At 37.2% G+C, this 288358-nt stretch overlaps 1 protein-coding gene and 1 long non-coding RNA gene across 6 annotated transcripts; one reads left to right on the top strand and one right to left on the bottom strand.

The window, feature by feature from the left end:
* Positions 1–66833: 66833 nt before the first annotated feature.
* On the bottom strand, positions 66834–270094 carry pcdh11 (protocadherin 11). 3 transcript variants are annotated; one of them, XM_027135458.2, is made up of 6 exons: positions 269331–270094; positions 261110–261691; positions 251638–254124; positions 180673–180732; positions 140073–140283; positions 66834–67832 (listed from the first exon to the last, which is right to left on the bottom strand). In XM_027135458.2, the coding sequence occupies exons 2-6, from the start codon at positions 261647–261649 to the stop codon at positions 67432–67434; spliced, it is 3699 nt and encodes a 1232-aa protein (XP_026991259.1). In that variant the 5' UTR covers positions 261650–261691; positions 269331–270094; the 3' UTR covers positions 66834–67431. The 3 variants fall into 3 exon arrangements, with proteins under 3 accessions (XP_026991259.1, XP_026991260.1, XP_026991262.1); XM_027135459.2 differs by having other exon boundaries at positions 140073–140280; XM_027135461.2 differs by lacking the exons at positions 66834–67832; positions 140073–140283; positions 180673–180732 and adding an exon at positions 239392–241917 and having other exon boundaries at positions 269331–270092.
* A 47-nt stretch (positions 270095–270141) lies between these two features.
* Positions 270142–277591, top strand: LOC125139260. Of its 3 annotated transcripts, none has more exons than XR_007138340.1 (6): positions 270142–270817; positions 270921–271053; positions 272979–273087; positions 273200–273250; positions 274114–274381; positions 275338–277591. It is a non-coding gene; the product is annotated as an uncharacterized LOC125139260 (long non-coding RNA). The 3 variants fall into 3 exon arrangements; XR_007138339.1 differs by having other exon boundaries at positions 270142–271053; positions 275338–275422; positions 276755–277591; XR_007138338.1 differs by having other exon boundaries at positions 270142–271053.
* Positions 277592–288358: the final 10767 nt, after the last annotated feature.

Raw genomic sequence — 288358 nt, 5'->3', positions numbered from 1 at the left:
ATATATCTACTGGCATGTTTTTTAGGGGGTTGGAAAATGTATTTTAATTGTATTATTATTTAATTATGTACTAATCTACTATTCATAAAAATCAAATAGAAAAAATAAAATAAAAATATTTGTTTGTTTAAATGTTTTCTTTAATGACTACAGTGACATTCCTGAGCCCCTGCTCTCTCTCTCTCTCTCTCTCTCCCCCCCCCCCCCTCTCTCTCTCTCTATACCCCTGAGCAATGAGTTGAGGGCGTACGAGAGCATGTGCAAAATTGAAGCCGAACAACAGAAGCAGCAAACGAGCTGAAAAGCTGTGGTTTTGTTTGCTTTCTTTGACTTGCCATTAATCGACCATGCCAAGGGGCATGAGACAAAAATAAAAGCTCACATGCATTCTCACTCTATGCTTGCTGTATTTCCTGTGCAGCATGCTGCTAAAACAGTTACAGTGAAACCATAGCAGAATATTATTATATTATTGGGCTAAGAAAGGTGAATATAAAATATATACTAAAATATTTGAATATTTTACATGTTCTTGTTGATAGTCATGGCATTTGCATTATAACTAATAGTTTTTTTGTGATTTTTATGAGTTCTAAATAAATGAGAAGGATCTTATGCTAATCAAAGTGATAAAAACAGACATTAAAACCCATAAAAACCCTGGAATATGTTAATGGGAAATACGTTGTTTTTTTTTTTAAAGATTTGGACCAAACAACAATATAGAAAAGAATTTTCTGTTAAAACAACCTAATATTACGCAGGTCCTCCATTTTTACAAACCAAAGCTTAGCCACTTAGCCACAACCACTTAGCTTCTATTGACCCACAAGTCCAGTGTTTATGAATTAATAAGTCAAAGTTCACACACAATCTATGATACAGTCAATTACAACTAGAAGCAAAAATGCACATCTTTAACATTCCATGTCCTTTTCCATTTTCCCCCCAAAATCAGAAAGGCTGTGGCTAAACTGTTGGTACCTCGGCCTGCGTTTCAAAATATGTGAGGTACGAATTACAAACTGCTACTTGCACATTTAGCTGGTAAACCTGAGCACTAATAGGAGATGTGAAAATATCTTACAGAAATGATTGACAATATATAATAATACCCTCAAACAGGAACACCATGCTGAATATTTGTATGCAGAACACTCCTTCTGGCATTTGAAAATATTGAAAAATGTCCCTCAAAGTCTATCATGTCACCTAATGTCACAGTAGGAGAAAACCTACAGTCACAATGTGCAAGAGGCAGCAAAGAAGGAGGCCTGTTATGATTTGCCTGTAGTGCTTATAAAATGGAACAGATTCCTCTGAAGAGGCTTTTCTATGCTCCTCTGCAGCAGACAGAGAAGAGTGGGCAGACTCATTGAAGAATTGCTAAAAGTGCATATAAAAGCTGCTCAATGCAAGTCCAACTGAGCACAACTCACTTCATATTGGCAAACAGTGTGTCGGGTCACTACAACACAGAAAAACAAGCCTGAAGTATTTTAACAGAGAAAATATTGTCATATATTTCATGCAAACTGAATTATAAATGACAAACTTTTTTGTGGTTCAATCAAATGTTATTTTGAATACAAAATACAATTTATCGGGCAATAATCAACTGAACATGAATTAATGTATTTAATGTAATACTTTATTGATTAGTGTTTTATACAATTTTATACAATGACTTTTGGGTTTTGTTGCACTCAAATTAAACCAGTGCTGCCCATCACACACTGAGGGAAGCTTTTTGAACATTCTTGCTAGACGTGGATCTAAATAGGTACTGTTAATGATAACAACTGTTTATTCTTTTTCAGTAAAATATGATATATTATTGCTCTTCAAATGAGAGTCAGCATTGAATATTCACCTAAAAGTGTTCACTTGCTTGACAGCAAAACATGACTAAAAATGCACAAAACGTTTGTAATAATACATATTATACAATACAATACAATATTATACATATAGAAGTTATGCAATGCAAAAATACAAACATAAAAACATACAGATATGCAGACATAGATAGATAGATGGATAGATAGATGAACAAATGTATAACGTGTAATAAGGAAACTTATTATCTTCATAATGAAAGTCTGCTGCACTTGAGCTGCTTTGCCATCTTAATGGGAACTTCAGACATTTGGCCTCGGAAAGATTATCTTGATGTCTTCTCTGGTACATTCAAGGCATTATACACCAGGCAATGATGTGAAATTAAAGAGCATGTGAATTAGTGCCGCGCTAAGCCGAGCGGACTTGTTAGTGTGTTCAAGGTCTAGTGACACAGCCATGGCAAAAGGCTGTGCTGTCTCTTCCATTTAATTTTCCAAGCCACTTCCTCCACAGAGTTTGGGGAAGAGAATTTTGTTATGGTTTGATTCACTGCTTAATGAGTGGTACTAAGAGCTTGTTGAAATTGTCCTCTCATAATGCATTCTGAAGTCTCTGAATGAAGAATATTTCTATATCTTGAAACTGTTTAACACATTTGAAGGTTGTTTTTCCCCACTTCTTCTTCTTCTTCTTCTTCTTCTTCTTCTTCTTCTTCTTCTTCTTCTTCTTCTTCTTCTTCTTCTTTTTCTTTCTAGACTCTTATTTGCTCTTTAATCATTGATTCAGTTTTTTTCCAATCATTTTTCACCATGAAAAGTTACTGTGAGGTTAAAAAAAAAAAAAAAAAAAAAATCACACTGTGTTCCTATTTTGTGCACAACAGTGTACAAAGGTTGGCAAAATTAGAATGCAACAGCAAAGTCTGTATACCAATTCATTTTGAGTGTCTTACTGATATGATTCTGCCTTATTGAAAAATGAATTTTCCACATTGAAAAAGACACTTTATCAAAAGCAACTCGGCCAAAAATAAGACACATTGGCCATGTAATTTTTTTATATTGTTACTGTAACGGAGGTAGCTCAGTTCATCAGTTGTGTTAAAGGGGCAGTATGTAGAATCAAAATTCCAGGTGGTGGAACCAGACCTGTTCTTATCATCCATTAATTTTTTTTTGTTCTGCAGCATTTGATACCTTTGATAGAAATGTTCAGGGTCATCATGTGTGTAAAAAAGTGGCATCAAAGTATATTATTTCTTTTAGCAGTGGCATCAAAGAATCAAAATGGAAGAAATTTAGACTACCATACTTGCTATTTCATAATGACAGACTTTTTAGCACTGTGCTTTTTATGTTAAAGTACATTATTTTTTAAGTGTGTGATTATTAGGTAATTTTTTTTAAGTGTGTGTGAATGAACAATGTTGCTTCTTCACCTAATTTGACCCTCTATGTGAAACCCCTATTCTAGAATGAATATTAGCAGCACTTACAGGGCCAGTTTCCCAGACCAAGATTAAGTATAACAATAGAGCTTTCTTATTCTCAATAGACTATAGTTTAATTCAAGGTTAGGCTTATTCCACCTCCAGAAATCCAAATCATAGGGTTTTGTTCCATCAGACAGAACACTTATACAGCCATAGTAATGGCCAGTAATATAATGACCTCAAATATCTAGATTGTGTAGCCAAGGAAAAATGGAAAAGCAACAAGGAAAAGGAAAGCAGAGCACACTATATATTAGACTTATATAGAAGCCCAATGATAATGAGTTCAACATATAAGAGAATCTCTAGAGAAAGACAAATTTAAGGAATAGAAACAAATAATTATTGAAAAGGTTTAGATTAATGACAGCCCTTAATAATTTGTTTCAGTTTGTTTACATACAGTAAGCCCATGAAATTGGTTTTATTATTGTTGTCATTGTATATTAATTCTGTTACTTCTGTAGTATTGATGACCAGAAAATGTGGACCCAAGTTTCAATGCAGATGGACTACACTGACCTAAAGACACATTGTTGGGTGTGTACATGTGTGTACATGGGATGTGGTAGCCTAGTGGTTAAGGTTGGGTTACCAATCGGAAGGTTGTGAGTTTCATTCCTACGTCCACCAAGCTGCCACTGCTGGGCCCCTGAGCAAGGCCCTTAACCCTCAGTTGCTCAGTTGTATAAAAATGAGACAAAATGTAAGTCGCTCTGGATAAGGGCATCTGCTAAATGCTGTAAATGTAAATGCACACATTCCAGTCCAAACCACATTTCTTAATTAAGAAAATGAATGCCCAAATGCACAATGGTCTTGTTTAAAATTGGGGATGGAAACTAGAACAGTTTAATTTATAGCACAACGAAATAACTACCTTCACAAGCAAATAAACTGCTTATTCAACTGCTGTGTGTGGTTATCTATGAGAATCATAACTACGCTAACATTTTTTCTGTTCTTGGCTGGCAGGAGTGGAACCTGATGTTGTCTTCTGCTCTTGTAGCCCATCCACATCAAAGTTTAAAGTGTTGTGCATTCTGTCGTGATTTTCTGCTCAGGAGGGTTGTAAAAAGTGCCTATTTGAGGTTCTGTAGCTGAAAGCTCAAATGGACAATCTACTTTTTATTAATAAGGTGTTTCCACCTGCAACTGACACCCGCTGGATGTTTTCACACCAGTCTGCTAACTCTAGAGACTGATGTGTATGTAAGTTTCTGAAATACTCAAACCAGCCTGTCTGGCACCAGCAACCATGCTACGATCAAAGGCACTGAGCTAACATTTTTATTGATAGCTACAACATTTAGATATTGTTTATTTATTATTATAAGGCTATAAAGTCAAATGACCACAGAGAAAACCAAATAAACTGCAAAAGGATTCATAGAAAAACACATGTATGCAAAATAATAATTTAATCATAAGCACCATAAATTTATTTTTGGTTATTTGTATAGTATTATATCTAATATTAGAATATACTTTTAGATCATTTGACATTCATATGCAAGTTCCAGGCCATGCATTCATTATCTCGACATAACAAAAGTTGTTTTGTCGTGATCACGACTTAATTTTCTCATGATCAAAAACACAGTAATGCAGTATTATAGATGATCGCTTGCGGTTTTACTTCAATCAGGGACTCATGTTATTGACAATTTATACATACAGTAAGTGTCCGACACTTAAGAAGAAGGCTGTGATGTCTGCATCCTTATCGTCAAAGACAATATAATGACCCTACTGCGGTTATCCTGTTTCTGAAAGCACAGTTAAACTAGCCGCACATACAGTATATTTCAGGGTCGTAGCATTTAGATACTTAGCAATAATAGCGCTAAAGCAATAATAGCGCTTAGCGTCTACAAGCTCTTACGTCACAGAACAATAAATGAATACAAAACATCTTTTTTTTTATATAATTTTTCACAAAATAAATCAAATTACAAATTACAGTATTTATAAGAATAAAGGCTTAATCTTTTAACAATCCATTACATATTAAAATGGGGTACATGCAGAGATCATGAGAAGATTAAGTCGTGCTCAAAAGTGAAAACAACTTTTGTTATGTCAAGATAACAAGAAAATAAAGTAGTTATCACAAAAAAGAAAGAAAAAATATAATAATACATGGCCTCTTAGAACTTTTTGCTATGAAACTCTGTGGATGTGGGTGTATCAGTGCATCTACAGTTTAAAATCTAAGATTAATAAGTATATTTATAAAGATAATGTTACATGTTATTATTAAACAATTTTAAATAAGTCTTTGCTGAAAAATATTTAGTAGTAGTTTTCTTCTGTATTGATATATGTGCATTACTTCAACTGTATATTTTTCTAAGTCCTACTGAATCAGTTGTGATATTGAGGAAAACCAAATTTGTGGCATTTTATCATGCATGTAACTATATTTTTATTAGAGATATTTTCATATTTTTTTCACTGGAATAAGAAGACTCAAATATAAAGTGCGACCTGGCCATTACTGCAAAATTGCTTTGCGATTTTATTTCTGTGTTCGGTTACATTACACACACACACACACACACACACAAATCATTCTGGAACATTTTTTGTTCACTTTACCCTTCAGGGCTTGTTTAAGAAAATAGATGTCAGACACAGACTTGCCGTAATTGTGCCTAATGAAACTCAAAGATGTAGACTAATTTATATGTAGATTTAATAAATGACAAAGTTTGCTATTACGTCTTAGGTTTATATTCAACTGCTGGAAATATAATGCTTTCACTTTAACCTTGAAAGCTTTTACATGGGCTGTTTGGTTCATTTTTTTTAAACTCTGTTGAAAAGTATAAACAGTATTTTCAAAATGAGGAAACAATGCTGTGCTGTGATTTCAGTAAAACTGAGGTATAAGTGAATGACACCAAAAAGCTAAGCATCTGACCACTGTCTTAAATAATTTGCTAAATTGTCATGCCCCAGGTCAGTTTTTAAAAAAAAAAGCTACATGCAAGCACATGATCTTTTCAGCTTTGGTATATCCAGCGAGCTGCTTTCTATGATAACTGCAGGGGGCTGCATTTGTTTCACCTTGCTGTCTCAGTGCACCTTGCTCTCTCTTTAGCAATCGTGTTTGCATCCTAGTGCCTGATTGGATCTTTACAATGGCATGTAAATGCAAATTTGCTAATATCAGATTCGTTTTTGACAATATAAGTAAAAGTGGGTGGATTCTGAAAAAACTGCACTGGCTAAGAGCTTCCTGAGAGAATATGACTTGGAAATCTATGAGTTCACAGTCAATCTCTTTTTCTCCCCAACTGACATTTCAGACATGCCAGTACACATTTTCAGAACGGAAAAAAATCAATAACCTGTGTCAATTTCATGAAATCCACAAGAGTCTATGTCTATATTCAGTGTTTTGCAAGCTATTGCAAGCATAGAACATCTGAAACAGGACCCTTTTTTAAATCTTTTTAAAACTTATTTCTTTAAATTGTACCCCATGTTAAGTATTTTAATGCCTGTTAAACAAATAACGAATGTAAACATATGTCTGACTTGAAAGTGTAAAAATAAAAATTTCTCAATTAGTGCAGAACGAGAATGAACTGCTCCCATGGTAAATATATGCATGTTATTATTTTAATGGAACATTTAAAAACTAACATTTCCACTAACATTTCCACTGCTCGTCATCTCCTACTCTCGTCATCAAACCTACTCGGTGGTTCGAGAATAACAACCACCATGTCTTTGGAGTTTGAATATGCAGTTGCATATATGCAATCATTATTTTTCCTGAAAATGGATGAGGTGCTTCTAAATAAATGCTCTTGCTAATTAACACCACATTGTCATTAAATTATAATGGGAGCATGCAGAACTTCTCTGTAGCTGAAAGCAGCAAATAAAGGTCACAGACTGACTTAAAGTTGCAAACACTGCATTCCTACCCACTACTGTATAAAATTGATTGAGTTTATCTGTGGTTTGACTCGGACTCCACTAGATATACCATAAAATTGCCAACACACACTACAAAGATTGAAGTGCTACTGTGTTACATATCCTGATATATACTCTTGTCTAATGAAATTTTAACCACATTTAACTCTAAAATCTGATCACTTCTAATTGAGAACGATATGTCAGCCCCGGTTACAAAGTCCGTAGGTTTTCTGAGGAGCTGGAATACGTTTGAATTGGTTTAGTGGTCCAATAGAACATGTTAGTTGTGGTTGTGAATAAAATTCAATTCAATTTTATTTGTATTGCGCATTTAACAATGGACATTGTCTCAAAGCAGCTTTACAGAACATAAGAAACATTAACTTATTCTGCCATAGAGGAATCTTTAGGGCAAATAAATTTGTGTTTTATTTTCAAAATCATAAACTGGATTTTGTCTTTTTCATTTCTTAAAATTGTATTCAAATCTTATCTATGTTAACGTTTTTCATTCCTACAGTACAAAAGGAACTCCTTTTATAAAGATAATGATTTTTAGCTTCATTAACAAGCATTCCCTTTTAACACCGTTTCTGTAGTCTGTCAGATATTCCAGCATTTTTCCCTGTTGCCTTATGTGTTTAAGGTAATAATGATTGCTCAGTAACATGTACTATTAATCTGCCTTGACACATCTAGTCTATTAGGTCACTTTTTTTTTTCCGGCAGACATAGCCTGGGCAGAGTAGCTCGTGAGGACAAAGTGAGGAAGAGGCAGCTGCTTCGTGTTCTTTCTCTGTCATAACAATAAGGCTGTTAACAAAGCAGATGGGAGCTCAGGCATTGCATGACTGCATTGCTTCTGACAAGTCGCGAGAAAATTGTTTGATTGATGAACAAAGTCTTTTCCCATTTGTAATTAATACAAGAGGATGTAAAGTCATTTCGAGAGCAGACTGAAATGTTCTATTAATTCAGAGTTTGTGTGGAAGAAGGAAATCCCTGCAGACAGAAGGGGCAGGATCTCATTTATCAAAGCACACGCTAAATACTCATGACATTATTAATGGATTCTTTACAAAAAAATGACACCGAATGATTAAAGAGGTAAAAGAGAAATTATATGTGTTTGTACTGTGTATTTCTTCTCATGTATAAAGTCTTGTTCAACACCTTTAGGCTTGTATAGTTTTTCTTTTCTGCTTCTTTGTCTCATGTGAATAAAATATACTTAACCTGTTTCAATTAACACCAAATTCTCTCTACAGCTTACAGTATAACTTGTTCAACATTCTACAGTTTAGCTCTTGTACATCCTACACAACTAGCTCAAATGCTTATTTAAAATCTCCTATACAAAGGGGAAATATTTACATTTATTTAGCAAACATCTACACGTACATGTACAGTACATACATTACATATACACAGGTTCGTCTCTCCCATTCGCGATGAACTTGTGTGCACACATCTGATGCACGTTGAATGTGTTCCTGTAAATGATTTTTGTACTAAATATAATGTGTGTGTGTGTATGTGCGTGTGTGTTTTATATATACAAAAATAAAATTCCTCATAATGTATACCAATTACTCAATTACTAGTAACCGAAATATTCAATTAAGGGAATTTTAAAAGATTAAAAAAGACATTCAAGCACTTTCAGCATGAGTGTTATATTTTTTATAGTTTTGAACATAAAACTGAACTCTTTTATAGTATTTAATATTGCTGAATATAATTGTTAAAGTTAACTGTTCGAAAAAACATATATATAAAATATGATTCAGCAGTGAAAGGTTTCTTAACAGCACAATGTCAGAAAATTCAGGTGTAATGCCATATAATTTTGATGGCTTGTACAGGGCAGGATTGTGCTATGAATCATTGATTATACATCAGTTTAGTATACCGCACTGCAGACTGTGTATTGGGTTCAAATTGAGAAAAGGCTACCTGAAGTCTCAGATCGATATAAGCAGACCAGCGAGAAATCCATCGGGTCCCGCAAGAGGACTCAGTGCAGCTCCTCTGGGGGAAAGGCATAACCTTTTCAAAAGCAAGGTGAGGAAGAAGCTCATCATTCTTAATGAGGACTTAAGGATCCATGTGTTGACTATCAGAAATGCAGTCAGGAAAGCTGCAGACATTACAACTGATCCACATGACAGTCGCAAAACCAAAAATAGAATTCAACAACAACAAAAATGATGAAAAGGTCACTGGAATTAACCAGATCCCTAGAACATGCATAGTGTGTTGTCGTTCATTTTGCATTTTGATTTTGATTGCAGGGCAATTAATCTGTTGCAATCATACAAGAACTATTTCCAAGCTGAAATGTTGGACTACGTGGATTAGATATTGTGTATTTTCTGTCTCATGCATAAAAGAATATTTTAACCCAAGCATTAATGCCAAAGTAAACAGGCATGGTATCTAATTTAAATGAATGTGTCCTGTCTGGCATGGCACTTTATATTTCACAGAGGAATGACAAATTACTGCAATTGACAAGAACAGATTCACAGATAATTAAAAATGTAATTACATGCACTTAGGCTATTTAAAGTAAGATAAATGTGAAATCATTAAGCATACTTTGAAAACCTTATGTTTGTTAAATTACTTTATATGGACAGCATAGACCGGAATGTGGTGTGTGTGTGTGTGTGTGTGTGTGTGTGTGTGTGTGTGTGTGTGTGTGTGTGTGTGTCTGTCTGTGTGTGTGTGTGTCTGTGTGTAGTAAGTTTAGATGACTACTGCATTAAACTTGAGATGGTAACTTTTGCTGTGGTAGCACATAAGTGATCCAAAGCTCTGAGTCAACATTTATGTTTTTTTAAGTCCTATTTAACTAAAATCAAAGTATGTTTTAGATGTAATAGAATTATATATTATCAACCTGGAACAAGAAAAATATAAGCGTCTCCAATGGAAAACCTGTCAGATGACAATGAAGCCGATTTCTCGAAAAAAAAAAAGTTATGAAACTATAAAACTTGAGTTAACAACTATTTAAGTACTTAAAATTCTGAAAAAAAGTTACATTTGTAGAAAATTTGGCAAAACCACATGGAAATGGTTTTATATGTACTCTCTAACCTTGACTTGTCTGCCAGAAACGATCATGCTGTGCAAGTTTCCAATTTAAAAATACATTGTGTTAGAAAACAGTGCCTGTCTAAAGATCGCTAGCTAAATGTGATTTCCTCAACTGTAAATATTAGAAACTTATCACGTTTTTGGTTTGCTAGGTACGACACTGAAATGAACATAATTTTACTCAATTTAGTGTGTAATCAGATACAGACTGTTAAATTGCCTGTGTTGTTTCTGTTTAATCATCAAAACTTGAACTGTATAGATGAGAGCATACAACATTTTTAAAATGCTGTTATAAAAAGACATTAATGACAAGATTTTTAGCGAGCAATGACTAAATTAACAGAGATCAGTCAAGTGAACAGGCAATGATTAGGTTCATGTTTAAATGCCATGACTGACTTTTACCTAAGGTAATGAGACACACTGATGTGGAAGTTGCTGATAATAAAAGTAATTTCTTATTGTAAACCTCTGATTCGTTCTTTAAAATTTAGAAATAATGCAAAATGTATGTTTCTCCAAAAGCAGATTAGGTTATAAATATAGAAGTTGGACAGATGTCTTTCAAATAAATTGTGATAAAATCTTGCAATTTGCCACTTTTTATTATTTGATATCATAAAAGGTACTTGTGTTGTCAGTCAGTGGCAAAAATGTTGAACTCCATTTCCCAGAATACACTGCATGCACCTTGTACACCGAGCCTACAAGTATGGCAGCCATGGACTCCTAACTCAAACATACATGGTCATACTCAAGCTAACATGTTTACTGATTTAGCACACCAGAACACACACACACACACACACACACACACACACACACACACACACACACACACACACACACACACACACACACACAAAATAATCAACATTCATTTACTTAATAATTTACATAACTATATAGGGCTACTATAAAATATTCTATTTAAAATTTTAGAATACAAAGGGTTTTCCCAGGCCACCACAATATATCACAGATTTATTGAAATGAAAGTATTGTCACTTATGTAACAGTGCAGAAATATGTAAATAACATACGTAAATTAATGGTACATATGGTTACAATGGTTAAAATGGTTACAAACCTCACACAATTAAAAGCCAATGTGTCCAATTCTAGTTTCTAGCTCTAACCGACCCAGTGTCCCCAATGTCTGCCATAAGATTTTTAAGCCTCCGCAGGATGCTAATGCATGTGGGTGTATTTTCCTTTTCTCAATTAGCACCTGCTGTTACATTTATAATGTTACTTCAAACCCTTTAGACTGTTATGAGCGCTGACCAATAAATGAACCTCTGCATGTGTCTGTGTTGAATTGAGCATGCAGAGGCTATTTCTTGGAAGTCAGATGAGAACCAGATTTGAACCAAGTTGGACCATTACTTGAGATGATCGCTGATGCAAACATTTATGAGCCGAGTTCATGTATAAGTATGTCCTGAATACTTCACAGACCACTGTAAATTTATAACTGAGCTTTTGAGCAATGACAGATGATTGTTTATAGGATGCTTTTAACTGGAAGGACTTCTTCAAGAGCTTGTTTACCTGCTGCAGTTTCAGTGAGACTTCAGGGAATGATCCAGTTTCTGTTAGGGATTCATTATACAGAGCATATCAGGCATCACATCAGGTATCGGGTGTGCAACACCTGCCATTTCACAGTGAAACTGGACTATATTTGACTTGCTTGAATATTCATTATACAATATATTAAATTTATAACATAGATGTTTTGTAAGTCAGACTGGTAAGATAAAGGCTTGTATGATATATGTGCTAGCCTAGTGGTTAAGGTGTTAGACCATCAATCATAAGGTTGTACATTCGAATGAAAGGTCCACCAAGCTGCCACTGTTGGGCCTCAGTTTCATGCAGCCAAATGTAGTAAATGTAAGGCTTACTTATCACATCCATACCTGTATGAATAAAAAAATCATATATGTGACTGCATTTTAAGTATTCTGTACTAATGATCCATGTTTAAAATCAATAAAATTGTTATACTTGTTACACATTATTCTGCCCATTCAGTCCACTAATCTTCGTCATTTATGTTGCTTAGCAACCAGAGCTTACTGTTAATATCTGCCCTTGACTTATGACAATATACCATATCTAATAATACACATCCTAAAAGCACTCTCATGCTTTTAACTTTAATATTTGTACTTTGTGAAATGTTACTTGGTAAATATAATTCATACTGGAAAGGATTACAGAAGGTCAGATTGTCGTTGGGAAGTTTTTATTGAATAGCCATTTTGGCCCATTTTACAATGAAAACCCGGAAAATCTCTTGTTAAACATACAATAGCTAACAATATACTTTTCACCAATCATTTAGACATTGATTCTTCATTTTCTGTATTTTATAGTTTAAGCTATACACTAAGGTTAGTAAATGGTGCAATCCACCGGTGCAGTGAAATGCTGCATTCAGCATCTGATCGCATTCTGTATTTGACAAGAATCTAACACTTTGTAATCTAGACCTCTCACAGAGGAGAGCAGCACTCTAATCTATGCTTTCATTCATGCAGTTATGACCATATGATAAGTTCCTTGACCAAGTAGTATGGGTTACTTCAGTGTAGTATTGTAGTGCAGTGTAGCCAAAGCTTCATTATCGATTCACTGGCATACCGAATGGCACTTGAACATGTTTATATCTTTGTCGGACACTTGACTCAGCCTCTCAAACTCATTTCCACTACTGACTTGGTGCTCACTGGCAACTGTGTTATTATTCTGTGTTGAACAGAAGTCTGACTCACACTGCTTCATTCTTTTTCTGAAAGCCACACTGAGTAATTTCAAATTCTTTGCTTTATGGTTAAGCCCTAACAACAGTCTCCTTCTCCCACCAACAGATTTAGGCAGAGATTAGTTTCCATAAGAATAGGAGATTATTGTATAAGTGATAACATTTTTCTTTCTTGCTTTATTTTTTGTGGGGTTTTTTTTATTTAATTTTTTTCCCAGACTGAACTTCAGTCCAATCGTCGCCTACGTTGAAGGTCTCAAGTGCATGTAACAGCACCAAGCAAGCACAATAAGTCTGAATTGAGTGACATTCACGATCGGATTATTGACCGCACAGGAAAAATCCCTCAAGTTGAAAAGTTGTGTAGTGCCGCTTTGGCAAAACTTAAGATGTAAAGATACAAGTCAATTTGTGAAACCTTACAAATTAAGGCTTTGTTTTGTTTTGTGAAATAGATGTGTGACCTGTAATATTTGGTTTTATTAAAATCATAATTTTATTCATAAAAAAAACGTTAAAATTGGGGCTTGAACATGTTGGGCAATAGATGTTGCAGTAATTAGATATCGATGTTACAGTGACACCATCTGCCATTTTTGGATGCTGCTTTAGGTGCACAATTCCTATTGCATACCTTCCTTAGAGACATAGCATGGAAGAATATCCAACTAACAGAACAAATGGTTGAAGGGATGTTTTTGCTACACTCATGTCTGTAGTACAGTACAATCCAACTCTATTGGGGCAGCAAAACAAATTTTTGTTATTTGGTTGTTTTGGATCTGTAATCCAGTGGAAACTAACGTATAACTATGGATTCATTATTTAGAAGATCAACTTTAATTAAATCTCATTTATTTTATGCTGGACAAATATAAATAAATTCAGCTTATTTAGTGATTTGAACCTAGGAAATGATTGTCTAAATGATCTGTAATGATCTGGAAAGAGATGTTATTTAATTTTAAGTTTAAATAAGTAGCATTAAGTACCCAGTTGCTCTACTGTATTATACTCACCACAACTGAATATTTTGAATACATATCAGCAAAAGATTGTTTAGTGTTAATGATTTAAGATGAATTTTCTAGTCTAAGGATTTATCTCACTGTAAAGAACAAAGATAATAAAGCCGACCAACTTAAAGCTAAAAAGCGTTTGAACAATTCCATACAAATTCGATATGAAACCTTTTTATGATGATTGAAAATTAGAACACAATAATGAGGTTAGAGATAACAACTGACCTGGTTGACCAAAATGAATGACGGCAAAATAAGATCCATAATTTCCACTTCTGTACCGAACATTTCCTATTATGTAGGAACATATGCATCATTTAAAAGGATTTCATGCAAGATGCAAACCACCAGCAAGGTCAGCAAGGTTACACTATAAAAAAGAAAGAGAATAGGAACAAGATCTCTGGGAAAATGTATTGGACAGGTGAGATGAATATTATAACCTGCTCAGAGGGAAAAGGAGCTTTTTATGTATATAAAACATGAGAGTCTCAGCTTTTGAGGGAACTAAATGTTGAATTCAAAAGTATACGCGTGTTATTAGGTACCATACAATATACTAATGATTTCAAATGCATTGACTCACTTGTTTGTGTGACTTATAGTATATTATCCTTATAGTATACCGTGTACTAAATGTCATCTTATTTATATTTATCTGTCATGAACACTATATTCCCTTCATTCGTGTTCCACATATTCAACCTCCATGAGCCCAAACGAGGTTTTCTCAGACTGAGATTGTGAAGGAAATGCCATGAACAATTTAATTTCTTGCTGAACCGCACACACGATGCATTATTAACTAGCTACTGTTGCATCAATAAACATTTTTCAAGAAAAAAATACCTTTTTTTCTAGTAATAGCCCTATTTGTCAAGTACTACACTGTCTGCAGATTAAATATTTATAATTTAATTCAACAATTGACTATCTGATAGACTCTGCAACTTCAGCAATCACTGAACAATAACAGCAAAAGATACACAATACAGACTGTTATAGGAGTGAATAATTGAGTCAATTAGGTATTAAGCAATTAAATTGCTTCAAGTATTACTCTCCAACTTTTCTCCAACTATTTGCCAATATTCTTTTTCTCTGACTTACGGCACTGAAAATATTCTTCCAAAGACTGCACACAATGGAAGATATTTAAGATAGAAATTAAGCTGTGCTTCACAGCTAGTTTTCATCACGTAATTCCTGGATGACAAAGTGGAGATGAGTGTATTAGTATCACTAGGTGGCAATGTAGCAACATCAGAAAATGTGCAGACACATGGGTTCCCTGCCATTCTAATTGGGAATGAGGGCATTGGTGCTTTATGCCACACAATCAACAGTTTCTGTACTATTTTTCTTCACTTAATCCTTGCCATTTCTAAATCATTCACCAAATTGTGTTAAACACAAAGTCATATTCTGCACCCCACAAATAAACTAACCAACTATCTAACTAAGTAAATAATGTCTGAATTCCTCTTATTATATCCAAATGCCGTATGCTTCTTTTGCAGTTAATTATTGAAAATAATTTTCTGAAGATTAATGTCCCTTAAGCTTTGCTTCTTGTTCTACAATATGTGGCAAAAGTCCACTAATAATAAATACACTCACTTTTAAGACATAACCATGTTTCATTCCTGTGTGATTTTCCACTCTATCTTCCTCAGAAAACTGGACAGAGACATGCATGACACTCTACAACGCTGCACTTTCCAATATCTTGCAAAGCTGTTCTCCTCTTCGTGACAGGTCCCAGTAAGGGAGTTGAACTAGCAATGGATGTCAGCCCTTGCAGTGATTTAGGAGGAAGGTTTTGTACATTAGCATTAAAGTAGTCTTTTAGTGAAAAAGAAAAGGATGTCCAAAAAAATTCTGAATTGTAAAGTTGTAAGAATTACTCTATATATTTCACATATTAAAGTATTTAAGTATTTAATATTTCCTCAAACAATTTTACTTTGTTTTTAATGATTATTAATGCTGTCAAAATTTTGCAAGATTTTTTATTGTGATGATAATAGAAACTGGCATTAGATTTAACTTAGCATTTATACCATCATATAACATGTGCTGCATTCTCTCCTTTTACTCCCAGACATAATATATTCTCCAATCTTCAAGAAACCTTTTTAATAAAACAAATATCTGGGGACACACTGTCCCACATGGAACAAGCTAAAATGGGGTTTGTGTGTTGTTCTGATATTCTGAGAAATGTTATGTCCAAAAAAGGTGAGTAACATTTTTCTATTCAAAGTCTATGGTTCAGATTTCTTAAGTCGTGTTGTGTATATAACTATGCATACTTCATGCAGTATATCACATACTGTGTATAATGAGTAGTAATTCTTGCATTTCAACATGATCCCAAGCTTCAAAGAAAAAAAGTTTTATTATTAAAGTTTATAAAAAATTCTTATAAGGAATCATTACCGACTTATTGAAATTTTATACGCATGGCTAGAATGGTTTATGAATATGTGCTTCCTAGAAAGTGTAGCACAAGAATTTTGATTTTAGTTTTGAAAGTTTCATTAAACTAAAATCCTACATCATAGCAAAGCTGAGATATGACTTACTAACTACTGTTCCTATAAAGGATTTTACACCAGTGAAATAAAAATAATTGGAAGAAAACTTTGTAACCATCATTACCTTTTGTCTTTTGTCATCGCTGACTTTAATATAATATATGTAAAGTCTGATCAGGTAATACAGATAATGGTAAAAGTTAAACATTTCAATTTAGAAATATAGGAATTTGTTCAAAATTTTAAAACAAAATAATACAGAGCTCATTTAACAATACTCATGTAACGACAATGTTATTATCAAAGAAAAATAGTAATACGATATTCCAAGTGTACAAAATAAATCATGTTTAAGACTCTGTGAGTAAATGTCTGTGAACCAAAAATAGAAATTCAGTGAGAAAAAGTGTAAAAAAATTTCAGATCAACGGTACCAACATTTCAGAGAGAGTGGAGATAGGAGGCACTGAAGCAAAGACGCATGTGCACTTGAATGATTGAGGTTACTCCAGTGATCTCGTAAACTAAAATCTATGGCAGCCTCCCAAGGTGAATGCTGAATTATGCTGTCATTAAAAGGACAGGCCCAGTAGCCAAGGTTAGTATGTAAAGTAGAATTCTCATTCTCTTAGCTGTTAGTATGAACTTGACATTATCACATCTTGAACATGAAGTGAATCACTCTCACTTTTCGTTCACTGTGAATTGTTGTTTCATGGGCTTGCATGTTTAAAATGAATTGATGCTCTTGTTAGAGTATGTAAACAGCAATAGTGCATATAATAGTTTTTAAAGAAAGTGACATTAAAAACAGCATAGCATAAAACAAATGTCAAGAAGCTATCATACTTGTCTTATGCAATAGTGGGTTTTGAGAGAAACTCTGTAAGATGTACTGTAGTTGATAGGCAACAACACAGTCACCTAGCATACAGACCAGCAGCTCATTTAGACAGATTTAGATGGATCTTGTAATTTAAACATACAAGCTGTAGTCAATACTTTCCTGTTTCCAAAAAAGAGACACTCAGAAAAGCAAATATGAACGGGTTGCAAGGTTTCAGATAAATCTTCAGCCCATCTACATGTCAAAAACCACTGAGAAAAAAAAAAAAGAGCTGAAAATATCCCTAATAATCAGGCACTTAGATTTTACAGGCTTTATTAGACCAGACCATGATTTGCTTTCCATGTGATCTCACAGGAGACAAGTTTGGTGTAACATCCACAGCCGTGTTGTGGCAACAATGTCAATAACAGTCCTGTCTAGACCCTCATCCCTCAAGCAACAGGCAGAATATTTTTGAGCACTTGGTTCATTAATAACTCAGTAAAGCTAAAGGGCATTTGCAGATTATATAGGAAATGTGACTATATAAATCTGTAAAATAGCGACATTTTTTAAATCTCTGAGCACTCAAAATGATCTGAAGACTTTACGAAGCTCACCATTTAGCGATTCCTCCACAAATCTTCACATGACTTACATATAACTTCTTCATGTAATAATAAGAAACAGTGTTGTAATGTAACGAAGTAAAAATACTTCGTTTTGGCGAATCACTGCTCCTAGATTGCATTACGCACGTATGCACGCTCTACGGAGAAGCACAGGCACGCGCAGCGTGCACGCGCGGTCAGAGCTGGAGGCATTTATCTATAACGTTAATCGGCGGAAAGCCGCAAAGACGGCAACCGAAAGCAGTGAAATTTCACTATTCTTATTACCAGAGTTGATTGCACAACCAAAATATTAATGCAATATCAATACTGAATAAAAATAACATTTATTGATTTGGTCTTTGTCTTGTGAATATTTTTATATTAATGACTGCATTCATTGGACACACTGTTTGTAGAGAATGCACACATACATGAACTGATTTGACTGGCATCATTACATCATGGATAAAATTTTGGTGTCCACATTTGCCATTTAATAATACCATAACTTTTGGCTCACTATGTAGTCATATAATATATAATATAAAACTCTTCTTGTTTTAAATTCTCACTGAGGGCTAAAACCCCCTACAGATGAAATCCTAGAACCGCCCCTGGTCTTAGGCCTACCGAAAATCACTGAAATTTTACTTTTTACTTTTACTTCAAATACTTAAGTACATTAAATATCAGAAAATCACTTTTGATACTTAAGTACAGTATATATCAGATACTTTAAGACTTTTAATTGAGTACTATTTTAAAAGGTGACTTTCACTTCTACCAAAGTCTTTTTCTAGTACGATACTTGTACTTTTACTCAAGCATTGCTTTCTAGTACTTTATACAACACTGATAAGAAAGATAAAATAACAAAGGTATACATAAAGTGGGTAGAGTTATAAAAAACTATGCTGCAACTATAAGAAATTAAAATAAACAAATACAAAGGTGGGTTTTAAACTATTCCATTAAACTATACATTAATCTAATATCCTAATCCCATGTGTAAGGATAATCAGGGACAGCAAATCCACTGCCCCCTTTTGCCTTGGCATAGTGTTTGGTTTAGCAAGGAGCTCAAGGCTATATTACTACAGTCATAATAATGAGTGGTATTAACACCATTATAACAGGAAAAATGTTTGCAAATCAGTTCTTGTCATGACGTGGGATAAAAACGGACCCAAATACAGGATAGCAAAACAAACAGGGTTTAATAACAAAAACACTAAACATGACACGGACTAAAGACAGGACAATACAACAGTAGATTCCGCGCTGGCATCGGCAACACGGCACACTTAAATACAAAAGGCAATCAGATACAATTAGGAACAGGTGTGGAAACAGGGAGGAATAGACAAGGGCAGGGCAGACATGTGACGAGGAACATGAACAAACAAATGCACATGGCCAAAGTCCAGGCTGAGTCATGACAGTTATACAAAATGTTAGAAATTCATACAAGCAAATATGATTCAAATGATTTTAAATAGTAGAATAAAACAAACATTCAGTCTATTAATAATCTTAACCTTTATCTATATATATTTTAAAATATACTGCAGCATGTAAATAGCTATGAACTTAAGACCATGCTGCATAGACAGAGATTGTTCTGTGTATTTTGTTTCCCTCCAGCAAACATTCCTCTTTCATAACAAATCCTTGTTGTGTGAATAGCCTGCTATTAATGGGCTTCCACTACCCATTTGAATGCATAGAAATACTCTTTGTCAATTTCCAGGACAAAAATCAAAATCAGCAAAAGCTTTAAATGGGCTGTTAGCGCAACATACTGTCTGAGGCTGTTCTGGACTCAACTGCAACCCTGAGAAACTCCAGATCCTGAAAGATGGTCCCCAAAGAAACATCACCAGCTGGAGAAACGGTCTTCAGCACTCCATGAACTACCACCATCAACTCTGGTTGGTATACATTATATGGCTAAATGTTTCTCTTATATCCCCAAAGCTAACTGAATATAGCTCATATAACAAGTGCTGCAAGCTAGAATGTGCTTCACAGCCTAATGCTACCAAAGGGCCTTGTCCTTCATTGATCTTCCCTGCTGCCTGTGCTGGCGGCACACTGCTGCTTTTTTCTGTTCCAAGGCTGGCAAATGTGCTAATGGTATTGCCACCCCTAAATCAGCAATGACTGTGAATGTGGCACCATGTTATGCGATAACTCCTGCTAAGGTTGTGCAGGAATTTGAAAAGGTGCAAGATACATGATACATTTAGCCAAACATCAGCATGAAAAGATATAAGATTATACAATAAATTATATGAATGCTGTGTAATACATAATTGCTAAGGGCCATTTAAAAAGTTTAGTTATGCACACAAAATGTGCACAATAGTATTTGGACCGCAAACATAATTATGGGCTACTCAGATAATTGAATAAAAAAAATTGCAGTTCTGGACAAATCAGACCATGAAGCTGAATTTCTTGCATGATAAAGTCCTGCAGCAATGTTTCACTTTTTAATGTAATCACAAAACATCACACTGGAATTTATGTTTTGGTCTGGAAATACGTTCCAAAAAGCAATGGATTGCTGTTTGAGGGTAATCATAATTACATTTATACTACAGTTAGTTCAGGTTCATTCATATGACTGGACAAGAACCAATCCAAGAATGATGATATAACAGAATTGCTATTTGTCAGTGTTTCTATCACTCCATTTGTCAGTGTTTGTTACATAAAACTCAACATAAAATGATAGCAATAGTTCGCTATATTGAAACCATTCCCCGCTTACTATGGGCTGTCAATCTGTATTTTGCAATTTCTTGTTTATAGAATTTTTTAAACATCATTCATTCATTCATTCATTTTCTACCACTTGTCCAAACATCTCAGGCGACATCAGACATCAAGGCAGGATACACCCTGGACAACCCATCGCAGGGCACACACACTCTTTCATTCACTCACATAATCACACACTATGGACAATCAACCTATCATACAGTCTTTGGACCGGGGGAGGAAACCGGAGTACCCGGAGGAAACCCCTGAGGCACGGGGAGAACATGCAAACTCCACACACACAAGGCGGAGGTGGGAATCAAACCCCCAACCCTGGAGGAGTTAGGCAAACGTGCTAACCACTAAGCCACCGTGCCCCCCTTGTTTAAACATGATTCTATTAATAGATTAATTTAAGTTTTTTTTTTTTTTTACTGCTTGGAGGACATTGGAGGAAATGTTTTCTTTATAGATGTAAGATGTACACAATGAATTAATTTTGCCATGAATTTATTAATTAAACATCAGAAAATAGAAATACAATAGGAATACGCAAAGTATAATATACATATAAAATGGCTTCAAACTGGCCACATTAAATGCACAATTAAATTCTGATGTGAAAGAAGTTGTAAATAAAATAAATACTAAGACATATCAAATCATTGTTGATAAAATCTTATATAATTCTATTTGATATTCTACAGATCTTTTCCTATTATTTTTAATTAAAAATTGTCTCCTCATTGTATAGCTGGATCTTCAGTTCAACCTTATCCTCTCATTTCTTTTAGGCTTAAAGAAAAGTCAAGGAAAGTGCTTGTGTTTAAAGGTGGTGGTCTAGACACCACCGAAAAACCCCACCTTGAACACTTCTCACACAAGAAAAATCAATCAACCTGCTAACACTTAATGTCCACTACAGTCTTCATCTCAAGGCAACTACATCACAAGCCCACAATAATAGCTCTCATGAGTACTCACACGAAATCTTATTCTGCAAACTGCATATTGCCATATAGCTGTTTTTCCAAATAAGAGCAGGCAAAAACTTCATGCACTGCTTGCTTTATGTTTTATTTATGTTTTATAAATAACTGAACTGCTAATACTTTAAGGCCTCACTGAAATAAGAGAGAATCTCAAAAATCTCCAGCAAATTTGGCACCCTTTATAAAAAATATAATAAAAAACAAACATAAAAAAGGTTAAATGATTCAAACGGTCCGTTCAACCTACAGTATACAGGAAAAAATATTTATGTAGGCAGGTCACACTTAAACAAGTCTGGAAATGTTTGAAATGTACCAGGAATTGAAACTCTAAGCATATCTAAACTGAATTGGTACCTCACAATATCTCCAGTATCACCAGGCTCAAAACAGGCCCAACTCCAAAAAAAAATAAAAATAAAAAATGCTTACATTTACAGCATTTAGCAGACTCCCTTATCCAGAGTGACTTACATGTTTTATCTCATTTTTATACAACTGAGTGTTAATGGCCCAGCAGTGGCAGCTTGGTGGACGTAGGAATCGGACTCGCAACCTTCCGATTGGTAGTCCAACACCTTAACCTGTAGGCTACCTCTTCCCCGCATGTATCTCTTTTTTCCAACCAAACATCATGATAATGCTCATGATAATGCTCATTGAATCTTGGGCATGTGGTGCCATGACATGCTCAGATATAATTAAGCTCAAAATGTTGATTGATTCCACCAGGTGGTTAAAACCTGGTCTTGCAAAAGGTGCAAACATGCATCCGAATCAAAAAGGGCAAAATCAATGTTTTGTTAAACACATAACATTATCAAAATTTCAACTCTACCAGGCCCCTGCGGTCAAAGATGATGGCCCACATGTGTAAAAGTTTAAGGATCATTTTAAGGATTACAAAAAGAATGCAAGTGTATATAGAGACATGGTCCAAGATCTTTACTTGTTAGATATTACAGGAGGCTCCATGCTAGGCCACTGATAATTCTGAATGCAGTGAGAAAACATTTAGTTTGGGTAAAAATGTGTTTAAATAAAACTATGCCTCATTCCTATATGACTGAGAACAAATGATCATTTGTAAGATTTTATGCATGTGATAGTTATTTTTGTTACTTGTTATGAAGGGTGCTAATAATTTTGTAGAGCACTGTAGCTCACAAAGTTAATTGGATTTTTGACCAAAGCCCTTGTTCTGCATGCACAAATACTAAAAAGGTCAAAAACGTACATCAAGAAAAGCTCGGGCACTGACCACAAATTAGAATTCTTTGTACTCACCGAACCCGGCAAGGTGCAGTGATGACATTATTTTATTAATGATTTACTGCTGAACTTTGCATTGTGCTGACATGGGGGATGTAGTGACTAAGCTGTGAATTAAGCCCCAAATCCCTTTGATTCCTCCAAGCTGACTGCACATCTCCACTGATGATTTTAAAAAGTTTAAAAAAAAGGAGATTTTGCTGAAGGGCCCACTATATCAGCGTCCCCTCACCTGTTCTAATCCGGTATAATGGAATGCAGAATGTCACCTTGTCTTCAAGGTACCTGATAGCCTTCTGTAAAAATGTCATTTAGCTCAAGTGCAGATCGCATTTAATTAGAAGAGGGGATTTAAATTGTCATGCATCAAACATTGCAGATGACCAATGGGGAAAAAAAACTGGGCTTCAAGCCAGACTCTATGAGCTCTTCACAACCCATCAAAATCCCTAGTGCCAGTGAGGTCCAAAAGCCAAGGCAGTCTTAATTAATGATGACCAAAGTGAACAACTGAGCAGAATGGGGATGTTCATCCAGAATGGTGAGTGTGTGGACAAAATGTTGAAAAGATGTAATTCATTCAGAATAAAATAATAATGCACAACCTTTTAATGTACATCATTTGTCTAAAACAAAAGGTGATACGTTCTCAGTGGATCAAAGAAAAAAAAAATAAACGTACATGCCATTACTCTATACAGTAGATCCTGTCAGTGTCTCTGCCAATACTATCTTCTCAACCTTTTTCCATGATATGTGTGGTGGCATTTCAATAAGTTGGGTAGTGTGGTTTCAAGGCAACTGTCAAAAAGTGGCAGTTAATTTCTTAATGCTTGTAAACCTGTCAATTTTTTTTTATCCCTTTTTTATTTTAAAAGGCAACTTTTTGTTCTATTGCTTTGCATTTTTTTTTTCAAGCAATAATAACCACACAAATGTCAAGATCAATTAATGTAGATTTTAAGACTCAGGAAAGGTTATTTGTGTAACATTCCCTCAACTACTAAAGACAAAGGTTGGATAGATAGTCAGTTGAAAGAATCATATACTCTAAATAATGTGCAAGCTGATATATTATTTTACTTTTATTATTTTTAGATATATTACTGCAGAACAAAAGAATGCAAGTGTGTCCTTAATTCTCATCTCAAACACCTCTAGTGTAGATGGAGATTCTATTCTCATCCGTATTTCTCCCCAGTTTGGTCACTTACCATACAGTCAGTTCTTCCTTATAATATGACTGCTACCAAGCAGGTAAAATGAAGGCTATCCTTCTGAACTGCTGCATCCCAGGGCAGCATAACACACTTAGAAGTGCTATCTACCCTCTTTTGCATACACACCTGTTTGACTAGTGTTGCTGGGACTAACAGGGATAAGAAGGAGCATAGCACCCCTTCAGCCCAGAAAACACAGCCAATTTTGCTCCCTTGGCTCCAAACCACAGATGGTCATCGTTGAGATTCAAACTTACCATCTCAAATAATTTTATGTTGCACTTGCATGGTACCGAAGCAGCACTTTTATGGCCAGATACTCATTTATGTAAATTATTATGCGACGATATATACAAATTGTTAACCTAAAAGCCGCTTATTAAGAAAGGAAGGGTTTTAACGTGAGTTTCGTACATGTATATTTTTTCATTTTATTTACCCTCAAGTCAGCTGACATGGTTTAACGTAAAGCATCTTGTGAAACAACACTTGCACATAAATAAGGCACTTCTTATTTATAATGTCTTATTTATAGCAGTGATCTAAGCAGTAAAAGTAGAAGTAGTCAGTAAATGTCAGAAGCCAGGAAATGTTTCCTAAAAGTGAATGACTGCAATTTCAACCATGTTCTGAACAAGAGTTACATTTGTCTAGTGAAGTTCATTTACATAGATTCACTTAGATCCTTTATAAGAATTCATGCTTTTAGTAAAACAAACAAGTGACAGATTTTTCACTGGGAAAGTGTCTCCTTCAGGGGAGACAGGATTAAGGAGAAGACAAAAACTGCCTCCTGCTAGGACAGTCCCACTGAGAAGAGATGCTCTGCCTGTTCAAAAGTCATATAAACTCTGACAAACTGCTCCAAAACCCATTTAGTTCAAAGCATGAGACAAATATTACAGCTATTGAAAGTTTCAAAACACAGAAAGAATGTAGGACAGTTCTCTTGTAAGACAGCTGAAAATATATGAATATATTTACTAAAAAAAAATAAAAAATCTGGATAAAACAAGCTCAGGCTAGGTCAGCTGTAACAACTCTCAAAATGTCATTTATATTCATTTCATTTTTCTTTGACACTTAAGGTTCTTGACTTATAAGCTGCGTGGTTTATTTCATCAAGCCTCATTTTCACAATGAGTGTTAATTAAAGTAGCTTTCAATGGTGCCACATAGACAAAGAATGACCCTATTATAATAAATAGTATTATTGCAGATTAATGAAAAAACAAATACATGTGGATGACTTGGTTTTTGTACAAATAAAAGCTGTTTTGTTACAGCTGAAATTCTTACCATAGAGAGCAATCTAATAATAATTCTTACCTTTACTGGAGTAGCAGAAATAAAAATGCCATGTCATCAATGAAACATAAGAGACTTTCAAATAATCTGTATAAATGCAAAGCTGTCTCTAGCCCTAAATGATGGCTGTACATTCTATTTTACTGTGTCCATTTCTAAAGACGTTTTGTTAGCCATAAAAATGTACTGCTAGATATACGTTACTACACCAGAATACAGTTTATCCACTCAGTGATCATTTCCATCATGAAATCACTTGCTTTTTAAATGCAAATGTTTAAACATCGCATGTTTTTCTTATGACCTTTTTTTGACTTTCTTCTGTAGTTATAGGCAACACTGCTGGAGGAAAAAAAGATAGTGGTTTCCTTTAAAATGATGAGTCACTCTGTAATCATTGTGAAGACTGCCATCAAATGAGGGCAAATAATACATTTTCCTGGCAAGAACCTCCGTGATTGGGAGTCACTTACTCAGCCAGCAACCAAAGTCAAAATTCACCAGGCTAATTCTGAGTGCCAAATGAACGTATTGTGCGGAATCACTAAGATGAGACAGTGGAAGCTCAGCAGGTAAGGATGTGTTGCTGTGATGTGTGCTACTGGAGGTTGTCAGCTTAAATTTTAGGGCTGCCAAAGAGATGCCACTGTTGATGCCCTTAAATTGTCCCTGAAACACGATAAAGGATTTTGAGATATTATGGACACCAAGAAGAGGGTTGTGGGGGGCATGGGGGTGGGAGGGTTGATGGGTCATCATGTAGTAGTCTTGTATTTGCCCAATTACATGCACTCTAGAATGCATATGTCTCACCCTTGGGGCCTCTACAGTAGCAGCATGTTAGCAGTATAAATGATTGTTGGTGTATTTTGGCTGTGTCTTTTCAAACCAACCCCAAAGTTTTTAGTGTGTATTTATTTTAGTTTGTGGTTATGTAACAGGCACTCTTTTTATTTGTTCAGTGCTGGAATGTTTTGCTACCTCTGATTGAAATCACTTTTACACCATTGGGGCTTCTCCATCAGTTAGAAGATGAAGAAAAAGCCTTCTGCACATCCAAAAGTTGTGGTCAGAGCACAGGGGCAGCTATGATACAGCTCCCCTGAAGCAGAGAGGGTTAGGGGCCTTAAGCAAGAGCCCAGCAGCGGCAGCTTGGTACAGTAGTGCTGGGGCTTGAACCCAGTTCTTTCAATCAACAACCACAAGCCTTCACAAACCTGCCCTAAGTGAAAGCAATAGAATTTTATCTAACACATAGACATGTCTGATTGTCATTGCTAAACTGTTAAACTTGGCTCAGAAAGGTGCAGGATAAACTCTAAAAACACATGGAATCTAGGATAATCGAGATTATAATCACTATTAAGTAATGAAGCAGTGGGGAAATACTCCACAGCTGACCAAAGCTTATTTTGTTAAACTCTTTTCTCTGTATTTAGCTAGTAATTAGCTAGTTAATCAGCTACCTTGTTTGTTTACACTTGATATCTTAAATGCCATTACCTGTTGTATAAATCAGTCAAGAACTCATGCATGCCATTATTATTTCTTAATATTTCCAATGGAAATATGTCAGCACACAGCATCTAATCATAGCTCTCAGGCCATTTTACATTAACAAGATGTTAATTTTAACAAACTGCTTTGCTATACTCTAACTTTCTTGGAATCTGAATGACTTTAGGTCACTTTTGATGAGGCTGTTTGGCAAAAAAACACTTCAAATTATATATCGTGTCGGAAAAGCACACAGAACACAAACACTGTCACGTTTAAGCACACAAGGGTCAGGACATTTATGGTTTAATTATGAGGGCACAGACATTGTTCTATAAGAGTCATTGACCTACACTTATCATAATAGCTTTTCTAGTTTCTGAAGGCATGCTTCCAATGCAAGATCTCTGTCTGACCCTTTTAATATTTAGAATGAACAAACAGCCTGGGTGAGCATGCAATGCCATAAATGAAGATGTTCTATCCTATATCCTGCATTCATACTAGCAAGTAACATGACAGGCATCTGTTTATTTTGTATGTACATCTGTGGTATAGAGCCAGGATTTCGGCTAATCCCCAAGTGACAAAGTGCAACAAGCTACATTTGAATTGAGATTTTCTCAATTCCATGCCTATTATGTATAACATAATAAAACAACAAATCCAATTGATTGGTTTGAATAATTTCTCATACCAATCTTTAACTTTCAACTTTATTTCGTTCCAGTCCACATTTACATTTAAATGGCAGATGGAAGAAAAAAATACAGCAGTGACGTCATATGATCATTGATGATTCTGGTGAGTGTATGGAGCTAGTACAGCTAATCGGTCAGTGAAACAACATGGAAATCAAACAAGCATTTTTCGATGATATCCTTTGTGTTAAATAGATCAGTCTTAGAAGATATCTAGCTATTACCAATGTGTCATGCAAGGGGCATGTTTTTCATGTCAAATTGGTCTAGCTTTGTAACAGTGTTGTTTTTGTGGGGTGGGTTAAGTAATCTCATTAAACTTGTATTAAAGTAAGTAATCAGAATTGAAATTAAAATTGAAAATGTAAGTGCATTTAGTTTATCTACAGTAAGTGTTATTCCATTTCTGTTGTAAGGTATTTGGCAGAGATTGCATTCAAGAAAGGTGATATATGGAGGATTCATGAGAATAAAAAGTCATATTGCTGTTATTACAATTCCTAAATGTCTGCACACCATAGCGAATTGTTAAACCCTCATACTGAAAAAAGAAGAAGAAAAAACTTTCCACTTTTTTTTCCCCAATCTTTTTGCGGTCTGGTCTAGGTTTTTTTTTTTGGAACTGGCAACCGTATACTACCATTTCTCATCAAAACTAATAGTACAGGACAGTGTAATGTAAGCTCATAAGTGACAACTGTAGAAATAATTCATTACTCAGAATTGCAAGTGAGAATTTAGGCTTGTTTTTTGGTAAATATAAAAGAATAAAGAAATATTTAGACTACCAGGAACAGCTATTGCCAAATTAATTTTTCAGGTTTCTAAGCAAGAATAATGGTAACACTCTACAGTGTCCCACTACAATAACATTCATTATATTCCGTGTCATGTGGAACGTTAGAGCATGAACAGAAAACACACACTTATTGATGTTGGCAGTTAAATCCCAAAAGAGGAAATTGTTTACCTTAATTGTAAAAAGTGAAACGTGCAGCATTTGTAGCTGATGGTGGATTCTCTTGGATTGACAGCTTGAAATGCTGTAGCACTGGTGGTTTCTGTGGCTGGGGAGACTGTATCGCTGAGCTGGAGGGCAGTTGTCTTGCAGGGAATCTGTCATGAGGACGTGAGAGAAAAAGGATTACTGCACAGTTTCACAAGATTGCTGTGCTTCTGGCATCTTTCCTCTCTTCTCCTCCAGTGAGCAGCTCTTTTATTCCTCTTCATATAAGCCACCATCCATTGAGGACTGCGGCACTCATTGCCTTCCAGCCAGAAGCGTTTGGTTATGCCTTTGCCCTGAGGTCATGATTACTTGTTGATGTTTTGGTTACTGCACCACATCGCTGCTGTGGTCCTTGTCCATAGTGTTAATTTATTTTTGCTCATACCCTTATTGTTGTCAATAACTAAAAATATCTTTACTCAATGTCACTGCCAATAATACTGAAACAGGGATGCCAAAATGTAGTTTTTGCTATATACTGAAGAAAATTTACACAACTTAGATCAACAAAACTCACCAATTTTTTCAAGTGATCAAAAATATTGAATGTGACTGACCTGTGTCTTGTTGTCCAATCGTGCCGTGTTAGATTGCTTGTTTAAACAGTTAATAGCTCTGAATGTCTGCTCTTGCATGGAGCCTTGAATTTTGCCTGTGATGAGAGCATTTGTTGTCAAAAAGGATAAACCAACATGAAGACAGTTGATTATGGGCGAAAAGTAAGCCATTTTGAAGCTGAAAAAGAGCACTGCAAAAGCACACAACAATTTGGATGTCCTGAAAAACAAAGAAAACACTGGTATTCTAACAACCGGACATCAAACAGGTCAGACAAGGAACGCAACAGCAGTTGATGACAGAAAAACTGTGATGGCAAAACCCAAAAACATCAGTGACTTACATCACGACCAACCTCCTCAGGGCACAAGATACAGACCATGCATCAGCAGTAAGAATCAGGAGGGGGATTAGAATTGGCAAAGAAATACTGAGATGACCAAAAAAGATCTGGAACCAGGATCTACTAAAAACTGGAAAGGAGAAAGAAAGGATCCATTCATGATCTAAAATTATACCACCTCATCTTTCAACAAAGGTGGATGGAATGCAATGTATTGGGCCTGCAGTAACTAGTTCCTGCATATTTGCTGACAGAAAAATTGGGTGGTCTTCCAGCAAAGGTGACATGGCGAATTGTTTAACACAGATTACATCTACATGTATAATTACATGTATGTATCCTTCTTTAGATCAAAACACTGCACACACCTGACATATCAGCAGCAAACTGTGAGCAGAAGTTACTTCAGAAAATCTTAGAAAAGTACCAAACAAGAAAGAAAATAAAAAGGAAAAAGATTGCAGGGCAAAGAGCAAACTCACATTATCTTAAGTTAAACGACTTCTAGAGAAAAATTAAACAGTTATCGTTTACATCAAAATTCTTCCACGATCTTTCTTGATTTGAAAAGTTATAAAAGACATACAAGTCTGGAGATGAAAATGAACATTTTAAAATAACCTTGGTCTGAGTACTTTGCTGTAACTAACTTATAAATGGTGCTTTTGGATGAGCACCTGTAAATGACAATATAGCTCTGACCAGAGAAGCAGGTCACCATGGCAACAAATAACATAAGAGATCTATCTTTTAGTATAGAAGGAAAAAAGCAGGGTCATCTAATTCTGAAAATTGATTGCCACAAAAGAATAATTGTACAGACTTGAGATGAGACCATGGTGTATACGCACACCTATTGGCTTGAATGCCCAGGGCCAGCTTCATATTTTCCCAAAGAAATTGTGATGAGAGCAGATGTAATTGCTTGTAAGAAAAATGAAACATTTAGGTTAGGCCATGTTTTTACTTACCTGGACTCTCATATTACAGGGCATTCAACATCTTTAGAAGATTGAATTCACTGGAGTCTTTTTTTTTGTTTAATTTGAAGTACTTAGTTTGTTCTCAGATCCTGTTCATTTAAATACGTGACCTCATTTTACTGAGAATCTGAAGTTAAATATTCAATTAAGAACATGTTAAACAGCCATTAGGACACTTTGATTTTTATGCTCTCTACCTCAAAACATCCCAATTTACACAACACAACACTGTCTTAAGCCTGATAAAAAAAAAATAAATAAAAAAAAATAAAAAAAAAACACTTGATGGAAATCACATTAATACAAGAATTTGTATACATTTTATCAGTGGTTACATTTCTTCAGTATATACATGAAAAATAAATGAGTAATTTCTGCTGAGTTAAAATGATTAACTTATTTACTATTTAAAATCTGCTTTAATTCATAGCACATACTGTAGGCTTAGATACAAAAAAAGGCAGTCATATTGATTGCAGATAAGAGACAATTAAGAGTCAATTCCATGTAGAACCACTGTAGAATCTGAGCACAGAGTACATGGCTAAAAGGTTTCATCAGGTCAGTTTGTCCAGAAAAAAGTACTGTCAGTATTTATTTTTCTCAATTAAAATTAACACTAAAATTCAAATCTAGTAAATAAAAGAGCCAATATTTGTTTCCAGCTAAGATCTTCAACAGAGAATACAAATTATTCATTCATCCATTCATTCATTCATTCATTCATTCATTCATTCATTCATTCATTCATTCATTCACCTTCTAAATTTCTTGGTAGTGTCTACAATGGAAACAAGCTCTGTTCAGTGGGACATTTCTGATATTGCTTGGCAGTGGGCAGACTAGGGGTTATCATAACAACCTTAGCTGGTCACCCTTTATTTGGAGGAGTAAAATTTTCACCTTATAATGTAGAATAAGCCCAGAAATTCTGCATAGGAGCCTCATTTCTAACATTTGCCCCTTGTTCATTCTGTCATGAAACTATGTAAGTGAAAAATGATGAACATTCTGAGCAACAGATTTGTCCTTTGACTACCAAGCCGCATACTATTCAACAGTACAGTATGAAATGTAGCATCTTTGCAAAAGAGTGGCCTAGTTATGGTGAAGGGGACTGTGTACTTTGGTGAACCTCAGTGACATGGAGTCGCTTGGTGAATTGATCTGAAGGGAGAGGTCAGATAAATCATGATCCCAAAGACATCTACAGTATGACTCTTTGTGTACCATCTTCTGGATTGGTGTTATCAGAGCCCACCCCTTGGGCCAAGCCTTGGGACAGTAGTGGTGTCTGTAATAATGAATAGTCTTAGACAGACTAGACCCTTGAAAGACAAAAAAACCCTTCTGTTCTTTGAGTTAAGGAGAATAATGTTTGGTCACCAACATATCTTGCTGTTGAAATGAATGTGCTTTGAATAGTGAACAAATCATAACACTGAAAAGCAACTTTTAACCAATCGCCAAACTAAACTATGTTTTTTTTTTTGACGCGATCAATACTCACAAATAGAGCTATAATCTACATAATCCAAAACTGAGTTCCCTAGAGTCATCATAATGTGATATCATAATATGATAGAGCGTATTATTACATGCCTTATTGGTGCCTTGATTTTCATTTAATCTGCCTCAGTGATGCATCATTGCTTACCCTTTATGATCTCATTTTGTTTTATTGCACGTGTATTGTGCCTCTCTGGCGATATTCTCATTTACTACCCAGCAATAAAGTGCACACAAGTTTTAATATACAGGCTTTTTAAAAAATAAAAGAAAGAAAGAAGGAAAGAAAGAAATAAAGAAAAAAAGATTTATATGATAATGTAAAAATAAAAACACTGAACAAAATTTAAATACAACGCTGGAAACCGTATCTTTTTCTTATGTGTCTGTTCTCCAAAATTTATGTCCCTTAAATGTTTAACTAGGCACTGTATATATGATGAGAAAAGCACATACCTCTGTTCACCGGACATCCAAGTGTAAGACATGCAATATTAACAAATCTGTCATTCTTTATATAGGATCTCCAAAATACCAGGCATGATTTGCTAGAAGCCTTGTAGAATATTTGTTATTATTTAAATTATTTCAACAAAATAAGATTTTAAACAAACTTTAAAAACAAATAAATATTGATTTACACCTTACAAATGAGGAGCACAACACATAATTGCTTGGGCATAGTTGTGAACAGCTAATTAGTCTTCAATAACTGTAATTATACACTAAACAGCAGTCAAAAAATGATCACATTGACAATAATGTTAAATGGAAGCTCTGAGCATGGTCACTACAGTACAAGACTGGAATCTGAGACCTGACACTGCTGTGGTTACTAAGGGACAAATAACAACAGAGTCATCAGAGATACACGTCTGCGCTATAAGCAACCTAAGCAACACAAGGTGGAATTTTTATACTTATAATTCTTATATGTTTTTGTGCAGTAATAACAGCACATATGGCTACATTATGTTATATTAGCCCCAGTCTATACAACAGGCAGCACAAGTTAACACTACGGCTCCACTGGGCATTTATCACGCTGGATACAAAGGAATTTAATCAGTTGCAGGAGCAGTTACTAATCTAAGTAGCTCAGAAAAAAGTTACCCAAGTTTGTGTAATTTACATATAAAGAGTTTCCTTAATGGGAAACTCGACTGATAGGCTGCAAATTGTACAATTGGCACAAGTTACTGCATTTGTTTTTTTTTTACATCGTAAATGTACAGATTATTTTGTCACATTTAAATCACTTCATTATTTCAAATAATACTTTGTCAAAATAATGGTGTGCAAAGGAATAACAAGAAAAGGTTAGTCCTATGCCAATTAAAGATGAAATCATTATTGGGAGTCATCAGCTACAAATACATTTACAAATAAGAGGTGTTGTAAAGAGAGAAAACGACTCATGTTGTCAATATCCTGTAATTCCTTATTGATGACAGTAACAAACAGGGTCCGTTTTTGCCAATGTCTGATTTTTATTCACAGTGATTTATTGTTAAATTAATATTGGTCCTGGATTGTACATTCTGGCAAAAAAAAATACTAATGTAATATATTAAAATGCTAAAGTAATACAATTCTAAATCTCACCTTTATGTGAATTTCCATGTCCAGCATCTTTTTTCACAGCAGTCACTTTAATGGTTTTTGCTTGAAAATGATGAATATGTCCTGCAAACCACTATATTGCCTGTCAATGAATAAATTTGACGATTTTACTCTGTTAATATCAATCTTGGTTTTTAATATATATTTTATCGCCTTGGGCAACACTGAGTTACTTTGATCCTCAGCATGCTTTTGCATAAAGGATTATAAGGAATAGTTCCATTAGGACGAAGGGAACGGCCCCTTTTATCTATAACATCAAAGTTTATTGGTTGCCCATTAAACATACACATTTGTGTCTCCCTGGACACAGAAAGGTTCGTTATGGAGTAATAGATATCTTTCACATTCTTGCTCCATGGTACATTCTTACACATTAACACCGGTTGCATCAGAATTTAAAACCTCTAAGCATCATGGGTGTTTTACATGTCTGAGCCACATAAAATAAGAAATGCTATAAAAGTCTTATTTTATGTACTGCAGCCTTTGGTTAAATGGCACCGTGTTTTATACTTGTTCGTCCTCGTAAAGTAATTTATATCATTTATAATGAGGAACAACATGGCACAGCACCAGTTTGGCTTTGAGGAAACTTAATTTTGCAAATAATTTCTCGTATTTAATATATAAACTGTATTTAGCTTGATTCGGTGGTCCCTGATCGACGGATTTGAAACGTCAATGCAACTCTGGATAGTAAGTAATAGAGTGGAGAAAATAAAAGCAATCTTGTTTTTATTTCTGCAGGGTGTCCCACTTAAAAACACACACACAAAAAAATACTATGACAAGAATGTAGGGCACTTTTGAAAGTATTGAGGGTTAGACTGCAAAAGCTTTCACCGCAGCTGAAAAGATTCATTGCTGTGATGAAGTTCAGCACATCGAGAACTCATTGACTCAAATCCCTCATGCCTTGTTAAATGGCATTGCAGCTCCACAGAGACTTGCCCCAAACTCACAAGGCAGATGTTGTTGCCGAAAGCGACAGGGTCTTCTGGAGCAGTGTGATCCTCCAGGACCAACCAAAGCAAACACAAAGCAGATTTTCATCAGGGGGTTCTCCTGTTGTTTGGCTCTGCAGTGTGCACACAGAAACTAACTGTGGATGAGCAAAGGCCCTTAAGTGAAAACCACAAATGACAAGGCACATAAGAGGTGATAAGGAAAATAAGCAGACTGGGCGATGGAGGATTGTGGTGAGGAGCCCTAATTCTCCATAGCCACCAAAAATAATTAGGTTGCAAACACAAACACCTGTGGACGTTCACCCAGGATGGCGAAAGCTGGACTTAATTTTCCCTCTGCAGGGAAATTCTCTCTGTGGTGCACAGTGTTGATGAGTGACCTAAGAGTAAATGTGCTATCCCCCCCCCCCCCTCCAATTCATGTTTGTCGAGTGCTACAGGTGAACAGCCGTGAAGCCATGAGCCATGTGAACGTGTCTTGCCTGACTGACCTTGACGCTGTTGTTTGATTAAACTTTAGAGCAACAGGGTATAATGTGGAGCTCAGCAGTTTAGTTTTATCAATAAGGACTACATAAAATAGTCCCACCCTTGTCTTCTGATTTTAAATTGTGGTAGGGCAGGGGTGTCAAACTGTGTAATTGTATTTGGCCCGCGAGATCATATCAAATGTGCATTACAGCTGACTAGCTGCATGCTCTGCTAATACTACAAATCCCAGAATGCCTTGCCACTGTATTGACGCGTAGTCACGAACAGCAAGCGCTCCTCATTCTCCGTTGGCAGTCTTTAACAATCATTCTACAGTCACATCGGGCAAGTTAATTCCACCCTCCACAAAAATGGCCAAACAAAAGATGGACAATAGAGGCTTTCAAGACAGGAGTGAAGCAGATTACCTGTTCACGAATATAAAGGACAGACCTGTTTGTCTTGTGTGCTAACGGAGCCAACATGTCTGTAACAAAAGAATATAACATACTGTAAGAAGACACTATGAAACAAAACATTATGAGAAGTACTGTATAAGGACCTGGACGTAAAGCAGAAGCTCCAGAAGGCAGAGGAGATGAAAAAAAGTCTGGTTTCCCGGCAGACTATGTTCATGAAAGCAAAATCAAAAAGTGAAGCTGCTGTAAAGGCTGTAAAGCTTTATTGTGGCATAATTTTGTGCGTATAATATCAAGCTCTGGTTGTTCCAAATCCTGTATTTAAGCAAAACTAAAGTTTGTTTCCATATGAAAAAGGTTGAACATTACATATCAGTTGCAGTTAATTTTTCAATAAATATTGAGTTTGGTCCATGACTTTATCTCAGTTTTATATTTTGGCCCACTGTGAATTTGAGTTTGACACCCCTGTGGTAGGGTTTAAACACCATGCTGTGGGTCTACAAATCTTACATCGTTATTGCTATGCGTTAGATGATAAGTTTATGCAGGTACATATGCAGGGGTGAAATTGTCTACAATGTCATCGATATAAGGCTTTACCTGTGGCATCCATATTAGACTGTGTACTACTGTTAAATGTTTAAAGGAGGATTAGGATTAGTAGGAACAACAGAACTAAAAAAATGGTCATGAGAAAATCACACACCATGCTATAAAGAAGTTGGGTTTGTGTGTAGTGTCCTGCAGCCCATCAGTAGCGACCTATAAATTTGAACGTTATTTAAACTAGACTGAGTCCAAATGAACAAATCAATGTACAATGTACATAGGAAAAGGTGACATAACTAAGTTTAGTGTTTTATGGTTTGGAAAAAAGGATTACACCTTGAAGGGTCTATTCACCTTGTTTAGTATTCAGTAGAAAGTTTTCTATCTAATATTAAGTGCTCACTTAAATCTGAGGATCAAGAGGACATAGGCATTTATAAATACACTGAATACTAACTACAGTCATGAAGAAATATATCTGCATCCCAGCATGACATTACAACAGTATGCATAGGCCTATATACACAACTGGGATTTTGAGAGCTAACTTAGTGTAATGAGCCCCTTGACAGCCCTCACCTCATTTGTTAAATTGGCTAATTAAAAAGACATTTAGTCACAAATAAAACCTGTGTGCATTAAATGAACATATCTCCAATGGTTACACACAGTGTTTCTGAACAAAAAAGAAGCATGATCTGTAGCATCTATCAACATGTTTCTCATACAAGGGCTCTTTTTGAAAACAAGAAGGCGGCATTTATATGTAAATCACTTAGTGAATAAAATCCTGAAGGCAAAATAAAGATGAATAAATGATTTTAAAATGCTGAATTAGAAGCCTGGCAGGATACTTGGCCCTGAGTATCTGACCGCCCAAGGCAACAGGCCGCTACACCTGACTTCACATGACAACAAGCATGCAATTGAACATACAAACTCATTCACACAAGATAATTAACCTACTAATGTAATATCTGTCTCATGCCATCCTCATCATTACACATTTGACATATGAACTGGACATTTGGCAGAACATGACAAGAGAAATGAGAGTCAACTTTTCATGTCATCTATTCATATCCACATGCACGGGGGGTTTGGGGGTATTGGTCCGTTAGCCTTCCCAGCACATTCTTGTTACTAGTCCATTACAGTAAACTCACATTAATTGTTGTTACACTATATTGCATTTTACACTAGAATAATGCTTCAGTCAAATGTAAAAGGTCGAAAAATAAGTCTAGAGACAGGATCTTCACAGCATATGAATTTTATTTGCAGAAGTTCTTCAGATGGGGGAAACTACAAGGTCTTGCCATACATCTTGTCTTCCTTCCTGTCTAGCTAATAATGGGAATCCCTGCCCAATATATAGCAAGATTTTTGGTCATTAATGTGTAATGGTTCAGGATGGCTTAGCTCACTGTATGATAGAGTCTTCACATGAAGACATGTACCACTTACTGTATCTATCTCTAAGATTCTATTCACTTATCTTATGGGGTGACATTTCAGGTCAGAACACACTGAGACAGAATCGACTCTCATACAGTATACTGCGAATTAGCACAAAGAGAATGAAGCAGAATTTAAGCAGAATTTAAGAATGGAAAGAAAAATGTAACTATTCCACAAGCAGTTTCCTTATTAACAATTAGCTCTTGTGCTGTATTATATGTGCATGTTTCTAGCTTTAATTATCTTCCATCATAATCAATCAGCAATAACAACCTATGTAGGTTTGTGAGATGTTATATGACAAGCAACAGGCCATACATATCAATTAGTAACTTACTAGAAGTAACATATCAAGAATTAGTATATAGCTAATTTACTATAGTTTGCTTGTTAATTTAAAATGAGTGATATTAATCTCTATATTCCTTTTGTTCAAAACATCTTATCAAGGACTACGTAAAGAACATTTTCAGATTGCTAACACTGACTGGTCATTATCAGCAGTTACTAGATAGTGCCAAGTTCTATATTTTAGTGAATACAATATGAAAATAATTCTAACAATATATACAATATGGTACAAGTAACCAATTAGTATCATCAAGAGTTAGCCAACAGCATTTCACAAAAGATTATACAGTAACTGGCAATAACAATTGTTTATTAGCTGGCAATATCATGTTTTATCATTCAGTAGGTACACTATCCTGTATGTAATGATAATATTAAATAACCATTTACATTAAATTCAAATTTAAATTCGATTTGTCACATACACAATCACACACAGCAAGACATGTAGTGAAATCCTTCATGACAAACTTCACTACTACTTAATGGATAAATAAGGACATGTGTTAAGAATAAATAATTAAGTAAGTAAGTAAGTAAGTAAGTAAATAAATAAATAGATAAAGCTATCATTTAATGCTTTGCAATTATTTTATACTCATTTGTTCTATAAAAGTTTCATTTATCATAGAAAAGAAGTTGACAGTTTAGTAAAAGCCTGCTAGAGAATAGCTAATGATAAACACCAATTACATGCTAACTGCTACAACAAGTTCCATACAATTTTGAGAACAGAATTATCATCAGCGTTTATATATATACACTGTGTGTATATATATATATATATATATATATATATATATATATATATATATATATATTTATATGTATATATATATATATATATATGTGTGTGTGTGTGTGTGTGTGTGTGTGTATATACACACACACACATCATATATATATATATATATATATATATATATATATATATATATATATATATATATATATATATATATTAGTCATGAAGCGGGGCAGGCAGCGGACCCAAACGCAGGATAGCAAAACAAAACAGGGTTTAATAACAAAAGAAACACTAAACAAGATACGGACTGAAGACAGGACAGGACAACAGTAGATTCCGCGCTGCCATCGGCAACGCGGCTCACATTTATACACAAGACAATGATGACAATGAGGAGCAGGTGTGGTGACAGGGAGGAGCAGACGAAGGCGGGGCAGACACGTGACGAGAAACATAAACAAACAAATGCACGTGGCCAAAGTCTGGGCTGAATCATAACATATATATCATGGACAGAAAACCTGAATTAGCCCAGAGTGCTGACTATTCCAACAGCATCAAACTTACACCAGACATGGGTGTAAATATATAGCAAAAGATTTGTTGTTTTTTCACTTGGCATGGCAATTTTGCATGAAACAAATATGCAGTATGCCAAATATAACTTCAATATGTCAGTGTTTACATACAAACAACAGTATTTAAAACCAGATTACATTCATTTTGATGGACTATAAGTAATTAGACACATATTTTGAAACCAAGCTGACACATTTTGTACTTGCTTGCAAATCCTACGCAATTATTTCTTGAAACTCTGCACATACATCTGCTAATGTGGAATTTTGCTAGGTAGTGCAGTCATCTTCATTGTCTGTACATTCCTTTTTTTGCCTTCAGTAAATATATCCTCCATAAAATTCAAGTTAGGTGACTAACAGTCAAGAACATTCCACTTTTTGATTCTAAAAATGGTCTCCGCTCTCTTTATGTTTGAGGTCATTATCTTCTTGCAGTGTGAGACATTTGATTGGATCTGAGCAGTTAAGAGAGATCAAGCAAAAAGACAGTAAAAGCAAGTGAGCCACTACCAGTCTCAGCCACACATGCCACCCTGTTTCACAGATGAGATGGTACGATTTGGATTATGAGCATGATTATGTTCTATTTTCTCTACATATTCCTCTTTCCATCACACTGGCCTTCGTCTTATCTCTCCATAAAACTTTGTCATAGAACTCTACAGGCTCTTTATGTACTTTGCAGCAAACCCAAACTCGGCCTTTCTGTTCTTGAGGCTTATCGGTGTCTTACACCTTGTGTGAAACCCTCCGAGGTCATGTTGGTGTATTCTTTTCTTTTCGAGTAATCTTTGACATATCTGTGCCTACATCCTGCAGCTTGTTTCATGACTGAAAATATTCTGTGGTCCTCCACTACTGTGGTCTCTTTTGATTTAGCATACTGTTGACTATTACAAACCACACCAGTGTACTCTTGAGCCTTAACAGTGGATCAAAGACTTGATTTGAAGATTTTTTTTAGGGTCTGTATTTATTGCATTTGTTCGATTTTCATTTCAAAATATTATGCGACGAGATGTTGAAAACTTTTTTCGTCTTTCAAACAATAATAAATATGGAAGGTTCTCAAATATTTTCTTTCTATGTTTTTCATGAATTTACCTTAATTTTTATGGCTATAATTATAACTAAATCTTATATACAACGTATACGTATATGCATACAGAAATTCATGTATTGTACATATTTATGTTCATTTCACTGTCCAATTACTTGTCAAGTGTATTGTATACTGTTCATGTGCCATGTGATAGGTTAGTGTAAAATCAAAATGTGCATATTTGTTTACAGACTCTTATATTTCAGATGTTGTATTTTGTAATTGCTTTTTATTAAATATATGTATAATTGTAATTCATACAGTATTTTTAGATAAGATGTCTCGAGGCACTCTTAGTCTTACAACATCCTCTTCCTCTTAAAATAAACAATGCTTTAATATTTAGATTTAATATTATAGATAGTGTGTTTTCCTATTGAGTCTAGAAATAAAATAATATATAATATAATATTATATAATCTCATCTTATCTAAGAATACTGTATGAATTACAATAATACATATATATTTACCCTAGATTCTAAAAAAGTAGTCAAGCTCAAAGCTCAAACAAAATACAATTTCACCATATGTTTGCTGCTTGCCCCAAGCACTATACCCCTAGATACATGACACCCACAATGTATTTTACACAAGATTGTGTAACAGAATCGTTGAAGAAACATTGCAGTTTGCCTTTCCTAATTGATCTCTCCACCACTGTCACCATCTGCCAATCTCCATGAGATCTGACATGCCCACACACATTTGAACAGGTGGAGTTTTAATAGTGATTAAGTGTAATTAAACTGAGGTTAAGCGCATTCTGTCCATTTCTTCAACACAGTTATAGCATTTTATTTATAGTAACAAGAATTTTTTTCTACATCACAAGCTTATTTTCAGAGAAGGTCTATAAAAACCTTTAGACTCTATAACATTTTATAATGTGTTAAGTTTCAGTTATGCTTTACGTATCTTTATGTATTCTCCCGCTGTTTATATTTTTCTGTACACATGTACACTATTCAACAGAAAAGCACTTATTTCTCAGTCCACTTGTCTGTTTCATGATTTCTGAGCTGAAGCCAATTTGCATTATATGGTATTAAAGTGGCATTAGTAAACGGCTTAGAAAACACGATGTATGCTTGCACAAGGCGCTTCAGTTTACCAGAGGAGTTTCTGTTCTCATTTGAAAAAAGAGCATAGTTTGAACCTCTTTTAAACTGACTGAACCCAAAAGCTCTAGCTAAACTGTAGCATCTTTCTATTTTGTACATGATTAAAACGATGCCCATAAATTAACTCTAATACTACAGAGAATTATTATAGATCCAGTCTAATCAGGGTCTTAATAATTGAAAACAGGAGATGATGATTCCTATTGGTAGAAGTACAACTTATATTGGAAGTAATACAAATTTAGTTGATGTTCTTGACTGTTGAAGAAGTTTAGGCACAGGATGATGAAAATATTGTAAATGACAGTCCAGTGTAGGAGGCACAGGTATAATATCAGCATGAACATTTCTGCAAACCAAGCAATATCAAGCACAACACCCTTCTTTATTTTCTCTGCAGAAGAAATATTACATGGCTACAACCACCCATATTTTATATATATAAAAAAACTAATAATAATAATAATAATAATAATAATAATAATAATAATAATAATAATAATAATAAGCCATCTAGTGTATTATAAATGTAATCAAATAGGAAGATTTGAGAACAAATAAATGTCAACATCCCTTACATGAAATCTTCGTTCCATGCACGTTAATAAAAAACAGTGCTTGAGTTGTAAAAAGTTGTAAATCTGTACATATGAAACACACACAAAGTAATTCACTGTTCACCACTAAGTTGTGCAAATGCAGTAAACAAACAAACAAACAAATAAATAATAATAATAACACAAAATATATTTCTATAAAATGGACATTGCTGTAAACCCTTAAATACTGTATAAGCTGCAGGAAAGTTTTTTTTTGTTTGTCTTTTTAAGCCAAACAGAAGAAAGAATATGGTTATATACTGTATGCACCAAACACCTCACCTTCCTCAAGCACAAACACCTGTGAGCAATCCACAGCCTCCAGACATCAACGATACTTTTTATTTTACACAGCACACCTCCTTGGTTCCATCCCTTGATTTCCCTCTATCACATTTTAGCTCCCTCTTCTGAAAATAGAAGGGAAAGATGCAAGCAAAGGAAATTAGGACAAGTGGAATTGAGGACAAACATATTTATCAAGAGATGTCCTTGTTCACTGCAGCATCACTCGAAAGTGTCTTGAGTGATTCATTTATTGAGGATATGCTACCATTATTGCACCGGTACATTAATGTTAAACACTAATGTTTTTATGTGAGATTATATTTGTCATCACTTGACTACTTCTCATATGGCTGTCTTTTATCCAAGGATTTTATTTGCAATATTTATTTAATTAGCATGATTCATTTTTTGCTAATTTGTGCTAATTCTGCTTTTTATCATTATCATAAATCATTTACCGGGATTTTCATGCGTCGGTCATGTATATGAAATGGCTCGATCACATGCTGCTGTATAAAATAGGGAAGAAGTTTATGTATATTCTAGAATAAGATGAACTTTTCTCATCTTTTACAAATCCTAGCTCTGTTTGTGCTTCCGTTTACACTGCGTCTATATATATGTTTCATTTTGTATTAATAATTGTTACCATTTGTTCCATAGTAAAAGTTTTAAATGATTGTACTTACCCTTTACATAATAACCTACATGGCCATCTCTACCTGTGCTTCTTTATATTTTTATGAATAAAGTTCATATTCACTATGGCAAGCTTGTGCCTTTTCACTAGATTAATTTTCTCTGCACAGAGGTTTTCATAATCTACTTTTGTTTACTTTGATAGCTTCAGAGTTAGAAAAGTTGGGTTATTGTTTGTCTTTGCTCCTGATTTGTTTAGTTTTTATAAAGTAAAAGAACATCCTTTGTACAGTCACATTTCAATGAATGACATGGTTACAGTTCATTTCGTCATAAAGGAGAAAACTCTCATACTGCAACATATTGTGTATTTTAATTCAAAGCTATTCATGAATAAGTTAGGTATTAGGTGGTTTGGCATCTATAAAATTGTCTGTAGCATGTGAACGGATGTGAGTATGTGCACGATTTTGCCCTGAGGTGAGTTGACACCTCCAGGTTCCCTATGATTCTGTACTGGATAAGTGTTACAGAAAATGTATAAATTCTGCATGATTCTTTGGTATCTAATTAAATGTAAGCATTTATTTATTTATTTATTTATTTATTTATTTATTTATTGCTTGCAAGCATTGTTTTGCATGTAAGGATTTTTTTTGTGTATTACAACTTTGGTGTTGTTGATATCATTTATGATGAAATATTTTAGATTAGAATTGTACAGCTTGTAAATAGAAACATAATCTTTAGTAGTGACTTCAGGTTTTAGGACTCCATAGGTCAAAATAGTTCTGCATTGTAGCCTTGGGTTATCCTGCTATTTTATGACAATAGAAGCTAACAATGCAAGTTAACGTATCAGTGATCAAATTTGATAGTTTAACTATAAAATAACACATTACCTGTCTGTCAGGATAGTGGATGCATGTACAGAAAGCTATATATTTTAGTGAAACACATGAAAACAAAGGTTAGGAACATGAAACAAGATACACATGAACACAACACGGACTAAGTGACACATGACACAACTACAAACAACAAACACTAGACTTTGAGAAGGTGAAACAGCAAGTATGTGCAGGTGCTCAGTGAATTGACTTGGTCATGTGACACACTGGGGCTGATGAGTAGTGTAGTCTTGTCAGTCTGTAGTTCAGCGCTACCTTCACGCTGTTTTGGCATCCGTGCTAGTAAAGTCTAAACAGTGAAAAACATAATCGTATGTATTTAAATAGTAACATTTGTATGGAAATAGAAAAAAAAACATTAGGAGAGAATGACTCGGAGTTTCTTCCTGAAGTTCCTCAGCCAAGGAACTTCTGCTTTTGTCATTGAGCACCAACCCCTTTCTCACTAGCCTCCATGGAATTAATGCACATCATATATTTCACTTAAATTCCATGCAATTAAACACATCTGCAATTTATTTAAAATATACTGTACATACAGCCTATATATCATCATTTTCAGATTCATATTCATTTCATACAGTATCTGTATTCATAAGCTTTTTAACATGTTTTTATGTTGATATATTTCCCTCTTTTGTTAAATGTTTTTATTGTAATGCAATCCTACTGTTTGTTCTATTGAATTCTTATTACCAATTTCATTTTATGACACAGAAAGTAAAAAGAAAAAAACAAACAAACAAAATTAAAAACAAAACGGCATGCCGTACTGTGTTTAAGTGTGTATTAATAAAATTTAAATTTGGATTTGAATTTAAAGAGTAAAACAGTGGTGTTCGAAATGGTTATGCATAAAAACCATTGCCTCCAAATACATGCTTTACATTAAAAAAAGGGAATGCATTGAAATTGAGTCTATGGTTTCAGTTTTTCCAAAAGATTGATTAGTTTAATATATTGCTTTTATTGCATTAATAAATTAACAAACTATACCTTTTAAGCATAAACCTCTCCTTTGTGGTTCATTAGATACTCGGAACCGTGCACCTATTCCTAGAGGTGTTTTTCTTCTAGGTCTACGTGGAGCGTCATGGTAGTGAAGTGGTAGTCCAAACTTGTCCTCAGTGTGTGAGGTGGATATAAGTATGGGATAGAGAGAAAGAATGATGAATGGTGGGTAGAACCATCCAGGCTGTTATGGCTTGCATGACATGTTATTTGGATCCACCTGGAATCCTGCTGGCCAGTGTTTTACTGGTACAGTAGATGCAGACAGGCTAATCACCTACTCAGTGGATACAACATGATTACAGACACATTCACATTGTAATGGAAATTAAGCACTTAAGCACCCATTTTACAAATTGCTTTATTTTTATTATTTTATTACAGGATTTAAACAATATCAAGCAATCATTAAATGATACGACTTTTAAAAAAATGTTTAAAGATTTGTCAATAATATATTGCTATCATTTACAAGGCTTCATTTAAAAGTGACCCACATTTGCAGTCTAGTGTTATTAAATCTCAACTGTTAATGGTAATCAGAGGGCACATCACATCTGGCCCAAGGATAAGCAGAAGTCAGGATGACTGGCAAGGCCCTGACTGCACCGGCCAGGTGCAGAGTGGGAAGGGACCTCCCTGTTAACACATGGCACGACACTCAACCAGGGAGATAAATGGCTCTGACTACATGGCAGCGGTGCGACCGGGAATCACAAAGTATAATTGGCCTGGGCCAAGTATGGTCATGGACAGCTGCTCATAGCAGGAGCCAATCACACTCTGTCATCCCTGTAGTAGTTCATGCTAGGTAAGTGGAGCATTATCTGAGTGTTGATGGGTTACCAATGAATGCGTTTTAAACCAAAAAAGAGATTTAATTTCTAAACAAAAAATAGCACATTCCAATGGAAAGTTCATTTAGTTTGAGGAATAAATATATGTCAACGTACTGTGTGAAAACTGGTAAGCTGGCTCTATTTATTGAGATAATGTTGTCAAGAATGTAATGAATCACCAGAAAGTTTAAAGGATTTCAGAAATTAGATTAGACTAGTTAAAGTAAAATAATGCCTCTATCTATCTTTCTATTAAATCAAAACGTGGTGTTGTCTATAGACTGGAAAGGTTTTTAGACTCTGGAAAATTCTAGATAAAAACTGAGGTGCTTATATTTCATTTAACTTCAAGCCAATTTTCACTGACAAATTATAACAACAAAAATCAATTTCTGAAACATAAATTTATTCAACTTTTTCAACTTCTGAGCCTCAGGTACTTTATTCATGTACAGTACAGATGAAAAGTTTGGACACACCTTCCAAAAGTTTGGACACACCACCTTTTCAACAGGACAATGACCCCAAACACACCTCCAGGCTGTGTAAGGGCTATTTGACCATGAAGGAGAGTGATGGGTTGCTGCACCAGATGACCTGGCCTCCACAGTCAACGGACCTGAACCCAATCGAGATGGTTTGGGGTGAGCTGGACCGCAGAGTGAAGGCAAAAGGGCCAACAAGTGCTAAGCATCTCTGGGAACTCCTTCAAGACTGTTGGAAGACCATTTCAGGTGACTACCTCTTGAAGCTCATCAAGAGAATCCCAAGAGTGTGCAAAGCAGTAATCACAGCAAAAGGTAGCTACTTTGAAGAACCTAGAATATGACATATTTTCAGTTGTTTCACACTTCTTTGTTATGTACTTATATAATTCTACATGTGTTAATTCATAGTTTTGATGCCTTCAGTGTGAATCTACAATTTTCATAGTCATGAAAATAAAGAAAACTCTTTGAATGAGAAGGTGTGTCCAACCTTTTGGTCTGTACTGTAACCCTGTGGACCTTTCTGGCAAGCTTACAATCTAAAAGAAAAGTGAATGAGAAAGTCAGAGAACTGCTTTTCACAATTAAAGGGGATAATGTATAGTTTACATCAATAGCCTTCTAATAATATATATTAAGTTTGGTTTACTTTAGTTACATTGCTGAAAAATTCACCAGATGCTAAGGATTAGGTCAGTCTACAGATGCAACCACTGATGATAACTTATCAACAAGTAAAATACAGTTATTATGAAGGATACTGTACCAAGAATCCTCTCCCAGGAAGATTTACCGTCCTGTTTAATCCATTCACCTCTTGTCTAATATAAACTCTTTTGACACCAACATGCTCGTCTCATTTCACCAAAGTCCTTGTTCCTGCAGCAGATGTTTAAAACAATGTTAATATCTAAGTGACTTTGAAGTGGCACTTTGCTATTCAAATGAGTGTTGATCCTTCAATGCTAAACGGCCCCTTTAGTTGTCTGTGATATCGGTGCCTCTATAAACAGCTGTGACCCCATGCAGGAAGTCAGGCATCCCACTTCCTGTGGCAAGCTGTGTCTCTGGCTCTTCTGGCCAGAGATTGCTTTCTAATTGGTGTCCTCTCACCTTTTTATACTGAGATGCTTCTGTTTGACAGTTCTTGGCAGCAGGAGGAATGTCCTTGAAGAAGTAGAAAAAAGTCAGATCGGAAAGCTGGTATGTTAAAACACTTTCCCAGTTTTCCCACAAGGATGCCACCTGTGAGCGGACAGGAAGCTGCTGCACCCTGACACTGTCATTTTGGCTCATCTTATTTAATCACTCGCTTTCAATTAGATGCTGTGATAAAGATGTTCACCACTTTTAACTAAGGCTTATTAATTATGGGTTTAAGATGTGGGCACATATACTAGTTAATCTCTATAAATAAATGCAGTATTAATAGTTTTGGCATCATGGTAGTGCAGTGTGATGCATTGTAAGGTCACAGAACCAAGGTCCTGACCTTAGTAGAAATCTGTATTTGAAATACTGCGTAATATTTCTGTGCATGTTGTCTTATGTCCAAGTAGGTTTCCTCTGGGTTTTCTGGTGTTCTACCACTTCTCAAAAAAAAAAAAAAAATGCCATTAAGTAAATGTTTTTAAATGCTTTATAAGTGCTAAATGCAGAAATGTGCTGAAATAATCATTTGAATGAATTGTAATATGCTCTCCAGATCATGGGTTTCTACTATTCTTTTCTTTGCTACTCTGCAATATTTTAGTTCAGCTTATTCATTTGGCAATTAGAAGCTTATTAGAAGATAATATAAGGGGAAAATTCTGCGATGCAAACATTTCTCTGTGTTCTGTGAAAGAGCTATAAAGCCGAGAGAGTGGTTTCTATTATTCAAGAGAATCACTAACAATATTAAACAGAAATGGTGCTCGAGTAATTTCATAGGCACAATGACCACAGCTATTGTCATGGGCTGTGGGGGCACTGGGGCTGGTGGTGGTGGGAAGGTGTTTGGGGGATGAACAGTGCTGAGCAGAGGCCCTTGGGCATCAAACATTTACATGTTACACCCAGGCTAAAACCAGGATAAATTATTCATGTGACCCAGGCAAAGGCTTCTGAGTGGGTCAACATAAAGCTTCATAAGCAATGAGAGAACTGACAATGAGTGGTGCAAGACTTGTCCTCAAAACCATGTTTTTGGAAAGGGTCAGATTTGCAGCAGCTGTTCAAGCAAGCGGGGAAGTGACCTGCTCACTAAACCATAAATAAGTTAACGGAATATGCAAAGACTCTTGCGGAGTATCATGTTGTTTATATTCACCTTGACTGAGGATAGGTGCTAGCGCGGTTTCAGCTGTCACTGGTTGGATGGCATAGATTCAAAATCATTACTTATATAATATATGTATATATACTGTACATATAGACACTAAAATGGGACCTTTACTGAACACGTACCAACACTGGTCCTTAGATAGTGATTTTTTTTCACTATCATTTTTGGAATTGGTATCTTTCATTGCTTCCTTCTCCACATTTCTCCCAGGGCTGAAATATACATGGAGTATCACACTCCTTGGCTCAAGCAAAACATTTTTTTGGATACTTCTTTAAAAACTATCATCCATTATAACCCTTCAGACTCCTACTTTCATTGCAACACTTTCCATCTCAAGCACACAAGCATTGCAAAACATTTTGTATTTTATTCACGTCGTATAACACATTTGCAGCGAGAATGAAGGCTTTCTCCATAAAAAAAAGTGAGAAAATGTGTGATTATTTATTATTTAGTTCTGTGGGTTTTATAAGAAATTTGTTGACCTCGCTATGGTCTGTATTAGCACTACTGCCTCAATCCAAATGATGTTAGAGCTCACACATCATCCTGCTAATAAAACAATGACTCGAATTATACAAAACCCTTCAGGATGATCTGGAGACTGCTTTTTTTAAGGCACTAATTCACTCATTTCCTAAAGTCAGGACAAATAGTGAAGTGAATTAAATGAAGTGAATTACAAGATGTTCCACTTGTAAATGTATTAAGCTGTGAAAATCGCAGGGCTTCTTTTGTTCTATTGTTGTTTTTCTGTCTCTCCTGTGAGAGATATAATCAGTTGCATATTGGAGAAACCAAGAAAGAGACTAATGAAGGATTTTTCCTTTTTAGGGACGAGATTCTATCAGTGATGTCACGCTTCAGAGTGACTCTGTTTGCTTTGCTTGTTGTTAGGGAAGCAATGATTAGAGGAATCACATAGTAATAAGATCTCCTTGATCTGTCCTAACTATACATCTATCTATGTAAATCAGTATCAACAAGGTATATGTTTTCTGTACCACTTATCCACTTAGTGTCACCGGGATCCTGGAGTGTTTCCTTTCAGGTGAATGAACGAAAGAATGAATGAATGAATGAATGAATGAATGAATGAACGAATGAATGAGTGAATCAATGAATAGACATTTGCACTGTAGACGTGGTAAAAATGAAATATAGTAAAACATTTTTTTCAATCATTGTGCAAGTAAAGCACACACACACACACACACACACACACACACACACACACACACACACACACACACACACACACACACACACACACACACACACACACACACACACACACACACAGAGTGCAATGTTCCACCATAGAAATAATATCAGCGGTGTTCCTATTTCAGTGCATACAGTACCCTAAAGCAATATGATTGTAAACTGATGGATATTTAGCTACAAAATGAACAGAATTGCTTAGAGATATTGGCTTATTTCATATGTCCATATGCACTGAAACACAACACATGGCAGCACTATTTTTTCCCATTTTTGGCTATTTTCCTATACCTCAGGTAGTGTCCCAGAGGTCCAGCTATGAATTTTAAGCTGCAGAGGCTTAGAGAAGCATCTGACAGTTATCTTTGAAACTTGGACGTTTGGACATTTTTTCCTTCCCTCTCTGAGCTCTACACCAACTGCTCTGGCGTTTGCCTAGTCTGCTTAACCAGATTTCTCCCCTGTGGAAAGCACACTCACACTCACTCCTGTTTGTATCAGACTGCTTGGCACTGTCTGGATGTGGCTACTCTCCTCTGTTGATTGCCCACTTCTTGATATTAGCTACAGTCTCACAGGGCATGCAACACATCTGCCCGTCCACGCTAGAGTACTTTGTAATGAAAAATACAGCTCCACTTTACTAGGGGGTGTTTGGCATCGCCTCACAGCGTGGGTGCCAGGAGCTGCATTATGCCACATAATATCCTTAAACGCTATTTTCTTGGCAGTGACTGATGTGTCAGAATCGAGCTGAACGGATGCTACAAGCAAAGGCTTTAAGTTCGGAAAAAAAAAAAATGATAAGACTAATCGATAAGTAATGGGAAAAGAGCTTTTTTTTTTTTTTTTTGAAAAGCAGATCTAAAGCGTAATGTTTTTCTCTTGATGAATTATGCACAGTTGCATACAATCAACACATAACTTTATTCTCTGGTTATTTATTATTGCTTAGCCTAATACAAAAGTCTTCATTTGTTTTCATGTACAGGTACTTTAATATATATTTTACAGAAAGAAACTAATCAACTAATCAAACAATCTATGCACCCACATAATTTGTTATTTTATAACAGCAGAGATGCTACAGGTTTCTATCCATGCACCACATTGTTAGAAGCTCCTACCAACATAATTTGACATGATTTTTCACCTTTGAGCTTCTTGATAAGTTTAAAAAAATGTTCACGTCCCCACGCACACGCCTACAAAACACAATACAAATGATCAAACAATAATAAAAAAAAACCTTTATCACTCAAAACGATCTTTTCTCCCCCAAATGCACAACGGTTTAAGGTAATTTATTGTGTGGAATGCTGAAAAGAATGGCATGAAGAAGACTCTGACAACGAAACCTATGCTGACCTTCAATTAGGATGTAGAATGACAGTGCTGTCAGGGATGGTGGGGTGGTGGTGGTGATGGTGGGTAGAAGAAAGAAGAAAGCAGGAAATCAATAGCTCATTTTGTGCTTTTTTTTGTATAGGGATTTTTATGTTTGCAGAGACAAAACGTTGACAAGACTGAAAATGGAGTATCCTCTTAAGATGAACAAACACAGAAAAGTGCAACTCGCTAGACAAACACTGGTAAACAGAATTCGATTTTGCACACTGCTTTCAATGCGTCAGCTTATAATAAGGGACCTGGCCATTCTGTTAGAGGATGTGCTAGAGGTCCAAGAAACCCTTCCTCCCCACTGCTAAGTCCTAAAATCTTACAGTATGTTTCAATATTTAATGTTTAATGAGTTCTGAACAAGTCTGTGTTATCTCTGCTTCCTCATTGTCAGTTTATCCTGTTGTCAGTTACTGCATCTGTGCAGAGGTAATAGAGGAAGGTCTCCATCTGCAAATTCTCACCCACACATTTCATCTGCGATGTATCTAACATGTTGTTTGGCAATAAAATTGTCCACATACTCATTCTGCCACATGTTTATGTTCAACCTATAAATTGCATGTTATGTGTACCATGAAATAACAGACAGCGCTTGTGTGCCTCAATGTATTAACAAACCCATCTACTGACTAAGAGAAATGGAGGTCCATTTAAAAGCTCGTGTTAGGAAAATGTGGACGTCACCAGGATGTCACCTATTACGGTATATATTGCTCCCATGATGCCCGCTGTGTACCCGCCACCTGCCACCCTGCCACCTCAGATCCTGAGAGGCAGAGAGAAGATGCAGGAGATGTGCACTTCTTCAAGGAAAAAAGAAAAAGAAAAAGCCTGAGCACACAGCACTCCAGCGGAGCAGATATCAGCTCCGCAATCACATCTCACTTTATCCTCAGCCATCAATTTTCAATCATCTCCATACAGACAGGTTTATTTTGGTCCATCTCTATCTTTAGACCCGCAGACAGACCTAAACATCTGAAAAAGGGCAGGAAAATAGAAGTAGAATCAAAAGAGAGAGAGAGAGAGAGAGAGAGAGAGAGAGAGAGAGAGAGAGAGAGAGAGAGAGAGAGAACTGCACTCCCCTGTTAATTGTGAAGAAGGACAAACACGTGCAGTGTTTGATCAGAGACACAGGTGACATAAAGATTAGAAGTGAGCAGCAGATGCTGTAGCCAGAGCCCAGACCAGTGGGTCCCTAATGAATTTTGAACTTGTGAATGCTAAGTGGCATATGTAAGGTCCCAGTGTACAGTTGTTTGCAGCCTGAGGAATAGAGCTGAACTCCCTAAACACCTGCTTCATGACAGTTCCGCTCCTCCCATCCAACTGGAGGAAGCTGTCAAGTGTGTTGCCAGGCTTGCAGCAAGCAGGTTGCTCTGCATCTTAAAATAAGGAAATGACACCAAGCACAGGAACAACAAGGAAAATTATTCAAGTGCTACAAAACCGTGAATGCAGATTATAGCACTAGCAAGGGGTTTGTAATTAGCTGAACTGTAAGAAACCGTATGAAATAATACACAAAACCATGCTGGCAAACTCTTGTCTTATTCGCTTTTATGTTGTATATAATGAGTTTGATTAATCCAAGGGCTTTTTTTTGTGTGTTATTTTCTGTGTAAAATATAAAAATTTAGTAGCACAACAAATTCACAATGATCTACAAACTGCTATAAAATGTATGAACGGATAGAGGTGGTTTAATGCTTGTAGCTTTTCTTATGACTTCATTTGTATGAAATCCAATGAAATTGCTCTTGTTAAAATTCCTATGAATTTTGCATGAACCTTGGTTGGTGAATAAGGAAACGGATCTCAATTACATTTCCGCACTACAGCTAAAACAGGTATATTAGGTCATTAATTCCGAACATGTATTTTTGTTGTTCCCTAACTGACCTTTGTGGCTTGTTCCAGCTGTGATCAATGATGTTCGACAGAATCTGTCTGGCATCACTGAAAATTACATTTGCTGTGGTCCTTGTGAGGGAAATCTCTGTCAGCTGATATATCTTTGAATTTGTGCATTCACAGCTGTGACACATGCCAAAACAGTTACAGAAATGTGACTATGGAATGGAAGAGTGGTGTCAGTTATTGAATGACCTCTCATATACTGATGGAAAAGAATGAGGTGTCACAGCAAGGAGTAGTAATAGAGTAGAATACATTAAATAATGGGGAGGATCCATCGAGCTGGAACCAATCTGCTCCCTCTTGGAGGCCCAGGGTCCACAGAATGCGGCTGCACGCAGGCTTATGTGATTATGCATCGGTGAGCAGAGATGTGCAGAGCGGACATGCATGATGAATGACATCAACCGACTTTGGTGTTATTAATTTTAAGAAGAGCCTTCAAACAATCCGCTGAACAGAGGGTGGAATTATTGCTGCACTCAGCCTGAATCAGGCAATTTATTATTCTTTAATAAAGAACTAGAAACTGCTATTTCTTAAGGAATAAAAGATAAACTCAATTCTTGTTTTGCTTCTTTTTCTTTTTTGACTAGATAAATAAGAAGGGCTGTAAATGAATATGTAAATAAATGCACAGATCCCCAAACTCTCACTTTTCACTCATTTATCACCTTCTGTTGGAACCTAGGCTCCAAATATTAGTTGAACCTAGAGTTGCATACATATTACATCATTTAAACTCCATTATGTTAGCTAGTTAGTTAGTTAGTTAATTAGTTAGGTATAATAATTACATTATAACTGCCCTGACTCCAGTTGGACCATTCAAATGTATTGTCTTCTTGACAACCTAAATTGCATTGATTCCTTTAATTACATTACAATATGCAACACGATTATGTTAATAAAATAGGAAATAATGAACAATATTATGCTTTTTGCTTGTCATTAATATGTAACACATCAATAAAACAATACAACAACTTAAAATTTAACCAAAGAAAAAAAAAGATATAACAACATTAGGTGTCAAGAAAAAAAAAATAGAATTCATTCCATTTCATTGATATTCTTTCCACCTTTCTAACTTGAATAGGACTTCATTCCCACAAATGAAGGCTTGCATATTATAATCCAGTTTGCATATTATACCAGTATACCAGTTTCACCAGTTTGCTGGCTTACATATTACAAACTGCCAGTTACTCTTTATAAACTCTAAAGTTGAATTTATATATTCAAAATCACATGGGCAGCATGCTAGCATTGCAGTTAGTGGCAACAAACTAGCTACATTCAATTGTCCATAGGTCTGAATGTATGGTTTTCATGCTGCTTAACAATGGACTGGTGTACATTACAGAGTGAATTCTCTCACACTGTGCTCAGTGTTACAGTATGTGCCTGGGGTAGAGACCTGAAGGCACTGCGGCCTTGACCTCGGTGAAGCAGTTAAATGTATGTATTTGCATTTACTTACACATTTAAAAAGATAATGGGTGATTAAGTCTGCAGGCAAATCTAGTGCCGCCTCATCTGCGTTGAGGTCAGTTAAAAATTAATATTCACTATATTTTTATTATTATAAAAAGGTATTGGAAAGCAAGAATTTTTTTCCAACGTAGACACTGCTGTTACCCCATTGAATATAACAATTGGCTTCTGTATGTGAGGTGTAAAAACGCAATCTTCCAAAACGACTATGGACTGGACATTGGTGAATGACCACACTTGGAACAAGTACACTATTACAAAGATTTATTTCAGGCTATAAAAGAGCAACAATTACATTTGCTTTTTAACATACAGTACTGTGTAAAGGTTTTAGGCAGGTGTGAAAAAATGCTGTAAACAAAGAATGCTTTCAGAAATATAAATAATGAGTGTTTGTTTCTGTCAATTTACAAAATGCAAAGTGAGCAAACAAAAGAAAAATCTAAATCAAATCAATATTTGGTGTTATTACCTTTTGCCTTCAAACCAGCATGAAGTGATGGCACGGCCCCCAAAGAGCCCTGGTCTCAACATCATCGAGTGTGTCTGAGATTACATGAAGTGACAGAAGGATGTGAGAAAGCCGACATCCACAGGAGATCTGTGGCTAGATGTTTGGAATAACCTACCAGCCGAGTTGTTTCAAAAACTGTGTGCAAGTGTACCTAGAAGAATTGCTGCTGTTTTGAAGGCAAAGGGTGGTCACACCAAATATTGATTTGATTTAGATTTCTCTTTTGTTCATTCACTGCATTTTGTTCATTTATGAAAATAAATGTTTAACACTTCCATTTTTGAAAGCATTCTTTGTTTCCAGCATTTTTTCACACCTTTTTTCTGCCTAAAACTTTTGCCCAGTACTGTATATAAACATAAACATTACAGCTTCATCATTGTTTTTTATTATTTCCTCTTGGAGGGTTTTTATGTAGATTTATACAACAGAAGCAATAGAATGTCAATCAATCGGCTACTTTTACGTGCATGTGTTTTCATTCATATCAGTAAATAATGTTCTTAACATTAACACTGTATTTGTTTTTTTGTGAATCAACTATTTAACAAATAAAATTCACTTATATGAGCAATCCTACAGTATGTGATGTGATCATGTGATAATTACACAGACCGCAATAGGAGAGGATTGTCAAAAAAATTACCGATTGAAAACGAAGGACTCGAAACGTGGCTTTGCAGCATTAAACCCCTTTCTGTCTCTGAGGATTTCTTTGACATTTCAAAGGCCTTTTTCCCCCAACTACAACTCACTTGAACAACACATCAGAAAGCATCAGAACTGAATGCATTTGGGATCTGCTATTTTTGGCCTTTTAGGAATTGCTGCCCCTCCATACTGATCCAAATAGTCATTTCATGGACTGACTGTGCCTACGGCATTGAGCACAACTTTAGTAATCAGAAGTTCTGGACGCTATTTGTAACCTTTTCTTTTCAGGGGTGGGGTTGGAGGTAATAGACGCCATCACATCATGGGTTCCTTTTAAATTTCCTCTGATTCAGATTTCACTTCACTAATTAAAATGATTCTTATTATGGAAATCCTGCATTTGAAATCTAGATGAGAGTCAATATTTTTATATATTTGAGCTTAAACCAATCCCTTGTGTAGTGTCTGGGTTAATGAATTTCACCACTAATTACTCATATTTAGAATAAACAGTACATTTTTTAAGAAATGCAAGAGTCATGTTGAAAAAAAAAGTTTAGCTTTAGAACAATTTTACATGGTTAATCAGAAAAAAAGCATACATTCAGCAAACATTATTATTACAACCCTTTGGTTGTATATCTATACATTTGAATAGTTTTATGAAAGGACCAGTCGTTTATACACAGATTTGTCCATTTTTCAGACCAGATTTCAGAACTCTGAGAAAGAGTTAAGACATATCCGTCTAAGGTGCCATGTACATGAGCTATTGAGAATAATAATTTGTGTGATTTATGTCACAGGTAATGACTTTCCAGTCTTTCTGAATTAGCTCCTATTGTCCGAAAAATATCATGCAGTTAATACTAATTTTAGAATGAACAATTGAAAACTAATTTTCAATTCATTATAATTAAGATGCTTTTACATTATAATTGTGCTGATATTCACTTACTTTATGGTGAGAAGTATGTGAACACATGACCAACATACCCATAACTATGGGCACAGGGTTGGCCACTTTTCTGTTATTAAAACCTCCACTTATCTGGAAAAGATTTACAAGGAAATGGGACATGACAAAGATATCCTGTGCAATTGTGTGCTACTAACTTTGTGGTAGAAGCACAAGGAAGCCCTACATATGGGAACAAAATATCTGTCGTCTGCTGGTCTGATGAACCTTGATGCAAAGTGCAAAGTGTAAGATTTGAATTTGGTGGCCATAAATTCAAAGACCCAACATTTTAACAGTGACAACAGTGTGTAATATACAGAATATATACACTCACTAGTCATTTTAAAAAGAACACCTGTAAATTTGCCTTATTCTTGCAGTTATGCAATCAATCAATCAATCAATCAATCAACCAATCAATCAATCAACCAATCAATCAATCAATCAATCAATCAAGTAGCAATGAATGAAATAGTGATGTAATGAATGAAATCATGTATAAAATCATGTAGATACCGTTGATGTTTGATTTACACTAAACTAAGATCAGAATGTTGAATAAAATGTGATCTTTGAGTGTGAGTTCAAAAACTGCTGATCTGTAAAATTCACACACAGTAGTTCTTCACTGGAAGATGAGCTGGTATGGAATACGGTAACTCAAATAACTACCACCATGGTGAGCTGAAAATCATGCAGAACCTTGAGACAGATGGGCTACAACAACAGAAGACGACACTGTGTTTCACTCAGCCAAGAACAGGAATCTGAGACTTCAGTTAGTACCGGTTCACTGAAACTGAACAGACGAGGGTTGGAAACAGTGATTCAGAATTTTTTTTGGGAATGTTTACTGAACAGCTATAGGAAAAACTCAATGCACACACAACTGCTACTAATAGAAATAACGCTGAATTCAGACTACAGTGTCAAAGTAAAAAGCTCAGGATGAAACTGTCACATGACTTCTAGAACATTCTCATCAATTTATGGTGCATTTGTGTAGAAAGGCTGGTAAAGTAGAGGCCTTAAGGACTCCAGAAAGGTGGAATGAGGGCAAACTGATTTGATTTGAGTGATGGTCTGACAGAAAAAAAAAAGATTTTTATTCCATAATTGCTCATGAGTCATTTTCTTTATTTTATTGTTTGGGGAAGAGGGCAAATCTTTGTTGCCATTGACTTCTGTCCATACCTTTCCCTGGTCTAAGATGATGAATGTTTCAAGGCTGATGCTATTTTCTCAGCAGAATACAATGAGCCTGTCTTTCAGAGGGAGCATAGCATACTGCCATGGCAACAAGCCACGGGCTTGAGCGGCAAGTTATGTGCTCCGCAAAGGTTAGTCAAGAGGTTCATCCACCTCTAGGGCCATGGAGACAGTGCCGCAATATCATAGCTGCCTGCTTTCTCTTCCTCTTCCTCTTGTTTTTTCTTTTTTTTTCAACTTTCTACTAAATAAGTGATATAAGGTTGAGCATGACAAAAGTAAGTCTTCTAGAGGTTAGAGAGGGTATTGTGGCTGTCCTACCCTGTATGAAAAAAAGTGTAAGGAGAACATAATGAGATTATGTGCTTAAGACTGCCATGCATTCGACCGACATGTTGGAAGTTGAAGAATACACACATTCATTAACGTAAATACACAGTGTCCTTGGAAAAAAAAAAAAAAAAGGAAATTGAGTGCATCCTGGACATTTAAATGCAAGAAGTACAGCAGCCTGCTATGCTTTCTTTATTTTATACAATATGTTCTGCTGGAACTGATTACAAATACTGCTAATGAATAATGGTCTAAATGGATAAAATCTAAACTTTTTATAAATAATGGCAGAAAGGTTTAGAGGGAATTTGTTTGGACCTGAAGGTAAAATAAACCAATAAATAAATAATGTAATGAATTTAATAATTAATAAATTAATTCAAATATGGTACATTAGTTCCATGTAATGGAATTGAGTAACATTTTCACAATTAGTTCCAACATGATTTGATCACATATTTTCAAAGTCCCGAATAAAATCCCAACTAAACAGAGAAATGAACAGTACTACAGTTTGTTGCCTAAATGTAATACTATGGTTATAGTTCTCATCTGTATCCTTGTGAAATTTCACAATGCAATTGGTTTATGTTAATATTACTTCAATTAATCATGTTCATTCTACATAATTCTATCTAGTGATTAATAAACTTATTTAAATGTATTAAATTAAATTAAGTATAAGCAATGAAATCATGTTTTGTTAAGAAACCTTTGTTTAAACATTTTTACATTAATAATTTTATTGGATTTTTTTTTTCAATCAAACCATGAAATTGCAGTGCTTCTCAATATACAGCATCCTCAGCAACCGCCTGGTTTAAATTAGGCTACTAGTTTGTTTATATTTGGGGAACCAACTTTGGGGAAACAAGTTTGTTAAAAAAAAAACATTATAGGCAGCTACATCAAAAATAAGTTGGATTAAAATGAACAGCCCTGCACTCGTCTCTTGTTGAGAAGAATAATTGCAAACTTGACGGATGTAGCTAAGCTTGAGGATCATGTATAAATGAGTGAATTTTTTTTTTTTTATCTCCCAGTAGCTCAAGCAAACCTTGAAATGAAGTCAAAGCTACAACAAAATTTTAACCCAAACCCGAAGCACTGAGTTTTCAGTGCTTAGTGGTAGGGATTATATTTAATAATAAAACAAAACAAAAAAACCCCCACAGAATAGTCAATTAAAATTTGTAAAGTATGAATAATAAATTACTATTTGTTTACTTCCCATGTGTATATACTTGTTGGAAAAACAAAATGGTGTCTATGCAGTTTCCTGGTGTCGATGCAGTTTTTCTAGAGTAAAACTTGCATGTTGCTGTTTGTTTCACTTTCAATCATAAGTAGCTTTTTGGCAGATATAGGACAGTGAATTGTGCTGACCCAGCAGGGACTGTTGTAGGTTTACCCATGACACGGAACATGTTATAAACAGCACCTCAATAGAAGAGTCAGCATCTGCTGGGTGACAAATGTATGTTTGATTGTACAAAGCTCCCATTTTTCCCCCTACTCCATTCCGCCTCCAATTAGCGGAAATGTAAGGATCATTATCCCGTAGCTTGATTTGCATTATTTAAATCAGCCATTGCAGTTGTCAGTCATTAATCAGTGCTCACTGAAGGCTGTCTGAGAGCTGACAAGCCTGCCAGCTCATTATGGACTGATTTGGCGTCTCATCATCCAGATCACACACTTCTCTGACCTGGCCCAAAGGTTTAACAATCTGAATGATCGGTCAAGCCTTTTTTGCCAATCAATTTTGTTTTGTGAGAAAGATTGTTTGTTTCTACCAATCCAACTCTTACTGTCTCCTTTCTTTTCCAATCTACATAGATAGATATGTATGACTGGAAAAATAAACAATGATGTCTGTATTTTTTGCCTTTGTCTTGAGATCTATGACCAAAAGTGCCAGATTATAGGCTCACAAATGTATGTGCCCCTAGCAATTTTTGTATGTTAACTGGGTTTCAAAATAACACCTCCATGTCCATTATCACAGTGCATAATTGCAATTGATTATCCCCCTCTCATAAAACTCTCTCCAGACTTTCATTGCTCTCTGTTTGGGGTTTCATGCAGCGAGGAGAATTACTGTGTGTGGGTGTTTCAGCTTATACTTTGTGTGTCATTATGCAAGCAATCATAGCTTAATTTGTAACAGCATGATTGACTGGACAGTAATTTGTGATAATTAAGCTCTGAAGTGATTGTGGTGGAGTTATAGATTATAGATATTTCACATGTTTAGAATAACACAATAATGAACACATGAATCATGTGCATCTTGTGTCGCATGTTCTAACCTCCGGTATGACCATGGCAAATTATGATGAATGTTTTCTGGGTGTAGATTTTCTGAGGGTTTGTATTTTTTTTTCCTCCACTCTTGTTCCATTGGAAAATGAATTGGCCTATGGCTAGACTGGCGAAATTGAATATGGTGTGTGAAGTAAGGGGAAGTGGACAGCATAACGCTATTACAGTATCAGGGCATGAGCCAATATGGGTGGATTGAAGCTAATAATTAAATTAGCCCGAACTGCTTTAAGCACATTTTAAAACTGCTGTCAGCAAAGAAAGAAGAGAAAACCCAATTAGACTGATGGGAGCACCATGTATTTACCAAGTAAGGCTAAGACGAATATTGAATTTTTGGCACCATGATTGTGTGTGCCCAAATGCCAAGGCAGAGAAGAACAAGGTGTGCATTTATTTTTTTTTGAGCCACAAGTGGTTATAAATAAACAGAACTGTTTACATCTACTTATCCCTAGGAATCCCAGATGCCTAATCTACATCAATTATGTATTATCCTAATCTGAGTTGCAAGATTAAAAGAAAATAATATTTTCACCAGCTTTTAAGATTCAAGTGTAAAAAACAAAAAACAAACAAAAAAAACAAAACAGCAAAAACAATCAGTTCAGTCCCTATATTTTGGCTAACAACATCAACTTAGTCCTACTCATGTTACATATTTCATTACTTAGCTGTTTAAAGTAGAATCTTGAAATTCATTGTTAGATTGATCAGAGCATATAAAGTTCCCCTGGATATAGAATGAATGTCTCAGAAGCAATTTCCTCAATTATGAATTATTCACCAGATATTATTCCAAAGGTCATCTTATAGTAATTAGTATCCTGCTATTGACCAAACAGCCTCAAGGTACCTGATGGCCAGTTTAATTACAATTTTAAATAAGAATGCTGTGTGACACTCTCTATATGTTGAACTGTTGCCTATCACTGATTGTATTTTCAGGCACCACTAAAGAACCATATTTGCAAAGTTAACAACTGTGCTTGTGGCCCACCAGGGGTGGAAACTAAAAAAAAAGGGATGCTCAGTGCTTGCGAATGAATACTTTGATCAATTGGTTATTCAGAACAGGCTGGCATGAGGTTCAGATATTCATATTGGCTTGCCTGATATCCTTGGTGAGATATCCAATATTTTATTTCCATAGGTTTGAAAGATTAAATAGTCTGAATTGTGATTCAAATATTTATGTTACCATCAAAATAAACCTCCATGGATGCATTCCTACCATCTAAATCTATATTTTATACTGTAATATATAATAAATATTTGATAAAATGCACAAGCAGATATGAAAGTAAGATCAGAAAAGTGTCAGAAACGTAACTCTCTGATGTTTAGGCCAGTCTTTGTGAGCACTGAGGAAAAAGCAATATGAAGACAGTATCTAGAAACGCCAGATGAGCTCTTCAAACACCAGCTGACGTGATGTCTCTGTGTACAAATCGTCGTTCAGTTGGTTTAGCTTTTCTTCTCAGATCACTGTGTCTACAGAGAGTGCTCCAGTGTTCAACTGACAAACCTTTAGAGTGTTCACTGCTTCCTGGAAACTGCGGCGAGGGCCATTCTGAGCCATTCTGATCCCTTTGCAGAAATGAGCTTATGAAACTAGGTTGATTAACTCTACATCCGGTAAAGGCGAGAAGTCACGTTTCGTTCGTCCAGCACAATGCCTATGAGGGAGTGTTAAGAAAAGCACTGTCCAAAGCTGTTTTCTTATTTACTTTCAGTTTTTTCCTTCATGCATATTAACTTACTGACATTGTCAATCAGTAACTGTTAAATCACATATCCTTAATCCTTAACATGTGTATGTGGTAATGCAAAAAAATGTGTTGATATCTTTTTTCTTCAGTTTTGACTGTTTGAAGGATATTGGATATTATGTACTCCATTTCAGGCTCTGATAATCAGTTAAAAATGGAACAGGGTGAAGTTTAGGCCACTGAGTATGGGCCGGTGGATGTGAGACTCATACATCAGCTTGTAGTTACATATTCATATATGCATCGGCAGCCGTGCAGTATTCGAACCTTCATAAAGTGACTTTACAACCAGCAGAGGAGATATAATTGTCAGCATCTTACTCACATTAGACTGAGGTGTTTACTTGGGTTATGTGTATTTATTGGCTTTTCAATGTCCCCTTTTTTATCTCAGTTGATATCCAGGGCTCTGTGACAAGGAAGGCATTATGGCGGTGATATAAATATTTACAGATCATTTTGGAACATGCCCAGGTGACTTTTTGTTCTTTCTGCCAACTTTCCTGAGGTGAGTTATAGGGATCCACCCCTTCATACTCAGGAAAGCGTATGATTATCATGAAATTGGAAACTGCGAATGACTATCACAAAATTCTTTTTTGTGATACAATTTACAGTTTACAATGAACCATTAGTTCCTCAGGAGCTCTTGGCTGCACTATTATAAATTGTTGTAGAAATGACATTAATGTACATTTACACTATTTACTGTAGAGTGTACTGTAGAGGATGAGGTTCCCTTCTGAGCCTGGTTCCTCTCAAGGTTTCTTCCTTTTATCACCTCAGGGTTTTTTTTTCCTTGCCGTTGTTTCCTCTGGCTTGCTCATTAGGGATAGGGGTAGATATATAGTATTTTAAATTTTAAGGTAATATTTTTTAAATTCATTTAAATTGTATATCTATCTATCTATCTATCTATCTATCTATCTATCTATCTATCTATCTATCTATCTATCTATCTATCTATCTATCTATCTATCTATCTATCTATCTATCTATTTATTTATTTTTGTTCTTCTTCTTCTTCTTCTTCTTCTTCTTCTTCTTCTTCTTCTTATTATTATTATTATTATTATTATTATTATTATTATTATTATTATATTTATTTTTCTCTCTCTTCCATACTTCTGTAAAGCTGCTTTGAGACAATGGGAAATTGTTAAAATCGCTATACAAATAAATAGAATAGAATTGAATTGAATTCACTTATACTATGCTGAGGAGTTTCTTTAGGTGTGATTTCAGCATTTGCATGCTCAGATTCATTTCTTTACCAAGCAATCTTTACTTGTTTTCCATTTCTTCACCAAGTTATCAACTCACAAATGCATTTGTTAAAAAGAAATAAAACATAATGAAATAAATGTTGCTATCGGTATAGCCATTGTTTTTTTTCGATTTTTCTGTTGTGTTTTTAGTGTTTTGAATACCGACGGTATGTTGGTTATGTTGGTTTTGCTATCATATTTTTAAAGAACAAAGAAGAAATGAGCACTCAAAAAAGCTCTAAAGATACACAATATTTAATGATTCAAGTAAAATTCCAAGACAAGAAAAATCATTACACCAAATGTATATGAATGTATTTTTTTTTTTTTCATAGATTCTAAAGGGATATTTTACAGGGGCAACACAATACACAGTATATTCTTATTGTTTAATAGTGTACTGCTGGCACATATCAAAGCTGTCATCTTTCAAAGCAAGTGTGAAACACAACAAATGATTAAGTTACAAGCAGATATATTATAGCAATAGGTTCATATTGTTTTCCTGCTTTATACAAGATGCATGGTGTGTACATTATTCTGACCATCTCTGTGCCAGTATACATACATGCACACACACTAAGACACCCGCGCACACATACACTGATATATGCATAATGACGTCCTACATTATGATGAAGATTGTCTCAATGTTATAAATGTATAAATTCTGCTTTTTGTGTATTTTATCAATAAGTTCAAGACACACCAACCACACTTACCTCTGCCAGTGTTTTGTCAGATCATTTCATCTGAGGTTACTTCTAAATATATGTACATATTTTTCCCCTTCACAGACTTTTCCGTTTTTGTCTTTTTTGCCACATGATGATGAAAGTTGATTTGATTTCTGCGTAAATTATATGCACCAGTGTATTGAAATGTTGATATTAAGGAGAGCTTGCATTATCAGTGTTTATTACCACCATGACAATTTCAGATCTACAGTGTAACACAATCCAGGAATGGTCACAATGCACCTCATCACCATCAGACATGAGCCAGGAGTCAAAGGTGAGAGATAGCGAGATAGGAATTTCCCCACGCAATAGTCTTAAAAATAAATGCTTTTGTTTTAAAGTTGCTGATGTTGCTTTCACAATGCACTGAATAGTTAGATATAAAACATATAAAAAGTGTTAAAAGGGAGAATTCTCATGAACATAGTGTACATTTATGCATTTTCCTATTAGAGAATTTACAGATATTTTTCACTTGCGAGACCTTTGGCACCAAATGTAACTCTACTAAACTAGTTACACACTAAATATACGGATATTTATTAAAGGTATTTTTACGAAGTTTGCTTTATTAAGAGCTCGTTTTCTTTAGATAGGAGTGAACACACGCTGCACGGCATCGGGGAGAATTTTGTTTTCTGCTTAAAAGTTGTTAAACTTTTGTGGATGCATGCAGTTTGAAAACAATATTCAAATTTGTATGTAAGTATTTTTCCCCCAGACTGACTTGGGAAATTGGCAAATTATATACGTAAATGTACTAATTGTAATTGGCAATTACCAACATAATTACCAACAACTTCATGTATGTGTTTGTAGGATTTCTAGACTCCCATAAGTTATCATCATTAGCATTTTTAACCTCCCAGTTTACTGATCTATCCCTTCGATAAGTAGAGCTTCGTCCAACAGGCATTAAAATCCCTATTCAAATGATTCTATCTTAGTAAGCAGAAAATAAAGTGTTCTACTGTACAGCCAGTCCATGGCAGTATCCCTTGACGCAATACCATCCTATAGTTCTTCTCATTGATTAACAGCTTTAAAGGGATTTTTTTGCTGTAGTCCGGGGAGTTGCTGCCAATGCAACTGTGCATTCTCTCAGATCAATGAGCAATACCGCAGACCCAGTCTCATCATACCACTCTCCTGGCATACACTCTTTCACTGCTATTCCACCTAATTTATAAGAAAGTAATTTTTTGGATCACTAACTCAAATGCTTGGGCTTCATCAGTATGTACTAAGCAGAATTGCTGAATTAAAGAAAGCATGCTTGCTGGAGCTGGCTCTTTTGGGGTCTGGCTAATTCCAAATTAATATAAAAAATAAAAGAGTGCATGGGACTTTGTTTAATTCAAGGAAGCAAAAAGAGGAAATTAAAAAAAGAAAACGTAACGACTAATTAACTGCACTGTGATGTTCATAATTACAGTTTAGTATTGAACTTGTTATTGTTTGGTGGCTTTATGATTGACACTGTCTGCTGTAAGACTTTAGGTCTGCATGATAAACACAGCTTCATTTTTACCAGTTACAGCTCATCACTAGCTATGGAAAGCTATAATGCGGAAAAAGAGGGGAGAAAAAAAAGCTCCTGTTTAGCAGTCAAAAAGCATACAGGTCACAAATAAGTTCGAGGTCCTTGACTGAAGCGAAAACCAAAGAACAACCCACATCAGGAACTTAGGGACCTAGCGTTATGTTTTTTTGTCAATTTTAAAAAAGTTGTGTGCCACAAAGGTAACACACACAGACACACATGCAAAGAAAAAGTAAGCCAATTATACTATTACAGAGCAGTCTTCCACAGCTATGGCTGATACGGTGATTACAGATCAAAGTAATTATACTATCAAGAGATTCTCATAATTGGTTCCATAGCACTTGTTATGGTGCATAAATTGTATATTTCAAGAGCAAAACTTGATGTAGGAGAGAAGGAAAACAAAGAAAGGCTCTTTAACACATCTGTCTGTGCCTTCCCAAGCTTGGTTAATAAGAAAATGAGTAGGTTCCTAATAATGGGAGAAAAAAGGGTGTCAGATGCATGGAAACTACAGACATCAGAGGAAGCCTCACTTTTCAGTTCACAAAGAAAAATAGAAACTGATTTCATGAGGAGAAAAAAGTGCTTGAAAAAAACTTTCTACATGTTCTAAGAGCGCAAGAAATATAACATGTTGGTTGTTTGGAAAAAGTCTCTGTAGCACTTACTGTAGATGAGGAGAAAATCTTGCTAGAAACGATTCACACTATATACTCACTGTATCTCACTGAAGCTAACGTTGCAGTCACTCGCGCAAAAAAACACCTCACTAACTTCATTCAACAGCATATGTGTATTTCATAATTACATCATTACTTCATAAAAGGCTCAAAAACATTGACATCATCTCTGAAGCTTGTTTCGTTAGCTGCTACCTACCTAAAGAGACACAGCTTTTTTTTTGTTTGTTTATTTATTTATTTTTATTTTTTTAAATTTTTTTTTTTATTATTATTTTTTGTTTTGTTTTTAACTCTGTTTTTCATTTGAGATGCTACTTTGGTTTAGATCTACTTGTAGATTATGTAGTCTGGTGTTTCAAGAGTATCATGACTGTCCATTCACTTAATTAATTTCTATCCTGACAAAGACACAGAAAAAGAAATCCTTTTATAAGCATTGCAAATACAGACGGATGATAAACTTTGTTAAGATTTTCTTTTGTCAGTTGTCAACTATCTTATGATTTTCTCATCTCACTTTTTTTGGGCGCTGTAACTAACTGGAAATGCTTGCTTCTTGCTTTACAGCTGATGCTCGTGTAAGAATGAGGACTTGGCGCCAGCACCCGAGTTCTGCGGGCTCGACGTGGCAGAGAAGCTGGCCAGAGGGATAACCTTCACAGCGTCCTCTTTCTTGCTACAGTGTCTGTCCAGTGTGCTGTAGAACTGGGGCCGATTGCTCCCTTTGTCCAGATCATCTCTGGGCACAGATCTGCCGAGGGTGTGACGCCCGTCTGGCATGGCGCCACTGCGTGCCCAGCTCTGCTGAAGGCTGAATGAGGGCAACGTGGCAGCAGCAGTCGTCTGGAACTGGGTCATCGCTGGGGGCATCCAGCAGCTGTCAGAATGGCCGAGGATCAGACATTCCTGGGTGCAGGTCTCCGAGGCTTCAGCCATGGCCTTCTGCAGGTTCACTTCAATAGCTGTTGAAGAAAAGGAACATCATGAAAACTTTCAGGGTTCTCAGGGATATTAGAGAAGGAAGTGTGAACTTAAAAGAAAGCCTATTGTGCAGCAGTTATAAATGTTTAATTCATCTCATAACAAGCACAGGAAAATCAGTATGTTTAATTTGCACCATATTCCCATGGTTTTCAATGTTTACCTGCAATATGCACTGAATTCCCTGTAGGTTAATTAAAGTGCTAAAAAAAAGAAAGTCTCATTTGTGTGAGAGAGGGGCTCTGCCACATTCAATAATTAATGAACAGCTCACAAAAGCAGTGTTTATTTTAATAACCGTCTTTGTGGAACACTTCATATCTTCAGATCTTCTCAACATTTGATGAATCTGGTCAAGTTAAATCTGACAGAGATCTCTGAAATACACCTACAGGCTGACTTTGCCTACTTGTTAGCATATTTGACAATATGTTAGGAACAATGAGTCTAGCTTTGAGGAACCGTATTTGATTTCAACAAAAGAAGTGAACTGGAAGGTTCTGCAACATCCTACCTCATTAAGCCTGCTCTGACATCGTACATCTGATGGATCTAGAAAACATGCCTTAGTCTCAACTCTGAAGCCTGTCAGCTCAGATAATTAGAATGTAAAACAGTATTTCCAGAGGCTGTGGTCTTATGATTCTTTACCTTCACTTTGAGCTGTCATGTAGAAATAATTGATCATATTTGCATGAGTAAGTACACTATCAATAATTGAGCAGGACTCTATCTCGGATTTCCCCGCATTCTCTGTTTTGCATGCTCTGCTGAGTTTTATTTGCTAACCACCATCCAGCTGACTTAAAGATTTAATCAGGTTTATGACCATCCAGGAAGGTAGAAAATGACATTATGATACACTAAATCCATAAGCATTCAGGTTTATTGTCAGTCAGAATAATCCTCCTATGATCTATACAAAAACTGCATTTCTCTTGGCAGAGGCTTTAGAATGTACAGATGGGAACGAGCGAAAACGAGCGAGAAGACGAAACACACACACACACACACACACACACACACACACACACACACACACACACACACACACACACACACAACACACAATAAGAGAGGTGAGAAGAATGAGAGAGAGAGAGAGAGAGAGAGAGAGAGAGAGAGAGAGAGAGAGAGAGAGAGAGAGAGAGAGAGAGAGAGAGAGAGAGAGAGAGAGAACGAGAGATACAGACATGTGGCTGGATCCCTCTGGTCCTGCACTGTTCCAGCCTGCCTCAGAGAATCGGTGCATAAATCAGCCGAGCGGTAAATGTGTCACCTTTCAGAGGGTCACTAACTTCATTAAGGAAAAATGATGCTGCTCACTCACTCTCTGCGCAAGCAGAATAAACGGGGGGCCAGAGCGCTTGCACAGCCTTCGCTGTAAATCACCTCCAAGCTGCTTTGGAAATTGGAGGTGTCTTTCCAAGCCATTGTTCTTCACAGGAGCAAACACTTCATGCCACAATGGACACATTCATGCATGCTGGCAAACACACACTCTTGCAGTGTGCTCACCTGTGCTCCTAACTTCGGCTTTTGTGCAGAGACAGCAGAGATCAGCCCAAAGTGAACAACCTCATGTGTAATTATCTGATGCATGAAAGGTGATTTCGGTGCCTCTGTGCTCTCTACAGAAGCACAGCGCGAGCTGTCAGTGACACTGTGTCAACAGCCAAACGTGCTACTATATATACGTGTACATTTTTTGCACCTGATATTTCACATTAAATAGCTCCAAATATGTAGTCAGTATCAATTCCATCTCCACAGGGACTGGTATTGCTTGACTGATGTGGGTGACAGTGTTGAATGCTTTCGTCAGCCAGAGGCAAGCAGCTCACTCTGATGCTGTTTAAGTGTCTTTTGCATAAAGAAGGAACTGCCACTCTCCTGCCGAGATTTTCTTTCCTCATATCACATGCACAGTCCAACCCCATGCATTTGAAAGTTATCCCTAAATTTCCCATATTTTTCTCTGCAAACCAAAGACCTCCTGCTGATCTGAAAACTGGAATTTTGTGTAAGATTTGTGTTCTCTTTAGTACAGTCTGTGAGGCATCATACACTCGGAGATGTTAGAAAAAAAAAACATGTTTAAATGGAACTTGGCTTCTCGGCTGCATTACGTGGATCGGAGTCGTACGGCTTGAAAACATTTTGTAAAATGACCGGTTGCTATTGATTTAGGCCTTGGCCGATTCAGACTGGTAATTACAGTGGTTCAAATGCTCGGAGATGTTTTTCATCTCCTTTTCTCTGCAAATGCTTTTCAGTTCCTTCACTCTTAATCAAATGGTCTTGCCTTTTGACTCAGCTGGTGCAATCTGTGAGTTTGCTTTTATATGGTTTACAGCCTATGTGGAGAGAGAAAAAAGGCAAGATGCTGTCCTCATTTGATTTTTGTGTCAACAAACGCAATGCACAAAGATACAACCTGAAGGTTTTTAATCAGATACAAAATATTATCACATCTTGCAGAAAACTGGAGATGCAAGTTGAAAGCTGAAAGAAAATGAACCCAATGGAAACAGATTAAAAAAAAATCCAGAAGCATTTGTGCATCATTCATGTCTGAGAAAATGACAATAAACACAGATGACACTCAGCAATGGGGCTGCTCAGAAAAACAGCACGACCTGATGGGATTTACATGGATAGACGAGGGATGATTACTCATCTCATTACGGTAGCATGTGCATACCTATTACTACCAATTAGAAGGCTAATTGCATAAATATAGAACATTATTTTCCATCCTTCTAAACAGTCTCTGGTGGGACAGAAAGCTTGTGCACCATAACTGAGATAACGCTGTTGTAAATACGGGTACAACAAGGTAATAATGCATATGCATTTATATTGATTTATCTAACTTGTTCTGTATATATATATATAAAGACAATATGAATATCAATATTATAGATTTAAAATGCATTTTAATCATAGATTTTTCCAACATGTTGTGTGAACACATAGCTAAATTAAAGCTTTTTCCAATCCAGTCCAATATAACTTGACTTATTCAAGCTTTTTAATAGGTTGTTGCATGAATGACATTTTCAAGGACACCACTTTTCGTATGCAAATGAAGTATAAATGACTCTTCATAAAATTTATGAAGCTAAAAAGATGTCAGCGGTCTGTGTCACACTCTGCTACCTTTCCCTAACCAGAAGTACTGAACAGTTTGAATTTCACAAAACTGACAAAATTGGCCAATTCAACTGTAGTTTCATATGTTGTAGTATTTAAATAGTGCTTATGTTTTTTAGATGCAGCCATCAGCCATAACATTAAAACCACCTGCCAAATATTGTCTAGGTCTCCCTTGTGCTGCCCAAACAGCTCTGACCCATCAAGGCATGGACTTCGCAAGACCTCTGAAGGTGTGCTGTGATATCTAAGATGTTAGCAGCAAGGCCTGTATGTTGCAAGGTTTGACCTCCATGGATTGGGTTGTTTGTCCAGCAGATCCCACAGATTTGGAGCTTGGAAGCCATGTCAGCACCTTGAACTCATCATGTTCCTCAAACCATTCCTGAGCAACATTTTCAGTGTGGCAGAGTGCATTATCCTGATAAAAAAAGAGTCCACTGACTTTAGGGAATACTGTACCACTTGTATGATGGAATGTACTTGATCTACAACAATGTTTATTTAGGTGGTTTGTCAAAGAAGCATAACCATAAATGCCAGACCCCAAGGTTTTTCACCAAAACATTGCCCATTGCCTTTTCCCCATAATGCATCCTGGTGTGTATCCTATGGTCGATAGATATATCTACATAATGTAAAAGAAAACAGCTTTCTATCATAGCCAGCATTAACTTTCTCAGCAATGTGTACTACTGTATAACAACCCCTCTGTGGGACTGGAGCAGACTGGCTAGCCTTTGCTCCCAAACAGCATCAATAAGCCTTGGGTGCCCATGACCCTGTCACCGGTTCACTGGTTTCCTTTCTTGGAATACTTTTGGTAGTACTAACCACAACATACCAAGAACACCCCACAAGACCTGCTGTTTTGGAGATGACCTGACCCATTCATCTAGCCATCACAATTTGGTCTTGTCAAAATCACACAGCCCTTTACCCTGGCCCATTTTTCCTGCTTCCACACATCCACTTGTTCACCTGTTGCCTAATATATCCTCCCTTGACAGGTGCCACTGTAACTCTGTAGCAGTTCAGTATATGTGTGTCTAAATAAATTTGGTGAAACATACAAAAAAAGGAACATAACAAAATATGTTGTATATTGTAAAAATATTACATATGGGGAATCTAGTCAGGGTTAAACACAATTTTCAACACGTTCAATAAACTGTCTATTAAAAAAGAACACGTGCTCATAAAAGATCCCACGTTGTCAGCCAAAATGAAATTTGAAAGAAATAATTGAGTTTGTAATTGCACAGACTGTCATTTTATTACAGCGCCACTCTGCCTCTACATCTGGATTGGCAAATGGGTGATCATTAATAATAATGAAGCCATTTAACCCCATGGGCCTTTTACAAGGGGAGCAATGCCATTTTTCAAATGTTGGACATGACCATAAGGTGAAAGAAGAGGCCTACTTTTCATTCTCAGAGCAGAAAAGGGCCACTTACTGCAAGACATGTGCATTTCATCATGATTCCACTCCAGGTCCTCCACTACTCCTTCATCACTGATAATGTGTGATTTATACTTTTATTTCTGAAGAATGACCGATATGAATTTGTGCCACATTTCTTTATTATGTTATTCATAAATTCCTGACTGTACATATGTCAAAAATTACAGCACAACATGTGGTGCAAAGCAGAATTTACGACCGAGGGCAAATAACGTAACAAAACTAGAAAAAAGGTTCTATAGACATATGGGATTTGACAACATATTTCATACAGTTATGGGAAAATTTCAGCAGCCGTTTGTGGTTGACAGTTGAAAAAGTAGCAGTTGTCTTTTGGAGTGGTCTGGGGTTTTCTCAGTTATGGCTTTATGAGTAACTTTCTCTGACAAAATCAATGTTGCAGAGACTATTTTGCCAAGAGCCATCACGGGGATCTTGGTTATAACTCAGAGGATTAATGACGATTGTTATCTTTTTCTCCTCCAAAACTGTTAGAGGGCTAATAATATATTTTGACTGCAGCACTTTCATAGACTTGAGGTGGAACTGACGCTGTCATTAGCCGAATGACTAATAAAAATAGTGATTTACACTTGTTACCAATGTGTAGTTTGGTGGAGTTAAATTAATACTTAAGAGTTTTGCAGAATTCAACACAGCTTTTCTCCATAATCAGACAGATCTCACCATCTGTTACTGTTAACCCTTATTGATGGTGAAGAAGAACAAGTCAAAAGCAGTAGGGGCAATCCATGCTTGGTTTCTGGATGAATTAATATGAGTAAATGTATTCCCAAACAGAGAAGCTCAGTGAGTGTGATTCCCAGCTCCTCGGTTATTTAGCTTCATTAACACCTGTACACAAAATAAATAAATAAATAAATAAACAACATTTGCACATGTGCATAACTTGTGAGCTCTCAGTTTCCAGAACATGTTGTTATATTTTCTTGTTGTTGAGAAATCCTAAAAGCAGTTTGTGTTCATGACAACTGTCAAGCAACTATATTTTCTTAAATGTCAGAATGACATTTAAGAAAATATTTGAAAATTAAAAAAGATTATTTGAAAATAAGGACATTTTTTAAACATTTGAAAATGTAGATTTAAACAAAAACAAAACTTGAGTTGGCGAGGACTCGACAGTCAAAACTTTATAATCAATTTGAGATCAAATCCATTGGCATGTTGTTTGATTACATACTTCTGTAAAAGAGAGTAGATTTTGTTCAAAGACGTTAACATGGCTAATACCACACGAGTTTCTTATTTAATTTAAGTAAGTAAGTAAGTAAGTAAGTAAGTAAGTAAGTAAGTAAGTAAGTAAGTAAATAAATAAATAAATAAATAAATAAATAAATAAATAAATTCTCAGATTTTCAATGTGGTCTTAGTCCTTTGGAGCCCTAGTTAGATAGATAGACAGATAGATAGACAGACAGACAGACAGATAGATAGATAGATAGATAGATAGATAGATAGATAGATAGATAGATAGATAGATAGATAGATAGATAGATAGATAGATAGATGGGCTGTTATTCATAGAGTAAAAGTAATGTGATAACTAAAGTTTTTTCTAACTAATGAATAATAGCTGAAAATAATGAGATATTAAGTAAATAACCACTTTTCCATATTTTTTTCAACTTCTATACAGTCTAAACGAAAACGTTTAGTCAGATTCAGTGTGGCACGTATCACACCTCATGATGCCTTTTGACAATTTTTATGCAAACTGACTCATTTATAATCACTGCAGACAAACTGTCAAGGCACAGTCATTAAAACGTGTTCTGTTAAAGTAGAGAAGTATCAAATATCAAAATAAACCTCAATTTTGGCCAAAAACCTGATTCATAATTTTATTTTGATGTGGTGGTGAAGTTTGTACTTTCTCTATGGTGTCTCAGTATTTATTTATTTATTTTTTTGTACAGCAGAACTTTGATTTAGTCCACAGTTGAGAGCATGTTTTAATTTGCTGCAGCCACAATGATACTTTAACACTGGAAATTGAGTCATTCAGTGTTAGGAATATATCAACTGCAGCATGTTAAATGCCTGAAAGCCCTAGCTTCACACCTTTCTAGTTCTTCGTCACGTTCTCCCTCTTCCACTCCGTCCTCCTTCATCTCACATTTTTCTTCCCTCTCTCTGTCCATGTTATGTTTGACCCTACGAAACTATAAGTAATTGCGAGCTGAAAAACAACATTTAATGATACAACATTTACTCAGCCCGAACCGACGGAAGTTACAGGTAGGCACTTGCAACAAAAGGCGAGTTTTTTTTCTCCGTCGCTCCCTTTTCAAATGACAAAGAATATTATTGACTCAGCCAAGATTAAAACACCAAAACAAATAATGGAACAGCATTGAGGCCAGGGTGCAGGAGGAAAAACATGGCCTAGAACTTGACAGGTTAGCTGATGTCCCTTTTGTTAGTCTTAATTAAAAACATTCAGTGGCAAACAGATTAGATTTTTCACTTGGATATAAATAAAATTTCCTGCTCTGGTCAAGTCATTTGTATAATAAAGTCTTATACGTATATATAATCCTGTCAGAGCCTTTTCCACATTTATTGTGACATTTTAAAAAAAAGATAAAATGATAAAATGTACAATAAACTGGTTGCATAAGTGTGCACACCCACAGCACAGCATTCAATCTTTTTTGGTAAAAGTCTGTCAGATTGGCACGTTTTGACAATATTTTTATATTCTTCATTCTAAAAGCATGTTCCCTCTAAAACTCAGGTGTCTCCTTTGCACAGCACTTTTCAGGTCACCCCACGCATTTTCGATTGGATTTAGATCTGGACTCCTGCTGTCCATAACCTTGATCTTGTTTTGGTGAAGCCATTCTTTTGTTAATCTGTGGGTGTGCTTTGGGTTATTGTCATGCTGGAAGGTGAAATTTCTCTTCATCTTAAGTGTTTTAGCAGAAGCCTTGATGTTTTGAGCCAAAATTGACTGGAATCTGGAGCTATTCATTATCCCCTACACCATGATAAATGTCCCTTCCAGCTCAAGAAAAGCAGCGTTAAAGCATAATGCTGCCACCTCTATGTTTCAATGTGGCGATGGTGTTCTCTAATGAGGTGCTGTGCTTTTTTGGTCCTAACTTTCAACTTTAATTTTTACACATTATTCCACATTGGTTTGGGAGATTGGATGGTTTTTTTTTTTTTTTTTGCAAACTTTAGCCAAGCTTGGATTAAGTTTTTCCCATTGCCACTCATCCCTGTAGTCCAGACATACTGTATGAAGAATTTGAAAGATTGCTGTCACATTTAAAGAGCAACCAGTACAGTACTTGCCAGAAATTGTTGTAATTATTTTAATCTTATTATCTTTAATCTCACCGCCTCTATGCGGTGGCCCTGACCAGTTTTCTCCTGGTCTTCTCATCAATATTACAGGTTTGTCCTGTTATATTAATGTCACTGTTATGCCATATGTTCTCCACGTGTTGATTATTGCCTTTACAGTGTTCCATCATATATTCAATGTCTTGTATGTTTTTTGAAACCAACTTCTAACTAATATTTTTAATCAGTGAGATATCATAGTGCTTTGTAAGCTCTTTGTGGCTTTTCCAGTCGGACGTTACCAAGAAGAAATTAGAAAATTCCTATTGGAACAACTGTAAGTTTAAATCATTCACTTTAACTGATACAGTATAAGGTATTATACTAATTAGCATTTAACATGAGTTTGAAGGTGATTGGTTGATTCTAAACACTGACACATTCATAATTACAAAAGGGTGTGCACACTTATGCAATCAGTTTATTGTACAATTTTTATTTATCCGCCCCCTAAAACGATTCTTGCTGTTTTCCACTTTAATATATTGGTTGCATTTTCACATGAAAGTTGGAAAAGGCTCTGACGTGATCTCAAAGGATAGCTTGATTTATTTTTATAAACAACAAAAGCTTGCCATTTTAACATGGTTGTTTATACATTTTATCTCCACTGTATATGTGTGTTGAATGAGAAGTAAATGAAGAAATATCTTGATTTCTATTCCCTTAGTGAATGGTAAAAAAAAAAAAAAAAAACATCCATGTCACTGCACTCTGTCTTCTGACTACTTGACTTTTTTTTTCTCGTCAGCTCCTGTTGGCTGATGGGCCTGATTGCTTGGTTTTCATTATGTCTGATGGCCCCTACCTCTTGTCTCCTCTCCTCCGCTTAGGCCTCTCCTCCATTAAGAGTGTGGAGGAGGAGAGGAAAAGGGGGGCGACACAGCGTCAACACAATCAGCACTGCCCAAACACACAGCGTGCACCGAATAGACGAGAGGCGCAAACACCATAACAATCAGCAATCAGCACTGATCATGATAATCACACGGAGAGCGCTACAAGATCCATGCTGCGCTCTCCCAGCTTGCCAAGAGTGGTTATTGTGTTGATAGGTCGGCGAATGAAGAGAAGTAATAAATTCGTCCGTAATATGAGAGGTAAGAAAAGAAAATGTGACTCAGGTATTTTATTTTTTTTAAATAAATGCATGTATTTCAATATGCAGGTGGAAATTTGCCGGTAGAAGTGACCTTTTCTTAGGATAATGCTTTTTGAAATCTAAAAGGAAAGAAACAATTTCTCTGATGGGGGGAAAAACTCTACCTCGTATACCGAGAGGGTGCTTTTATGAAGAGATAACATAGATGGATGGAGCAATATGTGCAAAAGATTAAGGGGAACTGTGAAGACAAGGGCACTGAGACGGAGCCATGCTATGCCTGCTCTTAAACCCACTCACCATTCATATCAGCTGTTTGAAAAGCTGGGAAGGGTCTCTGAGGTGATCAGGTATAACTTTAGGAAGCTCAGGCAAATACACTCACATTAAAAAAAAAAAAAAAAAGATACATCTACCAATAATCTAATCTATAGCAGTTGTACCTGACAACTTACAACAGCATGAAGTTCAGCAATACTGAAGTTCAGCAATACTAGCTTTCTAAACCTGAACCAGCAATGCTTCTGTAGAAAGAGCAACATGGCTAATATATATATATATATATATATATATATATATATATATATATATATATATATATATATATATATATATATAAGCAGAGTCTATGGTGATAGTTGAATGTAGCTCTGTGAACCTTCTCCATTAAACCAATTAAAATTGTTAAACTTTTACCCTTGATCCAATCACCAATGGTTAAGCACAAAAAAAAAATACTTCTAATCGCCTGAATTATTTATAATCAAGGAATTCATTGACATAAATTTTACTTGAATATCCCTGATGTATATCCTACTGTATAACAATATAATTCGCTTTTAGTAGGTAGAGAGTTTGCTCTCCTAATACATGCCACGTGCACATTTATCAGTTCAAACCACTTTAAAATTCGACTCAACTAATAATGGAGTACAATTGGTCATGGAAAGAGCCTTTAACTCTTGGTGCAGTCTATAGCAAGCTCCCTCGAGGTGTGAGCAAATAAACTACGCTTCTGGATCCACAATATATCTGTTAGTCACTTGTGATTTGTTCTTGTTCCTTTAGCCATATATTTCTGTAACTGCTGCTATGGTCAGGGAGATAGTAAGTACATGGCATCAAAAGAAACCATCCTTCAACCCTTTACTGGCAGGACAGAAAGCCGCTTGCCACGGTTGCTCCTTTGTCTTAGAAAATAAATGTCTCTGAGAAGGAGAGAATCTGTTACATTGTGAATTGGGCGAGAGGAAGTCTGCTAATTAACTGTTAACAGGAAAAAAAGCGTGATAAAAACTCAGTTTCTTTGTGTCAGCGATATATCCTTGAGGCCAGTGTACTTGCTACATGGCCTCTGATTATTTCAAGAGACAAACCAGTTCTTTGAAAATGAGCTAAGAATAACTTGAGTTCCTCTGAGGCTTCTTACTGAAAAGCTTCTCCCTTTTTTTTTTTTCCAAATGAGAGCCTTGATGAAGTTTCTGCAATGTTAACACACTTGTTTCATGTGGATTAGACTCGGCTTGAAGCGTGAATAATTTGACTGGGTTTTTTTTTTGTTGTTGTTCTTGTTTTTTTTTTCAAAATGCGATAAAAGAGCAGATATATGACGGGTTAACATGCAATGCAACAGTCACAGTGAAGGATTTTCAAAGGTGGTCCTATAAATCTCAAAGGAAACAGGAATATGAAAATAAAATCACAAGGGAATAAAATTATATACTTGCATATATTTTATCATAATAATTTTACATTTCTGCCATGCTCATTCTTTTTCCAATTCCTTTCTTTATTAAAGGGCGACTTTTTCTTACTTCAAACATAAACTTTTTTTTTCTGAGAATATTAGAAAATAAGGACACTTTTTGGACATTATTTATAAATGTCTGTAGAGTAAAGATGCTGTTTATTTCTCTTTGTTTGTCTTGTATCAGTCAAAGTCAATCGAACTGGAACTATGTGGATTACAGGGCTAAGCCCCCTGTCTTTCCAAGATAAAAAGACATCAATATACTATTTCATTTCAGGCATCCAGATCAGATCAGATCAGATTGCTGTAACAAAAATTTTAAAGCAGATTTCCGGACTGCTGAACAGTATCTACAGTGGTCATAAAAAATAGAAATGAGGCTGATTTCTTTCTAGCCTAGACTGTAGATTCACGCAGTATTTGAGTGAAAGCTATATCAAATTCAACTGGATTTGAGTGCTTCGTCACAGCCACGTGCCTCCACGGGAACAGAATACAGACCCAAATGCGAGATAAAATGGGAGTCAGATGTTTTATAAGGCAAATAACTAAACTAACCGGCACAGGCAAAAATATAGAAACAACAGGCACAGGCAAAAATATAGAAACAACCGTCTATGCATTGCTGTCACATCTGTACTACTTGTTCATCATCATGTACACACTTACAGGTGTAATAAACATGAGAAATGTGCATTATTCACTTTATCATAACTTTCCCCCCAAATTTTGGAGTAGAACTGAAAAGAACTGATAAACTAAGTGCGTTCTGTCCAAGCAAAGGGACCGCTGTCAGAGCCTTAAGTATATTTATATAAGTGTTTTTATTTTCATTTTGTTACCCAGATGGTCACCTGATAAGTCCCACCAACCAGCCAGCTCTCTTCTGTAAGATGACAGATACAAACTGGACAGGGTGAAGGCTAACATGTGCTTGCCCCATAACACATAAATCCAGTCAACTGGAGTTTTTTTTTCTGAACTGCTGCTCATGCAGTGTCACAGGGCAACAAGACACAGTCAAAGGAAAGCATTATTTGCCCTCTTCCACATATATGTGCTTACAGATGTCCAGGGAGAGAGAATATGCCATCCCTCCCAACCAGACAGCACAGCCAATTTTGCTTCCTTGGATCCCAGTCACAGAAGCATTGTCAAACTCTCAATCTCCTGACAATAGTGCAAACGTTTTAGTTTTTTTTCTGCACCACATAAAAGCAAAGGATTTTGGGGTAAAATTCTGTTTACCTTGTTTGGCACTCAGAGGAAACACACCAGTAGTGCATTACATACTTTATCAAAAATGAATTCTCTAAATAAATGAATAAACGAATAAACAAATGAATAAATAAATAAATAAATAAATAAATAAATACAAACCTTTATTTTCTATAGCACCTTTTAAAGTACATCTCAAAGCACTTTACAAAAGCAAATAAAACAACAAAAATACACCACATACTATAATATAAAGATTACAATTAAATCAACAAAAATAGACTATAAAATAAGCACAACTTAAAATTACAATTAGTCAATTAAAAGCTACCCTAAAAAAGTTTTAAGCTGAGATTTAAAAATGCCAAGAGATTTTGCTTGCCTTATCTCGGTAAAGAATTCCAAAGTTTTGGAGCTAGTGAAGAGAAAACTCTATCTCCCATTAATCGTAAATGAGTTAAGGGAACAGTTAAAAGACCAGTTTCAGAAGGACGAAGGTCGCGAGATGGAATATAAATTAAAATTGGAATTAAAAGCTCAGTCAGATATTGAGGAACCAACTCGTGTAAGGCCTTGTAGGTAAGCATTAAAATCTTAAAATGAACTCTAAACCTAATTATATAATAAATAACATACATATTAATAATTAAAAATAAATAATGCATCATGATGCTCTTGTCTATCTGCCTTTAAATTTGTGTCTAATACTTTTCCACACATCATTCTTATTACGCTATCAGTGAGACCTTGTAATATTATGCATTCCTCACCTCGGATTATTTTCACTGTTGAGAAATTGATAAATATTACATTTTAGCTCACACCCAACTGAGTGTTATAATCTACAAGAACTTGCCAAAAAGATACAAAGTTCAAGCACACTGACGTTCCACTAGACATTTAGTCATTGCTGAGTGAGCATTAATGACTAAAATTCCCAATAAATATTTGTCAAAATGTACCAGATGTGTCTATACAGCTTCAAAACCCCATTTACCTCCTTAATTGTAACTGTTTGCTGCTACAACAAGAATGTTCTGCTTAAAATACATACAGTATGTAGGTTTTATATATATATATATATATATATATATATATATATATATATATATATATATATATATATATATATATATTATCATCATCATAATCATGAAATATACTGTATATATTTCATGATTATGATGATGATGATGATGATGATGATGATGATGATGATGATTGCACATACAAAGATTGTTCTTTTTTAAGATGTACTGTACATATAAGCATGTCTCAACAGCACACACACACACACACACACACACACACACACACACACACACACACACACACACACACACACACACACACACACACACACACACACACACACTCCTGGAGCAAGGCGACAAATGCACCAAGTGAGTAGAGGAAAATATTTTTAGGGCTATTTTTTCCACATATGAGCAATCAATGCAAGAGCTATGCCAGGGGCACTTACTGTGAGATGGTGAAGAATTATAGCAGTAGAAGGTGAAATGGATTTTTAGACCTCAGTAACAACAGGAAGTAATAGGCAACAACAACAAAAAAACCTCTGACAGTTTGTGTAAAAAGGAAAAAAAAAACATAAAACCAGCTTGGATTATTTTTTAGGCTCAACAGCATGTCTGGGTAAGTCTCATATAATTATTACGTTACTTGAAAAGCAACAAACACACAAATAAAAGCAACACAGATAATGGCTGATATGTGAAGGCTGCATTGCATGCAAGCCATGGTCAGTCATAGTAATGGGAAAGCTGCTGTTTGATGTTTTTTTACCATTTGATTTCTATACTGAGCACAACAGGAGGAGCTGAGAAGGAAAAATCAGGCTACTGCCTTTAGAAATAAAGCATATGTTTTCTTCTTTTAGTGTCCCAAATGCACAAGCATAATGCATTGAATTACTACACAAAATAACAGAGCAGTAGTAGTGTAACTTCAAGACCCAACATTAAATATAACTTAGGCCAAGTAGTGAATAGTGATCAAGAATATATACAGTATTATCAAACGTTCAGTGTGATTCTATTAAGTATTGCTTATTAGTAGCATAATGGCCTTGCTTTGTGCTCTGAGAAGTGGAAACTTAAAAATACAAACACGCCATAAAAATCAATAGATGAGTGATCTCTAAAGGAGCAGACACACTGGGTTCCAGGAACAGGCACATGGCTGCGTTGCAGAGAGCACCAAAGGCCAAGACTTGTAGGGAGTGAGAAGAATTGGAAATAGCCACAGGGCCAATGCTCAATAGACTGCCTGAAACCTATTGACCTCATTGCCTTGATTTTTTTTGTGTGTGTCTTGCCTGAGGCGACCACTATCAAACATTAACCACAAGTTCAGCAGATATATGTATGTGTCTGGGTCTGGATCAGGTATATAAGATATGCCTGGCCAATGAATTCCAAGAATAGAGGATGGCCTGGACGTGTCATCCATTCTGGACATACCCCTCCCCAATAACCCTGTGTCTGTCACATTTCATGGTTGGCATCTCTTACAGCTGTAATGTCAGGACCCATTAGTGTGGCATCCTGACGGCACAGAACGACGGAAGCTCCGCAGACCAAATGTCAGGGACTTTTGTCTTAGTATCGCACGCTCAACATCACTGTTTGTTGTCAAAGACCATTCTGCTTCCTCCGTACACAGTCTGTTCCAAGTCTCATGAACACACACTAATATTGATACAATATGTATGATAATGCATGTTATTTGTATCGGAAACTCAACACAGCGTGCCTCATGCAATATATCTCCACAGCCACTGCAAACAAGTTGGGAGCAATTCTGGAGAGACAGCTGCTTTTAGATTACATTCATTATTCCATGGGGTTTGCTGTTCCAGTCTGAAGACAAGAAGCCCAGGCTTTAATTTGGAGCTAAGATTAGCTGCTATTGGTCAGCGTGAGGGCTCAGAGCATGCTACGGCCCATAATATTCAAGGTGATCCCTTCATAATTTCTCTCTTTCCAGACCCACTGCTCTCCACTCTAATATTTGATAATTAGGCAAAGCCATCAGGTAGACAATTTCGTTTTCAATTAAAACTCCTTCTCCCCTTGTGACCTTGAGAATAACAAGGGAATGCTCTATATAGATCAGTGTTCAGCATGGACATTTCAGGTGCCATTTAAAAATACATTTTAATTTAAAGCTGAACCCCCCTCAGCATCTAATCGTAATGCACATTCACCTTCATAGACACTGCAGACATACCATGAGGTAGACTGGGATAAATGTTAATGTAATTACTGAAGCTGACCCAATTAACTCAGGGGATATGACTGGACGCCATCTGAATGACATATTTATGACCATATATTGTGTGGCACTCTTGCAAAAACAGATTGTAAATTTGTTGGACTCTCACGAGAGCGTAAAGCATGCTGATGAGCTAGCAACGTGCAGACCTTATTATAAAACATAATAGTGTGATTAGACTTTATATCGATATATCAGAAAAAATCATTTCAAAAATCACTTAAAAAATGATAAAGCAGCGCAGCACATTCACCGATGTGTGAATCTATTTACTACTGACAGTGATAAAGTAGATTAGGATTTATAGGATTTGTAATCATCAATTTAGGTGTTATTTTATGGTTATTATTTTGATTTAGTGGTAACTTGATTTGAGCAAGCTTTCAATATAGATTCTGTTTCTGTCCTGGGGGTTTAATTTAACTAACCACAAATAGGTCAGTAAAGCTTAAATGTTCTGTTTGTTTGACACTTTCGGCGTACGCATCTCATCATGATTATTATTATTATCATAAATTATAATATTATGAATTAGAATATTATCAATTTAATATTATTATGCCATGTAGCAATTGACTTTTCCATCAAAAGTTAATTACTTGGCATCCACATACACCACAAAATTCATCAGAGTCTTCCAAATTTCTTCTGTCAGTTTGATTTGAGTTTGAAACACGTTGATTCAAAGTTTAAACCCTTCTACATTGTATAGTAAAGTATAAAAGTAAATACTAGTCTTTAGTGGTAAGTATGTATGGAATTTTTTTTATCTATAAGTACTCGCCTTCTTATTATGAGGATTCAACCATTAATGTGTCTAAAACGTCCCATGAATTGGTTCTAAAACTTTTATGACTATTTTGTAAAATCTTCTAAATAACAACAAGCTGTTGGCATCCTAAGGTATTCATTGGTACCCGTCTTTTTTCAGGTGTCTAGAAATCTGGTTTCCGCTGTTACCTTGAAATGTTTTGAATTTTTGGAATATTCTCACAAAATTGTGGAAAAGAGTGGTAAGTAAGAATCAACAACAACAACAATAATAATAATAATAATAATAATAATAATAATAATAATAATAATAATAATAATAATAATAATATTAATAATAATGTTTTTGTTGTCGTTGTTATTGTTTCTTACTATATATATTAAATATTAATATTTAATTCTGAACACTGTTAGGTACCAACTTCATTTAGCTTAATTTAAAAAATAAACAACTGCTGATAGTGACAGCATCGAATACAAAACTATAACCGGAAGACATATTTGAGGTGTCTCATTGTGGCATGTTGAAAAAAGTTATGGATTCTATCAAAATGGCTTTATTGAAATGAGTTTTTTAAAAGTCAGTTGCAAGCCATGTCCCACTACTCAACTTTTCACAGAAGTTGTCTTATATAACTTCTAAAATTACAATCATGAGACCAATTTGTAGCTCAAAGATGTGTCCTACCACTGGGAATGGAATTTCTATTGCATTCAGTGCAGACAAGTGCACTACCATTGGGACATAGGTATCTAGTGCATCCCACAAAGAGAAGCACATCACTACCACTGGGACTCGAGTTTCCATTGCAGCTGTGCCATCTGTAGCCAAGGGCACCCGACTGGCTGTGTTCTCATTAGGGGGGAAGGACAGCAGGGTCCCAGGTATCATTAACTTAACAAACCAACCAATCAGGTGTCTATGTGGTCAGTTGATTACCATTCCCCAAGCACACATCAGAGGCTGATATAGCTGTGCAGTTGATGGTTTGGAAAGATACAGTGGCAGGCTACATATGCCATTGAGGAAAAAAAACAAAACACATGTTGTGTTCTTTCTTGTTCTTTTTTTAAGAAGCACACAGCTGGTAGAACATTAAATATGACAACAGTTTGAGATAAATAGATCAGCAAATAACAGCTCCTGAGCCAAAAGAAACATCTCAACATCATCACTAACGTCCCTGAATCTCAAACGGCTTCTGTTCCCGACAAATGCGTCTCAAAAACAGGCAAAGGTTCTCTGTGGCCTATAAAGTGTAAAGCAATTAAACCACAGAAATATCTCGTTTCATAATAATACTTATATGTAGTACAGTTCTAATATTTCTTCAAATAAATAGAAAGTTTGCTGTAATGCTGCAAACTGCTAATATAAAAGTGCTGTGCAATCAAACTGGCCTCCGACAGTGCTGCCAATCAGATGAATGTTTATTCAGCCCTGCTGCTGCTTTTCATTTTAGAAATCAGCAGAGATGGTGCAGTACCTTGGAGATGATGGAGGGGGAAAAAAGTTGATTTGTGATTATTCTCTTCAGCTTCTCAGTATGGAATGTGTTGGTAGGCACTGCTTGCACTACACACAAAATGAAATAAAAAAAATCACAAACAAGTATTGATAAACCTGTATTAGGGCTCTCTCTCGTTAAGATGGGAAATCTTAGAAGATATCAAAAGCTGAATGCCCAGGATTGGTTTTAGCTGATAGAAAGGTTATGATACCTCAAATATCCACTGTGTGACCATGGTGACCAGAAAGGCAAACATTTACATGAATGGACTACAACAGCAGAAGACCAAATCAGGCTCCATTCGTGTCCAGCCAAGAGAAAGAACGTGAAGCACAGGATCACCGCAACCTGATAGCTGATGACTAATCCATCAACATATTTAGTCCTGGCATCATTATTCCTATTTTCATCTGTCCAGTTTTACCAGCATTTGTTGACCATTGACAATGCTGTGGAAGACTAATACACTGAAATGGATCGACGTAAGATAGACTTGTTTCATGCATGAAACCTTAAATCGCCCCAAATCTGTTTGTTTGAGTTGATAAAAAAGAAGAGATATGAAAATGGCCTTTGAAATGGAAGTTTGACAACATCATATAAACGTTATTTTCTGCAGTGATTAGACCGGCCAGACAGAACAAATGGCAAAGGCAAGATTATCTAAATGCAGTAATTGGCTATCTGAAAATCCCTACCTTACCACCTTCAATCGATATGGCCGATGTAGATAAGAGTGTTCATTTTCAATCCCTCAGTTCAGCGCTAATGTGAAATGATGCACTTGCAAACTGATTGTGACATCCAAGCCTTCCTCAGTGGTCACTGCATACTCCTAAATGCACAACGTGTTTTCTAGTCTTCTTTATCTTTGCTAGAATATGATTTATTTAACGGTCCATCCAGATCACATAATCAAATACACTGGACATTAAAAGTCTGAATCTGCTCTGGGTGGTTGTTTTTGAGCCGTTCTCTGTTTATAACAACCACACAATGAATTTATTGGGCTTGACATTTTAATGCCTTCCTTCCTTATTTTCCCTTCTACCATGACTTCATCAGCACCTTAAACCGGCAATGGCTGGTTCATGACCAGAATAATAGAGTGTGATCTCTTGATGAAAGTAGAAAAGATCATCTAAGTGGAAACGTGTTGATGCAAATTCATGTGTGATGTAGCTACAGATTCTCACACAGAGAAGTATCCAGAACTTGAAAAAAAAGTCAGTCACAAAGAGAACAACTATGACAATAGATTTCATGTGATGCTGTTCAAGTGTCTACTGTCTTATTTTAGGAATGGAAATGAACTGAATCAGAAGCAATTGCCTGATTAATCTGAAGGGAAATAATAATAAAAACAAACATGGTGTATTGCAGTCTGGTTTCCAGATGCATATTATTGCACAGATGATTCTGCTTGTCTGAGATAATGAAAATGTTTCTGTTTCCTTCTGTTGGACTTGAGTGCCACATTTGACACTATTTACTATATGACTATTACATTTCATTGAACAAGCTTGAAAACATCGTAGGTTTAGAAAGACACCTGCTTTAGATCATATTTGACAGAACATTATCACTTTGTTAGCATCAATAAAGATTACTCAGATCCTTAAAAATGCAATATGGTGCGAATCCCAAATGATTATAATGTATGCCTCCAATTATCCTGCATTTGTATTTGTCCCTTGGCCATTCAATTTTGGCTTTAATTTCTATGCTGATGATACTGTATATAATAAACAGAATCTTAACACAATGAAAAACATCTTTCACCTCCTTATTTCAAAGTAAACAACAGCATTGTCTGCTGTTTTTATCCTACAGCTTGATGGCTATTCTAAACCAAATTCTAGTTCATCCTTTGTTTGTTCATATATAAAAACATCTTAAATATTACATGTTAACATCTTAAAAACATAACTAAAATAAGCAATAAGCTAACCCTTCATGACACCAAAAAACTAGTGCAATGATTTCATAACTTCTAGATGGGACTATTGTGAGGTGTTGCTGGATGGCTGCCCTGCTGCCTCTTTAAATAAGCTTCAGCTCGTTAGAATAGGTTATGGCATAATAGGCTCCAAGGAAAGTAAGATTACTTTGTATGCCAGACTTTTACAAGCTACTCTGACTGTCTGGTCTGTTCTGAACTGCATATATACATATATGTATACTGTATGTGTGTGTGGGTGAGTGTGTGTGTGTGTGTGTGTGTGTGTGTGTGTGTGTGTGTGTGTGTGTGTGTGTGTGTATGTGTGTGTGTTTACAGTACTGTGCAAAAGTTTTAGGCAGGTGTGAAAAAATGCTGTAAACAAAGAATGCTTTCAAAAATGGAAGTGTTAAACATTTTCATAAATGAACAAAATGCAGTTAATGAACAAAAGAGAAATCTAAATGAAATCAATATTTGGTGTGACCAGCCTTTGCCATCAAAACAGCAGCAATTCTTCTAGGTACACTTGCACACAGTTTTTGAAGGAACTCGGCCGGTAGGTTGTTCCAAACATCTTGGAGAACTAACCACAGATCTCCTGTGGATGTAGGCTTTCTCACATCCATCTGTCTCTTCATGTAATCCCAGACACACTCGATGATGTTGAGACCAGGGCTCTGTGGGGGCCGTGCATCACGACCCAGCATCACTTCATGCTGGTTTGAAGGCAAAAGGTAGTAACACCAAATATTAATTTGATTTAGATTTTTCTTTTGTTTGCTCACTTTGCATTTTGTAAATTGACAGAAACAAACACTCATTATTTATATTTCTGAAAGCATTCTTTGTTTACAGCATTTTTCACACCCGCCTAAAACTTTTGCCCAGTACTGTATGTTTGTGTGTGTGTGTGTGTGTGTGTGTGTGTGTGTGTGTGTGTGTGTGTGTGTGTGTGTGTGTGTGTGTGTATACAGTATATAAAGGATGTTGCTGTCTGATGAAAACCATGCAACTCAGCTTGTTGAGGTTTTCACTGTTTTTTTCTGTATCTAATGTGTTACCCATCTAAATAACCCAAATCCAAATAACCAAGCAGTTTAATGACATTTAACTAATTTGTTGTATAAAATAATGGAATGACTCAACTTCCAAGTCAAATCACATCTATTCTTCATGCATTTCAACTTCACTTTAACCTACAGACAGGATCCAAGTGAATGCAGCTTTTAAATTTCACGAAGCCTCACCCCAGCCACAGAGTCCTGAGTCTTACCCACATGTACTGGTGTACCATTCCACTGGGAAATCACTGATGACATACTGTACACCAGGCCAGTGCAACAGACCCTGTCCACTCCAGAAAAGGTGTACATACCTGCAACACATCTGTCCACAAGTACTAAAGCAGGTACATGAACTTCATACAAAATTGATCTATTCATAGTCAAGTTTTCTACAGCTTATCCATTTATCCAAGGCCCCCAGCAAGTTTGCTCTATGAAAACTAACCAAGATCATTGGCCCCAATTTATCTCTCATGCATGGCAAGCGTTGTGTAAGTTATTGAAAGTTAATGCTCAACCCCATAAATATTGCCCACTGGCTAAAGTCAAATAAATATGCAGGCTTCTCACAATTCTACAATATCAAATGGATTTGATATCTTTATTGAAATGTATATTCATTGAACTCTGTTACTGGTAATCTCACAGCTATGACATCAAGCCGCTGTCCTTAGGTATAAAGAAGACATGAGCAGTTGCATGTGTGAATATTCAGCAAAGCGTATGAGACAACTGTCTTGTTTGTCTTGTTCTGTCTTGTTTGTCTTGTCCTGCACTGTTTGCACCAGGTTGTGGCTAGGACTAACTTACTAAGTCCTTAGCCCTGTCTTTGTTTTATGTACAGTAGCACCATAATCCTGGAGAAACGTTGTCTCATTTCACTGTGTACTGCAACAGCTATATATGGTTGAAATGACAATATAAGCTTCTTGACTTGACTTGACATCCGAAGACCAATGCTGATCGTCAACATCATCCAAATGTTGTGGTTGTCTACATGCAACCTGTGTTTCAACCTGCGGTGGTTGTCTACATTCAACTTGTAGTATCACTCCTTCTATTTATTCTCTATTATTACCTCTTCACAAAGTCTTGTCTTCTATCTGAATTATTTTGTGAGACATAATGTCTGTTTTTTCAATGGATTTTGATACTTTGGGATTGTTTACTGCCTGACACTTTTGTCTATTCTGTCTGGCTGTTTGAGTTTGAATCTGTCATAGGTTGGATCCATTCCTAATAAGCAGCATACAGTATATTTCTACTATATTTTTATATAAACTATGTATTAACATAACGGTTTTATTTCAGGACTGAGTGACAGCATACAATTTAACATCATTTTTATTCTTACATGCTGTATTACTTAAGATATTTGTCCCCTAAATACTACAGTAATACTCCTGGGAAAGTCTTGTACTTTATTATTTTTTTCCCTGACATAAAGTAAAATCTCTGCATCCTTATACAGCTAAGGTTTGTTTATCTGAGATGTTAATCACTAATGTGGAGTTTCGGTTCATGCTTTCTTTACAATATACTTACTCCAAGAAATTAAAATGAAGTGCTTATAATAAAGTAAACAAATATACCTGCCAAACATTTGGCACAATATACAATATATGTTACTTATGATACTGTAAAATCTGTTCATAGGAGGACCAGGCAGTAGCCTCAGAGGTGTTAATCCAAAGAGGTGTTGCAAAAAATAACAACTAGGCAGGCTGACATGCTGGCAAATCTATTTTAGAGAGGTGGCCTGGATTCCTTCAGGTCCCCAGGTTTTCTTCTGCTGTACAAAAACAATCAGAAGGTCTGTGGATTGGCTATGCTAAACTTCCCCTAGGTGTGGATGATTCTGTAAATGTGTGTGTGTGTGTGCGTGTGTGTGTGTGTGTTTGTGTGTGTGTGTGTGTGTGTGTGTGTGCCTTGTGTCCCGCAATGAACCGTGAACTCTCTCATGAAATCTCTCGCCTTGCGCCCCGTTATCTGGATAACCCACGTACTTGTACAGAATAAAGAGGTTATTTAAGATGAATGAATGAATATAAAAAGATATTTAAGGTAAAATAATAACTGGAATCAATAAAAAAAAATTCTAAGAAGATTCTATACAATGTTTACTATAAACAGTCTGAAAAATCCACATTAATAACGATGAATAATTTAATTCTAAACTAAAAGATGCCTAAATTGTGTTGCATGAGAAGATATGAATATTAAGATTAAGCTGGATATTAAGATACATATTTTTCATATTTCAGACTGAAACAAGAGAATTAAATATAGTTCAGAAGCAGAAGTACAGTACACTGTCAGTGAGAGGTTCATCTGTATTTCTTTGGCCTTTCTTTGGCCAAGGCTTTTTGTATTTTATCTTTCTTTTGTTTCTTGATGTTATTTATTTAGTTCAGCGCAGGCGTTCTTCTTGACACTATTCCGAATGACTTGTGTAGGTTGGTGAAGGCCTATCCATCTCTCTGGCAAGCTGAAAAGTAATTTACTAATTTGCTTGTGTGTGACCTGGGTCATTTTTATTTATGATCCATTAGTGAAATATATTCAGGCATCAAACCCTCACGTTAAGAGAATGATAGAGAATTATGTAGCCTGAGCAACAGAGCAAGCTTACACTCCACCCAAATGTTTAAAGGAAGAACTCATGATAGTGAGCATGCACTGAAAAGCAGAAAGTGCATAATTTGTTCCCCTAACCTGGTTGATAGAAGTGTGTGAGGAAAGGAAATCTCTAAGGTTTATAAACTGAACTTTTTATACAACGCACATAGTATAGGACAATTACCATTTATAGTGGTTGCATGGCCTTTGCAGCATCCCCCTGCCACCAACGTGCCTTTTTATATGAAAAGTACTATACATTCTGCCATTACCTAATATATTGAGTGAGGTCACACAGGTAGAATACAGTGTGGGTTATTGAACTTGGTAAATGGGCACAGATTGCTCCAATGCCTCAACTGTCAATGCCTCATAAAATGAAAGGCAGTAAAATAGAGTCATTAAAAACTACTCCACCAAGAGCTTCATCTTCATTTAAATAATAATAATAATAAAAAAAGCTACTGTTCTTTTAACCAATGGGTTGAATACTATAGGAACATCATGTCGCTAAATTCTGCTATGATTTATGTCATATAATGAACGCAAAAGTCATGTCATGTCACGTAATGAACGCAAAAGCTGATGCAATGATGCAAAGAAAACCGTCACTTTTATTAAAGTAACATGAATGTACACAAAACACTGCACCTTAGGATCAAAAATAAGGTCAGGGAACAAGAACATCTAGACAGACGCTCAGAGGAACACTGTAAAAATACTAACACATCATTTTTTATATTGTCTTATCGGCTTAACACACACAGGAAGCACAACCTGCCAAGAGTTCTAAATACAGGAGCCAACAATGCTTACAGCATTATTAATTTCCCCCCCAATTTTTCCTGAATATTTTAGCAGCATGTCTTTAGCTCACCCTTTGAGGGCTAAAAAAGTCTCTGAAGTGGATAATTCTCCTTTCATTTGGAGAAAACGTTCTGCCTGCTCATGTCAATACAACTTCTCATGAGATGAGCATCAAAGTCTGCACAGCTGTGATAAGTGTATTGAGAACGAATAATAATTCAGCACATTCAGAGTGCATGCACATATTTATTCCATATTGTAAATTAAGTCATGTCCCCTTGAATGTGGCTTTGATGTTTTTTTACCCTCCATTTTAGCGAATCCATGCTGAGGTGAACAATAGAAGGGGACGCTTCCTGTAAATTCACGGACAAAGCATCAATTAATGAACTGAGGTAAATAAATAAGAAGCGTCCCTTAGAGATGAATGAAATTTAATGTGTTCTGTACAAAGAAATAAAAAGGCAAAACCGAAAAAGTACAGTCCAATAACAGTAATGCAGTCTAGCTCTTGAGTTTAAACATTTTATAACCACGCACTCTCTCTCTCTCTCTCTCTCTCTCTCTCTCTCTCTCTCTCTCTCTCTCTCTCTCTCTCTCTCTCTCTCTCTCTCTCTCTCAAAATAAGGTATTACTGAAAAAGTTAAGGCCTGTGGATTAACATATTGTTGGCCAGATTCGCATAAAGAGTGCAGGAGTGCATCCTCTATCGTGCCGCCTGGGAAAGCAAGAGATTGTGGACTCTGTGGTTGAAGCTCTTTTGATCAGAGTCAGACTACTCCTCCTGCTGAGCCCTTCCATCCTGTTCACAGTTGGATCAATGAAGATGAGTTTCTTTCCCTAATGAAATCTGCACTTGGATCATGGGTTTGTGAACGACCACCGTAAAAGGTCAGGCAGTAAAAAAAACTGTTTTTCCTCAAGCTGAGAAATAAAAGACCTACATCGAGCATAATGAGTTTACATTACTTTACATGAGACTTGACACTAGCCACTCTGTGAAAAGTTATGCCTTCGGTTTTAAATAGGTCAATAAATTAATACGGCCTGAGAGTGGGCCGGGTTAGAAAATCGCTAGCCTAATTTACCTTGACCCATGAGCTTATCAAGTCATTAATGCCGGTGACAAAATATACTGAGGTTCTTGCAACACAGTGGTGTTTTGCTACTTCGCTCGGGATAGAGATGGACAGGAAAATTATAGGCTCATGTTTATCAGAATATTATTTTTATTCACTTCTCTTCACATTTATTTTCTGCTTTCACACTTTGCTTGCTTCGCTTGTAGTATGTCTCTTGTGTTCATGTACTAGCTACTTTTAGGTGTACACTGTCCTGTATTGTAGTGCTATGCATCTAAAGCTAAACATTTAGACGAATACACTAATCAGTGGGGGAAAAATTTTTGTTTGAATTGTAGCATTATGTTCTACGCTTTGTACCACCTTTGTTGCCTAAATAAGTAAAGCAAGCAAATATTGTATTTAGTATATATATACACAGCAGAAACACCAACAATCTCTGCTAGGGCTACTTGCTTCCATATATACAATACTGTGCAAAAGTTTTAGGCAGGTGTGAAAAACAGCTGTAAACAAAGAATGCTTTCAAAAATGGAAGTGTTAAACATTTATTTTCATAAATGAACAAAATGCAGTGAATGAACAAAAGAGAAATCTAAATCTAATCAATATTTGGTGTGACCAGCCTTTGCCTTCAAAACAGCAGCAATTCTTCTAGGTACACTTGCACACAGTTTTTGAAGGAACTCGGCCGGTAGGTTGTTCCAAACATCTTGGAGAACTAACCACAGATCTCCTGTGGATGTAGGCTTTCTCACATCCGTCTGTCTCTTCATGTAATCCCAGACACACTCGATGATGTTGAGACCAGGGCTCTGTGGGGGCCGTGCATCACGACCCAGCATCACTTCATGCTGGTTTGAAGGCAAAAGGTAGTAACACCAAATATTGATTTGATTTAGATTTTTCTTTTGTTTGCTCACTTTGCATTTTGTAAACTGACAGAAACAAACACTCATTATTTATATTTCTGAAAGCATTCTTTGTTTACAGCATTTTTTCACACCTGCCTAAAACTTTTGCACAGTACTGTATACATATATTTTTTTTTAATTACTCAATTAATTTAATTTGCACTTCAAAACATACCTGATATCTAAATGCAGGTAGGAACTAAAATTGATCGGGAAACTAAAAGAATATGCACAATAGGCTTGCCTGGAGGAATCATTCAAGCCATCATTTGGATTTAGTGCTTTAATAATTTGCTCAGAATTGAGAAAATCTGAATTCAAATGTTGCTTGTCACACTGGCAGTATGTCATGTGGTGCTGTCACTGAAATTGTAGCTCTGTGTCACGTTCGTACATAGGAAATGAATGGCCGCCTGTCTGTTTGTCACCTGCTAGCGAGAACTTAGGGTCAGGGAAAGCAGTTGAAAAGCAATTAAATGACACATTAGGGTACATATTTCACTTTAATGCTCTGTATGTTTAAAGATTTCAGGTTTCTACATTTCATGAAATCGCACAGGAGTAATAAAAAATGTGCTGCAATTTTCAGACCTGGTTCTGTAAATATTACCTATCTTCTCCATTTAACACCCATAGGCATGCTGCAAGTGCTGCTCAGGCAGTACGTGGCATTTTGGATTCTCCGTTTGGGTTCTTTCATTAATATTTGAATGCCACATGAAAGAAATATTACAACATGGAGGGAACAAAAGGAAACGGACTCTTCCCCAGTAGAGGAGAATATAAGTTTTGTATCCAGCACGCTCCTCAATGGCGGAACGTCATGCTGAATTTTCTTCCCCTTCTTCCTGCTATCTGATGCAATGCTCATCTTTCACAGTCAGACACCCTCTACATCGTCTACAGGTTACACCTGGCACGTCGCGCTACGCATCATTCTGCACCATCTAAGAAAGAAATCTCAGGCTGTGAACATGCTGATGCCTCTTCAAATGTCTAAAAGGATTCAGCCAGGGTTATCCAGAAGTGCATCATCCTGTCATATGACCTTTCAGCATCCTCTGGATCTCTAAGAGGTTTAGATGGTTTAAGAAGTTGGTGTGGTTTAGACTGTAATAAGGCCCCAAATGTACAAAGCATGCATGGTGCAGGAACAGAAGGCTTATTGTGCTGGCATCAATGCATGAGGGCCGCTTTAAGAATGCAACCCAGTCACGCACAGCATGGCCTCCCTACTATGCACAGATGAAACTGTATCCCATTGATCAATGGCAGGATGTCTCATTGTACAGTAAACACGAATCATTCTTTATCATCTGGCCTTCAAATCTGATTGCTTGCGCCACTACTCAGCCGCAGCACAGTGCCTCATTTCACTGACATTTCAAAGCTTGAGTGTTTAGATGCAGCACTGAGAAGGATGATGAGTTTACTGAGCTTGTTTCTTGACCTTTTAATGGCCAGCAGAGGGCAATAATACTCTTATGATATTTAGGCAGCATATATTTTAAACTATAGGCATATTTGTGTGCTTAACGCATAAACGATTAGCATTGTATTTCACAAACCAGAAAAAAATAGTAGAAGGAATAGAATATTAAACATTAATTCGTAGCTAGTAAGCGTGCATAGAGTAGAAGTAGAGACAGCATTTACGTGCAGCCGACTGGTGCCTTATGTATTGTTTCTGACAACGTATTTAAAATTTATATCACACGGATTTACATAAAACCTACATAAACCCTTCAGACAGCTGACACGAAGAAACGACCAACCAAATAAATAAATAAGCTTTATTTTTTTATTTTTTTTAATATCTTCATCTGTTATAAAGACTGCTTTCATCACTGCATACATTTACATCGTGGCACCTTCTGTCTGCTGTACATTAAATTATCATAAGTCAAACGATCTTTAGTAAATCTGTCGTTCAGTATATCACATGTAAATGGACAGTGTTTATAACACCTGACACTTGTTCAATAATCCTTTTTGGTGTTGTTCCTGTTCCTGTACATTTATGCCATGTGTCATTAAGGGCTTATGTACTGTATGTGTCATGTACACATTAAAATAATAGCTGTATGTGTACAGTATATAGGTTACAGTACATTATTGTAATGTATTGTAAACAGCAGGGCAATCAGAGCAGTGCGCTGGTCTACAGTCACTTATCCAGAAAATACAATGTCTAGCTGGATAGGTGACATTTTAAACACATGAATGATGAAATATCCTGTTTTTATGTAAGCTTATATGCTAGTCAAGACTATCAGGAAAAAAATATTTATTTAAAGTCTTTATTAAGGGTTGATGCACTGGTAATGGTTGTTGAATTGGTGTAAGCTAGCTGAGAGACATAATGTCTCAGTGGTGATGGCTTTGAGCTCAGAAGGTTGTTAGTGCCATGGTTGCCATGGTTGGCTCCTTGAACAAGACCCTAAACCTTCAACTGCTCGGCTTGTAGCCTGCCAGATATCGCTGATTTACAAACCTAGTATATTCTAATTCATTTGTATTGCATCAATGAAGACATTATTCTGTAAAGGCATGAGAATGAAGATACTGTACATGCGGTTTCTGAGGACTACAACCTCCTAATAAATACACAATTGTCAGACTGTATATGACTGTAGAAAGGACATTATTTAGAATGACACTCCGGTGTTTATGATGATTCACACTCTCCGGTGTTTATAACGATTTATAATCACACCCTTTAGTGTCAACCAAACAAGGATGAGGTTCCCTTTTGTGTCTGGTTCCTCTCAAGGATTCATCCTCTTCCATCTAAGGGAGTTTTTCCTCACCTCAGTCGCCTTAGTCTTGCTTATAAGGGATAAATACAAATACGTTTAAATATAAGTCTTAATATTAATTTTAAACTTTTCATACTGTATTTCATCTGTAAAGTTGCGTTGAGTCAATATTCATTACTAAAAGCGTATAACATAAAATGAAATGAAATTGAATTGAATATCATAGTTTGTGATAAGATACTGGTATTTGTCTGAATATCTTGTTCACACGTCATTTGTCTCATTAAGTACCTCATTAATACCAGTGCAGGTTGTTTTACCTGAAGTACCATTTCCACAGTGGTATCGAGTTGTGAACTAAACACATGCGATGTGAACACAATTAGTGTGACACTAAGCGTTAAAAATTGTACTAAGGTTTAATTAACCTAGATATTTCGTTATGTAGTAGTTATTAAGGAGACTAGTCTTCTTTAGAATGTGATGAATCATATGTTATTAATGCTGCCGATTATTTACTTAAATTAACCATGTGAGCCTTTATACTGATGTTTTGCCAATTTAAGTGAAAAAACCCCACACACAAAAACGACTCAATTCAGGAAGTTATCATGTATCGAAATCCTTTAGAGACACAGTGTACTCGTGGCAGATGTGGCACCAGTACTGGAGTCAGGTCCAGAGACAGACACAGAGACAGATAAACTGGCAAACAGAAGACGAGGTGGTGAAGGATGCAGTGGCAGTAACGATAGGAGGTGAGATAATGACACTGTAAAGCTGTGAAGTTGCAAGCCACCTGATTTAAAGTGGCTACAGTAAACAGGCTACTGTGAGAATGTGTGTGTGCATGTGCGTTACCGAATGTTCTATGCTCCAGTCTCAGCCGCCACAATATGAAGTGACATCTCGCTGCCATTATATAAGTGAAAACAGCTGTTTTTTTTTTTTTTTTTCCCATGGAGAGGCTACGGCTGGTTAAGGTCCTGAGCATACAGGGAAAGAGTCCTGTCTCATTCATTCTCTCAATACACACACAAATACACACACAAATACACACACAAATACACACACACACACACACACACACACACACACACACACACACACACACACACACACACACACACACACACACACACACAAAAAGCATGGAGAATGACCCAGATACAAACAGAACCATCCATTTTGCAAGACATCCATTTGGCTGATGCTTCCCGTTGACTGAATTTGGATGCACATTCTACATTTTCTTTACAGAATGAAGAAGATGGTATGCTTTTAGCAATTATCTAAATAGCGACCAATTTGATTGTGCATATATTGTATGTCAGGAAGGACACAGACAACCGCTCATAGATTTTAGCACACCGTGCACAGAAAGATGCACTGGATGTAATTAGTTATGCAATTATTTTTACCATTTATATGCAAGACTGGCATTGATGAAACTATCAGAAGAAGACATTCTATTGAGGGCGACTTGAGAGTTTGACTGTAAACACTATAACAAACCACCTTCTTATGCAAAATAGGACAATGAGCTATTTTGCATGTATACAAGCAGCCACCAATTCCCATTTTAAGGGAGGTTGAACAATTCAGTGCTGTAATCATCTCTCTCCATTCAAGCCCCTTTTGTTCTTCTCAAATGGTGTTCAAAGGAATGAGCATTTTCTTTCCAGTCCACTTGAGCTGAGAATATAAAGTGCAACAATGCAATCTACTCCACCGCTCGATTGAATGAGAGATGTACTGTATTGTATAGAATTACTATGAAACTGTAAAGAAAAGTAGCTATAAATGCATATGCGCAAATGTATACTTAGGATACACATATATTATTCAGAAAGAGATTACAGATTCAAATGTTAGTCTTTTTTAATTTTATTTATTTTTTTTTACAGGGACTCACAGACCATCACAATATATTCTGCTAGTGAGAGATTTCTACTTTTGTGTGTGTGTGTGTGTGTGTGTGTGTGTGTGTGTGTGTGTGTGTGTGTGTGTGTGTGTGTGAGAGAGAGAGAGAGAGAGAGAGAGAGAGAGAGAGAGAGAGAGAGAGAGAGAGAGAGAGAGAGAGAGAGAGAGAGAGAGAGAGAGAGAGAGAGAGTCAAAAAACTGAAGTCTGAAGAACAAAGACGGACCATGTTAATTAATATAGACTAGATTCCTTTACAGGGCTTGTTCATCATCCTTAGTAAATGTTTGGACCACAGTGGTTTAAATTGAGCTTCTAGTCTGTTGATATTTAGAAGCAACTAAACTCATTACTGTGGGTAAAGACAAAGAAATATAATCAGTGTGTGATGTGGCTGATGTTTTGGAAGAAGGAAGGAAGGAAGGAAGGAAGGAAGGAAGGAAGGAAGGAAGGAAGGAAGGAAGGAAGGAAGGAAGGAAGGAAGGAAAAAAGAAAAAAATCGAGAGAAAGAAAGGAAGGAAAGATAGGGAAGGAGGAAGAAAGAAAGAAAGAAAGAAAGAAAGAAAGAAAGAAAGAAAGAAAGAAAGAAAGAAAGAAAGAAAGAAAGAAAGGTGTATTTGTTGTAAATACAGGTGCAGATAATTTAATATTCAGATAATTTAATGCATAAGATAAAGCAGGTAATTTAAGATATATTTAATTGCAGTGTGATATAACCAGATTTCTGCTGTGCTTCATGCAGCAAAATAGAGATAATACCTTTATTAGGAGCTTAGTATAGGCTGTGCATCTGAGCACACTGTCCTTGCTTTTAGGATTCCAGCAGATGATGGAGGTTATCTAGGCATCTCATTTCCCTTTGGACTGTAATTCGGTGGCAACAATGTGCTATAGACCCTAAAGGCTTGCCATCTGCTGATGTTTTTCTTTTTCCTAAGGTGAGGGAGCCAGACCTCAACCTAGAAGTTACAAATTGTGTAAGAACACACTCCACTTGAGCTCTCTCTCTCTCACACACACACACACACACACACACACACACACACACACACACACACACACACACACACACACACACACACACACACACACACACACACACACTATAAATCCCAGAAAGCTCTTGCAAAATGCTGATGCCTGCTGTAGACAGCTCAGCATCAGTGTGAAATGACAGAAGTTCCACTATGTTTGGACCAGATTAATTACGCCAATTGAGGAAATAGCTGCACACTAAATAGCCATTAGTCCCTACAAGAAACACTTAGAGCAAAACAGAAACAACAATCAACACCCTGCCAAGTCCTGATCAGACTGAGGGGGTGAGGGTGAGGAGGGGAATTGACAGAGAAAGGAAATCTCACTTAGCCAGCTTGAAGCCCGTACTTCGCTGGTGCTAAACCTCTAACTAGGACAGACACCGATGAAAGAGAAACAAAAGGGCATTGCTCTTTTACACCAGTCCTCTGTCCTCATTGACTGTAAGATTTATCTTCACTATCAGTCACTGTCTCTTGGTCCTCCCCTTCTTTTCATCTGTGATTTCAAGAGGGATTTGTCATGACTGTACAATCCTGAACTTTTGAAAACTGCTTCCTGAGAACCATTTATAGTTTTGACTTTGTGATGGTAAGAAGCATGACAACATTTCTAGGCACAATTCTGTGTTTTTAGGGCTTAACCAGTAATGCAATTTTATAAAAAGCCAATTTTACTGTTATTAGATCACGTCCATGGTTACATCCTGGAAATTTGAATGTTACGACTCATTTTTTCCGGAAAATCTACAATTCCTAGTAACATTAGTCTTCTATTATTTCTTTATATTTATATTTGTATCAGTCTTAAAAAAACTGCATGGGGGAAAAAATATAAACATTCTATTAGAAACCTTTTAGTACACCATAAATGTCAAGTAACTCAGAAAGTAAACAAACTAAAAAATCAAACTTTCAATTAACAATTAAATGCACATCAACCTTCTGCATCAGTGTCATATGGTAAGATAGCTTCCTTCCCAAATCCTAAATAGTCGTTTATAGTCAAAAGCCATTTCCCGTCCTCATAAAAGTTTCTTATAAATATGGGCTGGCAGGTTAGATGCTGTTTAACCCTATTTTTTTATGTCAAAGACTGACAGTGACATTTAGCAAGAAGAAAAGCATGTTGGCTCTATAAAAAGGGCCCTAGGAAAAGACTACACTAGCTGATATTTGGATGAAGATATGACCTTCTGTGACATGTACCATATAATAAGGAAACAAGCTATTGTTAGTTTTCTTTTTCTTATATTTTATCATGTATTTCAAAGGTAAATAAGGTACAATAACACAGCGGGAGTGTTAAAAATGTCCAGACAACACAATGTGTTCCACGCAAGTTAATGGTGGATGTTTTCGTTTACACTCAACCTTGTGAATCTAACCTAGAGCCTCATGAACAAGGTGAGAGGTGAGAAAGAGTAAATATAAGCGTATGAGTTGAGAACGAATAAGAAGAGAATGAGTCATTTCCCCTTAGGGGATCAATAAAGTACATCTAACTAATTAACTTTCTAACGCTTAGCTGTATGGCAAGCACTTCATTTGCACTTCAATATCAATGTGACTTAAGGTTGAATGATTTACAATGTAGATATTTTTTGGATGTGTGCATGGTAAAAAAAAAAAAAGAAAGTTAATCCATCTTATACATTGATACATATCTGAGCACAGATTGCTCCAGAAATGATCTGTTGCTTCAGGAACCAAGCTGGCCTGAGACATGGTAGGAGCCTGAACATGCTATTTATAAATAGCCAACACTTCCTGAAAAAAGTGTGTATAAGCAATCAAATCTGACAGACAAGGACACATGACCCGAAGAGATGTGAGGTTACATTCATTCTTCCATCAACCCGGCTTCTGTTTTAATGGGTAAATAGCCGGCCATTAAGCCGTGCGGTTGCCACAGCAACGCGTCAGCTCTGAATATCCGGAGACGCTTTTGAAAAAGGGGCCAACTGTTTTTTTTTTCATTGGCGATGACACTAACTAACAAAGGAGAACTCAAGTTCCACTGTTCTGGAAGAATGTTCCAATGCAGTCTTGCAGTCTTCAAGTCCTTCCCCAGAGTAGGATCATGAGACCAATTACATACATAGCAACCCATCCTACGTATTTTTTGCTTTTTTACCAGTTTGCTAGGCACTGTTCCTGATAGCATTAGGAAAACACACAAATTTTGCAAGTACACATCAAGATGTTGATACTCACTAACCCCCATCGGACGCTGCGAGGCATGCAGCGTAATTCTTGGTTATTAAGAATTCACTTAAGTGCTATAATTAGTCGGAGAATGACAACAGTCAATTCACAGAGCTCTAATGTAATCAGTGAGCTGTAAAAGCAGCACAACACTTGGTCGTTTCAGACACAAAACTGTTATAAAAATAATCTTTTCATTACAAGTTATTACTTGTACAAAATATGAATAATGCCAGTGAGACCCTTTAGAGTTTTGATTAGTTTACTAGCTCTGTTACGGCAATTAAACATTGATGACAATACCAGTGGCTACGTGTAAAAGCAGTTGCTTACAGGGAAAACAAGACAACAGAAAATGTGAATTATACCGAAGGCTGTTTTTTTTTTGTGTCTTTGTGCACCTCATGGTGTGATTTTTAGAGACACCATATGGCTTCAGTAGACATGGCTTTGGCAGCTGGAAAAAGATCAACTAGTGCCAAAGTGGAGCTCAATCACAAAACAAAAACAACAAAATAAGATTAGCCAGTCGGCTGTGCCTAATATTGTAAGGCTTAGCCAGTGTCACCCCTATTGTCATACAGTAGTCAATAAGAACCGTGCATGCGGCACTGAACTGCTCAAATATTCTGCTCAAATAGCCAAAAAGCAAAGATCCTACATAAGCAATGCACGTTCATAAGAAATACAGCTATAATCATTCTACTTCTTGCTGCCAAACACAGTTCTGACACCACGGTGTCAAAAATATCCCAGGAATACATTAGTTGATAATGCACAGCAGCACCTCCAGGGTTGAACACACTGCTTTTGTTCAGCTGCATGATGCAATCAGATAATGTAGCAATACATCACCAGCATCATAGCTATCAAAGCTATACATTTGGCAAGTTATGCTCCAATCAATCATGTCAGAGGCTCTCTGGAAAGCCCTCCGCAGAGTGTAAGCGTGCGCAAGAACATTACTGAAGGCGAGGATCAGAGCGCGCACAAGCCAAGTAACAGTCAACTGCTTTGGCTGCTGTGTGTAAGAGCGAAGGTCATAAAAGAATAACGCAGAAATGTTATAATGGTGAAGTGGTGTTTACATAGAAAATCTGCCAAAATGGCTTTGTGTGTGTGTGTGTGTGTGTGTGTGTGTGTGTGCATGTGTGTCTGCATGTGTGTGTGTGTGTGTGTGTGTGTGTGTGTGTGTGTGTGTGTGTGTGTGTGTGTGTGTGTGTGTGTGTGTGTGTGTGTGTGCTTGCTGAATATATGTAAATGTAGTGCCCCTTTATTGTTAGAAATATTTGGCATAGTCACTTAGTAATGTTCAAATTGCAGCAAAATTTCAAACAAACAATAAAATCGTGCACTTGTGGTAAAATCACATACATTTCCCATGATTATATGTGATTATGTGAGAAATATATGATTTCTAATGTCAGACTAATGCCCTGAAATTGTACATGATTGCAAACAACCATGTGACATAATAATAATAATAATAATAATAAGAATAAGAATAATGATGATACTACTACTGTAACAATGTATGTGAAAATATTATCGATATTACAAACATTTTAGTAGTTAATTATACTTTATACTTTTATATACAAACCCGATTCCAAAAAAGTTGGGACACTGAACAAATTGTGAATAAAAACAGAATGCAATGATGTAGACGTTTCAAATGTTTAAACTGAGAAAATTGATAATTTTAACGGAAAAATTAAGTTGATTTTAAATTTCATGGCATCAACACATCTCAAAAAAGTAGGCACAGTGGTAATTACCACTGTGTTGCATCCCCTCTTCTTTTTATAACAGTCTGCAAACGTCTGGGGACTGAGGAGACAAGTTGCTCAAGTTTAGGAATAGGAATGTTGTCCCATTCTTGTCTAATACAGGCTTCTAGTTGCTCAACTGTCTCAGGTCTTATTTGTCACATCTTCTTCTTTATGATGCACCAAATGTTTTGTATGGGTGAAAGATCTGGACTGCAGGCTGGCCATTTCGGTATCCTTCCTCTACGCACCCATGATGTTGTAATTGATACAATATGTGGTCTGGCATTGTCATGTTGGAAAATGCAAGGTCTTCCCTGAAAAAGACGACGTCTGGATGGGAGCATATGTTGTTCTAGAACTTAGATATACCTTTCAGTATTGATGATGCCTTCCCAGATGTGTAAGCTGCCCATGCCACACGCACTCATGCAACTCCAGACCATCAGAGATGCAGGCTTCTGAACTGAGTGCTGATAACAACTTGGGTTGTCCTTGTCCTCTTTAGTCCAGATGACATGGCATCCCAATTTCCGAAAAGAAATTAAAATTTTGATTCGTCTTACCACAGAACAGTTTTCCACTTTGCCACAGTCCATTTTAAATGAGCCTTGGCCCAGAGAAAACGCCTAGCATTCCTGTACTATACGTGATGCAGTGCCGTCTAAGGGCCCGAAGATCACGGGCATCCAGTATGGTTTTCCGGCATTGACCCTTACGCACAGAGATTGTTCCAGAGTATCTGAATCTTTGGATGCGATTATGCACTGTAAATGATGATAACTTCAAACTCTTTGCAATTTTTCTCTGAGAAACTCCTTTCTGATATTGCTCCACTATTTTTCGCAGCAGCATTGGGGGATTTGGTGATCCTCTGCCCATCTTGACTTCTGAGAGACACTGCCACCCTGAGAGGCTCTTTTTATACCCAATCCTGTTGCCAATTGACTTAATAATTTGCAAATTGGTCCTCCGGCTGTTCCTTTAACTGTCCATTTAACTTTTCCAGCCTCTTATTGCTACCTGTCCCAACTTTTTTGGAATGTGTAGCTCTCATGAAATCCAAAATGAGCCAATAATTGGCATGACATTTCAACATGTTTCACTTTTAACATTTGATATGTTATCTGTATTCTATTGTGAATAAAATATACATTTATGAGATTTTTAAATTATTGCATTCCTTTTTTGTTCACAATTTGTACAGTGTCCCAACTTTTTTGGAATCGGGTTTGTACTTTACTGCTCGTTGTTTGGTAAAATCTAAATTTCACACTCACACATGGCTTATTTGCTGTGTGTTAAGCTTCCTTTTGGAAACTATAATACACTAAAATTTCTGATTTTTATACTTTTATTCTAAAACTTCTTTACTGCATTTTATATAATATATTTATATTATGTAGCTATAGCCACTGCAGATTACAATGATATTTTAAAATATGAAACTCATCTTGAGGTATTAGTGATTTACTGAACTCTTAGCTCAAAGTAATGAACTGCAGCAGTCAATTAACACTATAGCTAAAATTAAGAGGAGTAATATGCTGCCAATTGTAAAGATGTGCATTTAGAAAATGAATGCTTAATAATACAAAGATGAAGATTTACTGTGCATTACCACAAGTAATAATGGAACGACTGGTTGTTTTCAAAGAACAGATAGGTAATAAGGAACTGAGCTCAATATAGTCAATAGGTCACATTTTTAAGAATTAAGCCTTAAAAAAGATGATTGTAATTAACTAATATGTTAATTATCCTAATATGTGTTTAATAAATTAATTATCACTGAATCATGTAGAAATTACATGTAAATATAAAGCAACCATAGTGATGTAGTAAAGAATGGCATTGTCAAGTCCAAGACTAGCTAAGATAGAGTAAAGACAAAGTCTTAAGGTGTTTAAGGCCAAGTCAAGAGTCCAAATGAAAGACCAAAACCAAACAACATTAAATTATTAGTTGGCTTTAGTTGTGCATCAGTTTATATTATTATTATTATTATTATTATTATTATTATTATTATTATTATTATTATTATTATTATTATTATTATTATTATCATCCATCCATTTTCTGTATGTTATCCTACACAGTGCATATATCAGGAGACTCAGGTCACAAGGCAGTGGACATCCTGGACAGCATGCAAACCTATCACAGGACACAGGCCCACACACCCTCATACACCCATTCACACACTACAATTTAGAGACATCAATTAACCAACATCATCAAAATCACATGAATACAGCTTTTCTCAAATGTCCGCCACATAATTATGTGATTATTCACATGTGGTTTTCCTGAAAAATGTTTTGTATGTGTTCCAAAAAAAGGAAAGAAATATTCATCAAATAATTTATTGACTTACATTCATTCACACTGAACATCTGGTCACATATTGTTTTTCTCTTAAACCACACAGCCGATATATTTAACTTATTGAATTTTTAAACTACCCGTTATTGTGCGTACAGAGTGATTTGGACTTTTCTTTGGCTGCTGCACAGCATGGGAGCTTCAGTGATAAAAGCAGCGGAACTTCAAAGAGATTAGCTCATCAGCTAATAGATGTCAACAGGCCAATAGAGAAACAAGAGAGTATTTGTTGAAATTGTCTGTATTTGAATATAAATATAAATAAGTACAATATATACAAGTATTATATATACAAGTATATATAAATGCAACCATTTTATCTTCAAGATGCTTGTTATTAAGTCATTAATGCAGTCTCACTATGAGAGAACCAGGTAAAAGTGGAGCAAACCTTTACAGGAACAACAAGCTGAAATGGATTAAGTGTTGGAAGTCACTGGGGAGTAGCAGAACGTAAGGTTTACAACACACAAATGTGCACCTGAGTCCCCGGTTCGGCACAACCCCTTGCTGAACTCGGAGCTTGTTAAAGGGGCTCAGTCATGTGATGTGTTATTTTAACGGCTGTTCCTCTAGATTGGTCTCAGTGGCATCGTGAAGGCTCATAAAGGCTGATTCATCACCTGCGTTGTTCACAGAGGGCACGGCTAGCCCGAGACAAGCTCCTCGCAGGTATATTAAAGTCACTCCCAATGGAATACGTTAACTCAAGACAACTGCCTTCCAGACTTGGTGTCCCTTGAGACACAACAGAGACTGTTCGTCTCCACTGGTTCTCAAAAATGACCAGAAAATTGTTGCCACTTGATATGTACTGCCCTCATCTTCATAACCTCAGTGCAATCAATGTGACTGATGTTATCAATATCACTACGACACATATACGGACAATACAAAGTAAGAGCTAACTTTATGGCTCATTTCCTGTGAGCCACACTATACATTTTATCAGCTGCCTTAACTTTAAGCAGGTCATTAGCGTTTGGTAGGAGTTATGTGTGATACTCTGAGAGCGGATACCCTTGTGTTTAAGGGACGATAACTTTCTGCAATGTGTCACCACATGGTGCAATAGAAAAGGACTTCAGAAGTGTCACTTGAGCTGATATCATTGGTTAGTTATGTGTGATTTGAAAAAAGTGGCACATTTTTGTATTTATTTTCTCCTCCGGATGAAAATACTGAACATCCTATGAAGCAATAAAGCCATATGCTGTTCAAGGAAATACAAAATGTAGAGTAGAATGTGGAGCCGGGGTAATACGTTTGCAGGATTTGCGAGGAAATACATAGTGAGTGTAACTACTTTATGATTTCGGATGTAACATGAACATAGATTTCCTTTTACGCTTGCAAGTAATGCCATCTGTCTACATGGCTTTAAGTTACAATGCCACATAAATTGACTTTTTAAACCGAATGTAGCTGTACCCTGACTAGCCTCTATTTTGCTAGATGCCTGAGAAAGAAAGAAAAACATTAACAAGAACCATTTCACACTATAATAAAATTACTCTGGAAATTTTCAGGATGACAGAAGAGTTGGAAGGTAGTTACTGACAGAACTGTTAGAAGATACTTGCTTTGAATGATATCTATAATACTCATAATGTTTGTTGGCTTTAATGGGACATTGCACAATATTCTTAAATATTGTGCAAATCTAATAAAATAGTATAATAGTCAAATATCAAATCGCCATATCTAGCCACATATTGAATATAAACTGGTGCTATTGCTATTTGTTTCCCTTCCTTTTCCCATCAAACATCATCGATAGCTACAGTATGTCTTAAAACCTCTTTACAAATATAGCACTAATATCCAAGTTTAATTCTTCCTTAACTTCAAATTTGAGGAAATTTATTAAACATAACATATTTTATGCCAAAGAAAACAACGTAACTTTGTTCATTTTGCACAAGTGACGTGCAAAATGTAGTAAAATTTGTTTGCTAAAGCAATCATTTCATTTCATTAGCTAACTTTATGTTAGAATGGCACTAGCTGTTTGCTAGCAATGCTTTATGTTTTTGAACGCAAACCAGCTCATCATCAATCACAGCATCTTGATATTATTTGTGTACATAAAGCATTGCTAGCAAACAGCTAGTGCCATTCTAACTTTATGTTAGAATGGCACTAGCTGTTTGCTAGCAATGCTTTATGTTTTTGAACGCAAACCAGCTCATCATCAATCACAGCATCTTGATATTATTTGTGTACAACATATAAATTATAGTTTCTATATAGATTATTGATTTTTAGCATAGCATGTCTCATTTCACCACTAGTTAAATATTAGGAATAAATATTCATAAAGATGTATTCATTCCACTTAAAGTGATTGTTCCTTTTTTTTTAAACACAGCATTTCACTGTAGAAACTACTGAAGATGCCCGTGCACACCTCTATACTGATGTCAGTTCTAAAACCCATACATATTGACCTATATTTTCTGCAACACAGATGAAATCAGTTCAATAATTCCTCTTCTCTCTTCTTCTGACCACATATAAGAACTTTTGTTTCCCCACAATTTCTAAGCTTGACAGGTGGAGCCTGCAGAAAATGGATCGAGTATGGATTTAGATGGGAGGTGCGTCAGCCTGTCTCGTGCTATTTTTTTCCCTTTCAGCTCTGCACCAATTTCATATTGATGAGCTCAGCAGCAACTTCAATTGCTTGTCTTCTTTAAACATTTAACCAGAGAACAGAGAGGTTAAAATGAATACAAAACATAAGAAATACCTGTAGTGCAGATCAACAATGATCTGTTGTGTTGACTGAAGTCTTGCTATTATTATTATTATTATTATTATTATTATTATTATTATTATTATTATTATTATTATTATTATTATTATTATTATTATAAATGCTAAGCTGTATTGATTGTATTTCACATGTTAACATTCTTGAAAATATTCTCACAGTATGAACTGACATATGCAGCATTCTCTGAGCTCATATTTTTCCTTTAAATAAAATCCATTTTCCCTGTAATTGCATGGAAACATGGGTGGCAAATATGGGAAATATGGACGGTGCAGAGGATACCACTGCTGTCTCCCAGCTCAAGGCACCGCAGTTCTATCCTGAGCTCAGATTACTGTCTGCGTGTAGTTTTGCATGTGAGGATTTCCTCAGAGTTCTCATGTTTCCACCCACCTCCTAAAAGCATGCAGTGAGATGGACTGGCTTGTATGAATTGGGTGTGAATAACTGTGCATGGTGTCCAGTGACAGACTGGTGTACCATTCATCTGTAAATATGGATGCTTTTTGTTTTTTATGCATTAACACTACAGAATGTTGTGTATAAAAATCCAAGGAGACTTAAACAAGACTCATAAACTATAAACATGGCTTCATATAGTGGGATGTGCTAGCCTAGTGGTTAAGGTGTTGGACTATTGATCAGATAGTTGTGAGTTTGAATCCCAGGGCAACCAAGCTGGGGCCCTGAGCAAGGCCCTTAACCCTCAATTACTTAATTGTATAAATAATAAAAATGTAAGTTGCTCTGGATAAGGGTGGCTGCCAAATACTGTCAGAGAGATCACCATTTTTTCCTATTCTGATGTTTGCTGTAAATATTGACTTAATTATGCATGTTATGCATATGCATCTACTCTATCTATCTATCTATCTATCTATCTATCTATCTATCTATCTATCTATCTATCTATCTATCTATCTATCTATCTATCTATCTATCTATCTATCTATCTATCCATAATCCAGGTCTACAGTCATCATCGCCATACAATGTGTCTACTTCCTGGATCCAGTATATTTTGCACTAAGGTAGGATAAGAGAGTATTCTGAAGTGCTAGAATTGCTTGCTGAGTGGCTTGAGTTTCACCATTTTAAGTTGAACTGGCAGACAAAGAAGTGCCTTAGTCTTAAAAAAAAAAAAGAAAGAAAGAAAGAAAGAAACCAGAAAGCTTGTAAAAATGTGTGGCCTTTGCCTGCTTTCCTGTTTCAAATTTTTAGATGTTCACTTTCCATGAAAGGAATGAACTTCCTGCTGAGAATCACAGAAAAGATGAAGATGAAGGAATACCTGACCAAAGACTGCTTTCAAATTATAATGCGGCTCTCTAGAAAATGCTCAGACTGACTTTCAAAATTCCAAGCCTTTCCATCTTTTTTTTTAAAGTATTTCACATGTATGTGTGTGTGTGTGTGAGAAAGTGTGTGTGTGTGTGTGTGTGTGTGTGTGTGTGTGTGTGTGTGTGTGTGTGTGTGTGTGTGTGTGTGTGTGTGTGCGTATACTTTAATGTGGAGTTGGCTTGGCATTAGCCTTGCTTTAAAAGGCTATATTTAAAGAGTTAAGGGTAATTACCAAAAGCAAGAAAAAAAAATAAAATAAATAAAAATCAATCCTGTATGCAGAGATCCATAGCAGTGTAGATGTTAAGGCATATGATTTTTTGAGCACACACACACATTTTAAATGCTCCAGATTGTACCGCAAAAACACCAGGACACTTCATCTCTGCAGAAAACATGAGCAAAGATCTTTGAATCCCATTCAGAGAAAAATTATCTTTGGGGAGTTCATCCAAAAAAAAACTATTTGGTTTTTCAGCACTCATAAATTCTAATCACATTATCAGAGATAATCATTAGCATTTGTGTTTTTATAGGACAAGAGAGGTTGCTTTAATTAGCAATGAAAAACACAGGGATATGACCGGGTGATGATGCTCTTCTAAACCCGCTGTGAATAATTTCGGGAGTAAATCAAAAATATTAAATTACCCCCCATTCAAATTAGGCCAAGGGAGGAGAAAATGAAAAAACAGCTCCGAAAGAAAAACAGAAGTGGTTCATAAGGTGCATTCATTGGTGGATCTCTAGAGTAAAAAAAAAAAAAAAGAATCAGCTGGAGCTTTGGGAAACATATAACACATTGCAGTGCTCATGATTCCTTTATTTCACCTATTGCCATTAAGAAGTGATACAGTTCAGATGGGCTAAGTGCCATAGTTCTCGTTCTGTCTAAACTTACTGCTTTGCCGATATTCATTCGGCGTTGTGATGACTGTGAGGTTTTGCTGGTGCGTGCGGTCGTCAGGCTCTTTCAAGGATCGCTTCTCTTCTAGCAAATCTGTCAATTTGTCTAGTGATTTATGATGTTGACTAAACGAGTTGGTATCATCTAACTAATTCACAGAAAGGCTGTGCAGGTTGCTCGGCAGCCGTCTACTGTGCACTAGGAAAAGTTGTCGGTAAGCAAAACCCTCATGAGGAAAGCAGGAAAGATGAGAAAATAAGTGGGTCAAGCAGCAGGCGCAAGGTCACGAGCTTGAGACGAGGACCCCTGAAATCAATGTCTCCTTAGTCGAGACTTACTTTTGTGAGATATTGAACACTGTAAAATGCTTAGCACAATGGTGAGTGACAGGGATAGAAGCAATATCTTTTATATCCGGCTTTGATTAGTCTGTCTCTATGTGCCGGTGAGTCATTTAAACACAGAACAGGCGTCAAGGATCATATCGTTTCCCTGCAGTGCTATTCTTCAGGTCCGCCGTGTACAGGCTAATCATAGAGGCCTGCTGTGTGTAAGCTTACCCAGGATACAATAATGCAAGCCAGCCACGCACTGTTACAACACATCAGCCGTTCGATCCAAGCACGTGAAATTTGTTCAAACCATTTTGTTGGATGTTATATGAAGTTGTACTAAAATATCCATGTCTTACACAAAAATCATTTGTTGTATTGTGACACCATAGTGTTCACTAAAATACTAATATGCAATTTTACTCTTTATGACAGCATGTGTCACAAATTGACAGTAAAAAAAAAATTGGGAGAAAGGCCATGGGAATAAGAAAAAACGGTTCAATTCCTAACAACGTGGACCGTTATTCTGACAAACGACACACCCACGTAAATTTCTATAAACATTATGTTAAGTAGAAAATATGTCCCTATTTGGACAGGATTAACTTGTATACCGACTCCATTTATAACATGCTACTCAGTAATTTTATTTCACTCTTGTCCATGTTTGTGTTGATTCTCCCATAAGAAAAATACAGACCAAATGACTGTTTTTGGGCAAACTATGTAGTTATCTCATAATTTTAGTCCCAGAGATAGACATCTCTGTTATTTTGCAGACAAAAGCTGTCGCATGTGTTTGGAAAACCTCCACATTAAACAGATCGTTAAAAAGAGTGGAGTAAAGCAAACTGATTAAAGTGGCTACTACAAGTGTATATATGAGATGGAGTGGTGTACCAATTAGGTTGTGTTCCTGTTCCCAGAATAAGTTCGGGATCTACGGCATCCGTGATCCAGATAAAATGCTTCTTGAATAAATTAACTGATCAATATTGTTTGCTAGATTCAAAATTGCTAGCTTACAAACAGCATCAGACTGTGTATGAAATAGGAAAGACAACCGTGTCGAAATGTTCTCATACTGCATAAATTTAATTGCTGTCTGGACGTGAAAGTTTTAGAGGAGACATGTTATTACAGATGTCACCCAGACCTATGAATCCTATTTAAACTGGGATTTCTTAGCTTTGATTAAAATACTGAATCATTATTATCATAATTTTACCATAATTTCAAATTGTATTTAAACTCTTAAAGACAAAAAAAAAAAATTAAATAAAATGTGAAAATATATTGAATATAGGGGGGCACGGTGGCTTAGTGGTTAGCACGTTTGCCTCACACCTCCAGGGTTGGGGGTTCGATTCCCGCCTCCGCCTTGTGTGTGTGGAGTTGGCATGTTCTCCCCATGCTTCAGGGGTTTCCGCCGGGTACTCTGGTTTCCTCTCCTGGTCCAAAGACATGCATGGTAGGTTGATTGGCATCTCTGGAAAATTGTCCGTAGTGTGTGAGTATGTGAATGAATGAGAGTGTGTGTGTGCCCTGCAATGGTTTGGCACTCCATCCAGGGTGTATCCTGCCTTGATGTCCGATGACGCCTGAGATAGGCACAGGCTCCCTGTGACCCAAAGTAGTTCGGATAAGCGGTAGAAAATGAATGAATGAATGGATGAATGAATGAATGAATGAATATATTGAAAACAGTCTAATCTATCAAATAATATGTCTACAATGAACCAAATATTTTTAGGAATTTTGGAAAAAAGAAATGTTTACAAGTAGGCTTAATAGTATAATAATTAATAATGATCATCTTATAAAAGGACATGCTAGATAAATAAAACTATAAACAAGATATGTTCATTTGGTAAAAAAAAGGAAAAAGGTGCTTGGAAAAAAAAAACATTGTAAAAATTGGAAAGTGTGTGAGTGTGTGTGTGTGTGTGTGTGTGTGTGTGTGTGTGTGTGTGTGTGTGTGTGTGTGTGTGTGTGTGTGTGTGTGTGTGTGTGTGTGTGTGTGTGTGTGTGTGTTGGGGGGGGCGTTCATAGTGAATTTCATAGTGAATTTCAATAACCAACTCAATAATACATTCAAACAATCAAGGCATATGGTATGTTATATTTTTTTTCTCAATCTTTTTTTTTTTTTTTTTACTTCTAATTTAATTTAAATTCCTTCATTGTTTTATGTTTAGATGTCCTTGTTCTTGTCTGAAATTTCACTTAAATGTAGTGCTATGTACAATGACAATAAAGTACCTTACCTTACCTTACCTTACCTTACCTTACCTTACCTTACCAGATGTGTTAGTGAGTAGAACGTTAAAGGTGATTTAGAAACCAAATTCATTTAAAAAGATGAAGCAAGCAAGCAAGTGCATTTATTTACTATTCCTAGCCCATTGATGCGATGCTAAATGTGCTTAGATACCATGAGTATTAGAAATGAACCACAAGATAAGCTCCACTGTTTTAAAGGGATTACTGCTGTGCAACGTTTATAACACATTCACTGGAGTTCATATATCTCACCTTCCTGACAAGCAGTCACTGTTGCAAATACGAGCATGGCATCAGGCCCACAACCTGGCTTTTCAACAGCAATTATTTATTTATTACATCCTGGATAAGCACATATAGCTACCAGTGCTCTCAACCCTAAACAGAGCCATAGCACTACTTGAAACATCTATCTGTTCTCTACAGGTGTGTACAGATAAGCCATTTTGCTGTAGGTTAACTGTGTTATCTGCCATACAGAGCAGAATTAGGTTTATCTTGACTTAGCATTTCCTTTGCTGCCTTCAGGCGTGCTACTGGCAGGAAAAAGACATTCTGGGCTCATCAGCTGTTTACTCATTACACTGCTTTTCAGTTAGAGCACAGTATTGCTCTGTTTGAAGCACTGAGGTAAAAGTCGGATTTCCCAGACATGTTAATCAGTGCTAGATGAGTAAGCTTGCATGAATTATTCCAATCAATATCAACAGTAAACATTGACATCTATTTAAAAAGAATTAAATCCTACATTAGTCACTGAACAGGTGTGTATAAGTATATAAATCACTGCTTGAATGGTGAGAAGAAAGCGAATAGCCTGTTTGCCGTACAGCACCCCAGGGTTGGAGGTTCGATTCACACCTCCACCTTGTGTGTGCAGAGTTTGCATGTTCTCCCCATGCTTTTGGGGTTTCCTATGGGTACAACGGTTCACTCCAAAATCATGCCTTGTCTTTTGATTGGTTGGGTGTGTGAGCGTTTTTGAGATTGTGTTCCCCATTTTGTGACCTGTGTCCCCTGGGATAGGCTCCAGGTTAACTGTTAAAATAAACAATATATGAACATGTATGATGCAAACATATGAGTTTGTACAAAATCATTGGAAATTTCACTCGTTAATTTAAAAGTTACTATATATGCCACGGGGATGTGAGAGATTTACAAAAGAAGTAATGTGTAAGACTTTGTACACTAATCCTATATTAAGTAGTGTTAGAATTGCAAGCCAGCTAGATTTATTCCAGTCATTATCAAATGGAAAAAGGAAACAATGAGAATTCATTCATCATTCATTCATTTTCTACCGCTTATCCGAACTTCTCGGGTCACTGGGAGCCTGTGCCTGTCTCAGGCGTCATCGGGCATCAAGGCAGGATACACCCTGGACGGAGTGCCAACCCATCACAGGGCACACACACACACACACACACACACACACACACACACACACACACACACACACACTCATTCACTCACGCAATCACACACTATGGACAATTTTCCAGAGATGCCAATCAACCTACCATGCATGTCTTTGGACCAGGGGAGGAAACCGGAGTACATGGAGGAAACCCCCGAAGCACAGGGAGAACATGCAAACTCCACACACACGAGGCGGAGGCGGGAATCTAACCCCCAACCCCCAACAATGAGAATTATATACTAAAAATCATGTCCTAGATTGGAAAAAATCCAAAACACTCAATGTTATTTTATTTATTTATTATCTTTTTTTTTACGATCTCCAAATGCTCAACTTGTGTCTACTGTAGCAGGAGTTTTCTGTACTTGGCTGACAGGAGTGGAACCCAATGCGGTCTTCTGCTGTTGAAGCTCATTCACCTCATGATTCAATGTGCTGTGCTTTCTGAGATTCTTTTCTGCTCACCCTGGTTATAAAATGTCCACTCACTATTTTTTATCCATTACATTTACTTATTTTTCGTTAACTCTAGAAACATTTGGTCAGGAGATCAGAAGATTCTAAAACACTCCATCCAGCCTGCCTGGCACCAAACACACCATGGTCAACATCACTAAGATAATATTCATCCTCATTCTGATATTTGAGCAAAAATGTAAGCTATTAACTGGGTTGCCAGACTGGGCTGCCATACTTCATATCAAATTGTTGGTAAAGCTTGACAGAACTAGTCATAATGGTTTAAGATTGAAAGAAAGGAGCAGAACAATCGACTGATTTTTCACTGTATAGTGAACCTCACTGTAGCTTAAATCTCCTACAGGCTTCAATGCAAGATGACAAGAATGCAAACGACACAAGCAAAATCTGAGGTAAAACTCGATCATTTATACGGGAAACTATCGAGACTGACATTTAATTATGGTATTACACTGATCATAAGTGCTGTAAACAGTGACACATACAGTAAGACCGGAGACAGGATAAAGAACTTTTTCTTTAATGAATGCATGTTTTCACAAAAAAAAAAAAAAAATGATGACACCTTCTATTTTCATGCGGGAATGAAAAGTGTAAGCAGGATGCAATGATAGAAACACTAACATGAAATAAGAGTGATACTGATAAGCTGCAGCTGCTGAAAGTTATTCCAGCTTTTATATAACTGAGAGAGAAAAAAAAAGGGAATCCAGTTGAAAAGAGGCTGCTGCGAGCAAGATCACATGATTTCAGTAAATGTTTTAATTTGATATAAATCATCTTAGGGCTAGATGAGGAAATATCTCATTTACAAATTGTGTCCTCGTTTGTTAGTGGCACGGCACCTCAATTACCCGCCAAGCAGCTTTTTATTTATTCATGCACACAAAGTCATGTATTCATGAGGATTAAGCAGCTACTCTCATGGAGAGTGGCAGTCACAGACAGCATATTTTACCAGACAGGGAAAATATGATGCAGATTAAACTCAAAATAGATGGAAGAGAAGAGGCTATCTATGACTTTGTGCCTTCGTAGGTCAGTAGTTGGACAGTTTCACAGTAAAAAGCTTCAGTCTTGGAAATAATTTCCGATGAATGAAAGAACACAAAGCTGGTGTTGCTGCGATGCCTTTAAATCAGGCAGGAATCCTAAACCGCTGAGAAATGATATACTAGCAATGAGCATTTGGGGACATTTATATATGATAATGTATGCGCCATTGTAATGGGGAGATGTCAAAGCAAATCTAATAAATTCTTTCTTGCAAGGTGTCCTCCGATCTCTTATATATTTCATGCTAAACAAAATAGAGGGGAGAAAATGAAATGACACTGTACTGGAGAACGCCGAGAATGAATTGTTTTGATAGCTATTCATGTGACTGATATTTGTAATAAAGCATCCTAACATGCTGAAAAGCACACTGGCATTTGAGGCCCACAAAAGGATTACAAAGTTACATTGTTCTTATTAAAAAAAAAAAAAAAAAGTAAAGGAAATCGTCAAGCCCTTAATTTACCTTAATGCCTGCGCTTCCCACGGCCGTGTTATGCGCTAGACACATTTATCATGATCCAGTAGCAGCGTTATGACGAGCCTTATCAAATTATCGGGGAGCGGAGTGGCTGCAGGCGAGGAATTGGAAACACCAAGTCCACTGAGGAATGCAATTTGCTTAGATCTAGCGTAGCAAATGCTCACAAGTGCATCGCTGGGCCTGGCGGAGCATGCACGGAGACACAGGCGACGCATCCTGATTTGCTGTCTGTAGGGACAGATGTCCGCGTGTCTCTCTGACTGGTGAGGTGGATGTCCCTGCGAGCCATGACAGATGCTCTCAAAGGTAAAACAGATGGGCATGACTTTGGGCCGGTGCAGAGCTATAGGCATTTAAGCAGAGAAATAATGGGGATAATCATTCTGTAAAGCAAAAGCAGTAAGGACATCGCACACTCCAAGTCCCACATGGCTCGTGAAGTGACAAGGGATATAAATGATTGGGACCTGGTGCCGAGAAAGATTATTTCTGTCGTCTGTGATGTCTATGCTCCGCTACACTTTACTTTTCTGACAGAGGGGGAAAACAGGTGCGCGGGATCACTAGCACATTACGATACATAATCCAGTAACAGCACACAGGAGCGTTTACTCTTACTGTGAAGAAATGGAGTGTAAAATGCCTAATTAGATACACCATGTACAACATATTTGCTTAGACTTGAGTAGGTACAATACCTTGGGCATAATGAAATGGCTAATCCTAAACCTAATGGAATAATTAGCCATGGGACAGGCTAATCAAAATAAACAAACTTGTGCTTTGATTCATTGGAAGAGAAGAAATAAACACAGCTATAATGTCTTTCTGGGAAAAAAAAAATTAGTCTCAGTTGTGCCTTGTTTACTTTCTTTCAAGTCCACTCATTACTTACTTATGAGACCACCATCTCGGAGCGATGTTTAAAGAAGCGGCGTTGGTGATACAGAGGGAGAACATTCCTGGAAGAGAAGGGCCACTGTGAATAAACTGTTCATAGCAAAGCTCCCGTACGTTGCTATTGGAGACAGTGTCACTTCAGAGAAACGCATAATTAACTGGAACTTCAGCAAGACGAGGTGGATGAGAGATCTATGGGCTGAAGCACATCAAGGCGCCTCGAGCACATCATTAGGATGCAAATCTGCCATTTGAAGGACAAAATGCTCATCCAGCAGTACAATAGGCCTCCTGATGTTTACACAGTTGCGGTGTAATACCTGTGCCATGCAGCAAAAGAAGCAGTCCTGTGTCTGGTGTCTTACTAGCGTGCTTTCTCTTGTACGGACCAGTGAGTTCTTATACTGACAGCAGGCCTGATCATCAATTATTATAGCTCACTGGGTCTAATAGGCATTTCCCCCCTGCTGTCAGTCCTGCCTCTCAGGCTGGTGGCCAGAAAGAGCAAGCTCTGGGGCATGATGCACCTGTAACCTTGCCACAAGACAACATCTGCCTCCCATGAGTTAAGCCAACTGCACACGTAAGGCACACGCTGACAGTTAATCAGCAAACTCTAGCTAAATGGCACCTGATTAGCAATTCTTGCAATTTTAGACGTGGAGCTTAATAAAGTGCTATGTTAAGCATAATGTCAGATCCTGCCTAATTAAAACATTTACTCAGTATTATTATAGCCAATAAAGATGTATATGCAGCAGTGTTTTAAAGCAGAGTGTTTGACAGATGTGAGACAGCTGAGAGCCTAGGGAGTTATGCTTGACTAGAATGAGAGAAAAATCAATGCAGCCAAGCAGGTGTGTTGAGTTAGTGGGGCAAAAGGGACCAAATGGCCAGGCCGGGTGGCTGATGGCATTTCGCGCTGGTGGCCTGATCCACTTCAGCCTGGAGGTCTTGCAGATGTTCAGCGGTGGCCAACTTGACCATGGCAAATGTGATGAATGCGCTGGTTCATCTATGCTGCACCCGCACCGCTTGCCAGGTCTCTGTGTTCACTGTCAAGACCTCAAAAGCTCCCTGTCATACTCAGTTAGAGCAAACATTTCCTGCAAGGGCGAGCATAATCCATCCTCACCATGTCCCAACAGGAATAACTGGAATCCTTTTTTTCCTTCACTCAGCAAACCTCCCCAATTCCCCACGCACTCCATCCGTCTGTGTTATCCAGCCCCTTGAGCTCTTTCTGAACTCATCCATTTGTCTGTGAATGCAAATTTATCAGCGAATCACAGCGCACATCGATCAACTGGACTACGGGGTGCCACCAAGTAATCCAGCTCTTGAATGCGCACGCACATGCTAAGATTAAATCCCACTGATCTGTCCAAGGCTACAAAAGCCAGGAAAAATAAATAAATAAATAAATGTTCCCATATTAGCCTTCATGGGACTTTCATGCTGATATTTTTTTAGGAGACTTAGAAAAAAAAAATTACAGATATTCTATGCACCACATTGTTTGGACTTGTGGATATCCACCATGTCTTTTTTGAATTTTCAATAATATTCTCATAACAGGATTTCTCTCAGCAGCAAACCTCCCTAAAATGGTGGCAGCATATGTTTGGAGTGATAGCTTTTAATAGGATGTAAGCACCACAGAGGGCAACAGCGTTAGGTTTTGTCAACCCTCAAATGTTCTCTTTTCAGCCTTTAGGGGGAACATATCGCTTCTCGGTTATTTTGGTCAATAAGTCCGTCTGACCGGACCCTTCTTTATCCTTGATGCTGTCTGCATGTGAAAAATAGAAGCTGGACAAGGATGCATTTTAATCAGTTTACCATGGAATATGGTAGAGCAAGAAGAACACACCCTCGTGTCAGCTTCAGCTGTACTCCAATCAGACCTTGATCATAATTAATTCTAATTCCTTAGAGATGATTGACCTTTTTACAAATCTGCGGGGCCCCAACCTGCAAGCTATGAAACAAGGGCTTGATTACGACAGGGAATCACACAGGAATGAGTAATGAGCATCTATGGGATGACACAGTGGTAAGCCATGCATATGCACACACACACACACACACACACACACACACACACACACACACACACACACACACACACACACACACACACACACACACACATATATATATATATGTATAATGTGAGAGAGAGAGAGAGAGAGAGAGAGAGAGAGAGAGAGAGAGAGAGAGAGAGAGAGAGAGAGAGAGAGAGAGAGAGAGAGATGCATAATCAGTCTCCATTCATAGACTCAAGCCATAATCAGATTGGACTACTTTTACATCAGGAGGTGGGGTAATGTAATTATTACCTGAGTATCTCTGGGATTTTAGCCCCATGTGAATCTGTTATATCAGTCATTTTTTTACACTCTGTATGTCCATGTGTGGAAAGACTAGAGTGTATTGTAACTTCCATTAAATGACCAGTAGAAATAACCTGAGGTAGTATATATCCTATCCAAATGGACATGTTGGTAAAGATTGCATTATATCCTTTGGGAAAAGAGGTTTCACACATTTTCTTCAATATGGAGACACTCCAGGAAGCACACTTGTCTATCGTATCTTGCCAAAATGAAAACAAACCAAGAACAGGCCAAGTTTATAATAGAACAGCATAATAAAAATTAAATAGTGTTTAAAAGAACATGCCAGAGAAGCCGCTTTTCTCTTGGTTTGGGGAAAGTCACTGAGTTTCCAGTACAGAAAAAGCATATACTGTATGGCTATGTGACCTACTAATGAGAACTCAGGTTGTATTACAAGCAGGTATAACAAGGAAAAAAAAAACATGGAATATTTAGTATTTTAGTGTTTTTTAGTAATTAAAAAAAATCATTGACACTCCCATTTTTCTAATTTATACAAAAATCAATTATCCCATGCAGTTTGATCATTTGATCAATGTTGTATAAAGTACTAGAAAGCAATATTTGAGTAAAAGTACAAGTATCGTACTAGAAAAGACTTTGGTAGAAGTGAAAGTTGCCTTTTATAATATTACTCAAGTAAAGGTCTTAAAGTATCTGATATATACTGTACTTAAGTATCAAAAGTCATTTTCTGATATTTAATGTACTTAAGTATTTAAAGTAAAAGTAAAAAGTAAAATTTCAGTTATTTTCGGTAGGCATAAGAGTCGGTAGGAAGAATCTTTCATTCCAATGTACAGAAACATTTCTTGCAAATACGTACATGGGTGTATAACGTTATCTTCTTCACCCTGTTCACCACTATCTTCGGGGTGGTCATCTCAGACAGGGGCGGCTAATCCGCTTTGCCAGGTTTCATGCGGCTCTTACGTTCATATCGAAGTTTGTATTTGTGTCTTTTTAATATGCGTGTTCACTTTGCTTGAGTTCAATACGGTATTTTCGTCAAACGCGCATGTGTGTGGGAGGAAAATACCTCAAAGTTTCCCAGTACGAGCAAAATCATTTGAGTAAACAATTTGTGTCATGTTCGCTTTCAAAATGGCAGGGGAAAAAAGGTGATGATCATGTGTGCCCATGTGTATGATGTGGCTCTTTGCGGTAACACAGTAAAAAATGTGGCTCTTGTCTCTGACTGGTTGGCCACCCCTGGTATACGATAACGGGAGGTCCTCCAGTAGGTGCTTCCATGACGGTTTCAGTTGTGCTTCCACCTCCTTTTTGGCAACATTACGCTGAAATAGAGCGTGCGGACGTGCGTAATGCAATCTAGGGTCAGTGATTCTCCAAACCTCCCTTATTACAGTCGCACGCATTTCTTCTGTTTTTATTTTGTAGTAACGAGTAACGAAGATGCTTAGTGGGAATATAACGGAGTAAAAGTATACATTTTATCTAGGAAATGTAGTGGAGTAAAAGTGAAAGCTGAAATAAATTTAAATAGCGAAGAAAGTACAGATACGTGAAATTTCTACTTAAGTACAGTAACAAAGTATTTTTACTTCGTTACATTACAACACTGAATTTGATAAGTAGCCTACTACTGACATTTTCCAGCGATATTACTCAACAGACATCTGTTCAGAAATATTCTGGCATCCAAATAGTGCTTAAAGATTGAAACTGCATGATTCAAAAAGTTCTTTCAGGCATATAAAGCAAATCAGCCGACTGAAAGTGACAGCAACTGTTTCCTCTCACATGTGCACATGAACACATTTCCCATTTGTCAGTGTAAACACTGAGCAATAGTCAGTTTCAATAGATTTCAATAATTCAACAAAATTTCAAACATTCAGTTAATCTCTATGAGAAAGCCACGCCCTAGATCTCGGCTGTGCCAAGAAAAGTGGTGCAACACTATCGACGTTTATGCTTAAAGCAGCTATTTACAGATGCAGTGCAAACCTTATGGGGATTTTATTAGATAATACTCCCACTCGGGAACCTCAAATGTTGTATGGTCCCTCATACCAAACCACCCCCATGCCCCCCACACACCATGTGGGCAGAGATTGTGCCCTGTATGCCACTGACCTTTTAGACTCAATGGTGCTGGCTGGGAGAAAAGAAGGGAAAAAAAAACAACAGAGGAGGAAGAAAGCCACCATTTTCGCTTGATGTCAGATCACAAAATTTTCTGGGTATAATTTATGGGTAATCACACACGCGTTAAGTGCAGACGGTCTGGCTGTTTGCTGTGTAGGGGTGCTTTAAAAAGCTACCGCTGTCCAAAATGACAGTGGATCTGAAATGGGTGCTTTTTGCCTGCAATTGGAAAGGCAAAGCGATTTTACACTCATCTGGCAGAACTATGGTTTTAAGCTGTCTAAACCAAATTACACTGAATCCAACAGTTGACCTAATTCCCAAACACAATGAAAATCTTTGTTCTAAATCTATTACAGAGAAGAAAAACAAGCCAGGGTCCATGGCAACCTTTTAGCTAAAAAACACCTCCATAAAGAACGACATGATGATATTATGTTTGCCGTAACACATGACAGCTTTCGTCAGTTCATGACATGGTACTACAGGCATATGTCTGTTTTGCGATTGACATTATGGCACAGTCACTTATGATGTATCACAGGCTGTCACAGATTGACAGTCATCACCTTTTTTTTTAAGCTGACCAAAGCAGTTTGTCAGGAGAAGGGATAGCAGGCGCAGTTATAAGATTCAACCAGTCAAACAGCCGAGTTAACCGCATGACATTCTGCTTGACATGTATTTGATTTATTTTAACTTTTCCATGATAAAGGTACATAATTTAATATCAACTCATTGTAATTTTTTGCTGACTCATGATGCACCTGTTTGTCATTTCTCTACTTTGTTCATGTTTTTCTGTTTATATTTTATTATTATAGCTTTGAGCATTTTTTATATTGTCTTGAGTGTGTCCTTTGCACGTACGCCTCAGTAGAAAAGTCGGCACTGGAACTGATTTCAACAATAAACAATCTCTTTGACTAAACCCTGCCTCATAGTCACTCTCTTATTTGTGCTGAAACTGCAGTGTTTTTGAACCACCAGAAAGATTTAAAACAGTTCCCGATGCAGCCGACAGGATACGATGATCACCGTCTGTGTGCCGTGATGGCTCAGATGATCCTGTTTAAGATCAGTGCTAGGATTTATGTATATGTATATTATTTTGCTATTGGTTGGAACATACAAAAGTTGATTATGATTCCTGTTAATGAGATTTCACTTATACCACAAATGAATATTAATAAAAAACAAAATGTTACCACTTACATTACAGCAGCCACAAAAAGTTTGAATATTTTCTGACTTTGTATCAGCAAAGACTTTCACATGTGGGGCAAGTCGTGGCTTAATGGTTAGAGAGTCTGACTTGTAATCCCAAGGTTGTGGGTTCGAGTCTCGGGCCGCCACGACTGAGGTGCCCTTGAGCAAGGCACCGAACCCCCCAACTGCTTCCCGGGTGCCACAGCATAAATGGCTGCCCACTGCTCTGGGTGTGTGTTCATGGTGTGTGTGTGTGTGTGTGTGTGTTCACTGCTGTGTGTGTGTGCACTTTGGATGGGTCAAATGCAGAGAACGAATTCTGAGTATGGGTCACCGTACTTAGTCATATGTCACGTCACTTTTTAAAACTTGCTGCCTGTTACATCACCCTGGAACTGGAGACTCCTTCCAGGAATATTAAATAAACATCTTTTAACAGAAAGCTTCACCATTATCAGTGATTATTTACTGTATACATGTTAAATAACAGCATGTTTTTAATCCATTACCCTTTATCGTAATATAAGTCTGTAAAGAATGAATCCATCCTCTGTGTCTTGTTTATTTATTTATATTGTTAGTTGCAGCTAAAAAAGTCTTGATTTTGCTGAAATTTGTGATGCGGAATTGCAAGCACAGTATTCTTTGACCAGTGAACACACATATGTAATATATCTATAAATTTGATCTTGATGCCTACAAATTAAAGAGGTCTTTGGCTGAACGTGTGGTGTGATAATGTCTCACAAATGTGTCTTGGCCCGAATCTGTAGAAAATCCGCATAATTTTGAAAAATTTCAAACCTTTCCGAATAAATCATGTTTCATGTTAATTTCTGCGGACATAAAAATCCTGGAGGGACTGATAGAAAAAAAATATCAGAAGCACATTGAGCCTCATGTGGTGTTCTGGTCAAATTGATCTGTTTTATATTTTTAGTAAAAGTGTTTTGCATTTGTTGTAAATTGTCTGCATTTGCACATGCACTTTTTAGAGCTGCAATCATCTTTGCTTGCTTGTGCTTCTATTGTTGTTCATCACCTGTATTTGACAAATCAGTTCATTGTTTTATTTACATTTTTTTCTAGATTTATGCTCCCAAGATGTTTGATACACTATATTTTGTTACACAAATTATAACTTTATATTATAACTAATATAAATTATACTGTCATTATCAAATGAGATCTAGAGATCTAACATTAATCACAAGAGTTATTCATATTGTTGGGATTGAGATAAAGGCAATATATTTAATACTTTTTTTGTAGTGCTTTTAAAACCCAAATAACGTCCAAAGAGTGAACATAACACGAAGGTTAATATAACCAATGGAATTACAGCTGGCATTATTCCATTGGTTTTAGCACTATTTATTTTTTTGTGTATGAACATTGATCTAAGGAATTCCCTAAATTGCATCTGTGAGTAACGATGATGTGGATTACATGTTTAATTTCCTCTCCACGATCTGTAAGTCAAATCTATCTTTGATCAGTAAAAAGTACCGGAAGTGAGTTTGAAATCTGACCTGACCAGATCTGGCTTTTTCAAAAAAAATAAATAAATAAATAAAAAATAAATAAAAGCATCGTTCATACAAAATGTAGGGGTAAAAAAAAGAATCGGGTATAGCGATATGACAGGAGAAATACAAGAACTAAGACAGCTAACAAAGCATGGTTATGAATATTTATACACAAGCTTTAGTCTGCAGCAGTTTTGAGACCAGTTGCTTCCTCTGGAATTACATTATGTTGTAAAAACTTTTTTTTTGGAGTCTATTTACAATAAGATATATTTTACTATTACTTCTGTATGCTTTCCTTTGGTGTTCAGATAAGAATAAGCGTCTGGCAGCGCATCATTACACCTCTCACCATGCAAGATCCAGCTGCTTCGACTGCTCAGACATCTGCAGAGAAGGGGAAATCTTTGGAGAAAGTCTCTAACACATATAAGACAATAAACTGAACAAATGTGGAGTGAGAAACACACCTGCGATATGATTCTGCTCATCAAGAAAATCAAGGGCGTGAAAAATCAAGACATAAACCTTGCATTTAAATGCTCTTGTAATGAGCTGTACATGTTCTTTTGGCAATGATGCATGAATGCTGTCACTGAAATCATGCCAGTTGGAAGAAGCTATATCAAATTGGCCCTTTGTTAATGAAGCCTTGTAAACAGAAGAGGCTTTGGCAGCGGGTCTGGAAAATGTCCACATTAGAGATGGGGCTTAAAAAAAAAAGAAGTTCATATGATGCATATGATGGTGCTTTGATTTTAAAGTCGAACACTCTGTCCCCCACTATGCTTTAAATACAAATGGCTGTGAGCGAAAAACTTCTAGGAGAATATACTATATAACTGTCTGTTAGTTGACTTTTATCATAATTTAGTTGGATTCTGGTTGGCGCTCATTACGATTTCAAGGCATTTTTGAGCCAGGTGATTTCGATTTTCTGAACTTCAGTTCTTGTCAGAAAAATGAGGCATACCAATTTGATAGGCTGTTCTTGGGTGCTCCCATGCTGAGTGTTTGAAGTTCCCTCACAGAGTCCACAACACTGAGAGGCAATAAAACGTGGCAGCTATCGATCGCCAGACGTATGACGTGCACATGTTAACAAGTTGACTGTGGCTGCTTTAATTGTAAATGTTACTTTAGTTTACACGTTTTAATTCAGGATAGTGTAAAGTAAAGGCAGCCTCCTGCAACAAAATCATTATATATAATATATATATATATATATATATATATATATATATATATATATATATATAAATATATATATATATATATATATATATATATATATATATATATATATATATATATATATATATATATTGCACATAGGTAAAAATTCCTGTTATTGCACATGTTTAAAATAATGTACATGTTTAATATATATATATATATATATATATATATATATATATATATATATATATATATATATATATATATATATATATATATCTTTTGATTTTACACACTGTTATTACTGTTTAACTGCAACAATAAACAGTAACAAAGTATAATAAACGATACCAAATTATTTTAAACATGTGCAATAACAGGAATTTTTAAAAATGTGCACTATTACCTGTGTGCAATATGTCTTTGGTGTAACCACTACTCTTTTTATACATTTTTGTTTTTGTATATACTGTATATTATATTATGTCTTTATTCTTTATTCTTTTTATATATTTTTGCTGCTGTAACAGAGAAATTTCCCCATTGTGGGATGAATAAAGTTATATCTTATCTTATTTTATATAAGTTTTCATAATTTCCAGTACTCTAATTTGATTGGTCGAGCAGAGTTTCTAATTAGAGTTGCAAATTTTGTATAACTGCACCGGAACCTTTCGCTGTACAGTATGTATCACTCACTTGTCTGTGTAAAATACTTTCCTGTTTTGAAACATTTACTGCAGTAGAGATAGTGAAATTATTAGCAGATATGGCAAAGTTTATATATCTTTAGGCTTAGAATAATAAAGCTCGGCAAATCAAGATGAAAAGGAAGAAGTGATGCCGATTTCACCAGAAGCACCTTTAACACAAATGTACAGATCAATGCGAGCTATGTTCTAGCTGACGTGCTATAAAGAGAGCAAGGTTTCTTTGGGATCTATTTCCTCAAGCAGAGCAAAAAATAAACAGAACATTTCTGTCTGAAATGTGACTTACTCCATATCCATTACTTATAGAACTGTTGTTTTAATTTGCAGAAATTGGTTTTACAGAAATGAATCGGCATAGCTGTGATTGTGCAGTATCCGTGAAATCTACATGTCTCACAATTTTTACCTGCCTTTAATTTCAACTTTCTAAAAGCAAGATTAAAAAAAAAAAAAAAAAAAGCGGTTTTGAGATTTTGAAAAAAATGATTTAAAGCTTTTGTAGGTGGAAACATTTAGTGTCGTGAAACAAATAATAATAATAATAATAATAATAATAATAATAATAATAATAATAATAATAGTAAGGAGCAGAAGTAGAAGAAGAAGAAGGTTTTATTTTCTATACAATTAGCTCTATGCTAAACACTACAATCCAGTTGTAGCTATGTAGATAACGTTTTATTTAGTTAGGCTATGTCAGTATTATCATACTGCATCATCATTACCATGCAATGTTAATTGCACAAAAAATGTAGCTATTTCAGCAGAACATTCATTCATTCATTCATCGTCTACCGCTTATCCGAACTTCTCGGGTCACGGGGAGCCTGTGCCTATCTCAGGCGTCATCGGGCATCAAGGCAAGATACACCCTGGACGGAGTGCCAACCCATTGCAGGGCACACACACTCTCATTCACTCACACACTCACACACTACGGACAATTTTCCAGAGATGCCAATCAACCTACCCTGCATGTCTTTGAACCGGGGCAGTAAACTGGGGTACCCGGAGGAAACCCCCAAGGCACGGGGAGAAAATGCAAACTCCACACACACAAGGCGGATGCGGGAATCGAACCCCCAACCCTGTAGGTGTGAGGCAAACGTGCTAACCACTAAGCCACCGTGCCCCCCTCAACAGAACATAGAAAGTATAAAAAATACATACATTTATCTTACTATGGTTCTTATTTCGCATTGTGACTTAACTTTACTCCACAACTGAGGTGCTTCTTAAAGCTTCTACATTTCCCTGGGAACTCTAAAATGCTTCACTTTTAACCTAGTTTACATAAGATCGGAATTTTGGAGATTTCGATTATTGAGATTTGTATTTAGGGTGTATTTCTGATTAGGTTTTGTTTTTCTCTCAACACTGTAACCTTTAACTGTGGATGTCTTGGATGTTTTGAAATCTTAAACCTTAAAACAAAGAAATAAATCAGTGGTGAAAAAAAAAAAAAAAAAAAAAATATATATATATATATATATATATATATATATATATATATATATATATATATATATATATATATATATATGTAATTCATATTCAAATGTTTTTGGCAGCTTCCGAGCCCAATACCCAGGAGTCTCTGCACTGATGAAATGCACATCTTCCTACACGAGTCAGTAAATAACATGCTTAAGAACCTTCTCTCCTGCATTAACACTAAAATGCACCTCATAAAAGCAACAAGCACTTGCAACATTTTTAATAGGCTACATGTATTTATCTTCAATGATGATATTACTACGAATGAGAATTCTCTCCTTTCATGACACTCTCTTATAGCGAAGGAGGTGTAATGAACGCAGGACCCTCGAGGTCTCTAGATTGACTTCATATTAACAGGTGTTCATGTAGACCTTGTAAGGAATTATCTCCACTATCTCCACGTTTCTTTTCTCATTTCCTTTGTTCATGATGTTCATTATGTACTCTGTTCCCCAGGGACACTTAATGCACCGTGCATGAGCTGTCTTACATGACACTCCCCAGTCTCTTTGGAGGAAATTTCAGAGCTTTGACTCGCCTCGCCAAATCAATAGCCTGTCTCCTTGAGATGACTATCAATGGCATTTGATCCAGACGAAACACAGGTGCCCCTCCAGATCACCTCGGAAGCACGCGCGCTTCCCTAAAACCCCAGCTGCTACGATGGATATACAGATGAATCCATTTAAATCCCATCTGGCACAGCCAGAAACCTGAAAGAGTCAAAAGATGAAGGAATAAAAGACTTGAAATCAGCAAAAGGAAGAGACTGACACAGTATGTGGGTTAATACTGTTGGTGCATCATTTAGGACCAGCGCAGCAGCTGGGGGGAAAATTCTGCCTAGCTGTAGCACAAAGGCATTTGGGGAGATTATGTAAAGAAAGGAAATTACCAAATGAGATGAGGTGTAAATCTTTGTGAAGTCATCACAGCACCCGAGAGAAATAAATACATATATATTTTTGCATGGCTGTATTGCCTATAATGCATTTTTATCTTGGCATTTATGCTTTGAGTTGGCTCTGCAGAATATTTAAACTATGCTACAGGTTGGTGGGTGACATATTAGGGCTATAAAACCTTTAATTGTGAACATCTGGGGTAGGAGAATGACAGCAAAATGAAAGATTACAGTGTTAGGAATAGAACTGCTGCTAGTGATCATGAAATAAGACAACACAATGACCGGTATAATTGACCAAGCAAATTGTAACGCAACATTACCGCAACTGCCAATTCTGTCTTGTAAAGAGCGACTGCTCCCATGATGTTCACAGCACTCCATTGCTAATTAGTATTGTCTTTGTTTTGGACTGATTTCAAGTCATGAAATGCCATCATTCGGTGTCAAAATGTTTCCAGAGAGAAATTTGGTGAGTAATAGAGATTTACACAGCTCAGTGTAATTAAGCACTACATTCATTAATGCTAATTGCATTTAAAAAAAAAAGAACTGGGCTTGAAATTAATGAAAATGTGTTTGACTGAGTACTCAGAGTGCCATCATGCTTCTTCTGTGTGGGCACAGAATCTTACATGTCCTGCTGCATTATCTGTATTAGTCTAGTAACTGCCTCAATCACAGAAAAACAACACTAGATGGGTGTTTATGGGTGTGTAAAACTGAGAGAGAGAGGGAATGGAGAGAGAGAGAGAAAGAGAGATGGAATGGAGAGAGAGGGAAAAGAGAGAGAGGGCACAGAGATAGAGAGAACGAGAGAAAGGGTGGGGGGAGACAGAGCGACTAAGGGTATGGAGAGAAAGAAAGAGAGAGAGGGAAAGAGAGGAGGCATGGAGAGAGAGAGTGAGTGAGAGAGAGAGAGAGAGAGAGAGAGAGAGAGAGAGAGAGAGAGAGAGAGAGAGATTGGGGAACAGAGAAAGAAAGAGAGGGTGGAGAGATACAGAGAGAGAAAGAGGAAAAGAGTGAGAAAAAAGAGAGACAGGGCATTGAGAAAGAGAGAGAAAGAGAGAGAGTGTGGGAAGAGAGACGGAGAGAATAGACCGAAAGAAACAAGAAAGATGGAAAGCGGAAGAGAATTTGAGAGAGAGAGGGTACAGAGAGAGAGAGAGAGAGAGAGACTGTGGGTATGAAGAGAGAGAGTTTGAGAGAGACAGGGAAAGAGCGAGAGAATTCAAGAGAGAGGAAAAGAGAGAGAGAGGGTGAAGAGAGAGATGGAGAGATGGAGAGAGAAAGAGAACGGATGCAGAGAGAGGGAGAAGGGAAGGGAGTTCATTTAGGTCAAACCACATTTGTGTATATTATTCACTACAAAAGGGTATGATGAGAACAAATTCGCTCAGGGAAAAAAGTACATTAAGACTCACTCTGTTACCTTATTACTTTTAAACACAATTGGTTTTAATATCGAATTATTTGGTTAAAGCAATTTGATCACGTGAACTCCATAACACTCTACTGCGTCCTGCTGCTGTAAAGCAACTTATTACTGATTGGTTACTTTTTATTCCAGTCTTCCTCTGTTTCATACTGAACATCATTTTGTTGCACTCTCTCAAAAGTTCTGAAATTTTCTGCTGTTCCTTAATTATTTGCATATTTTTGCTGACATAAAAACACCCAAGAGATCTTTAATATTTATTCGAAATCTTTGTTATTTTTTTATTTTATTGTCTTCCATTATAAACCAAACCATACCATCCTCAGCATGAGTTTTGTACAGCACTTCAGTCAGTGTAAGTTGAATTTAAATGTGGTCTTTAAATAAACTTACTTACTTACTTACTCTCTGTAACAGCCGCCCTGACGATATTGCTAGCTCTAATTTAAATAACAGGTTTAAATTGATGCATTCATTCCACGATAAACGTTTGGTTATTGGTGATATGCCAACATTTTCTCTGAGACAGTGATCATTTATGGAAGGAGTCTCCAGTGTCAGTTATTTGTAACAGGTCTCAGTAACCAATAGAATGATAACCAATATAGTGAAGTGACATACAACTAAGTGCGGTGACCCATACTCAGAATTCGTTCTCTGCATTTGACCCATCCAAAGTGCACACACACACACCGTGAACACACACACACACACCGTGAACACACACACACACACACACACCGTGAACACACACACACACACACCGTGAACACACACACACACACCGTGAACACACACACACACCCAGAGCAGTGGCAGCCATTTATGCTGCGGCGCCCAGGGAGCAGTTGGGGGGATTCGGTGCCTTGCTCAAGGGGACCTCAGTCGTGGCCGGCCCGAGACTCAAACCCACAACCTTCGGGTTACAAGTCAGACTCTCTAACCATTAGGCCACGACTGCCCATCTAATGATGGTAGAAATAAAAGTATGACGTTCTTTAAAAAAATTAAAACTTGTTAGCATTTCAAATTTTATTTGTCACATACAGTGAAAAGCTTATTATGAGCCCTGGGGTCAGAGCGCAAGGTCAGCCATAGTACGGCTTAACCTCACCTAAAACAGGTGAGGTTAAGGGCCTTGTTCAAGGACCCGATGTTGCGATCTCAGCAGCTTGTGGGCTTGAACCCGCAACCTTCTGATCAGTAACCCGAAGACATAACCACTGAACCATCATGTCCTCATCTACAAATAGCTGTGAAATCATTTCCAAACATTGATATTTACATGATATATGTCCAGGCTAATCAGAGCACTGCTTTGTCAATTTCAACAGATATTATGAGAACTAAATTATAACTCTCTCGTCCTTCAGTGAAAGGGTGGAATTCATTTTGAAACATCTTGGATCAGATTGAAAGTACAACATTCCTTGTAATAAAAGGAAAGTCAAAAGTTGAGTTATGGAGCCATTGAGTTAAATTCAATGTGTTTACCTCTGATTCAGCAACAGAAAAAAAATATTAAAAGCAAGAATCCCATTGTTGTGTGCTGTTGCACTATTTTTCGTGGGTTCATTTTTCTGGAACATTCTCAGCATAGCGGTGGCACTATCGTGTGCCGCACTTGTACAAGTGTAGGAGGCTCAGTGCTGGTGCTTTGAACCCAATTAAAAACACAACAAAAAATATTAACAAAATTTCAAAAATGTTAATCCTTCCCCAGCCCTTGTTCCGTATGTGTTCCTGTCCACAGCACCACCGTTAACTGGATGTTATTGGCTGGTGCACTGTTTCTCAGCCCAGCATTGACATTGTATTTATAATCTCAGCAACAGTGCCATGTCTGATCTAGTCATAGCATTGCAATGCCTGCTAACGTGCCACTATCACGTCAATGTAACTGCTGTGCTGTGAATGTTGCACTATCCAAATGTCTGCTGTTGCCTTTTTACAGGTTTACCTGTTAAAGTGTCAGTGAGTGTAACTGCTTGCAAAGTGTACCTTAAACTTAGTTATGTGTATAATCTACTCACTGGCCGCTATATACTGTAGCTGTATGTACAGTAGCTGCAGTATTGTAGAAACTGGAACATTTTTGTTAAACTTGATTCAGCTGACGGAAAGGCTGAAATAACTACTCTTTACAACTGTGGTGAGATGAAAAGCATCTCAGAATGCACATCTCAAGGTGTTTAGGCCACAACAGTCAACATACTGTACAGATGAATATATTGGGTTATACTTGTGTCATCCAAGAACAGGTACAGTATCTGGGGCTATAATGGGGCCAAAGGTTTGTCAAAAAGTGGCAGGTTAAAGGTGATTCTAAATTTCTGCTTGGACTTGATAGTTTAGATGATGAGTTTAGAGGTAGATGATGAGTTTAGACGTAGATGATGAGTTTAGACGTAGATGACGAGTTTAGACGTAGATGACGAGTTTAGACGTAGATGACGAGTTTAGACGTAGATGATGAGTTTAGACATAGATGATGAGTTTAGACGTAGATGACGAGTTTAGACGTAGATGATGATTTTAGACATAGATGATGAGTTTAGACGTAGATGATGAGCTTAGAATTTGGTACCAATTCATAATCTTGAGTGAACATTTGACTGAAGGCTAATGATGAGGCAACATTTCTAGACACATATTGAGCCACTTATTACCGTAGTAACGATGCACCATTTAAATGTTATATACATATAGGTCAACAGGAGTGTCAAATATTATACGCAAAGGGTTGCCGTGGGTGCAGGTCTTCATTCCAGTTGAACAGGAACTAGACCTGATTCTATCTGAGTAATCTGTTAGGTTTGGCTTTCTATAGACTCTATAGGTGTGGTTTTTGTTTGCACCTACACTGGCTCTTTCCAGATAAAATATAGACTTGACATATTCTGTCGTGAATTCAGAAATCCAATGCTGATCCATCAGTTCCTCAGGAGTTCTTGGTTGCAGGATATTATTTACACTTACACTTACACTATTTACTCAATGGGTTCCCTTCTAACTCTGGTTCTTCTCAAGGAGATTTTCCTTGCTAACACCTCCGATTTGCTCATTAGGGTTAGATGTTCAAGATAGATAGTAACTTCATTTTAAACTTTAAACTTTAAAGTTTTTATTCTGTTTCTATACTTATGTAAATCTGGTTTGAGACAATGTGAATTGTTAACAATGTGAAATTGCTATACAAATAAATTGAATTGAAATTGAACTCTACAGTGATGGTTAATGGTGCTTTTGGAAAGCACAAACTCAGAGATTGCAAGATACAGAAGAATAAAGAAATATATAGAAAAGTTGCAATAAGTATCCCCAGGATTTCCAGCGGCAGGCTGTCATGGCTGCGGCCCAGGTTCGATTACTGGGCAAGGAGCTAACCCAACCACTGGAGGGATAACTCTCAGCGCCGGTCCCATAATAATGGGAGGGCTGCTTCAGGAAGGGCATACGGCATAAAACCCGTGCCAAATCTAATATGTGGACCTCATGATCCGCTGTGGTGACCCTGAACATGGAGCAGCCAGAAAAAGAAGATAGGAAAGTTGCAATAAACAAAAATGATTATTTTATTTTATTTTTTTTTCACACAAATGTCTCTTCTTCAAAGCAAATCATGATCTCAAACCCATTTTTTCTCTCTAAGATTCCCTAAGTGCTTCTTTTCACCAGCTAAAGTTTTGTGTATCTAGGTTATTCCAACAGAGGCAAAAACATCTCACACTGAAAGCCAACAGTGTCCTGACTAATTTTGAATAATAATCAATAATAAAATAAGATTTTTTTTTTCGTATTGATCAATAAGCAGTAGTATCTGGTGTTTGAGCTGTTCATGCAACAAAATTCTCACAATTTTTGTCTCATTTCTCAAAAATTCATGATTGTAGTTATTAGTAGTTACTGAGTCTGAATCTGCCGATTGACTTCGACATGGTAGCCAACACGGTGTGTGGTTACAACTGTACAAGGGCAGAGGAAGGGAAATAAAAGGATGCTCTTTACTTCGTCTTACGGATCCACAGCTTTAAAAATACGTCAATTCTACAGTTCTATGAAAATAATATAAAATCTCTTTTTGTATATCAACAATAATAATAACAATAATGAAAAACTAGTGTCATCTGTTAAATTTGTAGAAACAGGTTATAATATTGGATTATATTATACACTCTCTAAAATGATCTAGATCAGTGACGGTATTTCCTTTCAATCCAAACTGATTCGACTTTTCCATGCATTTGTTTACTTGGTTTAAATGGCACGGGAGCAGGAGGAAGACTAGAGAACACACACATCAGCCACAGTCACCATGGTGACAGCTATAGGCGAGATGCACTTTTTATGCATTATACTGTTTGATGTTAAGTACAAAGGTTTGGCTACAGCCTGGAGGGACGGTTCAGAATTAAAAGTGCTAATTGTTTGAGACATGCATCTCCCCCTCCGCCAGCTGTTTGGGGAACGAGAGGGGAGGTGGAGAAGAAGGAGCATCCATGCTAATTCTGCCACAGCAAATCGAGCCTTTTAGACAATCGGCCAGAGGCCACGGCACATTCGACCGGTGTGTGTGTGTGTGTGTGTGTGTGTGTGTGTGTGTGTGTGTGTGTGTGGTGGGGAGGGGTAAAGAAGAGAGGAAAGAGCACTGTTCACTGTCTGATAAAGCAGTGCTGGAGGAGAGGAAACAAAATAAATAAATAAATAAAGTGGCCGTAAACCGAACAGCCTCCTTCCTCATAAATAAAGGCAACATAAACGTCATATGAACTTTATTTCAAGAGCGGGTCGGCGTAATAAAGACGCCGTTTTTAAAGAGGAGTGGAGAAATTCATTGTCATAAGAAGGCCATATCCCCTTGCTTCTCTGCACTGGCCGTTACTCAGTAGAGAGTTGACACGCCAGACCTTGCCACACCACCACGTAGACATAAAGCCTGGGAGGTCGGGCGCTTTGTTCGCCATCACCTTTTTTTCCTAGGTCTCTATTCTTCCTTTCTCTCTCCTACCATCCATATCACCCTCTGTCTCTTGTTCTCACTCTTTTCAAATTGAGACGACAAGATAAGCGATTGCCACAGCTCCGGCAGCCTGCTGCTCATTGATAAAACCATATCTAATCCGTCTCGGGCTCGCGACACCACCGATGCACTCGTCTCCCAGTCTGTCAACAGAGCAAGGATCTATCTCTCCTTTTGAACTCTCAACCACGGTGTCAGGTTTTATCGGTGAACTTTTTTTTAAGTGAGTAAACGAGGAGGATGAACAAGCCGGTTGACTTCAACATCACTTGTCTCGCATTGTCAGATTCTGTTTCAAAGCCCTAGTGCTTAACCACCAGACCTTATTATATATACATGACAACCAGAAAAAAAAAATTCCATCCGACTACTGCACGGCTGCAAAAAAATTGCGTGGATAAAAAAGAGTGCATGATCTGTTTTTCATTTTTCAAGCAGCACCGGATTGCGCATGTTTATTCATGGTTCTGTCAGTTGGGAAGCTTTCGGGTTTCTAACACGCACAGCAGGTTCTTAACCATTGCTTTGACAATAGAATCAATGATACATTTTTATGTACAAAGGACCGATTTTCTTAGACGTATGAATTACAAATTAAAAGTGGGTTATGTTAAAAAAAAAAAAAAAAAAGATCTACTGCTAATGAATTCCACAGTGTTACTCTTAATACTGTTAGCACTATTTGCCTTACCAAAAAAAAAAAAAGTGAGGAAATACTGAATGATTGCATTAAAAAAGTTATTTATATATTTCTTTTTTGATAATTAGCCTAGTTTTCACAGCTGTAAGGCTGCTGTACATGTCCACTGCTGACTATTATTAATCCAGGAAATATTTAGAGCGTATTAAAGCAGTGTAGAGGCTGTAAGCTTTGTTTTTTCTTTACAGTGCATCTAAAAGACCTGATTATGCGCCGGCAGCCAGCAATATGCAGCAAAAGGTCATTATCATAGAATGCGGGCTGGTGGGACAACAGCTAATCTAAGGGAATAGATTGGTGATCATGGGTATGGAAATAGGCAGGCAGGGGGAACTGCATGAATCCATTCATCCTCACACAGACACCGCAGGTTCTGTCAGAGCTGTGCTGCAATGCAGAGAGGGAAGACGAGCTCGCAAACCGCGGCCAGAGATGCTGTTGTCTCATTTACGGCCCAGGCTGAAAGGATATGTGCAGGTGTATGCCAGGCAATTTATTCCTCCCCTGTCCTGTGTTTAAAAAAAGAGCTTGTGTCGCCTGTGACAACCGGAGCAATGCTATGGTAATTCACCCATATCATTGATGCGTAGGCTGGAGCGGGATGAAGAGATCTACGCTGATCACAGTCGGCCCACTGGCTTCCTGATTATGACACGGAAGCGGCGGTGGAAATCAAAGCCTCCGACACTGGCTTTTGACAGTTCCACCGTCTGATTCCAGTGGCTTTACAACACCAGATTTTGTAAAGCCCACCAGATAACTACAAGAGGGAGGAGATCTAGCGTGCTAGCAATGTGCTTTTGCCAGTCAGTCACATTAATGGCCATCCAATATATACAGCATCACAGTGGCACGCAAATGCTAACCAGTTTTTGTGTGCCTCATTAAACCACAACGACTTGAGCAAATAAACACCCTCCCCCTGATCAAGCACTATTTGTTCAGCACTATTACAACAAGCCATGCAGCGTCCACCAACCATGGCTTGCCTATCATCACCCAGCCAGTGGCAGAGCTTTAAATCTCATCATCTGTGTACGTGTGTGTGTGTGTGTGTGTGTGTGTGTGTGTGTGTGTGTGTGTGTGTGTGTGTGAGTTTGTGGTAGGGTTTGCATGAATATTAATTTTTATTAGTCCACCAGTAATTTAAAAAATAGCCATCTGCCAAATCTGATTCAGGGCATAAGAACCTGACTTTACTAGTAGTGCAGGTAAATACTACAGCAATAAACAACAGGAAAGAACACGTCAAACTGCACTTTCATTAACAGCCCTACACAGGCTACAAATTACATTTCCAGCTTCGGTGCTTCTTTAAGCTGCACTATTAAAAATGAAAACAAATAAATCAGTGCAATAAACGTGCAAAAATAATAAGCTAATAAGAGACACGTCAGCACCGGGATCCTGTGGGACCTCGGCTGAAAAGTCACAGGCGCAGGTGGGTTTTCTCTCTCATGACACGTGGGCAGGAGAATCTGGTCAGATACAGTGCTCATGGGACACAGGAAGGCCATGCAGTTTAACATCTGAACATACTGAAGTGACCTGTATAACCACAGCTGGTGTAAACTGCCATTGTATTCATTCATACGTTCGTTTATCTTTAGTAACAACTTTATCCTTGTCTGGGTTTCTGTGGTTTAAATTATTGTATGTGTAGTTCTGGGAAAATGTGTCAGTCAGAAACCAGAAAAAAAGAAGAAAAAGAAGAAGAAAAAAAATATAATAATAATAATAATAATAATAATAATAATAATAATAATAATAATAATAATAATAATAATTGTAATAAATACATACATACATAAATAAATAACTAAAAACATTACTCTATATTTTCATATATTCATTTATTTATTTTTATCCTTATTTTATTATTATTATTATTATTATTATTATTATTATTATTATTATTATTATTATTATTATTATTATTATTATTATAAGATATTTATTTATTTTTTCTCTCTTTTCGGTTTCCATACTTCTCTAAAGCTGCTTTGAGACAATGGGGATTGTTAAAAGTGCTATACAAATAAATTTATTCTAAATGAATTTAACTCTTCATTAATTAGTTATAGACATTTTGACCTTATTTACTTAAAATAATAAAAGTAAATAAAAAATAAATAAATGCCTCTTCATCAAACAATTAAATACCCTTATTCATAAACAAACAAACAAATAGATAGATAGATAGATAGATAGATAGATAGATAGATAGATAGATAGATAGATAGATAGATAGATAGATAGATAGATAGATAGATAGATAGATAGATAGATAGATAGATAGATAGATAGATAGATAAATAAACAACCAACTTTCTTGTGTTTTCCATACTGTACTAACCTCTCTTGTAGACTGATGGTACTCTGGTAGTCTCTGAACCAGTGAACTAGCTTGAGGATATGTTTTCGATCCAGACAACACAGCACTTCTATAAATCTCTCTGGATATGTCTATCTACCCAATGCCATTAATGTATATGTGAATGTAGAGGTAGGAGGGTGCTTGTTTGATATAGACTGTCATCTTTAGAGAATACTAAGATTTAAGATTATTTTATGAGATAATATAATGGTAAACAAATCTACATTATAATGTAAATATAATAAATTCCAATCAACTTAGAATATTTAATGCATTTTAATAAAGCTAGAATAAATGTAAAGCAATTTAATTATTAACAATGAATTAATTAAGTATTTTATTATCGACTGGATGTGCGGAGGATCTACGAATAAATATGAGTTTAGACACAGATTCTTTTTTTTTGTTGTTGTTGTTGTTGTTTTTATTTTTAAATGCTATAACTTTTAGAACTTTTGTTTGAGACATATACAAAAAAAAAAGGAATATATTTGTTTAGTTAAGTTTCAGAATTTTATTTTTTATTTATTTATTTTCCCAGGATACCAAAAGTTTGTTTAACGTTTTATTAATTATAAAATGTGACTCAAAAATCAAAATAACTGCTAGATCTTGTGGGATTGTTCAGAATTTCTTCACTTATCCAGAAGAGTAATATTACATGATAGTGATTATTCCATTAAGGCAAATAAAAAAAAATATATATATATATATTATATATATATAAAAATGACTTTTTACAGTGTAGTCGTACAGCAGTGGAAGCTGACTGTAGATTTGACTTCATCTAGTCTGAAATATGTAAAGAAAAGTACATATAGCGCATGAATAATACTGAACGGTCTTTATTATTTTGCCACACTGTTTTTTTCCCCACACTTTACCCCCTCGAGCAAATCGACATCCCCACAGTGGTAAAATATTGAACGTATATCAGAACACTTGTCTGTGTAACTCCTAGTGTGTGGTGGAAAAGGATAGTAGTGGGCACTTACTAGACTCGGGGTCAGAGTTGCCGTCACCCTCGGTGCGGCTATTAGGCGATGTCTGCTCGTAATACTCGTCCTGTGGGAATCCCAGTGGCAGCGACTGAGTGGTGCTGGTGGCACTGGCACTGCTGCCCACCTCCTGTTCCACTGGCCCAGTGGCATTACAGCTCTCCTGAGAACCATCCGGAAGGTGAAAGGTCACACGCCGCTGACTCTGCTGAACATACAAACACATATGCAAACAATGTTCAGTAGAAGCAGAAGGCTAGATGCTTTGTGCTCCGAGGCCGACAATTGGAGGCAGGAATAATGTCGATAACGAGGATCTCAAGCCGCACACATTGTAGAAAAATGGCTTGTTTAACCCATGAAACGTTGTCTTGGACACAGTTTCTCAAAAAGATGCAGTAAAAATAGTCTGTTATCTGAAACAAAAAAAGGTGATCAAGACCTGTATACCAAAACTACCACTTGAGGATCTACAGGAATGTGAAGGGGTTTAATTTATTCATGCAATGCAGTGATAAATTAACACAAAAAAACTTGGCAGCTGAAAATCAGGGCAATGTGCCAACAAAGGTAAATAAGCACCTCTTTATTTATTTTTTTCATTTATTTGTTTGTTTGTTTGTTTGTTTGCTTGCTTGCTTGTTTGTATTCTAAATTTTCAATCTGTCCATTTGTTTGTCTGTCTGCCTGCTTTATTTGTTTGTTTCTGACACACAAAGGAACATTTTGGAAGGTGGGAAAAAAAAACAAGGGTCCTATAGACATGGCACTATCACTATGAACCTGCTGCTCCGCCATGCCACTCTGCTGCATAAATTCAATGCATATTCATTGAATTTTCACAAGGTAATAAAAAATAATCATTTTCATAACACAGACTTTAAAATGACTGCAAATCCAATACATGAATATGAAAGTATCATCTGCCATGCTGTGAAATATTTTTTTTTTAAATAATTTTGTTCTATTCATGCATGGTACAAATACCTGTGCCAGAAATTATGATGTACTTTACTGTGTGAATAAAGCATGCGATAGGCATTGAAAAAATCTGTAAGCATATAGAATTGTATTCTATACATGTACTGTACGTGTTCTGTCTGTATGCAAACAAGTATCGGGGAAAGTGGTAGCTCAGTGGTTAAGGTGTTAGATTGGTTGTGAGTTCGAATCCCAGGGCCACCAAGCTGCCACTTTTGGGCCCCTGAGAAAGGCCCTTAATTCTCAATCGCTCAGCTGTATAAATGAGAGAAATGTAAGTCGCTCTGGAGAAGAGCGTCTGCCAAATGCCATAACTGTATGGGCCTTTTTACACCTGGTCACTTCATGTGTTTTCTCTGATCCGATAGCTATCTGATTTGTTAAAACTGTTCCAATTACATTAGGCCACATAAATGCATTTTGATCAATCTGTTCTTTCTACTCCGGCCCAATATGCAAATATATTTTACCTCATTTCCGGGGTAATTGAAATGGAACTCATTTTGGTGTGTGTGGTTGCTACAAAAAACAGCATTTACTGTTTGCTGCATTTTCGCTTGCGACAGCAGTGCATTTTAAGACCCAACGAGACACCTGGGTGAAAGATCGGAGCCAGCACTGGTGGGAAAACATATTTGTTTCTGGCGCGATGCAAGACTCGCGAGTCACCTGAGAGTGACGTATGTGGCTTGAACAACCACATGCATTAACACCTGTCCAGTTTCATCTGAAATGCGTCCCAGACCACCTCCTGAAGTGATTTGAGCGATCGGATTTATATCCGTCTCGAAACCGTTTCGGAGGGCATTTAGACCTGGTCTTTTTAAGATCGGATAGCTATCTGATCACAGAAAACGCATGAATTGACCAGGTGTAAAAAAAACCCTAAATGTCTTCACTGGAACTAACATGACTGAGTCAAAGTTGGAGTAGAAGATCTCAAGAGTCCTGCTCAGAGCCCTGACCCCAACCCTCTGGACTTTCAGATGATCTGGAAACCCGACTTCACCCCTGACTTACTCACAATCAGTGCATGACCTCCCTAATGCTCTTCTTATTGAATGATTACAAATAGCCACAGCTACGCTCCAAAATCGAATGGAATGTCGTCCCAGAAGTTATTATGGAGATGATTACAGTTAAACAGCAAATGGAGAACTACTGGAATCAGGAAGAAGATGATTGTAAAGCACATCAATCCAAACACATGTATTTTTGGCCATCAGTGCCTGACCACTAATGCACTAATATTTCTACATCCACGTTCTAAAATCTAGTGGAAAATCTTCACAGAATACTGGATGTTATAACGGACGATATTATATTATAATTATATTATAAGGGTTAAAAAACTAAATTCTGCTTAATAGTGAGCTTAATAGTGAGCAACCAATGAAAAGGATTCTTTACTTTATTGTACTGAGTTCTAAATACTAATAAAAAAAACAAACAAAAAAAAAACAATACCCTTGGTTTTGCACAATGACCTTGGAGTAATGTTTTTCAAAACGTCTTTTTAGACTGTAAATATTACTGTGAAATCTTTGGAGATGAGTGCAGCTACTTTATTGTGAACAGTCATTAGTGAATTGTACTTAAAGAAGCAGAAGAGAAACATAAGCATGGTGTAATTCTTCTAACTACTAATTCCCTTCACAACTGAAATCCCCAAAGGATTATATTTTAATGTTATTATATTTTATTTTAATGGTTCACTTTATAATCTTGAGCCCAGTGCTGGCCAAAAGCAACTTTCAAGAAAATAAAATAGTTCTATTACTCGCTCTGCATTTGCTCTGGCTTGCATCTGATGAAGTCAGAATTGCCTGGGTCAGAGATTAACCACAGACTGTGCCAAGCGCAATGTTGTTACTGTACCACTGTAGTAGTGAACACCAGATTTTGGCCAGAAGAGTGTAAAACACAATCTCTGGCATGGCAGTTGTTGGCCAGGATAATCAGCCTGGCAAGCAACATTAGGGAAGTTTCTCAGCCCAAGCTGGTCTTTTGCGTGGAGAAGATTACAACGCAGGAAAACTCATGATTGCTCGCTAAGGCATGAAACCAAAGCAGTAAGGATATTGCAAACCTATTCCAAAGCTGCAGCTTTTGTGACAAGATTATACTGTGTACAGTATATTGCTCAGGTAAAAACACGCAAAAGGAGAAAAAGTGAAGTAATATCTGTTTCATCTGATTAGGCAAAATGATGCAAAAACGTATCAATAATAATAATAATAATAATAATAATAATAATAATAATAATAATAATAATAATAATAATAATAATAATTCATTCATTCATTTTCTACCGCTTTATCCGAACTTCTCGGGTCACGGGGAGCCTGTGCCTATCTCCGGCGTCATCGCATCGGGCATCAAGGCAGGATACACCCTGGAGAGAGTGGCAACCCATCGCAGGGCACACACACACACTCATTCACTCACACACACACACTACGGACAATTTTTCCAGAGATGCCAATCAACCTACCATGCATGTCTTTGGACCGGGGGAGGAAACCGGAGTACCAGGAGGAAACCCCCGAGACACGGGGAGATAACAATAATAATAATAATAATAATAATAATAATAATAATAATAATAATAATAATAATAATAATTATTATTATTATTATTATTATTATTATTATTATTATTATTATTATTATTATTATTATTATTGGTGAATCAACAGGCTTCAATTTGTTGTGATAAGAATTAGGATAATTACAGAATTTGGGTTTAAATTCCCCAAATTATGTATTAATTAACACATAAAAACAAAACAGACATTTAATTTGCTTTGATTGAAATTGCAGTAAATCATTAGGTAGTAAATCATTTTTCATGGCTTTGTGAGTTTTTTTTGTGTGTGTGTGTGTGTGTGTGTGTGTGTGTGTGTGTGTGTGTGTGTGTGTGTGTGTGTGTGTGTGTGTGTGTGTGTGTGCATTCGAAATTGCATGAATACAAAAAGAAGAGAATCAGTATTAAAAACTATCAAACTAAATCCTTAAAACATCAGAATTTAATTACTGACAACAATGTGTGTGCATCCACAGTTTATTTAAATAACTGAGATAAATTTAAGATTGGAAATATTACTAATATTGCTTTAAATTGTGAAGAGTTGGCCTGGAACAAAATCCAGCAAGCTGTAATTATGTTGCATATAAACATGCTGAAATGTGTTTAGGAAGAATAAAATAATAAGTAAGCAGAAGAAGTGACTTTAACGTTTTGTTGTTGTCATCTCCTCTTTTGGATGTCAAGTGTTTAATTGATAGAGATTGCCCACTGCCATGCAAAATGGTGAATCTTTTTCGCTAGGCTCCACCGCTTTCGACCCAGTGGCCCAATTTAGAGGAAGGAGAAGGATGTGGATCAAGTGGCCTTAACCAGACGGGTCCACAAGCGTTATAAGGATTTTCTCGTTCAAAGAAGGAGCACTTCTGTCTCTCTGGGGACGGAGCTGCAGAGGTTTGAATGGATGACCTTTTTACAGACAGTCAATTTGTTGGAAGTAAGAAAACAGCCAAAGGCAAGCACAGCTTTGCTTGATTCTTTATGAAACAGAACTAACTGGATATTCTCTCTCTCTCTCTCTCTCTCTCTCTCTCTCTCTCTCTCTCTCTCTCTCTCTCTCTCTCTCTCTCTCTCTCTCTCTCTCTCTCTCTCTCTCTCTCTCTCTCATGTTGAGTTTGCATTAGTCTGAAAGCCAGAAAAGACCCATTTGTTTCCCTTTTCATTTGCAGCTCTTGGATGACTTCCTGTAACATTGTTAGAATAAGAATAGAAGTGACGTACTTGCTCATATTTGCTCCCAGAAATTTGTGCAGATGAAAAAGCAATAATGCGGAGAAATGTTTTTTGTGTTTACACTTAGGAACCATTAGTGTATGCAAGAGGAAGACAAGATGATGGTATTTTTTCTTGTCTTGTCCTTTTTTCGAAAGAAAACCGTTAATAAATAACTTGCTAAACAGTGAACCTCTTAAACAGTTTTTTGATAGTTGGTAAATAAATATATCTTGTTATATTGCTAAAAATGAAACAAAACAAACAAAGAAAAAAATCCACCTACTGACCGTTTAGTTGTTTCTTTTCCTTTTTTTTTTCAAAAGCATTGCTAGTCACAGGTCTAAAAGAAGCTAAAGGCGTGTAAAAAAGGAATATAAATCAAGCTTTATTAAAATATTTTTTTTCTTCTGTCAAGTAATTATTGTTTTATGAGGTTAAATAAAAAATAAATAAAAAACAACAACTAAAATATAAAAAGTAAGTAAATAAAAAAACAAAAAAGCGATGTGGCATAAAATCAGGCAGCTTTCTGCCAAAACCACAGATTTCCAAACAGCTTACCGGTTCATTTACAAACTATCGGTGGATTGACTAAAGTAAATCCTTATTACTGGCAAGCTGAATGCTGAGTTGTGCTATTGGGTGTGTAACAGACATTGATATCACCACCTCAGAAATTCATACAGAAGCCAAGAGAGAGAAATCTCCCACTGTACTAATGGATTATGCTTTAAAGGGATCTTAGATAGACTTATCGGCTAAGATTGCCTCAACTCTGCGCTCTCAATTCAATTCAATTCATTTCATTCAAGCTATAATGATACTCTCTCGTTTTGACAATATCATAAACACTAATCTCATTTAGCATTTAGAAACTCCCTGCGTGGTGGGGTGGTGGTTGGGGAATGATGTAAGATGTAATGAGATTGGAATTAAAAGCGGAGGAACAATGAGCAATTCTACCCCCTATAGCCTGGAACCTTTGCTTTAAAGATCAGATCGAAGTACACAGTGCTATTCTCCTGACCTGAATCCTCAGTGCTGGGTGATGTTCAGACTGCTTTATCGTCGATCTGTGCTGTCAGAACAACAGGATGTTGATGTGGAATTATGCACTCTATAATTTAGAGCCTGAGCAGCTTTGTGCCACCAGATGTGGCGTCATTTATTAAGGGGTCTGACTGGAAATATAGTCAGAGATAAACAAAGAACTGAGGAACGTTTTACAGATGGACTGCTGGTGTCGGAATAATCACAACAAGAATACTTATTTAAATCAGCAAATAAATGAGATTATTTATTTATTTATTTATTTATTTATTTATTTATTTATTTATTTATTTACCGAAATAATTCGTATACATAAAGCGGCACCGAACTTTGCTGCCTCGAGGCTCCTGGGTTTCAAATTCAAATCCACATTTTATTTCTCACATACAGTAGCGAACTCATAACTACACACAATACAAAATGCTTTACAACTGTGTGACAAAAGAAGTAGAGTAAAAGGCAAAGAAAAAGAAATGTTATCATAAGATACATATAGAATTATCTACTGTATACAAGCAAACGGAAAAAAAAATGGATTTATATGCATACAGTGTATTTGGAAAGTATACAAAACCAAATCAAATCGAATTTTGTTTGTCACATACACATACATACAGAGTACGACATGCAGTGAAATGCTTTTGCATCTGTCCGGTATTCAGACATAAGGAATGCAATCAGGGATAAAAAATATAACCAAAAGGAGGTAGTTAAATAAAAAAGTATAAACTAAATTAAAAACAAACAAACAAACAAACAAACAAACAAACAAACAAACAAACAAATAAATAAATAAATAAATAAGACCCCCTTCAATTTTTTTCTTCAATATTAGTTTGTTGTCAATTATATGAAAACAGAATTCTAGAAATGACTGCAAGTTTATTAAAAAGAAAAAAAAAACCTGAAATATGTTATAAGGTATTCAGACCCTTAACTCACTACTTAGTTGAAGCCTTTGTTGACCTTTGGCAGCGATTACAACCTCGAGTCTTTTTGGGTAGTGTATATATAGGTGGAAGGATAGTATAGCTGCTGTGACTAAAGTGCAGATGTGTGCAATTTTGTGCAATTTTTACTCCAGTTTGGGCTCCTCGGAGTTCTCCCACTTCCCAACATGCTGTAGATGTACCAGCTACTGTTAATTGCTCTAAGGTATGACCGGGTGTGTAGATGTGTATACAGTACATGGTTTACATCAGGACACACTTCCCTGGCTTCACACTCAATGACTTTTCACACTGCGCTTAACCTCGGGTTACTGTCATCCTAATCTCTGTGCTTAACCCCAGATGTGTACTAATTGAAACGAATAGACTAACGTTACATGCCTCACATCACGTATTTCGTTAAGTTACAGAAACCCTTTGTGTTGTACAAACAGTAGTTACAGCATATGAGGATAAAATAAAATGGTGACTAAAAACATGTCAATTTATAGAGAAGAAAAGACAGTTTTATTTTTACCATCGTGCTCAGATTTGTTCAGACCAAATCGGATCGTGCAGTCAGGAATTAATGAGTATCTAAGGAATTACCTGAAAAATGAGCAATTAAGAAGCAGATATCGACAAACACCGGGTCAAATACACAACAAATTTACGAAGGACTAAAAAGATTACCAAGCAGTGAAAGACAGCAATGCCAGCTCATACGCAGAAAAGCAGACCTGTAAGCAGTCTTTTTTTTTTTTTTTAATTTTTAAAGATCGACCATGTGTCAAGTGTTTCCTTCTCATTGTTGTGAAAGCGAAAACACAAATCTAGACGTGGTTGCATCATTGCAATTGAATATTCATACATTTAGAATAGTCTTGCATTGTGTCAGTCCATTTGTTTCTTGTCATTTTTTATGACCTGTATCTCATAGTAATGGCTCAATAACAAAATCCGAAGACAGATGTTCTTTACGTACCTCAAGCAAAACGCTGCTTCATAAGGAGTCACAACAGTGTGAATTCACCACAAACTTAATCTGTTCATTACGTGTTGTGAAACTATACCAGCTTTAAATGTCAGTGTACTTTCTGATGTGAAATCTAGAATATCCTAGAAATTCTTTCTTCACTTCCAGTACAATCCATGCATACACCATACACCACCTCACGTATTCTGTTGCTGTTTATTAAACCTGAATATCTTTAAGCGAAATCTTCTTGTGCCCTAGAGTTTGAACAAACATCTACCATCTCATTAGAAGGGTTAAGGTGCGTATGTAGGGCATTAACTTATGCCAGAAATCCATAGTGCAAGCACAAGCTGCTCAAGGAGATATCCAGACCAAACAAAGCCTGTATAACCAGATAAAAACACTGCCATCAAAAGTATGTGCATAGAGATAAAGGGGAGGAGCAAGCCAAATTTTGTACTGAGTCAGCTTCTGCCAAATGCTCCTTGCTAGTGGCGACCGAGGCGCTGTGCAGATGGAGCCAGATTGGCCGGTGAGCGGATTATGTGCTCCTTATATTAATGTAGAGAGAGAGAGAGAGAGAGAGGAAGAACATCAGAGACCTGCACAAGAGGAAGTTGCGGATCAGTGCTTCGCCACGTCCTCTATTCCTAGCAAAGTCAAAACGTCAGTGTTATTCACCAAAAAAAAAAAATCTCAATTTCCATATGAGATGGCAAGCGCAGCCTGTCCAGCCTCATTCTGAGTGACAAACAGCAGCAGCTTAAGGAGCAGACCACCAGAGACCGGCTGGCTGGCTGAAGACCCATCCTTGCGGCTGAATTGAGCTGTGAAAAATCTATTTAACTGAAAAGGCTAATTCACAGTCAATTGTTTAAAATAAGACTGGAAAGCAGAAAAAAAGAGCAAGATCGTGATTATCTCATTTGCCTTATCTGCATGGCATGCGAGCACATCAGATAACAGGAATTATACATTTCGGGCCATCATGTTTTTTAGAGGCAGAAGTGATTTTGCTGCCAGATAACAAATAAACGTAGCTTGACTTTGGCCTCGGTTTTGATCTTGTTTATAAGTTATGTTTTATTCATCCTAATTCTAATACTGTGAAGCTGTATAACAATAATACAAAAAAAAAAATGTAATTTCCCATTCTTTGCCATAGTCATCTATTCTTCTGCATTGCAAAATTGACAAGTTTGTTCGAAAAAAGGAACCGCTTTAAGTTAAAACCTGCTTGAGCTTAAAATATCTGAATTATTCATAGCTACCTTACAACTGTTTTTAAGCCCTTTAACCTCATAGAAGAAGCAGGGATACGGTTTTGCACCTCGTCTCAGCTTTTCTCTATTTAAATGTGTCAGGAGAAAAAAAAAGAAATCTAATTCACTTACTCCATTTTGTGCAGCCCTCGGTCCAAAAGAAGCTGCAGAAGTAAACTGTTAATACAGCACAAGCACCGAGAGGACGCGCAAAGTGTTTCTCAGCTAAATCTAGTCGACTTTCTCAACTCTTCGGGTTTCTTTTTTTTCCCTGTTGAATATGAGGTCATTATCAGTTTGAATTTGTTGTGCCGCTTTAATTTTTTCTCATGAATAGAAAATGAGAGGATAACTAATAGGAGTGTGCTCATGCAGAGTGACCCTGACTACTGCTCTGCCTTTCGCCTCTATGGATAGCAGGAAGAGCTGATCTCCAACTGTGGAGCACCGTGAAATAGCATTACGGTTAATTTTCTCGTTTGGTGCTTTTTCGAAAACCAGCAAGACACCAAACAGGCGTCTTTCCAGATCTGTGCATGGAGCTCTTCAACTGAAGAAAAAAAAAACATATGTGGCCTGTATTTTTTTTTCTTTTTTGCCGTCTTCTGATAGAACCGAACGCCTAAGACCTAAATGTCCTCAACAGCATACAAATCCTAGTTGTTTTGAAGCGGCTGTTATTTTAGGCACTTGCAGCTACTGAAGTTTATCTTTCTTAGCCTGAATTCCAGCTCCTGACTCAGCAGACAAGGGAGCAGACTGCAATACTAGACCCATCTGCAATATAAAGAAAATCTGTATGCTACAGATGAATATACGCCTTCATATAGTGACACATGGAGGTAAATAACCTGCGGGAACAAAGATCAGATGTCAGCGAAGGACTTGTAAGCATTAAACTCTTATTTATGAACGTAAAAGTCTTTTTTTTTTTTTTTTTGTGCCACAGGCTGAGTGAGAAATAAAATCGAGAACAAATGTGAGCGCCGAGGATGGTTTCATACCCAGACAAAAGCAAGCGCTTACAGATGGAGCCTCTGTTCATTTTTAACCTTTAAGATTTGTTTAGGTCAGAATGATGCTTTTTAATTTATTTATTTATTTATTTATTTTAACATTAACATGTTTTCATTTTTTTTTAAATTGCCTGTCTTCGCTTCATATTCGAAGCCGCGTTTGAATCGTTTTGACCTGAACACGACGAGACGAAACCGTCCCTTTAAATGTAGAACGTGTGTTCAGATCACAAGGGTTAAAACACATGATGTTTAACAGATTTAAAGATGACGCGAACCGAACCTTGAGAGCAACATAATTAACTAAATGCCTGAGATTAGAGATCACTCTAATCATAACTTAGATGAACGTTTGACACCACGTTAGCGCTTGGTGATAATGAAAAGATGAGCTGGTCTGTGCTGAAACAAGCACTTCAGAGACTGAAAAGACAATCTCAGCAGTGCTTAAGGCCTCTTCCCCCTGATGGAGCATACTGAGTCACAATGCATTTGCAAGTGACATTTGCTTAAAGTAAATGCCTTTTGATGGAACAGAAATCAGAAAATTGCTCATTAAAGCTAGGATAAGCCTTCGTGGCCTTACAGGGGAAAGGATATGGAAAAGAACTGTCACTTCATTAAGCATCACAGGGCTAAAGCACAGAAGTCATTAGCTAGTCTGGCTAGTGCCACATTCACATTACAAACCGATAGTGACAGGTGAGAATGGGATCTTTTGCCTTTTTCCTATTTTTTTCAAGAAAGTTCATTGACCTGGAGAGCCGAATTAAAATACACGATAAAAGCAAAAGCCAATGCGAGAGCTTAAGGCTGCACTATTGCTACTTTCTTGAAAACCTGCATAGCAAAAGGAGGAAGGTCGTGCTGCAATTAACCTCTTGTCCAGACACTGTAGAAGACTTCCTGGAACAATGACTGTCATACACATGCTTTAAGATTTGACCAAGGTTGCGTTAAATGCTCAAACATACTCTATTGACTGTAAGAGAAACAGATGGAGACGCATAGGTGGATAAATGGAAAGATGTTTGCATTGGTTTTGACGTGATTGTGTATTGATTTTTCCACTAGACGTGTCACCCAGCTGTGATTACGGCATTAGTACTCTGACATATCTCGTAGCGGCATACACAATGACAATGGCGTGTGACAGGCAGCCCCTTACACGCTGATGAAGCCGTCAGAGAGCTGCGTATATCCAGTGGATGATCAAAAAAAAAAAAAAAAAAACTGAAAAAGCGTGACATGGCTCTAAATGGGGAACACGGAGCGACTATTTGTATTTGGAACAAATAGCTTTGTCTCTTGAGGGACTGTATAATTACTCTAACAGAGAGAGAGAGAGAGAGCGAGAGAGAGATGTGTTTAATTATTAATCACTGAATTTGTGCCTGCATTCTGTATATTATTCTCAGACAACTCTCATCAAAAGGAATGTGATGGAGCAGGAGTGGCAGTTACTACAGGACGACACACGCAACTCTTATGGCTTTTGAGCCACCGGTGCATGGAAGGGGAAATATTCATGTCAACAAATCAACAAATCACTCGAGGAGCTCAGGGGCCAGCTAGGAGCATGTAGGAGAGCAAGGCACTAACAAAGCACACAGGATGCACTGAATGATGTGGCCTGTCAGGTCTACAAGGATACAGATGGCACGGCCGAGGCGAAGCTCCACGTCTTGTCCGTCCGGGGTGGCTAAAATGCGGTCCTTCACATGCCACCGGCATAATTGCATTTGTCATGGAAAACAACAGAGATCAGTCAGACTGATCAAATATTAAAGGAGAGACCTCTTGCTCTGGTCATTTATAAGAGACATACATTTCACCAGTGACGGTAGCGCCTCTGGCAAAGCCGATTGGATGGTAAATGTTTCCACAAAACGTTCATAAGCAGTGAATTATGAAACACTAAGGTTTAATACGTGCCTCAAGACCTTAAGCCACTTCTGTTGAACTTTATAAAAATAATAAAAGTAGCACCAATAAACACCATGATGATATGCTGAACCGATTTCCCCATAACCAGATTCGTTGAAGAATTACGTACGTTTCAGCAACCTGCTCTATCAAATAAAGGCAAAAATACAACCTATTTGCTATACAATTAATTTGATCTGCTCCAAAAGGCTTGGCTTTGTGTGTCCAGAGGGAAAATGTAAGCCTCTGTAAATGCCGAGCATCAATAAGCTGTCGGTAGGGCAAAACGGCTTTCTCCGCCACCTCTTCATCGTGACACAGATTGGATGGGCTCATCAGCAGCCACTAAGCCATCTCTGCTTGTGGATTTATTGCTCGTGAGTGATGTGGTTTCTGGAAAAGGCAAGCGCTTCTGCTTCGACAAAGCATCTCAGAGTAAACGATAAAAAAAAAAATAAAAATTAATTAGCTCATTAGAAAAAAAAGTGCACTTTCTAAAGAGATACAGGTTATTAGAAGCTTCAACCTGACATTAACAGGGTGGCCAAATTTAACCTTGAGCGGCACTACGTCCCCCAGTTCGATCCTGAGCTAAGGTTACTGTCTGTGTAGCGTTTTGTATGTTCTCCACATGTCCGTGTGGGTTTCCTCCAGACTCTCAGGTTTCCTCTTATTTCGGAACAAACATTCAGTAGGTCATCTATGGATATATGGAAGCCTAGTGGTTAAGCTGTTGGACTACCAATCGGAAGGTTGTGAGTTCGATTCCTACATCTACCAAGCTGCCACTGTGGGCCCCTGAGCAAGGCCCTTAACCCTCAATTGCTCAGTTGTATAAAAATGAGATAAAATGTAAGTTGGATAATGGCATCTGCTAAATGCTGTAAATGTAACTATATACTGCACCTAGGTGTACACAAATGTGTGTGGGATTATAATCCATCTCATCCAGGTTGTACTGTATTGTATGCATCATGCCCAGTGTTCCCGGAAAAGGATCTGGATCCACTGTAGAGGATAAATGAACAGAAAAAGTTTAACCTTGCTCAGAACTTTCTGGTTCTCAGAAGATTCTGGTTATTTCGTAGAATAAAATCCATACAAAATGTAAGGCCTGTCTGTGATTAATAAAGATTAGCTTTTTTGACCATTGTTCCCTTGAAATGAAGAATATAGTCTGAAGATCTGTGAGAAAATCAAGCCGGAGGGAAGAAAACGAAAAATTAATCAGAGCTCTGTGTATCGGGCCAAGTTAGGGATGATTCAGTGTTGTATATTAGATGTTTAAAGAAGGGGTCATTGACCCGTTGCTATCCGCAGTGGCTCCTCAGACCAGCGCTGTCAAAGCCCTGCAAGAGAAATGTGGAGACAAGTGCATTTGTTGGCGGAGCACATCAAAGCGCCACTGCATGTCTCAGTGAGCCACAGCACAGAGGCACGAACAAGACCTTTGATCATCTCCAGCTTTCTGATCATTAAAATATCGGATGAATAATTGATTAAAAACAGCAGGGCTTATTGTGTTGTGTCTCTAGATCCCAATTTATTTCAACCTTGAGAAGGATTTTTTTTCTTCTCCTTTAAATGAACAGAGATACAAAGATATAAAGATGTATCTCGAACGGTGTTCGTGATGCGGTTGAGCTTTGTGTAGCGATATTTGCTTTTCGTGTGACATCACATTAACCTTAAGCATTTAGAGCTTATTAAAAGCGAGAGGAAGGATGGACTGGCTTACATTTTAAAATGATAATGATTTTTATTTATTTTTTTATTTTTTTTCGGAGTAATCACAAAAAAGCAGAGAGGAGGGGTCTACCAAGGTCATATTTCACCAAGGGGTCTCATCTAGAGAAGGTTTTGTAGATAAAAATTTACAAATATAAGCTACGTTCTATTATTCCTGGAGGCTGGGGTTAGCATCTAAGGGTCAGAACATGCTCGTGAGATTTCACGCCATATTGATGGAAAGTAATAGCTAATATATGATACCAAATAGGAGCCATTGAGATAGAGAAAATTATTCCAGCTACATTATGTGATTATTTTTTTTTCACACTGAATTACAATGATGTAAAATGGGCACAACTCATTGTTCTGGGGCAGCTTGTGCTGTATTACTTTTCTAAAGTCATGTCACTGTGCATGGTTCATATACAAAGCTTAACTGTGCAGAGGCTCAGAGATGAAGAACTAATGTTACATTGCTTATTCTATTTGGCTGGGATCAGATTTGGCTTAAAAACTGCATAATATAATATAATCTAATGTCTTGTTTTACTGTTATTTTATTTTACTATATTTTTTGTTCAATACATTTTAACTAGCATTATGCTTCAGGTCTCCATGATTGACACGAAAACCCCACTAAAACATTTCGGCAGTTGAGAGTAGTGACAATTTCCTAGTATATTATGAGTCTGTGATGTTTATTGAACACAATTTTACCCTCAGCAGCATATAAAAACTGTTATTATAGGTTGTGCTGATTACATACTTCGAGCAATCAACAATCGCTTGCCTCTGTCATGATCAGTAACATCAAGGCAGCTACAACAACAAACATGTAGACATCATTTATGTTAGAGACCACAACACCTTTAGAAAATATCATTCATGCTTTCACCTTTATTAATCGGAACAGCTTGTGGGTGAAATGTACACACGTGCTAAAAATAGTAGTGATTAACTATACACTCATTAGTTTGTTCCTCAGTCTGTTTATTCGTTTGTTCCTTCATTCCTTTGTTCTTTCGTTCATTTGCTCGCTTGTTCACTCACGCAATCTTTCACTCACTAACTCACTCACACACCACTCACTCACTCACTCACTCACTCACTCACTCACTCACTCACTTACACTCACTCACTCACTCACTCACTTACACTCACTCACTCACTCACTCACTCACTCACTCACTCACACTCACTCACTCACTCACTCACTCACTCACTCACTCACTCACTCACTCACTCACTCACACCCTCACTCACTCACTCACTCACTCACTCACTCACTCACTCACTCACTCACTCACTCACTCACTCACTCACTCACTCACTCACACACCACTCACACTCACTCTCACTCACTCACTCACTCACTCACTCACTCACTCACTCACACACCACTCACACTCACTCTCACTCACTCACTCACTCACTCACTCACTCACTCACTCACTCACTCACTCACTCACTCACTCACTCACTCACACACCACTCACACTCACTCACTCTCACTCACTCACTCACTCACTCACTCACTCACTCACTCACTCACTCACTCACTCACTCACTCACTCACACTCACTGACTCACACTCACTCACTCACTCACTCACACACCACTCACACTCACTCTCACTCACTCACTCACTCACTCACTCACTCACTCACTCACTCACTCACCACACACACTTACTCATTGAAACACACTTGCACTCACACACATTTACTCACTCACTTAAGGACACTTTATTAGGTACACCTGCTCATTCATGCAGTAATCCAGCGTATCATGCCACAGCATAGCGATGTATATAATTAGGCATATACTGTACATGTACCTGCATTGACAGGTAATAAGCTTCAGTTAACTTTTTTTGACCAGTATACTTATCAGACATTTGCTGTCAGTATTAACAAGTCAGTAATTTTATTGCTGCAAGTTAAAAAAATATTTATGACAATGTTGGCTTTCAGTGTGAGATGTTTTTACAAATGTTGACCTTACCTTACCTAGACGTTTAGTGGTTGAAAATAACGCCTTTAGCACTAGGGGCATCTCAGAGAGCAGAAATCAGTTTGATATCACCATCTACTTTGAAGGTATAAACATTTGTATAGAAAAAAAAATTCTATGAATATACTGCACCTACTAGGCTAGGAAAAAACAGAAATGCTTATGAAAAACTGACATTATTAAAGCACAGAGTCTCTATTTTCTTATGAGTCATTAACCACCACTGTGGAATGTGATATCACAAAGAAATTCAATGCTGAATATTGTCAAGCCAAAACAGGAGGAAATTTAATTTTTTTGGCCTCTGGTAAAAAAGAGTTAATATTCACATCAAACATCAGAATGAGAAATCAGTGACTAGGGTTGCAGGAAACCTAGAGCCTATTCCAGGAGACTTTAAGCACCAGGCAGGGTATACCCTGGACAGGATGCCAGTTTATTAGATGCGAGTGCTATTTCATGCGAGTCAAGATGTTTTTTTTGTTATTTCAGCCATATACAGTATAGCTGGTGCGATACATAATGAAATGAAACGATGTTCCTTTAGGACATTGGAGCTACATAAGACATAAAGCTACGTAAAACAACAAGGAACCAGGGACTAGTACGATCACACAATCCCACATAAAGTGCAAGTGTTCAAAGCACGAAGACAAGAGACGGTGCAAAACTAACATTTTCGCAAAATGGCATTTCACAGATGCTTATCTAAAGCAACTTCCATTTATCTCATTTTATACAACTGAGCCGTTGAGAGTTAAGGGTCTTGCTCAAGGACCAGAAGTAGCAGATTGGTGGTCCTGGGATTTGAACTCAGCCTTCTGATCAGCAAGCCAACACCTTAACCACTAAGCTAGCACAAACAACACAATACAGACACTGAAAAACATGAAAAAATAGACAATACAGAACACTACACTACACTACAATACAGTAGTTCACAAAGTGCAGCGCAATATACCAAATGTAAGTGAGGATGCTCTGTTGTAAAGAGTGTAAGTGAGGATGCTCTGTTATTAGGAGTGTAAGTGAGGATGCTCTGTTATTAGGAGTGTAAGTGAGGATGCTCTGTTGTAAAGAGTGTAAGTGAGGATGCTCTGTTGTAAAGAGTGTAAGTGAGGATGCTCTGTTGTAAAGAGTGTAAGTGAGGATGCTCTGTTGTAAAGAGTGTAAGTGAGGATGCTCTGTTATAAAGAGTGTAAGTGAGGATGCTCTGTTATTAGGAGTGTAAGTGAGGATGCTCTGTTGTAAAGAGTGTAAGTGAGGATGCTCTGTTGTAAAGAGTGTAAGTGAGGATGCTCTGTTATAAAAAGTGTAAGTGAGGATGCTCTGTTATTAGGAGTGTAAGTGAGGATGCTCTGTTGTAAAGAGTGTAAGTGAGGATGCTCTGTTGTAAAGAGTGTAAGTGAGGATGCTCTGTTATAAAGAGTGTAAGTGAGGATGCTCTGTTGTAAAGAGTGTAAGTGAGGATGCTCTGTTGTAAAGAGTGTAAGTGAGGATGCTCTGTTATTAGGAGTGTAAGTGAGGATGCTCTGTTATTAGGAGTGTAAGTGAGGATGCTCTGTTGTAAAGAGTGTAAGTGAGGATGCTCTGTTGTAAAGAGTGTAAGTGAGGATGCTCTGTTATAAAGAGTGTAAGTGAGGATGCTCTGTTGTAAAGAGTGTAAGTGAGGATGCTCTGTTGTAAAGAGTGTAAGTGAGGATGCTCTGTTGTAAAGAGTGTAAGTGAGGATGCTCTGTTGTAAAGAGTGTAAGTGAGGATGCTCTGTTGTAAAGAGTGTAAGTGAGGATGCTCTGTTATAAAGAGTGTAAGTGAGGATGCTCTGTTGTAAAGAGTGTAAGTGAGGATGCTGTGTTGTAAAGAGTGTAAGTGAGGATGCTCTGTTGTAAAGAGTGTAAGTGAGGATGCTCTGTTGTAAAGAGTGTAAGTGAGGATGCTCTGTTGTAAAGAGTGTAAGTGACGATGCTCTGTTATTAGGAGTGTAAGTGAGGATGCTCTGTTATTAGGAGTGTAAGTGAGGATGCTCTGTTGTAAAGAGTGTAAGTGAGGATGCTCTGTTGTAAAGAGTGTAAGTGAGGATGCTCTGTTATTAGGAGTGTAAGTGAGGATGCTCTGTTGTAAAGAGTGTAAGTGAGGATGCTCTGTTGTAAAGAGTGTAAGTGAGGATGCTCTGTTGTAAAGAGTGTAAGTGAGGATGCTCTGTTGTAAAGAGTGTAAGTGAGGATGCTCTGTTATTAGGAGTGTAAGTGAGGATGCTCTGTTGTAAAGAGTGTAAGTGAGGATGCTCTGTTGTAAAGAGTGTAAGTGAGGATGCTCTGTTATTAGGAGTGTAAGTGAGGATGCTCTGTTATTAGGAGTGTAAGTGAGGATGCTCTGTTGTAAAGAGTGTAAGTGAGGATGCTCTGTTGTAAAGAGTGTAAGTGAGGATGCTCTGTTATTAGGAGTGTAAGTGAGGATGCTCTGTTGTAAAGAGTGTAAGTGAGGATGCTCTGTTGTAAAGAGTGTAAGTGAGGATGCTCTGTTGTAAAGAATGTAAGTGAGGATGCTCTGTTGTAAAGAGTGTAAGTGACGATGCTCTGTTATTAGGAGTGTAAGTGAGGATGCTCTGTTATTAGGAGTGTAAGTGAGGATGCTCTGTTGTAAAGAGTGTAAGTGAGGATGCTCTGTTGTAAAGAGTGTAAGTGAGGATGCTCTGTTGTAAAGAGTGTAAGTGAGGATGCTCTGTTATTAGGAGTGTAAGTGAGGATGCTCTGTTGTAAAGAGTGTAAGTGAGGATGCTCTGTTATTAGGAGTGTAAGTGAGGATGCTCTGTTGTAAAGAGTGTAAGTGAGGATGCTCTGTTGTAAAGTGTGTAAGTGAGGATGCTCTGTTGTAAAGTGTGTAAGTGAGGATGCTCTGTTGTAAAGAGTGTAAGTGAGGATGCTCTGTTATTAGGAGTGTAAATGAGGATGCTCTGTTGTAAAGAGTGTAAGTGAGGATGCTCTGTTGTAAAGAGTGTAAGTGAGGATGCTCTGTTATTAGGAGTGTAAGTGAGGATGCTCTGTTGTAAATAACGTAAGTGAGGATGCTCTGTTATTAGGAGTGTAAGTGAGGATGCTCTGTTATTAGGAGTGTAAGTGAGGATGCTCTGTTGTAAAGAGTGTAAGTGAGGATGCTCTGTTATAAAGAGTGTAAGTGAGGATGCTCTGTTGTAAAGAGTGTAAGTGAGGATGCTCTGTTATAAAGAGTGTAAGTGAGGATGCTCTGTTATAAAGAGTGTAAGTGAGGATGCTCTGTTGTAAAGTGTGTAAGTGAGGATGCTCTGTTGTAAAGAGTGTAAGTGAGGATGCTCTGTTATTAGGAGTGTAAGTGAGGATGCTCTGTTGTAAAGAGTGTAAGTGAGGATGCTCTGTTGTAAAGAGTGTAAGTGAGGATGCTCTGTTGTAAAGAGTGTAAGTGAGGATGCTCTGTTGTAAAGAGTGTAAGTGAGGATGCTCTGTTATTAGGAGTGTAAATGAGGATGCTCTGTTGTAAAGAGTGTAAGTGAGGATGCTTTTTGTAAAGAGTGTAAGTGAGGATGCTCTGTTATTAGGAGTGTAAATGAGGATGCTCTGTTGTAAAGAGTGTAAGTGAGGATGCTCTGTTGTAAAGAATGTAAGTGAGGATGCTCTGTTGTAAAGAGTGTAAGTGAGGATGCTCTGTTATTAGGAGTGTAAATGAGGATGCTCTGTTGTAAAGAGTGTAAGTGAGGATGCTTTTTGTAAAGAGTGTAAGTGAGGATGCTTTTTGTAAAGAGTGTAAGTGAGGATGCTCTGTTATTAGGAGTGTAAATGAGGATGCTCTGTTGTAAAGAGTGTAAGTGAGGATGCTTTTTGTAAAGAGTGTAAGTGAGGATGCTTTGGCTGCAAGGAGACAATCACACAATTACACTCTGAGAACAATATATAGATGCCAGTCAGCCTACAACAGAAGTCATTTGTCTGAGAGAGGAAACCGGAGTTCCCCAAGGCACAGGGAGAACATGTACAGTAAACTTCTCACACATACTGCATGGTAGTGGTGGTGCTGGTGGAGGGAAACACCCCTTGAACCCTAAATGTGTGAGACAAATGTGCTAAGCACCAGGCCATCATGCCTCCCAGCTACTGCCATGCTACTAAAAATGAATGCAAGCTAGTAGTGTTGCAAGACTTCCTGAAATAAAAAATAAATAAAAAATGCAATGTTTCTTATCAATAGGGGATTTGAGGAAACTGTGTATATGACATATGATATTTAATCAATTTTTTTAGACTAATAACCATTAAGTTGCACAAAGGCCATTTGATAACATCTTGTAATACAGCACTTAGCACTAAGTCCTCACTGAAATGAATAAACATACTATAATCAAATGCACTGCCTTTACAGCCTGCTGCTCCTCGTCTTAATACGATTTTCCATCACTCAGTCCATCAGTCTGCCTACAGCAATGGAAAGGTACAGCTAAAATAAGCAATGGCGCGTAGCGATATGGGAAACTGCAGTCATGGACCAAGTGTTAATCATGTATCCATTATCTACATGTATCTGTTCTGATCCAAACTCCCAAAAGTTATTTTGTACTGTATTATTTCGTGAAAGAAACTATTGTAAGCGAGTTTAGCATTGATCACAAAAGTTTCATACTTAACTGTCTCTGTTTCTTGGCATTTTTATTTAAAGAAAGTTTCTCACATGCAAATGATGCATTCCGGATTTTGGAAGTTTCTTCTGGCCTCAACAAGCTGGCTTGGAAACAAGGATCTTCTAGCATTTCAGCACAGACCTTCAGCTGTGAGGGAGTGACCACTAAAATGTGTAGGCATGCTAATCTATCTCCAGGTCCTCAGGTACATTTATAGCTCAGTGCATTATTCTGATGAATAGTCCATGGTGAGGTGCCTGAGCACCTTCACATTGCTTTGCCATCTGAGAATGTTTACAACTAGAGACACCTGGTGTTCTCTTTTCCCATATTTCATTCGCCGTCAACTCACTGTACATTTATTACGGATTATAATTTCCTGTTCTGTTTCTTCGGCACACATGAATAAACATAGGCAGCATGCTCGTTAGGTAGCCATATGGTTGGGGTGTTTGCAGTACTTATGAATGCCTTTGTAATGCCGTCGTGTAAGACGTCCTTGCTGCTGTCACGGCCCTCTTGCGATGTCTGCCATGCAAAGGAAACGTTCACTTAATGTCCTCACGGGACTACTTCTCTAGTATTGTCCTTCAACTTCAACTCGCTCTTCACCCAACTCGTCTCTCTGGACCTTAAAAAAAAAACACTCCATGGATCAATTCCAACACCCTACTTAGTTCTTCCTGTGAGCCTGGATCAGCACTGTTGATGGCTGGGTTAGATTCAAACCACTGGGACCCCTGAATCCCAGCTGTGATTTGCAGCTTACACACCCATAAAGCCAAGTGCTATGGTCAAATGCAATTCTTATTCATCTCAAAGTGCTCGTGAATGTAGGACAAAACCTATAATGAGCCTAACCTTCCTCAATAACAGTCGCGGTGGACTGCCTGTCCCTGATGAATGATGTTTCACAGTGTTCAACCTTCTTAAAAAAAAAAAAAAAAAAAAGCTTAAACAATGTGTTTGTACAGCCAAACTCTCATAGAGAATATTTCTTCTTTGCCCTAGTATGTGTGTATCGATCGTGTCAGATAAAAGACACCTGGCAAAAAATAAATCAATACAGTATAACAGGGGAAACGGAAATTGAAAGTGGCCAAATTAATCTGAAAATAAAAATGCAATTAAATTGCAATTAGTCAAAATCAATTTACATCCAATTATTTTTTTACTGAGTAGTGAAAAAAAAACAAACAAACCTGCTATTCCAAATCCACCTCAATCCTTTTTGCGCCAGGATATGATTCACTTGTCTCTCTCCTAAAGTCTACCTCCAGTTCATTAGTCCAAACAGAAGTGAAACCAGAGAGTCTCTTATTATCCCTGCTACACACACAAGTTCAGCTAACTCTACTTACGACTGAGAGCTCTTTGTCAGTGAGAGCAGCAGGGGCTTGGTGTGTTAAAGCAGCGAAATGACGATCGAGAGCAAGCTGTCGTAGCAACTCATCCTTGCAGAACGGCCTGGCAGGCCCTGGACTTCCACCTCAGCTGTTAAGTAGAGGTGAGAGAATCACGCGGCCTGCTATCAGACAGTTACCCACCGAGCCTTGTTTATGCGCTTGTGTTTTCCTGATGTGAAATACGGGCACAGCTTTCAGAGCGCAATAACTCGCTGCACCTTGTGCCAAGAAGGCACGCACAACCGCCCACACACCCAGGCAGGGAGAGATGGAACATATGCACACACACATGCTCGTCACATTCTAATATCATAAATAGTCCTTTAGAAAATTAAAACTAATATAGAGAGCCATGTCGCCAGAAGGTTTAGTGGCATGTAGTCATATTACTTTGTAAGTCATTTTACTTTTATGCCATTTCAGACAAATATCTGGCTAGTTTCTCTCTGATAGCAGACCACAGGGGTAAAGGTCAACGTCGAGAGGCCGTACTTCATAATTGGTTTGTGTGGAATATTCCGCTGTCAAACACCTTGCATCTGCCCCATGCTAAATGAGGTGTTTTACTTTGTCTCTCACTTTTTTTCAAGTATCATCGCTCGTGCATATTGTGTTTAAGCACTTTTAAAGGTCAACACTCTTTTTGCTGCTTTGCTAAGTATGTTTTGGCATGTAGTCATTTCATATTTTCTCTCAATCTATGCAGGTACAGAAATAGACCTCTGTTCTGCAATAGGAATAGATAAAGGACGGGAAAGGATGGGATGGGAAGGGTGAGACAACCTCTAACAGTTTCATGTGTATTTAAACATTACACCCAGTACAGACATCTAACACTAACTATCACCAGAGGTATTTCTGCAATACACAATATCGTAGGTTATTATGAAAACTGAAAGTAACATCTACTGCAAGGTCTGTCACCTTTGCTTTAGAGTGGCTCATATGACACAATCTTCCAAGTACACCAGTCCTACACAGGCTCACATATACAGTAGTTTCTTCAAATCTATTGAGGGAGAATGATCTCATCTGAACAAAGTCATCCAAATGGCACAACCACTAATCTCTCTGTATTTTCAGTAACTACTGTATACAGTATATCTACTTTATAGATAGCTTCCGCTAATTCTTATACATTTTCAATTGCTGAGCCAACGCAATAGCAGCTTCGCTAACCTAACGTTCGAGGTATTCAAGTTTCCTTCAAGTGTAATGTGTGGTTAGAAGTGACACGACATAACGTTTGTTGTTTGTTAAACTCAGTATAATGTCTATGCAATAATCATCACCGATATTCCAATATTCCAGACACGGATGTTCCGGAAATGTTCCGGAAGTGACAAGAGGGACTAAATGATTTAATGATGAATGCGTACTAATATTTACAATCGGACAAACTGACAGTCGTAAAGAGCTAACAACATGAAAGGCAGGACAGAAACCAAAACAAACGCACAAAATGATAGGAGGTATTTATGATTATAAATAAACTCATAAGTGTTCTATAAAAGTTGTAATCATAATTTGCTTTGTAATGTTCTTAAAACATTGGACAGGATGCTGCTTTATGGAACGATTAAAACTATAGTAAATAAAATGCTGCATTATTTGAAAACTTTCTGTGAATGTCAAATGACCTATAAATATACTTAGAACATTTAATAAAGCATTCATAATGCATTATACATTTAGATTTCTAGCATTTACCAGACAGTGTAACATATTTTATTGTCCACTAGTAGCAGCCTAGTGAATGTGGGATTCAAACTCACAACCTTCTGATTAGTAAGCCAACGCCTTATCTACTAGGTTACGACAACCTATTAATGTTTTAAATACACTGTAGTGCATACATAGTGCATTATAAGGTGCAGATTTTTTAAACTCAGATTTATAGATTTATATTTTTTTTATTTCTGAGTGCAGATAACAGACAGAACTGTTCAACTGCAATAAAAGTTCAAAGGCAAATGACAAAAGTGATTGTATAAATTTGTAGTGCGTTGTAAAGCTGCACAGATTTGTAATTTGATTACTCTTGAGCTCCTTATAGTTCATTTAATATAATCATAATGCCTTCATTAAATAAAGGTAATAAACACAGGTCTCGTAATGCGACATGCAAAGACGGGTCTCTTTGGCATCGGTGAACTAATGTGTTGTGGAAACTACTTGTCATGCATCACATGAACAGTTCTTAATGCATTACGTACAGCAGATAGTTCATCCAGGTGAATAGATTTTCATAAATTAATATAACAATGTGTATAATGTGCTATGAATGCAATATAACATGATAGTAATGTATTTATTTTTCCTTCATTATAATTAAGATCTTTATGGAGAAAGTGGATTACAGAAAATGTTATAACCCAAAATTAGCTGGAATATTAGTTACTCTTCAACTATCAGCTCTGCAATGATAAACTGAGTATGTGTGGTTAATGTTATTAGGTTATTCATTTATTTATTCATTGTCTACCGCTTATCTGAACTTCTCAGGTCACGGGGAGCCTGTGCCTGTCTCAGGCGTCATCGGGCATCAAGGCAGGATACACCCGGACGGAGTGCCAACCCATCGCAGGGCACACACACACACACACACACACACACACACACACACACTCTCATTCAGTCACACACTCACACACTACGGACAATTTTCCAGAGATGCCAATCAACCTACCATGCATGTCTTTGGACCGGGGGAGGAAACCGGAGTACCCGGAGGAAACCCCCGAGGCACGGGAAGAACATGCAAACTCCACACACACAAGGCAGAGGCGAGAATCGAACCCCCAACCCTGGAGGCGTGGGGCAAACGTGCTAACCACTAAGCCACCGTGCCCCCCTGTTATTAGGTTAGTACATGTATAATTATTAGTAGTAGTGTACAGATACTAGGTTTTTTTGTACAGATACTATTTTTTGCATGATGTACAGTATTATATACATTATGTACACCGGTCAGCGCTATGTTGTATTTTGTGTATTTGTCCTGTAATGTTTTGTATTGTCTGCCCGCACTGAATTTTTATCTCGTACCGTTTGCACTAGATTGCACATGATGCACTTTATGTGGCTAGGACAACTTACTCAAGTCCTTAGCGCTGTTTTGCTTTATGTAGCTTTATGTTGTTCTATGTAGCAACTACGGTCCTGGAGAAACGGTCGCTTGTTTTTAACAAGGGGATGCCATGATTTTTCTTTCTTTTCTTTTCCAGTTCAGTGGCTATAACATTTTCTATTTCTTATGTAAGAACCTGACACACCAAGGTGCTCGATGTACGCAAGTGTGAAAAGCTAATCCGTCTACAAGCTCCGAGACTGCCAATAAAGCAGCTGAGGTTGAAGCAAGCACCTGAATGAACATGTTATGCTGTACATACTATTATATTTAAGTGACTGGTTTCTTGATTACACTGAATACTTCATTTTTACCAGTAAATCATGTGCTATTGCAATCAAGCCTAGGAGCCATAACGCAAGAAAGGCGAATTAAAGAATTACAGACTTTGACTGGAAGACTCTGTTAATTACATCCATCTGAGCAGATAGTCTGCTAGTTTGTTTCAATATGTTAGCACAGTGAAGTGACATCTCATTTAGTACATGTGGACCTGGTTCATCAGCTTATTACTATTAAGTGGCTTGTATTTCCCTGTACAATTCCTAGGCAGGCCACACTTAAAGACCTGTATTGATCCTCATGGTACACACCATCCTCTCATTTCATTAGGCTTGGTGCCGTTAATTACTCCACACTCTAACCTTGTGGTGTTTCATTTGGACCGACAAATTAGGTGAATTTAAAAAAAAAAAAAAAAAAAAAAAAAAAAAACAGCAAAAAGCCTGACAATGTAAATCCCTGTACTGGCGGCAGCAAATTCCCAGGCGGCATAATAATTAAAAAAGTTCATCAATGTTCCCTTTGCTCATCACATTATGCAGAGGTTGGGTTCGCCTGTAATAGTTCTGGAGAATTCATTTACAAAATTAGACCAGTTTGATCTGGTTTTTCATCAAGAAAACGGTCCAATGCACCCCGGGAGTTTTCGGGTGGATAAACCTCCCCCTCCGCTTTCTTTGCAAAATGGCAAATAGTAAAATTTGCTACATGGATTATTGGTGATTTTGTCCTCACACTATTGCTGTTCTCACATGATGGGTGTCCTCCAAACGGTCTCCTGACATCTTCCATGGGTATCTGGCCATTTGATGATTATAACTTCATCGTGATTGGCTCAGGAGTGTTGAATAGACAGTTGTAGAGGGAAATGAACGGAATTATTGCTTGATTTAATTAAAGTATTAAAATTCAATTAGATATGCTTTCCACTAAATTTAAAAGTGAGTTTTGTCAAGAACTCCCCTGGAAGCAGGCATACTTGAAGGACATCTCCAATAATAATAATGTGGCATCTAACTTAATAGGGCTCTCATATTGAAATCAGTGATATGAGGATTAAATGGAAAGGGAAGCATTTCACACTGAGGTCTCGGTAAAAAACAACTTGGATTTTGATGTTTAAATATTAGTACTCTACTGGATGCAGGCATTATCAAACAACATTTTCAGCAGACAGACTGAGTAGTCCTTGAAGTAGGACGTTGACTGATGGGGTGATTGAGCGCAAAGCAAAGCTTTCATGAAGTTATCAGGTTGCTAAGGGCAAAAAAAAAGAGGAAAAAAAAAAGTTATTGCTATGCTTGAGATGAGAGGCTGGATCCACTCGAACTCTCTGTCCCTTGCCCTCTATGCTACTGGAACGCCTCATCAAAGCAAAAGTCAGACCTTGTTTTACATGTGGCACTGATTTATCCCACCAAACACCTGGTTGATGTCATTTTCACACAACGGTGAAGGAGAGAACGTGGAGGTCATGAACCACAGCACTTTGACAAGCAGGGAAGGATGATGAGGTAGGAGAGGAGCTCAGTCCTGCCTCAACCTTCAGCGCTCGCTCCTTCCGCTTGACATTTAAATTGTAAATGGGTTTGATCTTCCTTCTATCGAGTGACCTGACACTTTTGTTCATTGCGAGTGGCACTGGTATTGTCTTCACTTGATAATGTGAAAAGCCCACTGTATTAGGGCACATGTTGGAACAAGAGGAGGATCACTTATCACTGTCACTTAGGCCTCGTCTGGCAAACAAGCCACCTGATGGGGACACTGATTAATGGCACTGGATAACTTTGTGAGCGCAGCAAGAGCACCACGTCAGTTCTGTCTGATTTATACTTAAGCATATGGACACCATATGCATTTATATGCTTGATGAAATACAGTGTCCAACAACGTCAAATCTGAAGGTGTCCACTCTTGTTTTGTTCAGTTATGATACTGTGTTTGGGACAAAAAACAAACAAACAAAAGAAAAAAAAAACATATATATAAAATCACATTTATTTTCTTCAATTGTTCTTTGTTTTTTATTATAATTTTATCGTGTCTCTTATTTTTACATATATTTTTTTCCTCTCTTATAAATTGTTTTCTGATTTCTATGTAAAACACTTTATAGGAATGACCTCTGTGTATGAAATGTGCTATACAAATAAACTTGCCTTGCCTTGCCTATATATATATATATATATATATAAAAGGTCAAAAATTTGACTAAGCAGAGAAAGTAAGATTCTGATCCATTCATGATTAATTAATATAAAGTTAAAGTTTACATTTCTGTAAAAGTCTATACACCCAGTGTTGTAAAACAACACCATTAAAAAATAAAACATATTCTGAACAATACATGAACTATACATCTATACATGAACTACTGTGTGATTTGTTGATATTATTTGAATGACAATTGTTTTTCTTGTTTCCCTTCTGTCATGGTTATGTTGACTCGGTGCTTGATTACAATTCCCACCAGCCCGAGCACTCCACATGTCTTAGTCACCCTCACCTGTTCCCCACCTTATATAACATGTTTTCTACTCACAGTTTTAGTTTCCTTTCTACCTCGAGCAAAATAAAGCCTGCACCTATGTCTTTCTTCACCTCCCTCCATGACACCCTCCAGGAATACTAATGATCACAACTACTTCATCTTAATCAGAGTTGCAGTGAATCCAGAGTCTTTTCCAGGAGCTCCTGGTGTGAGGTACTAACTTGGCAAGGTATCATGCACAACATTTATATAATCACTCATGCCTATGGTCAAGCTAGACATGCCAAGTTACATTTACATTTTTTTTTACATTTTACACAATCTTTTAGCAGATGCCTTTATCCAGAGTGTCTTAAATTTATCTCATTTATACTACTGAGCAGTTGAGGGTTAAGGGGTTTGCTCAAGGTCCCACTTCAGTGGGCCTGGGATTTGAACTCACAGCTTTCCCATTAGTCCAATGCCTTAACCACTAAGCTATCCATGCCAGTGCAACTAGTTTGATTTCTGGGAGTGAGAAAAAACTGGAGAAGACAGAGGAAACCCACTTAAACAGGCAAAAATCAAAACACAGGCTAAGAATCCTACCAGAAGACATGATGCTACCTGCTGTATCTCCAAATCACCTAAAACATGTGTAGCGTGTATGGTACTGAATATATTAGGACTGTGTGTAGTTTAGTTTTTTAGTATCACGTCCATGAACTTCTGGTACAATATCTATCAATCAATCAATCAATCAATCAATCAATCAATCAATCAATCAATCAATCAATCAATCAATCAATCAATCAATCATGCTGTATGTCTGTCTGTCTGTCTATCTATCTATCTATCTATCAATAGACACACAGACAAATAAGTAAACAAAATATGCAGATAAACACAAACAAACAAACAAACAGACAAACAAATAGCTGGAATATATCAGGCTGATCACATTCAAGCAAACACTGTACCTAAGTAATGTTTAATAAAAATGAGTCTAAAAAAAAATGAGATTAAATATTGAATATCAGAGATTTAAAAATGAGCCAAGACAGTCCCTTAATTAATTTTCATGATCAAATCTACAGTCAATATTTTTTCATATAATTACAAATCGACAAATTTAAGGCACGTCTTGAGCAAAGTAAGTCAATCTTTGGTTATACAAGGACATTGAGTGCTTTGTTTAGATCAGCTTGTTTTGACCACGTCAAGCTGATATAAACCTCTCAAGTGTTTATTTACACTTCTGATACACTTAGAGGTATTGACTAGGCTCTAAGTCCTCCAACATTTATAGCAAGAGTTATTGATTGTTAAAATTGATTTTGAGCTGATGGAAAAAGATGCTTAGTCACGGCGGACATGAGTAATTTACACACACAGTGAAAGTATAGAGGGGAGAGCTTAATAAGCCTGGACTAATTAAAGCTATAACAGCCGTCCATGTGCAACACTGCAAGTAATCTTGGGCCAATGTTAGACAACACATGTTTTCCTTTTTTGCTTAATATGTCAGTGTCATTTCCAGGCTTGTAATTGCAGCTGGCAGGAGGAGATGGATGACCATCAATAGTACAATCGAGGACATGCCTTTGTCAGATTGTAACCTTATTTATTTTGTAGGTGTAGTTATAGATATAAGAAAGAAAAAAACAGAAACCAATAAAGTTGAAAAGCGAAATGTCTTTTTTTTTTATAGGATCATAATAAAATGCTAATAAGGAATTATCAATACAGTAGGATTTATTGTGGAAGAAGGGAAAGCAAGGGGAAGAGATGAGAGTGGGTGTAAATGCCTGTGATTTTTGGCAACCCCGTGACAAAATGGCTTGTCACAATAACCTCCTGAAACTAGCATTTTCAGTTAAAGCACTCCAAAAAGAGTCAAAATGGCCTTCAATATGGATTTCACACACTGGGTTTAAGAGGCTAAAATATTAGAAATGTTATGTTGATACTGTTGAAAATGCACAAGAACGGATATTAGTGTTGTGTGTTCTTGGCACTTTTGCAAGTGCTGTATGATGTAGCCACAACTTTGCAGGATATCTCTCTAGATCCATGATCCAAGTGGAACAAGCATCCTACAGAGGACAAAATGTGTCCAGTTGAGAAAAAAAAACAAAAAAAAACTGAGCATTTACTCTATATCAGGGCTGAAAAAAGCGGCATCGATGTCAGTGCGTGTATTCTAATTCGCTCTACAGTGCATTAAGGACAAGGTGATTGATTTGTTTGTATTACAGCACATAAAAGATTAAAGCACATAAAGCTTTATCTGAGTCATTCTATGTTTAAATATTGATTGAAAAAGATTATCCAATAATATTATACATTATGACGAGGCGGGGAAAAAAATGCAAAAAACTGGAAGTGCATGAAAACTCTTTATTAAAAGACATTAGTGCTGCTAAATGTGGCCCATAGCTTAAACATATGCAGCAAAGACACGACAGCATGCTTTCTAGTCCAGACCTCCTGCTGTTTTTGGCAGCCACTATCCTCATCGACATATGCTGTTTGCAGTGCACAGTGTTAAAATCCATTCGAGTTCAGTAAATGGAACATGTTCCTGTGTTCGGTCGTGGTCATAATCAGTGGCGTTTCTTCAAAGAGCAGTAAAGCATGATCCCACCTGGACCCTTAGAGCTGTGGGTGTACATCTCCTTAATTCCTTATTATCAGCTACAACTGTCTGCTGGACAAGAAATATTAACAAGGACTCAAGGTCATTTATACCACTGCACCACTGAATTGCCCATTCCAGTAGGTTAGAGGGTGTTGATACATTTTCTTGGATAAGAAAACAGCTCTGGTGGCAGTCCACTAAACTGAAACAGAGCACGGTTTGCATGAAAAATTGCTAATGTGAAGCTGCCATATAGAGGAGCTGAACCTGAGGCTAGCCGTAGGAAGAGTTCGGTTCTGCTGGAACCGTGTCGTGATTCTTGTCGATGTGAAGCGAGTCGTACTCGGAGCTGACCTTGAACAGGAAGTAAATAAACCTGCGTGTGTGTTTTAGACGATGATGCCATCATTAGTTTCCACAACACAACAACACACATGTAGCATGAGTCGCAGGTGAATATCGTAGGACACGGAAGATCACAGCAAATAATAGCACCAACATAAAATAACAATAATAATGATAATAATAAAAATAAAGCACAATGTTGTATTGTGTTCTCCATGTGCTGTGTGATGATGTAAGATGAATGCAAATGCACTGGGAATGAGTCTGAAACCAGGCTAATTCATGGAAGCACCAGGAACAGTCACAAACAGATTTAGACAATAGCAAATGTGAAAACCGTGAAGCTACAGTACAGTGGACTACAAGCTTAGGGCAAGCTTGTACTGTAGTTATGTTATATTATACGTGTTAGAATGAATTTCCTAGTAAAATAATTGCTCTTTTGGACCATATAGTACACAGTTAATTAATAATCACACTGTCCAGGGTCGCCCAGGTGAGGCTGGGTTTCCTTTTGAGTGTAGTTAAAATCAAAGTTTATTCTTCTTGTCTTCTTGTCAAGGAGTTTTGTTCTTATTACTGTCATCTCTGGTTTGCTCAATAGCGATAAATAAAAATGTATACCTTGAATTGATCTATTTCACTAACGCTGCTTTGTGCTTGAAATGTCCTTTGTCAAAAGTACAATGGAAATAAAATGAAAACGAATAGAACCGAATTGGCTGAAAGGTGAATAACAATAAGGTGAATTTCTACGAATTCACTGTAAATATTATCGTTTAACATTCTAACAGCTAATTAAAAGATTAACAGATAATTCGCAGGGACTTGTATGGCAGATGCTCACTTTTGACGGATTGAAACCGTGTGTATTTGCTGATAGGATCGAGTTTCCTTATTCAGCATTTTTCTTGAGCCAGAACTTTATTTTTCCAACACAGGCTTTGAGTTTTGTGTTTCCTTTCAGTACCAAGCTATTATTTTATTATTACTATTTTACTATTATTAATACTATTATAAAATAACCTTTAGGAAGCACGGTGGCTTAGCGGTTAGCACGTTCGCCTCACACCTCCAGGGTTGGGGTTTCGATTCCCGCCTCCGCCTTGTTTTTTTGCATGTCCTCCCCGTGCCTCGGGGGTTTCCTCCAGGTACTCCGGTTTCCTCCCCCGGTCCAAAGACATGCATGGTAGGTTGATTGGCATCTCTGGAAAATTGTCCTTAGAGTGTGAGTGAATGAGAGTGTGTGGGTTGGCACTCCGTCCAGTGTGTATCCTGCCTCGATGCCCGATGACGCCTGAGATAGGCACAGGCTCCCCGTGATCCGAGAAGTTCGGATAAGCGGTAGTGAATGAATGAATGAACTTTACCTTTAAGACTTGAGATAATAAGTGGATTTTGCTACTATACAATAAGTGTTACCAGTAACAGGAACTAGTTGCAGAGCCCTTTCACATCATTAAATCTGTCTGTAAATGGATAAAAAGCATGGCACGTTGTTTGTTAACAAGTGTAACCCCTCAGCTTGGGAAACGTGCTGTGCCACAAGACGAATAAAATACTTCCATGTGTGTTATTATTGGAAAATAATCTCCTTCGGGTTGGTAAGAGTAACTCGGCTTTTTGTGTCTGGCTTCATTACACTACTGTCTTTACATCACTAATTATTGTCCCAAAACAACGCACCCTGTCGTGTTTTACTCTTTAAATGTATTCCAGGTCGGACGTGTTGAGTCTAATGAGGTCACCGGCCAGTTATAATGTTTTATTCCTTTTGTTTTTGAATGCTGAAACTTCAATCCCTTCACAGCTTGTACAAACCCCAAAAGGAAGAGACATAGTGAAATATTTAGAGCAAATGGAATATTTCAGGCCAGTGACATGCCATTATCAGCTTTTGCATTGAACACTTACATCCACTTAATGATCATACAGATGCAATTTCCTCTCAACTTTCTGGAGGAAATTTCCCTCAGGAGGGACGGAGAGAGACCTTCGAATGTCATAAATTCTTCGTAATAAACTGAACCAAGGCAATTATGCCAGTCCAAAAATTGCCATTAAATATTAGCGCAAGCCAGTTTCTCATCTATTCCTTCCAGCACGTCTTGGAAAAAAAGGGGTTGGGGACATATTTAAGAATAGTACACAAATTATTTCCAAACCTGGCAGCACGAGTCCCATGAATAATAGCATAAAGAGGTGAGGAAAGGAAAGGTTGCGTGAAGGTGAGCAGCATTAATTTGCTTTTAAGCTTATGGGAGATTCCTGTACACTAGATACACTCCACCACCTGCTGCAAAGAGACAAAGCGCCACTCTGGGTGTCAGTGACTCCATTTCATTAACAATTTACCCAGAGAAAAAGATCTTCCAAAAAAAACAATAATTACACTATGTTATAGGGAATGCCTTACAGTACTGTATGAATCCTTTTTCCAGTTTCCTTCCATGGAAATGATCTCGTGTCATAACAAAGTAAGGAGGCAAAACAGAAGCTCAAGCTGGAGAAGATTCACGTGCAGAATTGTTATGACGGTCGGCTGCTTACGACGGAGACAAAGCATGTGCAGGATGCCAGTAATTTAGAGAGCTGTGGTTTTCAACCTGGGAAACAGGGTGCATAATGCATAGCAAGGCAGAACTGGAAATGATTAGTACTATTAGATTCAAGTGAGTCTGAACCAGTTTGATGTTGCAGAGGCACTGGGAACAATCGCACTCGCATTCAGATTCAGTAAACGTGACAGTAAATACGCCTTTGGAGTGCAATTTTAAGAAAATTATTTATTGATTTAAAAAAAACAAAAAAACAAAAAAAAACAAAAAAAAAAAAACACCACCAACAAAAAAAAATCCGATTCCAATAAACAGCCAAAATATTATTGCACACATTCAAATAGAATAAATGAGTTCTTTACTCATTACAATATATTTTTATAAACATTATGTATACATAACATCGGCTGAAATCATTTACCTCTGTCTGACTTGAAGCATCTACGGTTTCCTGGTGTAACTGAAAACATAAACACTCAAAGTCAATGCAGTGAGGCACGACAGCGCGGCGTCTCTGGTCAATACGGAGGATCAGGTATATGTTATGGGAAAATGTGATCACTCAAGCATAATCTGGTCATCTTCTACTTCAATTACACTTTGAATCAATGCATATGTCTTCTTCTTTTTTATTTTTTTAATCTATTTTACGTATGTGTTTCCTTTTACCGAGCAACTCTTTGTACTGCTTGTGTATTGTATCGAGTGAGTCGTGCAGAAGGCACATCAAGGGGTTAGTCTCGGTACAAACAATAGAAAGTTGACACCGGTGTCAGCTCATTGCATTGCATAGTAAAGGTTTCGAATAATGCTGTGCTTGTTGGTGTTGTAATTAAAATAACCGTATTTCTTTGCTCAAAAGGAATCTGTCTGGGTCTTTGAAGGGTGTTATTTGATCCAAAAATAAAATAAAATAAAATAAAGACAAAGTCTCAATGTAGGCCTCTCTAAATTAAACTCTGAACTTCAGAAGGAAATTGTGTAAAGTTTCCTTCCCAAGTTCTTCTGAGAGCAATCAGAACAAAGGACGCTGAGTGAATCATTAAGTAGCACATAACTTCATCTTAATAACCCTTCAGAGCTTCCAATTTCTCATAGAACACCATCAACAATTACTGATTGCCAAGGTAAACCAGGATCCTCTCACCTCCCACCACAAATTACACAATAATGGCTGGCAATTGAATTACGCTTAATGCATTTGTAATACTAAAGGTAGTTTGGCGTATCGGGTGACGTCAAATGCAATAAGCACGCGATGGCACTGAGTGAAGGATTTAAATCCTAATAGCCAGTGTTCTGTGAAATAACACCATGCTTTCTCTGAGTACAGCTTTCAAAAAATTAAGAGGTTAAGCTGTGCAATCAAGAGGCTAATGCATGGAAAAAGCTTATGGAGTATAGCTGAGGCAAATCCAGTGAGCACAATGACACCTCATTAACAGGATGTAGGACAGCGGGAATGCCCAACTGAACAAACAGATTTCCAGGTGGATAGGATGGCAAGCCTCTGTCTCTGGACTACTTGCACTCTGCCTAAGCCGCTCCTTTGACAAATGATTCCATATCAAAGGGCCGCACACTTATTTGCGCTTAATTGATTGGATAGGAGACATTCGAAATCCCTGATTGGTTTAACTAAAAAGAGGCTGAAACACGCCGAGGCTTCAGAGAGAGAGCTGGGTACAGTCACTGAGGTGAAATAAGGCTTATGGCTCTAAATCCAACCGATTAATATCAGAACATAAAAAAGGAAGATAAATGAATCGAGTTCGAATGCAATGAATCACACAATACTGGCAGGTTCGCAGCCGTAATTCCACAGGTTAGCATTCCTTTTATCTGTTCATTAACAAGGGTTGACCCGAACCAAGACCTTGTGTGAGGCGACTCTATAAATGCACTCGGTGCGCTGTGCTAAAGCAAAAGGAACAGACACCACATTAACACTTTACGTGTAATTAATAGAGGTGGGAGAAGTCAAAAAGGTAGCAGGGAGGCTGAAATCATCTGGTAAAAAAATAATGAATAAAAGAGGAAAGTGTGCCAAATGTTTAGGTTAAAAAAAGACATGGTGCTTTAAGGCTTAGTCATATATGCACCATTAGCATACGCATAAATTTATAACCCTATTATATAAAAAATCATGCACATTTTTCGTTGGCACGTTGGCACACTTTCAATATATAATTTAAGATTTTCTTTAATTTCTTCTTTAATTTTCTAATGTTGCTTCTGAATCTGTGGAACATCTGCAGTTTACATCGTGCTGTTGCAATTTTGGCCGACGCTTTAAATATGGCTGCCAGAGAACATTACCGAGATACCAGGAATATCTCCATGGTGACATGGACTGAGGCTGGAAGGCATTCAGCAAGCTGCTTGTGTAAATAAGACTAATTCTCTGTAAAGCATACCCAAATTAGGAATAGATCTGCTCCAGAAATTGCTCGCGTCCATCCAAATCAAAGAAAAACCCCTGTTGATTCACAAGGCTAGCTATTTGATTCATGCAACCTGCAATGTACTGTAAGTGTTATTTGCTGTCATGATGCTAACAAAAATATTACAAATGATACATTTAACATAGCCTTATTTGACAGTAATGATGTTATTAGGATGGCGAGTTCCATTAATTATCGGGATGAGTCAAATGTATCTTGTAGATGAGTCAGGTTGAGCTAGATCTGCTTGTTTCAAGTCGAATAAACAAACCACATAATGAGACGCTAAATTCAATATATATTCATTATTCCACCTGGATGTGTACGAACAAGTCCACGGACACGACACGATCATAGCCGAAACTTTTCTGCATATCGTGCTTTTTTTCTCTGTTTGACATGGACATGCTGTGACATTAGTGACAGGTCTTGCACCCAAAGCTCACCACTGACCTTTCTGATTGTGTTTTTTTTTTCCAGGTTCGTTACATGTTTGTCTGAAGATGTCGGACGAAGCTTCTCCAGGCACTCCAGCAGTGCCACTGTGTGTGTGTGTGTGTGTGTGTGTGTGTGTTTGTGTGTTTGTGTGTGTGTGTGTGTGTGTGTGTGTGTGTGTGTGTGTGTGTGTGTGTGTGTGTGTGTGTTTGTGTAACATTTTGCCCCTTGTCTTCCAAAATCATGCCTACTAGCTCTGAATGGTGAATGCATGTAGAGCGCTGAACCTAAAACCTGCTGCTTTGAGCTTTATATGTTATAATAGTTAATCTCTGCATGACTAGTCTGTTGATAGGCGGTTGAGGGAGTTCCACTTATCATCCGGTATAAATCGTTATTAAGATGTACTTATTCACTGCTGCATTCTCCCAGATCGGTGCGTCCTCGATCGGAGTGCGGATGAGTGCACAAGTGCACAGTCATGTGTGCTGTGTACATTTCAAAGCCAGGATAAAAACTGGCTCCGGTAACTGGTGTTATGGAATGGAGAGCATCACATCAACACCATCTCACTTCCAGTTGGTGGTGGAAAGACTGTAAGGTGGTCCCACCAAGCTTGGATTGCCACCAATGCCAAGGTTCAGCATGACCATACCCAATGAGGGAGGGGTCAAATCCTGCTCCATCTGCTATCTGAAATTTTGGCAACAGCATGACGACTAGTGGTAGGCGTTTCTGCCAAACTCGGTGGTGGTGGTGACGCTGACTCTGTGCTGTAACGTGCAGTGAGTTAAGCCAGAGCTGGAATATAGGTCAGGGTCATCAGGTGAATTTCCCAGTGAGCCATGCTTTTATGTCAGACAAATGGTCAGTTCTCCTCAAGTCAATACCCCTTCATAAGTGCTAAGTGTTTAGCTTCTTGGTGCTTTAAGGCCTGTAATTGGGAGTCTTTTTATTTATAAGATTGACCTGCACCGAATAATACAGCCACCGAGTATGACTTACTGAAGAATGGACGAATCGCATAATGTAAGATATTATTGTGTAATTTAACAATGTTCAGACCGTTGGGACTTTTCATCACCTAATATATAGCCTTTGGTCTACAATTGCTATGGAAACCGAAGTCCTCTGGTGGCCAAGTAGCCTGCCCACGCGGACAGCCGTTAATCATCTTCACCGCAATACTGGCGTAACAGAATTTGGCCAATGTGTCAAGCAGCAATTATGTATACTTAGTGTTGTCTCCTCCCTCTCCTCTACATCCCTCTTGCTGATTCTGTCCCTTTCGTGCCAGTCAGCTTCACTCTCTGTCGCTCACGTCTACCTTTCCTTGCCACTCGATCCCTCTCCCTCTCCTCTGATTCTGTTTTATATAATCACTAAGCCTTTAAAAAGCTGTTCATTAGCTCCCTTTCATCGGGGATGCATACAATATCGAGGAAGAAAATAGAAACGGTCTTAGTGCCACATAATAAGACATTCCTATTATATAAATCATATCCGAGCATTTAGCCATTATACTTTCATTCTGGGGCTGAGTGACACACCAAATTACTCCATCGCTCCATTGCTTTCTTTGCATATTGGTTTCCGCAGATCACAGACGCTAATGGAAAGAGACGAGACAAAGATTATGTTCCGGTGGATGAGAAGAAACCGTTAAAGGCATCACAAATGTGTTGCATACCTTCATTAGCTCCATCCAGTAACGTGGTTTCAAAGGGATTTGACAGCAATAAGGGACTTCCCATATTTCAAGGACAACTTATATATGAACCTAGACAGCCCACTTTTGACTTATGGAGCAATAAATTGCTGCAAGATCGAGAAACCCGGAAATTAAGCAGCATTTTTCCACTTCCGCTTCCACTGTCCTGAAGTCAATATGTTTTTTTGAACAGGTTTTTGATTAAATGCCTGAAATAAAATCTGAGGTTAACACAAGCTCCAGATATTGTCAAGATAAGCTTTTACATGTCTTACAAAAAAGTACTGTGCTAAAAATTGGCTAAATGGGACTCATCTACTAAAGCCTTGTGTGTTTATACTCACAAACTATTCCATTCGTTCAGATTCGTCCGCAAAAAGAGCACCACTAAACCTTATCAGGGAAGATGTTTTTTTTTTTAACCCTAGTGTGATGTTCTGATCTAATTGAATCTATTTATCAAAAGTGTTTGGCATTTATTGTAAATCATCCGCTTTTGCAGATGTACTTTTGAGAGCTGTATTGCATAGCCATTGACTGCAATAATCTTTTGTTTGTGCTTTTATTGCTCTGTATTTGATATATCAGTTCAAATGAATAAACAGCACCCGAATTATTGTTCCATTTCAATTTTATGTTTTCTAGATTTATGCCACAAGGTCTTTATTAAAGTATTTTACATAAATAAGTGACATTTTCATTGTTAAATCTGATCTAGTAATTGGATTTTAATCACACACGTTATTTACACAGATTTTCAGACACCGGACCATCACATTCACGAGAGTATTCTGAACATCCCACTCAGGATTTAGTCCCACTTTTAGTGCGATAATAACCTCTATAATACTCAAAATGCTTACCAGTGGATTGTGGAGTCTGTTTTGGGGGATTTCTTCGTTCAGCAACAAGAGTATTAGTGAGTTCATGGCACTGAAGTTTGGTGAGGAGGTCTGGGGTGCAAATTCATTCCAAAGGTGTTCAGTGGTGCTGAGGTCAGGGATCTGTGCAGGACACTCCAGTCAAAACATGTCTTCATGGAGCTCGGGACATGTTTTGGCCTCTAAGTTCCAATAGGGGACATTTTAATTCTATAATATATATATATATATATATATATATATATATATATATATATATATATATATATATATATATATATATATATAGAAATTCCTATACAATTGTGTGTTTCCTGGTATTTTGTGGCAAAGTTTGGGGAAGACACACATCAGTGTGTGCTGGTAAGATGACCACAAAAATTTTGCCATATAGTGTATACTGTATTGTTTGGTATTGAGATATTTACAATATGTGTAAACTTATATTTGCGTAGTGCTTTTAAAACCTCGATAATGTCACTGCTTAATTTGATCTGAACAGTACCAAGGGGTCTGAAGTGTGAAAATAACACAAGGCTTTAAATTGATATGGAAAGAGCTGTTGGAAGCATTGGAGTGTTGGTGCCTTTAACTTTATACTTCTGCTAATTGTATTTAGAGTTCAATTTTTTTCAAAGTTGTGTTCATTTGTGAAGATTTTCTTGCTTTTTAGATTTCTGGCATTCAGCAGACACCCTTATCCAGAGTGACTTACATTTTTAATTCGAATTATACTTCTGACGGTTAGGGGCCTTGCTCAGGGGCCCAGCAGTGCATTAAAACTCACAATCTTCTGATCATGAGGTCTAACACCTTAACCACTAGGCTACTACATCCCACATTGCTTAACAAAATGGGTAAGAATCATAAAACTTTGTTAGTCACATTTTAGTTTCTGGAATAATTCAAAAGCCAGTGGAAAAATCCTATCAAGGGAACCGGCGTGATATGAACTTCTGGGTTGGCCTACAAAAGCACATCCTCCCTGTAGCACTCTACAGTACTGCGACGCCGGGGAAAGCTGCATTATAGGTGATTTTGACAGAAATGGTGCACACAGACATGAAGGACAGGTCAGCAATTAAAGCCCTCCTCTATGTCAACATGCTCAGGACAAATCTGATTGCCTTTTACTATTATTGCCTCACATGGAGCTTCGGTACCATTTCATACAACACAAGAAGATTTAAATTATTTTCATCTCACTTTTGCGACTCAAGAGTCTCTAAAAATAGCGGCGAGTGTATTAAGGTGGTCCACTTAAGATGGAGTCGAGTTTGACCACTCGCTGACAGGCTGTCAGACATGTCTGCTGTTTTTCCGTAACTCCAGCGGAGTCTTTACTCTTGACCCCACTAGTCAACCAGAAAAAGACATGAGCATTTTGACACATTTGGGGTTAGTGGACTGAAAATAGTGTGAGTTTTTGCAGTATAGCACATTAACACATTTTCATGCCGACATGCCAAAGTGCTGAGGGAATTTTTTTATTTATTTATTTATTTATTTATTTTATGTGAAGAAAATCAAAAGGAAGAAAAATAAATAACTAAATAATTGTGGGGGGGAAGAAAGAGAACTAGAATGCCTGATTATCCAGTTCCTAGTAATGAGACTGTAGATTGTTATTTATGTTTGACTGAATCCCAAACCTTCATGAATGATAATCTCATCACTTAAATCGAGTGGTACGAATCGCATTTTCAGAATTAGATAAGACACTGCTGAGGAAGACATCTGAGCTAATAGATGAAAAAATAAATCTATGCCACTCTTGAATAGCGAAGAGTTTTTAAGATATGAAGGTGAGTGAGGAATGGATGAAAAGAAATAGCTGACATTCAAGCAGTTATTACTCCCTTGTTGATTACCAAGGTATGATACGATATAATTCCGGACTTTTATACGACAGATCGCTGAATCACTAATCTAAATACGAATCCAGATAATGACTCACCTTATGTGGACAAGTGGTAGAAACTGCACTCAACGTCTTGTCTGGGGTCTGGTTCTGGTTCTGTGAGAGAAACAAAACCAACATGTTCGTTAATTTTTCAATCTAAAGACGTAAAAGAAAACAAGAGTCTTCTAACATCTTGTATTTAGAAGAAACAAGTTGACCTATTGCTTGCACAGAAATTCTGTGTGAAGTGAGTAAAGGTTAAGATCATTAATCTCTGGAGGTGAAATACAGAGAGCCATGACACTGTTTTTTCCTCCCACATTAATGACTCTACTAATAATTGCGCCATTTCCATACAACATATGCAGTAACTCTAAAACAGGATTTCATTAGGCAATTACCATTTTGTAAATATGCCTCTACATCAGACAGATACATGAAATGCGACACTAAAAAGGTTACGCTTAGCTAAGCCAACAAGGCAACAACAGATGGTCCTGCTGTTTGTGATTATGCAGGATGCAAGGCCTCTACACACCGAAGGCGACACACAAAAAGTGCCTTCTTTCAGGTGACCTCACAGGTGGGGGAAAAAAAAAAATTCAGAAAGAGAAAAAGTAGGCACTCCAGAGGCACGGTGGCACTCACAACAGGCAGCGCTGGCCTCACTAACTTCTCCCTCAACTACTTCAGGGAGGCCCAGTTGATTCCAAGCAGGTGCCGCCAGTCATTTCCTCATATCCAATTATCTTCCTGTGGCACAGCTAATGCACCTTGACACTATTAATGGCTTCCTTATGGTATCACCAAGAGAGATGAAACATTGAACTGTCCAGGATTCGACATCTATATTTCATTACCACTTAGTGGAGTCAGCGTGAAGCATGGGGTAACCTAGCTTCACACCCACAGATTCATAAAAGCAAAAAGCTCTGTGTCGCAGCGCTCACTTGAACACAGAACAGAGAGCTTTTGTCGTTTTTTTTTCCCCACACCTGCAACTCCTCGACTCCAAGAATGAGCAGGAAACGATCATCTAGCTTATTAATTTCTGTAACCAAATACTCATTAGCACCTGGCACCTCTATGTCTCCGTATGGTAACCCGTGGCAACAGCTTCTACTTTAATGAGTGTGTTTCATGCCTTATGTGCCAATGTAACCTGAGCAGCGCTGACATAGGTACTGGAGAAAGGGAGGCTAATGACGTACACCTTCTCGCGGACACAAGGGCAGCCCGGAGGACATGTTTATTTCTGAGTGCCACTGTCAGCATCTTTCATACTGACCTGCATCTCTACTGCGCACCGAGACATCTTGTGAAGCTCTGAAGTTCATAAGGGACGCTTGTGATACCTTAGACATTTGTTTATACTTGGGAAAAAAGCTCAGCTACCAACATACCATGTTACGGTGTGATGTAAACCTGGTGCATGTGGTCTCGTTAATGAACTGACGACTTGATGATTAAGAGAGAAAGAGAGAGAGAGAGAGAGAGAGAGAGAGAGAGAGAGAGAGAGAGAGAGAGAGAGAGAGAGGAGACGGTTTCCTACAATACAAGTAACCTGAGGAAACTTCTTAGTATAAGTCATGAGCATGAGTTGTTTGTTAATAGTAAGACATTAAGGCTCACGGAGAAGAAAAAAAATAGATGTAGACAAAAAAAAAGAAAAGAAAAGATCAGCTCTTTTCTTCTTTACTTTCGGCTGCTTTCGACTCAGTTCTAATGCTATAAAGTGATAGGGAAGAACTTTTTTTTTTTTAAGTGAAACGAAACATGCTGTCCTTTAAAAATCAGTTGATCCTAGTTAAATAACCTAGTTTATACATTTCACTTCAATTTTCAGATAGTTAATACATTTCACTTCAGTTTAATGAGCAAACATTTTCAGACGCAGAACGAGCAAAGTCGTTACTTTCAGTATCAATGAGTAACAAAATCCATAACATTTACTATATTCAATCTGAAGAAAAAAAAAAAAAGGCATCAATGCATCTCTGTCTCAAGGTACTCTATTTGTGTGCATACGGCTGTACCTTTACTCTGTGATATTCATGCTCCGTGCATGTCTTTTTCATGATTCATTAATAAAAGAGGTTCTTGATTAGGATTAGGATTCTCCTCGCTGACATGGAAATCTCTGTGGTGACAAAATTCATGGTAATTCTTTTCTTTTCATTGCACATATATCGAGTACCCATGGGTAATTACTCTCCATGACAGGTATGGCATGTGCACTGTATTAACTTGTTCTATATTTTTAAATAATACATGGCCCTATTAGAATATGACACATCCAACACATGCTCACACTCACACTCACACACACACACACACACACGTGCACAGACACAGACACATTTCCCGACTGAGGCTTCACTGAGCCGTAGATGAGATTATCCGTGTCTTGCGCTGACCCGGTGTGTTGTGTGTCCTGCCCTCGATCTGATATTCAGCGCAATTCTACGCTGCACTGAAAAGTTTGGGCAATGCAAATTCTTACTAGGCGGGTCAAAGCTGACATCTCGATGGTCGGCTGTTATTTTGGAGAGCTGTTAACTCTGTTAACTGAGAAAGGAAGAATAGTGTTAGAACGCTGCAGATTTTAAGGGGAAGGGGGAATATTTTCCATCCTGTCAAATCACTCCATTATTCATGCTGTGCCTGTGAACTACTGAAAACTGGCAAGAGTGTCGAACATGGAAACTAGAGACAGGAACACAAGAGCCTTCGTATCTTGGCAATTTAATATCGAATTAAATCTTAGAAATGACTTTTTCTATTTTTGAAAATTTGTCACACTCTTACTAGGTTTAGGATTCCTTGGTTTCTAATACTGCAATCTCTAATGGAATTCATACAGTATGTGTGTGTTTTTTATTTATTATTTCTTTTTTTGGTTGTTTTTCTACGCAGATTTGCCGTTTGAAAAGTTCTTCTCCGTAGACGACTTCAGATCACCGCAAATGCACTGATCGATATATACGTATTAAGAAATGATTTGAGAGGAGATGTCTCATTAACATGACTGTCTATGATCTGGAAGTACATGAATTTGGATGATGGGACATTCTCCAGCTTTTCACACTTGAAATCGTTAACTCTGGGTCATTGTAAACTCTTTGGGTTATCTTTAACAGTTTACTCTGCTCATACTTTACCTGGAGCTAACACATAACCCTGGCTATTTATAACATTCCTAAACTCTACATTAATATTCATTATTAGTACATTTATCATAAATACAGCAGACAAGCTGTTTAAATAATGGCTTCGCATCAGTTTGAAAAAATATCCTCCACGCTTCAAGATCTATAAGAATTAGGAGTAGAAAAATAAATAGTGGACAGATCTGCCATTGTGCATATGAGATATGAGCAGGCATTGCTATCTTTCACAGCTTTCTAATCTTTTTCTGTCCGTTTTTAAGTTTGACCAGGTGTTCGTTGATATCCAGCTTCTGCTTTTTTAGTCAGTTCCCAAAATACATGGTTATTTCTGACTGCGCTATCCAGATCCTTCTTCTCCCTATTCGACACATTCTCCAGCATCATTTGACTTTTTTTTTATTTGTCCCTCAAATGCTGCAACTACTGTACCTTTTACACAACAAACCGGGTTTCTGTGACTATATAAAAGAACTGATATGAGGCATGAGCTGTTGAGTGTCTGTTGCTAAGCATGTGGCCGTAACGTTCTGACACACATCGTTTTTCACGCAGTGTGGCACAGGAGCTGGTTACTCTGTTTCAGAGTAAGGTTTTATAACCCGGGGTAAAAGGTGGTGCTAATCCTGACTCTAAATTACAAGTGTGAAACGTTCCTCTACCTGGGGTTAAAAGAAGCGTTTAGAATGACAATAACCTGGGGTTAAGCACAGTGTGAAAAGCCTTACTGTGATTTAGATTATTTTAGAATTTATAATGAGTCATTTATGAAATGAATTGAAAATGTTTGTGTGTGTGTGTGTGTGTGTGTGTGTGTGTGTGTGTGTGTGTGTGTGTGTGTGTGTGTGTGTGTGTGTGTGTGTGTGTATGTGTGTGTGTGTGTGGGTGTAGTGTTTGTGTGTAGTGTGCATTTTTCCTGCAGCTGCGCTAGTTAGTGAAAAATATGATACATTGTGTACACTATAAAGCACATCATCATCATCATCATCGTCAGACTGCATTTTGATTGACGACACTTTTGATAAAATATCCAAATAAAATCTTTTTAGAAATACTGAAAATAAATAAGGAGTGAATAGAAAGTTATGCATTATAAAGACAGTTGTAAAAAATTTAAATAATAAAATAAGCTGTTAATAATTCAACATTGGGGTAATGAAAGAGTTACAGAAGTAGGAATAGCAGGATGTAGGTAGAATCGTGTGCTAGGCATACAGTACATCCATGCGAAACACAAATATGACTCGCTGTGTGAGGCGTACTGTATACTCAGTGCAGTAGTGCCATAGTGTCATGAGCAGGGCAGCATGTGCTGTAGGTGTATGAGGAGAACGTGTACAACTGCAGGCGTACAGGTGACGTACAGTGTATCAAATGGTTGTTCAGAAATGTGCAAAAATACATTGTGTAGTGAACGACAGGAATATTAGTAAATAGGTAAAAAAAAGTGCAAGATAGCACATTATTGGCCATATGTGCAATGAGCTTTATGAGCATATGGTCGGTTTTGTGTGTGTGTGTGTGTGTGTGTGTGTGTGTGTGTGTGTGTGTGTGTGTGTGTGTGTGTGTGTGTTTGTGTTTATCCTCTCAACAGTACGTGGAGTGTTGTGTAGTTTTTAACAGGAACACTGTGTCTATAAAATCACAAGTGTCACCTTTCTTTCTGAAGTAGATAAAAGATAACAACAACAACAACAACAACAACAACAACAACAACTGTTGCAGTAGTTTTTCACTTTCAGCCAAAGCCCTATTCGATTCACATATACAGTAAAGTTATTGGAGAAATTCATTATATACAAGTCATCATTGGTAGGAGTTATGAAAGAAGAATCATGTGCTTGTAATTTCACCAATTCATGTAGAAATAATCTGCAAAATCAAACATTTTTGGTCTCAACAATAACCAAATACAACAATCGCAAAATTCTAGAGGGACTTTTTCCACTTTAACAACTCAGTCTCAGGCCAAATAACAGACGCTCTAGATATTCTTTGTCTATCAATAAATACGCCGTTGATATGGTGAAGCTTTCTGTACTGTAAGAAGATGTAGAGATGCTTATTTAATATCAAATTAAGTAGAATTCTATACTTAACGAAGAGGAGATGTGGTAGCCTAGTGTTTAAGGTGTTGGTCTACCAATGGTTGTGAGTTCAAATCCCAGGACCACCAAGCTGCCACTGTTGGAGCCCCTGAGCAAGGCCCTTAACCCTCAATTGCTCAGTTGTATAAAATGAGATAAAATTGTAAGTCACACTGGATAAGTGCATCTGTTAAATGTAAAATCAGAAGGTTTTTCATCATGTGAAAGTCTTCAGGACAAATTAGATTCCATCATAGACATTTACACCACATGTTACATTCGTAAAGCCATGAGCATTGTAGAAGATCCCTCACAAAACATCAGGAACGCATTCGGGACTCGCAACCGGACCGCCAGCCTGTGTAACAGTTTCTTCCCATAAGTCATCAATACCAAGAAACCGGACTTATTCCCTGCTCTGCATTTTTTTAAAGGTTCGAACTGTTTTTTATGTTCACACCCTCATTACAGATATATAAAAAAAAATAATTACACTCTTGAAGACAGCTTTATGATGTAAGGAAGTGTAGTAGATTTTTAACCTAGGCTTTATGCTGAATACTCAGATGCACTCAGTTCTTCTGGATATTTTGTACCTGATCAAATGGATAATGTACTTCTTTTTATTGTAACTGTTTTTTATGTTCACATCCATAGCATTTTATTATTGCAGTTTATTCGTTACAAAACCGTGTCCTGATCAGAGCTGCACTGTCCGTTATACTGTGTTATTATACTATACACAACCCAGTCTCACGTCAGTTCGTGACATAATCACAAAATTTAATCAATTTGATTCGTGTTCGTGGACTGGCTCCGTCTCCATAGCAACAGATGCTGAAGCTCACGGGTAATGCGGGCATCCGCTGTGCGATTGGATGATTTCTGCAGGCCGCGAATTGTAAATGTTCGAATTTGATCATTACATTCAAGTAATATTGCCTCGGAAGTGGTTTGAGTGCAATGAAGGAGAATTTGCGGCCTCAGGAGAATCAAATAAAACGGATGGTCATGACATCGTATTGTTATTATCGTGTTTATGTGCTGAAAGAAAGATGAGGATGAGAATGATGAAAGAGAATCGGCAGTGGGTCATCAGGTAGTTTTAGCTGACGTCTTCAACATAGTAAAAGTAGATAAGGCTCATGGGTACTGTAGTATAGATGGAAAAACTGCTTTTCTCAGAATAAAAAAAAAACATAGCACAATGATTAGTACCCTACAGAATATAAAGCAATAAAAACAAGGATAAAATCTCCTGGTTAAATGTTGAGTAATGTAGTGCTTAAAGTTTAAAAATGAATAACAAATGAGCAAAAACAATGTTTCCGATCGGCAGAAAGAAAAACGTGGTGCAGACACGAAAGATGCTTCCTACTGAAATACTGTACATTAGATCGAAAGTGCTGAGTGACACGGGAAAAAAGAGGAAATCCGTGTCCACGAACACGAATCAAATAGATTACATTTCATTTTACTATGTCGCGAACTGCCGTGAGACTGGGTTGCTATACGACCTTGTACTCTTTGCACACTATGTAGTACTGTGTAGTGTATTTAGTTCTGTCTGGTCACATGGTGACTGGTGAGCTTTATTGATAAAACCACCATATTTGTGAGTATACGTGTGCAGCTTAATGCAGGCGTGGACGAGCACCTTCTTTTTAGTTTGGTTTTAGAGGTAAATCAACAACCTCCTGTTTTTCCACATAATTTGATGACTTTGTGACACTCAAAAACTTTCTTCCGTCTACTGAGAACACAGATTGGATTTATCAAGTAGAAGAAGCGTGTTGTGAGCACAATGCGGATTCTAAACCTGATTGCTCATTCAAACTTTATCACACAATGAAGCCCTGATGAAGCCCTTTGTTTCCATGAATGTGTGTCTTAATTCTAAGCAATGAGAGCTAAGCAACGAAGAGCGAGTTATGAAACCACAAGAACAGAGTGCAAAAATGGCCAGGTTCAGATTCTATGCATGAATCGGACTCTAAGCATGTCTTTGACAAAAATTTTTTTGGGTAAATATTAATTGATATTCGTGACATTAAAGAATTTGTAATAAATAAATAAATAAATAAATAAATAAATAAATAAATAAATAAACAAACAATAAAATAATAATAATAATAATAATAATAATAATAATAATAATAATAATAATAATAATAATAATAATAATAATAATAATAATAATGAATAGGGCACATTCTATGTTTCTGTGCAAATAAAATAAAATGCACCCTGAACCCCTGAACATAATGAGCTATGCTCTTACATGTACAGTACCAAGCTAGCTGTGCATTAGAGACACTCTGTTGGTCTTAAATGGTTGTCAGCAACTAAATCTGGCTAAATATGCTGCAATGTTTCAATGAAAGAATTTTTCTTATTATTATTTTCTTATTACAAGTGAAAATAATAATAAGAAAAATTGCAAAGCTACATAATAACATTTGTGTTCTGGAGCTTAACCGAGGCACAGCAGTGGCAGGAGTAGGTCTCAAAACTGGACTGAACAAAATCCTAATGTCTCTGCCAGCTGCGTTAAAGCCAGCATCACGCGCAGTGTGCCACTGCTACAAACGGGGGTGCTCTTTGAAATGACACTGCATTAAAACCTTGGAAGCCCCCTGCTCCTGATGTGCTCATTTCCCAAGCAGTGTGAAGCCCCTTCTTAGAGACAGCGCCGGAGAGCCGAAAAAATCTCAATTAAGGCTTTGTAACAATTTTGAATTGCAAATGCAACCATTTTAGAGAGGGAAAAAAAAACATCTTTACAGGATCTATGCAGGGATAAGTTAGAGGGCTCATATTATACCTGATGCTCTCCGCCTGGATTGCTTACCATTAGTGCATATTCGTTTTACTATTTTTTTTAAGGGCCACAGCTTGCAGAAGTCTCTCTGCAGTGAGTCATGCGTTTAATAGTTTGAAGAAACAAATGAATAAAAAAACACCACACATTTTAACTCATTAACAGAACTGCAACAGGGTTCAGAAGGACATACAGAAAGAGAAGGAAAAGGAAATGCTTTGACTAGAAATATAAACTGCGCAATCAATGTCTCGACACTAGTTCTGCGCTAATTTATGAGCCACGACTGAGCTCTTAAAGTGTTTATTGTGCTTGGTGTCTGGTTTAAAAAATTTTACATGACGTTTGCAGCACTTTTATAGACATTGTTTTCTGCAAATAGACATTATTTTTTCTGCAAAAGAAACTGCTCTGGTGTGTGTTTATAATAAGAGGAAACTCTTAATAAGTTGCTTTACCTGTTTTAAAATGAATGGACATTATAAACTCTCCTCATTCCAGATATAAAGAAGTTTTAATTAGCCTCCTGAAGACAGTTTTAAGATGTAAGGAAGTGTAGTAGATTTTTAGCCTAGGCTTAACGCTGAATTTTCAGATGCGCACGGATTCTTTGGATATTTTTTACCTGAGATCAAATTGATAATGTACTTCTTTGTTAACAAAGATAATCCTACCCTCCTCACATTTACAACCGAACACAAAAACATGCTTTTATGTATATACATGCACACACACACACACACACACACACACACACACACACACACACACACACACACACACACACACACACACACACACACACAAAAGCCTATCCTCAGGCAGTAATGAGTTTGCTATGTGTTTTAAAGGGATTAACAGCATTAAAAATCACATTTCATTCTTTTAGCAGAACAAAACAAAGCTGTACATGAAAAAAAAAGAGAAAAGTCCTGTTCATTTATTACTGCTTTAGAGGAGCTTAAATTTAATGCATGAATATTTTATCACAACTAATGCAACCTAGCTGTGTGTAAGATATGCATTCATTATGAAATAAGAGTGAAATGACAAAGACACACAGCACACAGCATCTATGCATGTATGGAAATGACAAATGAGCTAATCAATTTGTTATGCAACGGTGATGCTCTGGATTTTTTATTTCTGTCAAACAAACAAACAAACAAACAAACAAACAAACAAACAAACAAACAAACAAACAAATAAATAACATGCTGCCGTTGACACTGTTCATGACATGACTTGAACATGAAAACACATGCGGTTAAGTTTCATTTATAACAAACTGTGGTTACAGGGGAAAAAAAGAGGTCTAAGACGAGATGAAACAAAGGCTTGACACAAATGAGCACTACAGTAGCTTTTGGCACTAAAAGCAGTTCGTGGGAGGAGGTCATGGTTACATTAGCTTGTCTTCTTCAATATACACCAGGTGGAGCAGCCTCTTAGATGACCCTCTTTTTAAAACCGACAAACAAGTAGCCTATTCAGTCAGAGGTGGAGGGAATGCGGCACTTTTCTGGCAGGATGGCACTGCAAGGCCGCCTGGCCCAGTAATATTCACACCACACACTGAGAGGCTTTGTGCGTCTCACTTCCTGGCTGATGCTCAAGAGCACTGAAGAAAAAAATTAGTTTCATTCCCATTACTTGCTCAATGTTTCATCAACTAGTTAAATAAATAAATAAATAAAGATATAAGAAAAGAATATTAGTATTTCTGTTTGTAACGTGCCATTAAAAATAAAAGATTAAAAGATTGTTATGATCACGTGATGGCTCTATTTTGGATTTCGAGGCCAACATGAAAAAGGGGTATATAACACGTTGCCAGTCTATGTCCTTAAGGCAGAGCTTCATATGGGAGATGATAGTTTAAAAAATGAAATGAAATAAAACAACACTAATCGTTGGTGCTGCACGCTGTGTTTGGTGGTAAGTGTGCTTCTGGATGATAAAGTTTTCAGCAACAATAATAACAAAAATTAGAATAATGATAATGATGATCTGATTTCATGTATTTATTTATTTATATGTATTTATATTTATGTGTTTATCTTTTATTATTATTATTATTATTATTATTATTACTATTATTATTAATATTAATATTATTATTGTTATTATTGTTATTATTATTTATTTATTTATTTATTTATTTATTTATTTATTTTATTGCCAACTCTTCTTCTCCACCATTTTTAGCAAGAGCTTTTCAGCACACTACAGCAGATCCGCTCGGAGTCCCCGGGCACTGCTATCAAAGAGCTTCTCCGCAGCTGATCATTAGCAATTTCAGAGCCTTAGGCAACTCTGGGACCCCAGACTGTGCAGTATAATTTAGCGTCTGTCTTGGCCATACAATCAAGAGACCATACTGTACATTTAGCATTTCCAGACAAAAAAAGGACTAGGGGAAGAAGAACAGTTGGCATTCTAGTAATAAAGTTAACTTGCAATACAATAAACTATAGCATATACATACTGCATATTGTGCATGTTCTGTACTGTAGGATCAAACTTCAAATTACTTCAATGAATTCCACTGTCAAATAAAATCCAGGACAAATCAAAACACGTTCCTATGCGGCTTTGAGTCGCAGAAGCACATCGTTGAGTTGTCTACCTGAAGTTGTGGCAGGAAGTGGTTTCAGGCTCAAGTCATCAGTGCTTGATTGAATATCTCTTTAATAGCAAAAGAAAAAAAAGAGTCCGAGCAGCCATCTGTCACAGGCTGAAATGGGTCCTGTCACTCATATTCAGTCTAAGCTCATAGATTCAGCCTGATGTAGCCTGGCAGGTAACTTCTATATATATATATACCATCTGGGTTTGCCATTACCTTAGAAATATACCACGCTTGAAGTTCCCAACTTCAGGCCAATGACAACTCGAATCACATCGTGAACCAATCTTTACAATGCATGTAACTCAAACCAGTACAACATATGGATATAAAAAGTCTACACACCCCTGTTAAAAAAGGAGGGTTTTTTGTGATTAAAAAAAGAAAACAGGATGAATCATGTCCACGCATTATTTCACCCGCAATGTGAAATCACAACGTCTACAATTTAAGTGAAAAGCAATCGTAATCATTTTAAAGGAATAAAGGAAACAATCAAACAAAAGAAACAATAACCTAGCCGCATAAGTGCACACTTCTAAAATAATACTTTGCTGAAGTACCTTTTGATTTTTGTAACTCCTCTCAGTCTTTTTGGGCAAGACTCTATCAGCATGGCACATCTTGATTTCACAATATTTTTCCACTCTTTTCTTGTAAAAACACATTCATCATATTGTAAGGGTCTCTCCTGTGCACAGCCCGCCGTAGGTCACCCCACGGATTTTTAGTTGGATTCAGGACTGTGCTCCGGCTAGTTCAATCAAAAACATTGATCTTCTTTTGTTTAAGCCATTCCTTTGTTGATTTCGGATGTGTGCTTTGAGTTATTGTCGTGCTGAAAAAGTGAGATCCTTACTCGCAGACACCTGAAGGTTTCGCACTATAATCGACTAGTATTTGGAGGTATTCATTCTTTCCAGCTTGATAAAAGCCCCAGTTGGGGCTGAAGAGATGCAGCGCTAAAGCATGATACTGCAATCACCATGCTGCACTGTGGAAATGGTATTCTTTGGTGGGTCATTTTTTTTATGCACCAAAACTTTTGGAATAATGGAATTTGTTTGAAGAGTTTTAGGGATGTGGTACAGTAGCTCAGTGGTTAAGGTGTTGTATCATTGATCGGAAGGTCATGAGTTTATATCCCAGGTCCATTAATCTGCCACTGCTTTGTCCCTGAGTAAGGCCCTTAACCCTCAATTACTCAGTCGTATAAATTGAATTTAAAAGTGTGAGTCACTCTGGATAAGGGTGTCTGCTAAATGCCAGAAATGTAAATGAGATATTGTGATGTTTCAAAGTGCTTCTGTATCTCCACTCTATCCCATACAGACTATTACTGTATATCCTCTCTGGTAAATTTTTGTCTTGTCAAATTTTGGAAGAACATCCTGTTCTTGGTGATGTGACTCTCGTGCTTCATTTCCTACAGTATATTTGCCTATGATGGACTTTGCAGTGTTCTGTGGTACTGTACAGCTAATGTTTAAGGAATTTTTTTATACCCTTTACTGATCAATACATTTTGAAGAGGTGAGATACCATGCATGACTTTCATTCATTCATTAATTTTCTACCGCTTATCTGAACTTCTCGGGTCACGGGAAGCCTGTATACAGGATACAGTACACCCTGGCACTCTCATTCACTCACACACTCACACACTACGGACAATTTTCCAGAGATGCCAATCAACCTACCATGCATGTCTTTGGACCAGTGGAGGAAACCGGAGAACCTGAAGGAAACCCCCGAGGCAAACTCCACACACACAAGGCGGAGGCGGGAATCGAACCCCCAACCCTGGAGGTGTCAGGCAAACGTGCTAACCACTAAGCCACCGCCATGCAAGACTTGTAAATTTAAATTCAAATTCAAATTCAAATTTATTTGTATAGCACTTTGAACAATTGACAAAACAATTGTCTCAAAACAGCTTTACAGAACATAAACACAAAACAAAGATTAATATAAAAATGAATATAATGCAAAAATTCAAGAATAACATTAGATATATTTAAATGTGTTTGTATTTATCCCCAATGAGCAAGCCTGAGATGACTGAGGCGACCGTGGTGAGGAAAAACTCCCTTGGATGGTAAAGGAAGAAACCTTAAGCGGAGCCAGACTCCTAGGGGAACCCATCCTCATTTCGGTAACACTGAAGGGTGTGATAGTAAATATACACTAATCCAATATACAGTCTGACAAATGTTGCATTGCTGAGGAGTTTGTTGTCCTTAAAGACCCCATGTAGTTGGCATCTCCTCTTAGTAAATTATTTGTGCACTACGGCTTAGCAGCGCAGAAACAAAGACGATGTGAGGAAAATCCTACAGAAACAGCTGATCTTTATCGGGGTTAATTGGAATCAATTCATTCATGGCAGGTGTATGGTATTTACTTTTCAATATGATATTGAATGTAATTGGTTCATTCTGAAGACAGTCACATCCCCGATTATAAAAAGGATGTGGAAGGCTCCTGGTACGACATGGCGTGACAATTTTTTGCTAGAAGGATTTAAAACAATTAATAAATGAATTACCTTATATAAATAAATAAATAAATAAATAAATAAATAAATAAATAAATAAATAAATAAATAACATAAAAATGTCCTCTATTTGAGACCAAATACATGATGGTGTAAGTTATTACAATATATCGTAACTGCAGCAACTTCCAGCTCCTCCTGAACTAGTAAATACCCGTAACATTAATGTTAACTAAATTTATTGAGCCATTTTATTGAAGATCAGATGTTTTTAGTGGCTGGAGACTAACACTGGAAATCTGACTACATTTAATATATATGCCCCATGAAATGTCTAGGATGTTGTGAGAGCAATACTTCAGTCTAGATTTCCTGGTATTTGGAGCTGTTCAATAATGAGATTTACTTGATACCTGCTATTGGAGTTGTGAACCAGTGAAACCATGAACAGTAGTTGTTAATTGTTTTTTTTTTAGATTCAGTGCATTTTTTTTTCAATTCTCACTCTAATCTTGTTAAATAATACCTTTAAACGTTCATATTTTGTGTCTAAAAACACTCAGCGTTTGCTTACATTTTGAAAACGATTTTCTATTTGTGAGCTGGGATTACTGAAGCCCATCATCCCCCCAAACCGGCCGAGTTTTATCAGCAATTTCATTGCTACACAATACATTTCATCTCTAAGTGCGTTCAATTTCTGCTTCCAATGACTTCGGCATGATTATGTATATCAGTCCTTTACAATAATAACGTAGTTGCCAACTGGAACAGCACTTGTGTGTTCAGCTTGCATAAACTTAGTTTAGATTGCCCATTTGGTGCGGAGGGTCTTTCCTGGCATGTGCCTGTCGGTGGCTCAGACCAATTTGTCATTCCAAGCCCGCTTTGTGTGCTGCCAGCACTGAGATGATGGCCATGCTCTGATCCTGGCGGCACCCTGGGACAAGGCCAAGTGTTTCACACACACCACACAGGGACAAAAGAGCTTGTGCCTGCTGATCCCTGTCTCAGAGGGAGAGGAACAGAAGAACAGGCTTTGCAGAACTTCTTCTCTATACATGTAAAGAGCTCAGTCACTAGAATATGTGTGACAAGATACAGCTCTCTCTGAATGGAGCTCAGGCTCCAGTGTGCTTTGGGTCTCAGTTTGAAAAATGTGAACCGCTGTTTGGATGCATTGAATAGTTGAACGTTTTAAGAAGATGCGTGAAGAAATTCTATTAAGTGCATATTTAGTTATGTGTTAATGTACTCATATGATTTTACTTAAGCCTTTTGATGTTGATGTGGTACTCAAAAGAGGCTTTTTCCTATATTTTAAATATTGTATCTAGTATCTAAGTTTATCCAATTTAGTAGCAGTGCCACATACTGTACGTCCAGCGCTTTGTTTACATTTATGGCATTTGGCAGAACGACTTAAAGAAGTGTCTTGATGCATCCGGTTAATAAATACATCCTGATACTGGTTCACTAGGTCACAGGCAGGAAGAATAGCATCAGACTAAACACTCTGTTGGGAGACAATGCTATTTTAGTTGCTAATTTAAGTCATTTAAGTCATTGAAAGCAGACAGTGGCTCAGCTAATCAGACATCTAAGGAAAGTCCATTGCACATTGGTGCCAGAACAGAGAAGAGTCTTAATGCACAGTTTTAATGAAGAGTCTTCCTCGTACCCTGAGCGTTGAGTAGTGCTGGAGTATTGGAGGAAGTGTGTGCAATGTTGGGTGCGATAAGTGCTTCGAGGTAAGTGGGTGCTGGTCTGTTGTGTTCTTATTTCCAGTACCATAAGGGGGATATGGATTACACTGGTATGTTTTTGGTCTACTTTTTTCTTTACTGCAAATCAATTTTAATTGATCGCTCTTATCCTATGTTGAATCATTTTCCTATCCTGATAATAGTAGTATCTTCCAGTATGACTCTGTTCCCATGGGGCATGAGAGCTCACATAATAGTTTCATAAGTCTGTAAATTATATAAATCAAATTCTATGAACCCATTTGTACTACTGGAATAACTATACCATCATCAAAATACCAGGTTTAAGAAAATCTTTTGGTAGAATGGTGTCTTTTCCTCGCAGTGCAGTTCCAGAGACTTGGGGAATTTACACCAAGATGCAATGAAGCCTATCACAAGGTCCCTGGTGGCTCAGCAGGGTATTTTTTACGTACAAAGAAATTCACAACATATTAAAAAGTGTGATTGAGTGATTTGTATGGAGTTTTTCCTACACTTAAACGTACAGGTATCAAAAAAATATTTAAAAACAGAGACAGTAACGATCGCAAAGCAGGCATAGTTCAGGTGTTACACATCAGGCAGCTGGTGTGAATTGATACGCTTGTCAAAATGGAAACATGACTGGTGTGAATAACAAGAACTTAAAAAATGCTTTAGAAACATGACTAAACAAAGCTAAAAATGATAAAGTACAAAAACATACACTGACAAACGTCAGAGAAGCAAGAAGCAGTCAACTTGAATATTTGATTGTTATGCTTGTGCCTTCTTCAAGCTACACTGTGTAGGATTTTTTTTTTTTACATAAGAATACTCCATAATAAGATATTCGTCAGTTGCTGTGAGTCACCCTGACACGTCTGTAACAGAACTTCACAGTCAGCAGTGTTTTATTGGACCTGGCTGGAAAATTTGTAGATATACATCATACATCAGCTTTGATACATTAACTTTAAGTAGGAAAGAAGGTCAACAGCCACAGAGGGACATACATCAGCAGACAGCAAGCAAGGTAGTTTCTGTTTGTCAATATAATACCGTTATTATAGAGTAAAACAAGTTCAAGATTGCTGGAGATTTAGTTTTAAACCTTACTGAAAATAAGTAAAGGCAGTAATCTGTTCTCTTATTTGGGGTGAAGCCAAATTCAATTACATTACATTTAACAATTTTAACAATGGATGTTAATGATCACATTAACATATATACACAGGAATATATACGTTAGAACCAAAATAAAAAAATCAGAATCTTGTAATTTCACACTGTACATTTATATTTATACCTAATAGGTGATAGTGGCAAGGAAAAACTGAGAAGGAAACTCAAATGAGAAGGAAACTTGCACCCATCCTCATCTGGGTGACACAGATTCTAAATTTTTTTCTCACTGTATATATGCAAGTGCATTAAAAGTGTCCATGTTGTGTAATTTGTAGTGTGTCTCAACTGTGAAGAACTCATGATAGCTAGCCAGTTTCTTGTGACAGGTTATTTTGTGTTTCAGCTACTGTGCTAACACTGTCTTACTCATGGAACATTGTGTTTGAACATTCATTCATTCATTCATTTTCTACTGCTTATCCGAACTACCTCGGCATCAAGGCAGGATACACCCTGGACAGAGTGCTAACCCATCGCAAGGCACACACACACACACACTCTCATTCACTCACACAATCACACACTACAGACAATTTTCCAGAGATGCCAATCAACCTACCAGGGTTAAAGGCCTTGGTCAGGGGCACAGCGGTGGCAGCTTGGTGGACCTAAGATTTAAGCTCACAACCTTCCGATCACCTTGACTTCTAGGCTCAAATCCACTACAATAGATGTTAATGATATGAGATTGAATTCTTACACAACATACTCACATTAAAAATGACAAAATCTATTCTTCTTTATTACAGGATGTTTCAAACACTGTCACTTTTGTGTTTTGTTCACTCCAGAGTTTCAGAAGTGTTTGCTAAACGGTAACACTTGAACTTGCATGCCAAAAAGAGGCCAACTGGCACTTTTCCCCCCACTTCAAGCACTTAACATATAGCACCAGGAGGATACAGGCTATCCAAATGGCATACTATAATGCTAAATATTATACTCCTACAAAAGGATTTCTCAAGGGTTCTTCGAATGTTTAAGGGTTCTACCTTCCTAAAGTGGTTGTTCATAGAAGTTTTTTTGAAAAGTAAATCTTCTCTGAATCACTTTTCATAGACGGACAAGCCAAAGAACCTTACATGGTGCTAAACGCAGCTTTCGCTTGAAGGATATTCTCCATTATGTAGCGAAACATCCATGTATACTATTTTTGCATTCTTTCTAGTAGGAGAGGATGTGATTTGGGATATACCCCCAGGTTTTATTGATTTAACCCTAGCTAGCAAACTCAACAATATCTCAAAAATGTAAAAAAAGAAAAAAGTAAATAAAGACCTAGAAAATGTTCCTGCTGCAAATCGGTTAATAAATTCTTTCGTTTGCTTTCCAATGACAAAACTTTACATAAACGTTGGTTAAAGTTCATTTTTGACAATCACTTAGGTCTGAATGCAAGTACAAACATTTATTTTTGAATGCTAACAGTCCAAAATCCACAAATAGGCAAGTTTCCAAAGATATTGATATCGGGCTTAGACACAGATCCAAAGGCATAAACAAACAAAAAATAGCAAACAAAAGGTCAAGGATAAATTTAGATAGATTGAGAAACAATGGGTCAGGCATGTCCTTACTGTACAAACACTTCTCTGAAAAGAAACACTTTACAGTCATAATGTTAGATATAATGATTTAAATTAGTTTTAGTTTGTTTAGAAAGTGTTAAAACTAAGTGTTAACTAAATATGTACTGAGTAATATATATATATATATATATATATATATATATATATATATATATATATATATATATATATATATATATATATATAACTCATTCATTATTATCTAAATTTATTATTATTATTATTATTATTATTATTATTATTATTATTATTATTATTATTATTATTATTATTATTATTATTGTAGTAGTAGTAGTAGTAGTAGTAGTAGTAGTAGTAGTAAACTGCATAGCCATTAACTATTAATTACTAATTAAGTAAAAATGTGTATTTTATTAGTTTTTATCTATTTCTTTTTTAATTAAATTTTTATTTTTTAATTAAGCTACTTAAAATTTAAAATTATGGTAAATAACTGCTATATTTGATAAAAGTCTGCATTACTTATACATACACTTACATATTTACACACACAAAATCACACTTTGCTTAATTAGGATATTGAAGTAATTGCAAACTGATTCAAATAAATGCCAAATGATGAAAAAACGATATTAATATTAATGTGATAATGATCTGTATTAAAACTACACTATAGTATCTGTAGAAACCTTAAGTAAGACAGTTTACAGTTTTACATAGTATCAAGGTGCACAAGTCATCTGTGATAATAGAGCTATAAAATATAGAGTGTATTGTACTAAATTATGAACTATTATGAGCACAGCCACAAATAAACATATAACTCCTTTGTAATACAGTGGAAACAGAATTGTGAAATAAAGAGTATATATAAATCATAATTAAACAGTAACTACTTGTCTTTTACTTTCAGTCAATACTAACTGATATATTTGTTTGTAGATATTTTAAAATGCAAAGAAAATAAAGATTGTAATATTAAGTATGTTTTGTATGTGGTTAATAAGTGCACTTAATCTCGTCTGGGCAATTATTGCCTTATGGCACCAAGTACTTCTACAGTATCACTGAATATCCATTCAAGCTATTTAGCATGCACTTGAATTTTTAATGACCTCATAGTTACCTAGTCAATACCAAATATTTAGCAGAAATTTCCATATTAAATCCAAGTTAATGGTACGTTCAAGTCATGTATGAAAGATTTATTTATCTATTTAAGATTCGAACACACGTATAATTACAAGTGGGCATTATGAGTGGGAAAGTCTTTAAGCTCGGGGTTGCCAAATGGGAGGAAAACGTCCAAGGTTGATGGTAAATTTATTGCAAATGAATGTTTACTTGTCTCAGAAGTTCTCACTCACTCACTCACTCACTCATTTTCTACCGCTTTATCCGAACTACCTCGGGTCATGGCGAGCCTGTGCCTATCTCAGGCGTCATCGGGCATCAAGGCAGGATACACCCTGGACGGAGTGCCAACCCATCACAGGGCACACACACTCTCTTTCACTCACGCATTCACACACTATGGACAATTTTCCAGAGATGCCAATTAACCTACCATGCATGTCTTTGGACCGGGGGAGGAAACCCCCGAGGCATGGGGAGAACATGCAAACTCCGCACACACAAGGCGGAGACGGGAACCGAACCCCAACCCTGGAGGTGTGAGGCGAACGTGCTACCCACTAAGCCACCGTGCCCCCTGTCTCAGAAGTTGATTTAGAGTTTGTGTAGCACCTATTGGAGAGAAATGGTTTCAAAAATTCTTTTAATGTATTATCATTTTATTTTTTACAGCAATGAAACAGGGGTACAGGTATCCCATGGCGGAAAATACAAGCATCCATCATAGAATCATCCATCAGCTGGTAGGTCAAGAGTCCAGTGAAGGGTAGTAAAACCAGAGTAAACAGGAATTATATAGTAAAGAAAATAGTAAAGTAGAAAACTCCAAAGAGTCGAACAGATATGCCAGAAATCATCAGATCTATGATGTAAGTCAAAAATCAAGCAACTTGATTCAGCCACAAGGTACAAGGAACATGAGGAGTGTACCACAACAAAAGTACACATTTTCTAGCTAAATAGCTACAAAGAATTAACAGAGAAAAAAAAATGTTTACCCATGATCTGAATGGTTTCATAAATTGATTAAAAACATAAAAATGCTAAATATTTTTAGTCAGAAATCACACAATGCTAGAGCTTCACATTGGTTTCACCTGTGGCTGGTTTCAGCTAAAAACAAACAACATTTTAGAGATTTTTATGAAATTTGTCATCCTTGCTACTACTGTTATTCTCATATTTTCTCTCTAACCAAAAGGTGTAGTACTTTTTGTGCTCTTACTTCATTTTTATTCGTTGTTGCTTCACACTGTTTTGAATTTTTCATGTGCAAGTCATAACCTACTCATTTGTGTAGTTCAGACCAGTAGCTCAGACCGGATCAGAGCTGACCTTATGCGAATGTGAAAAAAAGAATCAATCAAAACACAAAGGAAAGCAAAAAGAAATTAATAACCACATATGTAAATTGCTGCCTGCTGCCTAGATGACAGAGCCAGGCTCTGTGCAAAAATCTGCATACGAAATTGTAATCTTTAAAAGGGAAGAAGATTCAAAAGACATTAATATTTTTTAGGACTGAAATACAGCGAGGACATCGGCTCGACGTCTTACGCGGTATATTATCTGATTCTGTTCTAGAAGGTATAACAAATATAGACGTATGATTCATTTTTTTTTTTCCTGTAGCTATGCTGTAAAAGATTGGGAAGTGTTGTTTTAAGTTATCTGTACAAGTAGCTTCTTGAGAGCTACTTTTTATCTTGTCAAAATAGAACGAAGTGCACGTCGTGTTCCTCTTGCCGTCTTCGAAAAGCGTTTGTCAAGGATTTGGATGGTTCAGGGTGCAAGTATCCATTTATTTATTTTTTTTATCCATGTGATCTTCACCCAGCAATGAGCACACGATTACTCATCCAATTATGGAATCTCTGCTTTATCGTGCATCTTATATAATGGCACACTAAAAAAAAACTCACAATGTCATGTGGGTTCTAACACCTCCGTATTATGACAAGAATATCGGTGAGAATTAAGCGGACCATTTAAAGGTTAGACAGGTATATCCACTCTGTTCTTTTCTGTTTCTGCACAAGTGTAACAAAAAAAAAAAAAAGGTTCTGGCTGGATATTTCTTCAGAGTTCATATGACACATAAGTATTATTTTAGCATTTAAATAGACTTTTTTTTCCCCTTGCTGAGATTTTATATAAAGGACACCTATACCAGGCCTTCAACACATTGCTCAGCACTTCATTATGCCTTCAGAAGATTTTTTTGAAAGCTTGTATTAGATCCTGCGATATGATTCGATGTTTTATGCTGTATGACGTTTTCTTTACTTCAGACTCTCAATTATCTCTATGAGAAGACAGTTTAAATTCTGAGCTGTAATGTTATTTGTTTGTTTGTTTTCTTTTTTATTTATTATATTATGTTATTTATTTGATTTCAGGAACAGCTTATTCTCTATAGAAACATCAAACCAGGATAATCTCTGAAATGACGGCTTCTCCATATGTGCATAAAATAAATTGGGTCAAGTCTGATCTTTCACCCACTACGACAAAGATTTATTTTTTTTATCTATATTTAGAGTCGTCAGCAAAATAAGCTAGTTTTTCTGTAGTGTCTTTGACTGGCAGGTAGAACTGTTGTAAATTGTTTGTTTTTATAAAGGTTTAGTGCGTAGAGAGATTAAAAAAATAATATTTTGCTTGAAATAATCATGAATTAATAATGTTTTGTTTGTTGCTGTGGCTCAGACACAGCGTGTACATTTGTAGAGATTAAGGAGTGGTTAAGGCATTTCCTTCAACCACTTGAGTTCAGTGGCAGAGGGGAGGGGCTAGAAGTGTAGGGTGGGGCAAACAAGGTAGGGAGGTGGGCTTAGGGGCATCATGTGTGCCGTGTACCCATCAGTTCTTGCATGACCACATCACATATCTCACTATTCTCATTGTTAGCACTACCATTGTCATATTGTTGTTGATGCTGTGTCTTTGTTTGCCATCCGTTTTAGATTTTATTCAACATTTTGAACAGGTATTTAGTAGCCTAGTGGTTAAGGTGTTGGATTACCAATTGGAAGGTTGTGAGTTCGATTTCCTCTGCCACTGCTGGGACCCTGAGCAAGACACTTAACCCCCAAAAAACAAAAATGGGATAACATTAAGTCACTCTGGTAAAGGTTTTGTTCTTTTTATACCATCCACAATATACACAATATACTACACCCGTAGACACTTGCACTCGCCACTTCTACAAATCCCTAACAGTCACATACTACATACTGTACATACAGTAAATTCTCCCACATTACTTTATAAAATATGCACACCATACTGTTAAATGTGCTATAAAATTCCAATGTCATGCCTTCAATGGAAAACAAAATGCAATCCGGAATCTCATTTGTCGGTAATGATGGTAATGATCAACCTTCTAGCTGTAAGTGTATGGTGTATAGATTAAAATGAGAGTTTGCTATGACAAGAGGAGTGCCAGGCTCCTGAGATGACTACTGTTTCCGCTTTCAGCTGAAAGAGCTCATTAGTAAAGACAACCTCCCCTCAACTCCATTGTTCTTCATGATGATTAGCCTGATTCCAACGGCATGGTTCTCAATGTTGTTGCTTCGTTCATGTGAACAGTGCAATATTATAACATTACAGTTTGGCTTCAGATTGAAACAAAGGGATGTGGACACACACACACACACACACACACACACACACGCGCGTGCACACACAAACACATGCATACACGCACACACGCATGCACACACACGCTCGCACGCACGCTCGCACGCACGCACACACACACAGAAACACACACACACACACACACACACACGCGCACGCACACACACTCGCACGCACACACACACATCTCTCTTAGCTGGTTACCTTTGTTTTTCAATACTATGATAAGGTGGTAAGCTAATGGCTTTGGGCAGGGATGAGGATGTGCTTTGTTGGCCTCAATGCAGCGCAACGGATCAAATCAAGTTTCCACGCCGCCAAAGGTCAAGTGTGGCCTTGCGATTTATTATTTTTTTTTTTATTGTGGTGTGGGCAATTTAATTCAATCATGTTAAGAATTTACATGGTGTCAAATGTCAAGTTGTGTCTAAGAAGTTGGGGGTTAATTGTTTAACACTGTTAACTTTTAACATGGCTTTATTTTCCTTCTTCTTCTTTTCTCATACAATACACAACATCAGTATGTATTACGTTCACTTCAGCCAGAAATGGCTAAAATCATCCCGGAGTTGCATTTTTAAGCCATAAAAAAAACAACTACTTTATCCAGATCCGAATATGTATTGGTTCTCAAAATGGAACTCTAATCATTTTAATAAACAATTCCTTCTGAAAAAAAATGAGGGCATACTTCAATAAATTCAACATCCTACTAAAGGACATAACAATTCATTTTCTAAGATTATTCCGAAAGGAACAATAAAGCCTGTGTAATAACAACATGGAGACATTTATTTGTGCTTTTCTGCAGTATTCGGTAGAGGACACAAATCCTTAATCCTCCCCAAAGATAATAACTGTTCAATCCTCATTTCAAGACCGGGCTGTTTCGGGACGAATAGAGAGAGCCAGCGGAGGTGCTTCTCAACATAAATAGACATGATCTATAGCACTAATAATTAGAAAAAGAAAATAGTGTGAATTTCAGACCATATAACAGAAATACACTTCTGCATTTTGCATCTATATTTATAAATGTGTGGAACAGAGGTGCTAACCTACATCGTACTCAAATCTCACCTCGAACCCTGTGCAGCGACCCACACACTCTCCAGCATTAATGAGCGTGCTTCCTGCTTCCCTCTGTCCTGATGTGAGAGGTGCTTGGCTTGATTCATTTGCTTGACATTACTCAGTGTTGTAATTAAGAGCCCCGTGACAACATCGTTCTGATTGTTATCCACATCTACGCAGCTAATAAAATCGTGCCAATTGTCATGCAAATCCATTTAAATAATGAAGATAATCAAAACAGTGCAAGAGAAGGCATAGCAGAGTGGAATAAAATAAAAGGATTGCACAGGCCTTTGACCGACAATCTGCAGGCAGAGTCTATTAAAGATCCATCTGAGGAGTAAATAAGTTTTCTCCCCCTCTGCCAAAGCAGTGCTTCTAGGTCTGTCTCACACACACACCGAGACTTCAGCAAGCCTCCCAGATGCTCCAGGAGGGTAAAGACAAGGAATTGGGCATGAGTGATGAGTTTCTCGGTTAGCCCTTCTTTTTTTTTTTAAATCTCTCTTGCCTTTCCTATTCTTTCATGCCTGCTGCTTTACCTTCCTCTCCATCACACTGTCTCTTTCTTTCTCACTCCCTTCTGTCTATTCTTATATCTCAGCTCTTTTATTCCACTGCACGACCACATCGAATGCCGCCAAGGCTCGGCTGCTGGATACGGCCGAAAGCCGTTGGCGGCTAAAGAGGCACAGCTTTGACTGCCAGGTACTCGCTGCCAGCTGCCGGCTGTGGGCCATGCCTTTCCAACTTCTACTGGCCCTGGGGACACCCCAAGAGGGGAACAGAGAACAAGCGATGCCCACCTCCACTCGATTGTCTGCGGGGAGGGAAGATTGGCGCCGTGTGCTGCGGCGTCAGGGCCGCTGGAGTGCTCATTATGGCTCTGTGGGGACCGGAGTCCAGGGCATCCAGTGTGTGGCTCAGCAGCTCATTATAGCTGCCTTTGAGTCAGTGGAGCCAGAGAGGCAGAGCCTGGAGAGGAGATAGTAGAAAGGAGGGCTGCCAGATTAAACTTAATCAGAGCCACGTGGAGCAGTGAGAGCACACTTCTCCACCTCAGCTGGCCCTGTCTTTGCAGGTGTAAAGCATAGCTTCTGTTTCTGCATCCTGGAGTAGAAAAACATGTCAGTTTTGCTTCCCTGACATTGACAACACAATGCATGATTTCTATTATTCCGTTAGTCCCTCAGCTCTGTGAGCCACTTGCAACTTAAGTCAAAAGGTAAGATCAATATTTACACAGGATTTTTTCAATAGCATCCAGACCACCACCTTTAAAAACAAGCACTCACCTTTAAGCATGACTAAACGAGGGAAGAGAAAATGTGGCATGAAGAAAGATTTTCCCCTTGGTGTCGGATGTAAATCAATGCAACTCAAAAACAAGCAACGTTTTAGACATTATATATATATATATATATATATATATATATATATATATATATATATATATATATATATATATATTAAAAACACAACAAAAAACATCTATTAGAAGTCTATTAGTATATCGCCAATATAGTATATTGCCGTACAGTATGTATAGTCTTAGCGGCAATAATCAGAATATTCACTGTAAAGTTGTTGAAAATATTCATCCATTTTCAAGGATTGAATTATTTCTTTTTCAATTCAGTCAATTTTATTTTTATGACGTTTTTTAACAATGGATATTGTCTCAAAGCAGTTTACAGAACATAAGAAACGTAGTACAAAAAGGTGTACTATACAAAGATTAATATTATACAAACGTTTAAGATTAATATTGGACTTATATTTCACGTGCTTGTATTTAATACTGATGAGCAAGTCCGAGGTGACTCGGGTGACTGTGGTGAGGAAAAACTCCCTTAGACAGAAAAGGACAAAACCTTGAGCGGAACCAGACTCAAAAGGGAACCTCATCCTCATTTGGGTGACACTGGTCGGTGGGATTATAAATTGTTATAAACACGGGATAGTGTTATTATGAATAATATCCCTTCTGCAGTCATATACAGTGACACTGACAATTGTGCATTGACATAGACAACATGGAGTTAGTATACTGTAGTTAGTATTTAGAATAAATCCTAACAAAACTGCGACACGGTTCTCTCTTCAACAAACTCTAAGCCGTGTGAGCAATTCTCAGTATCGATTAAGTTTGTAGTTTTAGAAATAAATCCTCTTAACTGTGAATACGGGCCCTTAATTTTGTTTTGGTTACAGCATTTTCAAACTATTTTCACTTCTGAGAGAGTGGCGAATAAATAAATAATAAAGCACTACCTTAATGGACAGACTGCAAGGGGAAAACTATCTTCAGAAGTCTTACATAATTACAGTTGAAATATAAAATATTCCAAAGTCTGATTTCTTTGAATCAATCACCATATGAAGGGAAGACTTCCTGCATTTGTATTTAAACAGTTGAATAAAGTCGAAATATCACACGGTTCATCAAAAATGTGACAAAGCTGCTTCTTAGAAGGCTGTCATCATGTTGGCATTTTACAATAACTGTGCAGTGATAGCGAGCGAAACTTTTGAGCAGCTTTTGTTCTTTACTGGTCCTGTGCAGGCAGTTTGTACTGCTCAGAAGGGATTAATGAAAAGCGTGTGATGTGATTTGCATAACTGAATTGCCTTCCTTGCACACCTCCCCTTAGGTATTGAAACATTCTGAAACATTCTTTGAAACAAACTGTCAAGCGGCTGTCTTCTTACCAGGAATACAAAGCTCTCACTACGCTGCATCCTGACACACACTAAACGCAGGATATGCTTCTTTACCTCAGAATACACATTCTGCCTGTAAGCTTAAAATAAAATCAACCTAATACAGAATTACCATATGTAAATGTGTGCTTAACGCAGTCCGCACAAAGTATTTGTTATGAAATAAGGAAGAAATACATTCAGAAAAGTTTCTGTAACGGCATCTGAGCACCTGAAGTTGTCAAGAGTTGAAGATGTTCCAATTTCTCCAGCATTGATTTATCAGCTTTTCCCTTTTTAGGATTCCAGTTTACAGAGAGAAAGAAGTCTTTCAAGTTCAGTAAGAAAAGCGTGCACTGAAGTGTCTTTTAAGTTCTCACATTTACTTCAGATTGATTACATTTTTTATTTTTTTTGGAACATCTAATGGCCATTTAAGGCAATTTATTCTGTGCTACTAGAGTAACTGTTACCACAGCTTCCAAACTGCATTAACTGCCTCTCTTTATATTCATTCAGATTGCATTAAACCCAAAGGAACCATTTAGGAAACAACAAGCTTTTTGTGATAAGACCAGAGCGCCAGTAGCTGTTTTTAATAGGATGAAGCAACTTGCACGTGATGCACCAAGTCAATATGACTATGTTTATTTGTTACAAGGCAAGACAAATCCATTAGCGAGCCCACTAGGCAAATGGATGCTCCAGTGTTCTGCCCGGGTCATATGGTTTGTGACTACTACCACTATCCTACACGGTAGCTAACACAAATTAATGAAGCCTAAACCTGGCTTTTAACCCCAGGTAGTTGAAAGTTTCACACTCAGAAGTGGTAATTAAGAAGGTGGCCACTTATGGCCACTTTTGCCAAATGTTTACGGTGCGAAACGGATCAACAGATACCCAGTCAGAAACTGAACAGATTGTTCCTTATATCACCTGCTTAATACAGTCACAGAAAACCTGCATGTTGTGTGAACAGCCATTGCAACTTCTGAGATAAAAATAGTGGCAAATAGAGATGGAAACCGATCAACTGGTGCAAAGAGGAGATTTTATCTTTTATTGTCATGGTCAGAGAAGTTAGTTCAGGACAAATTGGATGGCAATCAGAAATAACCCAGAATTTAAGCAACTGAACTCTAGCGGAAGCTAATTATCGACAACCGCCTGATAAACTACATAACAATTTACAAAGCACAAAAAACGATTGCAAGGCTGTGAAAGATAACAATGCCTACTCGACTGCAGAAATGCATCTCTGTCCTTTTTTTTTAGATGCAATACTTAAAGATCCATGAGTCTAGTCTATTTTTGACGCTGATGTAAAAGCATGAGGAAGGTCATTATTTAAAATGGCCCTGTGCTGTATTTAGCAAATCATGGTTATTGGCACCTTTTTATTTGGCAGACGCCCTTATCCAGAGCAGCTTACATCTCAATTTATGCAACTGAGCTATTGAGGGTTATGGGCCTTGCCCAGGGCCCCAGAAGCAGCAGCTTGGTGGACCTGGGAGTCGAGCTCACAACCTTTCTATCAGTAGTCCATCGCCTTCCATCGCAACTAAACTACCACATCCCCCATGTATATGGAAATCATATATGCAAATAAGAATGTTCACACAAGGTTTAGGAAGGTACAGTGTGAAACGCCTGTTTATTAGCCAGATTAATTGCTTGTTTTTAATAGTAAATGAAAATAGGATTCTATTTATCCAGAGTTTACACTGACAGAGTACAATTACAAATGTAAAAAGTTCTAAATTCTGGTCGCACCACAAGAAAGAATGTGATATGAAGGCTTTGCAAAATATTTTCTTTTGCTGAGTTTTTTCAGTGTTTCTCTATCCGTGTGTGTTCCAAATATGAAAAAGAATGGCTATCGTTTGTGCATGCTAATTAAACCACTTAGTAAGAATTGTTCCACTATCAACCAGATTGCCTCAGATGATGGGAATATTGCAGCAGGTGGTGGGAAACAGAATGAGTAGTGCACACTGTAGTTACAAGGTTGAGGTGTGTTGCACCACAGTGAGGCACTTAAATAGAACTAATAGGGCTGTAGAGACATAGAGGGCTGATTATCAAGTCCAAGACCAGGATTGGAGTTTGAGTCAAGAACAAGTTATAAGCCAAATCAAAATCTAGGCCAAAAAAATTCTAAATTGTGATCAAATCCTTTCAAAATCCAAGCCTTTACTTCAAGCGTTCATTCGAGGCTCCAAAATTCAAGGCTTTATTCAAGCGTTGCCCAAAAAATTCTGTTTTTTTTTTTTTAAGAAACTCTCAGATGAGACCAAGACCATTCTGTATTTACTGAAACATATGCCTGAGAGTGGGACAAGTCGAATATAAATGTCAATAAGTCTGAGGCAAGTCCCAAGTCAATACAGATACCCTAAAGCTCTTATATCTAACTAACATATTAAATGAAAACATTTGCTTTGGAAAAATCTAAATTGTGATAGGTTGAATTTGTTTGTAAGGAAATTTGAATGAAACTTTCAATTCAATTTGACATGAAAATAAAATATAATAGATAGATAGATAGATAGATAGATAGATAGATAGATAGATAGATAGATAGACAGACAGACAGACAGACAGACAGACAGACAGACAGACAGACAAATAAATAAATAAATAAATAAATAAATAAATATGTTTTTTAATTATTTATTTTAATTTATAATAGTATTAGTATTTAATAAAAACAATGTGCCAGCCTCAATCGCACACGATCAACCTGCCTTTAATACCTTCAATGGATGAGATTTCAGATTGGCACTTAATACAACATTGAAAGTGGTGATGAGAAAATATTCATGTATATGTAAATGTATTCCTCCTCAAGCATTGTTTAACATGTCCTCATTATGTCCTCTTTGAGAACACCCTACACCTGCCCCAGGCATTATGTTCATCTAAAGTCAGTCTTGCGGCTGAACTTCCCAGACCTGAGCCGAATGACCGGGACTGTCCAAGCTGTTGGGAGCAGCCATACTGTATCTGTGATGCAGAGGGATCACATACACCTTATTTTTCTACTCCAAAATTATTATTTTTTTTACTTTAGAGCTCGTGGTAACACAAAGTAGCACAATCTCTAAAGTAAAAAAAAAAAAAATTCTGCATCAAATACTGTATAAGGAATAAAACAGGAGATGTTTCATATAAACCTGGTGTATAAATAAACCTGTTATCACAATCCACCTAATAAATCCAACTCATCCACTGCAAACAGTTTCTTTGTTGTCCAACGTCTATTTGTAACATACATCGTAATTATTATAATCTGCTATACTATGTTAATCGTTCCACATTGGTTAATAACAGCTTCCAGTAAACGAGTCTGAATCCAGGTCGCCCACATAGATTTCCAGCTGAAGAACTCTTAAGAGAAACTCGCTTTCTCTGTGTCACTCTGTGTAGACTGTGGCTGTGGCGTGTTGTGTACGTGCTAGGAAAAAGTAGGTTCAAAAAGAAACCTCATCCTTTTTTTTTTTTTTTTTGTTTCGTATTTCTTCTCCAACCAGAAAACACAGAGATCAAAATGCACAAACCACGAATGTTACTCCTGCTTCATCTCTCTATTCTCTCCGCACCGTGTTCTGCTGGAGTGCACGCTGTGTTTTGTTTTGCCTGCAGTGAGAAGGCAAAAGGTGACATAAAGTGAAAAAAGAAATAAGCAGATGCTTTTTGACTTGTAAAAAAAAAAAAAAAAAAAAAAAAAATCATACAGTCAACTTATATTTATGATCATGAATCAAGGGATGTGATCCTCTGGAGACTACATTCAATCGTTACATAGTCACTCTGAGGCTTGGTGATGTTGTATTTAAGTCTTTAGGCCAGGGGATCTTAAACTGAGGGTGAATGAAGCATAGCGACAAAATTGACCATTCTGATTATGCTAATTATCATAGATTTTTTTTAATAGTTGGCCAATTTTGCACTTCTCAAGAATTGATGAGGTTTCATTAAAAATTCAATAACTCCCATGTCAGTCAGCCTACATGTTCTGTCAGCTGAGTGCATGTCAATAAAACTGTGTACTATGTGTGTAAAGTTCATAAACAGAAAGCTCTTTGACTCAAAAGAGCTCTTCCTCATAAACAGAAAGCTCTTTGACTCAAAAGAGCTCTTCCTCATAAACAGAAAGCGCTTTGACTGGACAAAACATCTCCAAAATTTAACTGTACCTATTTAAATACCTAAGCTTATATTTGAACAGATCGATTAAGTTTGTAAACGATAACAAAGTGTGGAATTTATTTTATAGTTAAAAGGCTCTCTGCTTACAAAAAGGCTTGAGAACAACAAGGTGATTTTGAAAAACAGCTCTCTAAATTTCAGCACGTCATAAACTTCGCATCAAGACAGATTCACATGGGAAAACACCTAATGCAAATTTAGTTAGAGGAAAAACAAATCGCTGCCATGACAATCTTTTGCATAAGTGAAATAGCTAACACTGCTGTTATTGTAAGTCTGGCGGCTTTAAACACGATTTTGCATCACATGTGTGCCGGGCTAGTAAAAACAGGGAAGTATTAAAACAACTACTCTTTTATTAAAAAACAAAAAACAAAAACAAAATATAAAAAACTAGTCATTCGGTGGTCAGTTCTAGACAGATAACCTCAACATGTCCCTGAAAAAGCAGACATTTCAGAATCCAGATAGTGAATAATACTCAGTAATTCCACTGAATTATTCAGAAACTAAAGGGAAAATAATATGATGCATATATAGTTATGAGAGTGTAAGCCTGAACCTAGCAATGAGTCCTGGCACTTTAATGCCTTAACTCTTATAGTTAGAGCATCATAAACTGGCTTACAAGCCATTGCTATTAATTTCTCTGTAGTTACTGAATAATTTAGATGAGCTGCAGAAAGATATTCTTCAAAACGAATAACTGAAAAATAAACAGTTTTAATGATATACCTTCACCAAAAACACTGTTTTTCCCCCAGCACTAGCTCACAACCAAGGTTTGTTTGTGTGGCCAGAAATAATCCTGCAGCTTCCCTTGAAGAAGATACTTGACCTTGGACATTCGTCGTAAATCAGTTTCATGGCTTTGATTTGTGCTGGACACACAGTAGCTAGAAATAAACAATCAGTATTTTTAAATAAAGAGTGACAGCATTGCCTCAAGAACTAGAAAATTGTGCACAGATTAAATTCCTTGATAATATTCCAGTCACTAGTCTCATAACTATGTCGAATAGGACTTTAGCAACATAATGATTCAAGCAAATCTGGCAGATTCTCTGAAACCATTGATAATTACGAAGACTGGAGCATTTGTACACTCAAAAACACATTCTCACTCATCCGCGAGAGGAAACAATAAACAAAATAAAGAGAGGGATAGAGAGAAAAGTGCAAGCTGACATTTTGAGGTTGTAAATAGCTCTGGGATGATCAAGTGGGAAAAAAATGAATTAAAAAATTGAATAAATAAAAAAAAAAAACGGCATTCTCTCTGTGTAGTGGAACTAAACAATACTGCTGCCGCACCAATTGTCATTATCATTAGCATTTTATTAGAGCTGTGTGCTGGCAGCCACTCTTTGCATCGTAGAGAGGGCAGAATGGAGCAAAGATACAAATTTCCACCTTAATTCGGGTCAGCACTGGACCTGTGTGGGACGGGATGACACGACTCTGCAGGATCAAATCGCAAACGTAAAAAAGAAAACGCATATGTCGGATCACTATTCCACTCCAGTTAATTGGCCTAATTATTCTCTGTACAGAAAGGCCTTGTCAACTCAGAACTGAGAAAGACATACGCACTTTACAAGTACATTTAGGGAGATGGAGACCGACTGTCATAATGACGTGAAGCTCTAATTGCTTTAAAATGCAAGGACTTGTAAAAGCATGAGGAAATGAAGGCAAGTTTGGGCCACAGGGGAAGTCAAACAGTCAGAAAAACCCACAGACCGATGAGTATGAGAGGCAGGCGCCACAAACCAGGAGCCAAGAAACCTCAACGTGATGGACAAACGTGCTCTCTTTCAGCAACAAGAGAAAACAGCCAGCCGTGCACTTCCAAGCAGAGAAGAAATGCCTGAATTAATTCATGGCAGAAATAATGAATGCACAACAAAAGGGGGTAAAAACACAAAAGCAAAAAAAAATGTTATTTCAGTAAAAATAATCCTCCACACATGAAACATTGTTTTTGCTTTAATTATGCAATAATTGTGAATGTTGTTCAAAACTTGGCCACTTCTAATAGTTTTGAATACTACACAAGTAGGCCAAGGGTGTTATATTCGGAATGTTGCACTATTTTTAAACATTAAGAGTACTTTATGCCCGACTGCCTAATAGAATTTCACCTCATTTTATTTAAGTGCTAATCAATGGCATGCAATCATTGTGCCTCATGCATTATATATTTTAATGGGACATGCTTTTAGCTGCTGGCCATAAAGGTAATGGTCCTGCAAGGTGAATCAATCAGTCAATCAATCAACCAATCAATCAATTGATCAATCAATAATCAACCTGAAACATAGTAAGAGCTAGATAGTGCTGTCACTGTAGCTTGTTGAGAATGATTGCTGTTCCTTTTTTACTTATAGGGGATTTCTGTTTACATGAGAGCGCATTGACCTAATCAAATTATTGGCATTCATTTAGTAAGTGAATAATACAAAATCAATGTGTGAGTAAATAGCACATGTCCTATACATTTTAATATAATATAATATATATATATTATATATATAAAATAATTAAAATAAAATGCCAATTTACACGATGTGTTGGATCATGTGACACTTTCATTCTTGACACATTGTTAAATAAAACTAAATTCGCAGCGATTTATGAGATGAATACATTAAGGACTGTTCATGCAGCAATATTGCTGCATTTTGGCAATATACTAGATTTGATGTTTGCTATAACGGTTGCCCTCTTTTTAATTATATACAGTACTGTCATATTAGGGTTTTTTTTTTTCATTTAACACTGGCTTTTATGTACCATCATATTGCATTTAACATCAAAGTAAAAAATGGATAGTTTCTACTTTCGGTCAGTATTTTCTATCTCTGATTTTTTTTTTTAAGAGAAAAAAAAGCTCCTTTGTTTAAGTGTTAAAGACAACTGCTTGCGTTTAAAGGCAGTGGTCTGGACAGCATTGAAAAAACTCACCTCAGATGCAAGAACCACAAGACAAATCTGGAAATCTCTGAATTAATTAGCATATGCATGTTATTTGCATATTCCAAATGGGGAGTCCAGACAATTGACTTAAGCAGGCATGTAGCCCATGTCTGAATAAAAGCAACTATCCCTTTGTAAATATTGATGTAACCGTTGGCCTTAAGTCATCAACTAAAGTCACCCTGAATTGTGCAAGGGAAGAAAGAAGAGAAGGGATAAAGAGTTTTCATTTTCCATATTCAAATATCTGACGGCGGCAAAACAGAACAGCGGATTTGGCATCACAAACAAACATCTTCTGCATATCGGATGCCGTGTCTTGTCCTCGTGTTGTACATAAAGCTCCATTCCAGAAAACATGTGCCCAGGTTATTACTAGCAAATCTCTACGAATGTATTCGGTGCTTAGTAAAGCTGCATTGTAAAGAGCTACACTATCAGAAGGTCATATGGAGATGAACATCTACCGAGTTCAATTTGTTATTGCGTTTGGCTTCCGACCTTGATGAAAAATCAAGCAGGTTGGCATCTCTGTGTGAAAGTAACCTATTATTTAGAATAGGAAAACGGATCCTCATTAAAAGGTAGACAGATAAATATATTATATATGTTATGGTGCATTTTTTCATTCATTTATACAGTCATTCATTCAGTTTTGCTTTTTACTTTATCCAGGTCAGGGTTTCAGTAGATCCCAGGAACAGTGGCCATGGGCAAGGAATACACCGTGAGTTGGATGCTGGCCATGTAAATACGCTCACACTAGCCATGTAAATACACTCACACCTAAGGGCAATATAGAGAAGCCAACCCACCTACTGGTAAGTCTTTTGGGAGGTTCAGAGGATACCAATGACCCTGAAAGAAAACCTACACAGCAACAGGCATAACACTCTGTGAAACTTCATACAGGCAGGATCTTTTATCCAGGGTCTTTATTTCCACTGTAGGTTAGATATGAGAGACACCAATATATGTAAACATGTGCTTCAATTCAGAGTCATTTTCAAAACATGTGCACTAAAACCTAATGAAGCATTTAACAGTGGTGCCATTTTGTAAATCTAACTGACAGGTCAACAGTTGCAATGAGATGTGCTGTAGAAAGGTAATTTGCTGTTTGCTGGAAGCTCGCTCAGAAGCTCCTGCAAACCCTGCATTTGCAAGAAGAATTGAAATGATTGCAACCTTGATTCCTCACCCCTGGCAATGTAGACTGCTTGGATCTTACTTTGAACAGCATTCACAGAATACAAAACACATTCTTATGAACTCTAAGCTGCAGATATAAGGTTAGTCACACTTCAGGAACAATGCCTACTGGGGGAAAACAAGAGCTGCTTTGCAACCTGTGAGACATAATGAATGAACGAATGAATCAAACTTTAATTTTCCACACCGTCCTATAAGAAAAAGCAGGTTATAAGACATCAATTATAAAAAAAAAATATGACAGCTAACATGGTTGAGAGGACAGAGATTGGCGGCATCTTCAGATAACGGACAGGAAGGAGTGTCTAAGGATCTGTTGGAAAAACACTTAGTCAACAGTAAAAGAGCCCAGCTGGAACCTAGAGTAAAAGCTGTAAAGATGCACTTGTCTTCAGCACAGCTTGAGCTGCAGCCAGCCATTTTAGCTGGCGCCATCCGTCTCTCCTCCAGGTAATGCAATTAGGTGCCACTAATATCTCGAGATGCTCTTCAAATTGCAAATGTATTTTGCTAACCAGCAAACCATAATAACCAATGACAGCACTTGAGAAAAAAAAAAATCTGACTTTTCGATGTGACTGCTTCAGACTCTATCAATTCATCGGTCCTACGAAAATAAAAAATAATAATAAAATTCCACAAGATATTACAAAGGACTTACAAGGAGACAACTGATGTTACTAGGCAACCACCATGACCGTATAGTGTGTATAAACACATTCTCAAGCTGCCTGTATGTATGTGATTTCTCAGGCTGCCCAGGTTGTGCATGGGGAGAAAGGCGAATAAAAGCATGAATTGCATGCCTAGAGATTTCAATTAACAGCCAATTGATTAATCATTCTTTGCAGAGCTGCTGTGACTGAAGTAAAGACTCAGAGTTTACTTTTCATCCACCTTTTTTTTTTAAGGTGGGGGTTTCAGTAAGGTGTTAAAAACAAACTGTGAGCTTAGAATCACAATGAGGATTCATTCAGTTCATCTACAGGGCACGCTGAAGGAAGCTGGTGGGAAGAGACCTCAGAACACACACACACACACACACACACACACACACTCACACACACACATTCTGGAAGTGAATAAGAGAGCCTTAGGCCAAAAAGCACACTCAAGTGCATGACATGCATATAATGTGATGAGGGAAAAATATGCAGCAGAGTAATTAAATACTATAAGATAAAGCTATAGGTAAATATCCATAGCAGATTTGGTGGAATGGAGTATCCATGTTGACTTTCGCTGGCCTGAATGGGAAGCGTCTGAGCTTCACAACATAGCTGGACTCTTAAGTGGATAATCTAGCACCGAGACAGTAAGTGCTGATGGTAGACATCAATCTGTGCATTTATCCACAGTCAGTCACTCTGGCCTATTTTCAGGAAGGTTTATAAAAGATTAATTATAGAGCAACTGTAAAACTCGCTCTGGACTGCTGTCTCACTACTTCATTAAAATCCCAGAAATCTTACTTATGTGTTGTGCTCGTTAAGGTTCATGTGCATGCATCGCACTAATGGGAAATCCTGAACTTCCTTTTCTGACTGCATGACACAAACTGATGGCATTGCCTTAGGAGCCCCGGCGCATGCTCTCAAGAATTTGCGAATCATCACCCTGCATTCGTATAAATGCCGCATAATCTCGACTTGAATCTTTTCACTTGAGGGATTAACGAGAATATCAAAGCGCAGAATGCAATAGCACTAAACAAGAGGATGGGTGAACCAGATAACTGTTGTGAAGCCAGCCAAAAGGAAGAATCAGCCTCCTTGTTCTATTCTTCCCCTAGGCTACTGAAGAATAAGTTGTGCAAAGAATTACACTCGTCGCATAATGCCGGGTTTTCTTTTTTTTTCTTCTTCACTCCCTCCAATGAACACAGCTTGCCTGTTTAAGCAGCACTGATATATTAGATATTCACGGATGGATGAAAATCTGAGACAGGAAAACATTCCATGTGCCTCGCTTCCTCCTTCAATCTGATAAGCAATATCAAATAAACAATATTCATAAGAAATATTTGTGCCTCTGCTCCATACAGAGTGCTGCTGTAAGCCCTGGTTTGGCTCAGATGGTCTACATGACTTTCTGTCTGTTAGGATTTAAGGACAAAGAAAATGGTTTGTGCTGCATTTCCATCCAATATTATACATTTTGCACCACGCTGCATGTTATTAGCTGCGTACGGCTACTTTGTTCCAGAAATAGGAGAGGCGTCTGTAGTTTGAAACTCACCAGCTAAATTATGTTTCACAGATAAATGACTCAGAAGCCTTTTCCACACCATATACTGTAATTATCTTTCACTCAGCACACATCTGATTACAGACTTCTACACCAGTCTTTGCATTGTTAATGGTTACGACGCACCAAATTTTCATAGTTTAATGACAATTAATTGGCTTTATTCAGTCCCAGAATCACTCAGGCCTGTGAATCTTTAAGGCAAACTAACGATCAGGGAGTTGATTGAATTTGACTCATCTGGCACACAACAGCTGTGCATTAGTCAGTTTTGTATAACAGCTCAGATCCCATTCCTCAGTACAAGGCAAGTGGGTTTTTTTGTCACCCAATTAGGCTGCATTATACTGTGCATTTCCAACACTGAGAGGGCGGATTTAATTATTCTACTTGTAGGTTATGCCAACTTTGCTAAGTATTTGTTTATCAGCCTGATTTCTTTCTTTCTTTCTTTCTTTCTTTCTTTCTTTCTTTCTTTCTTTCTTTCTTTCTTTCTTTCTTTCTTTCTTTCTTGTACTTGAACGTGTACTTCATTAAAAAAAAAAAAGAAAAGAAAATAAATAAATAAATAAATAAATAAATAAATAAATAAATAAATAAATAATAGCCGATTTGGTGCCTTTGGGACCAGTAGAGTTTTAAGTTGTCTAGACAATATTCTCACCTCCTTGAAACGAATAAGGTAGACACAAATCACAGTACAGCTACAGTACAAATATGGTGTGACAAACACAAAACACGCTAATGGTCAGAAAAATAGCCTTATTACTTCGAGATTGCTTTGAAGAATGAATCTGTTTATGTGACCCCATTTTCCTCACCAGCCTGGATCTCGCTGAATTTGACGTAAGCAGAATGTAGTAATTTTCTCTAATTGTAGGTCTATTATTAGAGGATCATCATATAATCTGACATGAAGAACACATGTTATCTCGCAGTCTGTCATCGACTTTGGCTAAGATTTTATTGGGATCATCTCATACAGTGCGACACGTAATAATCTTAAAAGACTGCAGTAATCACAGCCTTTGGGGATAAAAACAAAGTTTTTTTTTTTTTAGTTTGCACAGACTAAAGTAGTCTTGCACTCCAAAGTATGTCACTTACCCCAAAACTAGCATTAAAAACAATCCAAACTAAAGCTCTCAAGGTTCAAATGTAATAACCCATTAGCAGTAAATGGCCCAGTGTTCCAGCAGAATTACAGAAACAGATTGTATGATACTTGACTGCGAGAAATGAAGAGTGAGAGCCAGCAGCTTCGAACACTGAAGATGAGAGGTGATGTAGCAGTTCTAATCTCTTCTATGACATTGTTTTTAAAACACCGATTTTGGCCAGCAAAATCAAACTGCCTGCAATTATGTGGAGTGTCATTGCAAGGGCAACGTGATTGCTCACCTAAACAAAATGGCTCTGAGGCGTCACGAAGGCAGAAGCGTGAAATGTGTCTGCGGGCAATCTTGCTAGTTTTGTGTGAAAAATGGCTTAAGCATCTTGGCTTTTTTTTTTTCTCCAGCTGTTTGCAAACATATTGTATGTGTTTTTTTGTTTTTTATTTCGATGTCACACATTCCATTATCAGGACATTGAGCTTGGAAGAGGGCTTTACGAGCAATAATTAGCGCATTAAATGCTACCAGTGAGCTGTAAATGTAGGGGGTGAAATGGCTTCACCGGGAAACTAAAGCACGCGCAGAGATAAGCGTCATAGTCATATCTCTGTTAATCCTCATTATCTGAGGATAAGGCTGCATCATGTCTAGATTTGCGTAACACAAGCGTGTTTTGAGGTTTAGTCAATCCCTTTGCCCTCATGGCTTGTTTATTTCTTCTTTCTGTTAAGCACTGTTAGTTGTGAAGCATTATATTTAGACAGAGGTTGCCTTTCCACATGGGTTTCGCATCATAATAACAGGACAAGAATAATCCTGTACCGATACCTAAATTAATACTTAAATATGAACTCGTGACGAGTTAAGGCACGTACTAATCACAAACTAATGAAGAGTTAACCTTAAGAACGACACAGCAAATGACAAGTGGGTGTCTGTTAGTTAATCTATCAATTAATATACTGTAGATCAAAAACGAAATCAAACATGCGCTGTAAGAAAGAATATGGAATAAATATGAATCATTCAAATGATACTGTAATTTGCAATATCCAGCTGTGTACACAAACATCAGAGGATGGATGGAGCTTGATTACTTTCAGAATTTATACCGATCCTTCTTATCAAATATGGCAAGAAAATAAGCACTAAAAATAAACACCAATAATTTCATCTTAGCATCATTCTCCATCCACTTCTCTCTCTGCTCAAGTCCTTCTCTAGTGTTACTATGTGCTCTGGTTGGCTCTGGCCTGAAGCTCTGCTCCTTTACAGTACATACAAAGATGAATGATTTGAAATGATGCACGTTTCATTCATGTTCGTTCTTCTAATACACGTTTGAATTAGTTTACGCTTCCATGTTCATTAATGAATCAGGTAACAAACGTACTAATGTACTTAAGGTGGTTGTTATTCACGCATGAATTCATAAGATTCATGCCGTAATTAAAGGTGGGGTCTCCGTTGTTTGAAAGCCAACGTTGACATTTGAAATCACCAAAACAAACACGCCCCTAACCCAAATGGGTCCCACCCCTGTATTGATAGCTCCACCCACACATTACATACATAACCCAGGCAACTAATGGAAATAAATGTTATAATTAAATATAATAATTAATATAATAAATGTTATAAAATGAAATAAAAAGCATAATCATGCAAAGGACGGCATATATTAGTTCTGTGAAACAAAGCAAAACCAACGTTACTCACCTATCGAGAAGGAAAAAAGTGCCTTGGCGACTTAAGTAAAGTTGGCCGCACAGAGTGGCAGATACAACCACGTTTTGCTAGTAACAGCGTTTAGCTCAGGAGTTATTGACTCGGGAAACTCGAATCTGTGAACATGCTGCCAACTTCCTGCTCCTTCAGTTCTCTCCAGAGCTGGAAAGCTGATCGTGTATTAACACGTGTCCTATTTCTGGCCTTATCGTAAGCCTTTCTTCGCTTTCTTTCTTTGTTTTTATCCGCCATGTCAATGTTAAAACCGCTTTCTGCTAATGTCACACATGCACACTGAACACTCTCTCCGCCCATATCGACAAGACACGCCCCTTTCTGCTCATTGGCTACACATTAGTTTTGTTTTTGTTTAGTTTGTCGTCCCGACTCAGTTTTCTGAAGCATTTCTCAAACAACTGAAACCCCACCTTTAAGGTTAGTTCGTCATTAGTTTGTGATTAATACGTGACTGATCTCATTGTGAGTTTATATTTAAGGAAGTATTAATTCAGGTATTAATGTATTAATGTATTAACATGTATTCCATGTGTTAACATAAAGTTATATCTCAGAATCAAGAATGGAAACAGGCCAGATTTTGATTGCTATATAAAATAGTCTTGATTTAATACATTAATGCATAACAAAACTTTATGCTTTTTTTATTATGGTGTAGAGTATATCGTACCTCACAGCTTCAGGATCCCTGGATCGATCCTAAGCTCAGGTTTCTGTCTGTGTGAAGTTTCTGAGCATACTGTAACCATTTTGGGTTTGGGTGTCATCTTTGTTCTCAAGTTTTCTTTCACATTCCAACAAAACATGATAGTAGACATGGATGTCAGTACATGTGTGAATGTTGCCCTGTGATGGACTGGAGTCTCATTCGGTGTGTATTCCCAGCTCATGCTCAGACTGCATCCAGGATATGCTCCGGATCCACCACAATATAAAGTGAGTGAGTAGTGTAACATAATAAAGAATAACTGTGAAGGAGTTTGAATATTTTCTAAACGTTGTATATTGAGATTGTGGGGATCCACGGAAGCGCATAATGTGTTATTGCGACCGCGTTGTGTCGAATAGCCAAAATACTCCAAAATTGAGTTTTGCTGCCTATAATATTGTGTGACATCGACTTTATGGGGGTTTTCACACTGGCACTTTAGTGTGAAACAGAGCAGCGTTTTCATGGAAAATGAATAATGTGAAAGTCGTCATGCCGACCATGAAGCAAACTATCTGTACTTATCCCGAGACCACATGTAGGAGGAGGTCTGAGTTCGGTTGCCCTGGAAATGGGCCGTGATTAATGTGAATGTGACACAACTCGTATTCGGATCTGTACTCGTACAGGAAGTAAAGTAACCTGTGCGTGTGTGTTTTTAAACCAATGCTGCCAATGCTTAATTACCACAACACACATGTAGCATGAGTTGCATGGGAAAGTTTTAGGGAAAATAAGAGCTGAGGTGCCTTACTGCCTTACCGAATAAGAGCTGAGGTGCCTTACTGCCTTACCGAATAAGAGCTGAGGTGCCTGATAGCACCATGTTGCGTTCTCCTAGTGCATTTGTGATGACGTAAGATAAACACGCATGAACCAGGTCTAACAGAATCAAGCGTCTTACAATCAAGCTCGAATTTAAACCACAGCAAACATGACCAGTGTGAAATCCACCAATTAAATTTCATCAAAATAATTTATTTACATATAATTCATTATAACATTATTTTATTGATATCCTAACCTTGGCCACCTTGTAACTACGACAGCAGTCGGTCTGCTTTAAGAAGTTGTTTTATAGCAGTTGCTAGTTAAGTGCTTTCCATATGCACTGAATATCATTCTTTGATCAAGTTGTTGGTTATGTTCCAGAGTGAAATGGACATAAGTCTAATGTATTCAGTTTGCAAACAGCCTAAATACCAGCTGTCAAATTATCTCCAATGCACACACACACCGTCTAACACTCTGACACCGTAGAGATGACAGAAGACAAAGTTGTAATGTTCTATGCTAAAAAGGAGACTGGAAATTTACCCAACAGATAAAAATAACTTGTGGAAAAAAGTATTTTGCAATGCTATAACTTTAACTTGGAGAAACTTATATCAGATATACATTAATCACATAATACCGAATCTATGTATGGAAATACTGCTTAAAAAGATATATATATATAAAGACACAGTCAACTTAAAGATATGTTAAAATGTTACTGACAATATCTTAATATTATACACTCTTGTAAATAGACGTTTGTAGCAATATAATAAGATTCATAGTTTAATAACCTTTACACAGCAATGGATATTAATTGTGTAAATTGGCACATTTTATTTTCATTCATTTCACTCACTCATTTTCTACCGCTTATCTGAACTTCTCGGGTCACGGGCAGCCTGTGCCTATCTCAGGCGTCATTGGGCATCAATGGGTACACCCTGGACGGAGTGCCAACCCATCGCTGGGCATACATACTCTCATTCACTCACGCAATCACACACTACAATTTTCCAGGGATGCCAGTCAACCTACCATACATGTCTTTGGACCGGGGGAGGAAACCGGAGTACCTGGAGGAAACCCCCGAGGCACGGGGAGAACATACAAACTCCACACACACAAGGCGGAGATGGGAATCAAACCCCCGATGTTTTATTTTGACTTCAGATAAAATCGCTTTCAATCTGCTTTGACAAATGTACAAATTAGTTAAATGGCTTTATGACCAAACTGTTGGCTATGAAAACTCTTGGTGCTCTACCTGACAATGCTTAATTGTGATGCATTTTAATTTACTTATGAAGGCTTGGCTAACCCTTAGATATTATTTAAAGTGCAAGAAAGATTGTGAATGAGCTTGAGCTTCCTAAACACTCCTCATCTAAACAGCCTCTTACTCCACATCTTCCTCCTGACACTCAACTGTGCCCGGTCAGATGATTTCGTTTCAGTCTCGTAGCCTCGAGCGCATGAAAACACAGCTGTCCCTTGATGTTTGAAGTGCAAAATAAAGAAAAATTACCAGAGTGCAAAATCAAATAGATAAAAGGCACGAGTTCTGGGTGTTCAGTGCGTCCTGACGTGCTTGATCTTTTTATGTCTACTCTTTAAAGATAAGCGGTCAAGGGCAGATGATTTCGAATCTCCTAAATTTGAGCATTAGATTTTTGACAGATGTGAACACACACACACACACACACACACACACACACACACACACACACACACACACACACACACACACACACGCAAGCACACACACAGAGATGGTGTATTAGATCAGGAAAGACCTGTGGCTGCATTAATAACTAGCGCTGGTTTTCAAGGTAAATGAGAGAATGCCACACTTACACAAACACACAAATACACAAACACGCACATGCAAATACACAGATACATTCACACACACCCAAACAAAAACACACATACTGTATGCACACACATGTACACACACAGATACACACCCGCACACACACCAAAACAAATACACGCATATGCACACATACATGTACACACACACAAATACACACCCGCACACACACCAAAACAAATACATGCATATGCACACATACATGTACAGTACACACACAGACAACACACACACACACACTCACACACGCACACTCACAATCAAATACACACATATGCACGCACACACACACACACACACACACACACACACACACACACACACACACACACACACACACACACACACACTCACTCACAATCAAATACACACATACAGTATGCACACATACATGTACACACACACACCCACCAAAACAAATATACACACACAAAAAGCAATTCAACATAAAATGCACACATACAGTAGTATTGGGTGCTGGACTGTTTTTCAGAAAACACTGTTTATTTTAAGCCACACACCCTGGGGTGTAAATGTGTTAAGAATATGCTTGTGACATTTTTGGTAACTCAAAACCTTTATTCTGATCTACACTCACTCTTCCCCTAGTTTGTCTACACTGTGTCGAGAAAGAAAAAGCAATACCGGTGTATCATGCTGGGTCAGAATTGCCCATGCTGACTTACGATAAGGTATACTTTAGCCTAGATCAGTCATGACTGTCATTTCATGTAAAAATGATCTAGTAACCTACCACTGTGCTTAAAATGCCCCTGCAGACATGAAGGACATTTCTGAGGTCTTCTACCCAGGTACACCAAAATCACCTGAATCTACAGCCGGAGTATGTACTTACAGATAAATGACGCCAAATGCTAGGTTTTCTGTTGAAACTGAGATTAAACCATATTTCTCCTTGTAAACAAAGTTGCATTGGCTCGGATTTATTCAAGTCTCTGCTGAACTAAAAGTAAGAGAGCTAAAGATTAGAAAGAGTAAGATATGCTTTGTATGCTTCAATCTCAAGGGTTGGTCATGATCTCATGTTAAGCACGATTCCCTAAAACATAAAAGTATTCTGTGGCATGCCAATGAGATCCAGAGGAGAAAAAAAAATCTTCTTTTGACTTGTCTGGTAAATTATTAATTAGAAAAAGAAGCACCGAGTGAACAGAATAACATTGCCAGGGATGCATTTCTAAAACCGGTTTGCATGCAACTGCTATAGGAAAGCACGCCTTTGTCCTAATCATCAGGAAGGTACAGTAATTAAACGAAAGCCTGAATCACCAGTAATTACAAACAACACGTTTTCACATTGACATTTATGGTTACGTCAGAAGAACCGAGGTGTCAAGGGTGTGTGGCTTACATCATGTAATCTAGACAGCAGTACATTGCCCTGTGGTGTCAGCACCGAGAGAACAATGCCGCTGGACGCAAAGCTCGGAGATATTGTGCTACAGTCATCAGTTATATTACACCACTCCAGCCAAGCAAGGCAGACAGGACACCTGAAAGTTACAAACGCATGACTTTCAAGCTAGATCACAAGCACAGGAAATGAACTCTGCATTCAGGACTCATAAATCTCCCCCTAGACATCGTATTCATCTGGGAAATCTCAACACATGCTGCAAACACTGGGCATTTTTATTTTTTTATTTTTTTATTCAGTGGTCATCCAAATAATTACACTACAGGCTGGTTTTAGAACTGTGGTCATGTCTGAGTAATATATAATAATATAACACACATACATACACACACTCGCACACACTGTCTATTTTATTAGGAACACCAATCGCCTACAATCAGCCAAGTGATACAAAAAGTTATCCATGTTCAGATCAAGTGCTTCAGTTAATGTTTACAGAAAAAAGTTGTTAGCTCACTGACTATAACTAGGTGAAGTTAGATGACGATTTTCATCAGTTTCAGTGTGTATTCTCTAATTTCCATTCATGGATGACAGGAACTGAAACCATTCATTGCTGTAGTTTATCCACACATCTTAAGGTGTGTATTTTGAGATGCTTTCTTCTTTCTCAGACCCCAGCTAAAAAAGTGCGGATATTTCAGTTGCTGTGGACGTCCTGTCCACTGGGTCGTTGTCCTCTGCCCTTTGTTTCCACCTACAGAAGTGCTGCTCATTGGATGTTTGTGCAACAATCCTCTCAGGAGGCACTTGGATATGAAAATCAAGTCAGCATTTTCTGAAATACTTAAACCCATGTAATAAAACAGTCCATGGTCACATGACATGGTCAAGGTCACTCAGATCACATTTTTCCTCATTCTGATATTTGATGTGAACATCAGCTGAACCTCATGACCTGTATCTGTGTGATTTTATGCACTGTCTGACTTTTAGAGTAGCCTAACCTACATTTTTTTTAAAACCTCTTGCTTATAGAGCCATAACAAATAAGTAGCACAAGAAAGCCCATGCTCTTGAAGTACATGGTGTACTGGTGCTGTCTGGTGTTTGCATTGTGACAAGGACCACAATAGACTCCTCGATGAATTGAGTCTGTGGTCGATGTGAGCAAGAGGTCAAGCAAATGCACAGTGTTGGCATGACCTTAATCACTTTCGGGTGCAGGTCAGCTCCAGTTTCACTTGTGGGGTATTATTCCAGGTCACTGGCTCAAAGTCAGTGGAGGGCACAGTCATTATCTCTGGCAGGAGAACCCAATCATCCACACAATAAAATGAGCTTTGTTCTCACAACACACTTCTGTGTTGCCCGTCTCCTCAGACTGAATGCATGCCCCCCCCCCACTCTCTCACTCTGACTCTCTCTTTCTCTCCCTCTCTGTTGCTCTCCCTCTCTTATCTCTTTTTCTCTCTTGCCCATCTCCTCAGACTCAACGCATGCTCTCTCTCTCTCCCTCTCTCTCTCACTTCCATTATCACTCTTCCTCTCTCTCTTGCCCATCTCCTCAGACCAAACGAGTGCCCCCCATTTCTCTCTCTCTCTTTCTCTCTCTCTCTCTCTCTCTCTCTCTCTCTCTCTCTCTCTCTCTCTCTCTCTCTCTCTCTCTCTCTCTCTCAGTCATGTAATGCGATAATCTGTGGCGTGAATAAGCCAAGAGAAATGTGGCGGTTGCTGCTGGAGACCATTTTAACACAACATAGAATCAAAGCCCTATTGAAAACAAGATCAGTCAGGCACACTGGTGGCACAGATCAAAAAATGCTCACAAAATAAGCTTTAATTATGCCACGGATCATCCTGTTTTAAAGTGGGTGATTATCAATGGCCTTGAAAAAAACGAAATAAAAAGATGGATGAAATGATTGTAGCTAATCACTTTGCCTTCAGGTCTGTGTTGTACATAACACAACCTTAATACAACAAAGATAAACCCTTCAAGATTTACTTACAGGGATTTATTTTTATTCTGTCCAGGTGCTTGTGTGCGTAAGAATTAAATTTGAGCCGAGTTTCCATTTGTGACCACTTACATTGTACATCTGATTGGTCCTTAGAGTGTTGATTTGGAATTAGCAGGCTCTAAATCAAGTTAGACAAAGCTGACAGTCCGCCAGCTCTGCGGCCCATTCTTTTTAATTAGCACAGATTGGCTCTAAACTCAGTCATCAGCGCAGCATGCTTTGCTACAAAAAGACCATATATGTAGTCACATGTCTTCCATTGAATGCACATGCCTCCACGAGGTAGACTTTTTTATATGCATTTATTTTTTTCACCCACTCTCATATACACTCCTTTTCGTTGCTGATTGAGGAAAAATGCACGCCGAGAATCCTGTACAGAGAAAACTAGACAGCACCACAGTCACACATCAAATTGCAACTGAAGCAAAGTGACAAACAGGCCAGCGAAACCTGAGATGAATGCATATCACCTTATAATGAACATCTAAGCAGCCCCACAGTAGCACTGTCTTCAACTGCCTCAAAAGTGGCATGTCAAAATCTATGAGACTGATCTGAAGAATGTGTGTGCCTCCCGAGACAGATTTCGCCGCCTCTGTGCATTAATCATTCATGATCGTGAGTGACTCGTCCCTAACAATTGTTTGACAGCGCTCACAACGGTCTCAAACAATTTAATTGCGAGACTTGTTCAGCTCGCTCAGTCTTAAGACAGTAAGTAATTGTTTGCAGGAAGAAATGAAATTAGCTGTGAATGTGCTTGGCATCTGCTCGCTGAGATGCACCATAGCCACCACCTATGGCACTCCAAAGGCTCAGGCCTATGCAGACAGATTGCTGAACAGCCAAAGCCCATTTGCATCTAAGCCTCTTAAAAACATGGTGAGATTAAAAGAGAAAAAGACAGAGAGAGAGAGAGAGAGAGAGAGAGAGAGAGAGAGAGAGAGAGAGAGAGAGAGAGAGAGAGAGAGAGAGAGAGAGAGAGATGCTTAAAGCACAGAAATGTAGTTCTTGCAACACAAACACAAAATTAATACAAGACCAGAAGGAGCAAAGATGACATTATGTTTAGGTGCTTTTTCCGTGGTTTTAAAAACATCAAGTTCTACTGGAGATGAAACCCAATTACATCCATCATCCTAACAAACAACAACCGTCGGTCAGCGGTGGTTGAAGTGGTTATGGCTCCAGGTTGCCTATTGAAGGATCGGGATTCAAGTCCCAGCGCAGCCACTGTTGGGCCCTTGAGCAAGGCCCTTAACTCTCCCTGCTCCACAGGTGTGCCCTTAGCTCTCCCTGCTCCACCCTGTGCTCAAACACCAACCTCCAAATGTTGGGATATGTGAAGAAGAGCTTCACTGCCCTGTAATGTTTATGATGTTGAAATCTAATCTTACTATTCACACAATTACAGGTATATTTGTTTTTATTAATGTACACATTCATTTACAATCTTGCTTAATACTTCCTTTTTACAAAGGATGATGTAAACCTGTCATCTGAATGTATACACCGTTCGAAAATATTAGAAATATTCCAAACAAAAGTCATAACATCAGCAGGAATCTGCACCTAAATCTGAATTTCCTGAAGATTACGAGAAGAAGAAATGCAACTTTACTTATTCATGTTGAAATGAGCATGATTATCATTTATATTGTAGTGCTGACAGTTACAGTAGGTCACTATTTTTAAAAGTACCAACATTTCGAACCCAATGAAATTATTTAATTAAATAAGCATTACACGTAAAGCGCTGGAAATACCTGCATGTCGTCTTGCTATTAAAGAAAACAACAACAACAACAACAACAACAACAACAACAAAACCTGAGCGAGGTTCTTATAGTTTTATGCTTTGTTGCAAAATAATAATTATTATTTATTACAGTATTCCTTATAAGTACACAAGCATCATGAATTCACTTCTGTTCACGTTTGTTATTTGTCTGTTACTGTAATAAGACTCCAAGTTGCCACCTTCAAATATCATACTCCCTCCATCAATTTGCGCCAGTGGCCCACAGATTAGAGTATACAGTATACGTTAGCAAGCTACGTTTTTAATAAATTATTATTGGTTGGCGTTCTGCCATACCACTGGAACTAAACATTCAATTATTTTAGAGTCAGAGCTACAAGAAGGTTGTGCATCGAGTTCATAGCGGCTTTTTGTGCTATTGATTTTAGAAATAGATCTGATTTTTCACACCCATCAAGTGTGACAAGAGACACTACTGTAGAATAGAAGAGAGTGGCAATAGGGCAGTTAAACACTAGCTTTAGAAAGTGATTACTAGGCAAGAAGATGGCATGCAAAGGCATTCGGGGTCTTGCAGAGCAGCTCTCAGGGGTTGACAATCTGTAGAACAGTATGTCCACGCCTGCTGTTTTCCATTCTTACCCAAACATCAAGCCTGCTTTTTCAACAACCTCATGCCTAGAGCGAAATCTAATATCATGAACATGTAATGCTAAAAAAACTATCATTTGCTCAAATCTTATTTACTTTTGTTTTGTTTTGCAATAAACAGTGGGTCTCAGAAATCTCTATATATAGCGGAAATTAACGTGGTTATGTCAAGCAAAATGTCTTCCAAAATAAATTCCTACTTATATATACGATAAACTATATAATTCTTCTTGTATATATATATATACAGTATATTCAAATAAAATTACTTTTAGTAGTCACATACACCTTCTTACACAGTAAGAAGATGTTGAGAAATGTTAGAAACAAAGAAACAAAAGGAATAAAAATACAATAGAAATTTAATTAGAAATAATACAATAAAACGTAATTAACTGTACAGCTGTATACAAAGAAAAGTGTACTGAAATCATTCTCGAAGGGATCGGGAAGCCGTTGCAAGGTTGTGATGGACTTTTAGTGTAAACATGGTTAGAATATCCCACACAACCCTGTTGCCAAACTCGGAGCCAAAGGTGGGAGAGACGACTTCATGTGTTTACAATGAAATAGCATCAGGTGAAGGATATTTTGTTACATTTCCCCCTACAAGCCTTTTGGGACACTGTGTAATACCTAATCCTACTCTGATACTTGTTTTTTTTAACATTACACCTGTATCTATTGCTATATTTGTACCAAATGATACCACAATAATAGATTTACATGTACTTCATATAGAATACATAGATGCATATCTAACTGTATTAGTACCTGGAAAAAAGCTGGTTTTTGAAGAAAAAATGACAACATTCGGCTACGTTTTTTTCATTAATTCTACAAGCAAAGTACTTCTGAACTGTAAGACGTAAATTAGTAGATTTATTTTAAATCCTACAGTTAATTTCTAAGAGGTTCTGAAGAAAGAAGAAAGTTCTGAGAGCAGATTAAAGTTATCGCTGGATTCAGGAATCTGTATCTCAAGCATCATCAAATAAAACTGATATGGCTAAGAAGACTAGGTACGTTTTATTAACTTAATGAACTAAGTGGTGAAGGGTAGAGTTCACTGAATATTCTTCTTTAAGTCTTTAGATGTTAATTGCTTGATGGTTTGCTGGCTGTGGGGAGTATTATTCAAAATTACCAGATAATGGCTTCCAAACAGACACAAATACAGAGCTGAACAAGAGGCACGCTATTCCTATTCACATCACAGATGTTTCATGAGCTGAAGGTTTTTGCTTTCATCCATGCGTGAACAAACAATCAGATAGGAAGCTTGTGGGACAAAGAAAGACTGAATTAAATCCTTTCCAGTTTAGGCCACACCCACTTCAGGTTAAAATCCATACACAGATACCGATATGGATATTTGGAGCGTTGAAATTGCATAGAGAAAGAAAAGAAAGATGTAAAGTTATAAAGCTATGCATTTAATATCCAATTTTTTTTTTTACTCGTTAAGAGATAAACACCGGGAATGATGAGATTAGATTAAGAAATTTTAACATATTTTTTTTCCAGTTTGCAGAAACCTGAGAAACTTGACTGAGACTGACTGAGACATTAATTCTAGACATTCAGTCCCTAATCACACATTTTGTCACTATTAAAGAACACGCTAATTGAATTCAATTAGATTTTACACACAATGTAGCATTATTATAGTGAGATTCACCTTCCTAGATGTGTATCATTATGGCCTTCTGGCTATATGACGAGCAAACATCCTTCGTACAGACCCATTTTTTGCTGCTCTAAGCCCCAATTAGTCAATGATTGGGCTAATTAGGCAAAAAATGCCTTTGTTGCAGATGTCTACTCCCTGAGAGATGAGAGTGCTGAAGGATAGAGGTTAGGATGGAGGGATCCATGGATCTGCTATTTTATACTTGTATATGATTGTATTCTAAAATGTAGACATCTATAGGTGGTGGGTTTCTTTACTCAGAAAGGAAGTTGCTTGCTGGTTCTTTGGATGGTTAATGGAGAAATTCGAAAGTCAGGGCTCTTGCAGGGTTTCCACAAAGATACAAACTGAAGAAAGCTTTAGCATGCTAAATTTTCAGTCTTTCTCTAAGATAATCAAATAAAAATATACAAGAACTGAAAGAAAGACTTATATAAAACTCAGAGGCTGATATTTTTTGTATTTTCACTAAAACAAGGTGTTACAGTGGGTACTGTTGCCAACTCACAGCACCAGCATCCCTGGTTTGTTCCAGAGATGGGATTTTTGTATGTGAAAGCTTGTTCTTCCAGATTTAGTACATGCATTGGCTGTGTTATTTTACCTCTATATGTAAATGAGTGCATGAATGTGTTTGTGCTTGGTCCACTGGAATGGACTGGCATCCACCCAAGGGTGATTTTTTGCTTCAACTCCCAATACTACCAGTATAGGCTCTGGATTTAGCACAACCCTGATCAGGATAAAGCAGTTACTGAAAGTGAATAAATAAAATTTTCAGCTTAAACAAGGCTTGAACCAATATCTGTGTTACATCTCCACTGTGAGGACTGCAAATCAAGTCTTTGAGCGTTCAGACATCATTCTGATCAGAGAGTATCTGATCAAAAGCTTCTTGTAATTGGGTCTCACATGTGGCATCCAGAAGCCAGCCGAGCCAGGCAGACTATATCTGAGGTGTGGTGATTAGCACCCTACCAGTTAATTTTAGCAGGGTTGGGATCAGGACTAATCAGGAATTAAGAGTCTGTGTGCACCCTTACACATTTGTTAGGTTGATGTGTTCAGGATGCGTAAAAGGCAATTGTCCGGTGTCTCCGATTATCCCCAGGAAAGCCGATAATCTGACTTTAAGTACTTAAGGAGTCAAGCGGTAAAATAAACAACTCTGATTACCATTCAGTGTCCTTTGGTTTTTCTTCCCCCACCAGCCAGTTGGGGAAATTCGGCAGCTCTGACCCCCCTTGCTACCATCTGCTCCGGCAAATGTTAAGGCTGGATAAACCCTCCTGTATCCAAACCAGATTACCAACTATTCTAAGATGGGCTTGCACTCTTTTTGTCACCCAGTTTCTTGAGCAAATGCAAATCAAGAGCACTGTACCGGATTACCCAGATTACAGTGGCCAAAGACATGGCTTTCATCTGCATCTTGTAACCTGCCTTTATCCCAGCCCTTGCTCAGGCGTTTGCCCAAGATTTTGTGTGAATGTTCTCAAACACCCAGTTGGCTATAACATCCTGGAAAAACACAGAGACACTGTATGCCTTCTTTGGAAGAGAGCTGACAGAAAACACATGAATTTGTAAAAGCAAAGCAGCTAAACTTAGTTTTATATTTTATACATTCTGTTTGAAAAATATCATACCAGCGACTAAATGTGTGATAAATCACTTGATTAAAGCTCTAGAAACCGTGGTGGCTAATTCATATGAGCATATCAGCCAGCCAAATCATCCATTCAACAAATAGTAATCTACATAAAAACCTCATGAATAATCCATATATTTCAAAATCTACTAAAAAAATAATTATCTTTTAAAGTACATTTAACAAATGTTGCCATTTTCAAAACCCATGGTCCATTGTTTTGCTCATCTTTCTAAATATTATAAGATTGTGAAGCACTGCCAAATTTAGGTCCCACAGAGTTATAGTTGCAACTTGAGCCCAAAAATTAGAGCTCTAACAAGAGATAGTAGAGGTCCATTGGGGCAGGAATCACATTGCCCCATGCTCGTGGGAGGAGCAGTATACTGAGCTGCCAAATTGGGTTAGTATAAAAACAGTGTGTATATAAGTGCATGCAGTGTGTATGTGATGTACAGAACTATTTCACTGTACAATATATTGTAAAGACTGGAAGATGAAAAGGAGGATGATGGAGCTCATATTGTCCGTTCAACAAAACGTGTGTGTACCGCTGACCTTCTATCCCACGCAAAGGCTGAGAAAAAAAAAAGAAGTAAAATCTGTCTCTCTTTTTCAATGCCTAATTTCAGTTTTGTGTGTGTGTGTGTGTGTGTGTGTGTGTGTGTGTGTTTTGAGATTAAACAGGCTTGAAATGTTGCTGAAATCTGGCAAGCTTTGTTAAAGGTGTTGCTGTTGAAAAGGACCTCAGCTCTACTTACTGTATAGCGTTAGAGTAAAGAAAGGATGCAAAATCAAGACAGGATATCAAATATTCAGTGGCAGTGACAATGAGTGAGATACATCAGGACCTCTTGATGGATGTTTTTTTTAACTTGTGTAAATAAAGACTTCAATAACATGTAATTTCATCAGAAACAATAGCGAGACCAACATCTTACAGAATTTGTGTAAATTTCTAAAAAAGAAATAAAAATCTAGCCGTCTCCAGTCAGGAAACTATACTAGAGAACAAATCTGCCAAAAGGAAATAAATAAACAAAAAAAATAAATAAATAAATAAATAAAACAGAGCAAAAAGCAAGCTCTCTGAATTGAATTTTGATCCCTTGTTTGAGTGAAATGTATTTCTTCAATGGCTTCCGCACAAATAACACTCTCCCAGTTTCATTTAAGAGTTTGTCATCCTAAAGAGGTCTATCTTTTAGAGAACAGAATACATCTGCAACCTCTTGATCCTTAATCTACATGAGTGACAATCGTGTTCAAAAGCAATCTGTAATCTCTGGAGTTTGCCAACAGCTAAAGCGAGGATTTTGTGTTCTCTAATGTCAACCCTGAGGTAAAAGCAGAGTTTTGGTCTATGGAATTTATTTTATTTTGTTTGTTTGTGCGTGTGTGTGTGTGTGTGTGTGTGTGTGTGTTCCCCATATCTGCAGTCAGTGTTTTGTAATAGCACTATGCTAGAGCGCATATGTCAAGTGACTGGAAAAAACAAAATCCATATTTATGAAGAACTGTTGATTTATTATATCCGCGGGTGTCGTTTGTATATTTGTATAACCTATCACATAGCAATTGTATGGAAATCAATGCAGCTTAAAATAGTTTTTGCATTGTTTTCTAAATGAATTTTTAAATTGCTGCATCAGTTAACCAACCCAGTTTTGAGAAGCACTTGCTGATTGTTGTGCAGACAAAGGTACACTACAGCGGTAGAGAAATGATTGAATTATTCAGTTTGGCAGAGTTTTGGCATCACTAGGTTGCAGCATTGCCCTGAGTGCCAGAAAAAAAAAGGAGTGAGATTCTTCCTGCTTCCTGCACTGCTACACACAGCATGCATAAATAGCTCTACCTCAACCATCAGCAAAGCTTTGAGGCTTGAGCCCATTACTCTCAGTCCACAGTAACTGCTCTGCTAATTCCCCGATGCATCCGATCATTTATAACAATGAACAGCTTTGCCCGGTCTACAAAACCCCTGGCCCTGTTCCGCCACGTTTGTGTTGTGTAACACAAATGATACAGGATCAGATCAATATGAATTATGTATATGATATCAGGACATGTGTTTTTTTGTGCTGTTTTTAGCACTTGGATAACGGACGCCTGTTTCAAGTCGTGTTTTATCATTCTGACGACCGCCCAATTTATTCATTCATGATCTCACTCAAGTTATACAGTAATGGCTATCTGCTCCAGAGGAAGCTTTTTAAACACTGGGAGTAAACAGATTTCCTCTTTATTTCACTTATTTCCTCTTTATTTGCATTTATTACCACATGATCATTTCACGCTAACCTTAAAACTGTTTAGAAATCAAACACGGATCTCATCCGACTACGTTTGTTAAGTTTTGGGATTTATTCTGATGTTAAACTAGTAAATACTATCTTTTTATGCACAAAACTACAGTTATCTTAAAAGTGGATTTCAATTGACTGCCACTGCAATCATTTGAGTGCACACATTAACATTTTCAAGGTTGCACAGTGTGGCTAAGCGGTCATGGCTAAGCAGCCTCCTCCATTATCTGAGCCATTACATTATAGGCTTCATTAATCAGTCTCCTTATCAGCACTTGCTTATTATGAGTGCATGTAAAAAGATTCGGCAGAACAGGGCTCTGCATATTACATGCACACCATCTGACGATGAAAGCTTATACATGGACCTTATAAATAATGCACTGGCATGTCAGCGATGGAGCATCGGAATAGCTTTAAGCCACTGGCACTTGGGCAACTGTTGGATTGACTCTGAAAGTCACCTTACGGTAGATAAACCACCGATCATTTGTTCTGTTCTCTTGTAACACTATATCCAATACAAGGATGAAGAATAATATTGGGAGATTACATATCTTCAGGAAACTCCCCAACCCCTCAAAAAACAAAAAGGAGAGACAGACAGAGACTAAGAGAGTGAAAGAGAGAGGGATAGAGAGAGAGAGAGAGAGAGAGAGAGAGAGAGAGAGACTGTGTGTGTGTGTGTTTGTGTGTGTGTGTGTGTGTGTGAGAGAGAGAGAGAGAGAGAGAGAGAGAGAGAGAGAGAGAGAGAGAGAGAGAGAGAGAGAGAGAGAGAGATTTGCCAGAACCCCAGATGGAATCCAATCTGGACTAAGACAGGATTATAGGATTTTATTATTATTATTATTATTATTATTATTATTATTATTATTATTATTATTATTATTATTATTATTATTATTATCAACATATTTTTTCCAAATGTAATCAATAGTGAGTTCTATAACATAATTATTAACATTCATAATAATAAAACGAATAATTATAAGAAATAAAATAATGCTACAATAAATATATAATAAATAATAACAAAGTTGTTATCATTTTAGGATGGACTTTTCTTTCTTTTTTCCCTTGGGCTCATGTGATAAAGTGCTATTTGCACACTAGCACTCACAGTTCACATAATACAAAAACAGCCATGAGCTGGTTGATGTGAGAGAGACAATTTCAGGTTTACGTTTAGCTATTAAAAGCAGGCTGACATTTGCACACCCTTTTCCGAAAAAAAGAAAAGAGATGAGCGTACACAACGTCGACCATGTGCACTATTTTCTCTAATCACCAAGGACACATTTCCCTCAAGGGAAATGATTAGCTCTCCAGTCGCGCATTATAGAGTAACTTTGATAAGCAATTAAATTGTTTCCCATTGCTCCTTATCCAGCCCACACCGACCATTGAAGAGCAGCTATATCAGGACAATGCACTTGTTCTGAGAATTACTGATAAATGCAGGACACAGATGTCACTAAATTGTAGCTTACAAACCACCTTTTTAAAGTTGCTGCATCAATCAAATCCAGCTCCACAATGGCAGAAATGCAGAATAGAGCAGAGGTAAAGTGCATTTTTAAATGCTTCTAAATTAACTGAAATCTACTCTGTCTAATAACGACAACAGTGCATCAGCTAACCACTGCAGAAGACTTTTCTATGTGTTAACAGTAATTCATAGTGTAAATAAGTGGAATATTGTGTAGAATGATGTAGGTTTGGTTCAATGCCTATGATATCTTTCATAGGTGTTAAACCTTTGTGATGTGTGAAGGAAAATACAACAAATTTGATCATCTTGCTTGAAAATGACATGGTCAAATTAAAATGAGTATATCTCAAAAACGAGAAGGTGTATTCCAATAATTCTGGTAGATAAAATAAGTATATACATTATATTATATTCGCTTCATGAAGAATTCGGACATTCGTAGATAAGATGCCAACTACAGTACATGTGTGTCACCCAGTGAGGATGAGGTTCTCTTTTGAGTCTGGTTCCTCTCAAGGTTTCTTCCTCTTCCTCCTCTAAGGAGGTTTTTCCTCACCACAGTCACCTCAGTCACCTCAGGCTTATTCATTAGTGAGAAACACAATATAAGTCAGAAATTTATACTTGAACTTTCTGTATTATATTAATCTTCGTATAATATATATTTTTTTTGTATGTTTCATACAGCTGCTTTGAGACAATGTCCATTTTTAAAAGAGCTTTACAAATAAATTTGAATTGAATTGAATTATATTTCCAGTTTATATTCTTTATATATTACCATATTACCATTATAATTCATGAAAAAATGTTCATTTGCTGCTGGTTTTGTACGTTTTGTTCACAGAGTGTTTATCCTTATACTGTTGGAATCTGCAGGATCTGGAGGTGTTTGTAAAGTGTAATGGCCGATTGCTCGCGTCAGTTTTGTTACGTGCGCAATGTTTACCAATTTTTTTTCTGTCTGTTCATTTAGCCGCTGTTGGAATTGAGTTTTGTTTAGCTGGAAATGGTCTTTGTAGTCTTATAGCTAGGTTTCTTCTCATGCTTCTGCATGTGTAGATATATTCAGGCTTTTTATGCTTAAGAAAGGATTTAATAGTGTTAGTGCTGATGTGATGTGTTACTACTACAAACCTCCCAGTTCCCAGTTTATTCCTCTTTTCCTTCTATTTTCCTTTCGCACCTTTGGGTTCATGTCAATTCTGTCCTGTTACTTTTGCTGGATATTTTTACCTACCTAATCCAGGGACATGTCTAAATGATGACTACAGTTTGTATTTATGGTTCATTAAGAAGACATTTTATTTATTTGCTAGGTTCTCAGTATTTCTTTGGACTCTGGACACCTGAGATTTCTTTTCTTTTTAAGATATTGGACATTATGGATTCCTATAGGAATTGCCTTATAGGACAAGATATAAATGTCCTGCAGGATGACTTTTACAGCATTTTAATATCCCGTTCAGGTCTATATGAGAATTCAATGTGATACTTGTAAGAAAATGTCTTTAAGAATTGATGAAAATGTAAGTTGTAAACATTGAATTTACCTGGAATAAGCAGCACACAAATATTTAATTGTCAACAGGGGGTGGGTAAGATTTAACTAAAACAAATAATCTGTTTAGAATGATTAACCATTAATGACTAATACAGATTAAGAGTTTTAAAGGATGGTTTCTTAAGAAGTAAAAGTTATATAACATAACCTGTGTCTGCACTAGAATATGTATCTATTTATCTGTTTATTGCTCATCCATACAGTACATACATACATACACACACACATACATACATACATACATACATACATACATACATACATACATACATACATACATACATACATACATAGACACACACATACATACATACATACATACATACATACATACATACATACATACATACATACATACATACATACATACATACATACATACACACTTTCCTCCACTGGAGCTATGAAGTCTTCATGTGCTTTACTTGTTCACTATAGTGATAAAAAATGTATCATAAAAATGTATAACTTCATCAAGAACAAAATTTCATATAGTTAGCATTTCTAGCTATGGTTAATGTTGCGAAATACCCTGCAAAACAAGCTAGTTTTGATACGTTATCCCTCACCATCTCTCTCTCTCTCTCTCTCTCTCTCTCTTAGTCACTCCAAGTTATTCACATTCTAAAAATTTTGTAAATATAGACGATATGAAGTGCTGACGCTTCCAAAAATGCTGAATAAATAAAACGCCACCGTACACATGCAACAATCTGCAGCGCTACAGTGATCTTACAGAATATTAACCTGACCTTATCAAATATATTTACACTTATATCAAATATATTTACACTAATACATTTACACTTAAAATACCATCTTTAATATAAAACTGGTCACAAGGAAACTGTAAGGGATGACTAAATGTACCATTTAGGAAACTGACCTGCAATCAAAATCCTGTTGAGGATTACTGAATAAAGGATAATTAGGAGAGAAACACTGTGTAAAAATAAGGCACCATACATGGCACTGATACTCCAGTCTACAAAATTCTAATGAAGAACAGCTATTATGTTGTATTTATTCCAAATCAAGTATATTAATGAAGTGGCACAATTTATGTCACATGGAACTTGATGGAGAAGCTGAAAGACAAAATGATTCGTACGATGCAAAAGACTTTAATAAAGTTTAGAAGCCCAAACATACATTAACAAAACATTTATATACAGTCGACACATTGGCAAATTAGAATACAAAGAAAAACGTAAGGTGCATATTGTACTTTACATTTGACAAGTGCTAATGTCCATCTCCCTCACACAATATAATAATAATAATAATAATAATAATAATAATAATAATAATAATAATAATAATAATAATAATAGCTCTTGATTTATTTTTTTTTAGAAAGTCAGGTAAATCTACCAATTTGTTACACAGTGCTACAGTTTATGTATGAGGCATACTGTTTTCTAACATCATAGAAACATATTCAATTCTGATTTAAGACATCTGACACCTCTGGCATGGAAAAAAAGGTCAACACTTTGTGCCCGAAAGCTTCTCTACTTAATTCCAAGGGAATCTATAGACCTTGGGAAATGATTCACTAGACTGCATTAAGGTGCCCTTACATCAACGTAGCTGTGGGATATTAAAAAAGTTGTACTAATCTTGTACAGACTTTAAATGTTACAACAAAAAAACAAAAACAAATAAAAAAAATCTAATCACAGCTCACAGATGATCCTGGTTTTAATTTATTGCTTTCATATGTAAAGCTTGAATTGGTGATTCTTTTTTCTTTCTTTTTTTTTATTTCTACACCATAAAGGAACAACAGTTTCTGTCTTGTTTCTTATGTGGAATAAATAGCACGTCAGATTCAGAATAGCATGACACATTTCAGAGTACATACTCAACCTAAAGCTTAGCAAGTCTTATTATAGACTGCCTGAGGGTTGTCTATATGATAGCAAATAAATACATCTCACAGGTTATACTGACTCTGCCGCAGGATCTCTGACAGACAACAGATACAAATCTGACTCTTCTTCTACTCTCATATATATATATATATATTTTAAAGAAAGTGTTTTTGTTTCTTTTTTTATTCTTGAAAATGTGGCAAATGTGGAATGAAAGACACAGCTGTCGAACCCTGTGTCACAGTGATACATCAGCGATACCACAGTGATCATGTCAAGTCATGCATTTACTATTGACTTGCACGGGGATGACGTCAATAGGTGAAGAACACCGGGGCAGCTGAAGTAAAGTGAAGAGGTACAGCATAATCATAGAGGTCATGGGGAAAATGGACTTACTGCAACATCAGAAATTAGCAGTCAGAAGTTTTGTGAGCAAAACCCCTGAACGGGAGATTTAAAGAAAGAAAAGAAAAAGAAAAGAAAAATAATTCAGCACCCAGAACATCAAAGTGTTGCTGAGCTGTCTAATTAAATCTAAAAAGTCTGTGGCAAACAAATCAATAAATATCCAAACAACAAAGACTGTGCTGAATTTATAGTACATGAACACATATCGAAATAGACATCCTGTACATAATTATTTTACACTTTTAAAAAATTTAGAACCCTTTAAGGTTCTTCGGTTGCCTCTCTGGGGAACCCTTAAAGCTAAAACCCTACAACAAAGTGTGTCCCTGTCCACGTAGAACCGTTATAGGACTAGAATAAAACAATAAATATGTAGATTTAAAATCATACGATATCATTTTTTTTTGTTCAATTTGAACTTTAGCAGCAGTGTTTGGATAATAATTCATTACTGAAGTGTCAGTGGTGAGTTTAAATATCAGGTGAATCTACAGAAGTGACTGTATACAGCAAGAAGGTTTTATACGATTTCTATTTCAGAACGTACTAAATTTCACGAATGAGGTTTGTCATGTTCATGAACATTTTAAGATAGTAAAATATTAAACAGTCAGTGATTCAAAGTAAATATATCGTAAGATCCAGTATTTTTTCAGCAGGTTGTGAAGCCTACATGATCCACAAAGTGCAAGACTGGTACAAGTTAAAATTCAAGTTCTAGGTACGAAGAAGAGAGTGACGTTACACAGTTAAATACATAACACTGATACAGAAACTAAGCTTAAAGGTTTATTGATTATTAAGGGCTCACATTGATTACTTAGCTTCACAAACAGGGTTCTACTTGTAATCCTGAAAGGAAACGCCTTTGCTGTAGAGTCTCGACATTGAAATTGTAAGGTGGGGGTTGGGGGCAATTGAAGAACCATTAAAAAGGTTATACATCGTTTTAAAGTGTACATGCCGTGTGAGTGAACAGGCTAAAAAAAAAAAAAAAAAGATATTCCAACGAGTTGTATTGAGCCTTCGTTAGGGAGGCTAGTAAGTGAGCACAAAAATGATTTAACAAAGCATCTCGAATTCTCCTACAAAATCACTAGCGGATATTCTGACAAGCTGAAAGCAGGCAACAAGATGTGTCTCAGAGAAAATAGCCTGGCCATCCTCTCCTCTCCTCTCCTCTCTCTAGGTCCTGTTTCAGGCTGCAGAACGTGTACATTATGCGATTGTTTTCCCCCTCTTCAGTCAGTGCCTTCCTCTCCCTCCCTCTCTTTCTCCCTTCTCTTTAGGATATGGCAGCTAGAGATTGATTTTTATCCTGTGGGAGCGAGTAGTACCTGTGCCACAGAGTGTGCCATAGAGTGGTGGTTTCAGTGCCGTCTCCTGTAATATAGAGAGACAGACAGATATAGGGAGAATTGTAGTTACAATAGCATCTGGGTAGCTGATCTGCAGCATGTACTGTGTAAGACGATATAAAACTCTCTTTCTTTCTCTCTCTCTTCGCATATACATTCTTATGCATACATAAAGAGAGAGAAAACATTCTTCAAGGTGCAGACAATGAAGATACTGTGGTTTTTTTTATTATTATTTTATGTTGATGTCAGTTTTGCAGATTTACCTTGAAGAATGCTGCACAGTGCAATTAGCTAGACTGATCGGTGCATGCAGGTATTATATATATCCAATTAATCCAGATTTATTTTTTTTTACATCCACCACACTACAGCATCACTCATTCTTTGATGATATCAGGAACACTGTAAATTTGTTTTTTGTTTTTTTTATTCCCACATGATAGTAAGAATCACAAACTGCTTGATAATGAGCTTATTAGCAAAGAATGTGGCTACATTTTTTTTTCTTACACTTTTCTGACATAAAGCTTGCCTCATTCATTTCCTTCTAAACCCCGATAAGATTGATGAGCTGATAGCCACGTGTTGTTTCACGTTTCACACTAGCTCGTGTTTGGAAGTAACTCTTCATTCAAGTGTGGAATTTTGCAATCTCAAAATGACACATATTGTGTTTAAAGGGTGTCATGTTTTTTCCAATGCTCATGTCAAAAAAATCAACTCTTCCCTTCAGGCAAGATCCCCCTAATGGAGAGCAGGCCTGGTTTTGTATGAAACCATGGCTTTCTGAGAAAACAAGAAACAGTTCACTTAGGGAATGTCACTCATTCCAAATAATTTGGTGAATATTTTCTCCTTCTTTCAACAGAGAGTGGATCTCTCGCTACACCCGTCTAATTTGCTTTCAGTTTGAAAAATGCCTCTGCCTGAGCTGTGTCTTGCAACATTTACAGCAAAAAAAAAAAAAAAATTTGCTTCTGAGAAAGAAGACAGCCTTGAGATGGACTGGTGAAGCACATAAACTGCAATACAAAGACCCATATACAGAGTACCCAGCCTCTTACTCTCATTAGCTGAAATTGTGGTGCTCCCACTGGTGACAAGCAGATTTTTAGTCTACAGACCACTACAGAATAGTGTAGGCAGAACAGACCCAAGATGGATTTCATGCAGTGTGATATGAAATATGCGTGGGCACAGACCCCAAATGATTTCCTTGACTTTCCCTTTGTCTCAAATGCATCTCTCTGAGCTGAGTGTCGAGTACAAGTCATTATTGTGAGGCCCGAGCTACAAAAGCAAGCCTCACATCTTATAAAAATATTTTCTGGTGTAGAACTGCTACATTCCACGGCCGGCAGGATAGTATCCTGGGCTTTAGCCTGTTTACTAGGAGTCAAGAAACTGAATATAAGATTGCCAAAGTGGCTCTGTGCCACAGACAATAGATAATCAGCAGGTAACCAGTGCAGGTACTATATTTTAGCCATACACACTCATTGCCATGCCAACATAAGACAGACCTTGCTTCCTGAGATGAATACAAATCAGCACATCCAGGACTGCAGGTTTGAATGTACTACATATGTCATCTAATTGTTTGGTTATATTAAAACTGATGAAATTCAAGGTTAACCTTTGCTTAACCTTTTTATTTACCGGTATACTGGCGCCGGAGAGATGAAAATAAACTTATCAGACATTTTCAATCAGTATAAACAAATGAATTATTTTATCTGATATTTAAATTAGTCAGGACAGGCTATCCGTGTCAGATGTTTGTACCACTGTTGGCATAACCGTACACAGAATTGTAATGGTTGAAGCTATAATTATAAACATTTGTACGGTGAAAAAAACTTTTCTCTGAATCTATTGCCTCAGGAAAGGCAGAAATACTTGAGCCACTGTCGAGTGTGACTTGAAAAAGAAATTGAATGCTGAACTACTTTCAAACTAAAACAAGCGCAAATTCCATTTTTTGTTCTAAAAGTTAAAAAAAAAATGTTAAACTCAATAGGATTCCAAAAATGAAATATTAAAATTAACTGGGTTTAACATAAATGTGGCTCTACAAGCGCAGTGGTGCTTCTGCTACCTTAAGTCTCATGGATCCCTGGTTGAATCCCAAGTTTCACATGTTCGCTCCGTGTTCATGTTGGTTTCTTCTGGGCTTCATCTCTAGTTTCCTCCCACCTTTCTATATACACTATATATGTCAGTAGGTATTGTTTTTGCTCAAAAATGCCCCTAATTGTGTGTGCGAATGTGTGTATTGTGCCCTGGACTGCGTGATAGACGGCCATGATCATCCAGAATATATTCCTGCAACCCTCTCCAGGATAAAACCAACCCTGAAGATGAAGAATGAAGAACCGACAGCACTGTGTGGATAATTTAGAAAGCTTTACCAGGGGAAGTAGCAGGTGTACCTAATTGTAGTCATACATAATTACTACATACTTGATTAATGTGGAAATAGAAAGAAACAATTAGTAATATTTATTGCAGGTTTAAAGGACCTCGATTGTGTTTGTTTTAAAATCAAAGCAGTCTTCCTACCTGACCAATTTAAGTGTTAAAATATTCCACACTTGGTATTTAAAACTAAATGTCTTGAAGTTGCTAGATACTTAACCCAGCCCACTATCTCTTCATCCTGAAATCAGATAATGAGAGCCAAAAATGAGAAGAAAGCTTATTAGCTGACCAGGCAAGAGCCACAAAGCTGTCAAAGAAAAACCACTACAGAAGCCAAATAGATTTTGAAAGCACACAATTACTTCTATTGGCCAGATACATGACAATGTGTGGAACTTTTCCTGGTAGAATCTCAAAGAAAAACAAAACAAAAAAAAAACATGGTATAGCCAGACTAATGAAAACTAGCCTGAGATGATGCAGAGCAACCAACGTCTAAAATCTTCTCCAAATGCAACCAGTATCAGATAACTACTCTAAAAATGATTTGATAGGGATAATTTCCAATAAAACTGAATGAATCATTTTCTGAGACAGAGACAATAGATGCAATTATTTCTCTCTTGGGGTCAAGGCAGGATTATTCGCATATTGCACAGGGCAAGAATGCAGGTTGCATCAGCCAATAAGTGGAAAATTAATGCATCTGGCAACTAAGTGGAATTTCAAGTTGACCTTGTACATTAGAAAACATCACTGTTGATGGCATATGATAACTACATGTAAGTTGCAGCATGGAACAGGTCAAGAAGAAAATAAATTATTGACCCAATCTGTTTTTATATGTGCAGCGTCTGACTGCATCACATCACATGGTTGCATTTCCATTTACTTTTACAACATTTGCAGAACATGTCCATGTTATTTCACATCTCAGCCACACAACTGTGCTAAGCAGAGGTACATTGTCAGAAACCCACTGATAGCAGCAGGTACTAGAAGCTGCAAGTCTAACATTAATGCTTGCTCAACTGAGATACCCGATTCAGACACAGCAGTGAATGTGAGCGAAGTGAGACAAAGAGCCTGGTCTAGCAGCAAAAAAAGAAAAGCGGAAATAACAGAAAGCATGTGGCCATGTGGTTGGAATCAAAGAGCCACCGTGGAAGTGGAAGAAGAGGTAAAAGCGAGAATGCTACTAATTAACATTCAACTGAATATTCAGGGACATATTCCTGATAAGCCTGAGCTGGATGTACAGACAATTTTCATTTCAGCTGACCCAGATGATGTAAAAGAAGCAGTCCTGTAGCCTTTAACAGTAATTCCAAATACCCAGCTTCTTTGAGTGACATTGGTACTGGGGGTGAAACATGGTCATTTACTAATGACTTTCATAATTCACTGTCATGTCAGCGTGAGGTTTGATCTCTTGCTCTACCTGCAAACACAAGCACATATGGGTTCTTTATCTGGAGACATCCAGAGCCTATTCGTCTCACAAGCTTCTGTAATTGAGAACCACAAACACTGCATGCCTGCATCGTTGCACTAATTTAGAGCTGAGGGTTCATCGGATGCTTAGGGGGATTATTAGTAGAAGCCTTGAGGTGTCTAGTTTTAAAAAAAAATTAGTCCAGATTTTGATTTAAGGATGGTGATGAGCTTTTGGTCTTCAATGAGCAATTTTATTACTGGAAATAATTGCGCAGTTTGATCCCTTATCAAACACACACTGACACACACACACACACACACACACACACACACACACACACACACACACACACACACACACACACACACACACACACACTCGGCCACAAATCAAGTGTAAGATCTTACTTATCATCTAGTGTCGATAGGGATTTCATTAGTTTAATGGGTGAAAAAGTTATGGGGCCATTGGTTTTATCAGAACTTCAGAATATATCAAATATATATAAAAGATGTCAAATATATTAAAGTCACAGATTCAAATCCTGACATGTACTGTAAGACTAAATAGTCAACATAATTTTTTTTATTTTTTTTCGTGAGTATGAAAAGATTCACAAAATAATGTAGGCGTAAACTGCAGTGAGATTTTTTATTTTTTTTAATCAAAAAGGACATCTAGATAATGAACTCTCAGAAAGGCCATAAGAAATTTTCTAAGCAGATGTAGCACAAAAGGCTCGTGTCAAGCATGTAGCGAAAACACACCAGAAATCTCAGTAATGACCAGCTTTGGGAACTGTGCTATGTTGATTTCAAATAATGTAATTTATTGTAAATGGGTTATATAGACCTGGAGGCTGTGAAGCAACTGTTCACTGCTTTCATTAACGTTGTTCCGAGATACATTTTCCCAGTTTGAAAAAGGCGTTCAGGTGTGAAAGATAGAAACAGTCCAATGACTCTGATGCTCAGCAAGGAAGAAGGCAAAAAATAAATAAATAAATAAATAATCTTCAGTACAGTATTCTAACCTAACACACACACCATTCCCAAGACACACAAAATACCTCCCTAGTGTTAATGACCTTCCAACAAATTCACTCTGTTCTGACTCTCAAACGTTACAGTAAAGACTAGAGATGTAGGGGTGGGTCTTTTTTTGTTGTTGTTGGTTTTGTTTTCCGTAGTTTTAATGCTGTTCTATAAATGGAGCATGATTAGAACAAGATTTCTTTTTGTTTTGTTTCGTTTTGGATTTTTCATAATGTACAGTATTCTTATTTTACTATACCTGCTAGTGTCCGGTGTTTAGAAAGTAAGTTTTGAATGTGTGTTATGAATGTATTCCTATAAAGTGTGGTGTTCAGCTATGTATTTATGGTGGACATTGCTGTTTGAAAATGAATGACATAGATAGTGAAGTGTTTATAAAAAAAACAATAAAAATATAAAAGCCCTAGTGTTTATGTTAAATATCAAGTAAGGACTATTCACCATTGGTTTTATGGTTTTTATGATTATATATATATATATATATATATATATATATATATATATATATATATATATATATATATATATATATATATATATATATATATAATACCCTCTAAACTGATGCAGTATGCATTGCATCACGTTAATGTGACACTGAATTACATTACCTCAATGTGAACATCCTTTCATTTCCTGAAATCCTTTTACCTTATCACCCGGTGCTGTATTATTCACTGCTGAGGATTTTTTTTTTTAAATTCTGATCTATTCAACACTTTGTATGTAAGAGTCCAAAAAAATCTTTAAACTTATTTCTTCTTGTAAATGCACCTGAAATGTAAAAACTTCAATTTTCTCAAAACATCTGCTCATTACTCTATTGTGGCTTCACATGAGATTGATTTAAATGTATTTCACCAGGTAATTGGCTTGAGATACTGTATGTAGGTGTCAAGGGAGAATGAAAGAATACTAATTGCTAATTGTAAGGAGAATAAGAATTATCGTGTATATACTTATATACACACAAGAATGACTTGTCCCTTCACGTACCTGCTTCATTTCTGCCAGTAAGACGACCAATAAGATATCACTGTCAGAGCATGAATCATACACTTCCTCACTAAAGGTAGGTGAGCTATATTTAATGACACTACAAGCCTCAAGAAACTGAAGAGCAGAGAATATTTGCTTTTCAGAAGATTGATGTACTTTGGTGTATAGGAGATAGGTAAAAATTTGTCAGTACAATGACGATCAATCATTAAAATTGTACAATATATAGATTGCCGAAAGTTCTTGAATGATGTTTAAAAACCGTGTTCCTGTTTGAAAATCAAGGCACATCTGAATCATGTAGAGAATCCAAATTTAAGTGTATAAATAAATAAATTATGTATTACTACATATGCCGAAGAGCAAATTCCGTGTGAATCCTGTTCATTTTTATAGAATGCTGGTTGAACCATGAATCTTGATCAAATAAATACAAATAAATAAATCAAGTAAATGCTCAGTGTTGTGCAAACTCTAATAAATCCATAAATCCACTGTTTTTAAGAATAGATATAATATGTGAAGCATTCTCTACTAACACAAGTCATAAGAGGTTAGTATGGGAAATAAACTGACCTCTGCTACAGACCTAGCCTGAATATATAGGTCAAACAAAGATCTTATTGGATTTTATTCTACTGCATATTCATAGCTCTGTCTGAGAACAGTCAAGTAGCTCGGTATTTATTTGATCTTCCACAACCAAAAGTGTGTGTTCTAACTGAAGCTCTTCTATCACCAGGGGTATTGGCCTCAAACTCATCGGCTCTGAACCAGGAGAGCAGGATATAAAAGAGATGAGAGTGAGATGAGTATGAGGAAGAGAGTAATGGAATGAGAAACTCATGCTGCACTGAGTCTACCAAGTGGACCTTTTACAGTACTGTAAGCCATATGGTTCCTTTGATTTTTACAAGCACTCCTCTTTAGTCATCGCACACTTAAAATTGGTTTAAAATCCACTTGATTTGTATCTCTTAATATATTCTTCAATGAAACAAGTTATTTGTCCTGTTTTTAGCTATGCTAGATATTTGGCTAGCTAGTAAACTAGCTCAAAATATACCATAACGTTAAACACTGCATGCTAAAAACACTGAGTGTCTTTTGTAAGCCAAATAGTTCTAGCATTATTTTTATGTAGGTTACTTTAAAATAGTTTAATATATTCTTAAATAAAACAAGTTATTTGTCCTGTTTTTAGCTATGCTAGATATTTGGCTAGCTAGTAAACTAGCTCAAAATATACCATAACGTTAAACACAGTGCATACTAAAAACACTGAGTGTCTTTTGTAAGCCAAATGGTTCTAGCATTATTTTCATGTACTGTAGGTTACTTTAAAATAGTTTAAACACACAGGTGTTCGAAAAACGCAAACAACAAATGAAGATGTCTTGCCATTGCCAGCTTTGACTCATCACACAATGACACAACTCTATTTTCCAAAGATCCTCAATCTGATGATAAATTACAGACACCGTCGACTGATTTGTTACGTAAACCATGAAATACTAATCCTGTAGATCTTGTCTCAATCATGCAAATCCCTTTCAAATCACAGACATTCTCCTGTTAAGTGCAGTGTCTTGTTCCTCTATTCTGCCAGCGATGGCTCTTCTGATTGACGTTCTGGTTCTGCATAGTTTACGAGTTTGCTCTAGCTTAATGTCTTTTGTTTGTCGATTGCCGTCAAGCCTGCCTGACTTTGCTTTACTCCTTTGGATCCTTAGCTTGATCTTTTAATAAACCTGCTTTTGCATCCTGTTTGATCTTCTGAAAAAGGGTAAAAACACAGAGACATACACCACAGCTGATGTATATGGAAATATACAGTGCTTGGCAAGAATGGGGGAAAAATTACATGCCATAAACCGCTACTTTCAGGTCTATTACGTCCATGTATACGTACTTCAAATTATGGATTACTACATATAGGATACTACCAATTAGCAAAATAGCATTATATATTGTGTACAATTTCCACAAAGTAAATGGGAAATTCTTTGTTTACCTTTTTACGACAAATTAAACTAAGTCAATATAATGGCTTAATAATGACCTTCCTCGCAGGTTGTTTCTCTTGAGAAGCACCATTATGCTCAATGTGCCATTTGAAACATAGCAGAAGATTTGAACCTGTGGCTACTTTACAGAGAAAATGGAATATGGTCTATATATTTCTGTCTATTTATTACAAAAATACATTTGATTAATGCATTAAATTCTGACACAATATGTAAAATCTCTAAGTTTCTGCATGTTTCACAATGGCTTGACAAACCTAAAATGAATTATGAAGAGAAATAATATGTAATTTACTATTCTGACCATGTAAGTAGGTTTATGTATAATGCACCGTGGCAGAGCATTGCTTTTAGTCACATTCGAAAAAGAAATGCTGATGGCGAGAAAGGACTATTAGCTGCGTGTGGGTGTCACCTTAAATCATCATGCACATAATACTGTATGTCTGAGTAAATTTGCAAGGAATATGTGGAGAGGGATTTTCTGCATTATGGACAAGCATTAAAGAAAACAAACCAACATGGTGAGGAATACAGAACAAAAATTCTTAAAAATATTAAAGTCTGGGGAGATGTGAAAGCAAAAAAAAAAAAAAAAAAAAATTTATATAAAATGTGTATATATATATATATATATATATATATATATATATATATATATATATATATATATATATATATATATACATCAATATTTACATTTGCCTTTCACATACCTGGGTTCCTGAAATAGGAATTGTAGAGAACTGATAATGTTGCAGTAGAAATTGGCTTTGAAATTAGTCAATATTTCAAAGACTCACAAAAAAAAAAGAAAAGAAAAGAAAAATGGACTTCCCTGAAACCTATTGTGAATCTGCTTCTTTATTTAAGTCTTTGAATTGAAAAAGCTTTGCATTCACCTTGATCTTTTTGACCCGCAATTTCACAGCTCAGTATTTGTCTAAGGCAGGACCTGTCGCTGCAAGGCCAACTCCCCATCCAGCCCAGATTTCCATTTATTTCCCTTGTCTACATATATTTATAAGCCACTTTGCATTTGGCACATATCAGGTCTCATAAACTAGAATATACCAGTATTCAAATGAACATGTCTGTTAATAATGCTGGTGCATCACCACTGAGACAGCTTATATAATAAAGTGTTTTGAATAGTAGTGGGGGAAAAAAATACACTTCCATCTACGTCTGTACGACTTTCAGCTGTAATTGTGAGAACTATTGCTTCGACCGTGTGCATCTGTACAGCTGTGCCTGTGGAATGCATCTCAATCTTTGATTTGATTTGCTGTCAAGCACACTTGGTTTTGACATGTCAATCATAATTGAACATTCAGTTGTTGTTTCAGTGCTGAGACTTTTATATGCCTAATAATCGCTCTTTAAAATTGTAACCTCTCTCTCAAAGGAAGTAATACTCTTTAACTTTGATACTTTCACTGAATAACGTGATGAAATGTATCATTCCTCAAGTCTTACAGCTGGTGTTTAACCTAATCCATGACAGTTTGTCTAATTCTGTCTAGCTATGAATAGCTCAGTGTATTTTCTCTCTTTTTTTTAGCTTTGGATAAAAGCTCTAAGTCAAAAAAGTACAACAGATGCCATCTCCTTAGGTGTAAGCATTTTTCCCAACAGCTTTCTCAATACTCAATGCTGATGGGTGTTTGAGCTTTTGTGTGGTTGAACCCCTGCCCATGCCCCTGCCAACCTCCACCCAGACTCTTTCCAACATTAGTGCAGTTACATGGGAAGAACAAGCAGGAATTGTGAAGGGAGTTAAAAAGAAAGTTATGAATTACCTGTCGGGTGTGAATTTGCCCGGGTGCCGTAAAGCTCCCTTGACAGTTGCACTCTGAGACACTGTAGGGGTCGGAGCTGCTGGAGGAGCATTTGGAGAGAGTGTCACAGCCAACTACGAATGTGTTGTCCAACGGGAGTTCCTGAATGACATGGTGCTTCTTAGGAGCCACTGGGGTTTCTGGTTTGATCTGAAAGGTAGGCTGGGGAGATGCTGACTTGTAATGCTTGGCTAAATCAGGGCTGTCAGGTTTAAATGTGGTTGGTGTGGTGGCCCAATTATACTTTCCCATTGTCTGTTCCTCAAGCTCAACTGGAAGGTCTAAGGTGCCATTGATGTGCTCATGAGAAGGGTCTTCAGACTTGGATTCTTCGATAGTGACAAAATTCAGCAGCAAGCTCTTAGGAGACCTCTTCTTTTTCTTCTTCTTCTTTTTGATCTGCCGCCCTTCCTGGTTTGGTGATACCCACTCACCACTTTGCTTGCCCTTCTGAACAACTTTGTGCCTGGGTGTTTGCCGACAACGTACCAAAGCAGTTACAAATATCACCAATATGACAGTCATAGTCCCAGCAATTATGGCTATGACCACGATTACATAGCCATTGTTTTGAGGGACTACATCATTGTCCCCAACATTTCTGTCCAAGGGTGTCTCCATACTTTTGCGGACTTGCTCCTGAATAAACGTAGCGTTGGAGATGGTATCGTTCACAAACAAGTGAACAAGCGCAATTGCGTGCAAGGGGTCTGGCTGTCCTAAGTCTTTGACCATTACGACCAACCTATGAAGGCCTTGATCAGCATTTACAATCTTCTCCTGCAGAGTAATGTTCCCTGTAATTTTGTCAATAGCAAAAAGACCTCTTGGTGAACCTCCAATAATGCTGTACTGCAGCTCTGCATTCATGCCAGTGTCATTGTCAATGGCATATACTCGGGTCACCACAGAGCCAGGGCTGGTTGTGAAAGGGACTAGGTCATAAGAGTAATTGGAAGGTGGGATAACAAACACAGGCCGATTGTCATTAATATCAACAACATTTATGGTGACCTTTGCGTATGAAGTTGTCTGAATTAATCCTCCATCCACAGCTTTGACTATGAAGGTATAGGAACTTTGCTGCTCCCTGTCGAATGTGATGTTTGGTTTAATTACACCAGTTTTAGGGTCAATAATAAAATTGTCCTTTCCATTTATGATTGAGAGGGTAACTACCGAATTATCACCTGCATCTGCATCTGTAACTGTAATCAAGCCAACTGTGCCATACAAAGGCAAGTTCTCAGGCACATAGAAATTGTACTCGGGATGGGTGAAGGCTGGACTGTTGTCGTTTTGGTCTTGGACAATTAGCTTCACAGTGACATTGCTTTGCAGAGGATTAGACCCGTTATCCTTGGCAATGACTGTAAATGAATAGGCTTCCTGTTTTTCTCTATCCAGTCTCTTGCTGACGGAGAGTATACCAGACCGTGGATCTATGTTAAACCCATCAGGTGCGTCTGGGCCAAGGGTATAAATAATAAGGGCATTAGAACCACTGTCTGCATCCGTGGCACTGATCTTTATCAGCTGTGTGCCAGGGTCATTGTTTTCTGGGATGGACAGCTGAACCTCTGGCTGGGGGAAAACTGGAGTATTATCATTTTCATCCTTGATTTTAATGAGGATCATTGCAGACGTGTTTAAAGGAGGTTTCCCCGAATCTGAAGCTACTATCTTAATTGCGTACTCCCGAGTAGTCTCGTAATCTAAGGGAGCCGCAGTTTCCAACAAGAATTGGTCATTAAAAACAGGCTTCAACCGAAAGGGTACGTCATGATCCGTGTAACATGTCACTTTACCATTAAGGTCAGCATCCTTGTCAGTCACTGTAATTAGAGCTATTTTTGTGTTTAGAGGGGCATTTTCAGACAAAAGTACTGTGCCATTTACAAGGTTTATTATATACCGAGTGTCGATGGATGGAACGTTGTCATTAATGTCTGTTACATTTACTATGACAGTAGCCCTAGAAGGTGTGGTGCTACCATCACTTGCCAGGACTATAAGCTTGTGGACAGGGTTAGATTCTCTGTCCAATGGCTGCTTGATCGTAATCAATCCAGTAGAACCGTCGATAGCAAAGTGTCGTCTGGATACCAAAGAGATTTGATTGCTAAAAGAAAAGTGGATCTGAGCATTGGAGCCAAGATCAGCATCAGTGGCGTGGAGTTGCGTGACTGATGTCCCCATAGGGGCATTTTCTGGCACGTTTACCTCCACCTCAGTGTCCTTGAACACTGGCCGATTGTCATTTACATCAGAGACTGTGACCTGGAGGATGGCTGTGCTGGACTTTGGAGGTGTGCCACCATCTTCCACTTTGATTTTCATCACAAAAGTGTCCTTGGTTTCTCGATCCAAATTTTGTTGGACTATGAGTTGGGGCCACTTGTCTCCCTCCGGAGTTTCAATGATGTCCAAGCCAAACTCACTTACACTCTAAAAGAGACAGAGAACAATAAGATTGTGAATAAACTGCTTACTGACTTAAGAATATGCAAATCCATGTGTATGTCTAAAAGCCTATTTTCTTAAATAACCTGGTTTGTATCACATAATTTTATACCCACATAAAGCACAACCCTGTACCTCTACAAATATAAAAACTGTCATTTTTTTTTTGCTTTAAATAGATGTTTATTCAGGCAGCAGCAACAAACCTTAAGGATAAAGTTCCTTAATCCTATTAGAAAGTGCACAAGGTCTTAAAATACTTAAAACATGCAGCCAGGGGATAGGATCCACTTTTAAATGCTTATGCAAACCTGATTTACAAACCTGAAAATGCTTATGCTCATATAGAGTATGCGCATTACATTTTGCACTTTGCTCTCTTTTTCTCTCTGAGTTAACCAAGTCCAAAATATGGTAAACAATCAAGACAGTAATGATGAAACAAGGAAAACTGAACAGAATTCAATTTTTATTCTGTATTCGCTCGCCTAAATATAAACTAGTGCAGAAATTGCTTTTGAAGTCATTACATCGGTTTATTGAATGTTATTTTGAAGCATTTGCATTTCCCCCATGCTTTTAATAATTTTTATATTTATTTGAGAGATAAATAGCTGATACTGATGCTCAATACATTATGTGTGTTGCAGTATAAAGCACTGTGCACACTGGCTTCTCAGCACACTGGCTTGTGCTACACCTAAAATAAGGCTTCACCTTTCAATTTTACCCTTTTCAGCTTTTTTTATAAAGAGGCTGATGTAGTGAAGACAATACTTTCACTTTAGAGTACATAGAAAGACAGTTAAAAAGAAGAAGCCAAATAGATAAGCTTCTATTTTAAGTATGCTGCAGGACCACCATAAATTACAGAGTGTGGAAAAAAAGACAAAGCTTTTAAAAAGAGAGCTTTTCTCAAAAGGAGGGTTAAAGCCTAAGCAAAATAAAATAGAAAAGCAAATGTAATCCCCATGAGAAGCCAGCTTTGACTGTTCAATGTAATTGCCTTGCTTTTAAAACCAGCACTAATATTTATGATTACAGATCAAGCTAAATGCTGTCAACACATTCCCTCCTTTTTGAAGGTAAAGCAAAAGAGAATGACACGGGCAAACACAGTACTCAGTGTTAGCATATCTAAGAAACAATAAGTCTCTTTGAAGCATTTTCAGTCAGCAACACATTCATGCTGAACCTAAGAAAAAGCATTTACCATTTGAGATAAGCTGCACATCACATTTAATGCTAGAAAAGATTATCCTGTTTAGCAAATATTTTGTCATGGCTGACATGGGAAAGTAGAAAGGTGGAAAAAAGAGGGGAAAGAATTTAAAAGCCAAACCCAACTAGAATGTTTGGAATTAAATAGAATATTTGGATGAAGTGTAAATTACAGCCAGCTAACTAAGGTTAGCATTGATAATGTGTAGCTAGATGTGTGGTTAGTGTTGTTTCATAATTTTTCACACACATTTCTGTTGTTTACAACTTTTACAAATGCAGATTGTTTGAAGGACTTATCAACAGAATGATAACAGTGATAAAAATAAAGAACACGTATCACAGATAGCATTTTTTTTTTTGCTAAAGTCAGCTAGCTGTATTTCTAGCTAATCAGCATCTACGGTATGTGGGAGTTCAAACTTACGGCGAGAATAATGAGTGTTTTTGTTTGCTTTTGTCTTAATGTATTCGACAACCAGCTAGATGCTACCAATCAATGAAGAGCATGACGAGCCTCATGAACTTGAGGTAAACTCTGCGTGTTGACCGGTTTATCTTTGACCCCCGAAACAGTACTTGTGCTGATATTTCAAGCTGTTTCTTTGATTCCACAGCAGTTCACCGTTTTTCTATAATACATCTTATAAACGGAGGTTGATTCCATTTGGCTTTCTTTCATTGCATTGTTGTTGTTGCAGCTGAGGCAGCATTACCCTCCAAAGGCTACTTCAGGAAATGTGAAAAGGGTCCACCAGAATGAACCTCAGATTGGAGAAGGGGGTTGCTGGGTTCTGATTGTGATCTATTTAAGGTACACTGTGTGGACAGGGAGATTACAGACCCCGAAAGGACGCTAGGGTAAGACGTGAAGAAAGAGTACAGTATGGTGAAAGGTAAACATCACAGAGAAAGGACTAGAGCTTGAGGCAATAAGTATGTGAGGGAGAACTTGAATAAAGGGCGGAGGAAGAGTGAGAACGGAGACATGTGGCACTCGTATTTTAAGCAGTCGGGGCCTGGGGTCAGCTGGTTGTGTCCACATTTTTATAAAGCACACTGTTGTTTCTTGCCGACCTCCCAGCTGAAAGTGTTGCCACTAGCATGTTTTCCTTCGTAAAGCATAGTGCATGCAGGGAAAGTCTAGCGTTTATACATGGTGAGGTGTGTTCCAATTTTCATTAGACTGAGTGCTATTGTGAATATGCTGCTACTGTGTGAGTGTTGCTGGAGTTTTCGTTGCTATGCAATCTTTCCATGATTCCTATTTGTTTCACTGCTGGTGTGAGATCGGAGTAAATTTTTGTTGCTTTCTTATAAAAAGGCTTATATTTTAATCGAGTAAACCATGCATTTTTTTCTGTCATCTTGGCTTGAATATTTATATATTTGCTCAATAATAAATCAGTACATTAGTTCCATATGAATTCTTCAGAAAGCTTGAGAAATTTTATAGGAATTAACCCTGTTACAATTGCTTGTATATAATAACTGACATGTCAAAAGGAACGTGAATTTAATGTTTAAATAAAACTCTGTCACACAAGAGTATAATTGGCAATACTTATTGGAGAAATTTCATATTCTCATACTCGCTAATTAAAATAGATAATATTTGCTATAAGATTTTAGTGTTGCATTGTAAGGTATGTGTCATATATATTGTTTGATATGGTTTTTAGATGAAGAGGCAGTGCTGTCTAAACTGAACAAAAAAAAAACAGAGGAAAAAACCTTAAAAGTGTACAAATAATGATTATTAATTATGTTTATTATTATTATTGTTCAGTTATTATTATTATTATTATTATTAGTAGTAGTAGTAGTAGTAGTAGTAGTAGTAATAATATTACATATAATTTAATATTGAAAATATTTTATGTGCTTTTTTCCTAAAAAAAAAAAAAATGTTGTCTCTATTGTATATTCCTTTCTTTATTTGCACAATTTCCATGGCATTGCCATGGGTTATTTGGCATGTGAATACAATATATTTTAGTCAAACTTTTAGTAGTCTATATCTGGTTGTGTTTACACGCACAGTTGAAGACAATACCCACTGGATCTAATAGAACTAGCTTTTTTTCCTGTGGCCAAGGGCTGCATGAGTTATCAAGCAACACTTTTGTTCCAGTTTAGCCCATACAGAATGAGGCTGGGGATTGTGATTACCTTCAGGCAGGCTAAGAAAGAGTCAAAAGAGCATGAATCACCAGCCCAAGGGAAGTGACAATCATCTGAAAATAATATGCATGCTGGTTGGGATTCGTTCCATATTTATTCCCCCTGACCTGCAGCTTATTAAGAGAAACACATAAGGTGAATTTATTTCTTAGGAGGATAACCCCCAGAAGATGCTAAAATTGGTACCAACTATAGAACACACAATAAAGATACACATACAACAGTGACAATGCATCTCAAAAGTCTAAGGAACCTTAAAAACATATAGTTTCTGTGAAAGACAGCTAAATCAGTGACTCCTCAAACGTCATGAATCGCTAATATGACCTTGAATGAAGTTAACAGAGAAAGTGGAGTATAAATCTATATCTAGCATGGATGTATAGGGCTTTGTATGTACAAGACCATGGCTAGATGTTGAGTGCAGCCCTACAAATGAGGCTATAAAGACTTAAACGCTTTCTTTCTCAATCCCCTGACCATGTGCTCCCCCTTTCTCTTTTGTTACCAACTTTGATCCAATTTAAACCATTTGGCAAAGACCAAAACACAAGAGCTGTCTCACTGGACCAGCCCCCAGCCAAAATTCAGCCACAAATGATAACTGGAACCAAATGAAAGTAAGCAGTATGGCTGGAAGCCTCCTATGTTCTGTCCAGGGCACTATCTGAAATTAGTCAGCCATCACCATCAAGCTTGCACTTGATCTATTTTGTATGTTTACTCAAACTGACATACCCCCTCCTCTCCACACACATACACGCACGCACACACACACACACACACACACACACACACACACACACACACACACACACACACACACACACACACACACACACACACATGGAAAAGCTTTAAACACACTGTGCTAATGACTATCCACAGACCTTGAGTGCTCTTTCTCACAACCTATTTGTCCCCAAGGTAACAAACTTCTGGACTGATCAGCTTTAAGCCTCATGATAATTAGTTTGTTCAAAAAGAAGACAGCTCATTATAGCTAGGTTGGAATGGAAATGTTTACAAAAAAAAAAAGGTCTCATGGCATGCCAGTCACTTCTTCACTTGTCACTTCTTGATCATTAATGTTTTAATGAGTGCATCACCTCCTTGGCTGCCACTGATAGAGCTTCAACAATGTAAGTGCCAAATTAAATATGCATACATATTAGCTTACCGGAACAAGACTAAACATACCAGCAATGTTAACACAGCATCAGACGTAATGAGATCCTGGCTTGAGTAATAAGGAAAGCCTTTTGTAGTGTTTTATTTAAGCACAGAACCACCATATAGTGATAGTTCCCCCATGAGCCATTTAAGTGGTGGAAAGGGAGGGATAGGTATCTTAATGTGGGGTTAGAGTGCTTAAATGGTGGAGTGAAAATAACAATGAGTGGGGTGGAACCCACAACAGAAAAGTCAATATTTTTATCCCATGAGCCTGATCTGATCCACATGCCTCGAGACAGAACTTGTAAAAAAAAAAAAAAAAAGACTCTTTTTTAAGTGATAAAATCTCTTCTAATGGAAAGCTCTCCCCAGTAATGCATAGTATTACTTTCACCAGACTGACCTTGATGTGTCCACCATTTCATGTGACACAGCAACACTAATGCTGATGGAACGATAAATATGGCATCAGTCAAATAAGGACTAAAGCGTGATGGGGAATGCTGTTATATGAATACAATCCCACAGCGATTACTTTCCTGGGAGATGCTAATACCTTAGAGTTGTTCTTTTCGGACAATGATGAATGAAATCCTTCATGACGATGAATACAATATTTATTGTGAAAGCTTGCTAAGGCAACTGAATTCTTGCTATCACTTATGTTATATCAGCTGTAAACAGCCATCTCTTCACCAGCCTCTCTTTATCGTGTATCTTTATCGTGTATCTACTGATACCGGGTAATCCGTCCATAAACATCTCTTTACAGAAATCTTCGCCATACCAAGCAAGTCCCCATGTACGAGGGAACTATGTACTATAGAAAATATTAAAACAAGCACATGATAGAGTGAGCCTACAATCTAAATCGAACAGAGACATGATGATATAGACAATCTATCAACACCCACTAACCATTTCATTCGACAGCTCCATAGCACTTGTGGTTAAAACCAGGCGTAGGGAAAGAATTCAAAGGCTGTGTCATAAGTCAAGGCTTCCGCTTTTCCAGAATATGCCGTGAGCACGCAACAAGCAAAAACAGGATCTCTGGCATCGCTCTTTGAGAGCAGAGCCTCTCGCTGTACGTGCAAAAGCTGCCATGATGCTAATCAAGCACCGCCATGCTGTAGATCAGCTCGTCTCTCTGGGTAAAGTAGGACTGTGTGAGAGATCACAGGCTCACACTCGCTATCTGTCAGAGGACCAGACACAGTCCAAGAAGTGCATTTGCGGTCAGATTCTACTCAAGTGAAATTCACAGCAAGCTCAGAGGACAAAAATACTTCCTCTCGCCTGTATCCGCCGTTCACTTTGTCCCGCCGTGACTGAACTGTCCTTTGATTCGTGTTTGCATATCCAATTTAGAAGGAAGCGGCTGCTCTCAAGTTCAAAAAAAAGAATAAACCGAATTATCGAGCCAAAAGCAGACGTTGCACATATTTATTCGAATATGCAGCTATGTTGTAATATTACTTTGGTCATTTTCCAAGCACAAGCAATGAAGTGTTGCACTAGAGATGCCTTGGCAGCTACAGTGCTTTAAAAATGCAAATTGATGACTTAATCAGACATGGAATGCATGGATTCTGCTAATTCTCACAAGCAGATACAAATGACTCTTTCACATATTAATGGCAGTAGTTCTTCTTTTTTTTTTTTTCTTTCAAAGTGTTTTATGGTCTTAATCAAACCCAGAGATAAACCTGAGTAAAACAAGATGTCTGAATGCACGCACAGTGCATTTGTGTGAAAGAAATTTGTTAGAGTTCCATTACTAGAGGTTAGAATGAGTAGATTAAAACACTGAGATAGTACACATGTTTTCTGAAACATCTTAGACAGGAATAGAAAAATTAATACTCAGTATATTGTTTTTAGTCGATATCCAGTCTCTCCAGGATTTCATAGTTTTGCGATTGCAGAAATTATTGCAAAATCAAACCAAACGTGGAGGTGGTTGCATTTGTTGAATGCCTACAGATTTTCCATAGATTTGGGCCAAGATGTATGTGACCTCATTACAGAATGCATTTAGCCTAAGCTCTCTTCGTCAAACATGATTACAGCAGAGAAGGTAATTATATACTGTATGTGTCTTCACTGGTAGGGGTTTAAAAAAGACAATTCTGTGATTTAAAACAACAATATTTTTAAGTTGCTTCGCTAATTAAAAAAAATCGAGAATTTTTGTTGCAACCGTACCAAAAAAAAAAAAAACAACAACTGTGAAATCCTAGAGGGACTGAATATCTTGCTTTAAAGGAACAGTAAATTGCTTGTGGAACCCTGAGCCTGCAAACAGTGCCAGTATTTTCCTTATTCCTTAAGGATCTATTTAATAGCAGTAGCAATTAAACAAATCACAGGAGAGCAATGCACCCACCTTGACAAGCTCATAGTGCTGGATGCCATTAAGCCCCACGTCTGGGTCGAAGGCTGAGGGTACCGGATAGCGGTTATTGATAGCTGTGTTCTCGGGAATGGAGATGTTAATGACAGTAGACTGGAACAGAGGGGCGTTGTCATTGATGTCTTCAATAAGGAAGCGAATCTTGACCAGGCGAAAGATCTCGTCGGGCAGCACGGCAACCTCAATCTCGTAGAAGCAGCGCTTCTCGCTGAACACTCCGGAGCACAGCTTCTCACGGTCGATGCGATTCGACGTAGTGAAGATCTCACCAGTGCTGGCCTCCACCCTCACCAGAGGAACCTCTCCCGACTTGTAGACAGGTTTGAACTCCAGGGCTGAGGACAGCTTAACATTGGGGTCCAGATTTAGGTCCAAGTCTTTGCGCAGGTTCCCGATGCGCACGTTCTCCGGCTGCTCCTCCTTCACTGTGTAATCCTTCTCCTGGGCCCAGCACAGTGACACCAGGCAGGTGAGGAAAAGCACCAGCACATGGGATTCGCTCAACAAGTCCATACTCAGAGTGGGTGGAGATTTGTCTTGGAAGGTCTGTAATTTCTATGGTAATAAGGGAAGACGAGAGAAGAGGAAAAGATAATTGTATTACGAAACCATGTAACATACAATTACACATTTGGCTATAATTAGCGTTCTTTTCACTAGTCTTGTTTTTTTTTTTGTGAATGACCTTTCACATCTTAACAAACGAGGAGAAAGGCTGCATATCACATCTTTGGACATAGCAACATTTTATAGTACTAAATACAATTAACCTTTGGTGCTCCACGTCAAATGATAACTGTATGAACAAGGAACTTGTATAGGTTCACTTAACTTTGACAACCACCCTAATTAATGCTGTTAACCACTTTCAGCAAATAAAGTAAATGTACAGCCCAGGGCTGTCTTTATTTCGATTTAAATGCCTCTAACAAATATCTAAAATACACCAATTAGATATTTAATGGCTAAATAAATAAATCATTTAAAGCTTGGAGCACAACACATCCACAAAAATGCAGCAACAATAGAAAACAGTACAAAAAGAAAACCAATATAAAAGGATTGATGTTATTGGTGTTGATTTTTGGAAATATAATTGCAAAATAAATTATTATTTAAAAAGAAATAGAAGGGCATTTTTAGCACGGATTCAGCTACATGTTCATAAATAACACTGTAGCTCTGTTACTTGTGTAGCTCTACTGGCAATATCCATGATACTTAAAAAAAAAATGTTTAGTCCAAAATCAGCTGTTAGCATTAATAGCAGTGTCATATTATATATGTCGTATCCTTCTATAGTGTAGAAAATTAGCCTATTTTATGCAATTACCCACAATGCAGTTACATAATTATGCATTTATACATTTTATACAATTACCCACGATGCATTTAGTTGCATTCTGACTAGTGGACAGATCTGTTCCATGACTGTTTTTTCCTAGCACCAACCTGTCATGTAACAAATACACTTTGGGGAAGTAGTAAATATGTCCTAGTGTATATAAATACATACAGCTGAAACTGTGTGTGTGTGTGTGTGTGTGTGTGTGTGTGTGTGTGTGTGTGTGTGTGTGTGTGTGTGTGTGTGTGTGTGTGTGTGTGTGAACACTGAACATGTGCTGTTAGGTTAGCTTTTACAGTTATTATATATAAAATGAGGAAGCACTGTTAATATAAAGTGGACACACGTCTCTAGTCTCTTGATGGCCATTACAGTCCCTAACAATATTTGCTCTGAAAGAAACTTGACCATATCAAATCTAATGGATCAACCCTACTCTAATAATCATAATTATCCCCTAGAAGAACACAAAGACATTTCTAAAGTGATTGAAGAATTTGTATTTTTGTGCTTCCTGTAAATCATCTACACCAATCTCATCAGCCGTATAAATAAATATTATATAAATAAATGCTGTCAGAGTGTCCAATCCTTCCTATGTGTGGGAAAAGTAATTGAAAACCAGTAGGGAAGATGCCTAACACTCCCAAAGTCTGGCTATTGTTACTTTTACACAGTCTCATATGCTGTGCTATTTCTGTAAGAAAATGTGATTTGTGTAATTTCCCCAGATGCACTGAGAAGCCATTCTAGTCGAGTTTTCTTTCTTCTAATCAAAACAATGGCAACAATATGAAAGTTTAAAAAGTGCAATCTATGCATCTTTAATTCGCCTGACTCCAAAAAGCTTTGCCCCATGAGTTGACGGATTCTTACTTCGGACTTTACAAGGAAAAAACTGCATTAAATAATAAACTTTGGTATATTAATGGTTCTAATATGTGATGGTAGAATAAGTGCAGCATGAATAAAAAAACACTCTTTCCTGAAAGATTCATTAAAGGATATTTAATTCATTTTTAAAAGAGAGGAACACAAATAAAAGCTTCCTGATTCATAACACTAACATGATTAGTTATTTGCAGATTTAAGGAGCTTTAATGAACACTGGGTTGGACAAAACATTCATTTATTAATCAAGCCTCTTTGGCACGTTGACGTTTTTTAGTCTATTGTTTTCTGTGATAAAAGCGGTAGCTAACCTAACATAACGATGTAGGACGAGCTAGGTCGCTATTTACGTGCACTAATAATGATTATGAAATGAATGATTATTGTGTTTGTTTATTCAACATAAACTGAGAAAACTTTCAGTGAACAAGTGTGGTGTGTCTGTACAGTATCTCACTTAAATGACTTGATTTGATATTTTAACAGTAGGTATGTTTACATGTGTCCATTTTGTCAATACAAATACATTTAATGTGATTCTATTTATATGTACCCTAAACATTGCAATCCGATTCGCACCACTGCAGGTGTCTGCAAGATATTTTTGAATGTGACTGAGAAAATAGTCTGATTCGGGCATTTACATGCCTGATGTTTTTCTTATTTCCCATCTATACCACACTGTTGGTTGTATCCTGTTCATTCGAATCGAGATCGTTCCGATCGTTTAAGACGGAGGCTTCTTAATACGGTTCAGCTATCAATCCGATTACTAACAGATTACTGCACGTATCTGTGAAGGTTACTGTTACTTATAACAGGATTGTCGACAGCTTTGTCCTGGATTTTGGGTTTTTCAACTATCCTGATTTATGTCATACTTAATTACTCAGGTGAGTAAAAATCTTTTTCTTTTCCATGTTGTTAAACCTACATGTCTGTGGCTTCTTTGAATTAAAAACTAATAGAGTATATAAGAAATGGGCTTGTCCTGTGCACCTAGACTGATAGACCGATCCGTGCATCTCTGAATCACACATCCCTGGCCTTGCTAGCAGACACTCCAGCCATCAAGATTGGCTCCCCGCCATCAAATATGCATGATCGGTTGATGAAATGAGCATGACATTTCTCACTGGAATTCCATCAGCTCTCTGCAAAAAGGAAGACTTCTTTACATATATAAAGCCACGGAGCCTGTTTTGATGTGTGAGAACTGCAAACTGCGGTGAGTTCAGGTCGGTGCTGTCAGGGCATGTTGGGTTACCCTGAGCGTGCGCTCTGTAGCGGACCTCTAGAGAGACTCATTAAATGTTCACCGGATAGAGGAACTCTGTACACACTATATACATGGCAGTGATCAATGAGCAGCTTATTCTTTACACTGATTCACAAATTGGTAGCTCGGTGCAGTCCTTTGCAAAAAAAAAAAAAAAAACACAAGGAACTCATAATTCGTTTTGCTTTTGATGTTCGGACCTTTTTTCGGCCAGCAAGAGCAAGCAATTATTCTACACCTACTCTACTATGATAAGCCTGAAACAGTAAGTCAGAGGCTTTGCCCAACAAATGTATAATGAAGAGAACTTGCTGGCAAAGGGACGCATTACAGTGTGGTGAATAAAAGATGAAAAGATGATCTAGATTTTTGAACATTGCTCTGCCTTACATTAAGGGTGGCACTGAAAAGCCTTTCAAATGTACTTAACAAACCGAAAGCACTTTTAAACTTTCTGTTGTGAGCTATAGGATATATAGGATGCCATTCAATTCATGCTCACTTGTTTGCTCTGTACATTTTGACGATATCCCGAAATAATGACATATACAGTCCTGCTGACAATACAGACCAGAAATAGCACACAACAGTGCAGAGAGAGTATGCACCATAACACACAGCGAGCACTGTTTAGCATTTTGTAAGGAGATTTTCAGTCCAGGGACATGGAGCTGGGATTAGTCAATTCCACAAGGGAGAAAACATGCCATTCCTCCCCATATTTAGGACAGTTTATCTTGTTGCAGAGCATGTATAGTCATTTTACACTCAGATTTTCTCTTGGGAATGGCTCTCAAAACTCCACCCCAGATAGATTTGCAGAGCTTTGAAGGTTCAACTTTCTCAATCTTTGAGAAAACTTCCAGCTTGCCAGCGCATTGGGAGCTCGTGTCAAGAGAAATCACATGTGTCACCGAGGATGCTTTTTCTGCTTGCAATGGGTTCCGATGATCTATTTTGAGCGCTGGACCATGGAATCCACAGGGTAGGCAAAAGCCACCCATCCCTCTGGTGCCTGAGCTGAAGAACACACCAACTCCGGATCTCTTTACATGACAATGTGATGGACTGAGCTGCCTGTTTTTATTATGAGCCAAGCTGTCAAGGAAGAAAATATCTCCGCAGCCCCAGAGCATTTCAGCTTACATTGCAATGGGATGGCTGTTTTGAATAATTGTCTGTATGGTGTCTCCTGCCTCAGCAGCTGGGGTGGTGAATTCTGCATGATATTCAGAGATTATAACCTCTGAGCGAAGTCAGAATTGTAATTAAACCAAGGAGGCGTTGCACAGAATTATTAAAGGTGCTTATGGAAGTTAATCTGGGACAAGTGCCTAAAGCGTGTCACTCACTTCAACTTGTTCATTTTATCAGTCGAGCTTCGTGCTCCCAATCGGTTTGAATGTACCTCATTTCTTTGACATTTCAGCGTCTTATTTGAATTCACCCTCAACCTCCTGCCGTCAGCAACACGAGGCCATTCTCTGTCCTGCCAGCCGCCTATCCCCCTACCTGCTCTCCCTCCTCTCTACTCGGGATGTCAAGCTTCACATCCATGCGTGACTCTTTTTATTCATCATTCTGCTTTAACACTCCATGAATATAGTAGAAGCAGCTATGAATTTCTAGTACATTCAAGTGGATGACTATATTGTGCAAGGAAAGTCGCACTTTTACAACCCTCCGCTGACTTATTTCACTGTATTTCAAATCTAAGGTGTAAAGACAAATGCAAAATAGGATCGAAAACCTCTAATAGAGACCCAGAATGAAGTTTAAAGGTCAAACCTGTTTCAATATTGTAAAGTGAAGCCACAAAGTTGGTCTGCCACACAGAAAGCTTGTGCTTGATCAATACAGAGGTATTAACATACTAAATAGGTTGTCAATCGAAAAGGATAAACAGATGTACTTAATTCAACACAGTCGATTTATGGCTGTCACCAAAGATTACTTGGCCGCAGAGCCATGTCAGCCGTTTTTGGGCAAAAGTTTTTATTAGTAGACTAACGAAATAACTTGCCAACAAAAAAACGCAGGCATAGACTTGTTTGGCCGTTAAGGCGAGGCATTAATTACAGTCAGAATTTTAATTTCACCTAAAAAAATTATTTAATAAAACTTTGATTTTAATTTCTGAAACCAGCATCCATCAAGTTACAGCGGTCAGCTTCAAGAGGAAAAACGTGTCAGCGGCTGACACGTCATTTTATCGGATTAAATTTATTTTGACAGAGACTACAAAGGAGGCTGAAATTTCCTCATACAGAACGGATAAAGGCTGTTTCGCTTTCAGTCCAATGTTCCTTAGAATCATAATCGTCAACCTCTCTGTAGTTCATTATCGCAAAAGAATGGGTTATTTCTAAAACAGGACTTATTTCACCTTTGATAAAGGCTGTCATACAATAACACAAAAAAACATTTTTCAGTCTTTATAGCCAGGAAGAAAATGTACAAAAGACAACATAAAGGTCAGGGTGTTACGGTCGAACGTTTTCTTTTTCACTTTAACATGAAGACTGAAGTGAGCTGTTGCTAGGCCTATGAAATTCCCTGAATATAAAGCTTCTTTTTTTTCTCGGACACGTATGACATGCCTAGTTTAATTGATCACGTTTCACGTCCATCATCGTTTATTTTTGAAAGTTGTCTATTAATTGCTAGCTGGAAATGAAAAATTTAACAAGAGCATTGTCCCTTGTAATATATTTATCTATTATAACCGCAATGGGACAAAAAAAGAATCACCTGTCAGTAGAGGGCACTCAAATAGTGGGGATGAGATCAGGATTAGCATAGTTACATTCAACTTTGAAGATGAAAGCGAGCGGAATACTGTACATCATAAAATATGCTTAGCATTGCAAAGTATCATATCACCATCAGGGACTGGAATAGCACTATCTACTTATTGCCAATCAGCCCCAGGCTTAAATGCTGTTTAAAAAAATAATGCCCATGTCTGATCATTAACCCTGTAAGTAACATTGTCTTGAAATACCCATCTACTGATGTGTAACATGTTTGTAGCTTTCTGAAATTCTAAAAATTATTTCAAATGTCAAAAAAGAGTAGTTTGCTCTTATTTGTTGCCAATTTTTTTTTTTCACGGTGGAAAGACAAAATGTCAGTTGCATGACATAATTGACTTATTTTATATAGTCACACGGAATCAATTTCTTTCCTGACTTAAAAACGTAGCCTTGAAAATGTACAGAAGTTTTGAACAATGTAGCTTAAATGACTGTTAAGGCATTACATTCACTTTCTCGTGTACAAAAAGACATACCCTCGAGGCTATATCACCAACTTCTATAGCCAGAAGGATAAGGGCAACAGGTTTCCTATGCTGAAACTTTGGTTATACTTTTCACATTTTTCATTCTATCGACTCAAATCTGCTGATTTCGACAACAATAACCTCCAGATAAATTTGTCAGAAAGTTTGTTATGATCTTTGTTTAGATGACATCCTCAATCTTGGTGTAGTCTAACGATAAGTCCAAAAGTAACACTTGACCTAACACTCCAACTAACAAGCACTGCAAATGTTTCATAGTTTAACTAAACAGTCAGTAATGTACATATGCATTCTTTATGTAAACAGTATTGTTTTGCCTTAAGTGTGCTTTAAAGTCTTGCAGCACTGGTCAAATATCCTTGAATACAAAAATAAAAAAGATACAAATTTTTGCGTGCCTTTTTTTTTCTAAATATATATTTCAAGGTCACGTTTAAGCTTGAAGGATGTAACGGATGTTGGTTAGAATGGAGAATTAAACCGGGACTCGATGGATCCTCCGGAAAATCCCATCAGCTGCCCGATTACAGAGTGACGAACCGTCGGCAACTCAGTAACCACGGATTGCAAATCTACAGCTTAATTCTACACATTTCCCATGCAATTCTACAGCTTGGTATATATTTTAAAACCCTAGACTAGTTCTAGACTTTTGGCATATCTAAACTTTTTATTTCTTTTATTTTTATTATTAATTAATTTATTTATTTATTACTCCAAAGTAGACTCTCCAACATGCAACTGATGCCATGCATCTGCTTGCATTTTTTTATTTATTTTTTTTTAAACCCTAACTTTAATCCTTGCCCAGGTTAACGTGCACAAGGTTCGAACCCTCGGACCGTCTTTAACTTTCTTTTCAGCCCTGGAACATTCTGCTGAAGATAAGCTTTATATGATCTCAGTGGCTTTCTCGTCAGGTGTCTAGCATGTTTATGCGGTGCCTAAACAGCACACACTGGTTAATAGGCTATTCTCTAAACAGATTGATGTTGGGGCAAGAGAACGCCGGGTGCTTGTTCGACTGTAGTCGATTATTTTTCAGTATAAATAATGATACAGCCAATGATGGTGCGATCGGGAGAAAATCCCGGCTGGTTTTCTTAATCCTGGGCATCACCGAATTAAGATTACACCAAATGAATGAGCTGAGGTTAGTGAGAGCGGGTTTTATACGTGAGTATTTTACTTATGTTAACAAAAGTAGATACAGAAGATCCAAAAAAAGTCTTTTACGCACAGCGGTTATATGCGTCCTGTCTATAAACGCAGGTCGATTTGGGAGATTGGATAAAGAACGCGCTAAAAAAAAATACCAATCAGATTATTTATGATATATATTTGATCTCGAATAAATAGAAAAGACGCTGCTTACCTTTGATTTATTTTTTTGAGAAATATGGGGGAAAATAAAACTCTTGTTAATTCGCGTCACGCAGCGCCATCGCCGCTTTAGGAGACGAAGTGCCGTGAAGCTGAGACTCAAGTGGAGTGAAATAGGGGGAAAAAAGAAATCTCTTCGCAGGAGAAAATCGAACAGCTTTAGTCGGTATCCAGCTAAACAGCACGATGTGTGTCCTTTAGGAAAGAAAGCAAAAAAAAAAAAAAAAAAAAGTCTACGGTCCACAAGAACGGCGTTGGAAACCTTGCGCTTTACTTTTCCACCGTGATTCCTCCTCCTCCTCCTCCTCCTCTTCTTCAGACGGATGGACTCGACTGCTTTCAGTTGCACTCTCAGTCACACTGATGCTCCGAGCCGCTTACTCAACACGCAACACTTCTGAATGGATGGGAGAAAGAAAGGGAAAAAAAACTGGGGAAGAAAGGAAAAGGAAAAAAAAGAAGGAGGGAGAAAACAAGTCATCATTGGAAACAGGGGAGTCTTCCGGGCCACACAGGGATTGTTTGAGTGAATTTGGTGTGTCTGACGCACAAGTGCGCACTACTGAGGTGCGCTGAGAACATAACCAGCGCGTTCTCGCGCCTGTCACGCTCACTGTTTGGCGAAACGAGTCACAGTTAAACGCAGAATGGATGGGAACATGGACTGCTGTCAGCGCGCGCTCTTCCCAATGGAGGAGGATGAAAGCGCGCCTTGGTGCAGCATCACTCACTCACTCGCTCACTCACTCGCTCACTCGCTCGCTCGCTCACTCACACACACAATCTGACACTGGTCGCGATGAGTCGGCTCAGTCGGCTCAGTTTTGGTGAACACGCCCCTTGCGCCGCCGACTCCTTGAGTTCCCGGGTGACGTCAGGGCAACAGGGCGGGGTGACGTCTCGGCGTCTCCGCCTCCATCATGTAAAAGCCGCACTGCTGAAGAAGACTGTGGCTCACTTCGCGGAAGAGGGGGCAGTGTTGGTTTGGCAATTATATGGTCACTTGCTTTCCTCCAGCAGTATGTGTGGTTGATTCTAAATGTTAAACTCTTTTAAGTTATCATTTGTTATCAACATCCTTTAAAGCTACTTGGTTGAGCATGATTATCATATTCTCTCTCTCTCTCTCTCTCTCTCTCTCTCTCTCTCTCTCTCTCTCTCTCTCTCTCTCTCTCTCTATTATTATATTATTATTATTTTTTATGGAGATTCACCTGATTTGGAAATACATTAATTGCTTTATTATGGTCAGGATGGTGATTAATCCATAACCGTACTGCAGAATGTAAACACCCTGAATGGGACGTCAGTACGTCGCATGTTTTGGGGATGCAGGAGGAAACCAGAGAAAGTACATCAAAGCCTCACGGACGTGTGGAAAACACAGACAGTAATCCAAGCTTAAGATCGAATGCTGGAGCTGTGAAGGTGTCAGTATGCCTTCAATTTGTAAACTGAGGTTGTATAAACGTGCAGAAGGTCAGACGGCATGCTGCCCTATAACTATTTTCTCACTCATATTGTAAATGTTAATCAGTCTGTCAGTTTGCATTAATAAATTAATTCATGTGGATTTATAAAGTGAATCCAGAGTTATCAAGAGAACACCCTGAATTGTGGATCAAGTGGATTGAGTGCTGGAACGTAAAGAAAACGTGATCAGACCAGAAATCTTTACCCGAGTCGATGTCATGGTGGATGCAGATCCTAACCAGGTAAGCATATGTGAAAGGCAGGAGCACACTCAGAATGTGACACTAGTCCATCCCACGGCATAATCCACAGACATAGGAGGAAACTAGAGAACCCCCACAGAGACACAGGGAAAAAATAGGAAAGTCTGTACAGACAGTAACCCGAGCTCAGGATCGAACACAGGATCCTGGGGCTGCAAGGCAGCAACACTACCCATTTGTAAATTGAGGTTATGTAACCTCTGAGGGCTGCTGTGTGCCCACAATATGTGATTCATCTAAAACGAAAGTACAGACCTGCCAAATAACATGTCTTCTGTGTACTTTATATGTTTTAGCTAATGCACCATAGCTCTCATGGTTTCACATTCAATAAAGGTCATTCCCTCGCCATGTAGACATTGATCACACCATAAATTTTGACATCACTAATATGTTACAAATCACAAGCAATTACAAGTGGCCTTAGGCATCTTTTGTAAGCAACGGCTATTACCTCGGCTAGTAACAGTAGCTGCCTGTTATTCACCTGGTAGACTACAGCTTTGTATAGCGAACCCTGTTCAATATGTGTTATTGTGGCTCTTAGATGATAAATTATAAACTCAATAAAGGTTACATATGCCTGTGGAAATGTGCACAGAATCTATGGATGATGTTGGCCAAACTGTTTATAATATAGTATACGGTTATCGTGACTCAGCATCAGCAGAATTTACCATCACTGTCAACTGTCACGGTTTTGAAATTTAGGATGGAAATGAATTGAACACTGACCTCATAATCTATTTAAAGTGGAGAAATGATCAACCACTTATAGTTATAGGCCCAGCGGGGGGCTGATGATAATATTCACTGACAAAATGTTTCCTACAAAATTGCACTGTGAAGTCAATGCCTAATTTTCTTATGCAGGGAAAACTGACATTTCTGTTTCGTTTTAAGGTCATGTGGTTATCCCATTCCCAGAGCTTAAAGGGTTTGATCACTTGGTATTTTTTTTTTTAAGATTCATGCTTTATGACACTGAAGGACTTCTCTGAGGCATGTTAAAGAAATGCAAATCTGAAAGGCTTAAAGCAATGTAAAAGGCACAAAACAGCCCATGAATAATGCAGAGGGTTATTTTGCTACTCAAAATGAACTTTCATAGTAACTGGTTATGCATTTGTGATAGAGTTATGGAATCCACCACACACACACACACACACACACACACACACACACACACACACACACGCACACACATGTCAGCTAAATTGGTGTCGCTGCTTTTTTCATTTGGACATTGTTTTGGGTCGTACTGAAATGGACAAGACGCGTGTATGCTAACTGCTATGAAGCGGCCTTCAGCAAAAATTGAGCGTTTGTATACGTTTGTGTGATTGATATTTTTCTATCAGTGCTGTTGTCCTTGGTGCTTCAACCCCCACAGATTGTCTTTCAATGGGTGCTTTGACAGCCATCCTCTGCTGTCTTAGCCGAGGTAGTGGAGTTTTGTGACACTCAATACCTCTGTGGAAATGTCTAGATTCTTCAGCATTGTACAGTATGAAGGATGGTGTTGGTATAAATCTAACAAGGAAGACAATGTCCCAAGTGTTCATTTGCTAAAATCCCTCCAGTCCTCTCCAGGAAAAAAGACTTCATTTATTATTTCTTTGTTTCCTAATGAACTAAAAGAATGGCATGGATTGCCTGTTATTTCTCCACTGTGTCTTATAAAGCATGTACAGTGAGCTCCATGTGTGTATTTGTGTGTGTGTGTGTGTGTGTGTGTGTGTGTGTGTGTGTGTGTGTGTGTGTGTGTGTGTGTGTTTAGTAACATTGTGTTCAGTGTATTTTTCTTCCATACACGTTTCTTTTGTTTCTTTCTCTCCATGTCCCTCTTGATTGATCTATGTCAATAAACTCATTGAGACAAACCCCGCTGTGCTTTTCTTTAGATTAGATTCAGCAGTGAATGGAGGTTCCTTTTGGCATCGAAAGCAGAAGGCTGTGACGTTTCATTGGCAATCAGATCGAAAAAACATGTGTAGTCAAGGTGAATACATGGTGAGCTAATTGCACCTCTTGCACTAAAACCTAAACCAGTGCATGCACTGCTTGAATCATTTCTTTAACATAATTAAAATCCTTTTTCCTTTTTTTTTTTTTTTTTTTACAGCAGATCAGCACTTCTGAAATCTCTGTATCAACATTGTATGAGACCCATGAGGTAAGCTTGGTACAAATCTTTCTTTTCCTCTCCCTACTGATATGATCAAATGGGCTTTTCTGTATGCCTTAATCTGCATGCTGTTGGCACCACTCCCTGATCCATGAGTCATTATGAGCAGCAAGAAGAAAAAAAAAAACATTGAAGAAAAGAACACACTAATATACCTTATCAGTCTGGCACAGCTGGGCAGGGATCGCTGCTGAGGGCTGCAGAGGTAAATTGCAAGGTGTGCCTCAGTGTATTAACATTCAGGTTCTTCAGAAAGGATTGATCTCTGCCTGCAATAATACACGCCTGTGTATTATCCCATCTGTCTCTAAAGAAAGACTAGCTTCTCTCTCTCTCTTTACAGTCCTCAATAGCCACTCAAATCCTGTCTTGCAACACAGAGCATCTGCAGCATTTGTTACTTTAAAAGTTGAAATTTTGAGAAATGCTGAGGTGATATTTGGGTGGAAAGAGAAATAAAAACCTTTACAGAGTCAAAGTTTTTGGCAAAACACAATTTCTTAAAATTAAATGTTTTCTTTTAGCAGATTCGTTCTGGTGTCCCTGCAATTGTGAAAAAGAAAATATATTTATTATACCATTTTAAATTCAAACTGACATGCCCCACCTGCTCTCTCTCTTTAGAACCTAATCTATTTATGTGGAAGTATTTCTATCAGAATATTTTATAAAATAACTTGGCCACTAAAAAAAAAAATATACTATAAAAAAAAAATTATTTATGGCCCAAATAAAAGCAATTGTACTTATTCACCTGGTAAATCCACTTGTGATTAAATGCATTTTTTTTTTTTTTTATGTTTTATGATAAAATATACCTCAGTCAATCTGCATCTTTTATCACTTGCCAGGAGGAATCTCTATGGAAACAATATATAGAGGAGCTTAGGGAGGAGAGAAAAGTTACCTCCTATGTGCTGCCTTTGTGCTATCACTTATTGAACAAGATGAACAAAGTTGCGGAGGAGTCTGAGGGGGCGAAGGCGTTATAAATCTTGACCTTTGCTTTCAAAACATGCAACAATCATGACCTTGGTTCAATGTGCAGAAGAAGACTGGCATTCAAAAGCAACTGCCCTTCAGGCACGAAGATCATCTGTTGAGAGGAAGGCGCAGAAGGTAAACAAAACGTCTGATTCAATACTGTACGTTCGGGGCCGTGAATTTATGGAAGGTATGCTTCGGATTTAAAAAAAGGAAAAAAAAAAGAAAGAAAAAAAAAAGAAAAACTATTTAAATCACCTTCACTTTTTGAGGCTTTATCTCAATGTGCTGTGCATGTAGGTGTATGTGCGTGTGTGTCGTGTAGTCCACACTTAAGCGTCAGAGAGAAATAAAGACAGAGAAGGAGAGAACTCCGTGTACTCCCATCTGTATTTTCAAATGTCAATGAGTGCTGCCATCAGGTGAGAAGTGTGGGTGTGTGATGGGTAATAAGCAGATCGTTGAGGGGGTGGGAAGATCAGCGTTTGATGCATTGTCAGACCGCGTTGGCTGTCTGTCCATTATGTGGCGTCTCAGTCAGATGAGATGAGAAGGGATTGTATGACTGCTGGACTGCAATGAATTACCAGAGATAAGTAACCTCAGTAATGGCTCAGGTGAGGGATTGTTGTTTGTTTGTCAGGTGGACAAGCCTTACATGCAGAGGATCTATGCTACAGTATGTCTATGAGGTCACAGGGTCAGACCAATAGAGACAATCCATTTGACCTAAGCTGAACCTTAATACATTTCAAGCTAATATACTACATGTCTTCAACAGATTAAGTGAAGTGATATTATTGTATTTTGTATTAGTTTCTCTAGATTGGGCAGTTTATTCATTGAAGAAAGCTAAATAAATGAGATGCACTAATGAGTTTTGCATCGATTCATTGATTCGTATTTATGTGGGACCGAATAATGTCAGGCTCAGAACACACAGACCCTGATTTCTCAGCTTAGCTGGAATTTATATCTAAATAACCATGATTCCATTTCATGTGTAATCTTTTTATATATTCCATGTGATAATTTTAAAAGGTTTATTTTTTTTTTCACATCAGATATGATCTTGTTTCATTTATCTTCAGTAATCACTTTATCCTGCTCGGATCATGGTGGATCAGGAGTCTATCCTGGGAAAAGTCATGGGAAGAACACACCATGAATACATGAGTATACTGTCTTATTCACTCATTCACACCTTTAAACACCTGAATGTAGCCAGTTGAATTTTTTTTTTTTTTTTGGAGGAGGTGTAAAATATGTGATGTTCTCATGCAATGTAAGATTTGAGACTCGAAGGTGCAAGGTTATTCTAAAACCCACAGACCTTGCTTGCATTTTGCACTCTATAAAATAAAGCTTTTCCTTAGTTTCTTATTCCCTGGGGAAACAATTAAAGGCTATTTGTAGAAAAAACGGCAACATGTCGCATGTTTAATTGGCATAAAAATGCATTTCTGAAGCTGCATCGAGCTAATTTCATGGAAGAGCTATGCAACAATTTTAACCAGTGTCACATCGGCTTTTCTCATCAATTGTGGATGGAATGATGCTTGAATGTTTTGTAAGTCTTCTACAATTTAGTTGCCACCACCAACATGATGAGTGGGATGATTTGGAAGCCATTAGAAAAAAAGAAAACATGTAAATCAAAGAGCGCAATCCTGGATGCAGAGTACAGAGACCTTTGTATTCAGACATGAACACAATACAGTATGTGTTATAAACATAAAATACAAGAAAACAAACATGTGCTGTGTTAATTAATAGCTTAATTAATTAACTTATGCAAATCATTTTATCACAGGAAAAAGAAAAGTTTTTATCATAATTTTAAAAAGCTTGTGGGAGTCATTTCTGTAGCCAAATACAGTATTCAATATTTTATAAAAGACCGTACATATATATATATATATAAAACATCCCTAATGTTTAATGTTTTATTAGGTGATATATACAGCCAGGCAGTGCAAAATATACTGCTTATTACTGTTATCTGCACATCTTGCTATGAATGAGAAACAACGATTGTCCTTTGAATTGCATTTGAATGAAAAATAATATTAATGTGTCACAGTCATGCTGCTTGCCCGTGTACATCACCGCATGTAACATCTGTGTTCTGAGACAGAACAGTGCAGGAACAATTTGTTGTGTGCATGTATAAGTAATTCATCACATTGTTTTCCGGTAGACCTGAAACACACACACAAAATATTTTATATATAGGCTCCCTATGCAACAACAGCTAAGACACATCAATGCATGGACTCCACAAGATCTCTGAAGGGGTGCTGTGATATCTGTGGTATCTGGCACCATTTGGTTAGCAGCAGATTCTTGTACTGTATGTTGTGTCCTGTATCTTGAGTCCTGTATGTTGTGTTTTTGGATCAGACTTGTTTGTCCAACACATCCCACTGATGCTCGATCAATTCGAGTTTTGGGGAATTTGGTAAAGTCAACACCTTTGACTCTTTGTCATGTTTTTTTTTTCTGCAGTGTGGTTGTGTGCATTATCCTGCTGTTGAATTGCTTCAAAAGGGTTGTACTTGGTCTATACAATGTTTAGGTAGGTGGAACATGTCAAAGAAACATCCACATAAATGACAGGACTCAATGTTTCCCAGCAGAACATTGCCCAGAGCATCACACTCTGTGTCAGATTGCCCACTTACCATTGAGCATCCACTTCGAGAACTGACTATACACTTGCTACACTAATGTATCCCACCCCTTGACAGGTGCCATCGTGACAATATGATCGTTGTCATTTACTTCACCTGTCTATGGTTTTAATGTTATAGTTGATATACCTTTCTCAAGTCTATTTTCCTTACAAATACGTAATATGTAATATGTAATATCTACTTTCTCTAGACATTGTAGTACCTAAAATATTTTGGAATGCCTAAATTTGCATGGCAAGGCATTTAATATTCAATCTGTACTTTTTAGACTATACATTTTGCCCCCAAAAAATCGCAGATGTCTGGATGTAGATTTAGATCCCTTATAAGCAAAGCTGAAGAGATACTGGCTATATTTACACGCAACGCCACAGTATTCATTCCGAATAGATTAATTCCGAGTGCCGATTCTGAATGAACTGCTTATACATATCCTTTATTTGCAAGTTAGACGTAATCCGATACAAAGTAATCAGCATGCGGGGAGTGGGATTTAGTGTCAACATTACCATAACAACAAGTAGCACATGAAACCAGACAGAGGGTGCCAACAATATCGCATCCAAGTGTAATTACTGAATGCAAGATGAAGAGAAGATGATCACCTTGTCGTTAATGTTGCATTGTGAAACAAGGATTCTCTCGTTGAAATGGCTTTTACTTTACCTACCTTGTTCAATTCGATATTTCATTGAATTGGCCTGTTGTTTTTTTGTTGTTGTTGTTTTTTGTTTTCAAATATTATTATATTATTATTGTGTACTAATTATGCTGTATACTTTATTCTGATTGTTATATTATTAGAGTGTATATTAATAATAGCAAATGATCATATTGTGGGAAAATCGATCATCCTTCTGCTTTAAGCTGCCTTAAATATTATATTATATTATATTATATTATATTATATTATATTATATTATATTATATTATATTATATTATATTATATTATATTATGTCCAGTTGCATACTGTAGCTGATGGCAAAGATGTGTTGAAATGGAAATCTCGTCAGCTGAATCCCGAAACAGAGGTTTGGGTCACTGCTGATGGTTGGTCGACCCCGGCAAAAACCGACAAATGAGTGTGATGATGTGTCAAAAGGAGCGTGATTGTAGATCAATATCCTAAAAAAAGTGTATTATCTGCGTGCAAAACAACATAAGGAATTGGACCCAACAACGCCAAGCCACTCATGCTGTACTACAAAGTCCTTTTGATCATCTGATGATGGATTTATTTTGAGTTAAATCCATACAAACGATAAATACTGTTTATAAACAGTAAGTATGGGTTTTAATGGCCAGAGTGTTTTCCTTGTGTTTAAATAATAGCTTTCTGATATTTACCGGAATAACGGTAAGCATTTTCAGATTTTGAGTGGCAGCTTGTATGACTATAGTCAGCATTTCATTGAATCGGAGAACTCTAATACCCCTGGCTATAACTAATTACATTAGCTGTGAGCTTAGCAAGCCGTCTTAGTTGTACAACTCGAAGAGGTTAATGTTTGTAAGCATAGCGGCGCTACCAAAAGTTCCCTTCCGAGATTAGCTGGCTAGCGCAAACCAGGCAGGGACAGAGCACCCAAAGTGTGTGTAAAAGGGTATTTCTGTTCAAAAATAGGATGGACTGTCCAATAGAATTAGGTTTTGATCAGCAAATAAATAAAAAAATAAATATAAAGGGAGGGAACAAGGGGATGAGCAAATGTCAGTATTTATAATTACAACAACAGTTCTACAGTATTCAGGTGACATTATTATTCTTCTGCACAACAATAAGAATGAGCACATGCTCTATGTCTGTGGGACCGTACACAGCAGTATGATGTGAGTCATAAGAGCAGACGCCCTTGCGAATGTGATGCCAAATATTTCGTAAACAGCTCAAATTTTAAATAACGATTAAGTGCCATGTTTTAAGGTGCTCTTATAAAGAGGACAGGCTTAAGGTTATAGTTGAGCTGTGGCAGTGTCTGTCATGTTGCTCTGTCTCATCTAGATGGAGTTGACATCACCTGTCTTTGCATAGGAAGGTCACGGAATTGATTTCAAATAAATTTTTATGTGCTGAAGATACCGATCTTAATGACTAGCCCTTGTAAGGTCAGGGATTAGACTGGCCCGGGTGCTAACAAAGGCAGGTGAAATAAATTGCATATATAAGTAAAGACTCCATCAAGCAAAGTCCAGGCTGTGTCTCGTATGTGTGTGCAATTTTAATAGAGGCCTTTTCGAGTGTTATTTTGGCATAGAGTAGATGACAGGGTTGCACAGACAGACAGTGAGATGAAAATAATAACACCGAAATATATTCTGTAGAATGTACTGTTTTAGGTGAGACAAAACAAGTATTACCAGGACAATAAAGAACCAGTCGCACTGGTAATCTTGCACAGATGGTCCAGCGCTTGATGTTCAAATCACGTTTTGTTGCATTTTCACAGCCTTGAATGAGCTGTGTACACAGCCATTGTTTGATGAGGAAAATTGAAGGCATGCCTTGTAAACTGTCGGCGCCTGATGCCAAAGACAGAGCTTGACTGAGGCGTTTTGAGCAGGACGGTTTTTTTTTTTTTGGTTTTTTTTAAATCATGTCACCAAGTCTAGGATTTGAGCTGAGCTGTGTGCAGATAGAGGGCACATAATGACTGTGTTATGAGGTAGAATAGTGGCTGCAGTGCAGCTTATGGGCAAGTAGCAAATGGCGTGGGGGAATAGACTTTGGTTTACATGGATGAGACAATTTCTCTTCAGGGTTTTCTATGTAATTTAGGTTGAGCAATGTTCCTCCTCTGACAATTGAAATGAAGGCTCTATGTAATTAACCTAGAAATAGGATGACACCCTAACTCAACCCTGTGCTTCGGCATAATACTGTCATCATCTTTTCCAACAATTCAATTTCATGCTTTTCCCCATTGTTCCTTTGAATAAACACTTTAATGAAATCAAAATTAGGCCCAATCCTCTTATCGGGTCAACCTTTTCAAGGCTGGATAACATTCCACGACAGAGACTTATCTGCTTCTGGTAATTTTATATAATTATTATTCTCTTGAAACAATAATTATGTAGCGTTTTAACAAATATATTGCATTTATACATACAGACTGGGTAGACACCGCTTTGTGTGTGTGTGTGTGTGTGTGTGTGTGTGTGTGTGTGTGTGTGTGTGTGTGTGTGTGTGTGTGTGTGAGAGAGTGAGTGATAAATTACTAAATTACTTTAATCTACAGTAGTTTAAGTAGGATGGTGATGAGCTGTATTTTAAGATACACATGTTATACACATCAACCAAAATGATAAAGAATGTATTATAAAGGTGTTTTAGTTATTTGTAGAATATTACTCAAATCCTCATAATTGGATTTTGTTGATTTCATTGATACAATCTAGCCAGAGATGGGGGACTCGAGTCATATGACTTGACTCGAGTCAGGCTTAAGTCGCAAATTTGAGACTTGAGACTTGCTTGACAAATTTTAAAAAAGACTCGACTTGACATTGACTTGACATTCATGACTTGAGGCTTGACTCGGACTTGAGTTAAATGACTCAGAGATGGGGGACTCGACTTGACTCGAGTCAGACTTAAGTTGCAAATTTGAGACTTGAGACTTGCTTGATAAATATTAAACAAGACTCGACTTGACTTTGACTTGACATTCATGACTTGAGACTTGCTTGTGACTTGCACATGTGTGACTTACTCCCACCTCTGTATCTAGCACCTACTTGTACTCTTTCTCTTACTGTGACATGTATTGGGAATATTCTTGACTTTATAATTTCTGAAAAGCAAAACCTGCATAATGTGGGAATTTACTCCCTGACAGCAATAAATGACCACATTGCATGTTGTTTTTTGTTTCATAGTGAGTAGGTGGATGCAAAATATTTTGTATAAACAGAATTTAACAGTTTCCTCTGAGACATAAAAGTTTAATATAGACATGTTGTACATAGAGTTGTGGAGTGGAGCCACATACTGTATATTACGGTCAGTCAGTTGTAAAAAAATTTCTCAGTAGATTTTATTTTAACTGACTGTTAGCTCTTCAGGGATGTAAGCAATAGGAGATATGGAATGGAATGAGTAATAACACAATGAAGCGTGCTACTTTAGGGAAGTATAAAGCAGAATAACATGTCTCGAAACGTTTTACTCTTACACTGCAAAAGTTTCATAAACACCACAATGTCGGGTTTATCAGAGACCATGTCACACTTTTTTATCCAGTTACTGCTACAGTTACATGCTGAGGAACACCCACAAGAAAAGTTTGTTTTTGTTATTACTTGCATAATTCACACAATTGCACTTTATTTTATAAATTGTAGCTTTATTAATAGTGATAGTGTTCTGCTGGATTTATATTTTATACCCTAACTCTAATCTACTTCTTCCTGTTTTTCCTCTTCTTCTATTTCTTCTATATGATGATGATGCTGATGATGATGATGATGATGATGATGATGACGACGACGACGACGACGATGATGATGATTATTATTATTATTTTGTTGTTGTTGTTGTTGTTGTTGTTGTTGTTGTTGTTGTTGTATGTAAAGTACCCTTGAGCTGTAGAAAGGCACAATATAAATGAATATTATAATTGTATCTTTATTCTCAAGGTACCATATATGGTTGCGTATGTGACCAAAAAAAAATTAGCATTTGAAATGATTTACTTGCTAACAGCTGCCTTCAGACACTGTTTTCCTCTTAAAGCTAATATGGTGCAGCTTGTCATGTTTAACAGAAAGCAGAAAGTAAAGTGCTGACAATTTAGACATCATCCATACAGAAAGTATCACTTTGGCAAGAAAATATGAAAAACCCACAATTTCTTTGAAATCATTTATTACTGACCTTAGATTATGTGAACAAGTCCCTGTGGCTGAGCTGTTGCAATAATAATGATAATGTGTAGTAAAAAAAAACTGAAGCTGATGCTGCTACCGGGCTCTCTCTCTCTCTCTCTCTCTCTCTCTCTCTCTCTCTCTCTCTCTCTCTCTCTCTCTCTCTCTCTCTCTCTCTCTCATCTATCTATCTATCTATCTATCTATCTATCTATCTATCTATCTATCTATCTATCTATCTATCTATCTATCTATCTATCTCTCTATCTATCTATCTGTCTGTCTGTCTGTCTGTCTGTCTGTCTGTCTGTCTGTCTGTCTGTCTACCCCCTCTCTCTTCACCCTATCTATCTATCTATCTATCTATCTATCTATCTATCTATCTATCTATCTATCTATCTATCTATCTATCTATCTATCTGTCTGTCTGTCTGTCTTCTGTTTATCTATCTATTTATCTATTTGTCTGTCTGTCTGTCTCTCTCTCTCTCTCTCTCTTCACTCTATCTATCTATCTATCTATCTATCTATCTATCTATCTATCTATCTATCTATCTATCTATCTATCTATCTATCTATCTATCTATCTATCTATCTATCTATCTATCTATCTGTCTGTCTGTCTGTCTGTCTGTCTGTCTTCTGTTTACCTATCTATTTACCCCCCCTCTCTCTCTCAACCCTATCTATCTATCTATCTATCTATCTATCTATCTATCTATCTATCTATCTATCTATCTATCTATCTATCTGTCTGTCTGTCTGTCTGTCTGTCTGTATGTCTGTCAGTCTGTCTGTCTTTATGTTTGTCTGTGTGTCAGTCTGTCTGTTTGTCAATCTATCTACCCCCCCCCTCCTCTTTCAGAATATCCTTACTGTCTCTCAAAATGTAGCCTTCATGTTAGCAAGGAAACTGAAACATTGACTGTTACATAGTGCTTGCAATGAGATCCTCAATCCTATTCTCTCTCTCTCTCTCTCTCTCTCTCTCTCTCTCTCTCTCTCTCTATATAAAAATATATCTATATATATATATATATATATATATATATATATATATATATATATATATATATATATATATTTAATGTGGTCATAATATAACATAACATATATATGGTCATAATAAAACATCAACACATATATTATTATACATTTTATTCTGTTTAACAACAACACACTATTAAACTATTGTCTATAGTTATTATAGTAACTATAAAATATTAGTATGAGGACACCAGTACTAATCTATTGTTCTTGTTACTGTTGGGCTGTTATACGAAAATATTTCATACATTCTGCCCAATTAGATTAAGGCATTCAACAGCACAAGCGTTTAAATGCCATAAGAAATGTGTTTTAAACTTTTGGTCAACATTGGTAGATAAAGGGATCATAGAAAAAAATAAAATGGATCCTAAAGCAGTTAAAAGCAATACAGAAAACACAAAGCAAATAAGAAAATGGAAATTAAGAACAAAGGCTAAGAACTGCTGGCATAATACAAAAAGACTCTGTAATGCACCATAGCATTAATAACCCTGACACTGGCACTGGACAGCAGATTGATTAAACACACATGAATAGTCATCCAGACTAGTGCAATGCTTTTTCTTCTCTTTTATCATCTCTGAGATCATTGACACCTTTGCAGCAGCACGTAGCAGGAATAGTCGATCAGAGGGTTCCTTCAAAATGAGCAACGGATATTTGCCTTAGGAAGGCAAGACAATTTGCTGTTAGAATTGACTGACCTTTAAACTGGCTCATGCACATTATTTTACTATTTCCTTTTGTAACAGCTCAGATATCACACTGATAACTGAGAGATTTAAATTGATTTCATATGCAAAATAGACATTTTCTTCACCATGGTGCTCCCCAAGTATGCATACTGGGTTCATTCCTATTATGTTTCAAAACACTGGTGCTACCAATCCTCTGCTGAAAAATCTGCTCAGCTTAATCCTGTTTGAAGTGTCATTCAAATGTGGTAAAAGTAAATGTAGAGCTATCAGTTGTGGCCATGGAAATAAGGTCCATAGTTACATGGCTATATATACACTGCATGTCATGACAGATGATAAGTTCTCTTGATCAGTTACTTAACCTGTTTTTCATCTATTAATATAAATAAATATATAAAACTGTTTGCTCAAATTAAGTGTTAATCTCTCAACTTAGGTGTTATTGCCCATACTGGTAATATAAGTATACAGACTTTCTTAGAATGCTGTTGGTCCCTCATTTTAGTGCAGAAAATAAATTTGAGAGTTTCTTACATCTGAACAACATTAATGTCCACTTTAACACAGCTACCAAGAATTCACACACAGCTGGCAGCGTACAGAATCCAGCAAATAGAGTGCTTACGAAAAAATGGTCTCACTGTTCTAGAGGTTTCTTTTCTGATGCATTTTGTATAATATCACTTATTTTTAAAACATTACTGGTACATTTGTGCATCTCAGCCTGACTGAATATAATACATAGTGACGGACTGCCTAATGTACCAAGAACTAGAAAATAGCATGAAGATATAGAAGTCCCTTCCACAGGACACCATCAATAAGTACTTTTAGATCTCAAAAAAAAAGAACACAATTTTTTTTTATTTTTTGTAATTTCATTTTTATTTTGTAGTTCTTTCTAAGAGTGGCTTGAGTTAATAATGAAATTCCAATTATAATGATAGTATTCACAGGGTGATGATGCACTGTGATGCAATGTAATGCAGGGAAACATTGGGTCCTGGCATTAATGTACAGTAGATGTTAATTTTGTCATGTACCACCTACTAGATTATTGTTGCAGATCAAGTACACTCCTTTATGCTAACAGTATTTCCCAAATGCTCCCTGCCACAATGCAAACAAACTTCAGCATTGGTTTGATGAACATGACAAAGAATTATATAAATTTAGTTATATGGCGCTTTTAACAATCTGCATTGCAACAATGCCCTGAATTTTTACATTTTTGTTAACAAAAATGTAAAAAGTCAGGACATACATTAAAAAATATAATCTTGAAATTTATATTTATTCATAATGGGCAAGCCAGAGGCAAATATGGCAAGGAAAATCTCCCTGAGACAATATGTGTTTACCCCAGGTCTCAATCTAATTGAGTATCTGTGGGATGTGCTAGAAAAAAAATCTGATCCACAAATGCCCCATCTCACATCTTACAAGACTTAAAAGGATCTGCTGCTATGTCTTGATGCCAGACACCACAACACTCCTTCAGAGGTCTTGTGGAGTTTATGCCTCAATGGGTTTAGAGCTGATTTGGTGGCACAAGGGGAACCTACACAATAGCACATCCCAGTGGATGCTCAATCAGCAGGCATATACTATATATATATATATATATATATATATATATATATATATATATATATATATATATATATATATATATATATATATATATTATGCAGACCAGACAACATATTTTTCAAGATTGATTGTAGTTCTCACCCACTAAATTTCACATGAAAAAACATAAACATACGTTAGATTTTTGCTCTGATGTTGACTAATTAATGACGCTAATGACTAATTGCACACACACACAGAAAATACACACACACACAAATTTATTGTCCTGTACCGCCTGTGTGACAAGTATTTTTATTTAAATTAGAACAGCTAGAATCACTTGTTCTCTCATCAGCCTCTCTTATTTTTATCTTTTGAAAATAATCTATTGCAAACGGGAACTTTTTACACGTCCAGAAGCCGCAAACCCCCCTTCGTGAAGACGTTCCTGTTCTTAAAAGCTTAAGCTCAAAGGAAAATGTGGCTGTTTATGATATAACTTCCTTTGCAAGATTCTACAAACATTAAAGCTTTCATATGAGCATATTAATAAAAAAAAAGGCATCACAACTGTTCATACTGCTGTTATAGAAAATGAATCAGCACCTTCTTAACAATTAGTTTAGATAACTAAGCATCACATTGATAAATACTTTCACTATATATTTTAAATGATGTGCTTGTGCAAGTATAAAAGAACACTAAAATGCAGCACTTGCCTTCCCTGGGTCTTGTTATTGTGTAATATTACAGCTGTAGATATAGTTTGCTCTGCTGGTTTTGCAATTAGAAGACGTACTTATCATGGTCTGCACCACCTTAACCAATCTTTTGCATACTTTACCTTCCATGAACATATTAATTTACTTCTCAGAGGAACAATCATCATGAAAGCCTCTCAAACGTGCCACACTTTGTATTTGTAAATGAATCAGAGAACAGATGTTCTTAAATAAATATCTAATTCATCACCATCACAGCTAATCCTGCAATTCGACCTAGGTGCAAGGCACTGGCTTGTAAAACGTACATCATGCATCATTTTCTTACACATCATGCTTTAAGAATCAATAGCTCTTTCAAACAGTTCGGTTAAGTTAAACACACCTGATAATCGCTAAATGAATTTATCATGTATAAAAATCCATATATATTCCGATCAGGCGTGTGCAGTTTTATATAGTGAGTGGCAAACAAAAGCATGAGCATGACCATTAATACTTGACTAACTGAATTAACAGGATTCAGTATTTGGATGAATAGGCATAGCTTCATGCACTGCATCACTGACGGTGCTGTCTAACTGTCAGGTATCCTGTTATCCTGAAAAGACATAAACAAAGTACGGTTTTATTGCAATTATTTGTGTCTCTGTCTTGCTGCTGCAGAATGAGCCGCATTGATTTCATGTCTCGGGGCCATGCAGAGGACGACTGGGAGTCATAGGCCCTGCCTCTGCTTCCCTGTGACATGACATTGTATCTTGGGTAGGCAGACTTCAAATGAATAAAGTACAACGACTGTGAACGGTTGCCTAGAGCTCTGATTTCAATCCAGCTAATATAATGTAATGTATTAACTTATGACCATCTAGGTAGCTGGTTTAATACATTAATGCAGACAAAGGGAAATGAATGGTTTGAGTTTCTCATGCCTAATGTTTACAATAATGCCTGAGCCCTTAATATAAAAAAATCTGTTGGCCAATGAGTCTTGTTAGTGATATTATTTTCTTTTCATACTCTACCACTGCATCTTAGCAAGTGATAATATCTTGAATAAAGTCAAATGTATTGAATATTTCCTATAACAAGATTGCAATAAAATAAATAAAATATTATTAAAAACTAAGTAAAACTGTCTAGAAATGGACATAATAGGAAATAATAAATGAATCAGACTATATTAAGGATATTTTCACCTGAAAAGACACAAAGTCTGATATCTTAGCAAGTAAAATAACTTGTAATCAGTCAATAGTGTTTTACTTGTATGATTAAAGCAAATCCATGATTACTAAACTCCTTTCTTCCTTCTTTCCTTCTTTCCTTCCTTCTTTTCTTCCTTCTGGCCTTCCTTCCTTCCATTTTTCCTTCTGGCCTTCCTTCCTTCCTTTCATCTTTCCTTCCGTTGATTCCTTCCTTCCTTCCTTCCTTCCTTCCTTCCTTCCTTCCTTCCTTCCTTCATTCCTTCCTTCCTTCTGTTCCTTCCTTCCATGCTTCCTTCCATGCTTCCTTCCATCCTTCCTTCCATGCTTCCTCCCTTTTGTTCCTTCCTTCCATGCTTCCAACCATGCTTCCTTCCTTCCTTCCTTCCTTCCTTCCTTCCTTCCTTCCTTCCTTCCTTCCTACCTGCTCATTTACTTCCTGCCTTAACAACCTTAATTCTTTTTATATCACCTGATAATTTCCCCCCATTTCTTTAAGCACTTATTTTTAAAAAGACACAACATTAGTCCAAACATCTAAAATGACCAAAAGTTGACTAATCTTTAATATTTAAAGCATTTCAACTAATTTAATATTTCATCCATAATATATTTCAATTATAATCATGATATGGAATATTTGCCCATATTTAATATATCATTGTTTGCTTATACTGTATGACTTTCTGTCCACAAAACTGCATGGTCCTGAGTTTGAAAAGAATTTCGATCATCCATGCACACCAAGAGCAGCAGCTGGTGAACGTACAGCATGCTATAGGGATACCTAAGCAAGACAAATAACCCTGAATATAGGCAGATTTAACTGATATAGTTTAGTATTATTGTATTTAAATAATTCTAAATAAAGATAAGGTCATTAAGTCATTTCCAGACTTTGAAATTCTGGAATATTGTATTTACTATTGGCTTGAAAGTCTTATCTTGCTGATGATGTTGCTTACTTCGGCTGGTATTTTTAGATCAAAGCTAAATGATCTGCCAACAGAATTAGATAGCTTTAAGCTTGAAATTAGTCAGTGTGTCTAGAAATAGAGCAGAAATTGCTTTTCCTTCTAAAATGTTTTCACTTGGTAACAAATCTTTTTGCAATGCACATTAAACTAAAACTTATTTTTGCTTAAAACTTCTACAATCTACATGAAGCGGTGTTTTTCCCAGAGATGTAATCTGCTTGTCCCAGGCACCTGGGACACTGGAAACACGTGACGCATGATCCAGTAAGGAATCAGGGCATTACAGGTAACTACAGTACACAGCATAAATACCTAAAACCT

The sequence above is a fragment of the Tachysurus fulvidraco genome, chromosome 17 (genome assembly GCF_022655615.1).
Source record: "Tachysurus fulvidraco isolate hzauxx_2018 chromosome 17, HZAU_PFXX_2.0, whole genome shotgun sequence".
NCBI classification, from domain to species: Eukaryota; Metazoa; Chordata; class Actinopteri; order Siluriformes; family Bagridae; genus Tachysurus; species Tachysurus fulvidraco.
Note: the sequence above shows the minus strand (reverse complement) of the source record. Positions and strands in the feature narration are given on the sequence as shown.

Coding starts and splice junctions, on each gene's coding strand:
- pcdh11 (XM_027135458.2), bottom strand. CDS start 261,649: ATGGACTTGTTGAGCGAATCCCATGTGCTGGTGCTTTTCCTCACCTGC. Junction 140,284..180,672: donor CTACCACTTGTCCACATAAG/GTGAGTCATTAT, acceptor TTGTATGTTCAG/CAGAGTCAGCGGCGTGTGAC. Junction 67,833..140,072: donor CAACTCTGACCCCGAGTCTA/GTAAGTGCCCAC, acceptor TTTCTTCAACAG/CTATTGAAGTGAACCTGCAG.